Genomic DNA, 271,114 nt, shown 5'->3' with positions numbered 1-271,114 from the left:
TATGAGCCAATTATGTTAATCAATCTTAGGATCTACAATTATGTTGGTATAGGTTATCATTTTATCATAATTTTATCATAGATAGATATATTTGGGTTTAGTATAGGATAATAGATAGATATATGGCTGTGATAAAATTATGATAAAATGATAACCCAACATGCATTTTTTTTTTTTTTTTTTGAAACAATAACCCAACATGTTGGTCCATTTCTTTTTGGGTTTCTTAACAGCTTTTAGTTGGAAATAGAGGCACACTACGCGACAGATTATGGACCGTACAAAATGCTTGACTCGGTACGATTATTACATACTCCGAATTTATATACGGAGTATTTATTATTTTACATATTTACCGGTTGTATGATACAAGTAAAATCATATTGTATGAAACGTCAAGTGTCATGTAGGTAACAATTAAACGTTAATATGACACACAAGATTTTTTTGGTTTCTTAACAGCTTTTAGATGGAAATAGAGGCACACTACGCGACAGATTATGGACCTGACAAAATGCTTGACTCCATACGATTATTACATACTCCGAATTTATATATTTATTATTTTACACATATACAGGATGTATGATATATGTAAAATCATATTGTATGAAACGTCAAGTGTAGCGTTAAGTAGGTGATAATTAAACGTTAGTATGACATATAAGATTTTTGTAAATATATTTTTTATTTATTAGGATAAAAAAAATTAGTTTAGAGTTTTATTTCCAATAAAATTTAGATAGATTTATATGATAAAATTATTTGTTTAGAGTTTTAAGGCATGTTTTAGTTCAGTTCAGTTTAGCTCCAATCAGTTCAGTTCAATTCAACTGCTAACTTCCTTCTCTCATAAAATATTCATTTTAGCTCAGTTCAGTTCAGTTCCAATCATTTTAGTTTAGCTCAGTTCAGTAAATGTGAACATGCCCTTATTTCCGATAAAATATTAATATTTATCAGTACAAAATAAATTATAAATTTAGCAACAGCAACACTACGTTTAACACGGGCATCGCACGTATCGGAGCACCAAACTAGTATATTCTTTATTTCTATTCACTTAAAACACATTTTCTCATTTATATGTGGCTGTCCTTATATACTTGTAACACTTTTCTTTTTATTTTATATAGAGCCAATTATAATAATCAATTCTAGGATCCCCTGAAACCGAAAGAAAGACTCTTATCAACTAAGATATCCCTCCTTCCCAATGAAACCATATCATGAGTATTATAAATACCAGTAGATGGAATGCGAGTTTATTAGTACAAAGAGGGGAAAAAAAATATTACCATGAAAATAATCTCTAAGCAAATAGTGAAACCGGCTGAAGAAACATGGAGAGGCATTATGCCTCTATCAGTACTTGATCAAATAGCAGAAGTTACTAGTTCATCACATATATATTTCTATAATAAACCAATCCAAGAAAAATGGGTAAATCCATCAAACAACAAAATAATTGACACCCTTAAAGAGTCCTTAAGCCGTGTGTTAGTCCCATTTTACCCTTTAGCCGGGCGGTTGAGTTGGGTCGGGGGAGGAAGACTCAAGCTTGAGTGTAATGGCATGGGCGCGGAGTTCATTGAGGTTGAGTCTAGTGAGAAAATCGCCGACTTAGGCGATTTATATTCTTGTAGTGAAAAATTCCGATATCTACAACCTCATTTAGATTACTATAAAAAACCAATACAAGAACTCCCCGTACTTGCGGTACAAGTCACTAGGTTTGCTTGTGGCGGGCTTAGTGTAGGGATATGCATGTCCCACGTAGTTGTAGACGGGAAGAGTGCATTTTATTTCACCGAGGAATGGGCTAGGCTTGCTCGAGGCGAGCCACTAGAGAAGCAACCTTTGCTAGACCGTCGAGTCCTACAAGCTGAAAATGTGGATGATGAGTGCACAACAAAAGCACAAGTTTTACAAGGCCAAAACTTGAGCATTTTTAGTCAGCTTTGTGTAAACGAAAAGGGTGATAACACTAATTATAACAAGGTTGACACTTATAAAAATGTTACTCCTACTTTATTATTTTTAACAAAGGATGAAATTGAACGGCTCAAAAAGGTTGCTACTAATAAGAAAATCATAGAAAATGGAAATAATAAGCGTCCATATAGTCGATTTGAAGTTATTAGCTCTCATGTTTGGAGATGTGTGACCAAGGCGCGGGAGCTCGACGATGAGGACATTACTACCTTAGTAGTTTCCGTTGATACGCGACCTCGTTTGGATCCGCCATTACCATCAAGGTACGCACATTTGGTATCCTCTTCTTTTTAATTTATTAAGGAAAATTTAATACTTCTTTTGTTTCATAAATGATTAGTCGTTTAAAATATGACTTTTCTAATGTTTTAATGATTATGTAGTTTATATATAATTGACTTTTTTTTTTTTGAAACCATATAATTAACTTGTTTTTCTCCAAGTAATTAATTATACTTAGTATTATTTTATTTTTTATATGAAATATTATTATCAATATTTTTTTGATCTATAATTTTTTTAAAAGCGATTTATCAAATTTTTAGTTTCATTTATGTAATTTTTATTGTTATTTTATAGTTTTTTGAAAAATAATTATTTTATCTGGATTAAAATTTTCAAAAATTATATTTGCATTGTAGATCTATAAGACTAATTGTGATCCTTTTATAACGTGAAAAAATAAAATGATCATATTATATATCATTAAAATAATATAGTCAAATGACCGCTGTAAAAACATGACACCTTAGGTCAGGTCTTGTCTATTGGACGGATGCAATTTATTTTTACATATTAGCTATAATTATAAATTTTTAATCTTGATTATGAAATACAGTTACTTCGGAAATGGTGTGATTCACGTAGAGGTAACAAGTACCGTGAAGGACCTAATTTCGGAACCTCTAAGCTTATGCTTGTGATAAGATAAGGGAAGAAACGAGCAAGGTGAATAACGAGTATGTGATGGATTACATAAAGTTCTTCAAGAATCAAGAGAGTTTAACCAAGTATCAATTCATGGATGATCTAGGAAAAGTTGAATGTCTTTCGATACTTGATAACGACCAAACTGTAGGGGTTGTGAGTTGGTTGAATCTTGGAGGTTTTGGCATCGACTTTGGATGGGGAAAGGAGTTTCATATGGGGCCTCCTTTAGTTTATGCAAGCGATGGTGATGTTCTTATTACTCAAAAAGACGATGGAACTGTGGTTGTTAGAGTGTGCGTGCAATCTAATTTAAAATTTCAAGAATACATTAGTATTATGTGAGCCGATATGTTTAATGATTTCGTTAAGTTATTAGTTACAACTGCAACTTTAGGTATTATTTGTGAAATATAAAATATTTTAAAATTATAACTAATGCTTAACAGATGCAGTATTATGTTTTTGTTTTCTGGATTTTGCTTAGATGAATAAGTTCTTTCATAGTTTCCTTGTGAGAGATTTGTATCTTGTATCGATAATATTTGTATTGTGTTTGTTTTCCATCTAAGAGTTATTTTTTGCTTCCTTTGTAATTTTTTTTTTTTTATTTTACAGATTTGCCTTTTGTTTTTTCATAATGGTACAAGCGTGAATCTGTCGTTTATAATCTCTTTTGTTTTATGAGTATGGCTAATTTAGTATCTACGGCACCGAGTATAATACATATTTATTCCAAAAATATATATATAATATGAAATTTTTAGTAGAATTTGATAATTAAATCTTACTTTATTTATACAGTTTTAAAAGACGAAAAAATTATTCAAAAATTTATCAATATAATAAATTTGAAGCAAAGTTTGTTTAAAAATTAAAAAACTAAAGTAATCAAAATATATGTCAAAGTACTCAATATCAATAGGAATACAGTGTGTATTGCGTGTTCGGTACGATGATCATAGAAATTAGAAATACCAATCCATCAATATGTACTTGCTTTGTAATGACACAGTGGCTAAGACTTTCCAGGGCTTAGCTAATAAAAAAATCTCTTACAAGTACTGTGTGCCTACAACAGTATTATAGTACTCTATGGCTTAATTTAGGACCTGTACTGTTTTCAGCTCAGCTCATCTTAATAAATCAGAGTAGGCTCTTAATCAGTTGTATTTATAGTCAAGACTGAATTTTTTTTATTTATTGCCCCTACATTAGCTAGCACTATCATTGAATTTTGAATGTTTTATTTATTTATTTTTTATTTCACGGGATGTGTTTCATAAAGGGAGGACCAATTATTTTCGTTCAAACAAGAGGGAGCAGGATCAGTTATTAGAAAGGAAAAAAAACACACACACACACATTTTGGCAGTGGCGGAGCCAGGATTTTGAATTCGGGGGGGCAAATTTCAATTGTTTATAATTCGACAAAAATTTTAAGACAAAAATTGCTCGCATGATTTGTTTATTACCGAGTATATATTTGAATCGCATTTGACAACTATTCCTACATGCATAACAAAAGAAGAGTTGATATGAGTTTCATTGCATATCAAGAAAATTACCCAACAAAAGGAATAGATGTTTGTTTGTAAACCCCAATTCTAGGTTATGTAATCCAATAATTGATAAGTATGAATCAATTACCCTATCATAAAATCAAATAATAATTGTTTTTTGAACAAAATAATGATAGGTATGAGGGGTTTTTGGATTACCTTTGAAAAAAAAAATTATGCAACTAACTAGCTAATGAAATTATTATAATGTAATTTATATTAATGAAATTTGAAATTTAGTCTCAAAGTAATTTGTGGTAATATATTATTAATAATAAAAAAAAAGTATATATATAATTAAGGCACACATAATTAAAAAGATTGATAAAAAAAAAAAGTGATACGTAATTAGATAGATAAATGTCGGCTTCAGGAAAAAAAAAAAAAAAAAAAAAAACGATATATAAATGACCGTCAAATAGGGACCTAAAAAATCATATCATATATAACTAATATATAAAGCTAAACTTTTAGCCAGGTCACGAGGCAGCGACACTTGGCGTTCTAACTTTTCGCCAAGTGTCGCGCCACGTAGGATAGACTTTACCAGATAAAAAAGTTAGTTTAGAATTATATTTGGATATAATTTTAAGATAAAATTGTTAGTTTTGAGTTTTATTTTCGATAAAATATCAATATTTCATATGTTCAAATTATAATTAAAATTTGTATCAATGATAAATTTTAAAATTTGATATATATGTTAAATTTTATGTTACAATTCAATAAACAATCCGGGCATTGCACAGGGCATTCCAAGTTTTCGCCAAGTATCGCACCACCTTGGATAGATTTAAATAGACTTCATTTGATAAAAAAAAAACCGTCAAGTGTCGCGCCACCTTAGATAGATTTCATAAGATAAAAAAATTAGGTAAGAATTCTATTTTCAATCAAATTAGGATAGAATTTTAGAATAAGATTATTAGTTTAGAGATATAATTTCGATGAAATATCAAATAATTAATTTATAATTAGGCCACAAGACAACATCATTTAGTGTTTTAATTTTTCGCCAAATATCGTACCACGTTGGATAAATATAGATTGACTTTGTAGCGAAAAAAGTTAATTTAGAATTCTATTTTCAATCAAATTGAATTATAATACTACCTTCGTTAAATGTTAAGTGCAATATTGGGGTATTATTTGAGAGATATAAAATATGTCAATGTTACACATAACATTTAACGAAGGTAGTATAATTTTATCTTAAAAGTCTATAAACTACCCGGGCATCGCCGGGGCACAAAACTAGTAACTAATATATAAAGCTAAACTTTTAGCCAGGTCACGAGGCTGCGACACTTGGCGTTCTAACTTTTTGCCACGTGTCGCGCCACGTTGAATAGATTTAAATAGACCTCATAAGATAAATAAAAAAAGTTAATTTAGAATTTTATTTGGATAGAATTATAGGATAAAATTAGTTTAATATATGAAGCTAAAATTTTAGCCAGGTCACAAGGCTGCGACACTTGGCGTTCTAACTTTTTGCTAAGTGTCACGCCACGTTGGATAGATTTAAATAGACCTCATAAAATAAATAAAAAAGTTAATTTAAAATTCTATTTGGATAAAATTTTAGGATAAAATTAGTTTTATTTTCGATAAAATACCAATATTTCAAATGTACAAATTCAATTATAATTTTTATTTTTTGACAAAAATTATAATTTTATTAAAAAAATTATTAGATTATAATTCTTAAAAATTAATAAATTATTTTTTGTATCATAATATTTTTTTGGGCAAAGGAAACAGTTCAAAGCGTAAAACATGCATTTATAATATATACTAATCGGTTAAAATAATATACTTTACAATCTGACAAATCGTATAAAGATTAAAAATTTATTTTATAATTCAATAAACAACCCGGGCATAGCACGGGGCACAAAACTAATTATATACTTATACTAAAACTTTTTATGAACTCTCGTCAAAAAAAATATAATAAAAAAAAAAATAAAATAAAAAAACAACTTTATATGAACTATAAACTATTTAATGAAATCCAAAAACATTAATAAAAAAAATTAAGCAAAACAAGAATAAGAAAGTTAAAGTTAGATTATCAAAATCAAAATGGAAAAAAAAAAAAGCAAAAAAAAATGAGGTAAAATGAGAGCCGCTAGTCCAATAAGAGAGGGAAAAACCTTAATCTCACATTCTCACTCAACAACCACCAGGCCATGTTCTTTTTTTTTTTTTTTTTTTTTTTTTTTTTTTTTTTTTATGTTTGTCTTATAATAATGTATGTATAATAAATATATACTTCCTCTGTTTTTTTTACTTGATCTGTTTCTTTTATCACGCTTGTCAATACAAAACTTTAACGATCAATAAATTTAATTTTTTATAAGTAGAAATTTTAAAATTTACATATTATGATAGTACTTATTGAGACGAATTCAAAAAGATGTTACATGAATATATTTTTCATTGCATATTATTTACAAAAGACGGTCAAAGAAAGAGTGATGAATAGTGTATAAGTCAAAGCGGATCAAGTAAAAAAGAACGGAGAAATTACATTATTACTGAAACTTTTTACACAGAAATATTTTTTTTTTTTTTTGTTTGGAATTGGGGGGACAGCTGTCTCCCATGTTCTATGGTTGTTCTGCCATTGCATTTTGGGGTCTATTAAATATATATTTTGATCTTTTAATCATAATATCATGTCTATCTGGATTTGACGAATCGTTTTTTCACGAATTAGCAAGAGTACATCCATATGAATAATGTTTGGCACCATTGACGAATCGTGTTTCACGAATTAGCAAGAGTACATCCATATGAATAATGTTTGGCACCATTGACCCCATCATATACATATACATGGAAAAATTATCAGTCCATATTAACCATTCTTTTAAATGATTTTTATTATTCCTATCTATGATATGAGACACATACTTATGGATTGCGATAGAAACTTTGAGTAGTCAAAACTTAAGTTTGGCTCTATTTAATTTGAGAGTATGGGTTTCACACTTTTATATAAGATTTAAACCCGTGAGATACATGAGTCTCTATTACTCTGATCCTTATATTTTTTTTTAAGTGTTATACATATCGAGATTTTTTGCTTTTTTTTAAGCCTTAATTTTAAGATCATATTTGCAAGTTAGGGTTAATTAGTTTCCTAGTTAGATTAGAATTTGTTCTACACGATTTTAGACTAATTGTTTAGCTTATAAATAAGTAATTAAGAGATAATTAAAAAAAATCATCTTTGAAGTTTGATTATTTGATAAAACGTGAGCTTAGCATATTTTTGTGGTTTGTTAAACTTGTCGTTGTGCTAAACTTTGATTCTTGAACCGAGCCATTAAATATTATTATTAAGTCAAAAAATCTAATTTTTCCAATATAAATCTATTTTTTATTATTGGTTGAAATAATACATTTGCTTATTCAGCGCAGCGAATGCTCTCGAAAAATGTCTATTTTATTTATAATAGATTAATAATAGCAATGATAAGATTACATAATTAATCTTTGGGAAAAACTAAAAACTACTTAGTACTTAGAGCTTATTCCGATTTACTAAAAACAAGTGAAATGAACTGAATAGAGTTAAAATGAATTGTTTATGAGAGAAGAAAATTAGGAATTGAACTGATATTAAGCTAGCTGAACAGAACATGCCCTTACTTTTTTCTTTCTCTTTCTCTTTCTCTTTCTTTCAATTAGCTGGTCATTGTTCACCATTAAGGGACATTAAGCTTTTTATTTGTCAAACTAGTGTCGGACTATCATTGTATATAGATTTGATTCATACTTGTGGATCATGCGATTTGGGGCTAAGGACATAGAGTAAGAATCAATCGAATGATCTCCTGGATCAAAGCTTTTATCAATTGATATTATATATACGCATGTTATATTGATTTATGCATATGCAAAGATAAAACATGATAATGTCCGGCTATTGAGCCATATGTCCAGATAATTTTGACAAAAAAACATAAATAATTGAAAATTCAACCATAATTTTTAGCATTAATATTACCCAACCAAGTTGTGGTGATAGGCTTAAATGTATTGTATTGTGATTTATTTGTGAATTTGAGTGTTTGTCCTACTTGTAATATGTGATGTGCAAAATGGATTCGGATCAAAATCCAAATTTGTATCATGCAACTATCAATTATTCCATTTTTTTGACACAATCAATTATTCAACTATGTATTGGCGTATTGCCCCAACACGAATACATCGCAATTCTAAGGATAGCAACAAATTTATTTTTATTTTTTCTATAGGAAATAGCAACAAATTTAATAAATACAATGGAGGAGTCCCTTACTTTACATCAATTATTATTATTATTATTATTTTATTTATAATATTATTATTAATGAACAAAATCCAAGACAAAATCTATTCAAAAAAAAAAAAAAAATCCAAGACAAAATGTAGTGATACACAATGGAGGAGTCCCTTATTATAGATAACTAGCTTAGACCCCGTGCCATGCACGATAGGTCTAAGGGTCTGTTTACTTTAGCTTAATTTCAGTTCAGTTTAACTCTAATTAGTTCAGTTCAGTTCTATTCATTTTAGCTTTTAATTTCCCTCTCTCATAAAATATTCATTTCAGTTCAGTTCAGTAAATGTGAACAGACCCTAATCTTTTTACAAAAATTAATTAATCTAATTAAATTTTTTTTGATAAAATATAGACATCAAATATATAGAAATTATATTATCATGATCTATATTAAATGGAAAAGCAAAAGTTTAATAGAAATTATATTATCATGATCTATTCGTACGACTGATGTGTTTTAGTATGCAGATTATTTATGTCAAATGTAATCAATTTATCATCTGAACCTAGTGTCTTAGCAAAACATGTATTTATTTAATTTTTTTTGCATTTACTAATATATTGATTTTTCTAGTTACGTAATTTACAAAAACTGATTGATACTTCACATGTCCCTAGAATTAGGCATATGATATATGTCGATCACAGAATTTATTTTATAGTCATACTAATACTCTATAAGTCCTTTTTTTTTGAAACATACTTATAAGTTCGTAATTTATGATAATATATATAATAATAAATTCTAAAAAAAAAAATTGTCATTATTTATTTTATTTTATTTTTTTTAGAAAAAAATTGTCATTAATTTGAATGTATTGTTAATATTAAAGTGAAATAAAATATTAGAGGTATTTGATTTGAAAAAAAAAATTTAAGTGATGTTTTAAAGGAAATTCCTTAATACACTATATCAATTACATTAACCAATTTTATCATTACTTTTTTGGGCAAAATCTAATAAAACTCCATTTAAAAGGTAAAGGAGTTGGGTAAAAGAGTATAGAAGAATCATAAACACTAAATAAAAAGGAATATATTTGTCATAAATATAATTTAAAAGATTTGGAATAATATTATTATAGTTGTATCAAATATTCACAAAATAAAAAGATTTTGGTTAAAAAGGAAGGGGAGTTTTGGGGGGGAAAAAAATAACACTAGGATGTGACATTGTGTTACTACCGATGTCTATTTTAGTATTAAGTTATTGATCAGAGTATCAAGGAGATATCTTGATATTATCTTCCTTGCATATCACAGTCGTACTACATGCATATCATATATAGAGGTGTTAAAACCGAATCGAACCGAAAAAATTATCCGTTTCGAACTGTAACCGATCCGATTTGATCCGAGAAAATCAAGACTCAAACCCGATCTGTAACCGAACCGAACTCGACCTAAATTCGAACTTGCCCGATTTGAACTTAACTCGGCATCGATTTGATCCGAACTGAACACAACCCGAATCCGATTTGACCCGACCTGAACTTAAATCGAACCGATTTTACCCGACCCGAGCTCAACCCGATCCGAAATCGACCTGAAAAATAACCGATCTAATCCGATCTATTTTGACCAAAACTGATATCAACCCGACCCAATTTTAACTCGATTTGATTTTTATCCGATCCGAATTTAACCCGACCACAATTAATTATAGACTTTTTTTATTCCAGTTCTTATACTACTATATTTACAAATTATTAATAAGTTAACTTATTTACTACTAAAAAATAAGCCGGAGTAACAAGTTTACTATCATGTACATACCAATTATATAAAATTACTTTCTAAGCTTTATGATAGAGTATAAAACATATTCCTGGGCCTCAACCATCAGCTTATTGATGGTTGAGGCCCAGGAATATGTTTATTCCTGGGCCTCAATCATAAGCTTAAGCTTTTGATTGAATTGGTCCTCTGACATGGTATCGGAGCCAACGTGACATAGAGGTCACGGGTTCGAATCTCATCCACCCCTCCTTCAAAGTGGAATATTCGCACCAGGTATAGGTGGGTCTGTGTTGCATCCACATTTCAAACCTAAAGGACCTTTCATGCGAGGGGGAGTGATAGAGTATAAAACATATTTCTGGGCCTCAACCATCAGCTTAAGCTTTTGGTTGAGTTGGTCCTCTAACACTTTATATTCGTCTCATCTAAAATTAAAGACGACATTGAAGATTGTACAATTGAAGATTTATAATAACCTTAAAAAGATGACATTCTTATTTGTATACTCTATGTAACTATCATTTGTCAATATACTCATTATATATTTATCGTTTCACTTGTATAGGTATGACCGTATGATAAGTCACCGATAATTATTCAATTTCAATTTGCAATAAAAATTGCACATAACTTGATCAAATGAGAAAACTAAAATTTCGTAATTCGTAATTAATAATCAAACGATAAATATATATGATACGACTTGATATTAACCCAATAATAAGGTAAAAACTCAATAATAACTATAGTTTAAAAATAACCTTATTTGGATATGAATTTGGTCAACTCGACCAAAATCTAGCTAAACACAAAAAGGAATTGAATTGAAATTGAACAATAATGAATCAACGGTACGGATCGACCGTATCTTAATCAAACCGAACTTGACCGAATCAAAATCATCCGAACCGAAATCAACCTGAACCAAATCCATCCGATCCGAAATAACCCGGTTAAACCTGTTTTGAATCCGATCTAAATTTATCCGAACCGAAAGTGAACCACTCTGGAGTTGATCCGACCCATATCCGACCCGGAATCGATTGACCATGACCCGAATTTGATCCGACTGGAATTTAACCCGACCCGATCCGAGTTAAAAGAATAATTTTGACCCGAATATATCCGATCCGAACAGACCCGACTCGAATAGACCCGACCCAAACTCCGTCCGATTATCCGAATTGACACCTCTAATCATATATTATGCAAATAGTGTGAACTAATATTGTACTCCCCCGCCGCAAATCACAACCACGAACCACAACTTTATTAATCTCACCACGAATCACAAATTTAAATTTCAGAAATAATTTCTATCACAATCTGCCATTTTTTAATGATTAAGTTCACTAATTTATGGTTTTTAATTACGTATTGTTAAAAAAAATTGTGCATTAATACTGTAAAATTTAATTCTTCTTGAAAGTTTGTGGTGTTTTCGGGGATGGCTAGGTTTTCAATGCCTTGGAGTAGTGGGGTTGTGTTACCGCAGGGGTGGGGAACTGGGGATGGGGTCGTTCATGCGCGTTAAGAGTGGGTGTTTGGGGTAATTATTTTGTTTTTTTTTCTTTGCCTGGAAGGTTGAAGTTCTTGCCATTGTGCTAAAGTTACTTTATATGTATATATGATGTTGTAACTATTTATAATATATTATATTTCTCAAAATTTTTTTTTTTAATATATTATAAGAATCAACCTATCGAGTCGTGTCTTACGTTTAGGCGACTTATTAGGTAGTGGTCATATAATAAAGCACCTAACAATTTGGACTTTTAGAGTCGCCTGTATATAAGGTGCGACTTGTAAACATATCGAGTAGCCTCATACTAATAAAGCGACTTGTTAAGTTGGAGTTAAAATCAACAAAGCACCTAACGAGTCGCCTAATATACATGAGATGAGTTGATAGGTTTACAAGTCGCATCATTGTAGACACCCATTTGTGTCTCCCCAAAACCAAACTCGATGATGAATATCTTTCGCGTCGAATCATAATTGAATGAAGTGAAAGTGTGGAAAGTCTAGTGTTGCGGTCAATTTTTATTTAAAATCTCTCTTTCTGTTTTTGAAAACCTATTTTATGAAAATAGCCAATCCAGTTTAGTTTGGTCCATGACAAAGGTCCAATAATATTGTAATTGGATATGGTTTGAAAAGAGCTTTCCAACGATATATTATAAACCCAATTCCGATGAATAATGAGAAAGTTATGGCCCAATTAGTATTATGTGCACCATGGTGCGCCTAGAAATAGGTGCACCTGGCCCAATCCACACCCAACACAAGAAGCCCAAACGAAAGAAGCCCACGAATTGTTTTTTTTTTTAAATAATAATTCCTCTTTATTTAAGTTAAAAAAAAATGTCATATCTATTTTTGTTTCATTTTAAAAAAATTCTCTCCTCTCATAAATTAAAAACCTTCCTCAATGAATTCTTTTGTATTTTCTCTCTCCTCTCACCATTTTATCCTCTCTAAAAACTGCAATGTACCATGACAAAAGACAAAAAACACACGAAAACACCTTCAAAAAAATAAACAATACTTAACTTTTTTTATTTTCCTACATTTATGTTAAATAAATTTGCTAATATAATTCAACAAATTGTAAAATTGAAACTATATTCTACTATATAATTATCTTTTTGACTTAAATAAATTTTTAAAAAATTTTTTTTGGTTGAAAATCAAAATTATCTGCTCCTACCGAAGAGGATAAAGATGTTAAGTAATTTATTATTTAAGTTCGCAATTTGTTTAAATTGTACAATTAGTCAAATGTTCAACATCAGAACACCAAAAAAAAAAAAAAAGAAATTCGATGATGTATCTAAGAAAAAACCAATTGTTAAAAACTTCTGAACCCCAATTACAAACCACTGAACACCCTACGAAAACCTCTGCACCCCCTATAAAACTTTTGAACCCCAACCACAAACCACTGAACACCCTTCAAAAACTTCTGAACCCCTACAAAAACCTTTGAACCCAAACCATAAACTACTAAACACCCTACAAAAACCTCTCAACCCCCTCAAAAACTTCTTAACCACAACCACAAACCACTGAACACCCTACAAAAACCTCTGAACCCCCTAAAAAAACTTTTGAACCCTAACCATAAAACACTGAACACCCTTCAAAAACCTCTGAACCCCCTATAAAAACTTCTGAACCCCAATCACAAACCATTCAAAAACCTCTGAACCCCCCAAAAATTTCTGAACCCCAACCACAAACCACTGAACACCCTACAAAAATCTCTGAACTCCCTACAAAACTTCTGAACACCAACCACAAACCACTGAACACCCTTCAAAAACTTTTGATCTGAACCCTTACAAAACCTTTGAACTCTTATCATAAACCACTAAACCCCCTTCAAAAACTTTTGATCTGAACCCTTACAAAACCTTTGAACTCTTATCATAAACCACTAAACCCCCTTCAAAAACCTCTGAACCCCCTACAAAAACTTCTGAACTACAATCACAAACCACTGAACACTCTTTAAAAACCTCTGAACCCCCAAAAACTTCTGAATTCCAACCAGAAACCACTGAACACCGTACAAAAATATCTGAACCCCCTACAAAACTTTTGAACACCAACCACAAATCACTGAACACCCTTTAAAAACTTCTGAACCCTTACAAAAACCTTTAAACCCCAATCATAAACCACTTAACACCCTACAAAAACCTAAACTTATGAACCCCAACCACAAACCACTGAACACCCTAGATGAACCTCTAAACCCCCTACAAAAACTTCTGAACCCAACCACAAACCAGTGAACACCCTTAAAAAACTTCTACACTTGAAAACACTGATCAGAATGCCAAATGTTCAGATTTATAAATTATAAAGTAGAGAGTGCCAAATTTTTTAATAAAATTAAAAATACATAAATTTAAAACAAAAATAAGTTCATAAGTAAATTATCGCATGTTCAGAATCATAATAAAGATGTTCGAAATTCCAAAAATACATGTTATGTATTTACAGAAAACGTATCATACGTTCACATTTTTAACTTAAAATGTTCAAAATACTAAAATATAATCAAATTCAGAACTCTTCATAACAAAATGTACAATTATCACTAATAAAAATCAGAAGAATATAAAAGCTACATATTTCGAAACTCAAACCTAGCCATGGTGATTTAGGTAATGAAATCTCATGAAAAATAATCTCACCATCGTCTTAACCACCTTCAATTTGTAGACGACGCCATTTTTAGCTTCACTACTTCATTGTAAAACTCCATTAACAAAGCTTCAAATCAAAGGTTGAAGAAAACAAAATTTGAATTTAATCTATTGTAACGAAGAAATTCACTCTATGGTGATTAACAATATGAAAGAATTCAATTAAAAGGATGATGAACGAATTCAAGAGAAAGAAAAATAAAATAGAGAGAAAAATAGAGGAGAGAGAAAATAGAGGAGAGAGAAAATTAAAGAGAGAAAAATCAAAAATTAGTAAAGTAGAGGATGAAAGAGAATAGAGATAATATTTTAATTGGTGGTTCACATAGAACTATATGCACCATGGTGCATCTTATAATTTGCCGTTATGGCCAAATTACTAAACTGGGCCCAGTTTGATCTTTATATGCGGCCTAATGATCTAGAGGATGGCCTATTTTGAATTATCATTCCTAATGCAATTAGGATTGATTATAGTCTTCTAGAATCTTCTAGAAGGTTCTTTTGAAGAATCCTAGAATCTTCTAGAAGGTTCTTTTGAAGAATCCTAATGTGATTAGGATTGATAATTAAGTTTTATGAGTTTTATTTGGAATAAAAGAATGTGTTTTAAATGAAATTATGATTTTACCCCTCGTACGGACTTTTACAACTTAATTTTATCAAAAAATAGAAAACGGATGGAAAAATCGCCTGCAGCGCCGCTGTCGCCTCGCGTGGCCAAATTCAGCCTTTACATATGATTTTCGGGCAGTTTTTTATTTTAACGAAGTTTTTTATACTTAAAATATTATCTTTGAGTTTGATTGATAAAATTAATTATGTTTAAAGTTAATTAAGCATAAATATATGTTTTTATTGAAGTTTTAAGTGCTGAAAATAGGGTTTAATCACCCATTAAAAAGGAAGATTATTAGGGGTTTTTTTAAATAATTTTCAGATTTTTATTAGACTTTGAACTTGCTGTAATTTCATGTATAAGAGTGTATTTTAAGGTTTTTATGAAGGAAATATAAGGAGCTATGTATAAGCTTTTGATTTTAATTAAAGGGAAGGTATTAAAGTGTTGTTTATTAATTGGATTTTGAAGGTTTTAAAGTAAGTTAGTATTGCTGTAAATTTGATTGATTGGGTATTGATTGAATTGAGATGTTATTATTTGGTTTAGGCACTAGTAGAATAAATGTGATGGGAAGCGGTTATAGGCAAGCGGTTTACAAAATCCGCTTCCCATTAGATTAATAAAAAAAAAAAGAGGGAAGTGTAATGGCCAGCGGTTTTGGCGCGAACCGCTTCCCTTTTAACTAATGGCCAGCGGTTTGGCCTTGAACCGCTTACCATTAGTTAAATTGGCAAGCGGTTTAAGGCCAAACCGCTGGCCATTTAAAAAAAAAAAACCTAAAATCGTGCACCCTTCCCTTTATTTCTCTCTCTCCTCTTTCTTTACTCAGCTCTCTCTCTCTCTCCTCTTTCATTTTCGGTGCTCTATCTCTCTCCTCTTTCTTTCTCCCGTTTTCCCCCTCTCTCCTCTTCTCTTTCCTTCAATCCTTTCTTCTTTCACTTTCTTTTTTTCTTTGTTCTTTCTCATCTCCAAAAAATCGAACCAAAACCAAAAAAATTCGAGCAAATTCAACCAAAACACCAAGTTTTCGAGCAGATTGAGGACAATTTCGAGTGCAATTTCAAGCAAATTCGTGCATGCGTTTGGGTGTTCAAGTTTTTTAGGTCAAATTCGACCATGAAAACTCTAGATCTAGAGTTTTTATGGTCGAATTTGACCTTTAAAACCTTAATTTCAAGCTTTTCATGGGGGTGGGTGGAGGTCGTGGTGGGCTAGATGATTTTTTTTTTAAGGTGGGTCGAATTTTTTTTTTTAAATTTCGATTTTAGATTTATTTTTGGTGTGGGTACGGTTGTGGTGGGTGGTGGGTTGTGGTTTGGGTGGGGTCTGTTCGTGGTTTGGGTGGGGTCTGGTCGTGGTTTGATTGGGGGTCTGGTTGTGTGGGTGAGGGTTGTGGTTTGGGTTAGGGTTTTAGTGGGTTTCGGTGAGGATTTTGGTGGGTGGGGGTTAGTTGGTGGTTCTGGTGGGTGAGGGGTGGTGGGGGGTCGTGGTGGGTTTTGGTGGGTTTCGGTGAGGGTTTTGGTGGGTGGGTGTTAGTTGGTGGTTCTGGTGGGTGAGGGGTGGTGGGGGGTCGTGGTGGGTTTTGGTGGGTTTCGGTGAGGGTTTTGATGGGTGGGGGTTAGTTGGTGGTTCTGGTGGGTGAGGGGTGGTGGGGGGTCATGGTGGGTTTTGGTGGGTTTCGATGAGGGTTTGGTGGGTGGGGGTCATCAGTTGGGGTTCTGATGGTGGTGGCTGCTCGTGGGGGTCGTGGTGGGTGGTGGTGCTGGACGGTGGTTTTGGTGGTCGTGGCTGGAAGTTTGATCTATAACATCAGTTTATTTTTTTTTATTATTTGTATTAATTTTATTTATTAATTTTTTTAATGTAAATGTAATATTACAACAAATAATTAATAAAAATATTAATGTTTTTACATATGTTTGGTTTATATATCAATTTTTGTGGAAAAAACCCAAATTTTTTTTTTTTATTTTTTATACCCATAATGGGCAGCGGTTTGGCGCCAAAACCGCTGCCCTTTCTCTAGTAATGGCAAGCGGTTCTAAACTGCTTGCCATTTAAATGGCTAATGGCAAGCCACCTAAGCCCATGCGGTTCAAAACCGCTTCCCATTAGGGGGTTTGAACCGCTTGCCATTACGTTTATTCTACTAGTGAGGAGAGGAGTTTATTGAAGGTGATTTCTAGTTTTTAAGTGGCCAACCGAATTGTTTACACAAGGTACGTACAAGTTACGAAACCTTGCTTGTAGGTGCATGTTTAAGGACGGATCGAGAACTTAGTATCATTGTAGGGAATAAATTTCAAGCGTTAATCCCACTAGCTTGAACCCCACTGTGATCATACACTAAAGTACGGTGGCGTCCAAAAGGGAAGAAGATAGAGAAAAAGAGTCGCCAACAAGTTTTAGGAACTTGTAAACCGTTCACAGGGTGAAGGTTACACCCCTTAACGATCCAAGAGATCGTCAACTCCATAAGGTCTAGAACCAAATAAAGGGTTCGGGGATGAAGGTACAAATCCAACCTAAAAGAGATTGAACCTGCCCTAATAATAGGCCTCTACTTTATTCTGATCGTATTCATGTGCGCTTTTTAATTAACATGCAATCAATAGATTAACCCTAAACCTGTTTAATCTATGTTGGTTGAATTTAATGCACAAATAAACTATTATTGGCGATCACTTGAAATTATAATCATAATTAACCTAAAAAGATTATTAATTATCTTATTAAGCGTGATTACAAGTACAAATTCCCTTTAAACGTGCATAAAGGCGTGATCAAGCAATAAACAAGCATCAAGCAACATAATAAAAATAATCAATCATGAATAATAATCATAATAATCATAATCATCATCAAAATAATAATAATAAAATAATCATCATAAATAAAATAATCATCATGAATTATAACAATTATAATCATAATCATGTTCATGTTAATATTAAAGTATAATAAAAATAGCAAGATCCTAGGCATGATACTAACAAGATTAATAACAAACCCTAGCATGTCACTAAGCAATAAAAATCAAATCTTTATCCCTAACATGATACTAACAATCATAAATATTAGGAAGAATATAGGAAGCATCGTAACAATCATATTTGATATTAAAAATACCCTAGACATGATACTAGGAATATCATAATAACAATATAAACATGATTTCTACATCATAACATCAATTAAAACCATTAAAGTACTTACTTTGATGCCTCGTACCTCTTTCTAATAACAAAATACACACGTTAGTACTTCAAGGAAAATAATAAACAAACAATTAAATTAAATAATTGAAATAGAGATTTGGGACCAAACTCTTAGAAATTAAAACCTTTCACGTCTAGGGCGAAGGCAACTTCGAATATGGCTAGGTGTTTCTAGATCTTGTGAATGCGGAATTTTGTATGAAAAACAATTTTTAGAGAAAGAAAGAAAGAATGATGAATGATTAAAGAATACTGATTGTAGATGAATGTAGATGAGAATTGGTGAATAAGGAGAATTGGTGTCAATTGGTGAATGAAAACGGAGTTTTGAATACGATATTTATAGAGAAAATCAGCCAAAAAGATAAAATAAACAAAACAGAGTCTGACGCACAAAAAACAGAGCTGGCGCCAACCCTGGTTAGCTGGCGCCAGGCACCAACACTAGCGCAAGGCGCCAAATCTTGGGGTCAGGCGCCAAGCCTAATTTTAACGCGTTTTCGAAAATCAGATAAGTTTGCCGTACTGGAGGATAAAATCATATAATTTCCTCGAAAATGCTATTTGATTTTGATTAAAACTCTGAAAAGTCAACAAAAGTCAATTTATTAATGCTAATTCAATTAGGAATGAAAAGAACCTTCTAGAAGATTCTAGAAGACTAAAACCATTCCTAATTGCATTAGGAATGATAAATCATATTAGGCCCTCCCCAAGATCATTGGGCCGTATATATAGCTCAAACCGGGCCCAGTTTAGTAAATTGGCCATAACTTCCTCAATATTCATCGGAATTGGGCTTATAATATATTGTTGGAAAGGTCTTTGCAAGCCCCATCCAACTACACTACTATTGGACCCATATCATGGACCAACCAAACTGGATTGGCTGTTTTCTTAATATAAGTTTTCAAAAACAGAGAGAAGAGAAAAGAAATTAAAACTTTCCGCAACACTAGACTTTTTACACTTTCACTTCATTCGATTATGGTTTGACGTGAAAGGTACTCAGCACTGGGTTTGGTTTTGGGGAGATACAAATGGGTGTCTACAGAAGCCCCCACTTTGACTGAGTTTGGAGAAACGCAAGTTTCGAAAACAAAAGTCAAAGTAGCGATAGGGACGGAGAATGATTCAGAACGTTCTGCGATCCTAAATCATTCTTGTAAGGCCGATACCTGCAAACTAGCGTTAGTTAAACAGATAAAAGAGTTAAGAAACGCGTATCTTGCACCGTCGAGCACACGTCTCTGAAAGTAACCGATTTGCTGCCGCTTTGTTGTTTTGACGACCTCCTGCATGCTAGAGAATGCCATCCCGCTTGAAAACCGCTACGCCTGTAACTGCTTCCAATTTGGAAGATTGCTTCGCTTGAAACGATCCTCCTCTGAATTGATAATATTCCACGTCCAAGGGAATACTATCGAAGATTGCTTCTCTTGAAACAAATCTCCATCCGCATTATGACCATCTTCCATGCCTAAGGGAATATGATCGAAGACAACTTCGCCCGAAATTACCTCCAGTTGTTTGTGACAACTCTCCGCAAGCTAGGGAATGCCGTCGAAGATATCCTCACTTGAATCCATCCTCATTTGATGCGATAATTTTCCAAAGGAAATTACCGAAGACCCACTCCTGTCGATCTTTAAAAGTTCGCCTGAACTTTGTTCCCGCTATGCATGTACGTCGACGCTTCTGTTGCTTTGAAACTGTACGTCGGTGCCCTTTTGCTTTTGGACCTGTATGTCGGTGCTTTTGTTAATGAGCCAATGCTTAGGCGCTTTAAGCTAAGTGAGACGATCTTTCATCAGGTCGATCACTTTAGGTAATCAAGTCGATTACTCAATCATGTCAAATTGCTTAGAGGGGCTAACTGGCGTACCAAGGAACCCAAAAATATGTTGCAGAAAGGTAGAACAACCCCACCAGGTGGCTGGATGCTCTGGCGCCACTGAAAAACCATCAGCGCCACCTATTTAGCCTTAACGCCAGGCGCTGAGATTGGCGCCAGGCGCCAAGCCAAATTTGTGACGCCAATGCATAGGGCTTGGCGCCAGCACGAGGATTTCCTTAGATACCCCTTTCCTCTTCATTTTGCTGGCTGCTCGTCGCGAATTCGCTCGAAAAAATCCGAAAACTTTAATTGCCCTGTTCTTGCTCGTTTCTCAACCGAATTTTCTCAAATTTGTTGCAAATCAACGCTCTTTTCATCTATTTTCCCGATCTAAGTAAGTTTTCAACTCACATCGGTTTTCATGAATTTTTGGCAGGTTTATTCACGAATTTCATGAAAATTCGAAATTTATAATGCTCAATTTGCTTTGTTTGTCAAGTTTTATGCCATGAAATTGCTTGATTATGTTTATATATTGCCTTGGGAGTAATTTGAGACTTGTTTGACTCAATTTGGTGAAGAAATGAGCGATTTACCATTGTTGGACCTCTTAAGGTCGTGAAGAACAATGTGACTCGTTCTTAATGTTTTTGCTAGCAATTCTTGTCCAATTTGTCACAATAATTACTATAGTATTGCAAGAAATTGTTTGATTGATTGAAAAATGCCGTTATGCTCAATTTGAATTTGTGCTCTGTTTTAGTACTACGTACTCTGTTTTTGCGAACATAGTATCATGCGGCTAGGCGAACCTTAGATACTATAGAACCTTAATTTATGATATTTTTGCACAATGTAGCATGGCTAGACAGCGAGGCTCGGGTTCACGGTCCCGAAATACTCGACGGGAGCATGAGCCCGTAGAGGATGACGCCACATCTTCCACTTCGCTTGGTCGACTTCCGGAGTGGGATGAGCGGACCCTGTTCTTCGCCCCCGTCCACCACATTTCTGAGAAGGTGAGACGGGGCACACACCCGGGAGGACGCGACATCATGGCTCCGGCTGTGATGGTTTGGGCGATTTGTACATGATGTACATTGCCAGGGATCCTGAGACGAGAAACCTATGGGAGTCTTGCGGGCTAACTACTCTGTTCGAGACCTCTGAGGCTATGGTTGCCTCCAGCGGGGGTCATCATGTAGTGCGCGCTTTGGTGGAGTTCTTTTGGGACACCACCAACACCTTCCATTTCCCTTGGGGCGAGATGATGGTCACCCCTACGGATTTCAGTCTCATCACAGGACTGGAGTTCACCTCTGTGCCACTGCCGTTTGACAGTGGAATCGACGTCTTTTTCTTCGGAGGTCGAGGAGCTGTTGGGGCCGATCGCTATTCGGGCCCGAGTTGAGGTCGAGACGACTCAGTTTAGTGCTAGGGGATTTCACCGCTCGACACTGGCAGTGGCTCTTGATGGCGATGCGACCACCCGAGAGCAGCGGGTGCGCATCTTTGCGCTGATGTTGTTTTCAGGGACATTCTCCCCTGACAAAGGTAGTAGGGCGTTGCTTTACTATCTCCCTGCTGTCCGTGATCTTCACCGGATCGGGACTTATGACTGGGTCAGCTTGGCCTATGCTGACTTCGTTCGTGCACTTAGGGACTCGTGTCGACACCGGTCCTTTGGGACGAACGTCGCTTTGTCTGCTTTTTGGAAGGTCGTAGAGGTAAACATTATTTCCTATAAAGTTTAGCTCTACATATCAGCTAGCTTTTACTCACACTTTTAACCCTTTGTAGATCTGGTTCTACGAGCACTTCCCTTTTGCTGCACCGGCGAGACCATCGCCGCAGGGATTTCCAGTGAGCGCCTCTTGGGGCGGCCGCCATGTGGATATGTCTACTACACATGTCCGGAACTGGATCATTGCGGTACGACTTTTATTGTTTATTTGCTTTTCCGCGATGCTTTAGGTATACTCTCGCCTGATTGATGTTCATTGTAGGGTCCTGAGGTGGTGTACCGGCCGTGGGGCGGTTGGACAGTCCCTGGGTTAGCCGCACAGTATTCTGCTGAGCGTCGCTATTTCTTGGGGACTTATGGAGCGATCGCGTACTTAGGAGAGAGGGTTACTAGACAGCATTCCTCTGATGTCTTCGTCGTTCCTGCTGCTCCACCACGTCATATGTTCAATGACGCGCGTTTGTCGAGCATGTCTGAGGGAGCTGGTACCCCTTGGCGGTCCTATGTGATCCTCGGGCGGTGCTATGCTGAGGAGATACTAGCTTTGTTAGCTCCGGCCCCCGTACCGGCTGAGGATGTGAGGGTAAGATTTTTTCTGTTTTTTACTTTCCATGAAGTAGCCCCCAAGTAATGTTTTACTGACTTTTTTGTCTTATCAGGACGGTGTTGTTGAGTTCGTGCCACCTCGTATGTCCATCCACTACCAGGGGATGTACGGGCCGATTGAGGAGATGATTTCTCCTGCTCCCGATGGCGAGCGCTTCGTAGAGCGGTAGATTCCTCGCCACCAGACTCGAGTAAGCCTAGTTACCCACAATTTTTGTTTTTGTCCATATATCATGCATGTTTACTGACTTATTTCTCTAACAGTTTTCACGCGAGGTGGTTTCGGCGATGGCACGATGTATAGATGCCTTCCGGAGCCAGCTCGTCCGGATGAGGAATGCGGCCACTTGTCGTCGGGATGACGTCACCCGAGAGGTAGTCTTTCTTTATATATTTCCTTGCATTAATGTTTCAATTTTGCCTTGTTTCTGATTTAATTCTTTTTGCAGGGCCAGCCTATCGCTTCTCACACCCGCGCGAGGCCTGAGGGGCGGAGGGATCCGGCGAGGTCCAGCTCAAGACGTCGCCGTACTCCGTCAGGGGGTAGAGGTGGTCGCTCCGAGGCTGCCCGTGCTGACGTTGCAGAGGGCTCGGGATCTTCTTCTGAGGGTGCTCATGCTGCACCGGTAGGAGAGGCTACCTCGGCTTTCAGAGGTGGTGGGATGTACGAGGTAGGCTCGTCATCGCAGCAGCCTCCGCAGCCTCAGCCTCAGGTTGATCCTGGGTGGAGTGGTCCTATATTGAGTCTTCCTCCTCCTATGGAGACTGGAGCTGGAGCTGGAGCTGGTGGAGAAGTGACTCCTCGTACGGCGCAATTTTATGATATGATGGGCCTACGTCCTCCAGCGCCGTAGCTTGTTCCTGTGTATATTTTATTTTGACTTTTTTTATAGAATTTTGCCTTAGACTCATTATTTATAGACACATTTTGTATATTTATGCTATTATGAGTTTATTTATTATTATGTGTATGTTTGTGTATGCAAGAGAAGTGTGACAACAATTTTGCGCAAAAATTCCGTCATTTTTATTATTGATGGAGGGTATCCGACTCTCTCCCCCAGAAAGAAAAACTAAAAAGGGAAAAGTCAAATAAAATGTTGGGTGTTTGGAATTTAAATAAAGTCCAAAAAAAGAATAATATAATTAAAAATAATAGCTATTTTAATTAATTAAGAAAAAGGATAAAAAAAAGATGCTTAGGAAAGATAATCGGAGCCATAAAGTCATTAGTCGACTCGAGTTTAGTATTAAAAACGCAGGTTAATCACGCGCGCCTGCTGTGACAACTTGGCGCCAGCTGGCGCCACAATATGGCGCCAGGCGCTACACTTAGCGTGTGGCGCCAAACGTTGGCGGCTGGCGCCAATTACGGGATTTTGACGCCAATTGACGCTGATGCCGTATTTCATTCTAATTAAAACTTCTCACAATTTGTGTATAAATAGCCCCCTGCCCAGCCGATTCTTCTCATAATTCCAGCGAATAAAATTATTCTTTGCTTTAGAAAAAATAATAACCATGTCTTTAGTCACCAAAACCTTCACCCAATATACTCATGAATGGTGTCGATCTCTTAATGCTAGGGAGAGAAAAGAATTAGATTTGTGTCACTTGGGGGGAATTTATGGCATCAAAGGGGTAGATCTTGACTTAGATTTCATACATACCGCTCTAGAATTTTGGAATATTGATACTCATTGCTTTAGAATAGGGTATGATGAGATTAGCCCTTTGCCAGAGGAATTTGGTGCTATTTTAGGCTTCCCTGCAATAGACCTTATAGTAATCCCTAGAGTAGATGCATATTATTATAAGGATTTTGAGCGCTTCTTTAATTTAAAAGAAAGGGATTTATCAAAAATAGTAGATGGCAACATAGTTAATTTGAAAGAATTTGCACGCTATTATTTTGATAAACCTCTTTCTGAATCTTTTCATATATATAGGAGAAGGGCGTTCCTATTTTGCATGCTTAATCAATTTTTTCTTAGTAGTGGTAAAAATAATGAAGGCCAATCAATTATAACCACTGTTTTAGAACAAATTGAATCAGGGAGAAATCCAATGCCATTGATAGTTGGAGAGACTATGATTAGTCTTCATGAACTAAAAAGGGACCCCAAAAACACCTTTTCGCGGCTCTCCAATTTTATTACAGGTAGAAAAATAATATTTTTAATTACAAAAATCAAAAAATATATTTTTGTATTGTAATAATAACTTATTTGCATTGCAATTTTTTTTACAGATGTGGCTAATGGAAAGGCTAGGATTAATTAGCCCTCCGGACGATATTGAGAAGTATACTCCCAATTGCTTCGTGAGAAGGAAGAAACGTTTCCCTAAGATTGGGCGCCATGGGTGGAGAAAAGTCTTCGAATCACGTGATTTTGCTATCAAGTGGGTCGTCCCATGGTGGAAAATAGAAAGGATGGTTGGTGTTAACAAGCAACCTTTCTGTCGTCTTCCAAGCTTGTCTCGTGTGACTTATTATTACCCCTGTAGGGTAAAAAGACAATATGGCTTGCTTCAGAATATTCCTTCCGGGAATCTTCGTCCTCCCTACGAGTACCCTGTATCTCAAGAAGTAAACAAATTTGATGCTTACTGGAGTGCAAGACCTTTGTGGGAAGTGATTACCCAAAAGGTTCCTCCTTCTTTGCCCAATGATGTGAAGAAGTGGTTGCTGAAGAAATCTTCGAAGGATCAGGGTAGAATTGATGTGAAGAATCGTCTAGGTGACAGGGTGATTCCCGCCAAGGAACGCTTAGGTGCAAGAATTGAATTCAAAACACCTGCAACGCCTAGGAAGAAAAATGCTACCAAAGATAAAGAGAAAAGGAAAGCTAACACCACAGATAAAAAGGCTTGGGTGGAAAAGAAGCATGGAGTGTTAGCTGAAGGGGAGACTATCTATTCTAAAATTGAATGTAGGTCCTCTAAAGGATGTCTACTAGCTAAAGTTATGGATGAGGAGGAGGAAGCAGACAAAAATTGGAAAAGGGCTAGGAAGGAAAAAAAAGATTAGGAGCATTGCTTGACCTTCAATTTATTAGACTTAGTTTATTATTTTTATTAAAGTTAATTTATTTCAGCTTTATTTAAATTCCATCAATAATGTAATTTTATTTTATTAATGAAATTTGAGCTTTCAATTAAATTATTTACTTTAAATTTGTCTTATTAAAGCAATGAAAACCGAAAAAAATAATTTTCCAGAAATTCTTCGAGTACGGAAGTCGAAAATTTTCCGAAAAACACCGAACTTCGCCCAGAATTTATTTCCAAATTGGCGCCACTTATTGGCAATTGGCGCCTATCATTGGAGTCTGGCGCCAGGCGCTAATTTCATCGGCTGGCGCTGATGATCGCTGGCTGGCGCCAGGTTCTTCTCTGCGACGCCAATGGTTCGCCGATCTTCTGTTGAATTTTTAATTAATTTTGGAACGCGAGGATGTCGAAAAATAAAGTGGCCGCACCTGTAAAGGGTTGCCTACGTATCCTTTCTTAAGGAATCAGGCCGAACGTAGCTCTCTTGAGTATCCTACTCAAGTAATTATGGGTAGTATTTCTTAAGTTGGTCAAGATTTGTCATGTTTGAGAATTCATTGCCATCCATATCAGTTAATTTTGCTGCACCTCCTGACAGGATTGTTTTGACAATGTAGGGGCCAGACCAATTAGGTCTAAATTTACCCCTTGGATCTAAAACATTTTTCCTTAGTGCTTTTAACACCAAGTCCCCTACTTTGATATTTCTTGTCTTGACCTTCTTATTAAAATTCCTAGCCATTCGAGTCTGGTAACACTGAGTGTGATGTAGAGCTTCTAGTCGTTTCTCATCGAGTAGAATCAATTCTTCATATCTTGCCCTAGTCCATTCAACTTCATCGATTTTACTCTCTAGCGCAATGCGTAGAGATGGTATTTCTAGTTCGACAGGTTGTACGGCATCCATTCCATATACCAAGGAAAATGGCGTGTTTCCTGTTGATGTACGAATTGACGTGCGGTAACCCCACAATGCGAAGTGAAGCTTGTCAGGCCAATCCTTATAATTCTCCGTCATTTTTTCGATGATAGTCTTTAAATTTTTATTAGCTGCCTCGACTGCTCCATTTGCTTGAGGTCTATAAGGGGAAGAATGATGATGTTGAATGCCGTATTTTTGTAGCAATTCTTCACATTCGGCCTGAAAGTGAGTTCCATTGTCACTTATCATTTCATGTGGGACTCTGTATCGACAAATAATATTTCTCTCGATAAAGAGTGCTACATGTTTTGCAGTGAGTTTAGCGTATGATTGCGCTTCGACCCACTTTGTGAAGTAATCGATTGCTACTAGAATAAATTCGTGGCCTCCTGTTCCTGGGGGAGTGATTTTGCCAATGATGTCAATTCCCCATGTAGAGAATGGCCATGGTGATGTGTAGGTGTAGAGCAAAGATGGAGGAACATGTTGTAAATTGGCATAAAATTGGCACTTAGGGCATCTTTTTACGTATTGATGGCAATCCCTATTCATTGTAGTCCAATAATACCCTTCTCGCATTATTTTCTAGACTAACATTTTGCCATTTATATGTCTTCCACAGATTCCTTCGTGGACTATTCTCATTGCTCTTTGTGCATCCTTCTTTCCTACACATAGGAGAGCTCGACCTTTAGGTACCCTTTTATGTAGCTCATTGTCTATGAGTACATATTGAGAAGCCAAAAGTCTTAATGCTCGTTTTGCTCTTTTGTCAGCATGAGGAGGGTATTCTCCATTGGTGACATAATTGAGTATGTCCATGTACCATGATTCTTCTTCTTCTTCTTCTTCTTCTTCTTCTTCTTCTTCTTCTTCTTCTTCTTCTTCTTCTTCTTCTTCTTCTTCTTCTTCTTCTTCTTCTTCTTCTTCTTCTTCTTCTTCTTCTTCTTCTTCTTCTTCTTCTTCTTCTTCTTCTTCTTCTTCTTCTTCTTCTTCTTCTTCTTCTTCTTCTTCTTCTTCTTCTTCTTCGCCTTGGACTACTTCGTCGTCTTCTATGGCCTGGATGTATGCCGGTTTGTGCCTTTTTTCAATAGTTAGAGGCATTTGCTCGATCTTCGTGGGAATCCTAACCATTGAGGCTAATCTTGCCAAGGCATCAGCAAATTGGTTTTCTTCTCTAGGTAGATATGTGTATTCTACCTTCTCTAACTGATCGGTAAGAGTTTCCAGATAGGTTTGGTAAGGGGCTAGGCTTTCGCTCCTTACTTTCCACCTCTTAGATATCTGATTAATGATCAAAGAAGAGTCTCCGAATATCCTTAACTTCTTTACTCCCAATGCCAAAGCTGTTTCAAGGCCTACCACGCATGCTTCATATTCAGCAGCATTGTTGGTAACGTCGAAATCAAGCTTTATGGAGATTGGAACATGCTCCTCTTTAGGTGATACTAGTAGTACTCCAACGCCACATCCCTTTTGGTTTGAGGCTCCGTCGAAATACAAGGTCCAAGTATCCTCTTCAGTAACCATTAGGTCTTCATCTGGAAATTCATTGTCTTGCATTGGCGTTGAGTCTTCTATTGGAAAATCTGCTAAAGTCTGACACCACGGATCCTTTGATAGCTTTTTGTGGCATGAATCTCACATCAAACTGGGCTAGATTGACTATCCATCTTGATATGCGTCCATTGAGTGTAGATTTCTCGAATAGATACTTGAGTGGATCTAATCGGGAGACTACGAAGACGGTATGCACCAGCATGTAATGTCTTAACTTAGTTGTGGCCCACACCAAGGCGAGGCACAACTTCTCGAGCGGTGTATAACGTGCTTCGTATTCGAGCATCTTTTTACTTAGGTAATAGATTGCGTTCTCTTTGCCTTCTACCTCTTGTGCTAGCATAGCTCCCATTGTCTCTTTGGTAACCGTCAAATATAACCTAAGAGGTATTCCGGGGAGTGCTGGTGCTAATACGGGAGGATTTGCGAGATAGGCTTTGATCTTTTCAAAGGCTTTTTGACACTCGTCATCCCATATTACTGGTACATTCTTCTTGAGCATCTTGAAGATTGGTTCACATATCGTCGTCAGTTTTGATATGAACCTACTTATGTATTGCAACCGGCCAATAAATCCTCGAATCTGTTTCTCAGTCTTGGGCGGTGGCATTGACATGATTGCTTTGATCTTGGTTGGGTCTACCTCTATTCCTCTAGAGCTTATGACGTAACCCAAGAGCTACCTCTATTCCTCTAGAGCTACCTCTATTCCTTTAGAGCTACTTGATGGCCTGGACGGTCTTTTGATTTTACAATCATGTCGTCGACATATACTTCGACTTCTTTATGCATCATGTCATGGAGTAAGGCAGTTGCTGCATGTTGGTAAGTAGCACCCGCGTTTTTCAACCCGACTGGCATTACCGTGTAGCAGTAAGTGCCCCATAGCGTTATAAAAGTTGTTTTCTCCATGTCTTCTTCTGCCATGAGAATCTGATTGTAACCTGCGTATCCATCCATGAACGAGAGAAGCGTGTGATTTGCCGTGTTATCTACCAGAATATCGATGTGTGGCAAAGGGAAGTCGTCCTTTGGACTTTCCTTATTTAGATCTCGATAGTCGACACACATCCTTACCCTTCCGTCTTTCTTCGGAACTGGGACGACGTTGGCAACCCATCCGGGGTATTTGGATACCTTTGATGAAACCTGCAGTTATCTGTTTTTGAACTTCTTCTTTTATTTTAAGTGCTACGTCGGGTTTCATTCGACGTAACTTTTGTTTTACAGGTTTCATTCCTGGAATTAGTGGTATAGTGTGTTGAGCTATTTCTCTGTTAATGCCTGGCATATCTTCATATGACCAAGAAAATACATCGATGAATTCTTTAAATAAGTTAATTAAATCGGTTCTTTTTCTTGCTTATTCAATGTTAATCCGATTTTAACTTCTCTTTTATGAGTTGAATCATTTGAGATATCAACTGTTTCAGTTTCTTCAATTACCGGTGTTTTCTTTTCGAGTGTTTCCATTGCTTTAATAATTTCTTTGTCTTTTTCATCGTTAGCTAAGCAATGCTCGTCATCTTGGGTTAGAGAAGAACACGAGAGGTAAGGAGAATGAGAAATATTATTATACTCTGAGATCATTACATCAAAGAGTGATATGTCCTCAGGGACTGGATCACTAACTATCCTAGGAGAAGAAATAAGAGGGGGAGGTGTTACTACTAAAGACTTAGAAAACTCTAGAGGGAGAGACTCCGACTCTGACTCAGACGACTCCTCAAACATCGGCCCTTGCCCTGTTGTGATGGATATCTTTCTTCTGCTTGGAGTAGTCACCTTGATAGTCTTGCGCCACCCTTGTAGTGATCCTTCAGCTGGAGTAATTAGCTTCGAGGGGTCGAAGCTTTCACCTTGTAGGGCCGTTTGAATGAGCGAGGAGTTATCCTCTTTATTAGTTGGCTCATTCTTTTCTCGCCCAAACAGTAATCCCATGACGTTAAAGTCAAAGCATGGGGGTGCTTTCTCCTTGTGGACGGGAGTTGGGATTTCATCAGTGAAGTAGCAATCCAAGAAAATCTCGAATCCCGGTTGTCGTATGCCGTTTACAACAAATGGCTCGGGAAATCCAAGAAAACCTCGAATCCCGGTTGTCGTATGAACTGACCATTAAGCGTAAGAGGGTACTGATCCATTGGAATTGCTTTCTTTTGAATGCAAGCGTCCCTACGTGCCTTTGACTTTTCCTGGGGTCGCTTGAGATCTTTCTGAGTCGGTTCGAAACCAAGTCCGAAAGTGTCTAACTTAGGGAGGCAAGGTGACTCCAGCGGTTTTGCTATTCCTTTTTTCTTCCCTAGGGTCATCCCGGGAAAATGTCCTTGTTTCTTCAGCATGGCGTTGACAATCATGTTGGAATGGGGGTCATGGCAAAGAGGGGTCCTTTCGTCCTCCTGGATTAAGGAGACTTCTTCGTTAAATCCCCATAAATCTTCATCATCCTCATCGTGCTCCACATTAATAATTGGATTCTCTATGGATTTGATTCTCATAGGCGAAGCATCTATGGTGATTGGAATTCCCCAAACTATAGATTTTACTTGTTGGTGGAGAGATGAAGGGACGACCTTTAGATCATGAAGCCAAGGGCGTCCCAACAATAAGTTGAATGAAGCTTTGATGTCCACTACTTGGAAAGTAGTGGCATGTTCTATTGCTCCTGCCGTTACATTTAGGGTAATTTTTCCAAGAGCTTGACGACGAGTGTTATCGTAGGCTCTTATTCCTTGTGTGGACGGGGTTAAATCTTCGTCCCTTATGCCGAGCATCCTCGCAGTTATAAGTGGACAGACATTGATAGCCGATCCATTGTCTACAAGAGTCATAGGAACATTCATCCTCTTGCAAACTACTGTGAGGTTTAAAGCCTTGTAATGTTTGTCACTTTCTGGGGGTAAATCTTTGTCAGAAAAGGTGATCAAATTAATCGGACTAGGAAGGTCGCTTGTGAGGAAGTTGGCTAGTCCCTCAGGAGTAGTGTCAGAATCTATCCCGATTTTGTCCAAGGCATTCATTACAGCCAACCTATGTTCTCGAGATGTTGCCAGAAGTTTCCACACATTCATCTCAACTTTTGTCTTCTTAAACTGCTTAACAATATCATTGTCTTCGATGATAGGTATGGGAACTTGTTGTGTGGTTGGCATAGGTTGTGTTGAAACGGGAGGTTGCATTCTCCCGGATCTTGTGAGGACGTCTATCGATGAATCTTCTTCACCCCAAATGTCATCTGTGGTATATGACACAGAAGATGTAGGTCCTACTACATCCTTCAGATAGACATCTTCTTCATCATTGTCCCAAACTCCATTGATGGTCGCATCCTCTTCTTGTTGAATTTGGACTAGTTTCTTTCCATCAATCATTTTTTGTACCAAATCCTTGAATTTGAAACAGTTTTCTATAGTGTGACCCCCTGATTGATGATACTGACAGTAATATCTACCTGTCCTTTTTAATGATTCGAATGGTCTCGGTTCGAGAGGTTTGACCTCTCCACTCTCGGAGAGCATTTCGAACATTTGCGCATATGGGATCCCAATTGGAGTGTTGACAGGGTAAAGTCGTATCCCCTAATCAAAAGTAATTCCTAAATCCTCTAACTAATGTAGATAGGGAAGTAGGGTCGAATCCACAGAGAAACGAGTCTTTCTATTCCTAATTAATTAATATAATCTAGATTATAAAGTAACCAATATATTGGTATTAAAGGAAACTAAACTACGAAGATTAAGAGTAGGGAGAAAACAATGAATAAAAGGATTTAGGGCATAGGTTCACCAATAAATAATACTCCAGGGTAAAACATAGTAATCAATCATTGACATTGCATAAATAACATGATTAACAGGCTTTCGCAATTTATTAATCAACATAGATCTAACAGGCTCTCGCAATTTACTAGATCTAAGTTCTTATTGAAAATAGCCTTTAATATCAAATTAAAATCTGCTCGATTCATCAATTTAATATTGCTATACTTTTACAAGCCGCAATTGTAAAACATTAAAACAATCCAATAAGAAATTATCATGCAATACCAATAATCAATAATAGTCAATCATCAACGCATCAATTAACCAGATTGTAAAGGGCTTTCGCTACGTATTACAATCACACAATTAATTTACCGGTATTAAATCTCATCTCTCGATTCTCGACTTAACCATTTATAAATTAACTTGCCTATTGAAACTAGACCTGAACATCAATTCTCATCTCTCGAATCTTGAATCAATATTGTCAAACTCATGCATAAAAGATAGGCCTAATCTAGTAATAGAGCATTAAATCAATCAATAGGAAAATAATCTAGCATTGATAATCAACAACAATAATTTACCCCTTCATATTATTTATTAGATCCCCATAAACCCTAGAAATTAAACTACTCACAAATCATCATGACTAAACTAATCAAATAAATAAATAAAAGCATAATCAAGGGAGTAAATAAAATAGCTGAAATTAAAGGGGAAGAAATTGTTACCAAAAAGTAATCTGGAATTAATGGAAGAATTAAGGACAAAGGTTTAAAGAGAAATAATTCTAAGAGAATAATTAAGAGAGTAAAGAAAGAGCAAAAAGGAGAAGAAGAAGTGAAGAAGAAGAGATGATAAAAACGTATTACGGAGGAGTATTTATACTCCGTACAAAAATCCTAAACTAAAACAAATTAAAACTACGTTAATCGTCTACTAAGAAAACACGCGCCCGATCAGGCGAGGCACCGCCCGATCGGGCGCGCCTTTTTTGTCTCTAATACTAATCTCGCGCCTGGCCGGGCGCGTCACCGGGTGCCAGTCTTTTTGGCCGGGCGGCTCATTTAGGCCACTATTTGGACTTCGATTGGGCTCCAATACTCGGTCCAAATGCCCCGGTATCACCTATACCGAGCCCTTAATCACCGGTTCGATGGCTCTAACCGGCCCTGGGCTATAAACTCTGGTCGTGCTTCTCCAATGTTCGTGATTGCTCCAAAATATCTCGGGAAAATACTCCAAAAGCATAAATCCCTGCAAAAGTCAACCAAATCTACGAAAACACTAGAAAACACCAATTAGTAATAAAAGTGGCTCTAAAGAGCCAAAAACACTACTAATTACGACCAAGGGACGGGGGTAAAATACAATATAAAATAGACACATCAAGTGTAGATTCTATTGCTCTTCTTAGGTTTTTCAGTGACTTGTAAGGGAAAGTGCTTTGCCTCATAAGTCGTTCTCACTGGTGTGAATTCTCTTTTAGGTTCTTCTTTCGGAAGTGGAAGCTCATCATATTTCTTATGGAGTTCGTTCATAGCTTTGAGAGCTTCGCGTAGTAGTTGCGATACTTCCCTCATAGACAGTGTGAGGAATTGTATATCATCCTTATTTGCCGATTCTGGAAGGTTATCCTTGACATCGAAAAATATTTCCTCTTCTTTTTCTTTGACATAGATTTCTTTGACAGGTCTAATGAGAGATGAGGGGTCAACTTCGTTTTCCTCATCAGAGATAGCGAGGGTATGAGCGAGAGGTGCATTGTCAATACTTGGTTTCTTACTAGCAGGGGGAAACGGCAGCTTGTTGTTGTCGATTAGGTCTTGGATAGCTTCCTTAAGCTTCCAACAGTTTTCAGTGAGATGGCCCCTACCTTGGTGATACCTGCAGTGTGCATTGGGGTTCCAATTAACCGACCTCTTCTCAACTGGTGGGTCCCCAAATGGTCCAATAGGAGTTATAAGACCTTTTGCATTTAATCGATCAAATGCGGTGTCATAACTCATGCCAATAGGAGTGAAGTTCCTCCTAAATGGTTTCTTCTGTCCTTGATTGTTCATAGCAAGGACTTCTCCTAAATTAAAGGTGCTAACATTGTTTGAGTGGGCGGTTTTGGAAGAAGAAGGATTGTCGTTCTTCTTTCCTTTCCAGCCACTGTTGGAGTTATTGTTGGCAGCTTTTAACTTAGCCAAGTCATCTTCAATATTGATCCCAATGTCATAAACAACTTTAAAGGTATGGAGGTTATTTTGATATTTGAGATGCTTGGAATATTTTTCTTGGAGATTTTTGATGAATAGTCTCACAGACTCTTTTTCACTTGGCACCTCAATCATTTTAGCTGAGGTTTCTCACCATTTGTTAAAGAAAGAGGTGAAGCCTTCATTTTCTTTCTGTTTGAGGATTTCAAGTTCCCTATGGTCAGTCTCGACTTGAACATTGCACTTGTACCTATCAACAAAAGCGTTTGCTATAGACTCCCAGGTAGAGGTCTTTTCTTTCTCGAGAGAAAAGAACCATTGTTGGAAAACGGTCTCGAGAGATAGTGAGAACAGAGAAGGGAAGACCTTCTTATCAATACCCTTGATACTCATGATTGTTTCAAATGCTCTTAAATGAAAGTAAGGGTTGTCAATTGCTCTGAATTTTGGGATGTCATTGGCGTTGAACTTCTGCGGAAGAATCTCTTTGTCCATCGAGACCCCTTGTGATGTAAGCTCTTGAAACTTGTAGTCGCTAGACAACTTGCTTAAACTCTCTTGCATGAGGTCCATCTGTTGTTGCTTCACGGGATCATCGATCTTGAGTGCGAGAAGCTTTAGTGTCTCAGTCACGGTAGCCAGTTGGTTCTTAAGATCATTGATTTCTTCTTGTGTTTCCATTAGTCTTAGCTTTTCTCTTGCGAGCTATGGGTTTGTCGAAAAGTTGGACTTGTACGAAGAGGTTGTCTTTGATTAATCGTCCTTCCTTTCTTGACCACGCGCTGTAAATTAAACCATTTTGCGTTTTAATTACTCGACTCGGATCAACTTGACTTTACGGTTTATTTTAAGGAGGAAAAAGAAAGAAAAGGGAAAAAGGTGCCTATTTTTGGCAAAAATAGCGTACATATTTTTAGGGAGTACATATTTTTAAGGAAACTAAGTATAGTTTTTTTTTTATTGGAGGATTAATATCCGACTTACCCCCCTAAAAAAATGACGGAAAAAACGCGCACACAAGACTCTCTTAAACATGGTCAAAGTATGTGGATTGGTGTGTGCGTTGAGTGTAAGTGGTATGTTTGGACTCTTGTGTAAGACCATGGGACTTAGGGCCTAAACTCGATCATTGACTCAATTAAATACTATTTACAGCAAAATTTTAGCCAACTCAAATAGAAAACTGATTAATTAGACTCTAGGTGATGACTCGACCAATAATCCGAACTGTCGGCCAAGCGACAGGACTGGCGTCGCACTGTGAATCTTGGCGCCAGACGACATAGCTGTCGTCAGGCGCTACACTCCATGATGTGGCGCTACAGCTCAGACCTTGGCGCCAATATTGGAGCTTTGGTCTGGGACTGTTTTCGGTGTTATTAGTCAATCGGGCCTAAAGTCGTACTAGGTCAATTCCGATTGAAACTTTATTGACTCAAATTAATTAATTATTTAATTAAATAGGCAAAGTTCTTTAAGTCATTATTTTTTTAGTCTTAACACAAGTCAACAAACGGTTAAGAAAAACATAGAATATATATGCACAACAAATAATGCACACTTAGTCAAGTAGGCACAATATGATGCAATGCGTTTGCAACCTAACCATGGCTCTAGTTCTCTAAAGTTCGGGATATGGTTTAGTCAAAGAGGGTCCATGGTTAATTGTCCGGATGCACAGCGCGGAAGCCTAACCGTGAAGGGTTGGCGCGAGTGGATGGGACACCGCGAGTTTAGAAAAAACTCGCTTCCATGGTTTGGTGAATTCAACATTCTCGGATGTACCCTTTGTTGCACGGAGCGTTCAATCGGGTAGATGGAGCATGAATTCCCAGAGGGTTATGTCCATATGTAGAACACATATGGGTTTCAGAAAAGTGAGAAAAAAAATCAATCAGGAAGTAGGATCGAGCAAACAATACAAAAAATCGGTCGAAATTAGAACGCATATTTCTGGCTCGGTATTGGGAGAAGTTGGCTCCAGCAATCAGAGACTGACGCCAACTTTTAACTGTAGCGCCTGGCGCCAATACTGGCGTCTGACGCTACAACTAAAATACTGGCGCCAAGCTCTGGCCCCTGACGCTACTTCACACATGCCTCAGCAGCTTTCTGTGCTCGATAAAATTTTCCAGTTTTGCGCGGTGTTATTTCAGTCCTAGTTGTGAAAGATATTTCTCAAATTTCCTACGTGTAAAATCCTATGTTTTTAACTCATTACGGATGGTCTTTCCAATGAGATCTTTTTTATGCATATGACAATAATGTTAATCAAAATTATGCACATGAAATACTTAGAACTTTTCGAGTCTCATCCACTCATTCTAAATCATTGCCGAAACAAATTCAAGAATTAAAATAGAAATCCTCCCCAGCGGAGTCGCCAAAAACTGTAGGGAATAAATTTCAAGCCTTAATCCCACTAGCTTGAACCCCACTGTGATCATACACTAAAGTACGGTGGCGTCCAAAAGGGAAGAAGATAGAGAAAAAGAGTCGCCAACAAGTTTTAGGAACTTGTAAACCGTTCACATGGTGAAGGTTACACCCCTTAACGATCCAAGAGATCGTCAACTCCATAAGGTCTAGAACCAAATAAAGGGTTCGGGGATGAAGGTACAAATCCAACCTAAAAGAGATTGAACCTGCCCTAATAATAGGCCTCTACTTTATTCTGATCGTATTCATGTGCGCTTTTTAATTAACATGCAATCAATAGATTAACCCTAAACCTGTTTAATCTATGTTGGTTGAATTTAATGCACAAATAAACTATTATTGGCGATCACTTGAAATTATAATCATAATTAACCTAACAATATTATTAATTATCTTATTAAGCGTGATTACAAGTACAAATTCCCTTTAAACATGCATAAGGGCGTGATCAAGCAATAAACAAGCATCAAGCAACATAATAAAAATAATCAATCATGAATAATAATCATAATAATCATAATCATCATCAAAATAATAATAATAAAATAATCATCATAAATAAAATAATCATCATGAATTATAACAATTATAATCATAATCATGTTCATGTTCATGTTAATATTAAAGTATAATAAAAATAGCAAGATCCTAGGCATGATACTAACAAGATTAATAACAAACCCTAGCATGTCACTAAGCAATAAAAATCAAATCTTTAGCCCTAACATGATACTAACAATCATAAATATTAGGAAGAATATATGAAGCATCGTAACAATCATATTTAATATTAAAAATACCCTAGACATGATACTAGGAATATCATAATAACAATGTAAACATGATTTCTACATCATAACATCAATTAAAACCATTAAAGCACTTACTTTGATGCCTCGTACCTCTTTCTAATAACAAAATACACACGTTAGTACTTCAAGGAAAATAATAAACAAACAATTAAATTAAATAATTGAAATAGAGAACCAAACCCTCAGAAATTAAAACCTTTCACGTCTAGGGCGAAGGCAACTTCGAATATGGCTAGGTGTTTCTAGATCTCGTGAATGCGGAATTTTGTATGAAAAGCAATTTTTAGAGAAAGAAAGAAACAATGATGAATGATTAAAGAATACTGATTGTAGATGCATATAGATGAGAATTGGTGAATGAGGAGAATTGGTGTCAATTGGTGAATGAAAACGGAGTTTTTAATATGATATTTATAGAGAAAATCAGCCAAAAAAAAAAAATAAACAAAACAGAGTCTGACGCACAAAAAAAAGAGCTGGCGCCAACCCTGGCTAGCTAGCGCCAGACACCAACACTAGCGCTAGGCGCCAATGGCTAGCGCCAGGCGCTAGGCCTGGTTCTAGGCGCCAAAGCCTGGGGTCAGGCGCCAAGCCTAATTTTAACGCGTTTTCAAAAATCAGATAAGTTTTCCGTATTGGAGGATAAAATCATATAATTTCCTCCAAAATGCTATTTGATTTTGATTAAAACTCTGAAAAGTCAACAAAAGTCAATTTATCAATGCTAATTGAATTAGGAATGAAAAGAACCTTCTAGAAGATTCTAGAAGACTAAAACCATTCCTAATTGCATTAGGAATGATAAATCATATTTGGCCCTCCCCAAGATCATTGGGCCGTATATAAAGCTCAAACCGGGCCCAGTTTAGTAAATTGGTCATAACTTCCTCAATATTCATCGGAATTGGGCTTATAATATATCGTTGGAAAGGTCTTTGCAAGCCCCATACAATTAAACTACTATTGGACCCATATCATGGACCAACCAAACTGGATTGTCAATTTTCTTAAAATAAGTTTTCAAAAACAGAGAGAAGAGAAAGGAAATTAAAACTTTCCGCAACACTAGACTTTCCACACTTTCACTTCATTCGATTATGGTTCGACGTGAAAGGTACTCATCACTGGGTTTGGTTTTGGGGAGACACAAATGGGTGTCTACAATCATGTATAGGGATGACTGGGTTAAATTGTTTAGTTATACATTGTGATTTTCATATGATGTGCACTATTTAATATTGCAAGTATTATTTGTGCTCTAATTATGCAAGGTGAGTTTAGAGGCAAAGGTATGTAATTGGTGTAAAGATTAATTTATTACTCATTCATGATTATGCAAACAGGATGAGTAAAGGAAGAATTAAAGTCTTATAAGACAAGGTTAAGGTTTTGGGGTGCCTTATGCACTCAAGGTGTTTATACACCGAGGTAGTTAAAGGAATAAATAATAAATGTTGCTTGTCACTAATAAATCAGTAATTGAAATTGGAAAGTTGTTTTGCTTGATTGAATTGATATTGGATTGAATGTATTGTTTGCATATAAGTCATCACCAAGTCTAAACTTGTAAATCATGTAAAGTGTAAGATGGATGAGCAATAAAACTCTGGATTGGTGCACTTCTGGAGTAATGACAATCAGGGGTTAGGGTACACGGGGTATTAGCCGTGTACTAGATTTTCTCGAGGCCGTCTGATCTACGAGTCTCTTATTTCAAATATATTTTTTTTTAAATTAGGAGTTAGGTGAGATCTCAAACTAACTACGATCACGGAGTCTCGCCTGTGGTCGTTGGATGTTTATTGATGTTTCCGAAAGGAGGCATAGGGTTTTCTTTATTGATGTTCCAAATGGAGCATGGGTTGGACAACCTTGTCTATTGCTTAATCCAAAAAATTAAATAAAATGAGTTTGATACTATTAACTAGTGAAGTCATAATAAAAATTGATAATTGAGTCGTGTGTTGAGTCTATAATTTAATGATGCATGATGATTGATTATTAGTAGCATGTTAGGTATTTTTTTAATTTATTTCGCAGCTTGTATGTACTCAGCTTTGCTGACTGCGTGCTTTTGTGTGTGTCTTTCTTTGGTCATGGACTTCGCCTTTCAATGACCCTGTGAAGATCCAATTTTTATACTTGTAATATTGAGGAGCAGATTAACCACAGGTTCTTACACATGCAGCATTCGCATCAGGGTTGTGGGATTTTGAGTGGAGAGTTGGTTATTATTTGCAGTTTATTTCTTTTCATAAGTTTGAATTTATTTAAACTCTAGTTTTATTTATTTATTACTTTTGTGGGGTTTTGAATAAGGGCCTTAATGGTTCCAAGTTGTATGATTTAATTTGGTTTTGGTTATTGGTTTTGAAACTTATTTATAACTGAATTAGTTTTTCCGCTGCTATTTTCTGATAAAGTCTTAACGTTTGAACACGTAGCGGTAGCACGCCAGTAATTCTCTTGAATATTGTTCAGGGTCCTCACAGATTTAAAGAGAGAATTATTGGGGTGTTACATGTGCAATATACAATTTTCATGACATATTGATCTTCACTATTATTTTTTGCTATTTCATTTTTTAAGATAAATCTAAGGATAAAATTATTTTAAAAAAAACAATTGATATGTTAAAATTAATAAATTTATACGTAAGAAATATGATAAAACTCGGTAATTTTATTTTCAAGAACTTATACTCTGTATAAGAATACAAAGACTATCTAAATAAACAATCAATATAATAAAAATCAAATTAAATTTAACAAAGATAAAGTGTGTAGAATATTATTTATGTTTTTTTTAATGTTATTTTTTTATTTCATTATGATTTTTATGTCTCCTAGTTTAGAAAAATGAAAAGACAAAGAATCTTTAGTATAGGTATAGCTTCTGTACTGTTATTTTGCTTATGTGATCAATGAATTTTTTTAATTCTAAAAGACTTTTGCATTGATATTATTAGAGGTGAGCAATCTGAGCATAATAGGGTATCTTGTTTAAATTTTTTGGAACATAAAACAGGTTTCTAAAATTGAAAATCAAAACTGGAACCTATTGTTCCGGAAAATTGGGAATCGGAATCGAACCCTGTCTTTTTTATATTTCGTACTTTTTTTGAATTTTTTTTAAAAAAAATTATAGGGTCATAAATTTACAGTTTGCAAATATAACAAATCAAAAATAGTTGTTTACCAAATTTAATACATATAGTTTCTAACAATTATTTTTATTTATGTTAAGTAAAAATTAGGCTTAAATTAATATATAATTTGGGCTTAAGTAACAATTTTATTAAGTTACATGGTACCCTACACGTTATGGTTCCAAATTTTGAGAACCATAACCGAAACTAATTGCAATAGGTTCTCTATTTTACTACCTGGAACCAGAACCTCTTGTACATGTTTCGGTTTTGAAACTTGAGGTTCTGAGCAGGTTCCGGTTCCGATTTTGGATACTGATGCGGTGTCGAAACGCACACAAATTAATAATAATTACCCTAAAATACTAACTTGTAATTAGCGAAAGTAGGGGTCGATTCCACGAAGAATGTGCTTGCAAATAACTAAGAATAAGATCCAAAACCCTTAACTAAGACTAAAAAAGTAAAAGAACGAGTGGGGGGAGTTTAAGAATAAAGAACAACTGACAACTAGGAACTTAAGCTAACAAGAACATATAAGGAACTTGAGATACTCAACAACTATATATAGAAATACACCATGCAAATGTATAATCACAGACATATTATTTAACCCTTTAGATAAGGAACTTTCACTAACCCTAACCAACCGATAACCCCTATACTACGAGGGGGGAATTTAACTTGATGACAACATTGAGAACTAGGAAAACATCAAGCCAAGACAACAACAACACTCCGGAACTTACATGATTTGGCCTCGATCAAGAAATAGTTTTCAATTAATAGAGTGGAGCGCCCTCCTCTACAATTGTTTGCTACTCGATTAATGTTCCCAAAAAATTACGGACTTAGTAGTATTAATTTAATTAGCAAAATAAATCAGACCCAAACAAATAGTTGTACACCTACTTATAAAAAATTATCATTCGTATGAACAAAACAATAATTCAAGAATACTCCAAAGCATTAATCATTAAAACCAACAATACTCGTCTCAAATACTTAATACATGGCTTCAAACTAATAGTTACTGAGCATAATAAGCTAAGGACTCATAACACAAAGATAAGAAAAGAAAACGAAACAAGAGATTCAGATCTGAGTTCCTCTCAGGCAACTTCGAGTTCAATTCCTCCGATGCAATGTATCACGAACAGTGACGAACGACTCCTAACCCTTGAGGGGTTTTGGAGTGAAGCTTCCCTTTTCTCGCCTCTCTTGCGTCTGTCTTTTCTCTATGATTTCATGGCTTTAAATAGGCTAAGAGATAATTGGGAATCTTTCAAAGATAAGGAAAGTAATAAGATAAGATTGTGAAAATATATCTCTTTCCATATCTTAACCGATTGATGAGATCTTCTCTTTAATTTATATCTTTTCCAACTGCTGTAGATCTTGTGAATTAATACCCAAGACTTTCCAATTCAAATTCGTGGATTCAAATTCGTAGACGAACAAAACGTGCCCAACAAGTTGTTTTCATCTCCGTCAGTTTCTCAAGTTCCTTCGAAGGAACTTCCATTTGCGTTCCAAATTGGCTCCTTTATTTGGTTATCTGTTTATCTTATAAAACCACTCAATAACCTATAAAAACACACAAAAGAGAAACAACCCACAAAATATCAAAAACCTAAATAAAAACACTAAATGCTCAAGGAACTAACCTAAAATCTAAGGAACATATATATAAAATAGTGTCGGAAATGACACTCATCAGATACCTTGAATTTTTGCTCACCCCTAGATATTATAATAAACTATCTAAGAAAATAGCATGGTAATGGATTTTTTTTCCTTAACCATGAGATTGATTGGAGTTATTAGTGCCTTTTTAGTTTTTTTTTTTTTAATAGCAAAAATATTTTATTAATTAAAAGTCATACGACATCTACAATAGAGATTCGACGTTAACAAATACATAAGATATTGAATCAAATAGAATTTTCCTTCATAAAAACTACGATCGTCGAGTAGATCTTGCACTGCGGAGCATCTCCCACTTATATCGCTGAAAATTACAGCCTTGTTGAAGAGACAATCTAACGATCCTTTATAGTCTTGAGGATGTTTTCCTTCTGATTCATCTGTTCGTATTCGAAAACTTGATAACTTTTTCACCAACGAAATCATTTCACGACAATCCATTAGATCTGCTACCATGGATTCAAAACTAAGAAATTTCTCCCTCGAAAAGAGGAGATAAACCTTGTCTTTCGAAGGAGGTCGAAAAACCCTTGTCTTTCGAAGGAGATCGGAAACCCTTTCTTTCGAGGGAGAAAAGTTCCTCCCAAAAGGAGGAAGCATTATTATAAACCTAAAAAAACAATAAAGAAACAAGGATTGGGGTTTTCCACTGATTAAAATCGATGGAAGCCCCTTCAAAAATCAACAAAGGAGGCTAGGGTTTTGGAGAGAGAAAGGAGGAGAGAGATATAATGATATTATAATTAATTTGCTACATTGATTAGCGCCTTTTCAGTTACGTAGTAAAAAAACAATATACATACAATAAACCAATTATGTCATACTTTTAAATTTTCAATTACGTAGTAATTTTCAGTTACGATTAACAATTATGTCATACTTTTAAATTTTTTTAAAGAGTAAAGATCAACCAAGAGACATCAATATACATAATCATACTTTTCATTTTTTTTTAAATATTTGGTGATAAAGAGACATAAAGGTTGATGATGAAAATTGATCCTAAGATACCTTAGGGCCTGTTCACATTTACTTAATTTCAGTTCAATTCAGCTCTAATCAGTACAGTTCATTTCAGCTCCTAATTTCCTTCTCTCATAAAATATTTATTTCAGCTCAGCTTAATTCAGCAAATGTGAACAGGCCCTTAGAACCAGGAAGAAAACTTTAAGCCTCTAAGCTCTAACCACTGCTCTCATTAATATATATATATATATATATATATATATATATATATATATATATATATATATATATATATATATATATATATATATATATATATATATATATATATATATATATATATATATATATTATACAGTACTTGTGAAGTGCATATATACACGATTTGATATTACATTAGTTGATATTTATTTTCTTGTAGTTTATTGAATTAGATATATATAGCCGGAGTAATTAACAAGTTAGACTTAGACACTTATATTGATATACTTGCATCATTTAATATTTTCGACCCAATTATTACCCAATAATAGTTCAATACGGAGTAGTACTTTATCATTTTTTTTTTAGTTCTCGTGTTGTTACATTAATAACACTGAATATGAATCTTTTTTTTTTTTTGAATATGAATCTTATCTATCGATGAATTCTAGCCTTTTTTTGTTTGTTTGATGAAGTTTTAGGCCAAGATATTATGTAAGGTAAGTTTTGTCTTCACTTCAATTTGTTCTGATGATGAAACAAAATAAATCCACCATCATCAATCAAATTTCTGCTTAAAACAAAAATTGGCCTGACACTCTATTGTATGCATGTCTAAAAAAAAAAAAATACTTTTCCCATAAAAATTAACAATGATGTAAAAAAAAAAACCACTAATAACTCACAATGCATTAAGACACATGGTCCAGTCTTTTAGTTAGTACATTTTTGTCCATGAAAAACTTTCGGATAAGGGATTGTTTAAATCGTAATTCAATTTTCTAACGAGTGTTTATGGTCACTTGAAAAAAAACGTTGAAATTATTCCGAAAAAAATGGAAGTATTATTTCCTATTATTCAATTAATTGTTTACCTAATAATGCATGGTATCCTCGTGGCTCAATCAATTATACGCGGATTGCATCATTATTCACTACTTTGAAGCACCCTTTCATATTCTTCTTTCTATAAAAAGCAACATAAACACTCCTTTCCATAAATAAATGGAACTTTCATGTTAGATTGTTTGTATCCCCATCTATCTTTTTTGGGGATTTATTAAAACAAGCTAATTTCACATTCAAATAGAAAAAAAAAAGGTTGCATATATATTTCAATTACACAAAATAAAATAAAAATGGTACGACCAATAGAATTATTCATGTACATATCTTTATTTTTCACGAATTTTTTGTGTACCAAATGTATTTCACCACCACCTCTTGTTCCTGCACTTTATATTTTTGGTGATTCAATTTTTGATAGTGGAAACAATAACTTGTTGCCTACATTGGCTAAGGCTAATTACCCTCCGTATGGCCACGAATTTCCTGGAGGTATACCTACTGGAAGATTCACTAATGGCAAAACCGTTGTCGATTTCATAGGTATGTTCTAATAATTCTTACTCTCTATTAATTACACAACGTTTAATAGTCACATTTAAAAGGAGGGGGATTTGAACCTGTGACCTTTTATCTCGGTCTAAAACACTGAGCCAAGACTTAGCTTTATTATTGCTAACTTATTTAATATGAATTTGTATGAGTATTTGATTGACTTGATGATGAGTTTTGCTATGTATGCAGCTGATTATCTTGGACTGCCATATCCTCCACCTCGAATTGCTAGTTTATCAACACTGCTAAGATCAAAGTCGTATATGGGGTATAACTATGCCTCTGGATCTTGTGGAATTCTTATTGAAACTGGAAAGTTTATTGTAAGTAATTAAATCCATCTCCTTTAAATACTTATTTCTCCTATTTTTGGAATAATTTGGTTGAAATACACCATATGTTTGAATCGATAGGATGTATGTGTTAGGCATGGCCCTATCCATTATCGAGAGAGAGTCCACTTTACAATTCCAATTACAATTCCACTTTACATATCGAATAGGAATAGCCGCCCCTTAGCCTAATAAAAGTATTTGATTTTCTTTTCTTTCATAAAAGTGGAACATTATTATGTGTTGTTTGAACTTTGAAAGAGTATGTCTCAACGTACATATAGGAATATTGAAAAAATTATACCAAGTGTATCAATATTGTTTCATATAATATACAAATTCAACTAAATATACAAATAGCAGGACTTTGGTATGGTTTTCACTTAGAAAATATTTTGCTCATTTCATTATTTTAATGTGATATGATAAATTAGTACGTATATTTCTTATCATATTTGGCCCAACGTATCTACATCATCAATAATATACCTTAATACTATCTATATGAGGGTTAATTTATGAGAAATTGTTATATACACATGGACGTATGATGTAAATAATACTTATTTCTTATTTAGATGATTATAATTGTTTATTTAATCATTAAATAAAATGCAAAAACTAACATTGAATTAATTGGATGCACTGTACCATATACCTAGGTTTATATTAAAAAAATTCACTAATTTACATATCGATCACAACTCCGACCCTTAAAATATTTGTAATAATTATATAACCTTTTGAGATGTATATTAACGTACATATGCATGGTCAACGCAAATTGGAGTATTATTTGCAATACATACGTGTAGAATACTGCCTAATAAGCTACTTCGTAAGTATTATTTCCTCAAATAGACCTCCAAAGATAACGGAGAGATATAATATGAAGTACTATATTAAGTTTAAAATGGTCATTAATGGTGTAATCCACATGCATAGAAGATACTCGATTATTAGTGCATTAGTGGTGACCACTACTAGAATTTCGTCCATTTCCGACGGAAAAAATCTGTCGCAAACACCCTTAATTCCGTCGGAATACTTGTTTCCGACGGAATTCCGTCGGAAGTCGTCATCGAAAAAGTGTTTGTAGGAAAAATGACCTTTTCCGACGAAAATTCCGTCGGAAACGTGTTTCCGACGGAATTTTCCGTCGTTAGTGATTTTTCGATACCGGCATAATCCGTCGGAAATTTCCGACGGAATTTAAAATTCGTCGGAAATTGTCGACGGAAATTCCGTCGGAAAATAATTTCAGGAAATTAAAAAAAAATACGCCGTGCCACCACCGGCACGACGTATCACCACCTCCAACCACCCAAGACGCCCCTCTCAACCACACCACAGCCTACCCACCTTAACCGAAACACCACACCAAAACCCCAACCCACAGCCACCCCTGACCGAACCCCACCATACCCACACCCATCCCTAACCGAACCCCACCAAACCCACACCACCCAACCCAAAACCCAGCCACCCAACCAAACCCACACCACCCAATTACCCAAAACCCAGCCACCCCACCAAACCCACACCACCTAATTACCCAAAACCCAGCCACCCAACCAAACCCACACCACCTAATTACCCAAAACCCAGCCACCCCACCAAACCCACACCACCTAATTACCCAAAACCCAGCCACCCCTAACCGAACCCACACTACCCACCCCTAACAAAACCCCACCAAAACCCACACCACCCTGACCGAATACACTAACCAAGCCACAACCACCACGAAAATCACCATAATACGACCCAGACCACAGCCACCACCGAAAATCACCCAAATTTAGATCCACCACCACCGAAAATCATCCAAAAATTAAATAAAAAATCAAAATTAAAAATTAGAACGTACCTTAAGATAAAAAAACTTCGAAATTAACCACGAACTTGGTTTAACAAGGTCAAATTCGACCATGAAAACCCTAGATCTAGGATTTTCATGGTCGAATTTGACCTTAAAAACCATTAATTTGACTAACATCACCATAAACGACATAAAAGGAGGAGAGCTTGCTTGAGAAGAGAGTAAAGCTTGGCTGAGAAGAGAGTAAGGAGGAGGAGGAGAGGAGAGAGAAAGCGTGAGAAGAGAAAGAGGAGGAGGAGAGAGAGAAAGGGAGGAGAAGATCAAAAGAGGAAGAGATGAGAGGAGAGAGGCGGATTGTGAATGAGGGGGGTTGGGGCGTTGTTTTGTTATTAGGGTTTTGGGGTTTTTTCCTTTTTTTTTTTAAAAAAAAAAAGTTAAATTCCGTCGGAAACGGGTTATAATCCGTCGTAAATTATACCATTTTCGACGGAATTTTCTGTCGGAAATGGTATAATTTCCGACGGATTAAAAATCCGTCGTAAATTTATGACGGAATTTAATTCCGTCGGAAATTTCGTACTTTTCGATGGATTTTCTTGTCCGTCGGAACGGTTCCGTCGAAAATGACCTGTTTTCTTGTAGTGGACATAGAAAAATAAATAAATATATATAGTGAAAATTCATACTTTAATTTGTGCAATTCATCATGGAAGTTAATAATTAATTATGATCCATATGTAGACTTGTCAAATTTCTTTCAACTAACCTTAATTTCAAAATTAAAAACATTAGTATGTAAATATATAATTAAAGATATCAATGTTCACAGTACACCTGTCTTATTTATTTACAGGGCGAGTGTTTGAATTTGGATGAACAAATGGTAATGTTTGAAGAAACCGTGAAAAAACTGTCACGCTCAAAGTTCAAAACCTCAACGGAGCTATCCCAACACATGGCCAAGTCCATTTTCATTTTCTCCGTTGGAAATAATGATTACATCAACACTTATTTTGGCATTTTAAACACAAGATTGCAGTATAATCCTCAACAATTTGCACAACTCCTTACTAAGAAATTATCATTAAAATTAAAGGTGAGTTTATTATAATCTTTGTACTCCCTCCATCCCTAAATTACATTCCTGTTTCTAGCATTTATTCCTCACATAATAGAGAAAAACAGAAATGTAATTTAGGGACGGAGGGAGTATTAATTTTCCTTTTTAATTTGTGATATACTACATGATTGTACGTGACAACTAAATTTTGATTAACAGTAGTGCTGGATTTTTTGCCTTTAATTATGCAGAAATTATACGATTTAGGAGCGAGGAAGATTGTTGTTTTCGAGCTAGGTCCAATTGGTTGCATTCCATCAATTGTTAGGAAGGCCAAGTTAAATGATAAATGTGATGAAAATAAAAATGAAATCGTTAAAATGTTCAACACTCAACTTGCAGTATTGCTCAAGAGTTTAACTTCTACTCTTCAAGACTCACACTTTATTATTGGAAAAGCACATGGATTAGGGTATGATGCTGTCATCAATCCCACAAAATATGGTATGCCAACATTTTTTTAAAAAAATCTTTTTACGTGCCCAAATCATGATCAATTATTTTTGTTAAAGTAACTTGTGCATACGTAATATTATAGGGTTAAGCGACAGTAGCAATTCATGTTGCGACTCGTGGATAAATGGTACATTGTCGTGCAAACCGGGGAGAACACCATGCTCAAATCCCGATGAACATTACTTTTGGGATGGTTATCATCCAACTCAAGCAACTTATTCTGTAATTGCATCTCATTGTATCAATGGCTCTGATGTTTGCGTGCCTATGAATATTCAACAGCTTGTTCAAGTTTTAAACTCATTTGCTTGCATGGAGTCCTAATGCATGGACAATTACGTCAACATTGATAGATATAACGATTATTGACACATTTATTATTATTTGATTTATTGCGTCAATATTAATATTGTACTCTCTACTCTGTAATATGCCATAAATTGAAAAGCAGGATAAATTTTACAAGCTAAGTAACAATTTTGCATTCCACTTTAAATACAGTATGGATTTATCCTCGAGTTACTTCTCTTAGGGCACATGTTTACATTTACTAAAGTGAGCTGAATTGAAATGAACTAAATTTAATTTATTAGAACTGAACTGAACTGAATAGAGCTGAAATGAATATTTTATGAGAGAAGGAAATTAAGAGCTGAACTGAGCTGATTGGAGCTGAACTGAACTAAAATTAAGCAGAAGTGAACAGACCCTTAATGGAAGAGTCCAGCAATATAATCTTGCAGTTTGCTTTTGATGAAATTTAATGTATGGTACTTATTAGTTATTACAACAGTTGGAATTCATTCCAGCTTAGTAACATTTTACAAATATAAGAGTACTCCATCAAATTTTTTTAAAAAAATTCTCGTAAAAAAAAAGTGTTCAAAATCGTATGCAGTACGAGTATATAACTAATGCAAAATTTCAATTGTTGCAATTATTGACGAGTTATGAATTGAAACTTGTGGCGTAGTACATGTTACATGCAATGAAAATTATGTGTTATATGTGTGATGTGTCAACTTACTATGTATTTCCCTCTGTCTCCTTTTGGCCACGGGTGATGATCGATGTTATTGTGTCAATAATTGTTTAGGGTATTTTTACCCTAGACACGTGGACCAATGAGAGGTCGCCACGTGTCGAGCTTAGGATGGCCCATGTGGCTCAACATCCTCTTGACACTTGGCGCCCTCAGATATGTTTCCGAAATGGCGGCCTTTAAAGGCCTAGATTCCTAATCGCGCCGTAAAACGGCGCAGCCCACTAAAATCTAGGTCAAGTGACCTAGGTAGGGGCGCATTTTCCAACGACCCTATAAATAGGGAGATATTTCCCCACTTTGGGGGACACATTGAATCATTGATTACACCCTTATTCTCTTAAAGACCTGAGCTTGGAATCCGAGCAGATACCCACCTAAATTTCCATTCTCTCTATTCCGTTTCAAGTTACTGACTTGTGCGTCGGAGGCGGAGCACCACCCAACCGGTGTCTCCGTTTGTTTTGCAGGTACAACTCACTGCGGATCAGTCTTCGTATTGTAACTCTCCCAAGGGACAAAAACACCCAAAACATTTGGCGCCGTCTGTGGGGAGAGTACCTCGAAGATGGTTCAAGAGTCTGTACCACCCCTTAACCGTCTGGGTGAAGACCCAGAAGTTTTTACAGACCATGAGGATGAAGATCCTCGGGTCGAAACTTTTACAGCCGAAGACGGCTCTCTCAGAACTAAACACATCCGGCCCAGAGACACTCTGGAGCGGGGTGCCTCCCAGGCGGGTCCGAGCAGACCCCCTGGGCAGCCGGAAGGGGCAACCCAAACGGCAGCTGGATCAGCCCCTGTCACCCGAGACGAACTCATGAGGTTCATGACGAGTTTCAAGGGTGAAATTACAGAGCTGATCACCAGAAGCAGGGCTGGCCCAAGTAAAGGTCAGTCGGCGAAGAAGACTCCTCCAGAGAAGGGGAAGTCAGTCAGAAACCGGCAGCCCACTCCCCATCCAAAGGAGTAAAAAATTCTCCTTCCTGGAGGGAACACCAATAACACTCGCCGGCCTCAGCAGCCGGTGAGAAGTAAAAAATCAACTCTTGATGCCCGGGAGATTATTAACCGGAAGAGAAACCAATCGCTGTATGAGTCGGCTTCAACGTCGAACTTTCCAGACAGCTTCAACAACATCTCTGCAGGGAGTGCACCCTCCTTGCATGAGAGCCAGACAGGCGGTAATACCGTCCATTCTGGCCCTCATATGATTGGAGTCGTCCCGTATGTGCCTACTCAGGCTTACGGGCAGTATCCTCCTCACTTCATGCAGCCGGCCTTCTTTGGGGGTCAGGCGGCGTATTCAAATGTCCAGCCATTGGACTGGAAGCTTCGCCTGCTGCGCCTGGGTGAACAACCTTCTGCGTTCACTCGGGAGATAACCGAGGCGGCTCAGCCGGCCAAGGTTAAGAATGTGTTGGTTGGTACCTATGATGGTACCACCAATCCGGAAGACCACCTCATGGCTTACACCAACCTCATGTATCTGCAGGGGTAGGATGATGCCACTTGGTGTCGATGCTTCCCGGCTACATTGAAGGGCATTGCCCAACAATGGTTTGGCAACCTGCCAGCCGGGTCCATAGACAGCTTCAGGAAGCTTGCCTTCCTGTTTGCTTCCAACTTCTCAATGAACATCCCTGCTAAGAAAACAAGCCTTGATTTGAGCACTGTTAAGCTGGGAGAGAGAGAAGGGCTGCGCTCATATGTCAGGCGGTTCAACCTTATCAGAATTCAGATTCAGGGACTGTCTGATGAGGTAGCTTTTACAGAATTTTTTAAAGGTCTGAGAGACGGGTCGACCTTTAAGTTCGACCTAGTCAGAAAAGGGGCTTTCACCCTACACGCGGCCCTGAGGGAGGCGGAAAGCTACATTCAAGCGACCGACCTCTGCTCGCCTGGTAGCCAGTCAGACTCTAAGAAGTCTGACAAGCAGAGAGACAACCGGCCTGCTCAGCCGGCAAAAAAGAAAGAAGAGAGCAAGAAGAGAAAAGAGGTCTGGGCGGTTAGTGACTCTGACCAGCCGTCCCAGAAGAAGAAGAAAGAATTTAAACCGTACGTCCCTAAGTACGAGTTTAACAAGGACTGCAACTCCATCCTCATGGAGATAAAGGACCGGCTGTCCCTTGAGAAGCCGAATCCAATGAAAAGTTCCGTTCAATCTAGGAACAAAAATAAATTTTGCCAATATCATGAGGAAGTTGGCCATGATACCAACGACTGCTTCAGCCTACAGCGGACGTTGGACCGTCTGGCTGACAAGGGGATGCTGAAGTCCTATATTTCCAAGTCCCCAGCCGGGGTAAAAAAGAAAAACAAGGGTCAGTCCTCCAAGACTACCCCCCAGCCTGCTAGTAGTTCGGATACCGACAAGGAGCCGGTCTACACTATAGTAGGCGGGTTTTCATGTGGTGGCCCTACCATCAGGGGCACCAAGAGCCATCTTCGAAAGATGGACAAAGATGATGATGAGCAGGCAGAAGCCAGCTCCTCCTTCCCAGACGTCTTAATCACTGAGAAGGACAGGGGCAGCGTCCGCCGCCCGCATGATGACCCGGTGGTCATTGAATGTAAGGTTGCCAACCAGCTGGTTGGACGAATCCTTATTGACACCGGCAGCTCATCAGACATCATCAACCTCCGGTGCTTGCAGAAGCTGAAATACAATATCAGCAGCATGCATCCGGTCACCTACCCCTTGGTTGGTTTTGGGGGTGGGATGGTCTACCCAGCCGGAAGAATTGATTTACCCATCCGGCTGGGGGAGAAAGGCCAGGGACGACATATTGTCGTCAGATTCTTGGTCGTTAAGGAGCTGACCGCCTATAACATTATTTTAGGCCGGCCAACCCTCAACGTAGCCAAGGCAGTAATCATCCCATCTCTCATGCTCATCAAGTATGAGAAGGATGATGGCACTGTTGGTTCCCTGAATGGGGATCAGAAGACGGCTCGGGAGTGCTACCTCTCAGCCGTCAGGGACACTGTAACCCCAAGTGTCCAGGAACCAATAGACCTTGACAATGTCAAGGATGTCGATCCAGCACCCGCCCCACCAGCAGCCGGTAAGAAAAGAAAGGCACCTCTGCTGGTGGAGGTGAAGAAGGAGAAAAATAGCAATCACTGACCGGTGAGCGGTCAGATGAGCTCCGTCCCCAACCGGCTGGAGAAAGCATTGATCTCGTTCTGGATAACAGCCGTCCAGAACGTACTGTTAAGGTTGGGACGGTTGCTCATGCTACTTTGGGTGCAAACTTGCACCTTCTGCTGAAGGAATTCAAAGACATCTTTGCCTTTGAAGTGGAAGAGATGCCAGGCGTCAGCCCGGATCTCGATGTCCACAAACTCGCCGTGGACCCCAAAAAGAAGCCCATCCGGCAAAAGAAAAGAAACCACGGCGAGGAAAGAAGTCAGGCGGCAGCTGCCAAAGTCAAAAAGCTGCTAGACGCCAGGTTCATTCGGCCTTGTAATTTTCCCGACTGGGTGGCCAATGTGGTCCTTGTTAAGAAACCGAATGGGACCTGGCGCATGTGTGTTGATTACACAGATCTCAACAAGGCGTGTCAAAAGGACAGTTATCCGCTTCCAAAGATCGACAGTCTGGTCGACTCTACAGCCGGTCACGCCTTGATGAGTTTCATGGATGCCTACTCCGGCTTCCATCAGATACCCCTGTGGAAGAAAGATCAAGAAAAGACGGCCTTCGTCACTGATCAGGGGCTATTCTGTTACACGGTGATGCCGTTTGGCTTGAAAAATGCGCCGGCTATATTCCAACGGATGATTAACACTGTCTTTGTTAATCAAATTGGGAGGAATGTAGAGGCATACATTGATGACATGATAGTCAAATCTAAACAGCAGACGGATCACCTTGCTGATCTCCGAGAAACCTTCACCACACTCAGGCGGCATAAGGTCATGTTAAATCCTAAGAAATGCGTCTTTGGTGTTGAGTCTGGGAAGTTTCTCGGATTCCTGATTGATCAAAGGGGGATAGAGGCTAACCCTGAGAAGATACAGGCGGTGATTGACAAGAAGTCACCCCGCACTGTCAAGGAAGCACAGAGACTAACCGGTTTTCTGGCCGCTCTGGGGAGAATCCTCAGCCGGTCAGGTGACAAATGTCTTTACTTCTTCCAAGCAATCAGGAAGAAAACCAGATTTGAATGGGGGGATGAGGCTGAGGCGGCCTTTCAACGGCTGAAAGAACACCTCCACTCTTTGCCAAGACTTGTTAGTCCATTGCCTAGGGAGGTATTATACATGTACTTAGCTGTCTCAGATCATGCCCTCAGTGTCGTTCTCCTTGCTAAGAGAGACGGTGTTCAGCTTCCGGTCTATTTCATTAGCCATGTCTTAAAAAATGCTGAGCTCTGGTACCCCATGGTAGAAAAATTTGGCCTTGCCTTGTATATGGCTTTCAAGAAATTGAAGCCATACTTCCTGGCCCATCCGGTGGTAATCTACACCGATCATCCCCTCAAGCGGCCAATGTCTACCCTGGAGTCATCCGGAAGAATGTTGAAATGGGCTATTGAAATGCAAAGTCTTGAAATCACTTTTGAACCTAGGAAAGCAGTGAAAGGTCAGGCGTTTGCCGACTTCATTGTTGAAATGACCCGACCGGTGCAACCGGAAAATCTTGACCAGGTTTGGAAAGTGTATGTAGACGGAAGCTCAACAAAGAACGGCTGTGGTGCAGGAATTATATATGAGTCCCCAGAGGGGGACAAATTTGAATATGCACTGCAGTTTAAGTTTCAAGCCTCAAATAATGAGGCAGAATATGAAGCCCTTCTAGCTGGAATCCGCATGTGTAAGGCGGCAGAGGCAATGAAGATTGACGCCTATTCTGATTCATAGTTGGTCGTTAGCCAGTATGAGGGAACATATGAGGCAACTCATCCAGCTATGATCAAATATCTTCAAGCAGTCAAGGAAGAGACTAGGGCACTTGAGGAATTCCGTCTAAATCAAGTGCCCAGGTCAGATAACAACCAGGCGGATGCCTTATCCAAATTAGCTTCATCCGCCTGCTGTGATACTCCTCGGTCGATTTTTTGGGAAGTTCTTGAAAAAAGAAGCATACATGAAGAGCCCATTGGAACCTTAGACCGAGGCTCCACTTGGATGGATGCCATCCGGGCTTATCTTTCAGACGACACGCTCCCTGATTCACCACAAGAAGCAGCCGTCCTGAAAAAGCGAGCCGCAAGCTTCGAGTTGAAAAATGGAGAACTCTTCAAAGCAGGATTTCTTAAACCCCTGTTGAAGTGTGTCACCCCAGAAAAGGGGAAGGAAGTTCTCGAAGACTTACACTCGGGATTCTGCGCCTCTCATATAGGCGGCAAGTCCCTAGCCGTCAGAGCCAGACGACATTACTTTTGGCCCACTCTTGAGGCAGACGCCAAGGAGTTGGTGAAGAAATGTGACAAGTGCCAAAAATTTGGCAAACTCATTCACCGACCGGCTACTGATCTGACGGCCATCCACAGCCCAATCCCGTTTGCAAAATGGGGAATGGACATTCTAGGTCCTTACACGCCTGCACCAGGCGGAAAGCGCTACATCTTGGTGGCTGTGGATTACTTCACCAAGTGGGTGGAGGCTGAGGCGGTCAAAAACATCAAGACCTCAAACGTAATTTCCTTCATTTGGAAGAACATTATCACCCGGTACGAGGTACCTATGTCTATGGTGTTTGATAATGGTCCTCAGTTTGAGACGCCTCAGCTAAAAACTTGGTTGGGAGATCAGGGGATCTCAAGCTATTTTGCATATGTTGGCCGGCCCCAAGCAAACGGCCAAGTTGAAGCCTTCAACAAACTCATCTCAGACGGCATTAAAAAGAAAATAGAAAGAGTCGGTGGCTTATGGGCAGAAGAATTAATCCATGTCCTATGGGCCATCCGGACAACAGCGAAGGGGGCAACCGGTGAAACCCCATTCCTCATGGTATACGGTGCTGAAGCCGTTTTGCCTATTGAGCATTATGAGCCGACTCTCAGAGTTTTGCTCTATGATGAAGAGGCAAATTGGGAGGCCATGCGGCTGGCACTGGACTCCCTCCCGGAGCGTAGGGGCAATGTTGTCCTGCGCCATGAGATATACCGTCTGAGGATGACCAGAGCCTATAACAAGAGAGTGCACAAGCGTCCTTTGAAAGTTGACGACTTAGTGTTACGGAAAATGGAGGCAACCGGTAGGACCAATGAGCTGGGAAAGCTAACTCCAAATTGGGAAGGCCCCTACCGGATCTATGAAGAAGTAAGGGATGGCACCTACCGCCTGGAAACTCCAGAAGGCAGGCACCTGCCTAGAACTTGGAATGTAGACAATCTAAAAAAGTACTACTTTTGAGAATGTAAACTTTTTGTAAACAGTGAGTCAATTAATGAAGATTCAGACTTTGTTTGCAAAATTGAGTTATCGTTTGATTATCCATCCGGGTAATATCCAGGCGGATTCCCCATTTACCTAACTAAGTTAGACACTTAGTGAAGGTTACATTTGTTTATCCACCTGGGTAATACTCGGATCTCTTGTTTATTTAAGTTTAATACTTTGTTTATTCAACTGCCTGACTATCCGCCTGGGTAATACTCAGACGGATTCTCTATTTATCTAACTAAGTTTGATACTTAGTATGATCAAATATTTGCCAGTCCGTCTGGGTAATACCCAGACAGACTTGTTTGCTTTAAAAACTAAGTTCAATACTTAGTGTAAATTCAATACTCTGACTAAAAACTAAACGCAAAAACGTTTAGTGGCTATACAACCGGTCTCAAACAAGGCCAGAGGCCAAAATGGTCGGATGGTTGCTCATTTTATAAAATCGCCTGTCCCAACATGGACAAAGGCGTCCGGCGACACCCCTCCGGGTTCAATCGTCGCAGAGAACGGACTATTTGTCGGTTCTTCCCATGCAGACGGCAAAAATTGAACAACCAAATTGGTCAACTCATAGCCGTCTGACCAAAATAACCTAGGAAGAACGAATAAGTTTCCAGATACCGGATGCCCATAGGCATCAGTCGGTCATTGATAGAGATTCTTGGGTTATTTATTCCAAAGTTGCACTCACTTCCCCTATGGGGGCAAAGGATTGTGTAATGGCTACGCGTTAACCCCAGACAAAATATAACCGTCTGGGTAAGAAGCTCAAAGCACCCGCTTTTATGGCCGGCTGTGCACTTGGTTTGGGGCAATCACCATTGTGATTGATTGGCCTAAAAACACTCCATACTTCTCCAAGTATCAAGTGTTTTCAAGCCAATCAATCAGCCTGACATAAAACCAACCACACAGCCGCCCAGGGGCAAGAGCACCCGGATTGCAAATTGCCGCATGCTTTTTTAAGTTAGGCAAAATACTATAGAATTGCAAACAGAGGAATAAAAATTCAAATCGAAAAAAACTCAAGACATATATAAAATCCGACTAAGTCGGAATACTTCATTTATATTTGAAATGGCACAAAGGCCAGAATAATTGTTAACCGGACACATCCGGTGAAGAAAGAAAGTGGAAATGTTAATCCAACCCCATGGTTGGTAAAAAGATAAAACAAAACACGGCATGCAAGCCGGTAAACAACATTGATTGGCATATTGCCGCAGAAAGGTGGGAGGCTCGCCTAAGGCTGAGGCGGAGTCTTCTCCGGCTGAGTTTGGCTGGCTTGGCCCTCTTGATGATCATCCGCCGGCTCCTCATCATCCGAGACTTCATATCCCTGCTCAGCAGCCCAGTCTTGGAAGCGAGGCGGAGGAGCATCACCTAGTTGCTGGGCATCATACACCTCAGTGGCATAATCATACCTCAGCTTATAGACCTCAAAATCTATTTCTAGGTAGAGGAGGCCCCAGGTGATCTTCAGCCGGGCCAAGTTGTCCCGTTCATTCTCCTCAGTCAGTCGGGTCTGCTCCCGGTCCAGCTCATCCGTCTGCTTGTTGCGCAGGGTCATGAGCTCAAGCTTCAGGCGGTCATTGTCAATCTGGAGTTGGGCATTCTCCTTGTCAGCATCTTCTAATGCCTTGAGATCAGACTTGGCATCTTTCAGCTGCTTATCAAGGTCATCAGCCCGGCTGTTAGCTTCATCGTTTGCAGCCGTCAAACTCCGGATCAGCTCCTCCTGTTTCAACTCTACTGCTTTAATCTTTAAATTACACATATAATCAGAATGTTCAGTAAAGTTAAGGTTTTCTAGGGCCCTCCGTTTGGCGTCATTTACCTCTTCCTGTTTCCGCCTGAAGGGACCCCGGAGATTGTCCACTCTCACCATAGCCTGAATCAATAACAGTCGGTTTATGAGTTACTTAGTCAGAATAAAGATTAAAGACATCAAGGTAGAGGAATCATGTACCTCAGCCAGAGAGCCCATTATCCGGTCAAAGTCCACGACCTGCAGATCAGGTATGGAGGCCTTCTTAGACCGGGTGAGGGTCCTCACCATCCGCTTCGCGAAGCCGGCAAGATCCGCCGGGTTAGGAAGCAGATCTGCACCAAAAGTAGTTCTTTGTGAGATAGAAGCAGCGTAGCTGGCATTCATCCGTTGCCGGCTGCTGGCTGACCCTTTTGAAGAATCAACCTTAGTCTTAATTCTCATAAAATTAAGTGGTCAAGGTATTTCAGTTCGTTCCTTACCGTGAACTTCCGGACGGGTCTCCGGCTTGTCCTTCCCCCCAGCTGTTGCCGCACCGCCTGCAACCTTAGGTGGCGCGCCACCCTTCGAAGCCGTAGAGGCCTCCGGCGCTTTCTGCTGTTCTGAGCTTTCACTCAGTTTCTTCAGAACAGCAGGGGATTTGCCCCCAGTCATTGGACGACCAGATTAGGCAGAACTTTGCTTCTGGGGGGGATCCTTCCTTGCGGCTTTGGCAGCCGGAGCCTTCTCCAGATCATCTCCCTGCCTTTTGAGAAGCTTGGAGAATGATCGAGGGATTCTCTTGGCGGACTCCTGAGAAAGAAGCAAAATATAAGTATACCCAACCGGTATGTAAAAAAAAAAAATGCAAACATAAAGTCAGGCGCTCTTACCCCGCCTTTCTTCGTAGCCTCGACGACTGCCTTTTTGACAAGGGCCGCCTCCTTGCGCAGTTGCGCCGCAGATTTAGCAGGAGTCTTATCCTGGTCAACCATCCTCAGGGCTTCTTCTGCAAAAACAAGAATGTCAAGTTAGAAAGAATTAAGGCAAGTTTGCAATAAAAATAAAATGACAATCATTCCGGATGAGAAGTATTCTACCCCTGGAAAACATCGTACTCAGTCCGCAGGCGGACAAGAAGCACTCATCTTTGAAGAAGTCCGGATGGGGGATCCAGTTCTTGGGAACTATGATGTGAGTCCCATCCCCCATGGGCTCAGTTGTTGTCTCAAAAAATCCCGGCTCCATGATTTGCTCCCGGGCTTTAGTAGATAGTTCCGGGAGAGGGCATTTACGTCCAAGAAGAGCCGGCTCAGTGTTGTACCGGCGTAGTGTCCGATTGTGTCTTAGGGTTGGAGAGGAAATCAAATAGAACTTGTCCTTCCACCCGGACCACTTGGACACTTTGTCCAAAGTCATTAGATATTGGGGCAGGGTAGTCAGCGTATACCATGCCCCATGGCCGCCTGGAGCCTTGCTCAAGTAGTGCCTATGAGCGAAGGCAAAGAAGCTGGGGTTCAAGTTTTGGAACTCGCAGGCGGCAATGTAACTTAATATGTTCACCCACGAATTAGGGGTGAGCTGCCAAACCCCCAGATCATACCCCTTAAGGATTTTCCTAATCCCGGGGTGGAGGGGGAACCGGAGGCCGGCTTCTATTACCGCCTCATAGCAGATGAAGTAGTCATCTACATGGTCAATGTCATCCCCCCAGGCCATCACAGCATCAGCCGGAGGGACAATAACTTCCCAACCCTTTCCAAATGGATGTTTCTCTTTAAAATCCCTGAACCCGCTATTAAGAAGGGCAATGTTACTCGGCAGCATCCGGGTTCTTTTGGGGTTGGGATGGTCAGCAACTTTGGGCGGCTGCTGATAGTCAGCCGCAAAATCTCCTTGGTCAGAGCCGGAGGATTCTGCTCTTGGTCCCTGGCCGGCTTCAGCGTCGCCGACTTCATTTGAGGAGGCGGCTCCTTCGCCGTCCACCTCTCTTACTCCCGATCTCCCGGAGGTAGAGGGAGCCTCCTCGTCAGATCCGCTCTCCTCCAAATTCCTCGGATCCCCTTCCGGGAAAACCTCATCGGCAGGCACTCTCATGGTGCGCCGGCTCTTAGACCGCCTGGCCGTTTTTTTCGTTCTGGCCATTGTGTCCTGCACAGACACAGAGATGGAGGAATTCGGAGATGAGCATATTGGTTCCGACAGTCCAGAAGAGGCACCCCCTGTTCTAGACTCAGCCGTTCCTGGGGATCGGCTGAGTGTCCTAGGCAGTGCCGAGTGGGTGGATTGGGAACTCATTTATGTTCTATTAAGAAAGCCAGGTATACAGGCGAAAAAACGGTATGCAAATTGAAAGGGAGAAAAGCTAAAATGGTACAGGCGGTTACCTTGCTTTAACTCTGGAAAATCTGAAAACCGCTACAGCCGGTGAGCCGGGTGATGAACTTCTAGCACTCGGAAGCTTGAAACTTGCTGTTATGCAGGCGGGAGCAGAGAAAATTCTCTCTCTAGAAATCTCTCTTTTTCTCTCTCTAAAAAGTCAATATGAACGTTAGGAGTGAAAAGGAGGGGGGTAACTTTCTATTTATAGAAAGTAAAAGTGGGGGGAAAATTTTGATTTGAAATTCAAAATTTTACCCGTTACTGTTCACCTATGAGAGGTGGACACGTGTCACAGGCCCCACGTGACATGCACGTGCGACCTGTGAGGGGCAAATGTTTAGGGTATTTTTACCCTAGACACGTGGACCAATGAGAGGTCGCCACGTGTCGAGCTTAGGATGGCCCATGTGGCTCAACATCCTCTTGACACTTGGCGCCCTTAGATATGTTTCCAAAATGGCGGCCTTCAAAGGCCCAGATTCCTAATCGCGCCGTAAAACGGCGCAGCCCACTAAAATCTAGGTCAAGTGACCTAGGTAGGGGCGCATTTTCCAACGACCCTATAAATAGGGAGATATTTCCCCACTTTGGGGGACACATTGAATCATTGATTACACCCTTATTCTCTTAAAGACCTGAGCTTGGAATCCGAGCAGATACCCACCTAAATTTCCATTCTCTCTATTCCGTTTCAAGTTACTGACTTGTGCGTCGGAGGCGGAGCACCACCCAACCGGTGTCTCCGTTTGTTTTGCAGGTACAGCTCACTGCGGATCAGTCTTCGTGTTGTAACTCTCCCAAGGGACAAAAACACCCAAAACAATAATAGTACGTGTTACCTAGTAAGTAGCTTATATATTGCTAATGTTGATTGAGTCCTTTGTAGCTTTACGTAGCGTTTACATGGAATTGTAAGCCTAATGACATTACGTTAATATCAAGGCAAGGGGCAGCCTGCTTCGACATTGTTGAATACTCAAGTTTAATTTGTCAAAAAGAAAGGAAGTACGAGTCCAATTTCTATACTTTTCAACATTATTCCAGGGCATGGCAAAGCTAGCAGTAATAAGGGTCTATTCGTTCGTTGTTGTAGATGATCGAAGTATCAAAATTGACTATTGAGGGTACAATACATAAAGATCATGATAACTTTTCATTATTTACATGCAATTATACTAATTATTAAAATTACCAAGTATACTTATGAGGACTACCCAGTCAATTCCCCAGATAAACAAAATTTGTTTATGTGGGGGTATAATTGTCTTTTCAAGTACCAATGGAGGGGTATATGCGTCTTTTCACGTACTAGTTGAGGGGTACATGTGTAATTTCCTCGTCAAACAGTAAAAGCAAAAAGCAAACAGTAATTGGACAACTCACCAAAAGTACTGAATAAATGACTCTGCTTTTTCAATATATTTACAAAAATGTCATCAGATTGACAAAAATTCGTTTATTTGGCAGATTAACTTGTATTTTCCCTATACTTATATTAATAAGAAAAGTATTGACTCAAATAATTTTAATTTTCCTAACTTGAATTGATCTGGTGTATATATGACTTGCTTGCATGTCATCCTTCAACAAACTCAGCTTTATTATTTTCATAATGGACTATATGATTGATGTATATACAATTATACACCATAATTATTAAACTAAACATTGACTTTCCTACATTAATATATACAATAATTTCTTTAATTAATAATGTACTTAATTTATGTTATTTAGTTAGCTACTACATACCTTTCTTCTTCTTAGGTACGAGAGTTTTTTCCCCCCCCAAAAAAAAATGGTGCAAGCAAAACATATTTGCTTTGTGTTGCTTTTGTCACAATTTTTGTGGTGTAATTATTGTACTTCAACACCTCTAGTACCGGCTTTGTATGTTTTTGGAGATTCATTATTTGATGGTGGAAATAACAATTGGTTGCCTACTTTGGCCAAAGCAAACTACCTTCCTTATGGTCAAGATTTCCCCAAAGGCCCTACCGGAAGATTCAACAATGGCAAACTCCTCGTCGATTTTATAGGTACGTATATATGGTATTATTTGTGCTCCCTCGAAATAGATTTAATGATCATTTTCCTATTTTATACATACATGCAATGGATCAACAAATACTTGGTGTTCATACTCTTTAATTTGTGTCCAATTTTAATGTCGAAGTATGTATAATTGTAAATTACTTGTATGTATGTAATTCTATATTTCTATAATAATGCTAGAGTTATTTGTTCATGTTTTTTAGTCTATGCATGTTTTATTATCTTTTACACGTATGATTGTCAATGATTTTATCATCGTTGCTCATGCTCCAATTTTAGATTTGGTACGCGTACAAGTTTCTTGTCTGATCTATTAATAAGTTAATAATTTATTTTTATTTTTATTGTAGCTGAGTATCTTGGACTGCCATTCTCACCACCCTACATAAAGCCATTCCGGACAAATTCACTTACAGGTTATAATTATGCATCTGGTGCTTGTGGCATTTTATCCGAAACTGGAAAAGATATAGTAAGATATCCGTGCATTTCATTTTTTACATAATGCTCTCAGACTCTCAATTAATTAGCTTATTACTCTTAGATTCGGTTTGATTTGATGCAAAATGTTTAGAAGGAAAATAATTTTTCAATTTTTATTTCCATTTTCCATAATTATATGCATTGTCTACATAGTACATACACTTACTATTGCTCTCGTAATCTCATTCATGCACGTTGCACGTACATAAAACGGCAAGAGACGGTCTCATATTGATAACCACGGATTAAACTTAGTTAATGCATGCACGTTAATTTAATGGAAAGATTCATGGACTACATTAAACTTTAAAGCCACTGAAAATTTTAAGGTACAGTCGCCTGTACCTAGCAAGGTACAGGCAAAAAAACGCGAAAAGAACATGTAGCAGTTTTTTAAAGAACATAAATCTGTTTTGTAAAGAACATATAACTGTTTTGTAAAGAACATCCAATTTTATTTTTTTTATACATCTAAAGAACATCCCTAATATTTATAAAGAACATGAAAATATTATGTAATGAACATGGTTTATGTATATTCACCATAATTTAAAAAAAAATTAAAGAACATTTCACAATAAGTAATTAACATTATATCACAAATAAAAGTACATTACACTGACAATTAAAGAACATGAACATATGTTCTTTTCACTCTTTTTTAATATAAATATGTTCTTTTACTTTAGATATGTTTTCATTACTTTTTAATAGTATGTTCTTTTCATTACAACAGTATGTTCTTTACATGTGTATAATATGTTCTTTTCGCGAAACGGTTGTACGATGCAAGGTACCAACGCCTGTAGGAACCACACATTGTAAAGCCACAACATAATTCTTGTATTTGACACCGTCTATTTTAACTCTTAATTAATTTACACCGTTTATTTTATTGTCTTTATTAAAAAAATAAAAAAAGTTGATTAGTAAATTAATTAGTTACGGAGTATTTCAATCCTTTTGCCTACTTAAAGCTATGGTACAAAATTATTCGTATAGAAGAAGAGCTTTATTTTTCTAATTAATTCAGGTCTTCAACTAGTTCAACTACTCGTACTTCTTAAGATTATCACTTCCATTAATATTAAATAATACGGTTTTTTCACCATATACCCTTAAATTTTTTGTTTATTCACCATATACCATAAAAATTTTCAAAAATCACCATATACCCTTGAACTGTTACACAAATTCCCATACACCCCTAATGACTGATTGACAGCAAGATGAGTGAAATTTTATTAATTATGCATGCATTAACACCACCTTAAACCTCTCCCTCCATCCCCAAACCACTCATCTTCTTTGTCCAATCCTTGAAACCACTCCAAATCTCCAAATTCATATCCATGTGATCAATTTTGAGGATGAAAATTAAAATTGGGGTGGGAAAAAAATGTGGGGGATTTCAGATGTAGGAGAATGTATTTAGGGTGATTTCGGGTCATAATTAACCCTAATAATTGACAAAATTAACAATTATTAGTCAACAAGGATATATTGTGTATTTTTTATGATTACTCGAGGGTATATGATATATTCTAAAAGAGTCATGGATATATGATTAATAAATAAAAAACTCAGAAATATATAATGAAAAATCCGTTTAATAATAATAATAATAATAATAGTAATAATAATAATAATAATAATAATAATGTGTCCCTTATGTACGTAGTGTCAAGTTGTCAACTATTGTCAAAGCACTCGTGCAACATACCGGCAAACAATCAAGAATAATCCCGATTTTGACGGCATGCATGTGATGAAATTCCATTGATGATCTTTTCAATCAACATTATACTCAAATTCAAATATATTTTCATTGATACAATGAGGTCTACCCACTTGACCAACTTATGATATGAGTAATAGAAGATTGACCAAATAAAACTACTCCTTATATTGTGCTTGTAGCAATCATGTTGCTTTGCGGAGTAGTAGTTTAATTTCAAAACATTATCCTTCATGTACTATACACTGTTTCAAGTTATTAACTTGAGTATATATATGGTGCACACTTAAGGGGAAAATACAAGTTAATCTTCAGATAAATGAATTTTTGTTAATCTGATGACATTTTTGTAAATATATTGAAAAATCAGGGTTATTTGTTCAGTACTTTTGGTGAGCTGTCCAATTACTGTTTGCTTTTTGCTTTTACTGTTTGGTGAGAAAATTACACATGTACCCCTCAACTAGTACATGAAAAGACGCATATTCCCCTCCACTACTACTTAAAAAGACAATTATACCCCCAGATAAACAAATTTTGTTTATCTGAGGAATTGACTGGGTATCCCTCACACTTAAGTGATAGTTCTATGATATACATTTCGTCTTAAAATGAGTACCATTATACTAATTTTTTATTGGCTGGTTTTTAACTTACATTTTATATCAAAATCAATTATAAATGTTTATTCTTGTTAATAATTTTATTTTATTTTTTACATTTTTCATGATTAATTTTATAATGAATTATTTTTTTTAATTTCAGTGATAATAATACCTGAATTTTGTTGATTAATTAGGAAAGTTATAAAAATAATATTCATAAATTATTTCTAAGTTATTAAATGAAATTTGAAAATTTGATAAATGATTATACGTAGCAATTAATTTTGATATTAATATATAAATAAAAATCAACTAATAAAAAATTAGTATTCTTCATAATATTAGTCTCATATATTGTACTATTTTGGGTGTTTAAAAAAGATATAACCATATTGAATATGTTCCATTTTTAACTTATTTTTTTTGGAGTTAATTGGTTGTGGATTAATGACATGACTCTACTACCTTGAATTATGCATTATGACTTATGCTTTCCTAAAAAAAATTCAAAAAACTTAAATAAGGTAAACTAATTATGAAATATTTTGTACTTTAATGCTATATTCCAAATATTCTTCTTTTTTTATTTTATTTGATGATTACATATGGGATTAACATTATGAAATGGAGGAAGTACAATAGTTATTTTAAGAATAGTTACATAATCATCCATACCAAAGAGTATTGTTTGCTCTTTTTACCCTTAGATTGGATCAAAACGAACACGGATGACATTTTTATTTGTTTTTGGCTAGGTTATAATTTACGACTTTTTTGAAATTTTGGTACTACCAACCGCATATAAATTCGATGAGTTCATAATAATTTACTGAATTTCTCTTGTACTCGTACTCCTGTTAGTCAAGTTACCAAATGTTGCTTCGTGACCTTGTTTTTTAATGCATTTTTCAATAATTATATGGAAAATTTGCAAATTGCATCCATTTAAAGTCCGTATTTTGCAAATTGCAGCCATTTAAATTTTTTTTTGCAAATTGCAGCCCAAAAGTTCATATAAATTGTATGCAGCACAAAAGTTCATATAAATTGTAAATTGCAGCCCGATTTAACTTTTTCATCGGTTTACAAGTTGAAAAATCTTCGATTAAGGTTTTAGGGGCCATTTTAGCGCTTAGGGATCCGAATTGAGCTTGGAATTAGCAAAAAAATAACGCAAGTATCTCGTTTTGCGTAGCAAAAGTGTATCGATTTGTGGGAAACTGTAAATATGAGACACTTACGTTATTTTTTTGCTAATTTCGAGCTCAATTTGGGCCCCAAAGGGCTAAAATGACCCCTAAAACCTTAGCCGAAGATTTTTCAACATGTAAACCGATGAAAAAATTGAATCGGGCTGCAATTTACAATTTATACGAATTTTTGGGTTGCAATTTGCAAAAAAAAAATTAAATGGCTGCAATTTGCAAAATATGAATTTAAATGGCTGCAATTTGCAAATTTTCCTAATTATAGTAGGAGTATTTTTTACTTCATGTTGGAACATAAATTTCAGAATGAAACATGCTAATCAATTGTTCAAAAAATTTGTCACTTGAGATCCATTTATTAATTGGAAAAGATTGTTCAAAAAAATTTGTCAAAATAAATTTTACTCCGTATCTAATTGTCTAGATATAATAATGGGTATGGTATTACCGAGTACTACATTCATACATACTCCGAATAATATTGATTTGTACTATTCTAGATATTCTAAAATTTAAGAATTCGATCATTATAAACGGCGCCTTTTTGGTGCAGCAGGCCACACCGTGTGGCCTGCTTCCAAATCAGCAAAATAACGGAGAACGACGCGCGTATAACGGGATTAGGAAACAAGCGCTGAACAAAATTGCTCTACAAAACATGCGCAAATTTCTAAACCTTAAAACCCATAACAACTCATTTACGAGGAACGAATGCGAAAATTGAGCGAAACCTCACACAATTTTTCTTCCAGAAATTAAAGAATAACAATGGCAGAAGAATTCGAAAAATTACCTGATTCACAAAAATCATTAGAGATCGAACAAATTGAAGATTCTTTTATGAATCTTGAAATCCAAACCAGTAATCAGGTATTGGATGTGGAAGATGAAAACAGATACAATGAAATTGAAGAAATTAACAAGTAACCCTGTAAAATTAACATGTAACCCCTGTTAAACTAACAAGTAACCCCTGTAAAACTAACAAGTAACCATAACAAAAATTAACAAGTAACCCCTAAAATAAACAAGTAACCCCTATAAAATTAACAAGTAACCCCTGTTAAACTAACAAGTAACCCCTAAAATAAACAAGTAACCCTAACAAAAATTAACAAGTAACCCCTAAAATATACAAGTAACCATAACAAAAATTAACAAGTAACCCCTATAAAATTAACAAGTAACCCCTGTTAAACTAACAAGTAACCCCTAAAATAAACAAGTAACCCTAACAAAAATTAACAAGTAACCCCTCTTAAACTAACAAGTAACCACTAAAATAAACAAGTAACTCTAACAAAAATTAACAAGTAACTCTTAAAAATAACAAGTAACCCCTATAAAACTAACAAGTAACACCTGAAACTTAACAAAAATTAACAAGTAACCCCTCTAACTTAACAACAAATTCTGTAAAACAAACAAGTAACTCCTAATAAACTACGAGTAACAAGTAATAACCCCCTAAAACTTTACAAATAACCCTTGTAAAATCAACAAGTAACCCCTCCCTATAAAACCAACGAGTAACCCCTAAAACAAGTACACTGTAATTTTAAAAATGTAATCCCTACATAATGAAAAAAGAAACTATTGTTGTATCTTCTACATTAGCAAGCTCCTCCAGCATCTTTTTAGCAGCCTCCATTTCATCTGCCTTTTTTTTTCTTTTCATTCTCTAGTAATTCTTCATAAATTGCTTGATTTCTACTCACGAATTCTTTCACACCACCAAAAACAATCTCACGATACTTGTTCAAATTGCAGAGCATAGATGACAGGAAAATCGAAAAATTACTAAAATTAGGGTTTGATTTATATCAGAAGTAGGAGAGTTCAGCGTATATGTCGATCCTTTCTTTTCCTTGGGGAAAATTATCTTGATTTTAGTCATTAACAACAAAAAGAACAATTTAGAGGAGAGAGAATTTGAGGAGAAGAATTTGAGGAGAGAGAAAATGGAAGAAGAATAGTTTGAGGAGAGAGAAAATGGAAACAGAGAAAATGAGAAAACTTTGGGAAAGAAGAACCTTTTGATGTAATAAAATGAAAAAAAAGACACCTTTTATTTTATTTTTTTTAATTTAAAATAACGGACCCGTTTGGTATAACGGAGTCCGTTATATGAAACGGACTAACCACACCATGTGGCCAGCCACATATAAAAATTTGCCTTATAAATATATGTGTGGATTAATGTAAGTAATGTATACAAATTTTTTTAAAATAGATTTATTGACAAAATATTTCCATTTTAATGGAACAGCTTCTTTATTAATTACAAATATACTGGAGTATGTTGTACTTTGTAGGTTTATTATTTAAGTTAACATATACTAATACAAAACACATATTTTTCAGGGGATATGCTTGGATTTAGATAGTCAAATAAAGTTGTTTGAAAGGACGGTGAGGAAACATTTATCATCAAAATTGGAAAACCCAACTCAGGTTTCCCAACACTTGGCTAAGTCCATATTCATGGTCTCCATGGGCAGTAATGATTTCCTCGGCAACTACTTTGGCAAGTCTTCTGAAACAAGGAAACTTTATAATCCTCAAGAATTTACACAACTTCTCGTTGATTCATTATCGCAAAAATTACAGGTGATCATCACAATTATTATTTTATATAACTTATCCCGAAACAAAAATAAAGTATTAATATATGAAACTTTTATAAAGTATTAATATATGAAATTTTTATATAGCTGCTCGTACAATATATATACAAATCTAACACATACAAATATAACACATACTACCTCCGTTGCATATTAGTTGCAACTTTGGAGTATTATTTGTGAGATATAAAATATTTCAAAATTGCAATATAAAATATTCCAAAATTGCAACTAATATGAAATGGAGGTACTAAAAAAGAAATTTATAGGATATGCACTCTTAACTTATAAGAACATTTAAATTGTGTTTGCGATATTTAGAATATTAAAATTAGCAAAGTCTTGGGTTGGGATAGATGTATCAAAATATGAGGTCTGTATACGATGTAAAAACGTGAAACTACTAAGGTCTTGTTCTTTTGATATAGCTTCTTTATATAAAAATTTTAGATTTGAGTTTTTCAAAATAAATTAAAAGTTTCTATTGTTTTGATGCAGATATTATACGAATTAGGAGCTAGAAAGGTGGTAGTGTTAGAGGTCGGACCAATTGGTTGCCTTGAATCTATGATTAAGCGTTTCAAGCCCAATGGAAGATGTGATGAAAATGTAAATCAAATAGTAATAAATTTCAACACTGAGCTAGATATGATGTTGAAGAAATTGAGTTCCACTCTTGAGCATTCTCATTTCATACTTGGACGTGCAAATTCGCTTGGTTATGATGCTATTATCAACCCCGGTAATCATGGTACGTATGCTACCTATATTCTAATAAATTTGCTTTAATACTATGCAATTTAAATACTCGCTCTATCCCTTAACTTAGGGCCTGTTCATATTGACTTCAGTTCAATTCAGCCCAATCAGTTGAGCTCAGTTCACTTTCAATCAGTTCAATACAGCTCCTAATTTCCCTCTCTCATAAAGTATTCATTTCAGCTCAGCTTAGTTCATTTCAATTCGGTTCAGCTCAGTTTGTTCAGTAAATGTGAACAGACCCTTAAAATTCATCCCTTGAAATATGTTGTTTTTAGTACATTTTATACCTATATTTTTTCCCTTTCCTAACATATTGTATAATTTATTGAATTGCGTGGGATATGACACATATTTTGCAGGGTTAAGAGATAGTAAAAATCCATGTTGTACAACGTGGGAAAATGGCACATTAACATGCATCCCGTTACTAGAAGCATGCCCAAATCCAAACAAACATTTCTTTTGGGACAGTAGTCATCCTACTGAAGCTGTCAACTCTCTCATTGCTTCTCAATGTATCAATGGTTCCTCCGTTTGTCTTCCCCTCAATATCCAGCAACTCGTTCAAGTGTAGACATACCAACAATTCTTTTTTGTATATCGATCTTTAACTTCTGAACTTATTTATCTGGTCTATAGAGCGAAACTATAACAAATACTTGTACGTATGTACTTCAATGCATTGATATTCAAAACTGATGAGTTTTACAATACAATCTCACAAGATCCATTATTTAATTTATTTCGAAGAAACCATCTTAATATTAAAAAAATAATATACATACGGAGTAATTAAGATACTCACTACTCCAAAGTCAGCAATCGACAATTCAATCTGAATTTGCATTTAAATTAAAAGACATGTAATTATGTGGACTGATGATTTCATGAATGCAAAACTATTACAATAATCCCTTGGAAAGTGGAATGTAACATTTTCCAACCACTTCATCTCCTGTACTCTTTATTAATGATACAGAAGATTCTAACTAGCTAAGGATGGAGTAACTCTAAACCTTACTCAATGCTTAGGGCTGCATATAAGCATTTAATATACTTTATATTTTAGTATTAAGTTGGGAATTTATCGACAATTCACGAGTAAATCGGTGTAATAAATGTTTATTAATTGTCAATTCTTTCCATTTTTAGCTTCTTATAGGGCTGCATATATCTTTTTCCATCTAGTTATTAGCAATTGACGATTTCTTAAAGTGAGGAGAAAAAGTAAGAAATTCTATAATTGGGAAATTATGACCTTAAGACATCAATGTTTTAAAGTGAATTCGATCAACTACGGAGTACATGCATCAAAGTATCAAACCTTAGCTTGTTTAATATAAATACGAGTACTATATATGTATTGTACTATAAATCCTATTCGTGGTCAACTTGATATATACTCCATATATTTCGTATATGCAACACACACCAAAAGTAAATTTACATACTCGTATATATGACTTGACATTATTTATGGATGATCGCTATTCGCTAGTGTTTATCCTATATAAGATTCTATGAAGGATTAATATAATCTCCAACGTGCTCACAATCACAACTCACAAGTATATGCATTGATAGTCTCTACTTTAATTTGTCATGTGGTATGACCGTGTTCTAAATACGACATAGTCATGTCATTTTCCACGATTTCTTGTTAGATATTCGAAAGAATTAGCAATAATAAGCTCATATAAAATAAAATCAGATGGATCATGGAAAATTCAATCCCTTTTATTTAGATAAATTCACAAATAAGTTCATTTTAATAAAAATAGTGCTAGACTGCTAGGTCAGTGCTCACCAATTGAATTAAAAATTAATTGAAAAGGTAAACCCAAAATATAATATATCAAGCATGGATTATCAGATATATTTTTTATACTGAACATTTATTGAAATTAAATGAAAGTATCATCGAAATCAGATTATGTATTATACTACTAATAAAAAATATAAAGGTTGCTAGTAATGCAAGCTACACTTGATTAATTTAATTGCATTTTTGCTCTATATAAAGGACTAAAATTCTTAAGTGAAAGTACCCATCAATTTATCAATTCCTCACTTCTATTTCTTGTTCTTTACTAATTACTTATAGTTAAATAATATTTTAAGAAAAATGATAGCCTTAATTCTTTCCTTGTTGATTTTCTCCCCTATTTTCTAAAGTGAATGTAGTTCACAACCTCTTGCTTCTGCCTTATTTGTCTTTGGAGATTCATTAACTGATGCTGGGAATAACAACTTCTATTCCTGGGTTGCTAGGGCTAATTACCCGCCTTACAGTGTCAACTTTCCAAACGGCCTTATTACCGGAAGATTCTCCGATGGCAAAACTATCGCGGATTTTATAGGTATTTGATTTTTTTGCATACTTTTGAATATTTTATATACATAAGATAGTTTTTATTTTATGATAAGGATGGAGAACCCTGGTGACTAAATTTCAACAATCACGAAATTCAAACCTCAAACCTCTAGGATGTGAGGCTAGAAAACTACCAAATGACTAAATGAGTCGATATTTTGTTGGTGTATATATGATTGAATTATATACGGAGTATTTCGTATGACTAAGTTAACCAGATAGTCCATAATTATACGTAGATAAGTACAGTATAAATAAGTTGACTTTGATTTATACAGAAATGTTTACACCTCTATAAAAAATAATAATAATCTACAATTCTACATTACCTTGACAAATGACAAACTTCACCGTACTTTGTGTTCGATGAGTGTACACAAGAACACAACTTATATTGACTTCCTCAAAAATAAAATAAAATAAATAAAAAAATCTTATATCAACATTATACTCGATCTATCATTCTACCTTATGTGGTACCATACTAAGAATTTGGTACATTATGTCATTGGGCGTACATAACATTAATACTTCGTATGTTTTTTTTTTTAAGTGTAGCTGGCTATTTGGGATTGCCGAACCCACGAACTTATCGTAAAATACTGTCAAATTAGGCACAAATTCTCAATCTTCTCATTCAACGTGTAACAAATATTTATACAAGTGTATGCCTTGGGGAATAATCTTCCTCACAAGATAATATTAACAAGATCACAATATATATCTACTTTCCTATCATATATTAAGATATATTCTATCTTAACTATACTTATCATATATTAAGATATATTCTATTTTAACATCCCCCCTCAAGTTGGAGCATGGAGATCTCGAATGCCACTTTCCAAGCAAAGGGGGTTTTATTTCCAAGCAAAGGTTTTATTTCAAAGCCGATAAAACACACTCTCCCCAAAATTTTATAAGCAAATTACCTTGAAATCTCAGCGCTCTAGCCACATTTAAAATATGTTGATGTTTTCTCTCAACTCTCCCATTTTGTTATGGTGTTCCCACACACAATGTCTCAAATATTATGCCACTTGTACAAAAATAATCACGCAAGGAGTTAAACTCCGTTCCATTATCACTCCTAACAATTTTAACCTCTTGATTAAATTGTCGTTTAATCATAGCCATAATATTCAAGAACATTTTTTCAACATCGGTTTTATTTTTCAATAAATAAATCCAAACTCCTCTAGAAAAATCATCAATTATGGTTAAAAAAATAATGTGCACCACAAGTAGAAGGTGTTTTATACGAACCCCACAAATCTATATGAATAAGTTCAAAAATACGACTTGCATTATTCTCACTAACGGGAAAACTACATCTAGATTGTTTAGCACGAGGACAAACATCACATGCTTTATTATTATTTCTCCTAGAAGAACTACTCACAATTGGAATCATCTTCAACACTGTCTCTGAAGGGTGACCCATCCGTTGATGCCATAAATCAAACGAAGACTCTCCATCCACTGCTAGCACCTTCACTTGAGGAACACCACGAAAAAGGTACAGTCCATCTTCATATTCAGCCACACCAATCACCCTCCTCGTCTGTTGGTCCTGTATCACACAAATTTTGTTAGTAAATTGCATCACATATTTAGACTCATCACTCAATTGAGTTACAAATATTAAATTGCAAGTTAATTGAGGCACGTATGTAAAATTATCAAGGCGTAATCCTCCCGGCAATATCACTGTTCCCAATTGATCTGCATTTGCCGACTTTCCATCCGGCAAGCCTACGGGACAATTTTGAACTCGCTTCACATCTCTAAGCATCGAAAACTCACATGTCACGTGATTTGATGCCCCTGTGTCTACAATCCAGGGTATATAGTATTGGTCTTACCATGCAATTGTCTATTTTTTGGATTTAATATATCCAAAATTTGTTAAATTTGTGCTGCATTCACGCCCACCAAACTTGCTGCATCATCACCCGAAGCATTCTTCGATTGTTGTCCACCATTAGATCCTCCAGCAACTTTATTTGCACGAACAGAGGACTGCGAAGTAGCATTTTCCGAGCCACTACTGTTGCTGCGTGACCCACGCCCGCCACTGCCAAGTCCCCCACCATGGCCGCCACCATGCCCAGGGCCACGTCCACCACGACCCCTATCACCTCACCATTCGGGGTAGCCATGAATCTGAAAACAACCCTCCTCGTCATGTCCTTCTCTATTGTAGTGAGTACAAAATTTATCACTTTTATCAGCATATTTTTGCTTCGACTTTGCATCCAACCTAAACGCACTCACTGTGTCCTTATTGTCTTTGGACGCACCATCACGGAGTCGTTCGGTCATCACAACATTTTGATAAACCATGTCCACTGAAGGAAGAGGTGTTTGCGCAAGAAGATGAGCCCGGATTGATGCATAATGATCATCTAACCCGATTAGAAAATAATGAAGATAGTCTTCGTCTCTAATCTCCTCCACATGTGCCACAATATTACAGGAGCACTTCCCACACGCACACTTAAGTACACGCATAAAAGTGAGAAGCTCCTTCCACACCTTTATGAGTCTGCCAAAATAATCGGCCACCGACTCGGTCGAACTCTGCTTGCATTCACCAAGAGATGTCTTCAATTGGCACACACGAGTACCACTGACTACACAGAACCTGTTCTTTAAATTCATCCAAAGAACATTCGCATCATCATAATCACCAATTGTCGATCACACCTTCGGATCAAGGGTATTAGTGATCCATGAGATCAACATAGATTGCACGTTAATCCAATCTTCCACCTTTGAATTAGGCTCAGCCGGTTTGGTAATGGTTCCATCTACGAAACCAAATTTCCGCTTGGCCATCAAAGCTCTTCGAATAGCTTGTGACCATTCTTCATAATTCTCACCATGCAATTGAATTGGCGTGATCACATTACCGGGACTATCACTCGACCCTAGGTAATACAGTAAGTCAATCGGAGGTTTTTCACTCATATTTCACAATTTGATCTCACAAAAAAAAAAAAAAAATTATTTAGGGTTTTTTTAGAATTGGCTCTTGATACCATGTCAAATTAGGCACAAATTCTCAATCTTCTCATTCAACATGTAACAAATATTTATACAAGTGTATGCCTTGGGGAATAATCTTCCTCACAAGATAATATTAACAAGATCACAATATATATCTACTTTCCTATCATATATTAAGATATATTCTATCTTAATTATACTTATCATATATTAAGATATATTCTATCTTAACAAATACCCAGGTCAAAAACAGGTTACACCTACGCATCAGCAGGATGTGGGATATTGCCAAAAACTGGGACTGGTTTGGTATGTAATGACATTTTAATTTTGAAGTATTAAAGGACACTAAATTTCATTATATATTTATTTACGGAGTATTTATTTATTATTTTGTGCAAATATGAATTTATATATTTAAATGATTTGTAATATTTAATATTGGTAATTGCAAATGCAGGGTTGTTTGAATTTGGATGGACAATTAGAGCTATTCCAGAAAACAATTAAAAATGAGTTGACATTCGAAAGCCCGACAGAGCTATCTCAATACTTGGGCAACTCTATATTCCTCATTTGGGCCGGAAGCAACGATTATCTCCTCAACTATATTAGTGGGCTGAGCCCAGAATACTCTCCTGAAGAATTTTCCCAAGCCCTTATCGATAGTTTATCAGAGAAGTTGAAGGTAACTCAAAGCTATATAAATCAATAACACATTTGACCATAAATATCGTTTGTTGCTCATTAATGAAAAATATAACAATTGAATATTTTATACATTGAGACGAATCAAATAAAATCCAATATAACTATGATGGGGCTTATGTCCTATATAGTCAATATATGCATGAGGGAAAAAAATTAAACATATGATGCAACTATTTAATAAAAAATCTTATACTTCATCCGTTTTTTTTTTAATATTGCACCACTTATCTTTTAAGGAAGTTTCACATTTATTGCACCATATCCATTTTAGGAAAAGAAATTTATGTGTTCACATTATAAATACCTAATATACCCTTGCTTTTCAACCCTTACTTTTATTTTGTGCATACAATCACATGGGCAACTTGGTATTTCTACCTTTCTCATTCTTTTTTCCACTATCAAAAAATTTGTGTCAAACCCTTATGGTGCAATAATAAAAGAACGGAGAAAGTATTGTTATTCAATTCTTTGGACAATATTTGCAGATCCTACATGAATTGGGAGCCAAAAAAGTAGTAGTGCTCGAGGTGGGTCCCCTTGGATGTCTACCAGTATATCGTAGACCCGGTGGTTACGATGAGGCTTGGTGTGATGAGGGTAAAAATATGAATGCAACAATGTTCAATGACCGTCTTGCTCCCATGCTCGAAGATTTGGGTTCAACATATCCAGATTCCCTCTACACTCTTGGGAGATTATATAATCTCACTAATGACATCTTTAAAAATCCTAGGTATTATGGTATGTAAATTTTGTTAGATTCATGTCAATGTGTAATTTTAAAATTTTATGTACATTATCTGATCTATAATATAGTGTCTATGTCTGATTTAATTTTATTAAATGAATGTGTTTAGGTATGAGCAACGTTAGCCATTCGTGTTGCGTAACTGGAGAAATATTGGGCCATCTAGCATGCTATGCAAATATGAGACCATGTGCAAACCCTGAAAAATACTTATTTTGGGATGGTGCACATCCTACTCAAGCTAGCCACAATATCTTGGCCTCTGCTTGCTTCAATGGCTCTGATATATGTGTTCCTAATAATATCCACCAACTTGTTCAAGCGCAAACTAACACTGCATCTCTTCATAGTGCAGCATAATTCAAAAAGTGCTTAAATGAAACAGCAATGTATTTTACTTTTTAAAAAAAGTTCAATAAAAGATTTGTACTTGCAGTTTATACTATATCTAAATCTTTGACATTTTTTTTATTGGAAAATTTGCAAATTGCAGCCATTTAAAGTCCGTATTTTGCAAATTGCAGCCATTTCAATTTTTTTTTCCAAATTGCAGCCCAAAAGTTCGTATAAATTGTAAATTGCAGCCTGATTCAATTTTTTCATCGGTTTACATGTTGAAAAATCTTCGGTTAGGGTTTTAGGGGTCATTTTAGTCCATAGGGACCCGAATTGAGCTCGGAATTAGCAAAAAAATAACGTAAGTGTCTCATATTTACAGTTTCCCACAAATCGATACATTTTTGTTTCGAAAAACGAGATACTTGCGTTATTTTTTTTGCTAATTCCGAGCTCAATTCGGTCCCCTAAGAACTAAAATGGCCCCTAAAACCTTAATCGAAGATTTTTCAACTTGTAAACCGATGAAAAAGTTGAATCGGGCTACAATTTACAATTTATATGAACTTTTGGGCTGTAATTTGCAATTTTTTATTTAAATGGCTGCAATTTGCAAAATACGAACTTTAAATGGCTGCATTTTGCAAATTTTCCTTTTTTATTTGACTTGTATTCACTTTTTATATTCAACCTATATAAAAAGTTCAAAACAACTTTTATGAATAGTGTGATGACTTTTTTACCCCTAAAAATATTTATTTATTCATATGTCCATTTGTAGTTTACTTTATACTTCATGTACTTGATTATTTTCATATGCCCATTTATGTTAACTTTAACCCTACCTATTAATGATTGTGTACATCGAATCTAGAATTGTTGTAAGTGAAATGAGCAAAGGTAGGCCCCTGGTTAACGCAAGGAAACATCTTGATGTTTTCTCTAAGATTAATGATAGGTCACTTTCTACATTTAGTAAACTAGACTTATAGCAAGCCTATATAGAAGTATTACCCTTCAAAATACCTTGCATCATTCAACTCAATTCCTGTAATAATTACGTCCCATAAGCAAACAAGCTGAGGCATTCATTAAGAGGCGAAAGGAGCATATATTTATCTCAATACCATCTAAGTAACACATATACTCGTATTATTTAATTCGGCTAAACTTGATACATATAGGAAGAAGTTGAGCATATATATTGTACAAAATCCTAGCAAAAAAAAAAAAAAAAAAACTGTGCTGCTATATATGTCATGTAAGACCAGGACCTATACTATGTTCCTTCTATAGACTAATACATTAATCTAAATTAACTAGAAAATAAGTTGAACAGCAAGCCGCAAAAAAAGGCAAATAATACAGGACTATAATATATACTCAGTGAGGATTAAAGGTTCACTAACTACAAAGGGTCAAAATTGTGAACCTTAAACCCTAACTGAGGTTAATTAAGAGCTAATTTTGTTTTAGTGTCTGGGATTATGGTTGTTAATGGGTGGCCTTCTCTTAGGTCTTCCCCTTCCTCGGTAATCTCTATGCATTAGCTTCATAATCTCTTTAGTCACGTCTAAGAGTCTCTTTGATTCATCATCTTTTTTAGCTTTTGTATCGTAATCTTGAGTAGTTTTTGCCTTGTTGGTGTTGCTTTGTGTTGCCTTCTTCTCCAACTATTAATCATGTTGCAAAGAAGAATTGGAATGCTTAAATTATTAGACCATGTCAAAGATTATTATTATCAATGAATTTGAAAATTACAATTTTATATACCCCAATATATGATAATATAATGAATAATGTATAAATACCTTATTGTGTGATTTATCATGAAATTTCAAAGAAGAGTTGATCTTCAAAGCATTTCTCTCTTGATCATTTCCTGCATTCCAAAAAAAAGTTGTAGATAATACTATCAAGCCAAGGAATTAAATTAAATAAACCATGAAAATCATAATTTTCTTAAATTAATTGCTAATTAATTATAAACAATTAAATTGGTTGCTTGCAAATCTAAAATCAATGCCACAAATTATAATAGGCGGAGTATATAGCGAAAAAAGGAACTTCATTCATACATAGGGGTTCATATACATGCATATATAGCCATTTAACTATAATTTCCTAACTCTTGGAAACAACCTTTGACATATAGGTTAGCTAGAATAACCTAGATCCCTAAATAAACTATTTCATTAGTTTAAGGTTTAAATAGGAGATTCAATAGACTATACACAACAAAATTTTGATCTATTTATACCAAGATAGATCAATCTACTATACATACAACTCAATCATAGGTTAAAAATAAACTTAGTGATGCTTAGAAGGGTGTGACCGAGGACCGTGATAATCAGTTGCACTAAATGCTTCATTCAACTTCATAGAGCTATAACCACTTGTAGTAGTATGATCATTAACTTTATAATTCATATCAAGATCCCCTTTTACTCCAAAATCATTCGTATCATTAACTTTAGGAGCACCTGAGAACACCGGAGTTTGATTCTTCTTCATTGTCACCATATGATGATCATCCTCTTGAACTTCATGGTGAGTAATCATCATTTTCCTTCCTCCTACCATACCACCTTTTCTTGCCTTTTCGACATGTTTATTAGCATCAACAAGTTCCTACACAAAACTTTGTCTATGAGTATATGGAACAATTAATATTGGTGCTACTAATTAAAATAAATACAAAGATTTTAATTAATTAAAAGAAATTCAAATTAAAAAGAGGTAAATAGTGATATATCTCTATGAATTCAATTATTTAATTAGATAAGTGATTGGAAAAATAGCATACCTTTCTTGCAAATACATGATTTTGCCTCGATAGGGCATTCGATACCTTAGCTACATGAAAGAAAAGGAAGAACATTGTTAAATCTCATTCTTTTAGGATAATATATGATTACTCCAATAATTGATTAAGAGAAAATAAAATATGTAAAAAAATCACCTTGATGAGCATGAGCTAAGGAATTTCTTAGAGCATGCATAAGAAGAAAAACAGCCAAAATTAAGCTAGTCAATCTTAAGGAAACCAATTTTCTCATTTTTCTTTCTACACAATTTTTTTTTTTCTTTTTTAGTTTTGATGATTTAGGAAAAAAAAAAAAGAAAAAAAGAGAAGAGGCATAAAAAAGCTCAGAGTAAGATTTTATAGAGCTAGCTAGTTAGTTTGAAGAGATACTCAAGTCAAAGCTAGGGTTCCTAAGTCCTAAAGATTATTAGAATATAAGTTGTTCGTACAGACAAAGCATTGGGAAACTTAAAAATTAAATCAAGAAAAATGCAGAATTAATTAATTGTTTATATTCTAAAGTTGAATGCGGTCATATGATATATGAAGATTCGCTAGTTAAATTAGCTACAAAGTAAACATTAGAGTAAAAACATAAATATATAAACCAATGTCAGGCCATTTGTATTATGTAATATGTTGTTTTATGTGGTTTAATTTGAATATTATTATCATAATTAAATATTATGTTTATGGATGGTTTTGACAGATAATCGTTTGCATGCAACATGGACTGAAAGAGGCTGATTTACTGCTGTACTATAAGATGATATAGATGCACTTCTATGATTATCCAGAAAAATAATTAGTCACTTGTGTCCATATTCGAGAATGTACTTCATACATCATATTGCTGGTTAAAGTACATTATCAACGTGATTATTTTTTTCGACAAATGGTGTAAGTGATACATATTGTTACATACACTATAATTGTACTTTGTATCACAAACAATTGTTAAGGAAAAATCTAAGACAATAATGTGGCTTAAACTGTGCATGGTAATCAGTAAATGGGCAAGGCATTTACCACAAGGAAGTTTTAAATTTTGCAATAGGACATGAAAAATCTTATAGCTAGGTTTTTTGTGATTTGTAATTCGAAATAAGGTTATACATAACGAGGAAAATTCCCTTTGTCTTAAATTATTGACTCAAATAATCTTCGTACGGAGTAGTATAAAAAGTTTATAACAACATATCTTAGTAGATTTCTCAAATTAGTTATCCTAAATAATCAATGTATTCTGACGTTTAAAATTAATATAAACTGATCTATTATTAAGATACTATAAACACCGACAAAAATATAACTCCAAAACCCTTCGATTAACAACCCTCCCCTCGCTCTTACCCCTCTTATTAAGGAAACGAACAAAACAAAATGGAAAAAAATAGGCAATGCAGCTTTCAAGCTGTTACACATACTATATTAGTAATTTTATATGATGATCAACTAACCATATTTAGCAATTCAATGATAAGATATTAATAAGGTCAAAGCCCTTGCTAAAGCTTTTTTAGTCAGAGATTCCACTCAAAGCTGTAATTTTCTGAAATATATTTTATAGTAGTTAGATGAAATACATAGTTAACACGTACATTCATTACATACATTTTGGACCGACCTTCTGCATCAAATAAAACGTCCATGTATGATAGTCCACAATCTTGAATTCTTGATCAATAGTACAAAGTGTTCTTTTGATGTACAGAGAGGTTTAAGGGTACTAGTGATATAGACGGAATTTTATCCCGATCTATAACTCCGTTCTACAATACTTTAACTAATTAAGCTAATTGACATTCTTACGAGATCTGTATTTATATTAGGCCAAATATAATTATCATGATTTCTAAAGATTTGAAGACTAATTATTCTTCATTGATCTATTTAAAATACGAGTACATGTCAATGTCGAGACAAATTAGACATTCCTTGGATGCTTTCTTTGGGTTGTACGTACGCGTAGACGCGTAGTAGTATATTTACTTTAAAATATAACTAGATGTAAGCCCGTGCGATGCACAATTCTAGTATATCATTCTATTTAATTAAAAATTTTGTATATTTATGAAGATCATTCATTAGATGTATGGATAAAATTCCTAATATCATAAGATAATTTTAATTTTAACACTAAAGTTATATTTTGTTGTTTTATTTATTTTACGTGACGCTTGAATTTAAAATTCCAAACCTTATTCACTAATTTGCTTATGTGACAATATAAATTTTTAATTCAAAAAAAGAAATGACAAATCTCGTTTTTTATTGATCAAAATAAGTCTTTTGCCTATGCATTTATTTAATATACTCGTTCTGTTTAAAATGTTAGTCTCATTTATAATCGGTTAACTATTAAAAATTATGGGAAATCAATCATATAAGATTTAGTTTTATTCGTCTTGATGAGTACATTATTAAAATCGAACTTTTATAATATTTGTTAGGGAGGGATTAAAGATACGTAGAATTTTCCATCAAAAATTTGCATCCATATGTGTAAAAAGATATTACTTAGTTTTTTTTTAATTTAAATTTTAATTATTCTCTATTCGTAAAATTAAACTTTTAACTTAGTTTTTTTTTTTTATATTTAGAAAAGATAATTATTGGTTATTAAAAGTAATTTAAATTTTAATTATTCAATACCTATGTGTCAAAATTCTTAAATCCTATTCGTCACTTTTGCTTAGGTGGCGAGTAAATTTTTTAATTCTAAAATAAATTATTAATCTATTTTTTCATTGGTCAAAATAATACCTTTTCTTATGTGGCGCGTCAAATGCTCCCGAAAAATGCCTACTTTATTTATATATACTAGGTGTGAAGCCCGTGCGATGCACGGGTTAGTTTATATATATTTTTTTTATTATTTTTTGTAATATTATTATTATTACAATTATTATTTTGTATTATTATTTTTATTATTAATTTGTTTGGATTTTTTTTAAGGATACACTTGTATTGATTATTTTAATTAATTTACTTAAAAATATGCTCTCGTGTTTTAATCCGACAAAATAATTAATTAAAAATTAAATAGGTTTATTTGACTCTAACTATTTCTTTAGTACCACCAGTATATGTTCCAAGTACTTGCACATGTATTAAAGTATAGCTAATCCTAATCCAATCCATATTTCCTTCTACATCAATTAAGAATTATCGGCAGTAACACACTAAAAAATTAATGGTAATAAATTTATCCCTAATTTTAAATTATATGTTCCAACTTAAATACATACTTGTAAATGAAAAAGCTACCCTTTTCTTCTTTAAAAAAATATACTACCTCCAACCTCTGTAACGGATGCTACACTTTAAGTGCAACAAACCAATGCAAAAACTTTCCTTTAGTAAATTTTTTTGTATGATATTATTATATTACCCTTTCTTATAGTTTCCAAATCAAAATTAAAAGACTAAATGAGACTTGATTAAATTACAAACATAAATCAATTAACCTCAAACTAAATCAACCTCCCCCAACTACCACCATTCAATCACCAATTCAACGATCAAAAGAAAAAAAAAATCTTCCAGACATTCCCTTATTCATCTTTCTCTCTCCTCCCTCAAACTTCACCAACAACCACCACCACCACTGGTCCCTCCGGATTCCGTGCACCGCTACCAAACTTCTCCGACCACCACGAAACTCTTGTCTCTCTTCTTCGGCCACCACAAAACTTCTATCTGTCTTCTCCGACCACCAAGTCAACCCGTGTCAAAATCGTCAATGATGTTATGGTCAAATTTGACCAAATAAACCCCTAAATGACGATTAGAAGCTAAATAACTACCAGTTTTAAAGCTTTGTCTTCATAGTTTTAGGTTGTTTGGTGGTTTTTTCTCTTTAGTTATTATATTAGCAAAAGGTTTAGTGAAATCATTGAGTTGGTTTTTCTGTTTTGTATACTCAGTAAAAACTTTATTCCAAAGCTTAATTTGAACTCGTTTCCCTCTAATTACAAAAAAAATATTAGATACACATAAAATAAATATACGTAAGAAGAATTATTTAAAAATAATTTTTTTTTAAAAAAAAACATACATACCATTTATCTTCTATTTCGATAGAATCACCAATTTCGTTTACAACCATACCTACTACGTCTAATATAAAAATACAACATTTAAAAAAAAAAACATACATACCATTTATCTTCTATTTCGATAGAATCACCAATTTCGTTTACAACCATACCTGATTTGGGTATTTTATACCCGGCCGGGTGGCCCAATCAGAAAGCGCCACGTATCCTCCATATAGGTGCCATTTCGACCTATGGAAAGATGACACGTGGAGGGTGGACTCTTCTCCGTCCTACGTGGACTGAAGGTCCAGCAGGGACCATTCAGGTGGCGACGCGTGTCATCCAAAAGGTGCTTTAGTATTCTTTTGGGCACAGTGACACGTGTCACTCTGGCATTGGCCCTGGGATGGCGGCCCTCTAAGGCCCAAATCCCGAGGCGCCGCAAAACGGCGTGACCTAATTCCTAGGTCACCAGATCCTAGGAGGGGCACACTTTTGAAAAGGACCCTATAAATAGGGAAATTCTGGCATTTATGAAGAAACAGAGAGAGAATTTTACATGCAATACGAGACAATACGTCACTTACTACAGAGTTGTCATTCTCAAAGAACAGACAGCACTTACCCTAAGCTTGGAATCCGAGCAGATAAACTTTACTTCTGCACGTTTTATTACCGAACGCTTGCTAACTTAATCTTCGGAGGCGGACCACCGACCATCCGGCGGTCCGTTTGCTTTGCAGGTACAGGCGTCCTTTGCTGAGTCCAGTTTCAATGTTGTAACTCTCCCAAGGGACAAAAACCCCCGAAACATTTGGCGCCGTCTGTGGGGAGAGTACCTCTGAAATGGCTTCACAAGAACCTATACCAAATCCAGAGGCCATTTGGCCTCCAGATGATATACTGGTCCAAACGGACCATGACTCAGGGGACGACGCTGACATCGAAACCTATGTGGATCCAAATGGATCCCTCATCTCTAAGCGCATCCGCAGTAAGGAGAGGCGGGAGCGCCACCATGACCAGGCAGGGCCAAGAAAAATTGCTGGTCAACCAAAGAAGCCCTCGGGGCGGCCGGTTGATCCTTCCCAGGCGGCAGGATCAACTCCCGTCACTCGGGATGAGCTAATGTCACTCCTGAGCAGCCTCAGGGGTGAAATCAAGCAGCTCGCCTCGAAGAAGTCGCCTGCTCCTAGAAAGGAGCGGTCGGCCAAGAAGCCAGCCCAGGCTGGCAAACAAAAGTCGGTCAGGGATCGTCAGCCGACTCCTCATCCTGCTCCTAAGGAGAAGGCCAGGCCCCAATTTGACCTTAATCGGCTCCGTTTCCCAAAAACGGGCGCAAGAAAACCCATCCGGCACATACAGCCGGATGGTAGCAAGAAAACGTTCTCTGACGCTCGGCAATACATTGAGGAGAGGAGAACCCAGCAATCAGAGTCGGCTTCAACGTCGACTTATCATGACAGCTTTCGGAACACCTCTGTGCGGTGTTCACAGTCTGTACATGAGACCCCAGCAAGCAGCCAAAGGGTTCAGTCTGGGCCGCATGTGATTCAGTCCGCCCAGTACATGACACAGCCATTGTACCAGGCACCAGTTGTACCTTACATGCAACCTACCCTCTATGGAGGACAGGCGGCATACGGCTATCAGCCGATGGACTGGTATCTTAGGCTGCAACACCTTGGAGATCAACCCTCTGCTTTCTCCAGGGAAATAACTGAAGTCGTACAGCCGACTAAAGTTAAAAACGTTCTGGTTGGAGCCTATGACGGGACCTCCAACCCAGAAGACCACCTGCTAGCATACACCCACCTCATGTATTTACAGGGGTTGGATGATGCCGCATGGTGTCGTTGCTTTCCAGCCACCCTGAAGGGCATAGCCCAGCAGTGGTTTGGCAACCTGCCGGCTGGATGCATAAATAGCTTCAAGACGCTTGCGTTCTTGTTTGCATCAAACTTCTCTATGAACATCCCTGCCAAAAAGACAAGTCTTGACTTGGGCAATGTACAGCAGGGAGATAGAGAAGGTTTGCGTTCCTACGTCAGGCGGTTCAATCTGGTCCGAATCCAGATTCATGGGCTGTCTGATGAGGTCGCCTTCACAGACTTCTTCAAGGGTCTGAAGGACGGGTCTACTTTTAAGTACGAACTCGTCCGCAAATAAATCTTTACTCTGCAAGGAGCCTTGCGAGAGGCGGAAGCCTATATACAGGCGACCGAACTCTGCTCCTCCAATAAGCAGTCGGACCATAAGAAGTCCGACCGGCAGAAAGAAAATCGGCCTGCTCAGCCGGCTCTTAAGCCAGAAGAGAGCAAAAAGAAAAAGCAAGTTTGGGCCATTGATAACTCTGATCAACCGGCCTAGAAGAAGAAAAAGGAGTGGAAACCGTACGTCCCAAGGTACGAATTCCACAAGGACTGCTGCTCCATCCTCTTGGAAATTAAGGATCGGCTAACTCTTGAAAAGTCGACTCCTATGAAAGGTTCCGCTGAAAATCGGAACAAGAACAAGCATTGCCATTTCCATGAGGATGTTGGCCATGACACGAACGACTGCTTTAGTCTCAAGCGGGAGCTCGACCGTCTGGCCGACAAAGGACAGCTGAAGTCCTATGTGAAGTCCAAAGTGACTTCAAAAGCAAATCCGGGGCAGTCCAAGAAAAAGACTCCCCAGCCTGCTGTGAGTGCCGAAACTGATGAAGAGCCGGTGTACACCATAGCAGGCGGATTTACCGGTGGTGGCCCGACCATTCGGGGTACAAAGGACCATCTGAGAAAGATGGTCAATTCTGTTGAGGAGGGGGATGCATCAAGCGCATCCACCTTCCCTAAAGTTGTCATCACCGAGCAGGACAGAGGCAAAGTCCGTCGGCCGCATGATGACCCTGTTGTCATTGAGTGCAAGGTCGCCAACCAGCTGGTGGGCCGAATTTTGATTGACACAGGAAGCTCCTCTGACCTCATCAGCCTCAAATGCTAATCCAATCTCAAGTACAAACCGGATAGCATGATGGAGGTCACCCACACCCTTGTTGGGTTTGGGGGAGGACTTGTGCACCCAGTCGGACGAATTGACCTACCTGTCTGCCAGGGAAGCAGGGGAGACGGTCGGCACATGACCATCCGTTTCCTAGTGGTTGAGGAGCTCACGGCTTACAACCTCATCTTTGGCCGTCCCACTCTTAATGAGTGTAAGGCCGTCATCATCCCTGCTCTCATGCTACTCAAGTATGAGAAGGATGATGGAACAGTCGGTTCCCTTAATGGGGACCAAAAGACGGCTCGAGAGTGTTACCTCTCGGACGTCAAGCCCGCGGCCGTAGCATCCGGTCGGGGCAAGCAAACAATCAACCTCGACGATGTCGAGGAAGATCAGTCGGCCCCACCAGCCGGAAAGAAAAGAAAGGCTGATCAGCTGGTGGTGGTAAAAAAAGAGAAGCAATAGCAATCACTGACCGGGGAACGGTCGGATGATCTTCGTCCCCAGCCTGCTGGTGAACACATTGATATCCCTCTGGACGACAGTCGTCCAGAGCGGACTGTTAAGGTGGGGACGATTGCTTTTGCAAAGCTGGGTGAAAGCCTTCACCAGCTCCTGAGGGAATTCAAAGACATCTTTGCCTTTGAAGTGGAGGAGATGCCAGGCATCAGCCCGGATCTCGCTGTCCACAAACTCGCCGTGGATCCTAAAAAGAAGCCCATCCGGCAAAAGAAAAGAAACCACGGCGAAGAAAGAAGTTAGGCGGCAGCTGCCGAAGTAAAAAAGCTGTTAGATGCCAAGTTCATTCGGCCGTGCAATTTCCCTGAGTGGGTGGCTAACGTTGTGTTAGTAAAAAAGCCGAATGGAACTTGGCGGATGTGTGTTGACTACACAGACCTCAACAAGGCATGTCCAAAGGATAGCTATCCATTGCCTAAGATCGACAGTCTGGTCGACTCAACAGCCGGACATGCCCTGATGAGCTTCATGGACGCCTATTCAGGTTTCCACCAGATCCCCCTGTGGAAAAAAGATCAAGAAAAGACGGCATTCGTCACTGATCAGGGGTTGTTCTGTTATACGGTGATGCCGTTTGGTTTGAAGAATGCGCCTGCTACCTTCCAACAAATGATTAATACGGTCTTCATTAATCAAATCGGAAGGAATGTAGAGGCGTACATCGATGACATGGTAGTCAAATCCAAACAACAGGCGGATCACCTTGCTGACCTCCGAGAAACATTCGCCACACTCAGGCGGCACAAGGTCATGCTTAACCCAAAAAAGTGTGTCTTTGGTGTTAAGTCTGGGAAGTTTCTCAGATTTTTGATTGACCAAAAGGGAATAGAGGCCAACCCTGAGAAAATACAGGCGGTAATCGACATGCAGTCGCCCCGTACTGTGAAGGAAGTGCAAAAAATAACAGGTTGTCTGGCGGCCCTGGGGAGATTCCTCAGTCGGTCAGGCGACAAGTCCCTCTACTTTTTCCAGGCAATCAAAAAGAAGACAAACTTTGAATGGGGGGATGACGCAGAGGCGGCCTTTCAAAAGTTAAAGACTTTTTTGCACTCTTTGCCGAGGCTTGTTTTCCCTCTGCCCAAAGAGACGCTCTTCATGTACTTGGCCGTCTCCGATCATGCCCTCAGCGCTGTTCTCCTAGCTGAAAGAGACGGCACTCAGCTCCCGGTCTATTTCATCAGCCATGTTCTCAGGAACGCTGAGCTTCGGTACCCCATGGTTGAAAAATTTGGCCTCGCCCTTTACATGGCCATCAAGAAATTGAAACCCTACTTCTTGGCACATGCGGTAGTGGTCTATACTGACCAGCCGATCAAGCGGCCACTCACAACCTTGGAGTCTTCTAGACGAATGCTTAAATGGGCGGTTGAAATGCAAGGACTAGAAATCACTTACGAACCAAGGAAGGCAATAAAGGGACAAGCATTTGCTGACTTTATTGTCGAAATGACAAGGCCGGTTGTTCCGGAAAATACAGACCAGGTTTGGAAAGTGTATGTGGATGGGAGCTCCACTGTGAACGGCTGTGGTGCAGGGATTATCTGTCAGTCTCCTGAAGGAGATAAGTACAAATACGCACTACGGTTCAAGTTTTAGGTCTCTAACAATGAGGCCGAGTATGAGGCCCTGCTGGCCGGCATCCGGTACTGCAAGGCGGCAGGGGCAAAGAAGATATCCGCCTGCTCTGATTCTCAACTAGTCGTACTCCAGGTTAATGGAACGTACGAGGCCACTCATCCGGCCATGATAAAATATTTGCAGGCGGTCAAGAGTGAAGTTGGGTCACTTGAAGAATTTCATCTAACTCAAGTGCCCAGGTCTTCAAACAATCAGGCGGATGCTCTATCCAAGTTGGCATCATCCGCCTCCTGTGAAACGCCTCGGTTAGTTTTCTGGGAGGTCATGGAAAAAAGAAGTATATCTGAGGAAGACCCCATTGGAATTCTTGACCGAAGCTCAACCTGGATGGACAGCATCCGGGCCTATCTTGCAGACGGCACGCTCCCTGGCTCACCACAGGAGGCGGTTGTTCTAAAAAAGCGAGCAGCTAACTTCGAGTTGCGACAAGGAGAACTCTTCAGGGCTGGCTTTTTGAAACCCCTGTTGAAGTGTGTTACCCCTGAAAAGGGTAAGGAAGTTCTCGAAGAGTTGCATTCGGGATTCTGCGCCTCCCATTTAGGCGGCAGATCCCTCGCGGCCAAGGCCAGGTGGCTTTACTTCTGGCCAACCTTGGAGTCGGATGCCATGGAAATGGTGAAAAAATGTGACAAGTGCCAAAAGTTTGGCAAGCTCATCCATCGTCCGGCTACAGACCTGACGGCCATCCACAGCCCAATACCCTTTGCCAAATAGGGCATGGACATTCTTGGGCCATATACGACTGCACCAGGTGGCAAGCGCTATATATTGGTGGTTGTGGATTACTTTACCAAGTGGGTAGAGGCAGAGGCAGTCAAAAACATCAAGACTAAAGACATCATTTCCTTCATCTGGAGGAATATAATCACTCCTTTCGGGGTGCCCATGTCTATGGTTTTTGACAATGGTCCTCAATTTGAGACGCCTCAACTCAAGACTTGGCTGGGAGACCAGGGGGTTTCAAGTTTCTTTGCATCAGTCGGCCGGCCGCAAGCAAACGGCCAGGTCGAAGCCTTCAACAAGTTAATCTCAGACGGGATTAAAAAGAAAATTGAGCGGGCTGGTGGCCTTTGGGCGGATGAATTACCACACGTCCTCTGGTCCATCAGAACGACTACTAAAGGGGCAACTGGAGAAACCCCATTCCTTATGGTGCATGGAGCAGAAGCTGTTCTGCCCATTGAGCACTATGAGCCGACTCTTCGAATCATGTTGTATGATGAAGAGGCGAACTGGGAGGCCATGCGCCTAGCATTGGACTCACTACCAGAGCGCAGGGGCAATGCTGCCTTGCGCCATGAGATATACCGTCTGAGAATGACTCGGGCTTACAATAAAAGAGTACACAAGCGTCCTCTCAAAATGGGGGACTTTGTGCTACGAAAAATGGAGGCAGTCGGTAGGGCGAATGAACAGGGAAAGCTAACCCCAAATTGGGAAGGCCCCTACCGAATCTATGAGGAAGTAAGAGACGGCACCTACCGCCTGGAAGACCCAGACGGCAGGCAGCTGCCCAGAACTTGGAATGTAGACAACTTGAAAAAGTACTACTTCTAAGTACGAATGTAGAGACCTCAATTTTGTAATCTCAAGTTTTGTTAATGAGAATATGCCTTCATTTCCCAACTTATCTTTTTATTTAAGTTTTTTAGTGTCGCCTGAATACAGACGGCCAATACGTTTGTAGAGCGTCTGTCCCAACATCAGACGCTCCAAACCTTCTGAAGGAGCCGATTGTTTTAGAACAGTCGTCCCTACGAAATTCATTAAGTTTATACCAACACTTGACTTAATCATTTAAGAGGCCTAAGGCCAGATAAAATCATGATGAGGCCCATGGCCGGATGTTAATAAACAAAAAGAGACCGAATGGTCACAGTCTGCTCCAACATGAGTATGACCGTCTGCTCCAACATGAGTCAGATAACCGGCGACGTCCATTCGAGCGAATTCGTCGAGGAGAAGCATCTCCCATTTGGGTGGCACATTGCTCTACGAATATATCAAGCGGCCCTGCCGAATGCTAAGGCAACATTCGCAGTCGTTTGTTTTAATCGAAAGTGAAATCTAAAAGACCCGAATTTTCTATCTGTCCTAGCGCAGTTCAGAAATGGTCACTGTTTCATAAGTAGAGGCTAAGCGAGGCACGAAGCCGGATGCGCCTTGTAGACACCCATTTGTGTCTCCCCAAAACCAAACCCAGTGATGAGTGCCTTTCACGTCGAATCATCATCGAATGAAACGAAAGTGTGGAAAGGTCTAGTGTTGCGGAAAATTTTATTTCTTTTCTTTTCTCTTCTCTCTGTTTTTGAAAACTTTATTTTAAGAAAACAGTCAATCCAGTTTGGTTGGTCCATGATATGGGTCCAATAGTGGTGTAGTTGGATGGGGCTTGCAAAGACCTTTCCAACGATATATTATAAGCCCAATTCCGATGAATATTGAGGAATTTATGGCCAATTTACTAAACTGGGCCCAGTTTGAGTTTTAAGTACGGCCCAATGATCTAGGGGAGGGCCTAATATGATTTATCATTCCTAATGTAATTAGGAATGGTTTTGGTCTTCTAGAACATTCTAGGAGGTTCTTATCATTCTTAATTCAATTAGGATTTTTTAGAGTTTTAATTAGATCAAATAGCATTTTTCGACTGAAATTATATTATTTTATCTTCCAGTACGGTAAAATTATCAGATTTTCGAAAACGTGTTAAAAGCCGGTTTGGCGTCCAACCCCAGGCCTTGGCGCCTGGAACCAGGATTGGCGCCAGACGCCAGCCATTGGCGTCTGGCGCTAGCCACTGGTCCTGGCGCCAATGAGCCAGGGCTGGCGCCAAGTTGTTTTTGCGATCTTCAGACTCTGTTTTGATAAATTATCTTTTTTGGCTGATTTTCTCTATAAATATCGTATCAAAAACTCCGTTTTGAGGGACGGATTATCATCTATCATTCACCACTTCTTTTATTCTTAAGTTTTAATAAATTCCGTTTTCATTCATCATCTACAATCTTCAATCGTCAACAAATTAGTTTATGAATCATTAATTTTTCATTCATTCTTTCTAAACTTTATTCTTTAACACAAAATTCCGCATTCACAAGATCTTGATACACCTAGCCATATTCGAAGTTGCCTTCGCCCTAGACGTGAAAGGTTTTAATTTCTGAGGGTTTGGTCCTAAATCTCTATTTCAATTATTTAATTTAATTGCTTTGTTTATTACTTTCCTTGAAGTTACTAACGTGTGTATTTTGTAATTAGAAAGAGGTACGAGGCATCCAAGTAAGTACTTAATTGATTTTATGATGTAGACATCATGTTTATATTGTTATTATGATATTCTTAGTATCATGTCTAGGGTGTTTTTAATATTAAGCGTGACTAAGAGTATGATGCTTCCTATGTTATGATCGATGATGATTATTTATTATGTTGCTTGATATGCATATATATTATATATTGTTATTGTTTGATCACCTTTTATTGCAGGTTAAAGGGAATTTGGTATTTGCAATCACGCTTAATAAGATAATTAATAATCTTGTTAGGTTAATTGTGATTTAAATTCAAGTGATCGCCAATAATAGTTTGTTTGTGCATTAAATTCAACCAACATAGATTAAACAGGTTTAGGGTTAATCCTATTGATTGTATGTTAGTCAGAAAGCGCACATGAATACGAGCAGAATAAAGTAGAGGCCTATTATTAGGGCAGGTTCAATCTCTTTTAAGTTGGATTTGTACCATCATCCCCGAACCCTATTTTGGTTCATGACCTTATGGAGTTGACGATCTCTTGGATCGTTAAGGGGTGTAACCTTCACCTCGTGAACGGTTTACAAGTTCCTTAAAAACTTGTTGGCGACTCTTTTGCTCTATCTTCTTCCCTTTTGGACGCCACCGTACTTTAGTGTATGATCACAGTGGGGTTCAAGCTAGTGGGATTTTTAAAGGCTTGAAACTATTCCCTACACGCCTGTTATTGCTCAGGGGCAAAACAGGCAGAATATTTTATTAATATACAAGTTAAGTCAACTACTTGGCACTTATTGAGGCTATTGGCCGGATGACGCCTGATCCTTGCCCATGGGGCAAGACAGGCGGACAATTATTTTTAAAGAAAATTGGTTAAGTTACAAACTTAGCATTTAATCTCAAAGAGGCCTATGGCCGGAGGCGCCTGTTTTTGCTTATGGGGCAGAACAGGCGGAGATTTCCCCTTAGCAAATTAGCTAAGTTGGAAATTTGAGTTTAGGTCGAGCCAATGACCGAATGAACACTTATATTTGCCAATTCTGGATGGACGTCTGCCGCGTGGTTTGGGGCAATCACCATAGTGATTGATTGACTTAGAAACCGAAACCACTCGACATCCGTCCAGGGGCAAGGACATTCGCATGGTATACAGGTTATAATACTTGGCCAAAAACATGCAATGAAAAATAAAAATTCAAAAACATAAAGGACAACAATATGAATAACTTCAGCCAAATGGCCAAATGATTCAAATTAAAAAAGACCAATCGTCACCAGACGATTAGTTAAGATTGTTATCTGGCAAGCCAGAAAGATTGTCAAATTACCCGACCCCTCGGTCGGTAAAATACAAATACTCGGCACGCAGGCCGGAAAAACAAAGTACTTGGCCATTCGGCCGCAGAAACAGAAAATAAAAAGCTTAAGTGATCAGGGGAGAGCCTCTTCACTGGCAGTCGGCTTGTTGTCCCTCGGCTGCTCTTCATCATTTTTCTCTTGCTCCTCTGCCTGATCCTCCTCCTCGCCACCAGAGGACGACTCCCCAGAAGAGTCGGACCCAGAACTTTCCTCGGCCTCAGCATTCTCAGCCTCCTCAATCAGGCGAGCGTCGAATGCTTTACTGGCTTCATCAAACTTGGATTTCCAAGTCTGATAGTCCGAGTCCGGCTGCACAGCCGCCCAAGTGTCCCGCATGATGGCATCATAGTCGCTCATCATTTGCTTCACAAGAGCCTCTCTCTCTTGCTCAGCCACGGACTCAAACTTGGACTTCAGCTGGTGCTCCTGGTTGCTGAGGCGCTGCTCCAGGCGGCCCACCTTCTGCTTGGCTCTCTCGGCCTCTTCTTTGGCATCTTGAAGAGGCTCGAGCTTCTCCTTAAGAGTTGTAATCTCTTTCTTAAGGGAAGTGATGCGCAGACGGGCCAAGTCCAAGTCCTTCTTCACCTGCATATTGGATTCCGCCTGCGAATACATCATATCAAGCGTCAGATACTCATTCTGAGCAATATCAAATTGAGCCCGATCCAAGGCGGACTCGGCCCGAGCTTTAGCGGCTTTTACCTCTTTGGATTTCTCCTTGAGGGGTTGCCTGAGCCCTTGGACGCGCAGCATGGCCTGCAAAAATAGCCGAATGGTTAAAACCAGGCGGATAAAGACTTGAGCAAAAAAAAAAAAAAAAAAAAAAAAGAGAGAGAGAATTGCTTAAGTTAAGACTCATACCTCGCAGAGGTTCCCCAGGATGCCATCCAAGTCCAGGGTGCCGACTCCTCTGACAGACGCCTTGTCGTCAGGATCAACCGCCCTCAGCATGGACTTGGCCATCTGGATTACAGTCGGCCTCTGCACAGGAACTGAGAAGGAAAGAAAGTTAGAAAAATAACACATGTCTAAATGGAAGAACAATAAAGACGAATGGTTTTTACCGTCGTCCTTCGGTTCCTCCTCTGTCCCCAGACTCCTCTTCTCTCCTGCTGAGCCGACAGCAGCGGTGGGTTGCTTGAAGCCACCCTTCGATGCCCTCTGGGCATCCGGTTTGCTGATCTCCTTTTCAGCTTCGAGAGAAGAGGCGTCTGGGCCCTTTTTGGGCCTATGAGCAATGTGCTTCCGGCCGCCCTTGCCGAATGCGCTCACATCACCCGCCCTTGTCTTTTGGACCTTAGGGTCGGATGGTTTTGAAGGAGATTTGTAAGGCGCACCCTACATCAACGCAAGATAAACGCAAGTTAGAAATCATTCGGGCAAATTTAATATTGGTCAGAGATGAAAGTAACAATTTCCTACCTTGGAGGTGCCGCCAGTTTTCTGCTCGTCCACTTTGGTGTGAGTGGTTGCTTCTGCCCTGTTTAGGACATTCGACTTGTATCGAGCAGCAGATACAGTCGGCTTCCTTGTGGCCGAGAGCTTTTCCATTGCTTTGTCTGCAAAAAATGAACAAGTGTTAGCATCATTAAACAAGTACTGAAAAGCAAAAGTAAATTGCATATAAAACAGACGGCCGACTACCTCTCGGCATCTCAGAACTTAGCCCACAGGCGGCTAAGAATGTTCCTTCTTCAAACCACTTATACAAAGGGAGATAGCATTGAGGGGTGACCTCCTTCTCCCCCTCATCATTCGTCCACACGGACACGGTAAACAACCCCGCGTCCATGATCTCCTCCTTTGCCCGCCTAGGAAGAGGCGGCAATGCACTCCTGCCTGCTAGGAGAGGTGGATCCTTATTCCACCTGTTATACTTTTGGTTCAGGCGGCTGTCGGCAGTCTTGACTATGTAAAACTTAATCCTCCAGTCTTTCCACTTGTTCTCTTTTCCATCAGCCATCATGTACCCCTTGCAAGTGGTCAAGGTGTACCAGCCCTCACCGCCCCTAGCAGGCGCCCTGCTCAGATAGTGCATGTGGGCGAACGCTTCAAAGCTCGCCTCCACCTGCAACATCTCACAGGCGGCAACGTACCCCAAAATATTGATCCAGGAGTTGGGTACAAGTTGCCAGATACCCAGTTGGTATCCGTCCAAGATCCTCTCCACGGCCGGATGGAGAGGGAAGCGGAGGCCAGCCTTGAAGGCCGCTTCATAGCAGCCGAATGCTTTGTCTTGATAGCTGGCCAGGCTCGGCCAGGTTATGGTGTCGCCCTCGTTAGGGACCGACAAGGTGTAGCCATAGCCTAGGACGACCTTGCGCCTAAAATTGGCAAGGCCGGATGCCATGGCGCTCCGCCTGCCTGGCGGAACATGCTGATAGTAGGGGGCTCTCTCCAAGCGCCTGGAAGTGCTCGGCTCGGCCCAGCTTTCCCCCCTATCCACTGTCAGGGACTCTCTGGCAGAATCTATTTTTGATCTAGCCTCCTCTGAAGTTATGGAGGCATTCTCTGAAGAAGATGACGAGGCCGAATCGTCATCAGAGCTCTCATCAGAGCTAGGGGACCGCCGAATGGTGCCAGCGGGGTCCTCCCCTAGACTCTCTTCCGGCGCCTGTCCAGAAGGCCCGGGTTGATATTCTTCATCCGCCTCCCCCAGGATTCCATCACTGGGAGTTCCACTAGATGTGGGCGAATGGTAATAGGTGGGGGTAGGAGGAAGATAGGAAGGGTTGTCAGGGTGTTTCGACAGCTCACTTCGAGGCACTCTTATTGAGCCGTCTGAATAAACAGTCGACCCATCCGAATGGTAGAAAACTCCATCGGAGCTACACTACCTTGTTGTTCTTTTGATTCTGGCCATAGTGTCCTGCACAGACACGGAAACGGTCGGATTCGGAGAAGTTCGCAAAGCAGGGTCTTTGGCCAAGCATTCGGCACTGCTAGTTCTAGATTCAGCCGTCCCCGGTGACCGGCTGATCACTATCCTACATCGTGCCGCATGCAAATGGGGAGCCATTTTTTCGAAAACAAAGAAAAAATGAAGAGTAAAAAGAAAATACAGGCGTTACCTTTAGAAGAAGGGAGAAAGACGCCTGGTGGACTAAAGAACGGTCGGACTGTTGGCCGAGTGTCGGATGCTTGAAAAACGCTTAGGGAATTTTGAGATTCTTTAAGTCAAAAAGTCCAAGATTCTCCAAAGATTCGCAAAGGTGTGAATCCAAGAGGGGGGTCAAACTTCACTATTTATAGGGGGGTAAAACCCTAATTTTTCCCTCCAGTAATTTTTTGAATCTGGCCACTCAGATACTGACACCTGTCACAGGAGTCACGTGCAATGCACGTGACCCCTGTGAAGGGCAAATGATTTGGGTATTTTATACCCGGCCGGGTGGCCCAATCAGAAAGCGCCACGTATCCTCCATATAGGTGCCATTTGGACCTATGGAAAGGTGACACGTGGAGGGTGGACTCTTCTCCGTCCAACGTGGACTGAAGGTCCAGCAGGGACCATTCAGGTGGCGACGCGTGTCATCCAAAAGGTGCTTTAGAATTCTTTTGGGCACAGTGACACGTGTCACTCTGGCATTGGCCCTGGGATGGCGGCCCTCTAAGGCCCAAATCCCGAGGCGCCGCAAAACGGCGTGACCTAATTCCTAGGTCACCAGATCCTAGGAGGGGTACACTTTTGAAAAGGACCCTATAAATAGGGAAATTCTGGCATTTATGAAGAAACAGAGAGAGAATTTTACACGCAATACGAGACAATACGTCACTTACTACAGAGTTGTCATTCTCAAAGAACAGACAGCACTTACCCTGAGCTTGGAATCCGAGCAGATAAACTTTACTTCTGCACGTTTTATTACCGAACGCTTGCTAACTTAATCTTCGGAGGCGGACCACCGACCATCCGGCGGTCCGTTTGCTTTGCAGGTACAGGCGTCCTTTGCTGAGTCCAGTTTCAGTGTTGTAACTCTCCCAAGGGACAAAAACCCCCGAAACAATACCTACTACATACGTCTAATATAAAAATACAACACTATAAAAATACAACACTGAAATATTTGAAAAAATAAAATTGATATATAACAATCTATACATTTAGATAAAATAAACCAATATATTTACCGGGAAGTGAATAATTGTTGCGAAATTGATCTAAAGAATGTAATTGTATAAAATCAAATCTATGCATTGGTATTTTTTCATCATCTCCAATAGCTCATACAACAGTGTTTTGAAAAAATTGAATCATTATTTTGTTGTCACTGACAATGCGATATTGATTTTTATTTGGAACGACTTAAAAGTATCTAATGGTGTAAACTTTTCCTTCAATCAATTTCGAACGAAAGGGTTGAACAAAGTTGGATTTGATTAAGGCGTGAATGTAATCACCCTGTAATTAAAAATAAGAAATTAAGTTAATTAGTTATAATAAAAACTAAAGAGGTTCAATTAAAAATTTAATAGAGGTTAATATTTTATAAGAAATACCTCCTCGTCCAATAGGACCATATCCAAACTTATTAAGCTATCTTGTTTGCGAAAATTCAGTACGTCAAACAGGCGAGAAACACGTACTTTGATTTTCCAATCATTTTTGCTTGAATTTAATTCTCTAATTAAATTTGATTTGTATGTAAAAACAAAAAACAAACATAAATCCCAAAATAAACACAATGTACGTAACAAATACGAATATATATATATATTTTTAAAAAGGTAAGAATTAACTAGCCATTGATGATCTACAACTGAAACAATTACTAACACAAAATTTAATTGATTTGGTTTTGTATTGATACAGAATTTTGTTGGTGATGTATGATGCGTCAATTTATAGTGGTAGGTATCACAAATTTTAATTTAATTATAATAAACGAATAATTTATAATTATTATTGTAAACACCATCAAAATTTATCGTATAATGGTAGATATGTAATTTTATTGGGTTATTATTAAAATAAATTTTATCTTATATTGATAGTTATGATTATCAAATCCTAATATTGAAAATTATGATATTTTATTTTGGGTTAGGTCCATTATAAATAGATTTTTAAATTAAACCACTTGTTATTAAATTATAACATGAGTTTTATACATCACATCATGACGTCAAAACTAACGTCTAAATTAAACATGGCAAAGTAATTTATGAATCATAATTTTTTGTATGGCCAGTCAACAACCAATACAAAACTTACATGCATGATGAAATTAAGCCATATTTTATAATGATATTTATTATCATAGAATATTTTAATCAAAGAGTAGTGGGTGTTTAATATGAAAATTCTACAATGTCATTCTTTAAAAATGACACCATAAAGTGTTGACATGGCAAATCCTAATTGACTTATATTTAGTATTTTTATTTTTATTTTGAATTATTTTCTATGTCTATAATGTATTAAAATTGTATTTATATCATGTGTTCTTTTTAATACATGTATTATTTTATATCACATTTATTTTAAAAAAAAAATCCCAAAATTGAAATTGTTCATCATCAATGTTCGTTCTTCATTCATCTTCATTCATCCACCCATTCCCAAACATTCATTGTTAATGTATTCTCATCATTTTTCTTCATTCATCCACCCATTCCCAAACATTATTGTTAATGTATTCTCAATTCTTGCACCAAACACATACGAAATAGCTAGGCAACGAACAACCAGATGATAATCACGGATTTGCTACCGGAGAGGAAGAACAATTGCCGGAAATAATGTTGCCTGAAAAGTGAAAACTGAACAATACATTCCCGAAAAAGTCGCCTGAAACCTTCCTGAAATTGACCAGGCCAAAATTGATCCCAAAACTCGTCAAAACCTTGAGTTGCTGCCGTGAATGCCGAAGAGCCGCCGGGTTGTTGATCGGAATATTCGAAAACCCAATAAAAATATGAATTAAGAATAAGATTTGAAAACCCAATAAAAATTCGATCTTTGGAGGATTTGTTCGTTGGTCGGAATTTCGGTTTGAGTTCCGTTAATTAAGATCACAAATGAAGAATGATGATAAACAATTAAGAATGATGATGAATATTTGATTATCTAAATTTTGATTGTATAATTTAATTTTTTTGGATGATTTTAAAAATTAAACATAAATTTTCAAATACTCTGATTATGTATTCTATACAAAAATTGAAAAATATATGTATTTTCAATTATACATATATGTATAGTACATTTTGACTTATAAAAATAAAGGAAAAATTGACCAATCATAACATGTCACATCAGCATGTTATGGTGTCCTTTTTTGAAGAATGACACAGTAGAATTATCCGTGTTTAATATCATATGATAGTTAAATCATATGATATGCACGGCTCTTTTTGGTGAAGATTTATCATATGATATTTAAATCACATTATTTAAAAAAAAAATTGTAAATATGATCTTTGATGATAAAATCTTTAATGTGAAAAGATAGTTTTATTTATTTATTTATTTAATGATTTAAGATAATTATCTACATGGCATTATATTAAAATTGGAGATATATCGAATCTAATTCGTCACTTTTATCTAAGTGGCGTGTGAATTTTGTAATTCTAAAATAAAATAGAAATCTATTTTTTAATTAGTCGAAAATATACCTTCGCTTATGTGGCGCTCCCAATGCTTCCGAAAAATGCCTACTTTATTTATATATACTAGATTTAAGCCCGTGCGATGCACGGTTTTTAAATATTTCATTTTATATATTTTTTTTTTTGTAATTTCTTAATATTTTTTTGTTTTCATTTTCTATTCTATTATTTTAACATTAATTTAAGGTAAAATTTTTTATTAAGTTTTAAATTATTCTTATTCAAATTTTACGTATATAGAACTTGAATTTATAAATTGAAATAAATATTATCTCATTATCGCATAGTTAGATAAAATCATTAAATCAAAATATATTTTTTAATTTCTAATTATTTGTTAAAATAATTTAAATCCTAATGTAAAAGATAATATAAAAGATAATTTTTTGTTTTTTTCATAATTTAAATCTTAAATTACTAATTTTTTGTTTTCAATTCTCAAATTTAATTTGTTAATTTTTTTCTTAAATGGCGACTGAAAATTAAAATTCTAAATTAATATATATAACTAATTTTTCATTGGTCGAAATATTACTTTTGCTTATGTGGCGTGCGATGCACGAATTTTTATATACATTTTGTATATAAATATTTTTTTGGTGATCTCTTAATTTTTTTCTTGCATTATATGTTTTAAAATTTTGTATGAAAGTATCATATCATCATATATTTACATAAAACCATTAACATCAAATGATAATTTATATTTTTTAAATATCAAAATATAATTTTTTTGTTTTATAAATAATATAAATCCTAATATCTAAAGATAATTTTTAGTTTTGTAACAAATAAAAATGATAAAATTTAGTGTTCTTAAATAATTAAAATCCTAATAATAAATTACTATTCGTCATTTTTACCTACGTGGCAAAAATTTAAAATTTCATTCGTCACTTTTGTTTAGGTGGCGAGTGATTTTTTTAATTCTAAAATAAAATAGAATTCTAATTTTTAATTGGTCGAAAATGTACTTTTTCTTATGTGGCGCTCTCAATGCTCTCAAAAAATGCCTACTTTATTTTTATATATATATTAGATTAGATTAGATTAGAATAAAATTCATTCAGAGAGGGAGAAAGCGAGCTAATATTATTAAAAAAATATGTAACCCTTTTTTATTTTATTTTTTTATTTTGTTGGCTTACGTGCATGATTTTCGTAGTGATTTATTTCAGTTATTCATCTTATGATACACAGATATGACAAATCATTGAGATTTAAAGATATTTAATGCACTGTTCAGTTCATCATTAAAAAAAAAATATTCGCTAAAAATAAGAGTATGTTGTGTTCACCTTATTTTCACTTTTTTTTTGAACGGTTATTTTCACTTATTTCAAGTGTAATAAGTTGAGATAAGTTCAAAACAAAAGTTTAGTTTAGTTCAAATAAGTTCAAGAAAAATAAATTCTAGTAAGAGTAATCCAAGTACAAATTACAACTAAAATAAATTTTAATAAAGTATAATAAGTTTAGATAAGATCATATAAGTGAAAATTAGGTGAATAGAACATACCCTAAGTTCAGTTTATAAAAAAAATAGTAACACTAAAGAAAAACTATATTAGAGAATCAATATAAATAATTTCAGTTCAGCAAAAATAAAGTGAAGTGAATATGGCCTTACATTTCATGAATTTCATTTCTATCTTTCAAGGAAGAATGGAATGTAACTATGTACTCATAGCATCCATGCATTGTAATAAAATTTTGTACTTAATATAAACCTTAATATTAGTACTATATGTCAATTCATATACTACCTCCTATTTAGTTACAACTTTAGAATATTTTATACGATGTACCTTACAAATAATACCCCAAAATTACAACTAATAAAAATCGGATGTAGTAATTTTTTTTTGAAAATATACTCTTTTGGAAAACAAATGAGATTTCTCAAAATTAAGTAATTTTAAAGATCGATTTAAGCACCCTAAAAACAATTAAGAACCCTACCAAATACACAATAAATATTAAAATGAATGAATATGAATTCCAAAAGCAATAAAGAACATGTCTAATCTCCACGTCCAAATCTAATGAACATGTATGTTCATAGCCAAAACATATGTTCATTTTTATTCAAAAATTTAACAAGATTATACGTCGTCATAAAAAGAATAGAATTTAAAAGAGCATATTGTTCAAAACGAGCATGTAAATCAAAAACCAAATGAATATATAATCAGATGCACCATGACTCCATAAATATTGTGCGTAGGATGCAATAACTAAATCAAACCGTTACAATTATTCTAAACCGAATGGAGTATGAAAAGAACTGTACGCGTACCGGTAATAGTGGCAAGGGTGAATTTGGCAAAGGGCAAAAAGCATGAAAGTGAGAGCATAAAGAAGATGGCAAGTGATAAATGCATAGAATTAATAAAAATCAGCGGCAAACCAATCTTTAGTGGTAATAAGATAACGAACAATACAATGTTTTAAGTATAAGTGTTTAAGAACACGAGGGCTCGCTTTCCAACCAAACCGTAGTGGTTCTTCCTTGATAACGGTGTTTTGCGTTGTGTTACTACCAAGTCTGTTTTTGCCACATGTCATGGCTTTAAGTTGCCCTTCAATTTGCATTAAACTATTGTCACACTATATTTTATTAACCTATTTTCCTTTCTTTATTTCCTCCAAATTTAGGCTCATTTCCTTTTTTTAATTAATTTATTTGATATTTTTTTGAGATGGGGGATTGGGGTGGATTTGTAGGTAGAGTTGTTTATTTTGGAAGCATATCAGCAATACATTAAGTATTATTACAAATTATAATGAGACAAATAATTAAACTAGAAACAATTGTCGTACTCAATACTTCTTACAAATATTGACACAAAAATATTGATTATTTTTGCTTTAACTTCAGCTTTAAATATCTCATAATTACAGTGAGCATCAACCAGCTTAATTGGCTGAAAAGTAGCAAATTATACATGTAATCTTACTAATAAGGTGTCAAATCTACAACCGGGTGTAATGTTAAAATATCTCATATTATCTTTTTTTGTTAGGGTAAATATCGTATGTCGTGTTGGAAGAGAGCTTCTTTAGAGGAAGCCCACTATTTAGTGGTTGTATTAAGCAACACACAAAAGATTTGGCTTTCATTCGTTACTTAGCTAGTTAGGTTGATAGTCTTCTGAATTGTGATTACAAACAAATACAGAGAATTAATGTTTGGCCCAAAACTTTGCTCTTTGATAACACTTGAAAGTATATACGTAGTATTAATGTATGTAGTACTAATGTATTATACTTTGTATACAGAGTACCATCAAACATTGACAAAGACATTTACTTTATTTATTTATTTATTTATTTTTTTTTTTTTTTTTTTTTTTTTTTGGTGATGGTTAAGTTATGATCAAGGTCTTTCTCGATACTGTTAAAAAGTATAATTAAAATATATATATTGACATGAACAAACAATAATACAAGTATATGAGTTGAGCCATTGAACCCAATTGATGAAAGTTTAGCTCCACCATTGTATAAGTGTAAAACAGTACAAGGTTTGAACTTGATCTAGGTTAAAGATTGCTTATGGTTACTTCTCAAGTACCACAACCGGGTTCGTCTTTTCTTCATCTACCTTGAAGAAAAAGTCCTCTTTGGTTCATCAGCTTTTGTAGCTCTTGATTCACAAAACATAGCATTGATATATTTGAGAATCGAGGTTAGCTTAAAGTTTTGAAAGCCCTCCTTCCACCTCTGTAAGAAGGGTTCGATCTCACCCCTTAGCCCAAAAAAAAAAAAAAAAGACTTCTCCTTACCCACACATAGTTTAGTACCAAATCAAAATCCGATAAACGTTCACAGATTTTCATTTACGGCTTAATTAAGTGCGTATTGATATAACAATAACAAAAGTAAAGTACGAGTAATAGTTGAATGAGACATCAAATACTAGAATACTGAAAATAATGCAGTACACACGCCATACATGTACTGATGTACATCCTTAATCAATAATCAGATAACAAGCAACCTATACTATTTTGCAGTACATAGTATTGTAGATAAATGCTCATTAATTAAGGCGATGACCAAATTGATTCACAGTCCACAGTAAGGTCATGGTGCAGGTGTATACCCCCCATGGTAAATGAATAAATAAGTCCAACACGTAAATTACAGTAATTGTTAGTCACCTAATACGAGAGGGTTTTTTACTTCCCGTGTAAATAGTAATAGAGAGCCACAAACGTAATGATATAGATTTCGATTCTTATGAAGTATGAACCCATACACAATTAAGTCTGTCTGGTTTTTTCTAGCTAATGTAGTTAAGCAACATAATAATGTTGTTTCTCTTGGTAAATGGAAAACAACCCAAGACAAGATTCCCACTTAGTACTAACCTCAATTTGTTCTGCTTAAACTTTACCGACAAAATTCTACCGACCAAATTGCCATGAAAAGAAAGAAAAAAAAAAAATCTAACATACACATAATTAATAAGAGATACAGTGATACTACATTATTCAACTAACTTAATCTTAGTATTTTTATTCATTTTTATTTATTATTGCAGTTACGTACTACTGTCAGATTTTGAAAATGCTGATGGATTTAGGTGTTTGGTATCCATAACAGATAGAAGTAGATTTAATGAAGAAATGCTACTATAGTGCATGAATAATTTCACTAGGTAGCAAATTATTTGCAACTTTTACATGATTTATACGAAAATCATATAAATTTTAAGGATGAACCATAAACATAAAGGATTTTCATAGCGAATAAATTAATAATAACATTAAATTCCAATTGTTAAAGTTATTATGATTAGAGGGGGCTAATAAGACTTTGAAACAAAACATGTTACGTGGCTCGCCTCTCTTAAGGTTGGTCTTAGTGTCTTACCCATCATCAAACTAGCAAATATTCTTCAGAGCACCACGCAATTGTTGCATAGTGCTTTACTATGAATAAAACGTTAACACAAGTTTTATCTATATAATCCTGAAGTAGTCCTAACCTAACACTATGAAGATTCAAACTCGATATTTAAGACTCGAAAATCTGGACTAGTGAGCACATTACTGCCTGGCCGTCCCTCTTCCATAGACTATAGAAGTTAGCATTTCGACATGCTGTGTATTAATGATTAACTGTGCCTTAGCAATGTAGGGACTTAGAGCATGGACAGCCTTCCAGCCCCATATAGACAATTAAAAAAGAATCCATTATACTCGTAGTACTCTTCGGGGTTGATTATTTTGAGACTTACATCTCTTATACATGCAATAAAAAGTTGCTAAATCGTATCAAGCAAGAACAAAACTACGCAACCACACACACACACACACCAAGCACATATCTCAACAAGTTGATGGATTTTAAACATCTAAACTTCAATGTTTGTGATGCTCCTAATTATATCGAATAATTTGGATGATCAAGAAAAATAAAACTAGTACTTAAAATAATCTTACCATTGCCAAATCTCATGAAGCATCCGTGACAGAGAGCGGGCCCGCCTCCATGAATGCCCGAAAAGAAACGGCAGGGAGTAATAAATGAAACTCTCACCTTCCTTGCTGCACAATAGAAGGTTTCATGTTATGTGGTTTACATTTCACCTGCAAATAAAACCCTGTTTTAGTAAATATAAACATAACCATATAATGAATTTAATCAAAGATAATATAGTGACCAAATTGGTTTGAGTACATTTTTTCCTTTATGAAGGTCAAACTTAACCTTTTTTTACTGGTCCCTTACACAAAGTAAAAAAATAAGAATATTAAACATGCATTTAGCTGGTAGGTTTTACTCTTCAGATGTCAGAATTTGGTAATTTTTTCAGAATAAATTGAATTGAGGTGGTTGCGTAGTTTTGAAATTAATCTATAAGAAGCATGGGCCTCAAGTTCTTGTAAGATGGTGGATAATAAGTAACCAGGGCAATTTGCAGAACTGGTAGTTGATACATTCAGGGGATGATTAACTGAAATTTAAAGGAGGAAACTTTTTTGGATCTTGGTTTGCAACTTTGCATATGCCATTTATGGAGAACCTTAAACAGTATGTGGAAAACAGATTTATTAAAGTCGGGTTTTGTTAAGGTCATGTTCAAGTGCTCAGTGACTTGGTTCGGATTTGTTTGGTCAGGTCATATATAGGTCTACTGTTAGATTTATTATGATGAATTTTGTCAAGGTGAGTCAAGACCTCACAGTAATTATCAGGTCAAGTAGGTCAAGATACAGTTTGGATCTAATACAAGTCTAACTGCAACAACTATAATTAGAGAAGAATTAGTAATCAAGCAAGTACGAACATAAGTATCTAGTTTCAACTCAGACAAACTAAACATTGTTGTGGGTCTTTAACAAAGAGCCTTTGTAGTTTTTACGAATCTTAATTGATCATTAACCTCACCAGACCTAGCTTATGGCCAGATAATTACTCATTCACAGCAAGGCTGCTCCTTGCATGATTATGCATTATTTGAGTTAATCCTATTATTTTTTTTTTTTTTTTTTTTATTGTTGATCGTGGAGCACATAAGACTTGGGGTCTTTTCACTTCAGCTTAATTTCAATTCAGTTTAGTTTAGCTACAATCAATTCAGCTCAGTAAATGTGAACAGACACTTAGGAGAGGACACAAAGGAGTAGACTATGAAAAAACCCTAATTCAAAGGCTAGATACAGCATACAAGTATAATAAAAACTCCCAACTAACAAAGGGGTTGAGAAAGGTGAAAATCCAACTACCAACTTCCAAGCTGAGAAGTGATAGTACAACCATTTAAGATTTCCCTTGATATCCATTCAATTATTTAAGTTAATTAGGATAACAAATATACTACGAGTACACATCTTCAATTCTTCATATTAATATAAGATCATCATGAATTCATGATTGTACAAGATTGAAGAAGGAAGTAGGACTTTTGACTTGTGAGCCAATAGCACAACACACTTTAATATCACTAAGGCATAGGTGATGGGAGATTTTCCTTTTATTTTAACTTTAATCTTGGTGAAAATCGGACCCAAATTTGTTGGAACGAAACACAAATCAAGGGCAACCAAGAAGATTTAAGTGGAAAATTACTTATACTAGTCCTTTCCTGCAGCCCTGCGAGCTCTGTTTCCGATACCCAAAACTAACAGAATTACAGGGGAATTAGAAAAAGAAAAAAGCACGGAAATGTAAGAGCTAAAACAATTAACAAAATATAAACCCAGACAACGAACTAAAAGCCACGTTATTCAGTATTTAGTAGCTCTGCATAAACTGCAGACGGAAACAGGGACGGCTCCAGAATCACAACTGGAAACAGAGAAATGAAGCGCATTTACTCTGGTTTTATCCATCCCTGTAACTGTAACCTCTGCCGATACCATGACCCCATAATACGAGTAAATTACTGCTACTCGCCTACTCGTATGTATCATATTGAATGCAATTCAACTAAAAAAAATTTGAAAATGCAACAAGTAAAAAATGAGGACCAAAACTCATAATCATTTACCTTGACTGCAGTCAGAATCCAAAGTTGCAAACACGGGGCGACTGTAAAAAACGGGAAAAACACATCAAAAATAGAAGTAAATCAATAAGAACTAAGCTATGACTTTACTGTTTTATCCTTCAAGGGTAATAACACTGACCCTTTCGCTGCAGTTATAAACAGCCAAGCAATCGAGCGAAGTCTGCACTCTGCAAACTGAAACAAACACATTCATATAGAGTAAGAGAGAGACGCAGAGAAATGGAGAAGACGAGAGTAATTTTCGCTGTCACGTTACTCTGCTTATTATTACCTGAGCTAAATGTGGTAACCAATGCTCAAGATGGTGCAGCAACTGAACCAATCACCCCTGCTTTGTTCATCTTTGGTGACTCTTTGATAGATAATGGAAACAACAACTACTTGTTCACGGCAGCAAAGGCCAATTACTTCCCTTATGGGATAGACACTGGAGGTCCGTCAGGCCGGTTCAGCAACGGCTTAACTGTCGTAGATTATGGAGGTAACTTGGAATTCAAACACCCATCTTTCTTAATCTTTTTCGCTCCTTGATGCTGACTTGGTTTTTTTTTTCAATGCTCATAACAGCGCGGTATCTGGGATTGCCATATATACCACCATACTTCTCGATTACAACATTTGGCAAGAACATCCTTAGAGGAATCAACTACGCATCAGCAGCAGCAGGGATACTTGATGAGACTGGAAGGCATTATGTAAGCTTAGTTATGCTTGAATAGAAAATATAAAAGCTTTCTAATAATAAACATGCTCTTTATTAAGCAACCATTTTACCATGTATAACATGATTCTAGAGCTTATCAATAAAATGTTTATTTTTTTATGCGTATTCATGAACACTCAGGTTCATGAAAGTATTACAAGTACAAGAAACAAAACCATTACATTTTAAAAGAGAAACTTTACTAAAAAAAACATAAGAGGAAGTAATCAAGTTGATATTGACATATAACTCCACCTAAGACGCCATGAATATGTTGATATCAAATTTAATCAAGTTGAAGATAAATTGACTATAGTATTTGAAAGTGACAGTGAGCAGCATTTAACACTCTTAACCTTGCTACTTTTCAGGGGCAGCGGACATCCTTGAATGGGCAGATATCCCAATTTCAGGAGACACTTTCACTGAAATTGCCAATGCTTTTCCGAAACCAGGAGGAACTAAGCCAATATCTCGCAAAGTCGGTCTTTCTAATCGACATTGGAGGCAATGACTACCTCAACAACTATCTGCAACCTCAGAGATATGACAGCAGTCGTATCTACGACGGGGAATCCTTCGCTGATCTCCTCATGAGTACACTTACTTCCCAGATAACAGTAAGACTCCTTCGTATACTTCTTTTCATACATATTAAGAAGACAAAAACTAAATTGTGGTCTAATCTTCAAATTTATCTGATTGTTCTTAATATTCCCTCTGTCCCTATTTAGTTGACATGTTTTCACCTTCAATATTTGTAATTAACATGTATTAACTACTGACATTTGTTTTAGTATATTAGCAAAACAAATGGTCCAAGTTGTGATTAAAGTTAAAGCGTATTAACTGAACAAGGGATAAAGGGAATAATTCACAACTAATGATGTTCAAAGCTTTTTCAATAAAATACCATTCACCACAAGATATAGCTGAAAGTATTCTATAGTAATTCCATCCATATTTTTATCACACCAATAACTCTGCTATGTATGTGGTGGTTATTCTTCCAAAGAGAAACTCTCACCTAAGATAGTATAAAGGAGCTCATATGTATGCCAACTTACCAACAACTGAAAAGAGGTTCTTTTACCTTTATTACACAACTGTAAAGAGGCTGTTTCCGTTAAACTGTTGATCCAAAACAAAACTGAGTGACCTAATTCACAATAAAGTAGGACAGTTTAGTTTATAGTCCATAGTAATTAAAAGTTTAATGTAAAATTACGGTTTTTATGTAGTGTCTTTATTAATAATCACATTAAGTCCTTTATGTTAGTATGTTAACAAAAATATCAGTCCAATCTCAAAGACAGCAATTGTTCTGAGGCATATAGATATTAGATAGCACAATTCACTTATGTAATGACAAGTCAATATTGACTTCAGTAATTAATAGCAAGTACAAATAGCAAGTACAACATACAGATATGCTAAAACTTAGCAAACCACCGATAATTTCCTACTTTACCAGTTACCCTGTTTAAAATCCATGCATTCAACCACAACTACAGCCTAACCTCACTTCAGCAACTCCGCGTAATATTACAATATCATAATCATTACAGCAGCTTAAATAGACTATCTTAGATTCATAGCTCATCATATTTTTGTTTCCTTCTGATTACAGAGACTATACAACCTAGGTGCAAGAAAAATGGCGCTGGTTGGATCGGGTCCCCTCGGATGTATACCTTCTTTCTTATCTAAGTCAAGGGACAACAGCTGTGTAGAAAGTGTCAATAACTTGATGGTTACATTCAATAGCCGTCTAATTCAAATGACAAATACACTTAACCAAAGCCTTCCAGGTTCTTACTTTGTCTATCAGAATATTTACGATCTCTTCAACGACATGACCCACAATCCTTCTAAATATGGTGAGAAGCAACATCAACTACACTTAGATATTACTTAAGGTGCATATTTTTGAAGAGTAACACTTACTAACTAGTTAATGTCCCTGCTTTCTGTTACAGGGTTTTCTGAAGCAACCAAAGCCTGCTGCGGGAATGGAAAAGCGGGAGGGGAAGTCACCTGTCTTCCTTTGCAGCAACCATGTCCAGACAGAAATAAGTATGTCTTCTGGGATTCTTTCCACCCAACCCAAGCTGTAAATGCAATCATAGCACGCAGAGGCTACAGCCAGTACGCCACTGACTGCATTCCAATCAGCATCTATCAGTTAGCACAACTATAAGTTCATGAAGCTCAATGTAGTCACTCACTCCTATAAACCCTCTCTATCATAGCATTATGTTAGCTTATTATTTAAGCAAGGAATTTGCATTGCATTGTTCTCTTATGTAATAAAACATTGAAAGTAGAAATGACACCAAAGCAATTATTACTTGTTTTGTCATTAGACCTGGAAAAACTTATTTGACCCGAAACACAAAGTAAGTTGGTAATTAGATAAAACAATTTGGACCCCAACTGGAATTGACCTAACCTAAACTAAACCAACCATAACATTTATATAATACATTTACAATGATTTTCATATAATTATCCTATTGATGAAAGACCCTCAATGTGAAGCAACCAAAATTTTACGAGAACTAAACCAAAATTTAATCGAATGACACATCACCTGAATATTATCTAACTGAATTAGCCGGATATGGAAAATCCAGCTGTGACCTGTATTTGTAATCGTTATCATTTTACCAGCAGATGAGCTAATCTGGAAAGAAATTAAAGAAGTTACCCAAAAATAAAGAAAACAAACTCATAAGTTGCCCTTGTTGAATAACTTGAAAGGTATTTACATTTCCTAGACCCGTAGAGATAGAAGGATACAACAATAAGACCCAAGAAACGCAACATAATCATGGTAAGTAAAGAAACACATAACCTCACACATGACAGGCAACAAGTTAACTAGAAGAACAAGCAAAAAGTAATCAACGAAACAATATCAGACATACCTTTCTGGAAAAGGAAAACAGAATAACAGAAATCAGACGAATAAAATTAACAGTGAAGTTTCAAGGAGAAGTGGGCATGAGGGACTACATTTTAATTAAAAAAAAAAAAAGGGAACTGCAAAAGGCAGGCACAGATAGAAATAATCAGAATAAAACACCCGGTTTGAATCTTGCCTTGGGAGGTGAAGATGTACACAGTGGCACAGTGTTAGAATCCAACTCCTTTTGATGTATTAGATTCCATTTAAGTGCTTTCCTAGAGTTTAGGTTATGTTTTTTTAGTTTGAGGTCCCATTATTGTGTTACTGTCAGATCAGTGTTCACTAGGGATTCTCCTTGTATGTCATTTAAAGCTCTTTAGAGGGCGAATGATTAATGAAATCTTAAAGCCTTCTACCAAGTGTTGTCTTGCTTTTATGCTTGTTTGTTGTTAGACCTTTATAGATATTGTGTCTTACTTGCATATTAGCTCCCCTCCAACCCAACTTGATGCGCTAAGGACTCGTGGTTCGGACCCGCTTGTGCCCGCTTTGAAGTATCGGCCGTCACAAGCCCCGACCACCCGCACTCCGTCGCCCAGATAGACGTGAGTGCTCCTGAGATTCTATTGCCCGCTTGTGTTGCTTTGTGCTCACAAGCCCCTCTTCCGCTCAAGGCTAGCGTTCTTGCCGCCAAAAGGCTAGAGCGCGCCGCACGTTTCGGGGTCCAAACTCCCGGACCGTGACAGTTGGTATCAGAGCCGAGGCTCAAACCTCGTCGCAAGCAACCCGTGTAGGCACCAAGGAGGGCTACACGAAGATGGAATTCGTAGAAGAAAGGCTCGCTTGGCTCGAGGAGAAGGCGGACAAATGGGCCGAGCTCCAAGTCATTGTACACGAGCAAGCCGAGCAAATTGTGAAATTGATGGCTGACAGAGATGCCCTCCGTGAACAATTGCAATTTGTTCAAGGAAAAGCCGACGAAGCACTTGAGAAATGTGCTACCTTAACGCGCGCTGTGGGCAGAGACGCACTGGGTGTTGGTGCGGCGAAGATAAAGCCGCCCAAACCTCGCGACTACAGTGGCGCTAGAGATGCGAAAGAAGTTGATAACTTCCTCTTCGACATGGAGCAGTACTTCCGAATATGTCAACTAAATGACGATCAAAAGGTGGATACTGCCATCATGTACTTGTCCGAAGATGCTAAGCTGTGGTGGCGCACCAAGCACGCAGACATCGAAGTAGGAAGGATCAAGATTGATACATGGGCGGAGTTCAAAGAGGAACTCAAAGAACAATTCTACCCCGTCAACACAGCGTTTGTTGCACGGATGAAGTTGCAAGAGTGCCGCCAGAAGGGTTCTCTTCGCAACTATGTTAAGGAATACTCGGCGATAATGTTGGAAATCACAGACATGAATGAGAAAGATTGTGTGTTCAACTTTGTCAACGGGTTAAAGGAATGGGCGCAGCGAGAGATTTTGAGGCAGAATATTGATACCCTCGCTGCTACTATGTGTGCTGCTGAGAGATTGATGGACTACTCAGTCGGGAAGGGTCGTCAATCCGAGAAGGATTCAAGTGGGACGTCAACACGCTCTAACAGTCCGTCTCCAAGCTCTCCAAAGGGTACAGAGAACGGCTCACGAGTATCGTCCAACACCATTAATACATATCATAGAAGAAGTGGAGGAGGTGATGCCCAGAGACAAACATCTACCCCTCCCACAACTCAGGAAACTCGAGGGCCGGCGCATCCTCGGCAAACACAAGGGCAATAAACTGCATACTTTGTCGAGGTCCACACAAATGGTGGGATTGCGAGCATAAAGAAGAACTTGACAAGATCCAAAAGAGATTGTCATCCATGTCCGTTCAGGAGGCCACAAAAGAGACTAGCAGCGATGAGGAGCCCACATATAGGATGAGTTCCATACGACGCCTGAGTGCTATGAGAATGATAGCACCTCAAGAAGAACCAGAAGTCCGATATCTTTCGGCAATGCGAGTGATGGAGCCTGAGAAGAAGGCAACATCGAAGAAACAAGCTTGCACCAGAAACCCAGAGAAGCGGGAGATGAAGCCCATGGAGTTGGCAACATCCCAGATACACACCCGCCAAAACCAGAATCAGTCACAAGGTTCGAAGCAAAGAGCGACGAGCCCAGAGACACCAAAGAAGAACCTCCCAAGAGGGAGGAAAAACAGTGGTTGAGCAAACAACGCTGGGCGCGTGCAAGGAATTACAAAGAAAATGGTCACCCAAGAGGCACCAGCCACAACTTGAAGCTCTCCACCACAGTCTCAAGGAAGCAGCTCCCCAACAGATGATGGTGGAAGCAGCTGTCCCCCTTAATTCAACAGATTCCACTCCCAGGAGGAAATTTAGAGATGAAGCTCTCAACAAGATGTTCCAGCCGAGCGACTCCAGAGACAAGCTCCTCGTCAACAAAGAAGATCCAGCTCAAGAGTCAGATAAGATTCCAGAAGATAGCCGCACCAACGGCGCATCCGAAACTTGAGATAGTTTAGGGTTTTCTAATTTTGATTGTAACTTTTGTAAGTCGACGAGGTCGTCGACAGCTTAAGTGGGGGAGGATGTTAGAATCCAACTCCTTTTGATGTATTAGATTCCATTTAAGTGCTTTCCTAGAGTTTAGGTTATGTTTTCTTAGCTTGAGGTCCCATTATTGTGTTACTGTCAGATCAGTGTTCACTAGGGATTCTCCTTATATGTCATTTAAAGCTCTTTAGAGGGCGAATGATTAATGAAATCTTAAAGCCTTCTACCAAGTGTTGCCTTGCTTTTATGCTTGTTTGTTGTTAGACCTTTATAGATATTGTGTCTTACTTGCATATTAGCTCCCCTCCAACCCAACTTGATGTGCTAAGGACTCGTGGTTCGGACCCGCTTGTGCCCGCTTTGAAGTATCGGCCGTCACAAGCCCCGACCACCCGCACTCCGTCGCCCAGATAGACGTGAGTGCTCCTGAAATTCTATTGCCCGCTTGTGTTGCTTTGTGCTCACAAGCCCCTCTTCCGCTCAAGGCTAGCGTTCTTGCCGCCAAAAGGCTAGAGCGTGCCGCACGTTTCGGGGTCCAAACTCCCGGACCGTGACACACAGCCTCATCACCTCAGTCTTGTTAGGCTGACTTTTTCCGTAGGTCCAAAACTTAGCAGGAAAATTTTCACAACAGATTTCAATTCCCTCCACATGTGTATCGCCAAGATATCCTACGCAACAAAGGAACAACTCTTCCGTTTTCATGGCCACCTCAAGTCATACATTTGCAGACCTCAGATTATTAAGGCAAACAGTTCCACAGTCCTGATTCTGAAGAAGCTTTATATTTACATATATACTTTCATAGCGGTTGCTATCAAATATAAAAATCAATTAGACATAACAACAATCAATAGTCAAACAAACTAATAAAAGTATAAGAGGTTGTTTAAGTAAAAATTTGACAGAGTTACAAATCAAGCGGACAAGGACTCACACGACTACACGATAAAGAAAGCCACTACACAGCATTATACTATCTGCTTCCAGCAAATATAGGTGAATCATATTGTCTTGTACTGTAAAACCTTGGTTATTTTTGTCTCCCAAGTTACAACCTAGAACTCAATAAACAAAAAAGAAGAGGCAATAACAATTTTCCAGTGCAATTCTTACCGCCATAGAGGATAGATGCTAAATCTTATTCATGAATCATGATACATCAATCTTAAAGCTGTATCTACCTACCTTCAGGGTACTGGATAAAAAACTACAGAAAGATGTGAATAATGCAATAGAGCAATTTTAGCAAACCTAATTATGGGGCGTTTGGTTCGCGGAATATAGGTACAAGGTATGGATTTAAAATGACAAACCCATACCACATGTTTGGTTGTCAAAAGTATGAATTTTAAACCCATACCTCAAACCCATGAATTTGAATAAACAATCTTGTGAGTAGTCTAAGATAAACAATATCATGACAAGCCTAAGATAAACAATATCTGAGGACTCTAAGATAAACAACTTTGTTACTAGTCTAAGATAAACAACTTAAGTTGGCTTCAGTTCAGAATCCAGTAAGTGAAGAGCACTGCCCGTTAAAACGAAGGATAAAAAAAAATAAAATTATATATATATATATATATATATATATATATATATATATATATATATATATATATATATATATATATATATATATATATATATATATATATACACACACCAACAGTACAAGGCTATGGCTAGGATATAATGATCAATAAAAACCCATGACTAACTTTTACACAACTCCAAAGAAACAATTTTGCATCGTCCCTATGATCTTTGAGAACTACACCATATAACACCATATTGTTAACACAATCAAAGTGCATGCAAAACCTGAATGCTCATATTAATATATTATCAATGAAATTGAGCTTCCACACAGCTTTACCCTTGTCATCTTCGACTTTCATCAATCAGATGCAAAGAGATAGAGTAACTGTTAACTATGTCAATTAAATGATGATAGAAAGGCTGACTGATGTATACACAAGAAAAGTATTAAAGTGATTGTGACACTGAAAAGCTAAACAGAGAAGGAAGTAGTGCAGATTTAGTAGCTTTATCGGATTAAGATAGATTATATTAATAATCATTACATTTTTGTTTCCTCAACATAATATTCTAGCAATAAGGAAGAGCAAGTATCCATCAAAGTTGATAGCATTACCTATGCAATTGTGTAAAAAAAAAAAAAATCCAGCAATTTGAGACAAGTGAAATGAAGCTCATTAGCATCTATACCAAATCTTAACCATAGTCTACCAGATCATGGTAATTTAATTTCCAAAGACATAATAACTTTATATTGAGAGTTGAGAAAATAGCTTGTACAAAAGATAAATGTCAGCACATGTACAAGCTACAAAAGCACATAATATAAGAATGTATGTATAACAATAAACATTGATAATAATTTACATTAAGTGCTTGATTTGTCAATTAGTTTACAGCAGTTGGAGAGACAAAAGGATCCTGTCATATTCTCCCGTAAATGGTATGTAATGTTTACTCGTACAATTACAAATCTCAACAACCCAACCCATCCCATTCCAAATGTCACATTAGCACTGAATCACTGTTCTCAGTCAAAATGGCCAGTCATGTCTAATATAAAAGACCACTTCTGTAGTGAACTCATCAGAAAGCAAATGTGGATTATATGTTCACATAGTCTCAATTTCTAACATTAACAACACAAGCTGACAATGTGTCTCAGCTTAGAAACAATAATATGAGTAAACTAAAACATTTTTCCTATATGAAGCAAAATGAGGAATAAGGGACATGAAATTTTCATGTCCCTGAATGAGTGCCAAAGAAAGCCCCATGAAACCCTCATTAAGAAAAAACAAATTCAAGGTCAGTAGACGGATGCATCAAACCTTGGCTCGTAGAAGCAGACTTGGCTGTTGTATGATTGCAGAGCACAGCCAACAATCCAAGACCAAACCTTCTTGTCCACATCATAAAGAAGGCCTTTTCCTTGATTCCAAGATGTAAAGCAGATCAGATTATCCTGTCCAAAGCACTCAAACCTCTCAGCTGATAGCCTCAGTAAAGCTCGAAAATATTTGGGAGGCATCCTACTAATCTCAACCCACAGTACTTTAGAATGATCTAATTCCCAAATTCTCATACTTTGCAGGGTGCTATAAAGGCCTATCCTTCCAACCAGAAATAGACGCTTCTGTGTACCAGCAACCAAATACCCATCCAACAATGACCGAGGAAACTTTGCTGGGATGTGCTCCCAAGATCCAGTATCCAGCCGGTACATCATCAAACCAAGTGGTGAAAGTGTTTCCAAATACAACCTAGAATCACAAAAAGCCATTTTCGAAGAACACAGGTTAACTGCAGGCATTATTTGGTGGACCGACCAGCTGTTCATCTTGGAATCATACACTTCAGTGGGTAACGACTTATCACCATAGATATCACACGTGGCTATAACTTTGAAAGATTTGTCCTTGCGATCAACAACCATAATTAACTGCCTCTGCTGATTACAATGCATGCTTGGCAACATCCTCCAAGTCTGTGTGAGTGGATTACACACCAAGGTTCTAAAATCATAACCATCAAATCCCGAAAAGCAAACAAGACCACCAGAAGAACCAACCAACCAAAATGCCCAAGGAGGCAGATATGTAAAAGGAATCCTATACCATGTTTTCAGCGGTAAGCTAAAAACCGAGCATTGTGGGGTATTAGAGTTCTTCCAAAATGTGAGAAGACAAGGCCCATGAGAAGGCACTTGGGAGTGAAACTTAAGAAAACTACCATCCTGCAAGATCGAATTCCACCTCTTACAAACAGAACGAAGCCGGAATATCATAAATGGTGGAACTCTAGCTAAAATCTCATTCAACAAATCCTCTGGCAACATTGCCCATATATTATCCTCCATCTGAACATCCGGGTGAACGGCTTTACTAAACGTTGCCACGGTTTCCTCATCCAAACCCCGAGGTTTCGTCTTAACAACCTTCTGCTTACATGGACTAGTATTCCTAGACCCCGTTCGCCCTACCGGGCTCGTATTCCTTGAACCAGAAGCAGAACCACCCAATTGACTCGAATTCCTAGACCCACAAACACTCATAGCAACCACTTGCTTTAGGCTATCATCTATCTCAACAAATGAACTACTTCTACAAACCCTAGAATCAGAAACATCCCCAATTTCAACCATTTTTCCAATCAATCACACCCCCAAAACCCTAAATTGATAGCTAAGAGCATAAGATTAATCAAGCACCATAAAACTACCCAAAAATTGTCATAAAAAGCAGAACTTCCAACTATAATCAAATTAGCCCAGAATTGCTGAAGTAATTTAATCAAGAACAGTGGGATTTAATCCCAAATCGATAAACATATTAACATTATCATCAATTTAACTTCTCAGCAGATCAATCAAATTGAGGGGTTTAGATTATTACCTTGACTAAACAAGATCTCTTTTAGAATGAGCTTCTCTATCTTTCTCTCTCCTCTGTGATCTCATCTTAGTTTTCCATATCTTAAATCGCGTGTTTTATAACCCCAAAAATGGGATTTTTTTTCGTCAAAGTGTAATAATTATTTGTAATTTCATCGTTTTTTTTTTTTTTTTTTAACACTTTGTAGGAGAAATAAAGAAAAAGAAAATACGGAGTAATCAAATTATAAGTTATTTTAGGCAAGAAAAAGCAAGTTAGTTCATGACAAAAGGACAAACCTAACTTGTGAAAGTATGACTTTTGGATAACAAGGGAAAACAGAAATGATTTTTTTTTTAATGGTAATGTTCTAATGTGAGGTGTGAGTATAATGAAAAAATTTATTTACATTGTATTTTCGTAAATAAAACAATAATATTCTTATTATATTCGGGCCTCATGTTTTATGATGATTGGATAGGGAAAAAGGTGTTGTTTCCTTAAAAAAATTTATTGATTTATTTACAAAAATATCACGTGATAAACAATTTTATTTATCCCCGAAATAAACAAATGTATGTTTAATTTGTCTTGTTTTGGAGGGAAAAAAATGTAAATTGTTTTAAATATCATATTTGCATTTTTTATTTTATTTTATTACTGAATAATTTTTTTTAAGGTGGAGTGAATAAGGCATTAAACTCGATATCGTCATAAAATTTTACCGCCTTTTTCTTTGTTAAATGGACAAAATTTTCTCTCCTCATTCATCCACCATTTTCAAATGTTCAATACCTTAAATTTTGGGCACAAATGAATTCTCATATTTTAGATCAATTTGACTTTATTCATCATTTTCGTTGTCTGTCATTCTCATAAAATGCGTAATTTCATCTGCTAAATTCCCCCAAAATACTTGAGCAACCTTAGAAGAAAAAAAATAGCTCAATTTCACTGTCAAATCTACGTTAGGTTTGCAACTTTGCTTGCATGGACCAATAATCCACCCATCAATTCAACTCCACTAAATCACAACATCATCAAACCTATATTTGAAATTCAAGGCATATGGGATTCAGGGAGTGAGTATCTTTCTCCTTTCTTCTAAAATTGCGCATGAAAATCAGGAGAATAGGGTTTTTTTTTTTCAAATGAATTTATTTTGTAGTATCAATCAAGTAACAAATTGGTTGTGAAGTTGTGACTATTGTGCATATTGTTTATTATACTTACCTAAATTCAATTCCTTCTTTGTTTTTTTTTTTTTGGTTGTGAAGCTGATTGGTATAACTAGTTGTACCAAATGATTTAAGAAAAATTGTCAAAAATAATACAAATTTTGAGCGATCCGCCAAAAATAAGTCAAACTTTTGATTATTTTTAAATAATACAAACTTTAGAGAGTATCTACTTTAAATGAGATAATTAGGGTCTGATCACATTTACTGAACTGAGCTGAACTGATTGGAGCTGAATTGAACTGAATATTTTATGAGAGAGGGAAATTAAGAACTGAACTGAACTGATTAGAGCTGAACTGAAATGAACTGATTGGAGCTGAACTGAACTAAAATTAAGTAAATGTGATCAAGCTCTTAACCTATAACCTAAATAACCGGTTACCAATTTATATATTTTTTTGATAAATTCAGTTACAAAATTTAATTAACTCCTAATTAGAGCTTTAATCATAATTAATTAACAATTAAAAAAATAACAAAAAAAAGATATAAAACCCTATCCGCCCTTCCCTTACCATCGGCCACCCCTCTTCCCTCACATAGTCACATACCAGCAGCTTCCCTCCCCTAGTCCCCGACAGCGCCAGCCTCAGCTATACCGCCGGCCCGCCGCCTATTTATACCTACCGTCGCCCTCGCCCTCGCCCTCGCCCTCCCCCTCCCTTGAACCACCTATTTACCATCACCGAAATCCCATTCTCCTCCCCATGAAAAACCCAAGAAACCTCCTCCTCCACCCACGAAACCCCATCCCGCTGTAGCCCGAAACACATTCTTCTCATTCCCGATGGTTTGGGCTAATTTTGTGGGGTTTCGCAGCGGTTTGGGCTGAGGCGTCACAACTATTATGCAATAAGGTAGGGGAAGGGAGAGGGTTGGGTCTGCATTGGGAGAGAGTACTGGGTTGGTGTTTGCCCGGATTTAGGGACAGTGGTCGACGAACCGTCGTTAGTCAAAGGCGGTTGTTGGTCTTAGCAGGGTGGGGGGCTGGTTCAGTAGGTGGCTGAGATTTTTTTTTTTTTAATTTCTAAAATAATAATAAATGTCATTTTATATCTTTAAAAAATTAAAAACATTAAATGAAAAAAACAAACAAATTCAATTATCAAACCAATAGAATAACGACACGTGTCCCATAAACCTACTAATTAAGTCACCAACCGGTTATAACCTGTTTAAAGCGGATACTTACCAAAGTTTGTATTATTTAGTAATAATTAAAAGTTTGACTTATTTTTGACGGATCGCTCAAAGTTTGTATTATTTTTGACAATTTTCCCAATGATTTAACTAACTTTCCCTTAAAAAAATTATTTAACTAACTGGTTATATTAGTTGGTCTAACTATTTTATTGCAGATAACTGATTGTATAAAAGTATTTGACAAATACAAGTATTATAAAGCTCTTATAAAGCTATATACTCTGTATGATCCAGCTTGTTATAAGAGTTTTTTGAAAGTAACTTATGGAATAACTAGCTTTATAACTAATAAAGAAGCTTTCCAAGCCCAAAACACTATTTCAATAAGCATATTACCAAACATCCAAAATAATATTTTAAATAGTTAAACTTTTAGTAAAACTCTATAAGCTAAAAGTTTTCTATAAAGTTCTTTACCAAACAAACATATAAGTACAGAGTAGATATCATTCAAACCAACGATGTTACTAAGGGCCTATTCAGGTTTACTGAAATGAGCTGAACGGAACTGAATAGAGTTGAAATGAATATTTTATGAGAGAAGGAAATTGAGAACTTAGCTAAATTGAACTGAGCTGAAATTAAGTTGAATACGATTCATGAGCTCTAGGGGAAGAAAAGCCCTAAATAATTTTATTTAATGGGTATTTTCGACTCCGAAACTCCACGGCACGTGACACCTCAATATTTCGCCGGAAAACTCTCTTTAATAAATTTCTCTCTCCTCTTTTTTCACATTTGGACATCTGACTTTCAAAATTTATTTATTACCAACGAAAATAAAACAAATCCTACACAGATCTAACACTTTACACTCTGCTAAAGCCACTCTTCCCTAAAATAAAAAAATAAACCAAAAAAAAGGCAATTTTTAAAAATTTTCCCTTTCTCTCGAAACCCTAGCCCTAATTTAATGCAATTGTTGTAGATTTCGATGATTCATGTTTACTGTACATAGAGAAAGAAATTCAAGAAGAGAGAGAAAGTTGCTTCCACTTCACATGATTTTTGAGGAAAGCAATTAGCTTTTTTTATTTTTTATTACTCCGTATTATTTTTTATTTTTTTCCTGGTAATTTAACGTTGGTATTTATCTTTTTCCTGTATTTAAAATCAAAACCTGTAGTTTTAATTGATTTTGCAATCTTTTTATTACTATTTTTTTATTTATTCAAATTCCCTAATTTTCAATTTTTGTTGGTGTTGAATGGTGTTAATTTCATATCTATATCTATATTTTTTCTAAAAATAGAAATAAATTTTTGATGAATTTGTTGATTTCGAATTTTGAATTGTTGTAGAGAACCCAAAATTTTGTAAATCTTACAAAATTTGAGCTAATTTAATCTTGGATTTGATAAAATGGGGGCGGTGACATCGACAATGGCGGCGAAATTCGCGTTCTTTCCGCCGGACCCACCGTCGTATAAGGTGGTGATGGAGGAAGGAACAGGGAAGATGAAGATGAGTGAAGTGGTGGAGAGAGAAAATGCAGATGTTTTGAAGCTAAGTACAAAAAAAGGGAATGAAATTGTGGCAGTTTTTATGAGAAATCCAGTGGCAAAACTCACTGTTCTATATTCTCATGGTAATGCTGCTGATTTGGGACAGATGTATGAGCTTTTTGGGGAGCTCAGTATTCACCTCAGAGTCAATTTGATGGGGTAAAATCATGAACTCAATCATTATTATTATTATTATTATTTAAATTAATTTGTACTTTAATTCTGTTGATTACAGGTTTTATTATTATTTTTGGGTTTTCTGTAGTTGATTTGATGGAATTGAAAAAGAATAAAATTTGGTGTATGTGTGTTGTTCTTTGATTTGATGGGGGGATTTTTTGCTTTTCAGTGTTTGTTTGTTGTAGTGTGGCAGGAACTGTTGATTGTTTTGGGTGGTTGTGGTTAATTTAATGGGGAAAGCAAGAATTTTTTGTTTGTTGAAATAGTAATTATAGTCTGTATTATTTTCTAAGAACATGCTTTAATCCATCTTTTGTGTAGAAAGATTATCAGATTAAGGTGATTAGGTGGAGTCGTCGGAGATGAATAGAGACCTAGAAAGGGTTTGTTATGTACCTTTGTGAAGCTTTTTGCAATGATGAAGTTTCTATTGTTAATGAGCTGAATTTTAATGTTTGGAATTATTGTGCGAATTGATGTATCCCTTATTGGGTTTCATGGTGACATTACTTTGAGCTGTTTTGATTTGTGATCAGACTGATCACTGTTTGTTTGAATCTGTTTATCAGTTAGCTAGCTTATGATTGTAGGTTAATCCTTTCTAGTTTTATTGTTGCTTGCAGATACGATTATTCTGGGTATGGACAGTCTACAGGCAAGGTATGTTAATGCATCACCAAGTACTGCCCCTTTTTATTTACCTTGTATAGATGAATTTTGATTTTGATCCGACGGAAAAAACACAAATGGAGATATAATTCTATGTTCTTATGTTCCTGCAGCCGAATGAGCAGAATACTTATGCAGACATAGAGGCTGCATATAGATGTCTTGTGGAAAGATATGGAGTGAAGGAGGAAGATGTTATATTATATGGGCAGTCTGTTGGAAGTGGGCCTACATTAGATTTAGCTACTCGATTACCAAAATTAAGAGCTGTTGTGCTTCATAGTCCAATTATGTCTGGCTTACGGGTTATGTATCCAGTAAAAAGGTCATATTGGTTTGACATATATAAGGTGGGTTAAGGTGTTTGTTGACTGACAAGCAGCTTTGATACACAAGTGCAATTTTTCTAACTTTATTTCTTTGTAATGCAGAATATTGACAAAATACCGTTGGTCAGTTGCCCTGTTTTAGTAATTCATGTAAGTATCCTCTGACTCGTCAACAGTTTGAAATTTTGATATCATACTACACGAGGTTCCTGCATAGGCTGCATTTAATTGTTTGCTCGAATTGTGCTTTGTGCCTTTATACATCCTTCAAATTGTAATTGTAATAATATAAGGGTGCCTTTACATTATAATGTTGATGCAGTATGGAATTTTGTTGTATGGTGTGTGCTTCTGATCTTTTGTGAAGATTATTTGCTCATAGTTAGAATAAGAATCTTTGGGGAAGTGATTTTTTTTTTTCCTTTTCTTAGAAGCAACTTAAATGAGAAGCAAATTAATAATGCACTTTAATTTACTACAGACACTTTAGGTTAGGAGGTTCATTGATTTTGATCTCAACAACTCTAGTAGAATTCAAAAACTTCGAAAATTTAGAAAATATGTATGCTTCTAACTGAAAGCAACTCATATAATCAGCAAATACAGAAAACAACTTGATTTTTCGATGGAAACAAGGAAATTAGAGGAGTAAAGCTTTCTGAGGTTCAGTCTATGAGAGACATATGTGCATTTGGGTTGTCATATACTTCTCTTGAATACAAGTAACTTCCAAACTTTACCAATTTTCCTGGCCAACACTCTGCAAGACTGATATGGTCATATGGTGTTACTTGCCCACTGTAACCTTGAGTGATTGTGTACATCTCCTTTCTGTTGCATTCAGCCAAGAAAAATCAATGGATGAACTTGGATTTTCTTGAAGTAGTGGACTTGACTGGCACCTGGCAGTACATCATATGTTTTGTTGTTGTTGCCGTTGAAAGGTTGGACTCTTGTGATGTCTTCATTTTACATCTTGAGCTTAGGGAAGAGGCTGATCACACATCTGAATATCTGACGGTATTACGAGTTGGTTCTGGAGTACAGAGAATTTTAGGTTTGAAATATGTAAAGAGACAAATGTAACTCAGTATGTTCAAGTTCTATTGAGTACAAGTGTTAGTTATTCTACCACTGTCTATTTAGGGGTGGCTGGGCATGGTTATGGATTAATTGAGTGTAAGAACGGAAAGATTTGAAGCTTGTTATAACTTATCGTCAATGCGAAACTTATCTGTTGAAAGGTTAGTTGCCATATTGGGATGGACTACTATTGTTTTTACACTATGGAAGCCGAAAGTCCTTGCTGCAGATATGTTGCATACTTGCATCATAGCCGTATAAGTAGCTACTTGACTTGGCAATTGGCTCTCTGCCATCCCTCTGACTCCAATGCTTATTGTTATCTAAGTGAAAGATGGAACTACCAATTACTTAGATAAAAACAATTATGTAAAGATGTAACGTGTGGTGTGTTGCCATGTCAAAAAATTTCATCAATGCACTGTTAATGAGAAACATGTCAAGATATTCTGTTAAAACAATTATTTGAAATAGGAAGAATCCTGGAGACTTTTTTCTACGAGTGTTTGTTCGGTGTTGCCTCACTACTAGTATCTTTAAGGAGTATAATTAAGGGAAACTCAGATAGCATATGAAGAAAGCAACATATTTACTAAGATGGAAATGGGAAAATGATTGGAGTAAAACTTTCTCAGCTGCAGACTGTTTAGGAGCAAGTGTAACCAGTAGTTTCTTGTCATCTATGTGTTTTTAAGCAGGTAGCTTCAGAATTCCACTTGGAAAACATGCTGTAAGAAATCATCCAATAGGGTATCTGGAAAGCATGTATGCTTCTAATTGAAAACAATTTAAATAAGAAGGAATATAAGAAAACAACTTGTAATTGAGATATAAGGAAGTTGGAGAAGTAAAGCTTTCTTTGCCGCAGATAATGAGGGGTAAATGCAATTGACTAGTCTGTTATCTTTCCTGAACTCAAGTAGCGTCCAAAACTCTAAACTCTATTGGACCAACATGACATGTTGCTGAACTTTTATTTTGCTTTTTCTGAATATATTTAAAAATGGTTGTGTGATGGTGGCTATTGCATACCTCTGCTTTATTGTTTTCAGCCAAGGATCAAATAGGATAGATACTAATAGAATGTAGTCAGGTCTCAGTTGTAGCTAGATATACAAAATAAAGTGAACTCAAAGAATCGGAGAAGAAGAACCCTAGCTACCACCTATCAGGCGGAAAACCGCACTATGGAGTATGGATGGGTGAAGAAAATGTTTTTGTGGTGTGTTCATGTCTGTAATCATCATTTATTTGTTTTATCTGTTGAAGGGTTGGAATTCTATGGTGTCTTAGAATTTTGTGAGCATGGGAGTTGTGATCCTGTGGGTACTGTGGTGTTTTTGAGTTGTATGTGTGGTGGCAGGCTGGCAGCTATAACATAGTTTAAACCTTGTTCTTCTTGGTATTTGTTTCTTTTTTGGTGCAAATGAGGGGTGGAGACTGACAATAATATAAATAAGAAACTTAACATGTTTTCATAGCACCTACAAAATCCTCAAGGGGAGAGAAAAGTCTTGTGAAGGGCTATAAAAGAAAATAAAAGTAAGTGATATCATGTAGCTATATTATATAGTAACTAGTAAGATTGTAACTCTTAAGGCCTAATGTTGCTAAGGTCACCTGGCTACCCACATGGTAGGTAGTAATGTAGTATGGAGTACAATGACTTGGATTTAAAATTTTGTGAAGAGGCACTGGAATGAATATCAGTGTGTTCACGATCTTATTTATTACAAGTATAAAGCTATAATACTGTCATATATTACTGGGGGGATAGCTTGGTGTGGGGTTGGGTTTGTTGATTCCGGGAATGGGAAATCGATTGAAACTTGGTATGTCTTATTTTCAAAGTAAAATCTACTTGTTAGAAAATTTGATGTAATTTTGGAATGGTCTACTATTGGTCTTACAGTAGTGCAAATCAAGATTCCTCCTAAGTGTAGACAAATTGCAAAGGTGGCTATTTGACTTACCATTTGGCTCTTTTCCGCCCTCTTTGATCCCCAACATAACTCTCTTCTAAAGTTCTAAATTTTGATTGAGTGCAAGAAGGAACCTTGAATAATCATAATCTTAACTATTTAGTGAAAATTCATGATGTTATGGCTTGTTATTTTAGTGTGTCAAGAAATTCTGTTAAACCTTTTTTATTCTTTCTTTTTGTGGGGGTGGGGTGGGGGAAGGGAGTAGGTGTTGAGAGTAAGGCGCACACTAAAGTTTAAGTATAGTTCAGGTATCAATTATCCATGGTGATTTTCTTTGTTACTTGACCATGCTAATGATTTTAGTTAGGGAGGCAGTTTATATTTATTGAGTGAGTCTGGGAGTACAAAGGGTGTATGGTACAACACTATGATCTTTTACAGTTTTGCTATCCCTAAATCTAGTCATATCTGTATTCATTGACTGGTGATGGTTAAACTTCCTTTTACTGGACTCTTGGTGTAGTGTTTCATCTTAGTTGCACATCCACTTCATTGAGCGAGAATTTATCACATATGAACATGAATGTAACCTCCTATCTAGATTTGATCAGGCACTCAATCTATCTTCACTGTTCAGTTCTATTTCAAATTTTGACAACCATGTGCCAACCTGCCAACTAATTTATACTTGTATGAGAAGATGATGATATACTTACATTTGTTGATGCTGCAGGGGACATCTGATGACGTGGTTGATTGGTCTCATGGTAAGCAACTGTGGGAGAATTGTAAAGAAAAGTATGAGCCATTATGGGTTAAAGGTGGAAATCACTGTGACTTGGAGCTTTATCCAGAGTACATAAAACATCTTAAAAAGTTCATATCTGTTGTTGAGAAATCACCACAATTAAGAAGCGGATCTGGATTGAGTTCTGAACGATTGGATCATCCACGGAGGAGCAGCACAGATTGTCGAGATAATAAATCAAGATCAAGTGCTGATCAAAGAGAAATGCCTAGAGCAAGTATGGACCAAAAAGAAAAATCCAGGAAAAGCTTAGATTTAAGAGACAAGTCAAGAACCAGTACCGACAACAGAGAAAAATCGAGGAAGAGTTTAGATCTTCCTGATAAAGCAAATAACTCTATTGAACGGCCTGATAAAGCTCGGAATAGTGTTGATAGGTCAGTTAAACGCAGAACAACTCGGAATTTCTTTTGTTGACTGTCATCCCTTAATTTCTTTTGCCACTTCCAGTTCTAGCTTATCCTCTGAATTGTTGTTTATTTCGAACACTGATTTTGCAGATTTGGTGGGATGATAAGATATGTGGGATTGTGCAATATTGATTGTTTTAGGCCTTCAGCCACAGGGTGATGGAGAAGGGAAGAGGCCTGTCCACGAACTGAGATTGTAATTTTTCCTTTCTTTTATATATTTGATAGTGTTGTGGGGGTCTGGGATTGTTTTTCCTCAACTTTAAGAGAAATAACAGTATCTTGTTGATCCTGAGGCAGATTGTCTACTGCATGTCAGTTTTTTATCTGTCGGGATCAATGACGATTACCTTGTTGTGTCTTCCTTGTCTAGTTGTGTATGCTGAGCAAAGGCAGGAGTTGTTTGTACAATGCTCTTGCATTCTCTCATGTAAATATACTAATTAAAAAGCTTTGTCCTATATTAATTCTGACAAATCATATTCTGTCGAAGTTTGTAAGTCTAGCCTCAAATGTTTGATTCTTCAATCTTCCTGATATTTGTTGCTCCATCAGTCTACTACTCCACTCTTCGTAAGTTGCTACATCTGATCATGAGATGTGGCCAAATAAAGTCGCCTTTTTGTGCCTGGGAGATGAGCCACATTTTTTGTACAGTAAAATGGCCTAAGTTCAAAAACTGTTGAGGGTCAAATGATGGATAATGCTCTCTCGTCCGGTCAAGGGTCCGTGAAATGGCTGGAATCAGTTGGACTAGATTTACAGTTAAGACTCAAAAAGTTGGAATTCACATATGAAGAGCCTGTATTCATTGACTGATATGAAATGAACTGAATTGTATTGAACTGAAAATAATCTAATGAAAACAGACCCGAAGTATAAGTATTTTATATAGAGTAGTTGTAATTTGTTGCTTTAATAGTTTATCTTACCTTTTACTAAAGTAATTAAAAATGTACGATGAAATGTATGCTATTACACACGATAAAATGACTAACTAAATAAGCAATAAAAGATATATAATCAAAATGAAAATACTAGCTTATAATTTTAAGAAACATATCTAATCATTGATTTTTTTTTTTTTTTTAAATTCTTATTTTGCAAACCAAGTCTAGATAGATATGTGTTAAATTTAGAAGAAAAAAAAAGACTAAGGTAACTAAAATGAAGGTTAATAGTCAAATAGAATCACTCTCACAAGTAATTCTTTGAAATATTGCCTATATACTTATATTTAAGGAAATAATTCTCAATCAAACAAATTAAAAATCACATGAATGAGACAAGCAGATTTTATAATTTATACAATTCAATATGTTCTCTAACTTTCGTCCTTCTAATGGTTAAAATAAAATAAAATGGGAGTACCACACACAATAAAATGGATTTATAGGTGGTTGTAGTTTTCTATTTTTAGGTTTTTTTTATTTATAAATCATACTGCGTACTACTTATGGTATATGGTGTATGATGAATAAAATAATATAAGTATGTACATAAAAAAAATGCCAATTGCCAAACCTATAGTATGTACATAGTACTAAATGAGATTCTATTAGCAACCATAAACCCTAAACCCTTAATCACCAAATAATCATATACTCAATACTCTATTACTCTGTATTAATTATTATGTGTTCCAAATTATCTTCAACCTCCAATGGTAAAATTTGTTGAAGATATTTTTGAGCAAATTTACAAAAATCTAGACTTCACTTTCATCCTGAAGTCGGCTGTTTCACCGAAAACAAACCAGAAGCTGAGGTTTTAGAAGGGGTTTTTCAACACTCATGTATTTCTCGTCTTCTTCTTCTACCCATCCAATTCTGGTAATTCCATTTTCTGCTATCTCCTCTAATTCTTCATTTTCCCAAGAATTTCTTGTTAATCGATTAGAACAATTTGATGTCCAGTAGTAGTATTTCTTCATTTCCTGCTAATTTATCGCAGAATTTTGACCCTTATATTTCAATTTGTAAATCAAGGAGTACTTTTGTGGTAAACCCTTCTTTTGATTCCACAGTTATGTGGAGAAACTTTGCTAAACAAGCCATTTCTAGAACCCCAAATTTATTTTCGCGTAATTTTAGCTTTCTGGGGGTTTCCCATGATTGTGTTATAGCTGAGAGGTCGAAATTAAGGCCGTTTGAGATGGGTTGTTGTAAAAAAGTGAACTTTTCTGAGGCGGGTTTTTGTAGAAAAGGCGGGTCATTGATGAAGGAAGAGATTGAGGAGAGACCTCTTTCTGGGTTTTTGAGTAATCAATGTAATTCAAATGTTCTATGTCCTAAAGGGTTTGCTAGTGTTGTCGAGGCCGAATTAGCCTCGTCAACTGATTTGGAGGATGATGATTCGGTTTTTGATGAAATTCAGGAGTTGGTGGAGGAGATGAGAAAAGAAGAGAATAGGGCAAAATGGCGAGAATCACGGCAAAGACAGCCGAAAATGGTGGCGGGTATGCCGCCTTACAAGTACCATAAGCTTAGGAATAGGCAGATAAAGCTTGAGACTGAGTCATGGCAACAGGCAGCTAATGAGTATAGGGAGCTTTTAGCTGATATGTGTGAGCATAAGCTGGCACCTAATTTGCCATATATGAAGTCATTGTTTCTTGGTTGGTTTGAGCCATATCGAGATAGCATTATAGAGGAGCAAGAAATAATCAGGCAAGGGAAGTGCAGAGGTGCATATGGGCCGTATTTCGATCAGTTACCTGCAGATATGATGGCAATTATAACAATGCATAAGTTGATGGGAATGTTAATGACTGCAAGTGGCTATGGCTCTGCAAAGGTTGTTCAAGCGGCTTGTGCTATAGGCGAAGCCATTGAACAAGAAGTGGGTAAACTCGTGTTTTCTTCCTTTGAATTATGGCATATGTATTGATTTCAAGTACTAATGCTTTTTATCATGATACATGGCTAATATAGGTTAGGATACACACATTTTTAGAGAAAACAAAGAAGAAAAAAGGTGACAAATGTAAAAAATCTGATGAAGCTGGTTCTGATGCTGAGATCCAAGAGCAACAGCATCTTAGAAAGAACGTAAATAGCTTAATTAATAAACAAAAGCGGCGACAAGCGCTGAAAATTGTTGATTCTCAAGGTCATTTGAAGCCTTGGGGTGCGGAGGCAAGGGCTAAGGTAGTTGTTTTTACCTAAACTTGTACCATATCTCATTTATAAGAAGGAAGCATCCTCATTTCCTTGTTGCAGGTTGGGAGTCGTCTGATCGAGTTGCTGGTCCAAACAGCATACATACAACCTCCAGTTAGTCAAACAGCTAGTGATGCTCCTGACGTTCGACCAGCTTTTGTGCATTCTCTGAAAAATGTTGGCCCTGAGAACAAGTAATGAAAGATCTCTATTCTAATGCATCAACTAGTTCAATCGGGTCTGTTTGATTTGCTATGTAAATAAGAATGAACTTTGGGTTTTTTTTTTTAACAGGAAAACCAGCCGAAGATTTGGGATGATTGAATGTGACCCACTGGTTATCAAAGGTCTTGAAAAAACTGTAAGTTGGATCTTGTAAAGTTTATAAGAATCAATTCTGTTGTTGGGCCAAAAAAGTTAAAAGTTCATTTGTGCTTTTCCTGTACTTGTCTATGCACTCGGTGATTTCTCTGCAAAGCATTTTTACTTGCTATTGCCCCTGTTATAGATTGTTTATAATCTTTGGAAAACAGTTACCATAAACATCTGTTGTTGCTTTTGCAGCCAAGGCACATGGTTATCCCTTATATGCCAATGTTGGTACCTCCAGAAAAATGGACGGGGTATGACCCTATGCCTCATACTTCACATATATTTCATGTCATGGTGTAATGGTGTATTATTCTCTTTTCTCTCTAAGTCCTTATACTCCTAAAACATAATCAATTTTTGTGTATAACAATCCCAAATACTTTGACCAGTCTCGTTGGTAACCCTGTCTGAGTTTTGTGCATCACATATTCACATTGTCTCTTATATTACTATAGCCTAATAAATAATTACCGTATTCTCTCTGTAATACTTCTTCCATGCACCCTGTTAGATTCAAGCTTCAACTTCCTCCTAAATGCAATACTGTCTGAATCCTGTAGTGTGCTTTTTTTTTTAGTCTCCTCTTTCATTGGCTAGTTCCATTAAAAGTGTGACATAATTTGAGCTAATCACTGATTGTTTCTCCCCTAATTTTTCCAACGTTAAGCTACATATATTTTTTATGTAATTTTGTAGAAACTTTTGTTGGTGGTGTTTCTTTTGAAGACCATGTGCTCATTTTCCCTTAGATGTATTTCTAGAAGTATTGAGTGACTGGTGCTTTGTGAGAGCTGGAAGATGCATCTAAATTGTTAAGTACAAGGAATATCTAGGAGTTCTAGGGATGGAGTGAGAAGAACCAGCAAAGTTAATAGGGAGACACTGAGAGAAGGAGTGGTGAACTTAGATACTTAGTTTCTCTATGCAAACTGATGAAAGAGGAACCAAAGCCCCCTCTTAGATTTTCCACTGAGCTGTAATTGTGGGCTTTAATTGCAGTTTAGCCTCTTGTGCTTTCCCCAGATATTTTAACTTTATTGGGGCCCAGGGTGGGTGACTGGGTTCGTATTTTTGTTTCTGTGGAATTGCAACAACAAAGGTCTACCTTCAAAGTGGCTTAGTGATGTCCTAAGAATCAGACTCAACGTGGTTTCTTGAAATACTGGTTATGTCTCTTACTGTTGTATGGTTGTCTTGTTGTAGTTATGATAAAGGAGCATACTTGGTTTTGCGATCATTTGTCATGCGAACTCATGGATCCAAGAATCAGAGAGTAGCAGTTAGGACGGCCTCTGAGGAACAGCTAAAATCAGTTTTTGAGGTCAGGGAGGGAAAAAGATCTCTTTCTGCGTAATCTGCTTTTGCACTTTATTCTTTTGTCTACTTCTTGTGATCTTACGAATTTGCTCTCTGAAAGTGACTGATACAAATTCTGTATTAAATTGCTACTGGTTATCCTTTGCAGCAATATTATTTATTTTTCTATTTATTTATAAAATTGCACAGGCCTTGGATACACTTGGAAACACGAAATGGAGGGTAAATAAAAAAGTTCTTAGCATTGTAGATAGGGTATGGGCTAATGGAGGTCGTCTGGCTGACTTAGTTGATCGAGATGATGTGAGTTATCTCATTTCTTTCCATTCTAAGTATATTAGTTCTCATGTTAGGCTCCTCTTTCCATTCTAAAAAACATCGAGATGGTTTTTTTGTTGTTTTTTTATTTTTATTTATTTTTATTTTTTATTATTTATGATTATTATATTTTTTTTTATTGCAGGTTCCTCTGCCAGAAAAACCAGACACAGAAGATGAATCTGAGCTGAAGGCATGGAAGTGGAAAGTCAGGTCTGTAAAGAAAGAGAATCGGGAGCGACATTCTCAACGCTGTGATGTAGAACTCAAACTTGCGGTTAGTAAAATTATCCTTGAGCTGTCCACTTAAGGTATTTCTTAAAGTCATGGTATAGACATGACTTAGTACCTTTTTTCAAAAAATAGGTTGCTCGGAAAATGAAGGACGAGGAAGGCTTTTTCTATCCGCATAATGTTGATTTTCGCGGTCGAGCATATCCAATGCACCCATACTTGAACCATCTAGGGTCTGATATGTGTCGAGGCATTTTAGAGTTTGCAGAGGGTCGAGCTCTTGGAAAATCAGGATTGCGTTGGTTGAAAATACATGTGGCAAATCTTTATGCGGGTGGCGTCGACAAATTATCTCTAGAGGGTCGAATAGCATTTACTGAGAACCATTTGGATGATATATTTGACTCTGTGGATAAGCCCCTGGAAGGAAGGTGTTGGTGGCTGAAAGCAGAAGATCCTTTTCAGTGTTTAGCTGTCTGTATTGATTTAGCTGAAGCTCTGAGAAGTCCTTGCCCTAAATTATACAAGTCCCATGTTCCAGTTCATCAGGTGAGCAATTAAAGACTTTCTGCTTTAAAGTTTACCTTGAATGGTTCAGTTGGATAGGCTATTACTGTAGTAAGTTTGAATTTAAATTTTTTACGTATTACTATTTGTTATTTGCTAACAAACCTTCTGCTTCCAATTATATGTTGAAAAACCTTGGCCTGGTATATAATGACCAAAGTTGGACAAACTGGTTTGAGGAAGTTTTCCCTAGCTGGCTGTGGGCTGTTCTTTCTATGTCAGGGATTGACGAATCTTATAATCTTGATCATGCAAAGAAAATAAATACTTTATTATGCACTGTATCTATACCTTACTTTAGGGATTAAACAATGGGATTGTATCTGGCTAAACATTCTGATTAATTTATTCTTGCAAGAACTAATGAGGTCAGCAGGATTTTCAAATGTATGATCTAACAAGGTAGATCATGCAATCCAATTAAAGAACCAAAGTAGAGCCACCCTAGAAGCAACTTCGTACAAGTATTGTTTTACAATCCTGTGCTATGTAAACTTCCATGACCTGGCAAACTGCTTTTATGGAATTCACCAAAAATGTAAATAAATGAAAAAATAAATATTATTATTCTAGCTATCTTTTGTGTATTGCTGTTGGAGGCTAAGGGATTTCAAAGTGAGTATTTTCATGTGTTCTTATCTTTTTCAACATTCCTTGATTATGGAAGTCCTTATGGTTGTTGAATATGCAAGGAGTGGATGATAATAGTAGCTTGCTCTGTGCTGTGTAGTGTGAAAGAAGCAGATACGTTTAGTTGAAGGAAAAAAAAAACATTTGTGAATTAAGTGGAGGGATGAACATTAGCCACATGGACCTATCAGGTTGAATTTACATCACATGAAATAGGATGAATTAAGCAGAGGTTTATGTTTCTAGGTTGCCGAGGATCAAAGATAGCTTTATAATGTTAACTTTCTGTGCTATATTATTCCCAGGCAAAAGACATCATTGGAATTATATGCTACTGCACTAAGGTGTTGCTAGCATTAAGTTACCATCTATAAAAAAAAAAAAAAAAAAAAAAATTGCATTTCCCTTCCTTTCAATATTGAGCAGATGATGCAGAGCTCTTTATGGATTGCAGGGATAAACAAACTGCTTGTTTATCTTGAATTAATCTCATTTCGTGTTCCAGTTTGTTTGAGTTGTTTCTTCTTGAACTCAACATCTCTAAACTTTCATCATGTCAAAAACGTAGACATTTTGTGACACTTAGTTTTGATCAAGCTGTAGTTCTAAGATGCTGGGTTGGCAATATGAGACAAGATAATTGATATTTACCTATTTTTCTTTTCCCCCCTCTTCCAAGTAACTTTTTGGCACTGTTCATATAAATTTTTTTCCCATCTAATTTAAAATGTGAAGTGTGAGCAGTTTTCAGCTACATATGAGCTGATTAATATTCTCCTTTCCGTTTAAATAGGATGGTTCTTGCAATGGATTACAGCACTATGCTGCTCTTGGAAGAGATAAGGTAGTTCCCTCATTCTCTGTTATTTTGAAGTCTTGCTATTAGTGTTTAATAATTGGTCATTTAGTTAATTTGGTATGTAAAGGACATAGCTTTACTGCAAATGTAGGTAGGGTAAGGCTGTGAAATGTTTGATTGATTAGGTTAATCTCTTCTCCATCTTCCCTCACTTCCATGTAAGTTTGAATTATGAAAATGTCGTATAATAAGATCAAGTGTGGGTTGAAATTAGAGAACTCTCCCTCCTGTTATATCCAATTATATTAAATCAAAGGGGAAGTTTGAGAGAGAAAGAGGGGTGGGGTGGGGGGGAGGGTAGAAAAATGCGATGGGGATGTTGGCAGAGAAAGTTATTGATTTCTCACAAAGTATTTGTATTTCAGTTGGGAGCAGCAGCTGTCAATCTTGTTGCTGGAGAAAAACCAGCTGATGTTTACTCAGGCATAGCTGCTAGGTAAGGACCCTTGGCTTTCCCTTTGCTTTGCATTATAGTATATATATTATATTCAGCTGTGATTAAGGACATCATCCCCCAATGCCCCCTAGTCTTACTTCAGATCACTTGCATGTATTTGTGAGTGTAAGGTCAGTTCTATGTGATCGCCAGTTTCAATGCCTACAATGCTGTGAGAATTTTAGGTACAGGTTATTTTTATATGAATGCTGCTAATGGACTGACTGTTACCATTGATTCGGGTTTAAGCTTTGAATGTATAGCATTGGGTTTGAATATGCTCTGATGTGTTTATTAGATTTTTCTCCATGTTTCCCTTGAATGCTTATATTAAAATTTTGTGCCAAGGAACGCTTATAAAATCCCAATTTTGTCGTAAAACTCTGACAGTTGAATGTTTGTGATTTTATGATGCAGAGTTCTTTCCATCATGCAAGAAGATGCCAAGAAAGATCCCGCTGATTTTCCAGACACTGTGCATGCAAGGAAGCTGATCAACCAGGTTTGTGGTTTAATTAATTGCTTTGTGTTGAGTAGGTTGTGTGTAATGGACTGATGTTCTAGCTTAGTATTTCTGATTTAACAAAACAAATAAATAAGGATAAAGGCTTGATAATTCGATTGATAATGGCTGGAAGCTTATAAAGGTAGTAGGTTTAGCCTACAACTCTCCTATTAGCAACTTGAGGTTGCCACTCTCTATTTCCAATAACCCAATTCATGCCTACCTTTTCCCTTCCCCCCTCTATCTATTTATAATTTATATTAAAGCTAAGGACTATAAACCAAATAATATTAAACTTCCCATATTGCCCCTCCTAAGATTAGTCTTACATTGTGATGCCTGAATTTAGCTGAATAATATAGACTTGCTACAAGTTATAATCTCTCTGTTATGTTCTCATCTTTACAGTCTTATGCTTCTTCCAAATGTAGGTGGACAGGAAATTGGTTAAGCAGACAGTGATGACCTCAGTGTATGGTGTCACTTATATTGGTGCTAGAGAGCAGATCAAGAGGAGGTTAAAAGAACGTGCTGCATTTAGTGATGAGACAGAGATTTATGGGGCAGCTTGTTATGCAGCCAGAGTAAGACTGTGTGGATGACTTAGAGCTTAGTTTCTACTAAGTGCAGAACCTGCTTATGTTAGCAGGACTTTTGACCATTCTGTTCTTTCCAGGGACTTGACTGATGAGTGTTCTCTTACTGTTTGGATAGGTTACATTAACTGCGCTAGGCGAGATGTTTCAAGCTGCCCGTAGTATTATGAGCTGGCTTGGTGATTGTGCGAAGGTTTTTCCTACCTACAATTATATGCGTAGACATGTGCTTTTATGTTTTACTGGCTGCTACATTTTTTTTTTCTCTGCATGCTTGTGTATTGGTTGTGGTTAAAATGTTGTTATTTTTTATTTATGTGGACGGGCCATCGGTGAGTACCTTTGTGAGAAGTAAATTAGGAGTAGTAATTAATCTTAAAAACCATTAACTTCTGTAATAAATAATATTCTAAATGTCCATCCCCCATTTACACAAACCTGTATAACATGTCCCTAAATTACAAAATTTCTGGTTTAGATTATAACATTATGTGATGTTAATCATGCTATTTAAGATGTGAGCTTTTGATATGAATTTGTGTGGATGTGGCCTCCCCACCATTTGCTTCTTTATCTTTTGTGTGTGTTACCTTATATGCATTTACTTGATGGCTGAAATTTGTGCAGATTATTGCATCAGAAAATCAGCCTGTGAGGTGGACAACGCCATTGGGTCTTCCTGTTGTGCAACCTTACTGCAAGAAGGGTAGGCATCTGGTACGGAATCATCTACCCTTTCTTTGTTTGCCTTCCTTTTTCTGTTTGAAATTTATCTTAGGAAGATTAATATTCGCTTGTTTGATATATATGATGCAGATCAGAACATCCCTTCAAATGTTGACGCTGGAAAGAGAAACTGAAAAGGTATTATTCTTGAATTCTGTTGTCCAATTTTTAAATTGCTCATGGTAGTTAAAAGCTTTATTAATGACTTGCATATATTTTCTTTGTTTTTATTTAAGTGAAAGTGGTCACAATGTTTAGAAAAGATATGTATGCAAATGACTAAATCAAGACAATCCTATAAAGGCTATAATGCATTGGAATACAATTTCAATATCTTTTCCTGTGAAAGAAATCCTAGATGACCATGTCTATTGTGTGCAGGTTTCCATAGTTTTTTTTTTGCAAAATTATCCACATTGTAAATGTTGCACTCCTACTATAATGATATCACTTTTGTTCTTTGCTGAGATTGCTGCACCTTTATACTAGGTGAATTCTTCTTTGGTTGCTGCAGTCTCATAAGCAATGAAGCCTTCTGTTGAACTTGAACCAAAGTATTGTTGTTACGGATGTCTGAAGAGATAGAGAATTTTGTTTTGCAAATCAGTCTACACAACTCTGCAATAACTGAGCATAACCATTGATTTTATTTTATTTTTTTTCCTTTGTCGCAGATTATGGTTAAGCGACAGAAGTCAGCTTTTCCACCAAATTTTGTTCATTCCCTTGATGGGTCACATATGATGATGACTGCAGTGGCCTGCAAACAAGCAGGCTTAAACTTTGCAGGTTTATATTTATATTTGTATTTACTCTCAATACTTTTCCTTTCTTTGTTATTTCAGGGGATTTAGATGTGATTCTTGCTTATTTCTTTGCATTTGATGATTTTAGGAGTTCATGATTCATATTGGACTCATGCGTGCGATGTGGATCAGATGAGCATGATACTTCGTGAAAAATTTGTGGAACTCTATGAACAACCAATATTGGAAAATGTAAGTTGCGCGTGTAGATAATAGTTGGTGCTTTTTTGTGCCATTATCTGTCTATGATTTACATTGGTAATAGACGAATAGGTATACCCTTCTAAAATAAAAATGGCCTTGTGCATAGCTCATGAACGTAACAGCAAAAACCATTTACAGTTGTAACGCAGAAGGCCTCTCCTGGAAAGAGACCAAGGGAAAACTATCTGGTTATGCATTTAAGATATTCCTTGCTTCTTCTTGAATTACTCTGAAAAATTATTGCTTGAGTGGAAACTATATACTTACTGTTTGATCTGCTTTATAGATGTTTATTTCCAAAGCTGAATCATTTTATTCCTTTCTTTGGATCATTGACAGTTACTGGAAAGTTTCCAGCAATCTTTCCCTACACTATCCTTTCCTCCTCTGCACGAGCGAGGAGACTTTGAACTGAGGGAAGTTTTAAATTCACCATACTTCTTCAACTGAGCCAACAGAATTTGTCACTGTATTAATCATCCCCTCTTCCGCCACCACTGGGTAAGGCACATGCCATGCTGCTGCTCCCTTGTGACACGAACAGCTTCTATGTAGTGCACTTGCTAGGATTCAGATGATCTTCTGTAGCTAGGTACTGGCTTCTGCCTTTTGATGAGAAGCCACTGAGACATAATCATCTGACAGACAAGAGGACTGTTACAATTTGTGGCAAGTCAGGAGAATGACTGCAGATTCGAGCAATTCTTGCCATTCTTTATAGTAAATTGACATGTAATGTAGCCAAGATAGGTGATTTCTTGTATGTAATGTACAGAACTAGAGAGCTTCCTCTGAGAAAAAAGTCCTGCTGTATACCCTTACTGTATATATTACGCCGTTTAAAGCTAGGAACCTTGAACATCCTCTTCTCCCTTCTAATCTAATTGAACAAATTCTTCACATTTTATGAACTTTTTTTGGTTATTTATTTTATTTTATTTTTTTTATAAAAGCAAAGAAATAAAAGAAAAGAAAGAACATTAGAATCCCCTCCTCATGGGGGAACTGTACTCCTAAATCCTAATACAATTCCTTATTTTTTTACAGTATGTGCGATGGGTAATCTACTAATCTGTTATTTAGTAAAGATTCCTCCATATTAATGTTATCCTAAAATGTTACCCAGAATGTCTAAAAGTTGCCAATAATTTGATAATTTATTGATAAAAGTGCTCTTTAAATAACATAAAATCAAATCCCACTACACTATTCATAAAACCTTATTGGAAAATTTCCTAAATTACCAAAAGTCCCAAATTAATTAGAGGTATCTTAGGAAATTTTCTTTCCGGTGTTTACTTCACTATCTCACTTATGAAAGTGTGGTTTGTTGATGAATTAAAATTTGAGATAAAATAGTGTAATAAAGTTTATTAAAAAATAAACAATGTGACAAAAAAATAAAGAGACATAATCATATACTTCATACTACTTGAAACTAATACACATAAGTTAGAGAGGTAAAAAAAAAAAAAAACCACAAGTAAAATACGTATTTAAACAAGGTCGATATATAAACAGAAGGATTACTATTCACCCTTTTATTTTAAGAAACTAAAACTGTCATAAATTGGATTGGATACCAAGTAATTCCAATTTACCAAGTAAAATTAAGGGAAGATTTATTAGTGTACGCTAGCTAAACTAAAGTAATTTTAGGAAAGTCGTCAATAATATAGTCGGCTAGAGTAAATGTCGTTTTAGGAAACCGACTAGTAATTGGATATATTCTTTATTACATATTTATTCCTCTATATATACGTACTATAATTCTAATTATTACATCAATTAATCAATCTCATACTTCATAAACCCACAAACTTTTCTAAATTTTATTCTCTCAAAAAAAAAAAAAAACAATGACTGTTGTTCCGTTTCATGTTTCTTGGTTATCAAAACCTCAAGATGAATTCGATATCGAAATTGATAATTCTAACACTCCTTTCACTCATCCATGGCTGCCTAAATGTGGATCACAACCCGTACACCCGGCTACGCGTTACAATCCCTTAGACTTCGCTTTCCTCCCTCCCTTACCGTCACACCTTACTAAGCCTAAGTCGATCGAATCAACCCTTTTTAAACTAGTCGAGAATGTAGCCGATTTAGATTACTTGGCTACCAAGTTATCCGAAGTGGAAGAGTTTGCGGTGGATTTAGATCACAATTCGTACCATTCGTTCCAAGGTATTACTTGTCTTATGCAAATTTCAACTCGTTACGAGGATTTTGTGGTTGATACTCTTAAGTTATGGGATAGTATTGGAGATTACCTAAGAGATGTTTTTCAAGATCCGTCTAAGAGAAAAATAATGCACGGTGCAAGTAACGTCATTAAGTGGCTTCAAAGGGATTTTGATATTTATGTGTGCAATTTATTTGATACGATGCAAGCATGTAGGGTAATGGGGTTAAAAAGAAACTCTCTTGAATTTCTTCTAAAGCATTATTGTGGTGTTACGGCTAACAAGGAATATCAAACATCGGATTGGAGAATTCGGCCTCTTCCTCGTGACATGATCAAGTACGCAAGAGAAGACACACATTATTTACTTTACATTCATAATGTTATGAAATCTACCATCTTGTCTAATTACGGTCAAGATTCATTGGCCAAAGTTTGTAAGTTAAGCCATGAGGTTAGTTCTCGATTGTACGAGAAAGAAGGGTTCGATAAGGACGTGTCGTACTTGTATTTGTATGGACTAATGGAAGCTAATTTGGATGGTAAACAACTTGCGGTCGTATGTGCTTTGGTTGAAGGGCGTGATGATGTTGCAAGAGAAGAAGATGAGAGTACTGGCTATGTTTTGCCTAATAAAGTAATTTTAGAAATTGCTAAGAAATTGCCTAAAAATAAAGAAGATTTGATGTGGATTGTGAAATACAAGCATGATTTCATGGATTTAGATTATATTGTCAAGCTGATTAAAGTTGCCGTTGATATTGAAGCTCGCACGACTAAGTTCGAGGATTTGTCTCTACAATTAAAACATAAAATACCCGTCAGAGATATTGCAAGAATAGTTCAATTACCGGGAAGATATGAGAGCCCGGAAAGATTTGTTATGTATTCCATTCCTAGGTGTTTGCCGATTGTTGTTAACCCGATTTATGATTGTGTTACTAGCCTTGTTCCAATTTATATGTAATTCAATATTTGAAGGTGTAAATAATACTCCGTAGTACTGAATTTGATAACAATACAATTCTTGTTTTTATTATGGGATCTCTATTATCATAAGACTAATTAAAAAAGTGATAGGTCTAAGTTTAACAAACTAATCATAGACTAACTATTATGAAGTCCATACTATATAATGACAGTTTTGGCGCATTGTCTACGTCTTTAATATTTATGATTAATGGTCTAACTCAATTATTGATAAGAAATAAAAAAATCATCCTTACACTCTAATTTTAGTCAAGTATTGTAACGTTTTGCAATTATATACACGGTAATATTCTTCAATTTGTTTTGCATCAAAAAAAAAATATAAAAAAATAAAAAAAATCTTCAATTTGTGATTAGTGATTACTTATTAGTTTGCGTGTACAATTTTTTCACTTCAATTCTCAGCTTATCTCAACTGAATTAAGCTTCACCTTTGAATATTTATTTGAATATTTATTTAAATCCCACAAACAAACAATCTTTCAATCTATCATCAACTTTGTTTGATTGGTTCACTTTCAATCTTATCAGTTTCTCACTTATCTCTGTTTTTTCTAATTACTTTGTTTATGTCAATTTCAATAATTTGATTTCATCTGGGTCTATAATTCTACTCAATTTACAATAAAAATCTGTGAATTTTTTGTGTTTTATTACAAAATTTGCACTGAAATTTCTGGGTTTTCATTTCTGGGTCAACTGGTGTTTTTCAATCTCCAATTTGTCCGTTGGTTTAAAAAAAAGTCTTGCCTTTTTAAATATCAAAAACCCTAAATTTCCCCCAATTTTTTGAAATCAGGGATTCTGGAATCACAAAATCCAGATACCCAATTTATAGAAATTTGCTAATTTTGGAATCCAATCATAAAATTTCTTTCTAAGAATCCTGACAGATTTGAGCAGACTATCAAATAAGATTGGATAATCCTGCTCTTAATTTTCTGCTCCTGTAAAATTCTAAACTTTAGGGTCTACAAATTCAAATTTTTTGGGGAAAAAAATGACAATTGATAATATGGAGTCGAAGAGAGAGAGACACCCAAAGAAATCGAAGCAAGTCCCTGATGAAAATGCTCCATTGTTACCCAAAAAACGTCAAGAAGAAGCTGGATTTGATGAATTTAATGGAGCTTCATTTTCTGGGGCAGTCTTTAATTTGTCCACCACAATTATTGGAGCTGGAATTATGGCTTTGCCTGCTACTATGAAGATTTTGGGTCTTGGTCTTGGGATTTTTATGATCATATTTATGGCTTTTTTGACTGAAAAATCCATTGAAATGTTGCTTAAGTTTAGCAGGGCTGGAAAGTGTTCATCTTATGGTGGAGTAATGGAAGATGCTTTTGGAAAAGTTGGTAGAATTTTGCTGCAAGTTGCTGTTTTAGTCAACAATATTGGTGTTCTTATTGTGTACATGATCATCATAGGTATATAACTATATTATGATTATATGTTTATCATATTGATTGTTAGCTTTTCGTGCTCGGTTTTGCTGAAGGTTTTGGGATTTCTTTGAAGGTGATGTGCTATCAGGAACATCTGCCAGTGGAGTTCATCATGCTGGTGTGTTGGAAGGTTGGTTTGGAGATCACTGGTGGAACGGCCGGTTTTGGATTCTCCTAATCACAACTCTCTGTGTGTTTGCTCCATTGGCTTGCTTTAAGCGTATTGGTGAGTTGTTGCTTTATTGGTTGATCTTGATAGTCATACTTGATATTTAGCAAGTGCACTTGTTCTTTAGCAAATCTGCAAATATGATATCCTTCGCGATCTGGCTATCTGCCATTGCAATTTCATAAGTTTATTATTGACATACAAGACATGCTTGGTTGACTCATTGCTCTTCAAGTGTCGTGTTATATATTATTGATGACCAATTAGAGATGCTTAGATCCATTGCAGATAATAAAGGTTGGTGATTAGACTATGGTACTATTTCAATTTTCAAACTTATGTGGGCATACATTTTTAGCATTAGTTGGATCAATTGAAGACATTTGATGCCAATTTTAGAGTATGGTACTATATCATAACTTATGAGTACAATCTTTGATTTGGTGCAGGTTGTCTGTTCCTGTTTCCTGAATATATAGGCAATGTGGGACAGGATATTAAATATTTTTTAGGGCTTTTTAATTTATACTTGCTGAAACCTTTTTCTTTTTGTTCCTTTATTTTGTTGATTATTATGATGAGTACTCATAATTGGTGTTTGTGTTGCAGATTCTCTGAGATATACATCAGCATTGTCAGTTGGCCTGGCTGTTGTATTTCTTGTAATTATGGTAGGAATTGCAGTTATAAAGTTGATAAGTGGAACTGTGATGATGCCCAGATTGCTTCCTGACATTACTGATTTTAATTCATTCTGGAAACTCTTCACTGCTGTACCTGTTCTTGTCACAGCATATATATGTCACTACAATGGTATGTCAATTCATCTATTTTCTTGGTGTTTTCTAAACTTTTGAAGAGCATAGATAATGAGGGATTTGACCCAAGTTCCATGAAATGGATGCAGTCCTTTTTCTCAAATTATAATAGAATAAAAAGACTTGCACATACTTGGTCACTCTATGCTGTCAATAAAATATAGTATCCAGAAGGATAACGTTCCTCTTTGAAGGTCAAAAGTATCTATGTTGGACTTGCAATCTCATTAATTTAATGCAATCCCTTTATTTTTATAAAGATGACTTGCAGATGGAATATGACCCGTTCATGTCACTACTTAACTATATCTGTATATATTATTATGAACTACATGTCTCTTGGTGCTCTCTGAACTCGAACAAGTCAGTGAGATTCTGTTGTACCAATTAGGAGGTAAGAATTCACCGTTTGAAGAGTTAAAAGTGCCATGTTGCTTTCTTATCTTTAGATATGTGGGAGATCTTATCCCATGAATTTAAACCAGTCAGTTTTCTACGACAAAAAAAACTTGCACAGATGCAACATAGTGTTTCGTTGCGTGGGTTTGCTAAAGGATAAGTTATTTTTGTGGAATTACTAGTTTGTATTTAGCTAAATTGAACTCTTGTGCCTTGTTTCTGCACCAATAGAACTATCATAGATTACTGATTGATTTGACTGATAGAGTCTTTTGTGACAAACAATGCTCATTGCCATTGAACCAAAACTTCGAATTTTGCAGTTCACTCGATTGACAATGAACTCGAGGACTCTACCGAAATAAAACTTGTTGTTCGAACAGCACTTGGTCTCTGTTCTTCTGTGTATGTTATGACAAGTTTATTTGGGTTTCTTCTGTTTGGCGATGGAACTCTGGATGATGTCCTTGCAAACTTTGATACTGACCTTGGTATACCATATGGTGGCGTGCTGAATGATGCTGTTCGTGTCAGCTATGCTGCACACTTGATGCTTGTTTTCCCCATTGTTTTCTATCCTTTAAGGCTCAATATTGATGGCCTTTTCTTCCCCTCATCAAGTCCTCTGGTTAACAGCAACAAGAGATTTTCTCTTATTACCATGGTGCTTATAACTCTCATATTTCTGGGAGCAACTTTCATACCCAGCATCTGGGATGCGTTTCAGTTTACTGGAGCAACTGCTGCAGTTTGTCTTGGGTTTATCTTTCCTGCATCTATTATCTTAAAGTGAGTACCTCTGTCACTTTTTCGTTCTTAAACATTCTTTATAAATAAGACCAGTTAAACAGGGATTGACATTGTTCTTGTTTAGCTGTGGTGACTTTGACCTGTGTCTTGGTGATAGATTTTTTATTCATTCTTAACTGCACAAGTAAAACTTCAAATACACTATCCAAACTACTCTATGTTGATACTGTTTGATGTTTGTGTTACTTATGTGCATGAGTTTGACCTGATTAACAGTAAATGCGTTTTTTTTCCCGGTAAAAGTAAATAGTGTTGTTAGTAGTCTGCTTACTGAATATTCCTCACCAGGCTTAAGCAGATGAAAATGTGATGCTCTTGCTATTGCAGGATACACCACTATCTAATCGCCACTTATTTTTTCTTCCTATCTTAATCAAAAACTTAAAATGGAAGATCCATAATTTGCTGCCTTTTTTGAATTAAATTTAAGTTAATAGATGGCATGGATCCACCCAAATGTTATTGTTATTATGATCACTATAGAATTGGGACAATGCTTTTGGTTTAATTAGGTTTCTCAATTATGCTGCAATATTTTTGTGTGAGCCACTTAACTGCCTCAGCTGAATACATGAATTACAAACACGTGTATCATCTTGTATCGATCAGATTGTCTAATTTATCTTGCAAACTGTTCTTTCAGGGATCGTTATGCCATTTCCACAACCAAAGAAAAATCCTTGGCAATTTTGATGATTGTCCTTGCAGTGTTCTCAAATGTCGTGGCAATATATAGTGATGCCTATGCACTGTTCAAGAAGAGTTCTGTAACCAGTCAAATGTGATAGGACACTTGATGCTCCGATTTAAGTTATTTGGGTACAAAGCAGAGCACTGATTGTGTCCTGTTCCGTGAAAGCTTGGAGATTACTCGGTATTAGGGTATTAAGAGTTACAATGAAGAGCAAATGCAGCTTGTCATGTATACAGGGAGTAGCTCTTTGTACAAACTGTCATCTTATATCCTACCGGTGTTTGTTGTGATGTACCACCGATAAGTATATTGTCTAATATATAGTTTGCAAAATAAAAGAGATCGGCCAGAAGTTCGCGATAAACTTTTTTCGATGTCAATGTTGATTGTACTTGATATATTGTATACCAAAGGTCAGCTTGTGGGCATAAGAAGCTGCCTTCAACTGGTTGTTAATATGTGGTGGATCAATCAAAACTATTTATTTCAGTTTTTATATGTTAACTTTGCAATCTTTTTTTTTTTCCTTCTTTCCTCCTCTCCATTCCTTCGCCTATGCAATTGTAATATTACTAATATAATAATATAATTGTATAAAATAAAAGATTAAAATCACGCCAATTGTATTAATGTTTTTTTTTTAAAAAAAAATTTTAATGCGACTTTTGATTGGTTATTGATATAGACATATAGAATTATAGAGTAGTTTAGCTCAAAATATGGATTGGTTTTTCCCTAAAAAAAAATATGGATTGGTTTAATGCTCATAATACATTACTTCCTCCACTCCATAATAAAATACTTCGTACTATATTTAATCATGTGAGATCTTGTTGGATTTACCTCGATTTGTACTTAATTATAATCTGAAGGACACAGAAAGAAATATACCCTTTAAATCCAAAGCATTGAATCTCTTTTATACTTTTGTATTGAAATTTAAATGAATCTAACAACACCTACATGACAATAATATACCATTAAGTATAAAATTTAGTGGATTTAACAACACCCTACCAATAAGTAATACTTCCTCCGTTCTAGTAATGTTTCAACAACTAGATTTTTTCACTATTCATCACGCTTGTTTGACCACATATTATAATTTATACGTGAAGAAAAATAAATTCATGCGGGATCTTGTTAGATTCGTCTCGTAAAATACTTTCACAACATCAACTTTTTATAATTTATACTCTTATATAATTAATTAATTATAGATATTTAGCATACAAAATGTGCTTTAAAATGTGTAATTTTATCATTGTTGCAATATTTGTGGAGCAGAGGAAGTAACTATCTATAAAAAGATAATACGAAGTACTTATCTAAGAAAAGAATACTTCCACTACCAAAATAAAATAAAATTAAAATTAAAAAAACTAAGCGAAGGACACAAAGGAAGTTCATTTAAAAGATGTTATTGTACAAATAGCTTATAAAGCATAAATTAGTGTTTTTTTTTTTTTAAAAAAAAATAGCATAAATTAGTTGGTAATTCCTTTGCTTATCTAATGAGAGGTAGTTTTTTATTATCATTGGTGAGGTAACATTTAGCCTAGCATCAATTAGACTCCCCCGAATAACAACATATTTCAACCAGCAATGGAACATAAAGAAGAAGGCCTAACAAAGTTACAGGCAGAGGCTTATGCGCTGTTGAACTGTCATAGTGTGAAGGGGTTTGCTTAGACGCGATAGAAGTTCTCTCAAGAAGTTCTCCTTACCAAACAGGACCTGACTGGCTCGCAATAATAGCCTCATTTCATGCTATGTAAAAAGGAATTATACATTTCAATTGATATACATAAACTACCATGAATTACTTCCTAAAAGAGATAAACAATGCAATTTATCTTCTGTTTGTGGAACAGTATAAATGTTTAAATACTATGGAAGTACAAAAGAGGAAAAGAGGACTGAGAACTCAATTAACCAATCCTCAAGTGGCGAACTCAAAACTACATTGTTTCTTAAAGAAAGGTGGTTGAATTTTTATAGACGAAAATTCAATAGATTTTACAGTTTACCTGGCTGTACAAAGTCTCAAAATTTTGACATCCCTGGACAAGTTTTACCTTCAGGCAAGTCTTTCTTCGGCAAGTAGTTTTGGACTGACTCTCAAATCTTCATCCACCTCAATGAAGCTATCTTCTTCCTCTTGCACTTCAAAACCTCCGTTTTCTTCCTCTTGCACTTCAAGTAGTTTCTAGGGGAATATAGTTTGCTGATTTATCGGGAGACTGAACTTCAAAAATGAAATCCCTTTCAACAGTAGCTGCTGGAGAACTTACTTTGCCATTAGACCTGGAGCTATCACCAGAAAGTTCATTTGATGACTTACAAGGAGATGAATTACTCTCTTTGTGGCCCAATGCAGACTGAGAATTATCAAGCTTTGTTTTATCCTCAGACTGAACTTCAACATTTAGAATACCTCTGAGGGCCGAGGAACTTTCCCCACTACTTCGACTAGTACTAGGAATACTTGAAGTTATCCATGAGAACTGTAAATTGCATCCATCCCAAGATTTACCATTCAGGAATGCCCTTTCAGCTGACTGACGGGTCGCAAAGCTTACACGAGCAGAGCAGTGCTTCATTGCCTCAGAATCACCATCTTTAGGAATCTCTTCCTCACCAGAGTCTTCAATCTCCACATTAGATACAGCACCGTATGTTGAAAAATGATCCCTTAAAGCAACCACCTAGTAGACATGAGAAAGATGACACTTTTACTTTTAAGCTTACTTGTAAAAACAGCTGAGAACTCAGAGCACATGTTGGGAGGTGCAAAACAGCGTATCTAATACCATCTACAAATGATGAAGGGAATTACACACCTATGCCATAATTAGGCAAAATAAATGCATACTAGACATGTAAAGGGTATGCAAGTACCTTCATCATAGTAAATTAATCAACCAGCATAGCTATCCCAAGACCTCATGCAACAACATTTAAGGACTATAAGCAGGAACTTAACTGTTGTAACATATTCCACTCAAAGGCTGAATACCAAACACAGCAGGAAAAAAAAAAGTAAAGAGAGCTCTGGAAATTATCCAAGAGTTATTCAACCGTACCTTAATCCTCAATTAAGGGAACGCAAGAAAAGACGAATAAGACTATAACATACCAGCATAATAATTAATAAAGGTACGAACACATGCAAAGTAACAGCACCAGCTTTTTGTTTGGGAGAGTGGGGAGGAGCAATACTCACATTTGCCAAACCGAATGGTAAAGGTGCATTGATTCTAAATGTTGTAGGCCGGTTATCCAATTTATATCTATTCAAAGGAAAAGGAATTGCAGAAGTTGCCATTGGACGAACTGCATTCTTCAAGGTTGAAGGATCCAGGGCATTAGCTGAATTTGTTCTGGATCTCTGAGATGTAATGTTTTCAGTATTAACCATCTTATCTGTTGATACCTCATCCTTCAATAATGGTCCAGAAACATTAGCATCAGCTGACTTTGTGTTTGCAGTTTTCACCAAATCGGTCACTGTGTCAACTGGTTGCTCCTTCGATGCTTGCTCAGTTGATACTTCACCCTTGACTCCTGTAGCCTGCACACAATAACTTATAAGCATAGAATACTTCATATCTCTACTCCTAATTGACATAGAGGCCTAGAAACTCATGCCATCATGGTTTTGTTTACGCAAATAAAATCCCTCAGTAGAATCCAGTAAAACTTTACAACTGTTCCATTCAGGCATACTATTTGGTCTGGTTTCAAATTGTCAGAGAGCAATCAGAGCATAACTGCCTTTCACTTGGTTTCTATCAAGATTTGCCAATTTCCAAGGACATCCAAACAGGTTCTTCAGCATAATTTAATGACCCAATTGCCTTGGGCAATTGCTGGTGATCCAGGAGTCTACCTATCAATTTCCATCAATATTTCCATTGGCATCTTGAAGGTGTCATTGGATGTTCAAGTATGAATAACGGACATTATAAGAGACAATAAATGTAAGGCATTATGGTCCAATGATTTAAGGAAACACTTAAACACCCAAAGACAAGAAGTCAAAATTCACAGCATAATGCAAAAATAAAAATTAATAAATAAATACAAATTCCAGTGTTTCTCCTTATCTAGGCTAAACTAATTCACTACGCCAATTTACTCTAATTAATATCAGAAGCATTAAAAGACTACAGTAGAAGTGCAATTAGTCATGTTACCACATGTATAATTTCATGTTAGACACATAAACACAAAAAACTTGGAAATTTCAACACAAATTAGGTAAACAATGAAGATTCAAGTATGAAATACACTTACTTGTTTAGCAAGTTTTTCCAACTGTCTGCGAAATTCATTCCTCCTCTGTTCCAGCATCTCCTGTTTTTTACGTAGCTCCTCCCTCATAACCTCCAAATTTTCCATCTTTTTCTGCACTGGTGGTGTCATCTTAGGACTGTTTGCAGCAGTTGGTTTATAGTCATGGCCAACGGTCGCAAGGCTAGCTGGTGGTTTAGTCACACCTACTTTTATAGCAGCATGTTGGACATTATCTTTTCCTTTATTCAAAGCAGACAGATGAGATCCTGAAGCAGCTGGCACAGCCTGAGGCGTCATCACAGTGTTAGCACTGTTTGTACCCTCATCAGCTATGCTATCTCTATTTGCCCACCATAACTTAATAAACCGGCTGCCCATCACAGCATCAGGTGCCTTCAACGCTCTCTCTGCCTCTTCCCTTTTAGAAAATTGCACAAAAGCGCGTTCACTATTTGCTGGAATGTAAATATCAATTACTTCTCCAAATTTTCTAAAATGGGAGAGAAGGTTTTCTCTCTTGTTGTCTTTCAGGGGAATACAATTGACAAATAGAGTACGTTGGGCCTTTTGAGATGGTTTTCTAGAATTAGCCCTGGCATCAATTTGCATCTTGGAAGTTGAACCAACAACTTTCATGCCAAAAGGTCCTCCATTGTTTTGCTTTCCTAAATGAGAAGTCCCTTGCACGCTGATTGATGCCTCACGGATCTCTTTTGATTTACTTTCAGGATATTCTGATGGCTTTGTCCTAAAGTCAAATTTCTCTTTAAGCTCCAGCTTATTCTTTGAATTATTAAGTCGCCCCCAAACAGTTGCACTGGTGCTTTGTGAACAAATACCTGCCCCACTACTGCGGATTACACGATCAGTAAGGTCTGCATCCATAAAGGGTTCAGATTCATCAAAGTTGGGTGGTTGCAATCTAAGTGGAGTTGATGTTTCATTACTATCATTATTCCACAAAGGCTGATCAGGGTCATACACATCAGCTCCACCAGCATTAGCAGCACTGGCCAAGCTCTCATCATCAAAAGCAGACTTGCTTGTTTTATTGTGTATACCTCGGCTGTTCATCATAGTACCTGAAGAAACACCAACTGAAGGCATAAACCCACTTCCAGCTGATGTACCCAGCACATGTGCACTTGAGAGTGACACTGGGAGGTTAAACTGTGACAAGCTCTGCAAACAAGGAGAAAAGTATTCAGAAGATATTTAACTAAATTCCGCTGAGTGTTCACAGGATCAAACAATTTTTTCTAGGTACCTAAACAAATGTGTCATTATATATAGTAACAAAGAGACTATACAGCGATCAGTTTGTATGTTGCACAGAACAAGCACATATGCTGTAAAACAACATAGACTAGGAGCCCCAGGGGGGCTTACTGACCACTTTTACTGTTGAAAGAACAGATTCTTAGTCTAGCTATACACACCAACAAAGCCACCAAGCTGGCCTGAATTTATAAATCTCAAATGTGTACCCAAAAAGGCTCCTCTATCAAAAACCAAATGCACAATCACATGTTATAATCAATAATAAGCCTCTTTTACCCGTAAAGGCCGTAATCTTCCATAGTGTTGTCTTATTAAATCTAGTGAAAAAAAAATGCCACATGAACAATCCTTCCAGAGTTTCAGTAAGCCCCATAAAGGGACAACCAAGCAATAGTCTACCAAAAGTTTCATGTGAGCAGTTATGTATGCCTTAACTTAGGATGATAAACAATATGCCTCCAACTTAGGATGATCAAAAGCATTACGCTTAACAAACATCATTCACCTCACAGCAGACTGATTAGAGCTTATGTAACACATAAGCAATGACAAGAAAGAAATCATCTAACATAAAATGTTAACCACATCTCAAGAGAGAGAGAAAAAATAAATAAATAAAATAAAAAACACACAAAGCTTTAAAGCTGATGCATGCCACTTCAAAAACAGGGTTTAATTTTGATTATTCCAATCCCACCCCTCCTAAGCACAAACCAAGCAAGGAGAGTCAGAAAGAAAGTAAGTTAGCTCAAATCATCCGGGAACGGTCTATTTAAGTGAAATAAATTGTGCAGAAACCAGTACGAATTAATGTAAAGCATCATAAACAAGGAATTTGCAAATTTGTTACAATTGGTTATTTCTGCAAGAATCAGTACACATACCTGCACATCTTCAACAACAATTCGATTGACACCATGCTCCATTGGACACATATCACCTCTCAAACAAAAACCACGCTCCTCAAAGTCTCTACAGCGTTGACGCTGAATTCCCATGTTGAGTGAAGAGTTCAACGGTGGTCTGAGGATTCCTGGCAGCCCGAGTGGATTGATTGCATCTATTGCCCCATTTGGGATTGCAGGAAGTAGCCCAAAGCCATTCCAGGATGCACTTTGTGCACTTGGAACATTAGGCAACCCTCTTCCTGTGAACATAGCTGATTGAATAGAGCCTGGGTGAGCCATTTGGGAAGCAAGATCTACAGTGCCAAACCGTGAATCACGTTGGAAATCTCTACCCCTTCCTCTGCCAGAACCATACTCACTAGGGAACCGGGAGAAATTTACTCCAGGAGGCCGTCTCTTTTCAAATTTTGTGAAGTCCCTATCTAAACCATAGTGAGATTGGGGATCACTCTGTCCATTTTCAAAAGTCCTGCTGCGCTTTCTGTACGGTTGTGACAAAGGTTGTTCTAGCAGATCTCTCTCCAAGGATTGAGACCTAGTCTCCCGCCTACGATGCTTATGGTTGCGATCATCATCATCATCATCACTAATTTCCTTCTCATCTGGATCACTGACACAGTCAGGAGGAACAACGCCACCAGATTTCAGAGACGGACTTTTCAGCTCCATATCCATCCCAGTTTAAAGTAAGATATTACAGCTTCCTTATCTTTAGTGTATCTGTATAGTCCAATTCACAATTAGGTAATATAAAAACCAATTATACTATGTTTAACATAGGCAACTAGATGCACTAGTACCACCATAGAACACAACAATAAATGTGGGTGAGCAGACAGACAGTTAAGCATGAAGTATGAACATCCTAGCAGTGTACATTAGAGAAAGAGCACCAAAATCAGTATTGCAGCAGCGCATAATAGGCACCGAAAAGTAAAAGATAATCCAGAATGAAAGGAACCCAGGCAATGCAAAGACATCCCACTATAACTAACACTTCTTTCCTGCTCATCACAAAACACAAAACAAAACAAAAAAAACAAACAAAAAAAACAGAGAGAATCTAGCATGCAAAACAAGGATGGTGTTTTAGAAAAAATCATACAAAAGGAAAACTGTAGCGTCCACATATATGCTAGACTTCAATCAGGGAAGAGAGGGTTACAAAGGCAACATAGCACAACAGCTTTGCACAAAAATGACCCTAGTCAATGGGCTACTGTAAGGACAGCACTCCCAGCTACCCTCCATGAAAATGCTATGCCTTAATTACGGGCAGACGAAATTGACAAAGGAGCAATTCTGCATAAGCATCTCACTGGAAATAAATTTAATTAATTTACTAATTGGACAATAAATTTATAAATTTGAGCCTCCTGAGAAATTATTTGATGATTAAAAACTTGCAAGGGGGTTATATCATAGCCAATGAATGCATTATTGAAAAAAAGGGGACATTGGAATTTCTAAAAACCTTAAAAGTCCATCACCAAGCAGCTAGAATTTTGTAGTTAAAATCCACGGATACGCTGGTTCAAAATCAGTAGGCTACCCTTTTGCAAATCATGAACCCAAACCAATATAGATCTCTGAGAGAGAGGCTATGGAAAAGGATCATCTACAAGCATCTCTTTATAATCATAGGTCCCAAAAGCATCAATCTGCTATCTATGCAGCAATGAATAAGTTTAATAGTTAACCGCTCAGTCACCTAGAAACGTGATGATAAATGATATGTTAGTCTCTAATTAGATCCTGCCAGCACCAAATGGTAATTGTAAGCTCAGTAAATTGTTCCAGCACTAAAAGGCAACTACACTTGAAAAAGGACTCCCTAGCAAAGAATTCGTAGTGTAGGAGAAAGATTGTAAGTCAAGGAAGAAAAGTTTTCTTTCTACCAACCATAAAAAGATTTGGTTCTAATCTAGTTAATCTACCTTGAGTTCTAGCTACCTTTCTGGTTTATCTGATACTGAATCCTGATAAGTAAATGAGTAAACAATTAAAGTGGTTCAGCAAAAAAATAAAAAAAAAAAAAAAAAAAAAAAAAAAAAAAATCACTAATTATACAATTTCACAATCAGTGACCTAACCCTTCTTAGATCCAACTTTCTGAATCATCACATACTTGAAATTTGAAAATTTTCAGTAGCTTGCTAAAAATGATTAAAAGAGTAGTATGTGCAAGGCCGCTTAGTAATATAATGCAGTACTATTTCTGGTTCACGGAACAAAATATGGTTCCTAAGCGTATTGAGAGAAGTAGGACATTAGGTAAAGATAGACCGCCTACAAGGCTCTAGGGTGAAGGCAGCAGCTCAAAACTTCAAACCCTCCCTCTAGAACAATTTTTAAGTAAAAAATTAATTAAAAAAAAAAAAAAAAACATGCAGGCAATATGCACGGCAATTCATGAAGATTCGAGATATTGATCATGGCTTGCAGTGAACCAATGTGCCAACTAGAGGCCAAAGTGACTAGTATTTCCATTACCAAGCGTCTCAGACTCACCAATAACTTTTGACATACTCATATGGCCATATTGGACACCATATGTCCGAATCCAACACCTCAAACAGCTACACTTGGTGATCGAAACTTGTTGTAACTAATGAAGGGGAGAAAAGAGGGATAAGCCCATTAGGAAAGCCCAGAGTGAGGTTCTTCCTAAAATCAATAGGCATTAGGAGGAATACTCCAGTTGTAATGATGTGCACGAAACAGTAAGAATCAAAGTTCAGATCTCAACATTCAAAATTCTAGTAAACACTTTCATCTGTGCAAAGTACTACCTCCCTTCCATATTTCACTCAACTTCTCTTAACATATTAATGCACCACAACTAGTCAATTTAGAGTAACAACGGATAACTAACAACTCCTAAATGGCTTAATCTATATGCACAACTTTAACAGTCCCATATTTTTAAAGAAACTAAGTGCTCGTGATCACATTTCCCTACCCCTAAACAATGAGTCTCTGATTTTTGAAAAAGGCGGTGGGGAAGCACTCGTGATCACATTTCCCAACCCTAAAGAACGTACTATGCAACACCAACGTAACATCCCCATTAACCCGTCCCCACCCCCGGCACTAAAACAAGCACTCGCCCATAATTTTCGAGACATCATCCGATAAATGCAAGCAATACACAGAACATCATCTACATTCCCTACTGAGAAATACCAATAACAAAGCTTGAAATTAAAATTATCACAGGAACAACAATTTGCTACAATAAAAACCAACAAATTATATTCAAATCAATCAAAATAATAACATACAATTGTTCGGTTTTCTTTAAGTTCTCAAAATTGACAGTAAAAATAATAATTCCCAGATCTAAAATCAAATGTATGAAATTAAAACCATGTACTTACCAACAAAAATCAGCACTCCAATCAACAATCAATCTCCACCAAGCGAATAATGGGGGAAACAAGTGTGTTATCAATTTCCTTCAATTAGCAACCCTAACCCTCAAATTTCATTCTTTTTATAGGCAATCAAAAAACAAAAACCCTTGAAAAAGCTGTTCGAGCTTCACCTCAAATTTACAGGAAAATCAAAAAAATCAAATAAAACCCTAAAAATTTACAAATGTCCGATTATCGACATTGAACAACCGCAAACACCGCCATGAAAGCAGGGCGGAGTGACGATGAAGGCGAGAAGCGGAGGAGAGAGAAAAAGCGAAGAAATTCGAAAATTGGAGAAGATGACGATTGCTTAGGTTTAGCTGGTTGTGATTTTTTTTTTTTAATTTTCTTTTTTCTTTAATATTGGTTTTAGTGTGGAAGAAGAAGGTTGGTTCACTTGGTTGTGTTGCGTAATGTGTATGGCTTTTTAAAAATAGGGGGAGTATTTTTTGCCATTTGATACATACCCCAATTAGAAAGTTATCTTCCTAAATAGGATGTACTCATGAAAAGTTTAGATTGCACGAATTTTTTTGTACAATATGTTGTAATCTTGTGTATGGTTCACAACATTTCAGAATAAATATGTAGTTGATTTTTTTTAAAAAAAAAAACCCTGCTAGTGGTGGAAGACCCCCAAATGATAAGAATTAAGAGGTATAAGGCTAAAGAGAGACAAAAAAGGATATTCCGTGTATGATCCTGCATAGTCTCGAATATTTATATACAAATGGTACTTCAAACTTGGAACGAGCATGAAGAAATCAACGATACTTCTTTATCTTTTGAGTTGTTCGGCCATATCGGTCGGGATCTTTGATCTCTACCTGGACCCAATGAAAAAAACGAGATCACTTCTTATAGACTCGTGATCTCTCAAATTGGTTTTGCATTTACAATATATTTTTTTTCTTTTTCTTTTTTGTATAATTGATTGTAAGCACAATGGAGAACGGGATGATATAGAGTTAAGTGTTTTAATGGATATGATTAGCTATAATGAAAACAAGATTAAGTAATTTCAAATTTATATACAATATCAGTGTTAATGAGAACAAGATTAAGCAATTTCAAATTTAATATGAGTTTTGTTTCATTGGATTTCATAAAAACATAAAGACGATATGCTGACCATTGATAACCTTCCATTTGTATTGATTCAATAATAACTATTTTTGATCAGTGATCATCTAATAACACTTTGGATAAACAACTCTCATAGTTGATCATGTTATTTCACTAGTTTTGCACCTATATCTAGAAGCAGGGCATTGAATATAGTAATATCACCCCACTATATTAACATACAATAAAGTTTGCATTTCGATCATTTTTTGAGGCATATCAAGAAGATTAAAGGTTAAGTTTAATGTATAATCCTTCTAATTTTATTTTTTTTTAATATGATTACATGTAAAAATTTAAAAATCAAGACCTTGTAAAACAAATTTATCAAAATTTATAAAACAAGACCCTGTATTACAATTAAAACAATACAATCAAATGTGAGTCATTGCATGAAATATACTCGCATAAATGAGAATTTTGACAAACAATCTTGTAAATAAAAGATAATTTCACCTTCTCCGAGCATTTAACAACACGATGGTCATAATAAAAAAGAACATTGAGTGCACTTTCAAATATAACAATCCTTAGACTAATATTTTTTGCAATGTCAAAAGCCATAAAGATTGAATTTCTTGCTACCATCTTTGCCAAAGATAATTCATTACTTTCCTACTGATGTAAAATTATCTCCGACGACTATCAATATTTTGGTATCTCAAAAGCCACAAGGATTGAAATTCGCAATACCAAGTTTGCAAAGATTCTTCAATATTTTCCTCATGACAATGTAAAATCATCCCATGCAATTGTAAATTGGAGCATTTGTGCCAAGATCATTTACTTGATGAAATACTAGTCAAAGTACGTACTTTTGGGTTGTGACTAAATCATATCATTAATATCATTAATCCAATAGTTTAGAGAGTGAGGTATAGCTCAAGTGGTTAAAATTTTCTTCCCAATTTCAAGTGATCCTAGAATTAACTTTCATCACTTGACGTTGTGGCTCTCTATACACCTAAAAAAAAAATATCCAATAGTTTAAAATTAGGTGTATCTACTTGGGCCTCATTAGAGTTTGGGCTGTAGGTTTTTGGTCTTATGGGCCATAGTAGTATAGTACTACTAGTCTATTAGTAACATTTCTGCAAGAACAGAGAATTAGGCAATAAGCACATTGCACATACAATGAAATAAATTTCAATTATATGAGATAAATTTCAGTTTAGTCACCTAAGTTGTTCATAAAGGGCTGATTAACAATAGGATAAATGAAAAGAGTTTGCTTAAAGAGCAAATATTTCGCTAAGGTCATCCAAGATTATCATATCATTCCCACTCTATAGTTGAAGGAGGCTTCGATGTTATGTCTAGAGTAACTCGGTTCACTCCTCGAACATTGTTGGTAATTTTACGGGACACCTGATCAAGGAATTCTGAATCAAAACGATACCTGAAAAATATTAAGCAACAACCATTAGTCAGTCGATATAAAGGCAATTGACTTACATAGCTTGAATCTACAAAAACAAAACGGTAAGATCAAGGACTATTTGATGTAGGTCAAATGACTCAAACTTCAACCTAAAGCTGGTGACAAGTATAGTTCATTTTTGCCACTGAATTGGAGGACTAAGGCCAAATTGTACGTTGTAAGTGTCGTGAACATTACATAACCACAACGAAACATCTAAAATCTGCTGTTTATTGTACATGTAGGAGCAATTTCTTTATGTTAGGAGGTTATTCCAACAAACCAAAGTTCTTCAGGAAAATAATGGTCCTTTTCACACGTACACAACATTCAAAAAGGTGTTCAATCAAGCATATTAATGAATTTGAGGACAAGAAGTTCTAAGAATGGTAGCAAACGTCAGAATTGTGCCCATGTGTGTTTTTTTCTAGAAACACAAAGAAGTTTACAGGATTTAAAACATGCAAAATGAACGATAGATGTTCAGTACTTACCAGTCTGCTGTCATCCCATCTTGACTTGTAACAGCTCGCAGGCTTACAACATGAGAATGCGTTCTTTGATCACCTTGAACTCCTACTGAAAGAATGCCCAAGAAAACAGCAAAAGCTTGCCAAATTTCATCATAAAGTCCAGCATCTTTGATTGATTGAATAAAAATCTCATCAACCTGAAGAGCAGAACATTTCATATCAACCTAGGCACATACACAAATTTAAACCATGAAAGGGAGTATCTGCTCACCTGTCTAAGAATTTCCAAATGATTTCCTTCTGTGACATCACCAAGCACACGCACAGCAAGTCCAGGTCCTGGAAATGGATGACGCTTCAAAAAGCCCTCGGGAATATTCAAGATCTTCCCCAATGCACGTACCTTCAAAGAAAACATGAAAAATAAAGAAATTATGATGTGAATTGGAAGAGAACACTATATTTCTCACATCAAGAGGTGTAAACACAAACCTCGTCCTTGAATAAAAGCTTTAGAGGTTCAATGAGCTTCAGCTTCATGTCCTTCGGAAGTCCACCAACATTATGATGACTCTTAATGGTATGGGAGTGATTTCTTCCACTTCCTGGAGGCGGGCAGGATTCAATAACATCTGGATATAAAGTTCCTTGTACTAAGTAAACAGGTTTATTCCCCAATTTTTTCTCTAGCTCCTGGGCAAATTCATCAAAAATACAGATGAATTCTTTTCCAATAATCTTTCTTTTGGTCTCAGGGTCTGCAACGCCCTTCAATTTGCTAAGAAACTGCTCCGATGCATCAACACAAGTGACAGGGAGATGAAGGTGTTCCTCAAAGGTATCCATCACACGTTCTCTCTCTTTGTACCTACGCAAACATTATACAAACTAATATCAAGGCTAAAAAAATACTGCTAGAATACATGGTGCCAGGATATATAACCTAATTCTAATTAGCCTTGTAACAGAAATTAGTGAAAAATCTCACCTTAACAAGCCATTGTCTACAAAAATACAATGAAGCCTGTCTCCTATCGCCTTATGAACAAGAGTAGCAGCGACAGTAGAATCCACACCACCCGATAAAGCACAAATAACATGATCATCAGCACCTACAGTTTCCTTGATAACTTTAATTTCTTCATTCAATACATCCTCCATATTCCAGTCTGCACTTACTCCACAAACATCAAAAAGAAAATACCGCAATGTCTTCATCCCTTGAGTCGAATGTGTAACCTATAGTATGTTCAACAACCTTGTTACTCACTACCAGGCACTTGACAACACTAAACCACAGAAAACTTTTTTTTTTTTTAAAAAAAAAAACACCCATTGACCAGCAAGTTAAGAACTCCCATTAATAGCTACCAAAAACTTAATTAGCCAACAACACCTCATTTCTTCCATTCAATACATTAATCAAACATTCTTCTCTAACAAAACCCGAAATCGGGCCCATGTAATTGCTTTTACAATGTCACATCATACAACAATACATGAAGTATAAGAAACTCGGCACAAACTATCAAAATCATTCTTCAAGTCATATTCCCCCAATTGAACTTTTTTTACCTATTACAGTACAATTAACTGAAATACACACAAAAGTTGCCAAATCATACTTTTAACACAGAGCATCTCACTACAGAGCAAAAGGCAAAACAAGATATAAAAATTACACCTTTGCATGATAAATCAAATTAACTTAATCATCAACAGCTTTATAACAAAGATCAATTAAACCAATTAATTAACAACAAATAATCAATTATACATTAAATTCAATTTTTTAATCAAATTTACCTCAGGATGATATTGAAGACCATAAAACTTTCTAGAGGGATTCTCAATAGCAGCAACAGCACCTTGCTGACTGACTGCAACAACCTTAAACCCATCAGGAAGTTTCGAAACCTCGTCACCGTGACTCATCCAAACATCCTGCTTATCCCCCTTAATCCTACTCCCAAAAAACGTACTATTCTCAGAAATCACCTCAATATTCATCTTTCCATATTCTTGTCTATCACCAACCTTAACCAAACCCCCAAGTTTCTGCACAATCAACTGTAATCCATAACAGATACCCAGAACATGAACGCCATTTGCTTCGACATATTCGACGAACCCGTCACAGAATACCGGCGCGTCAGGCGCGTGAACACTGTGGGGGCCACCGGAGAGGATGATTACACGTGGGTTTATGTCGATGATGGATTTGAGAGGGGAGGTGCCGGAGATGCAGAGAGAGAAAACGGAAAGTGACCGGATTCTTCGGGTGATGAGGTGGGTGTATTGGGAACCGAAATCCAAGATTAAAACTAAGTCGGATTTCACTTTCTGAGCATCCATAATTGATTATTGATTGATTGGATATTGAAGAGAAAATGAGGATTGAGAGGAGAGAGAAAGAGAGGGTTTAAGAAGGGAAGAAGGCGGGGGTTTGGAGGAAATGAAAGCAAGGATGAGATTTTAGGGTTTTAGAAAGTGATGGCGGGAACCCCGGGTTCACGGGGTCCATTGGTACTTGGAAAACGGCAATGAAATGAACTAATTCCGTTTCCTATTATTATCAATTTATCTATCTATCTATTTATCTATATATATATATATATATATATATATATATATATATATATATATATATTATACTAAAAGACAAGCGCCTCAATGTGAGGTTGACAAATGTCACTCTCTCATTAGCTTACTTAAGTATAAAATATATCTATATAATTATTGTTTACATATTCAAGCATAGTTATTTTTGTTAAACTTCAAACAATAAAAGCAAGTTTCTATACATGCATAAGATTTTCATGATTTCCTAACATAAATATTGGTTTAATTTTTTTATAATAAATATATAATTTCCAATACTACAAATAATACATAAAGTCTTTCCAATCTTAATTTATACTCAAGTTAAAGAATAATAACTAATTTGAAGCAATATGATTAAAGTGGCATAATTAAGAAAACAAATGTTTCGTATTTTGAAAGGCTAATATTGTTTTGTTTTTTTTTCAAGAAAATTAAATAAAATTGGTAGAATTTAGTTTGACGTCAATTATGAAATCAATACAAACATTTAAAAAAAATTAGATGTACAATAAAATATTGTGCACCTATTATAAAAGCTACCCTGTAATGAATGAAAGTTACTTATGCTTTATTGATAAAAGTTACCCAAAATAGTATACAAGTTATCCTAAATTCAATTCAAGTAATCGGATGAATACAAAAGTTTTTGACAAAGATACAAAATAGTATAAAAATTAAATGTCACTCTCTCATTGGCTTATCTTAAGTATAAAATATATCTATATAATTACTGTTTACATATTCAAGCATAGTTATTTTTGTTAAACTTCGAACAATAAAAGCAAGTTTCTATACATGCATAAGATTTTCATGATTTCCTAACATAAATATTGATTTAATTTTTTTTATAATAAATATATACTTTCCAATACTACAAATAATACATAAAGCCTTTCCAATCTTAATTTATACTCAAGTTAAAGAATAGTAACTAATTTGAAGCAATATGATTAAAGTGGCATAATTAAGAAAACAAATGTTTCGTATTTTGAAAGGCTAATATTGTTTTTTTTTTTAAGAAAATTAAATAAAATCGGTAGAATTTAGTTTGACATCAATTATGAAATCAATACAAACATTTAAAAAAAAAATCAGATGTACAATAAAATATTGTGCACCTATTATAAAAGCTACCTTGTAATGAATGAAAGTTACTTATGCTTTATTGATAAAAGTTACCCAAAATAGTCTACAAATTATCCTAAATTCAATTCAAGTAATCGGATAAATACAAAAGTTTTTGACAAAGATACAAAATAGTGTAAAAATTACTTTTATCGTTTGTTGTACTCCTTGACAAATACTGAATGCTGAGACGAAATGTTGTCTTGGAAAAAAATACATAATCTTGAACATAAATTTAATTTTAATCGGCCTTTCATTTTCTATGCAATGTCTTTTACAATGACCTTTTGTTTTTCTTGCATTAAAAAAAATTAAAAAAAAAAAAAAACTGAACCAATAACCAATCTAAACAAGAAGAATAAAAGTTAAATTGAATTAGACATTTGACGGAAAAGGGATAAATATAAAATGTATTATAACTATTACTCGTGTTTTAAATTGTAATATTCGTATTAACAATGCTATTACTTGAATTTTTTGTAGAAAAACTAACATTTTTATTTAAAAGCCGTGCATTGCTCATGTACTATACTAGATATACAACAATCATGTGCAATAATTTATGTTGTTTCAATTTATACATAATAATACTTTTAACTATAATAGTATGTGTATATCTATTCAAAAAATAAAAAATAATAGTATGTGTATATAATATAATATTTTATATAATATAAAAAAGTATATGTATATAATATAATATTTTATATAATATAAAAAAGTATATGTATATAATATAATATTTTATAACACGTGTCTTCCATACCAAGTGTTTGGTTGTTGGTGTAGTGGTGATTGAGACTACACTTGGTAGGGAGGACCTGTGTTCGCTCCTCTGCAACAACAATCGGAAGGGGGGTGGAACCTAATAGCCTAGAACAGATCCTCAAATCTGGATTAGCCCAAATGGTGAACCGGATAGAACACCCAAAACTCAATGCATATATGATGGGAATTAACTTATCCTTTATCTATCTTATACAAAACTCCAAAGTCTAATTTTTTTTTCAAAATATAATAATAATAACATTTGTAAATTTTTGTTAATATGAAAGATATAAACCTATCAAAATGTATATATAGTTAAATTGTTTAATAACTTATATCGAATACGTAGTTTTATATACTCCGTATATTTTATTTATATAAAATTATCAGTATCCATACCTATATACGAAGTATTTGTGTTGTATACTATATTTAATCAGCTGTTGGTTATATATATGACTATTATATAATATATAGTTTTTGGCACAATGCTTAACTTAGGAAAATATATGTTCTGGTAGGTCAAATATAAGATTATTATTTTGTCTATAGATTTAATGAGTGCGACGGGTAAATAAAACATGTATTTATTAGATTGATTGTAGCTACTGATGCGGATGGTATGATAAGAAAATTTTAGTTTTTTCTCAACGGGTGATATAAATAAATTAGTCCACTTCTTATATAGCTATGTGGAGTATTATTCAATTATTTTCAATTAATAAAAATAACATTATAAAAAAATTAAAAGAAATTCAAATAACATAAAATACTGTTCAAATTACGTTTCTTTAATTTATTATTATTTTTTTTATTGACCATTAATAACCAAGTCCTTTAATAGTAAAATAAATTACCTTTGTACTTATTTTTATTTTTCCTACAGGTTTAATAATTTGATTTATAAACCGTGCATCGCACGGGCACTATGCTAGTATATATATTAAAATTCATGGCAAGACATGATATTTTTCCATGTGTCAACAATTTTGCCATTTGGCATATGATGTGTCGTCGTCAAATCATACCATAACATTAATTATTGAAAAGCTCTATGCATGAACTTTCATGTATTAATGTTAAGTTTAATTGATAAACTCTTCATATGCATGACAATTTCCCTTGAATTGGACTGTAGCTCCTTAATAATTACATAACAATGAAGTTTGTAAGAAATTAAACATTCCTTCATTTTTATTTTGTGCATTAACTTATAAAATTGTAATCATAGAGTAAAAGTTTTTTGTGCATTATGGAGTAGTGTATATTTTGACATCAATTTTATAAAGATTTAATTTATCATATTTTTATGATTTTAATGTAAAAAAAAAATTATTCTTATAATCAAACCAACTCACACAAGCAACAAACTACTCAAGCTATCATATTAAATAAATAAAAATAAATATTAAAAAAAATCACCACTTAAGCTCTCAATGACAAACAAGTCAAAATATATATACTACGTAGTTCAATTAAAGTAATAAATTTATAATGACCCGGGGCATCGCCCGGGCCAATAACTAGTTTAAAATAAAAAAATACAGAGGAAGAAGAAAATTGGTTCAAAATCGGAGTATCGGACTAGACCATTTTGAATTAAATTGATACTCCTCTTTCGTTTCAATAATAATTGCAATAATTTAATCGACAAGCATATCAATGCTCAAAATTGATTTTAACACACGTAGTATATATAATAAATTATTGCGATTATTATGAAATAGAAGAAGTATTTTATTTTTTTGGAAACAAATTAGATTGGTACTAGAAACATTACTTGGTGTATAAGTTGACCCTAATATCAATTTGGTTCTATTTAGTCAGCCTTTTGCATGCTTTAATCTTTTTATACATATGATTCTTTATTAGAAAACACATTAAAATATACTCAATAAATATTAAAATTACGGTTTTTATTTTTTTATTATTTTTTTTAAAAAAGAACAATAACTACCTTAATAGGTTAAAATTTCGTACAAATTAATTTGACTCGATTTAACGTGTAGATGAGTAAATGGAGAAACGGGTAAAACTTCACTTTTAAAGTGTCTTTAGTAGAGATTGGTAGATTGAATCACAAGTTGAAATAATATACAATGTTTACGTCATGACTCATGAGGCTAAGGGCCTGTTCTCATTGACTGAAATGAGGTGAACTGAACTGAACTGAGCTGAATTGAACTGAAATGAATATTTTATAAAAGAAGGAAATTAGGAGCTGAACTGAACTAAACTGAGGTGAGCTGAGCTGAACTGAACTGGCCCTAAGCTTAGCTTAATTTAATGTAATTTTTCCCCTGAGATTATCTATTAATTATAGGTGCATCAACCTCAAATAATTATTCTAATTTCTTTATATTCATTGCTACTACTATTTTCTATTACTATGTTGATAGAATAATTAGGCAATAGGCATAGTTTGAGAATTACAAACCCCATAAACAAATGTGACGATATGTTTGAACTTGAAGCATTTTGTGGGTTTTTGGGCACATGCATTGAATTGGATTTAATTTTGCTTAATTTTCCGGAATACCTGGAGTGTATACATTATTGGGAAATTTCTGCAGAATTTGCTGCGGATTATTTATTTGATGGTATAATTCTACTATAGTCTTTCCTTCTGCATTTTTTATTCATGGTTTGCTTCATATAAATTGTACTTGGGTTTGCTAATGTAATTATATAGCACATTAGTTACTTTGTGTGTTATTTAATTTGTTGCTTTTATGAATATGTTGTTTGGTGAATGCGATTGGGAATCAAATTGAAATAGAATTCATCATTGCTTTAATTGATTCTACATTCTGTAGTTAGATTGTTTGTATGGTGGCAGTAATTCGCTGTTGGGGTGACCCAATCTATCAATTATATACGCGGGTGTACCTAGACCTAGATACAACAATGTTCGTTTGCTGATTCCGGGAAAAATGACTCATTTTTTAACAAAATAAATCATCTAGGCATGTGTGTGGCAGTGAAAACTTTGTAGATTAAACTTTAGAAGTATCAAGTAACTGTGTTAGCATATATATACACCTTTTGGTCTTACTGCTATAATTTGCTAATTGTAATGTATGATGGTATAAATTAGGATCAATATGTGTTATTAAAGCTGGTATCTTTGGGATGAACTAAAGTGGATCTTATGTAGTTTTATGGTAGTTCTTGTAGCAGATTATTTCCCGGGGAAAAGGGGGGGGGGGGGTTAATGGTGTTCTTCCTCTAGAATGTGGTGTGTGTGTTCTGGAGGCTTGAACACAGCCTCGTCTGTCAAACCAGCAGATTGAACAAGACAATGTTTTTCCTGATACGCGTGTATGATGATGGATGTAAACATATTCTTTTGAACTTTCTGAATGACTTATTCTAGATTTTGTATATCGATTTAGGAGTTAACTAGCTATCCTGTTCAATGTTTGCGTGTGGGAAATGTAACTATGATTGCTACCTTCTAATGTCCCTTTAAGGGCAAAACTAGTTTTTATATTAATATTAATTAAGTTCTTGATGTGCTCTATCCCACTTTTGCCCAATATTATATCACTTTAATGCCATTTTCAAATGTAGAATCACCAAGTTTGCCATGCTTGAAGTGTTCTGCTGCCTTGTTTTTTCCCCATTTTTAAAGCCGTAATGGCGGCTTTTTAGTCCCTTGACACGCTAAATTTGAAACGGCCAAACCATTCAAGATCAAATCCAATATATGTCACTTTCAGTTGATGATTAAGCATGTTGTACGCGGCGAGGCGTGCAACTCTATGTCAGATTGTCAACTGCAGGAAAGAGGGGATTTTGAGTGGTATCTAGTATATCTTATAAAAAGCTATTTTATCAAAGCCTCAGCTCATAACCCACATTTTCTGAACTGTTGAGACATTTGAGTCTCAAAGTATATGTTTTTTGGTTTATCTTGTTGTAAATATATTGTTAACCAACTATCAATTTGTTGTTTATCTTGAGTTTTAACTGCATTCTTGATTGCTCCTGCAATTATTCTTGTTATCCTTTGATTATCAGTTCATAAAAGATGACGGGTATTGACATTGAGTCTCAGCAGACTAATCCTCCAAAGGGCACAGACAAAGAACAAAAGAGTGAAAAGGTGCCATTGTTGCAAGATCATCCTTTGATTATAACAAAGGATGATGCAAACACAGCTTCATATTTAAGTGGAGTATTTAATTTGTCATGCACTATTGTTGGTGCCGGTATTATGAGCTTACCAGCTGCCATGAAAGTACTTGGTATTATCCCAGGGATTCTTTTGATTTTAGTTTCTGGATTTTTGACAAAGTACTCCGTTGAGATATTGCTTCGCTATAGCGAAAAAGAAGGATCATATACCTATGGGCAGCTCATGTATGATGCCTTTGGAAGGATTGGAGAGATTTTTTTTCAAATTAGTGTTATCATCAACAATACTGGCATTACCATAATCTATTTGATAATAATTGGTATAAGTCCATTGTCCTTGGCCTTATGCAATTTTTTTGGTTCATATTTTGACTTTATAGTTGCTGTGTATAGGTGCAAGATGCCTATCTATTAGTTGTCTGATATTTTTTCATGTTTGAATTTGTAAGCCGATGTGATTTCTGGGTCAACTACAAGTGGTATTCACCATTCTGGTATTTTAGAAGAGTGGTTCGGAGAACAATGGTGGACAGGGCGCGCCTTTGTGCTGATTTTCCTGACTGCTTTTGCATTAATTCCTACAGCATGGATTAAGAGCATGGGTTAGTGCTTTTGCAATACTCTCTTATCTACTCAATGTCATCATCTGGTATATACTCTGAAGTTTTCGCTCATTGATGCATATACATGCTTTTTCTATGGCTGTAGAGGCTCTGCAATACACTTCAGCAATTGCAGTAGGGTTGGCGGTGCTCTTCATTCTTATTGTTATCGAAATCACATGCTACAAGCTGGCAATGGGAACAATAAAGCAACCATCACTCTTTCCTCGCATAAATGATTTTGCATCCTTTTGGAATCTATTCACTGCAGTTCCTGTGCTTGTTTGTGCATACCTTTGCCACTACAATGGTAAAATCTTAAAGCCTTTTTCGGTGTCAGTTTTGCACTTTCAAAAAGTCATTTGTTATACTGATGCATCCTCTGGACTTCAGTGGGTATTACAGCTTAGATTTTAGTCCCCTAAGTAAAAGTTGATATTATATTGCCTGTCGAAAAATTAATTCTGAGCTCTGAGTTTTAATGATCTGAGAATTACTTTTATTTGTTGATGAATTTTCATGCATGTCCATTTACCCTTGAAAATGAGGCTAAATTCATGTAATACCCATTTTTATACTGAAATTCTGTGTGTGGCTCCTTTTGTAGTGCATACGATACGGAATGAGCTACAAGATCCATCTCAGATGCCTGGGGTGGTGAAGTCTTCTCTTTCTGTATGCAGTACAATCTACATAATGACAGGGTTATTTGGATTTCTTCTCTTTGGAGATTCAACTGCTTCTGACGTGCTCTCCAACTTCGACTCTGATCTTGGTATCCCATATAGCTCAGTCTTAAATGCTATGGTCCGTCTCAGCTATGCAGCCCACATTGTTCTTGTATTTCCAGTTGTCTTCTATGCTCTCAGGCTTAACTTTTATGGCCTTGTATACAACTCAGCCATTCCACTGACTTCAGATACTCGAAAATCTGCATTTGCCATCATCACACTGATTTTAATACTTGTCATCCTGCTGGGAGCTATTTTTATTCCCAGTATTTGGGTAGCTTTTCAGTTTACTGGGGCAACAGCTGGAGCCTTGATCTTGTTCATATTTCCTGCTTCAATTGTTCTGAGGTTAGTAATCTTTGTATGTTTTATTATGTTAGTTTACATGTGTTTCTTGATCTAATTAAGCATAAGCATATTCACCTCATTTGGAATAATGATGCTAGATTGCTAAGTCTGAACTTTTTCGAAGATTACTTGTGAAGTTTTTGTCACTGATGACAATTGTGGAACATTTTCAAATGTTTTCTCCTCATATGCAGCAAATTTGGTTGATTTATTTGAAAAGTTGTTTATTTATCTATTCTGTTTTTCCCAAGAATTTTATTCTAAAAAAATAGAATGATCATTGTGGAACGATTTGTTTCCATGGTTTAACTAGTCTTGTAGGCAATAATACAGTATGAATTATGAACAAATCATAATTTTTTTTGAAAGAGAACAAATCATAATTTTGATTATTTCCATTGATCTTTATCTGTTTGTGTGGCTATTTCCAGGGATCATCTCGGAATTTCAACTAGGAGAGACAAGATTATTTCCTGGGGTTTGATCATTCTTGCTGTATTTTCGGATCTGGTGGCTATATACAGCAATACGGTTTCCTTACTTTGAAATTTTTGTTTCCTTTTAGTTCTATTTTATTTGTGCTGCTCCTCAAAATGGTGCTTTGCCTTATTTCAATTTTTAATAGGAAATGGGAAAGCCCGCAGTTTTTTTTCCATATCTGTAGCATTTGCTCCAATGGGTTAAAACTCCAATAACTGTACTTTGTGTATGTAGCAGAAAAGTGTTCAAAATACTGTCAAGTGTTCATTACTGGTAATTATTTTTCTAACTGTAAACGATTGTATTGTCTTGGGAGGGTTACCTTGGGTACTTAAAAACTGTAGTGCTGGCATGAGAAGTAATCAAAGGTGTTGACACAAGGCCTGTTCTTCCTTTAATTCTCAACGTGCTAACTATACTGTAGTGCCGGCAGGAGAAGCAATAAAAGATGTTGAAAATTTTCCCTGCTACTGTATTCTGTCTTCATCTTTTTTTTTTTTCCTACCGATTCCATATTCATGATTTTACAAGCAACTAAATTCAATCCGAGTATATTTTAGCTTCTTTCTTTGCTGATCTTGACATTCATGTTAGGAGATTAATAGATAATTTCTTCTGACTCTGACTGTTAGCATATTTCAGAAGTTAGAACTAATTTTTTTTTCATTCATATTCTTGGTTTTTATAATTCTAGATTTTCATTGATTCTTTAATTTAGTTTCTAAATTTTGTATTCTCATAAGCAACAGGATGACTTTTGTTCAGGACATTGAAAGTAGCTTTGTAAAGGGTAGCTCGATTGTCTTAAAAGATGAAAAAGTTCCTTTATTGGCTCACAAGAGAGCCTCTTTTGGTAGTTCTGTTTTTAATTTGTCATGCACCATTGTGGGTGCTGGAATCATGAGCTTGCCTGCTGCTATCAAAGTATTAGGTGTTATTCCTGGTGTTATTTTGATTATAATTGGGGGATTTTTGACTGAGGCCTCAATTGAGTTCTTGATTCGGTTCAGTGATGCATCTTGTTCATTTTCTTATTCTTCTGTCATGGAAGATGCATTTGGTAAAATTGGCAAGTTCTTAGTGCAGCTGTGTGTTGTAATCAACAATATCGGCACTTGCATCATTTACTTGATCATAATCGGTAAGATTAACCACAAAGTATGTTTCATTAATGAAATTGTAGGATTATAGCATGTCTGAGTCTGATCACTTGTTTGGTTAATGTCTTAATTAAGAGGATGTGCTCTCTGGATCAACTACTTCAAGTGGGGTTCATCACCCAGGTGTATTAGAAGATGAGTTTGGACAACAATGGTGGACCGGGCGTGCATTTGTGCTGTTCGTCCTAACCCTATTTGCATTCATGCCTTTGATATGGTGTAAGCGTATAGGTGAGTAATGTCTTGTTCTTACATAATCAACTATAGGGTTTTAAGCTGAATTTAGCAATATACCTTTCTAGTAACTATATTTATGAATTGTGACCATGAAATTGATGAAATAAATTGAAGATTGGCAGATTGCATTATTCTTTGTTATGATGGTTGCAGATTCATTAAGATACACTTCAGCTGTAGCAGTTGCACTTGCAGTGCTCTTTATAGTCGTTGTCATTGCAATCACAGCTTTCAAGCTAGTCGAGGGAACTATACAAGAGCCTGCATGGTTTCCAGTTATTAAGAGCTTTGAATCGTTTTGGAATCTCTTCACTGCTGTACCTGTTCTTGTTTGTGCATACCTTTGCCACTTCAATGGTAAGAAAATCTGTCTTTGCAGTTCATCCGATACAAAAACTGTATTCTAAATTTTTCATTGGTCTATTATACCCACTTTTCATGTCTTAAAAACTGTTTACTTATTGAATTTGAATTGGCAAAATGATCCTCTGATATTCAGATATCTGTCTTTGCAGTTCATCCGATACAAAATGAACTGAAAGATCCAAGCCAGATGCAAGCAGTAGTTAGGACTTCCCTTTCACTCTCTGGAATAGTGTACCTTCTAACAGGCTTATTTGGGTTCTTGCTCTTTGCAAACTCCACTGCTTCCGATATTCTCTCCAACTTTGACACTGACCTTGGAGTACCCTATAGCTCGTTGCTGAACAACATTGTCCGTGTTAGCTATGCGGGTCATATCATACTTGTCTTCCCTGTTATCTTCTATTCCCTAAGACTTAATTTTGATGGCCTAATGTTTCGTCATGCAAGGCCCCTGGCGACAGAGAATTGGAGATTCGTGTTTGTCACGTTCATATTGATGTCTGTGATCTTGTATGGAGCTATATTCATCCCTAGTATCTGGCAGGCCTTTGAATTTACTGGAGCCTCTTCTGGATCTTTGCTCCTATTTATATTTCCTGCTTCCATTGTCCTCAAGTACGTGATCTTCATTATGTTGCTGATGTTTTCGATTATAAATAATTTATCACGTAACTCTGATTTTGATGGTCAAGACCTGTGAACTGTGATAAATCTGTTACAAGCCAAGTATCCTTACCAATTCCTCTAACAAGCCAGGATTAGAAGTAACAAGGCACTGGTTCACCTGATTAGTCTAACAAGCCGTGTGCATGTGGCATTACAGGCTTACAGCAGTACCATAACAATCTCTAATAATTATTTCATAATGAAAGAAAGATCATTGAACCTCGGGTGACCCTCATGGAATTTGCTTCTCTTTTGTTGTTTCAGGGACCGTCATGGTATAGCAACGACGAAGGACACAATCTTAGCATTCTTCTTGATCCTTGTTGCTGTGTTAGCGGATGTGATTGCCATTTACAGCAACGTGAGATCTTTGATCCCAACGCCTTCATGATCATGCCTAGTCCTGGACCAACATAGTTTTTTCTCATAGAAAAAAGGGGCATTCGATTATATCTGCCAGGGTTCACAATTTACAATAGGATCATGTCTGTAATTTGACTGATGTAAGAAAAATTGATGGCAACGCACAATTTTGAATATACCATCGAAGTATTGAACTATACTGCACATAACTACTTCAGAAAGTGCATATCTATGAAACTACTATTTAAAACTTTTTGAAGTTGAACAAAAAGTTAAATGTATGAGATGTCACTCACGTATTCCAAACAACTCAATTTAGTTTAGTTCCTAAATTAATCTCTTGTTATCCTACCATTCAATTGTTCGTATACCAGGTAAATATAGAAACTCTAGTTAGAGTGGTTACCTTACTTTGTAATCTCTCACACAAGCTAGCACATCGTGTATTCATGTCACCATGTGTGTGACAAGTATGACAACCATATAGATCTCATACATAGATATAGTCAATAGTTTACATGTAAGATCATATGCACTAATGTTGTAATGCCTACATGTTCTCATCGTGAACCGGGGCACCACCATATCGATCTCATTCACCGATACATATTCAATGGATTACATCTTAGATCATATGCACTAATGTTGTAATACACCTACATATTCACATCGTGAACTCGGGAGTGCACCGGTAGGAGGTAGGACAATGTACACTGATAAAAACTATTTGCATGTGGCTTCCCATCCATCCATCATCCAACCACGACAACAACTATCCATCCACCTCACACAGGCACACGTGAAGTTGATAATGATGTTTCATGTGATACAAGGTCTTTTTCAAACATACAATTAAAAACCAATGAATATTGCTGACATGACGGACACTGCCCAAATTCAATATGCCTTACCCTAAGGGACGATATCATCCCAAGGATTTAAATGGAATCATCTTCATATTTTTGCTCATGTCAATCAAATTTTCTTGTGATCACTAATGTCGAGGCTCTATAACCCCTAAAAATGAAGGTACGTTTAAAATGGGTTATCGGTTCGAATCTCCCCCGCAAACAACATACCCACCCAAATTGATACTTGACCGCAATTTTAAGCCCAAACCGATGGCCCAGAAGCCCAAATGCCTTCTTATTTTTTATTTATTTTTTTTTTTTTTTGAAAAAGTAAAAATTCCAAACATGGTTGCCTAAACCTCCATCTACCCATTCTACCACACTCTCTTCTCACTTTCTCTCTCCTCTTTTTCATCTTCCAAATTTGTCACTGTGATTTCAATTTCTGCAACTTCAAGCTCAACAATGGCGGAAAATGAAGTGAGTAAGGAACAACAAGCCCAACCTGACGAACTTTCCGATGCTCTTGACGATCAATGGTGTTTCCACTATGATCAAATCCGAGCTTCAGGTTCATTTTTTCCCTCTTTTTTATTTCTCATTTATTTTTCTGTTTTAATATTTAGCATTAAAACATCAGTAGTTTATAAAAAAAGTTGTAGAATTACTAAATACTTGTTAATCTAGGGTTTATCTAATTCTCGAGAAATTGATTTGAATTGATGATTGGAAATTAGTTTATTGGTTGATGAAGTTCGTATAATGGTGGTGATATTCGTATTGTGATGGATTGGTGGTGATTGCGCGCAAGTAATTTCTGGAATTGTTGATTATTTTTTGGCAATATTGTTGTAATTTATAAGTCTTGTTGTTGCTGTAATATATTAAATTGAGCAAATTATTGAATTTGATATGATTTGGTTTGTTGATTGGGTGTCTGTTGGATGCATTTGAGAAGAAATTTGCATTGTTAGATCTCATTCATCTCATCAATGGCCTGTGGATTAGGAAGTGAGGCAGTATAATGGCTTATTTTCGAGACTTATCCATATCGAATTTCTTCTCTTGAACCAACATGAAGTTGTATTGATACTATGATACTACCTCTAATCAATCAATCAAAGCCATAATCCAAGTGGGGTCGGCTGACATGAACCAAATTTGATTATTCCGTGTAGTCATCGACATAAATCTTCCTCTTCCATTTCTTACTTGATACTACTACCTCTAATCTCTATGATAATTAAGGGGGCCGATTCTTTTAGATTTCAACTATTGGTTTTGATCTTGTATCATAGTTAAGGTAGCATTTATGATATGAATCATATGATACTAATTTGATGTTGATCTAAATTATGCTGGCTTATATTAGTACGCCGTACTTGTTATTATGAAGTATAATCATGTTTTCCATAAACTGAGTTAATAGTTGGGATATTTTTGTTTTTGCCTAAGAATATTTGTAAATGGTGCTTAACGTCTATAGTTCAAAAACTGTTCTGATGGCTTAGGGATCAAACAACCTACTTGAACTTTTGGAGAAGATGAATCTTAAGGTTGCAGAAGAGTATAACAATTATGGCGACGTTGCTTCTGGGTTGAGGGTGTTTGTGGAACAATTGAAGCACAAGGGTGGTAATTTTGAGGGGTACATTCAGCAGATCGATGCTATAGATCAACAAGTGACAGAATTTGAAGCTGTAATTTCAATGCTTGACCAATATGTCTCTATGTTGGAAAAGAAAGTGCAATCTGCATATCAGGTTCCGCCATCGTAGTTACCAGGTTCCACTTCCACCATCGTAGTTACCAGGTTCCACTTCCACCATCGTAGTTACCAGGTTCCACTTCCACCATCGTAGTTACCAGGTTCCACTTCCACCATCATAGTTATGGAGTATATCGATATTTTGTCAACCATTTGCTGACTTGTGTAAAAAATTTTGAGTATTCAAACTCTATGCTTATTTGTTTAGTAATTTTCATTTTTAAATCTAGTATAAATGTGAAATTATATTTGTTTTGTGTGAGATAATGCTTCTGCATTAATCTCAGTTTTGTAGTATGAAACTCATCAAATGGAATTGAACATGCTACTGTGAATATGAATGTAATTGATATGCAATCACAATTTCAGTTGTTTCCAAACTCTTTTTTTGTTTGATATTCTATTTGTTTTAAATTTTTTTTCCTGATTTAACTTTATCGTGAGACAATTGTTTAAAATGAAAGAACTTTTAAAAACAGAGGGTGTGTAATATATTTTTAAATCATTTGTATGATGCTGGTGAAGTTGGTGCTCTGATGCTCTCGGTTCTGGGTTTGGGGCCAGAAATATTCACTAGTAAAGGTTTTTTTTTTTTTTTTTTTTTTTTTTTTTTTTTTTTTTTTTTAATAAAAATAATATTCACTAGTAGAGTACTTAAATTATATGGAGTAATTAAATACAGAGTAGTATAATTTTTTGATGTTTTTTTTAGAAATACATATTATATCAGATAATTTTCAATTAACGAATTATTGTCACATGTGATACTCAATATGGAACATAGAAAAAAAAAAAAAAGAAATAAGTAAATACATTTGAAAATACGTAGTATAAGTTTATCTCCATCTGTTTATTACAAGGGCAAAAATGTAAGCAGAACTGTAAAAATGGGCAAAATTAGTTGTAGTTAGAGGTGTCAGAAGCACACCCGACCCGATTCGAAAAATATCTAATTTAGATTTGGACTGAATATAATAATTTATTATGACTTAACTTAAAAAATTGACCCGACTTGATCCGACTATATCAGATCCGATTTGATCATCCGAATTGACACCCCTAGTTATAGTAACGGTTTTGCATTCACTGCTTCAAGTAGCAATTTACTCACCTTATTTTGTCATGTATAATCCAAAACTTGTTTATCGCGCAGATTACTTGTTTATCGCCTTAAAAAAATACTACTATTCGGATTAACCGACTTTATAATGCACAATTTTAATCCGTATGAAACAAGTCTTCCTGCAATCCAAACCCAAAGTAACAGCCCAAAAAACTTTAAACAAAAATCCGTTTATTTTGTTTACGGAGGAATTTCTCTCTCCTCCATTTCGACAATGGCGACAACCTCCACTTCCACCACCATGGATCCACCTCCACCGCCGCCGTCCTCAGACGCCGCCATTGAAGCTACCACTTCACCTCCTACTTCGTCTTCTCTAGCAGAAATCGAAGAAGCTCCAAAGGATTCATCAATGGCTCCTCCGCCAAACCCTAAGATTTCCGTCGCCGAACTTCCGCCGCCTTCATCTTCCGATGGCTCAGAGAAGAAGACGCCGTTAGAGTCGTCTTCGAATAGTGTAAAGGAGAAAGTTCCAGTTTCAGTTCCTTACTCCGTTCCTCCATGGAGTGAAGCTCCTGCTCTTCCTTTCTTCCTTGAAGTTCTTAAAGATGGCGCAATTATCGATCATTATGACGTGTATTCTCTCTCATCTTCTCTCTCTTCAATTCATTTGATTGCTGCATTATATTGAATTTAATTGGTTTAATTTGATTTTAATTTGAAAATTTTGTTAGGACGAAGAAAGGTGCATATATGTTTGGGAGGATTGATTTGTGCGATTTCATTCTTGAGCATCCTACTATCTCTCGGTTTCATGCTGGTAAGTTTTTAGTGAGTTTTGTTAATCATATGCTCTGTTTGAAATTGGAATTAATTAGGTGTTTTACTTTCCTTTAATTAAATTTAATGATATTGCAATCAGAAATCATTCAACTTTGATTAATGTATCATTTTAGCTTTCTTAGGCAGAATTTGAAGTTCGCGTAAACTTAAACGAGTTTAGGAGATTGAATATAGTAAAATGTACAATTTATATGAGTTCTAGCCTTGAAGCAAATTGATGCTGATTAGCATTATGTAATCAACCAATATTAATTAGGGATCGAAGTTGCAGGTTGCATGTCGTTGTGATTGGTTTTTCGGTTTGAAGACTTTGAACTGTCGTTTAAATTTTTTATACCGTGACTTGTTATGATTGAACTCCATACTATCATGCAGTGTGTTAATTTGACAGCATCACCTTTTTACTTATAGTCCTACTTGTGCTTTTATATATAATGTTGTTTATAACATGTATTCTCTTCCTTTTTTTCTTCTATGGTAGTACTTCAGTTTAGAGGAGATGAAGCTGCATATATTTATGATCTTGGGAGTACACACGGAACGTCTGTTAACAAAAAAACAGGTATGGACTTGTGTGTACAACTTCCATTATATATATGACTTGTACTTCAAGTTCCTTGTCATTTGTTGTACTATATGATGAGTGATACTGATACAAATTGTCATCTACGTAGCTGAATAAGAAACAGTATGTTGAATTACGAGTTGGCGATGTTATCCGGTTTGGCCTGTGAGTATCTCTGCCTCTTGTGACTGCCAATTTATATTCAGCGTGATCTTCATATTGCTCCATCCTATGTAACCCTTTATTCCAGTTGCATTCCTATTCTCATTTATTTTTTTCCCCATAAAATTGTGTTGCTTAGCCGGGCTGCAGGCTGCCTTATAGCTGAAGCTTCATATTTGTATAAATCGCCCTCTCAATGGCCCCATCTTCCCCATCCCTAATTCAGTACGGCTTACGTACAACCTCCTGAGTTTTGACAAGGTGTGGAAGTTAGGGTTTGATTGTCCTCACCTCCCGGATGAAAGTGTCATGATAACCTTCTTGTTAAATTTTCTCATTAGTCATGTATTTTTCTCCAATATTCACACAATATATTCATGTTTGATTGTTGACATGTGTCTTGGGTATAGAATTCATATGGCATATGCATCTTATTACTTTAATTTCCTTATTTTATCTGACACCTTTTTGTTTCTTTGTTGGCAGCTCTACTCGATTATACATATTTCAAGGTCCAGAAGAATTGATGCCTCTAGTAAGCCTTCATTCTATTATTTATTTACTTATTTATCTAGCTTCAATTAATTCTATGATGTCATTAAATTTTCCTGTTGTACGTAGTAGTTTGTTTCAACTAGACCACATTGGATTGTTTCCATCTCCTGGCCTTGCTGTTAGAAATATGAAGGTGTTGTGGGGTGGGGGGAAGGAGAGGGGGTATAGTTTAGCAGATAAGGTGTGGTTGACTTCCTTGCATGTGAAGTTTTAAGAAACCTTCTAGCGACCATTACATTTTTATTGCCTGTTTAAGTATCATGCCAAACTAAAACCATCTTAAAGATGTAGGAAAAAGGTGAGGTTAGGGGACAGAAAGGCAGCATATACTTCAATTTTTTTTACTTGCCACATTTCTCATTTCATGCTTGCCAATGCAATAATATAGTCATTTATATCTCTTGTTATCGATAAGTAAAATTATAATAATTTGATTTTATGGAAGTATAAATCAAGATGAATTTATTATTTCACATGACTATTTTTTCTTAATTGTAACTCATCAAAGGTAGTTTAAGTAGCATATGTAAATAGTGCTAAAGTCTAAATTTAGCAAGTGAAAAAAAAGGAGGAAGTATGTCATAGCATGTGTTTAAGTGTTTTAATTGACTGGATTAATATAGTTAGCTCTCTCATTTCATAATTATGTCGGATCCTTTCTTGCGTATACTATGGCAGCGGACAGGTGGATAAAAAGGTCAATAAGCTACCTACCATTGCTTTTTTGTCCATGTTTTGAATGAAAAGATTGAATGTTGAAGGTGTTGTAATGACCACGAATGTATCCCCTTTTGTGAATTTAAAGGTCATAGTATACTTTGAGTACCTTTTTGGCTTACATGGTATAATGAAGCCAGACGTTTGGTGCATGTGACTTTTCTCTTATCATTGTAAATTGAGCTTTTGTTCTACTATTTTGTACTAAAATGAATCAATCTTTATCTTGTGAACTACACTGTTACTTTAAGTCACTGACCACCAAATTTTTTTGCTCTTGAAATAGGAATAATAGTGTTTCTTCTTTACATAAAGTTTCTTAGTTTGAACAATGCGCAGACTGAAGTTAATCTAGTATTAGTTCTTTTACTGTATCTGCACTCTTGCTTCAGATCATCACTTTAAAAGTATTATGGAATTATAAATAGGTGTGCAAATGTGTGAATGTACTTGTGCCCCCCTAGATTAAGTTCCTAAACTTTGCCTACTTATCTTTCTAGTTGAATCTTAATCTCTTACTATTACATATGCCACTTTAATGCTTATATCTCTCTTATGCTCCCTCTTTTGGTAGGAAGCCGACTTGTCAAGTATCAGGTATGCTAAAGATCGAGAAGATTCCCTTCGCAGGGCTAAAGAAAATGCATCTCATGGGGATGGTATTCTTTGGGGCATGAGAGAGGATGCTGTTGAAGAAGCTGAGGTTTGTTGGGATTTTTTCTATGATTGGTTCAAATTGCAAAATAATGTGTTGTATTATACTATTTCTTTGAGTAAATTAGAAATCTATCAACAATATATACTTCATATTCAAGAATTATTATGCTATATTTTCCATGACCATGTTTAATCTTTAATGCAAAAGATTATCTTTTACTAAGGTCAAAGTAAGGTCATACAAGCCAAGACCTGTACCACATCTTAAGTCAATGACATCATTTTGCCTCGAGGTTAAGGATACGAGTGAGATTAAGACATAATGTCATTGCCAATTAATGTTGAGTAAAGCTTGTAAGACCTATTTGGACACTACTATAAAGTCTTGATAAGATTTTTGATGTCACAAGACTGTAAAGTTTGGTCTTGATAGAAACTGTTAATGCGCCTCCTTAAATAGCTTGAAAGTATTTTGGACCTTATAACAATGTATGTTACACTCAGGGATGAATAGAAACCTATTTTGGATAATGGTTGAAATTTGAAAGCCTCAATGGAATTTTTAGTTACTTCAGCTTTTCAATAATATGTGGAGGTTTCATATGGTCCTAATTAGCCATAGAGACAACAATAGTGGACCAATATTGTTTATTGAATTTTAGCTCACACTTTGCATTTCTGGGACCATTCTGGAGGCTAGCTAAAGATTTTAAGAACTTGAGGATAGCCTCCTCAAGCTTCCCAATGGGCTCTGATATTGTATACGAGTGCCATATCCAGGATTCATTGCTTGGCAAATGTTGAAGTGTCCTGTCCATAAAATTTCTTTTTTCTTTTTTTTTTTTTTTGTGTGTGTTTTGATGCAACCACCTTTACCTTCTGAACATTGGCCAGTTTTATTTTGAGTTATGCGTTATGGTCCCACTTGGAAGGATACAAGTCAGTAGGAGTTTCCTTTTTTACCGGCCTATAAATGTAGACATAGAAGTAAAGCTTCCTAAGTTTTTTCAGTGGCTGTTGATGGCTGGAAACCATGTATTGGTTGCTTTGACACATGGCTGTACCTTATGGAAAGTAATGTGGATGTGTTAAGAACTTTTGGAAAGTAACAAACCCCTCACAATATCTTCACCTTTCCACTGTAGTAATCCTGTAAGAAAAGAATACTCCCTCCGTCTTCTAACCGTTTTCGGATAGAAAACAGAGGTAGTATTTTTTTTTTCTTACAGCATTCCACTACGATATGCTTTTTTTTATTTATTATTTTTCTCTTACAACATTTCTCTACTTAAATTACTGTATTTTTTTCCTTACAAACATCCCACTACTTTCATTCATTTTCTTGGTGTTTGTAACAAGTGGATGGTAACAACCTTTGTGAAAGGGAGAGAGTTGCTAATAATTTTACTACAGCTCATAGTTTCATGTTGTTCATTTTTTAAAAAATATTATTCTTCTATCTGTCCCTCTTTCTTCATGTATGCTTAAAATTTTTCAGGATGATGGTGATGAGATAACTTGGCAAACTTACAAAGGAGAACTCACTGAAAAGCAACAAAAAACTCGGGAGAAAGTCTTGAAGAGAATGGAAAAGGTTCGACATGCAGATAAAATTTTCTGGTTTCATTCCCATGTCAATTACTTGGATTTTTTTTGCAGGCACTATATTGCTTTACTTTTATGTTCTGTTAATGAGGGTGGTAGGGAGAAATAGCCTCAGCATGCGCAATATGATAATTATCCTGGAAATTTGCATCTCAAACCTTTATGAATCATATATTGCTTTTTTTTGTTGACCCTTTTCTGCAATGGAGGTTCTATGGCGTGAGTAAAGAATGAGAAATATCCCTGTCGTGTTAATTGTTTTACTACCTTCTTTGTAGATTGCACATATGAAGAAAGAGATGGCTGCAATCCGTGCTAAAGACATATCCCAAGGAGGGTTGACTCAGGGACAACAAACTCAGATTGCTCGGAATGAGCAAAGGATATCACAGGTTTGACAAACATTTCTTGCTGAATATATGTTTCAGATTTTCTTAACTCTTGGTCAATTGGAAAAAATATTCTCTATATATAGATACCAGTGGTATTCAAGAGTTTTCTTTGGAACTTATTTTCGTTCTACTTTTCACAGATACTGGAGGAGCTCGAGAGTTTGGAAGAAACATTAAATGACAGTATTCGGGAAAGTATGGGAGCACGTTCTGGGAAGTCATCTCGTGGGAAGCACAAGGGATTTGCCGAAGATGAGGATGAGCTTATGAGGTAAATATTCTTGAGGTGATTTGAGTCAACTGTGTTGCACACTAACGTTAGAGATTTAGTTCAATTTTTTTAAACGGAAATGAACTTATGGCTGATGATTTCTTACAAATTTTGAACGTGTAGTGATGATGATGAATTTTATGACCGAACAAAGAAGAAATCTGCTAACAAATCGGCCGATGCACAATCAGTTGAGACAGCTGATTCTCTTTTGGATAAGAAAGAGGCGTTGCTAAATGAAATTGATGAGAAAAACAAATTGCTTCTGGAAGAGAAGAACAAGGTATTGGAACCTGTGGTTGAACAAGATACGGGGGATGTGCTTGATGCCTATATGTCTGGTCTCTCAACTCAGCTTGGTAAGTTTTCTTTTCTTGATATTCTCTGAAGGCATATTTGATATATTTTTAAAAGGGCTGATGTCACTGTCTCTCTGAATGCAACCACTAAGTAAACAAAATGATAATTATATTGGTCACCTACTGACCTTTTTTTAACTCATGGATGATTAAGGAAATGCTGAATTTTTGCAAATCAAATTATAGTGTTATTAAGTTGTTTTGGCATGCTTATGTGGTATTCAATATTAGTTGTTGGACATGGTTAATGGCAGTTCGGGTCAAGGTAATTGTCGGTCAATAAAAGTTTGGGTCATTAAAGGGTTTGCTTTATAATGGATAAGATTGGTGGGCCAAAGTAGGTTAATAGCAGGTTGATAGTGGGTGGGCGGGCCAATAATTGAGCAAGGAAAAATTAAGTTTGGGAGAGAAAATAATTAAGTGAACTTGAAACCGTACATTTTTTTAATACTGATCATAACTATTTTCTTTTCCAAAATCATTGGGCTACCATTTTGACACTGAGTCGCTGTCCAACTGAAGGCCTTTAACTTGACACTAAATCTATACCTATTGGGTTGCCCTGCCCATTTACCAGGTCTATTTGTAAGAACTAGAAAAATGCAGTAGGGAGGGGTTTCCATGATGCATCTTAGTTATCTGTAACCCTATAGAACCATGATGACGTTTTGCATTGTGGCAACACCTGTAAAATTCTCAGAATGCAAATTCTCATGATGCATAATTGTACACGAAGAAGGCCATGGTTATATTGAATTAATTTGTTATGTAGAAGCAAGTTGACTACAAACTGTCTTACTTCAGTGTTACTTTTTTTTTTTTTTTTTTCAACCTTGCTGACGGTTTGTATTAATGTTTAGTTATTGATAAGACTGTGCAAGTTGAGAAGGATATATCTTCCCTCCAGAAAGAATTGGATAGGATAGTTTACCTGCTGAAGATAGCTGACCCTACTGGAGAAACTGCTAAGAAACGGGCAACAGCACCCAAGGAGCTTAAGTCTAAAGAATCTGCATCTTCTAGTTCTGCTGTTAAGAAACCTGAGAAATCCAAAGTTGGGCAAAGTAGTGTCAGTCAGCCTGAAAAGCCAGTTAGTAGTTCTGTAGATCAAGTAGCTCCTGGTGTGATTAAAGAAGTTAGCGAGGCATCATATTCCAAAGAGAATGTAACCGATGCAACAGAAAATAAACCAACTACTTATAAAATTGTAAAGCCTCAATGGCTTGGTGCAGTGGAGGCCAGGGATAGTAAAGAGAGCCAACTAGAGAAACGATCCGACACCGATGATGGTGATGAGGGTGATGAGACTGATGGCTTTATTGATTATAAAGAGAGGAAGAAGATTTTAGAAACTGATTCTGAACCTAGAAAGAAGCCAGAGTCTGATTTGGAAAGTGCTGCCCCTGGTCTTATATTGCGGAATAAGAAGCCAGCTGAAGTGAGTGAGGGACCTGAGGGTCAAATGTCAAACCCATCAATTTCTGAACCCACAGGGACTGATATGAATGTGGAAAATGCTGTTGCTCTACTGTTGAAACACAAACGAGGAATCTATACAGGGGAGGAAGAAGCAGACCTCAAAAGCCATGGCAGAAAAGCTCAGAAGAAATCTGGGCAAGATAATAAAAGGGCTAAAAGGGTGCTAGGCCCTGAAAAACCTGCTTTTCTGGAGAAACTTCCAGAGTCGGACTATGATACATGGATTCCTCCAGAAGGTTAGCTATATATCTATAGTCACTGTTGATTTCATATCTATTGACGGTTGTTTGTGCTGATTGTGTTTCTAATGCCTTCTGCAGGACAATCAGGTGATGGCCGAACATCACTGAATGATCGACTAGGGTATTGACACTTTGACAGACATATTTGCACAATTTTAGTATCAGTTTTGTCTTATCATAATTGACCTGGAGAAGTGGAGAGATTTAGATTCATAATCAGATACTTGAGCATCTTGATCTTGCCACCATTTTCTTACAGCCTGGCCTATGATATGGATCTCCCTTTCGGACTAGCAATAGCTCCTCTACCAATGAATGGTTGGAGCAAAATACAGGATGCTATGTAATTTGCATGTTTCACATAGCTGCTCTGTGGCGTTCTGATGGCTGATGTTTGTCTTTTCTGCCTCTCAAAAGGCCCGCAACATGGAATGACTCCCTCCATTTTTTGAAGCTTTTGAACAAACAGGGATAAGTACATTATTGAGATAATCTAAGAGAATTTGGTTTGCTGAAACCAAGTTAATTTTTGTGCCACGCCCAATTTTTTGGTTGTGTGAGCAAGATGAGAGTGATGAAAGGGCTTATAGAAAACAGTTGACTGTATATCCTTGTAATCAGAGATTTAGAGCTTTGTTAACTATGAATATATACCCGTCAAAAAAATAAAAAAAAATGAATATATAATACGTAGTACAAACAAAATTTACTTTTTTTTTTTTTACAAAAAAAATTTCACTGTTTTTCTTTTTATTGTAACATGATTTCACAGATGAGCTTCATAAAGGACTATGTTTTTATAATTTCACTTTTACAAAAAAAAAAATCTTAGTAGTCGACTGTTAAGGAATAAAATATCCATATGCAAATATTATGAAGTACTCCGTATTAAATTAAGGTTGAATGTTTAAATTTAGGCCACAATTGGTTTACCTTACCTACAATTAGATTAATGACAGAGTAAGGGCATGTTCACTTAAGTTCAGTTCAGCTCAGATCAGTTTCTAATTTCCTTCTCTCTTTAATTATTCATTTTAGCTCTATTCAGTTCAATTCAGCTCCAATCAACTCAATGAACAGGCCCTAAGTTCCAATAATATAAGTTAAAATAGATCAAACAACTTTTTTTTTTTATTTTTTTTATTTTTTATCAAACAACTTACTTTAAGAGACTATATTAATTAAGACAAATCTCTTTCAAAAAAAAAAAAAAAAATTAAGACAAATCCAATAATATACAATTTTGATGAATATTTTACTTCTCTATCTTTATTCTCTAATCTCTAATGAAATCCCCGTTGAACATAAATATATAAAAAAAAATTAAAATAAAAAAATAAAAAAATGACTGCGTCTATCCTGACACGTGTGAAGCATAATTAAACCCACTTTATTACGGAGTATACACGTGCAGTGCTGCAATCATGTCTTCCTTTTCTTTTCGTTTCTTCTATTCTTTTCCTGAAAATTGCAATTGAATTTTTACAATAACTTTTTTTTTTTTTCCCTTTTTTCATAAAAAAAAAACTGTAATAAAAAAAATATATATTAAAAAAAAAGGGCGAACAACAAAAACTGGAGAGCACATCTGATTCGGTGATTCCAAGCAAACTACAGTTTCTGCTTCATCTCTCTCTTCCACAAACCCCACAACACAATTCCTCTTTAAAATTAAGGTAAATATTTCATTTTTGATAATTACTTTCAATTTCTGTTTTAATTTAATTGTTCACAATTCAATTCAATGAATCTAATTATAATTTTGGGAAGAAGCTCATTGATCTGGGTATATTAGTATTAGATGCCGGTATGATTGATGGGTAGTTTCTATTTTTTCTAGTAAAAATTGTGTCTTTATTTGATGGAATTCTATAATGCTATAGTATAAATTAATGGTGGTTCTTGTGAGCTTGTTTTAGTAGTTGTAATGGTGGTTAATTGATAGAAATTTGAAGTTTATTTTGCTATGTGATGGGATTTTAATTTTCAATATTTATATGATTTGCATTTATTATTGTGACTATAATTATTTTTTTCATAATTAATGTGATTGATTTACATCATTTATTAGGATTGCAATACATAATAGGAGTAGTTTTTATGTGTTTTTTTTTTTTTTTTTTTTTTTTTTTTTTTTTTTTTTTTTTTTGAGTGGGCTTTTCTTTCCCACCCTCCTGAATCTAATCTGTGTTGCTTTTTATACTTGATAAATCATGGGAAAGTTTGAATAACTTTTTGAGGAAACTTGGGCATTAACCTATAATCATGTTTTTTATTGAACAAATCACTGTAAATTGAACTTATACTGTATTTATTCTATTGATTTATTGATTTTATACAGGAAAGGCATGTATTTTCCGCTTTTAGTTTTCGAGATCAAACTTGGATTATTGTTACAAACCCCACAATATAATGTCATTTGCAGTTAAATGGTTGATCAGTTGAATACTACTTGCAGAACTTTGAAGTTTTTCCATAATCATACCAGTCAGGCTCATAATATGTGTCATCATTTCTTTCATCTCTTGTCTGTTGCTTTGTGGCATGATTTGCTTATGACTAATTGACAATACCTTTGTTCTTTGTACTCTCTGAGATTACCACCATCCTACCGCGACCAAGAGGAAGGCGGGGTGGAGGGGGTTGGGAAGGGGTGCTAGTTCACTAAGAAACTATTTACTTGATGAAAGTTCTTGGTAAACATCTGCTTTTACTTAGAAGTTAGAACTTACAGGCTCTTTTTTGTCACCATCTTTATCAGGCTTTGAGACAAGATCAACATCATTTACATGGATACAAATTCTGTTCATGATACAACTGATTCAGTTGCCGAAAATGATCTTGGTGGTAGCATTGAGGCAGTATCAATTGCTCAGGAGAAATCGGAGGATGCCTCATCTATTAAAGAGGTGAAACGAGAGGTTGGAAGTTCCATTATTAGGATCGAACTGGATATAGCTTGTTGTTCAGAGAAGCTGGTTAATTTGAACCAACTTATGATGCATGTATCAGCAAGGGAGAACGACTTTGAAGATTTTGCTTCAGCGAAGGATGAGGATACATTGGTTAATTCTGATGGGAGGGCACTGGAATTTGATATTTTATCTGGAATATTTGATTCAGAAGTCAGGGAGATGGCTATCTTCATTGGTAAAATAAAGTCAGAGATTAATAATACTTGCGAAGTAATTTCTTCATACAAACATCTAGGAGAAGGATTTTTGGCATTGGGAGAGAAGTTGCGTGATGTTGAAGAATCAATAAAGCAATTACAAGAACAGGTTTCAGAATTGATGGCACAATCTTCCAGTTTCCAGAAAATCTTATCAGGTGTCAACCAAGAGGAAATGTGTAAGAAACCCTTTCAATCTGACTAATTGCACTAGATTTCATGTTAAAGAAACTGTTATTTAACTTGTTCTTGTGGAAGGGAAATTTAGGTATTGGTGCCAGTATTGCAGGTCAAGCTTGACTTCTGCTATATATATGGTTAAGAAAAAGAACATGAAAGTAACACTTTGCATTGTCTTTATATTTCAATTGTGGTATTGGCTCGAAACATATTAAAGATGCCTCCAATGCTTTTGCATGATTTATTTTCTGATTCCTGTTTTGCTGACTGTGAAGATTATGAGCTATATGCTAGATGATAGTGGTTAGATCCTTGAGATTTTTTTCACTACATCTTACATGAGGACCTTGTCTTTGTTCTTTCTGATTGCAATCCTTCCCAGCTATCAACAATGTCTATGGTGTGTAACTTTGAAGCTTACTTTCTGAAAAAAGTTGTCCTGTGATTGTGTTTTTCTTGCCTATCAATTTATGGATCATGAATTCATGATAAACTTCTCGAATTCAAAAAAGAAAAACAATAAATTATGTTTCTGAGGTAGTAATGTATCATTAATGTTCACTTGTCCTTCTAGATGTTGTAATAAAGTTTTTAATGCAGCTGACGAAGACAAGGAAGATTCAGGGGATAGTGACTTTTTAAACACGATGGAAAAGCTAAAAATACAAACCTCGCAGACACATACACTGAGGATGCTGGAAAAATCTTTGGCAAGAGAACTTGAACTGGAGAACGAGCTAAAAGAATGTATGCAAGCTCGGGATGAGATGAAACTCAAGATTCGTTTTTCGCAACAGAAATTCTTGTCTGTCGAAGAAGAAACCACAGCTATCTATGCCCGTTTCTTGGAGGCTGACAGTGCTTCAGCTGTGCTCATGGGAATTTCAAAAGAGTTGATTGGTAAACTCCAGTCAAGCCAACTACACATAAATTGTGCACTTCGCAGAGAAAATGAAATGAACATTAAGTTTCAAGAATGCACAAAAACTGTTCAAAATCTAGAGAAAAAAGAGGCTGCTATGCAGGAACTTGCAGAAAAAAACAGATTGGAGGCCTTGTCATTGAAAGAGAAGGTGAATTTCTTGGAGGAGAAGTTAAAAGCTTCAGAATCTGCACTGGTAAATGGAAATGTTTCTTTGGATGGCAAGAGTGACCAGATTAAAGATTTGGAAAAGAAATTATCCATAGCTGAAAGCAGGGTTCTGAAGGTAGAAGCTGAATCAAATTTGCTAGAAGAAGCTAATAAAGAACTTAATGAGAAACTGGATTTTCTGAAAAGTAGTGGAGTCTCTGTTGAGAAGGTTAATTCACTGGAAAAGCAACTGAAGGAGACAGATATACAACTACAAGAGGCTATGGCATCAGTGGAAGCAAGTCAGGAGAAAGAAACCATGTTGTATACTTCAATTAATGACATGGAGATTTTAATTGATAAACTGAAGTCAAAAGTTTTAGAAGCAGATGCTAGGGCTGACAGTGCCGAAGATAAATGCATTATATTATCTGAAAGCCATGCAGAACAGAATGAAGAGCTGGTTTTCCTTAGGGGTAAATTAGAATGCTTGGAGGCATCTTTGCAACAAGCAGAAGAATCTAAACGAGCAATTGCAAAGGATATAAGTACTCGTAGCAAAGTGATAACAGATATGGTCATGCAGCTGGCTGTTGAAAGAGAACGCCTTCACAAACAGGTAATTTGTTGATTGTCTCATATAATTTATGAATGTTGGAATGTGCAAATTTTAGTTCTACTCTCTCGTCAGTTGTTATTTGCTTTGGGTTCACTGTGTAACAATCTTCAGTTTTCGAAACAGCTTCTGTTATTGAATATTGAGTCTTAGTGAAGTCAAATCAGTGGTATAGTGACATTTGCTGTTTTTCAAGTGTGTGGTATAAGATATGTTAGTATACATTATATTAAGTCTTTAAGAATTGGAATTCTGGAAAAGCGTGGCTTCAAATTTGTTTACCTTTCTATTTAGGTATGCGAGTTCTAAAATTTGTCATCGTTGTGATGACTGATGATATATTTTATGTGCTGTTTATCTTGAAACAGAATACATTGCATGATATGAGGCAACTTCAAGTTGCTATTGCACAAATTTGATGTACATAACCATAAAAAATTTGGTGTATTCCATGAATATGTCCAAGACATAATCTTCTAATTATGTTGTGTGCAGCTATCGCGGATAATGATGGAAAATAGAGCTCTTGTAGATAAATTACACGTGGCAAACAAAGTCTCGTCCAATTCTATGAATCATGAAGTTGGGGAAACTGAGGAAGAAGTTCTATCTTCTGCGCACCGTGTGTATTCTACCGATAATGGGAAAGAAAATAAAGAAGAATCTGATGCTGAAGAGGTATGAGTGGAATTGTCTTTGCAAATACCTCAATATAGTGATGAAGGTGACAAATATACTTCAGAAAATATCATTATAATGAAACGATAAGGGTGAAATGAAGATAATCATTGAAGGAATACAACATTATATAATGAGTTGCAGACTAATATTTGGTAGGTGTGGTCTCTATGTGGATCTAGCTTTGAAGTTTACCCCCTTTTAGAACCATGCAATCTTTTTGGGTTGGATTGGCTCTAGTAGTTTTGTTTTTTCTTTGTCAATAATTTACTGGGCTTTAATTTTTAATTAGACAAGAATTGAAGTTAATGTTTTGACACACTAATTTATTTATTTATTTTTTTTTTTTTTGGGGGGGGGGGGGTGGGTGGGAGATGAGTGGGTGGGTGGGGGGAGGGGGATTGTTAAGTATAGATGTACCTCAGACATACATACACGTATAGAGACTGGGGTGTCACTTTGCACTAAATTTGGGGCTTTTACCTTCATTTCGATATGGTGCTTATGATAACGCACTACTGATATATACTCAGTAGTTTTTTCTGTACAATCTCTAGGCACAAAAGTCTCCAGAGGATGTTTTGGACAGTGAATTCAAGTCGGAACCACAGAATTTGGATTTCAAGCTTGAAACGGTTAGGAGTATTGATGCAGGGCGGCTAAATGTCAAGTATGTAATTTCAGCAAGTCTCGTAGTGTTAGTTGCAATCTTGGCAGTGTGTTTTCTTAAAGCAGAAAATTGCCCATTTTAGCGAGGGACTTAGGCTTGGCTTTTTCAGTCAAGCCACTGTAATTTTTAGTTAATTTTGCAGCGGATAGTGCATCCTTAGATTACTACACAAGCTAGTTGAAAATCCAATACTCTTGAGTACATAGGTTATAGGTGGAATATTTTTTGCCAATACACTACTACCCATTTTTTTATATTGGAAAGAAGTTGAGAATCAACCTCCTTTTTGATACTCTGCTTGAAACTTTTCCATAGATTCATCATTAATGCACACAATTGTTTCATATGTAATTTTTCTCTTTTATTTTGGGTGAAAAAAGAAAAAAAAAATAGTGAGACTTTTCATCTTTCTTGATTTTGGAACTTGGTAACCATTAAATGTGTACCACGGATAATTCCAACTTCAGCTGTACTGAACGGTCTTTGCATTATTCCTAGCCTTTGAGTTGTGTCCAATTGTCTTCCTATCCAGCTCTATAAATTGATACTTCCCGAACATCGTCTCTTATAATCCTATTTCCATCCATAATGTTTGAAATCTGAAGAAATGTTTGCTGATTCGTAACAATGGTACAAAACATTGATGAGTATGATCCTGATGATGAGTTCCGACGTGAACTGCCACAGCATCTTATCACTGATGAAATCCTCACAAGACTTCCAGTCAAGTCTTTGCTCCGGTTTAAGTCTGTTTCTAAATTGTGGTATGCCACAATTTCGAGCTGTGAGTTTTCGTGGTCACACCTTGAACGCTATATGATGACAGGCGGTTATGTCTCGGCGCAGTGTATTCTTGCCAGCTTTTATCCGAATGACGAGAATCTTGCTCGGTTCTTAGAGAGCTATGGAGTTCAGGAGGATGAGAGGGGTGATCGAGTTTATATTTTTGGTTCGGTTGATGCTTTAGACGAGGAATCTGATACTGTTCGAGCTATGTACTTCCATATGGTGGGTTCTAGCAACGGTTTGGCGTGCTTTGCTGATCGTGATTATAGCTGTTTTAGGATTTGGAATCCTTGTACCGATGAATGTCATACCGTGGAGGATAGCCCGCTTACAGGTTACGATCGTGCAGAAATGCAAATTTGCACTGGATTTGGGTATGTATGGTCTGAAGATAACTACAAGATTGTAGTTGCTGCTCTTCGTAAGCATTCTGATGACTTGATTTTTGTTTATTCACTTCGGGCCAACGAATGGAAACAGAAATCGTGTTCACTCAGTGAATTGGGTGGATATAAACTATCTGCGTATGGAATTGAAGGAAGAGGGGTTCTGGTTAATGAGAAATTGCACTGGGTAGAAGAAACCACTGAGCACGCACCTTCTGAAGATGTGTTCATCGTCGTTTTTGGTTTGGATGATGAGGAATTCGAAACGGTGTTAGGGCCGTCAGATTTATTGCAATTGACTTATGTAACTTGGAAATTTCAATTATGTGAAATAGATGGGTTTTTGGGCATACATTCAACTATTATGCCAGATTGGGTTTGGATTCTCGTGGATTCTGAATGGGTTGATTATTCTGTGCCCATTGAAGACTTACTTCAGAATTCTTGGTTACTAATCATCTTCGGTTTTATCAGAGACGGAAGTTTTGATTGGATGTATTACAAATTCGACATGGAAATTTATCAGGATGCTATGTTTTACGTTGAGACTCTTGAGTCACCCTTATCAATCCTGAGAAAAGAATGCAGATGATAGTTTTCGTCAGGTTTGATCATTTTTCTGTTTACGAAATAAATGCGTTACATCTATTGCTTGGTGTAGACTTGTAGTTGTGTATCTTTCTTTGAATAATTCAGTTGTTTTGGAGCTGCAGTTTATGTAATGATGCTATTGTTAAGCGAGAATACAATATGATCATAATCATGGGTGCGTAGCTCGTCTTTATTATACTCCGGCGTACTTTGAGGGGAGTTTGTGCATTATTTAGGCCTTAAGGAGAAGGGGAGAAATAGATCATTAATTCGAATAATTGTATGAATTTTTTAAGTTCCTAGTTTTATTGTCTATAGATAAGTCATTGATTAGTGGAGAGTCACAAAAATAATGAACTGAAATCAAACATAATGAAAGAAGATAGATTTTAGAAAATGGGAAGCACGTAACATTGTTTAGTTGCAATTAAATAAATTAGTTTCTACTTGAGTTACTTGGTTAGGGGGTGATTTAAGGAGTTCGGTTAGGGATTATTTGAGTAATTCGGTCAAGGGTTACTCGATCAGGGGTAACTTGATCAGGGGTAACTCAAGTAACCCTTGACCGAGTAACCCCGACAACTCGAGTAATCCCTGACCGAGTAATCCCGGCAACTCGAGTAACCCCTGACCGAGTGACCCCGGCAACTCGAGTAATCCTTAACCGAGAAATTCGAATAATTCCGACAACTCGAGTAACCCTTGACTGAGTAACTCGAGCAATATAACACGAGATAGGATGAATAGATAGATAGTGGATTGTCTCAGGCAAAGAAAACAACCAATCAAATAAAATAAAGATAGATAACCGAAAATGGGAAGCACGTAACAATTAGTTGCAATTAATAAAATCATGAAACTTATTTGGAATTGGCCAATAAATGTGTGCTACCAAGTATATATTGTTTCAGAATCACAACTCATAGCTATGCATTGTGCTATCACAAAATAGGTTTGAAGATGAAGTGGTTACTCAATTATATAATTGCTCTCTATTTAGTAGTCTTAGCTTTCAAAGATGATGTACGTATTGAAGCTCGATTGCTCAACGGAAAAGGGCTCGTTAATGCTAATGTCCATGTACCTGGTCCGCCTGAACCACTAGGTGTACACGTTGAAGCCGGATTGCTCAACGGAAAAGTGCGCGTTAATGCCACTGTCGTTGTAGTTTCGAGTCCACCACAACAACCAACCCCATCTAGTCCGCCAAAGACAACAATCCCACCTAATAATGATGATGAACCTATTGTTAGAGGAGGAGGACAAATAGGGTCAGATTATTATGATTATGATGGATATTGATAGGCGGCTATCATTTAACATACTAGTAAGAAAAATATGCGAGTACATGAAAAAATAATAGGTTGTCATCATGTAACAAAAGTGGAGAAATTAATTTACAATTTTGATTACATTTTCTCACAAGTCAATGACTATTTAGGTATGGTCATAACACCTATATGTTCTTTATAAAATAACTATATATTCTTTATAAAATAGCTACATAATTCTTTCCGCATTTTTTGTCTGTACCAACAATGGTATAGGCTGCTGTACCTTAATTTTTTTTTAAAAATTTGGCAAAAATTTGGCCATGACCTGCTGACGTTGAAACACGAGACCACCACGTTAGATAGAGTAATATCTCCTTTGGAAGCAGTAATCTCTCTGTTGATCCCAAACAGTCAATCCTGATTCCTGAACTCCATATATTGATATATATATACGAAGTAATATTGTATATTATTTATCGATTGATCTTTACTCAGCTTGTTAATTGTTTCTTACCAGGTTAGGCGACTTAACACGTACCATCATGTGCTTCATATAAGTCCTTTACGGCATTAACACTACAACACTTAACATGTCAATTAGGATGTAATTAGTTTATGTCAATTTGATATCATACAGCAGGCAGAAGCTACCTTTTCTTTACTATGTAGTTGGGATATAAATACTTTTTATAGGATGTAATTAGTTTATGTCAATTTGATATCATACAAAAATATCAACTTGGAAATTAATAATTCAAAGTCATGCTGCTATAAAGTGATATATACTTCAATTCCATCTTAGATATCGAATTTAATCTATAAATGGATGTATGTATTAGTACTTGATCGATCACAAGCACGTAAACACAAGCTTATAACCATGTCCGCCTTCATATATTCCCTCGTATTAAGCCTATCTCTTTGCATCCTCATTACACCGTCGATTTGTGATCAAGTTTTCTCAGATTTTTCACCGTCTATGGCTCTTATGCTTAATAGACCTTTTCCGCCTTCAATATTTCTCTATGTCAATCTCGGTGACCATGATGATTACTCGGGTGAATACGATTCCTACTATCGCGTTGTAGGAGTAAATAGTGCACGTTACTCATTACTCTTTTATAAATTCCCCGAAAGTTCTGTTTATACCCTTGGTATAGGCAGTAACTTCCCATCTAAATGGGTTTGGGCTGCAAACCCGAATGACCCCGTTAGTGATGGAGCGGCTATTTACCTAGGGGAAGACGGCAATCTTGTACTAGTCGATGTTGATGACCGTGTTGTTTGGCAAACCAACACGGCCAACAAGGGTGTGGTCGGACTAAAGATGCTTGAGGATGGTAACATGGTATTATACGATGCCAATGACAATTTTATATGGCAAAGTTTTGATTACCCCTCGGATACATTGTTACCCAGCCAGTCTCTTAAGGCCGGGCTAACTACTAAGCTTGTAAGCCGTGCATCAAATACGAGTCATTTGGAAGGGAACTACACCCTAGAGATGAGCCCAAAAAACGTGTCTTTGTACTACAAAAGTCCAAATAGTCCAACACCACTTCCTTACTATCGAATTGATCAAAGTTTTGTACCGACATTTTCCAAGGAATTTAGATATGATGTATTTGTGAAAGATTTTGATAATCCTATTAGTTCCCAAACCATTCAATACACTACCACAAGTTCGCTATCTAGTTCAAGTCAAGAGCTTGTCAAAACATCATACGATAGCAGACTTTCCTTACTTCGACTAGAATATGATGGTAAGCTACGTGTCCATACTTTTGATCCTATGATTATTGGAGTGTGGTACGAAGAGTTCACTCTCTTCAAGGGAGAACCATTGTCGCGTAATCAATTAGGAGCAACTGAATGTCAAATGCCTGAAAAATGTGGTAATTTTGGAATTTGCTACAAAGGCGAGTGTGTTGCTTGTCCTTCCCCTAGAGGGCTCATGAGATGGAGTGAAGATTGCGCGCCACCAACCGTGGGAGGAAATAGTGGTGATGATACAGATGCTAAGTACTACAAGATGCGTGGGATTCGACATTTCAGTTGTATGTACACCGAAGGTGAGGGACCTATGAAACCAAGAAAATGCAAGATTAAGTGTAGCAATGATCCAAAGTGTGTGGGATTTTTCTATGATGTAGATAACTTAAGATGTTGGATTGTTTACGATCTCATGACTTTGACTAGAACAGATAATCCTAATCATTTAGGCTATGTCAAATTGTCTAACTAATAATTTAGTGAGGCCTATGAAGATTACTAATGGAGGGGATCATCAAGAACCTATTATACTTCCTCCGGTAACTATTATTTGCAACATATACTATAAATGGATGCTAACTATTATGTGCAACAAATATTTTCTTTCCTTTTTAAGTTATCATTTCTCTCTATCTCTCTCTTCATCACATGCATCCAACTTTTTCTCTCTTCATTTTACACTCACAAACAAATTAAATTTTGTCTAGGAGTCCGCAAACACCCCCTTGTTGCAAATAATAATTAACGGAGGAAGTATATTTAATGTCCAAAAACTTATCTTGTAGTGTGAAATAAAATAAATAATACTCGTAAAAGTTATACTTTGTAATTTTTTATCAGCGTCGGTTAACAAATACTCCCTCTGTTTCATAATGTTAGTCTCATATAGAATCAATCACATAAAATAAGAAAACAAATATATTTGGAATCTAACATTAAAGTACAACATAATTCATAATTAGTTTACCTTATTTAACTTTTTTTATTTTTTATTAGGAAATCACAACTCATAATTGCATAATTTAAGGTAAAAATTTTCTTAATTAGAGTCACGTCATCAAATCCACAATCAATTAATTCCAAAAAAATCAAGTTATAAATGAAATATATTCAATATTCTTTCAAAAAAAAAGAAATATATTCAATATGGGTATATCTTTTTGAAACGCCCAAAATAGTATATGGGACTAACATTATGAAACGCAGGGAGTATTAAATAATCACTCCTATATCTCATGCATCATCGCTTTTACCTTATTACCTTAATTTCTTGTAATTATGAAATACGTAGTTTTTTTTTTTTTTTTTGACAAAGAGAACATGAAAAACTAAAAACAAAAACAAAGTAAAATTCTACGCCTAGCTGCACCTGCAAGAGAATGAGCTTCACCAACCGAAGACCTGGAAACCTTACGAATATGACAAGAAGAAAAGGAATAAATAACATCCCTAATTTCCTGAATCGTCCAGATCAGCGAAATATCCGACGTAGCAGACTCTTGAATCATCTTAGGAACCGACATACAATCAGTAAGGAGGCAGAGGCTGACAATACCCTGTTGCCGAGCATGTTTAAGACCAAAAAGACATGCCAACAATTCAGAATGAAGAGCAGAACTAGCCATACAAGCTCGAGCTCCACCCCCAATACAACGAGAAGAAGACGGATCCAAAAAACACCAGCCCGTACCAGCACTATAATTCCCTCGATCCCAAGCCCCATCAAAACACATCAGAACATCACATAAAACAGAAGCTTCACCCCTTAACACCTGCCAAGTAGGATAAGACGAGAATCCAGGAGGAATAGCAGGACAACAAGCGGCCATTTCACGAGCCTTACCACTTCTAACACTCCAATCCAATGCAAGATCCAAAATACACTGGGGGGAATAGATTGCTGAACAAAATCGAACATTATTCCTAGTAATCCAGATAGCCCAACACATCCCAAAGAAACGATCCAAAGCAAGCCAATGCTTGGCAGAAGCATAATTAGTAATAATAGAAGTAAACCAAACAGAAAAAAGAACAGGAACCTCAGGCAAAGGAGATGAAGTAGAGGAAAGAGAATTCCACAAACGCCAAGTAAAAGGACATTCCCAAAAAAGATGAACCACAGATTCCGAAGAACCATAACAAAATACGCAAGTAGCATCAATCAGAATACGTAGTATATGTGGTAATTATTTGACATTACGCAAATAGAGGAGTTTTGTTGTTTTTCTTTCATTATATACCCTCATGGCCTCATCCAACTTTGTAATCTCAATATCGACACTAAAGATGTCAATTCAGGTAAATAGGTCGGGTTTGGGTCGGGTAAGAGTGAGTCGGGTCAACTCGGGTCGAGTCAATTCAGATTAATTCCATTACCTATGCGGGTCAGGTTTGGGTTGGGTCATGCTTGAGTCGGGTCACGTCGGTCATACTTCTTATTGGGTTTGGGTCGAGTTTAGGCCGGGTTAATAACATGTTGGATTACATTCGAGTTGGATGAACAATAGGTCGGGTTTAATTCGGGTTTTTACAGGTTAAAACGGGTTAGGGTAATTCTCAGGTTTGAGTCGGGTTCGCTTCAAGTCAATAATTTGCAGGTTAGAATCAGGTCGGGTCATTCTCGAGTTTGAGTCGGGTTTGATTCAAGTCAATAAATTGCAGATTATAATCAGGTCGGGTCAATATCAAGTCAGATCATTCTCGGGTTCAAGTCGGATTCGATTCAAGTCAATAATTTGCGGGTTATAATAAGGTTGGGTTATTTCCAAGTCATGTCATTCTCGGATTCAAGTCGGGTTATGTTTAAGTCAATAATTTGCAGGTTACAATCAGGTCGGGTCATTTCCAAGTCAGGTCATATTCGGGTTCAACTAACTATAAATAGATAATTATCATTTTTATCAAACTAATTACTTCCTTTGACTATAATATATATGGAAATATACTAGGGAATTGTAGTCTATAATTTATGAAGATAATTATCTTCTTTGACCATACAACAAATATATATTATATTTCACTCTTAAATTTGAGGATGATGCTCCTTTCTTTTGCTGGCCTGGACCTACTTGGTCTCCCAAGATAAAATGATTTGATCAACAATAATAGGGTGGTCTAAATTGCATTTAAGGTGATTTGAAATCGGTCAGATCAGGAACAATTTGGGTTGAATTTAGGTCGGGTCAATAACAAGTAATATTAATTTCGAGTAGGGATATTAACATATCGGGTGATTAATTTTTTGGGTAGGGTAAGTAATAAGTATGGTAAAATTCAGGTCGGGTCAATAACAAGTCGGGTTGAATTTGGGTTAGGTCAATAACAAGTCGGGTTGATTTCGGGTCGGGTTTGTAACAGGTTGGGATAAATTCGGGTCGGGTTAGGAACAGGTCGGGTTGAATTCAGGTCAGGTTAGTAAAAATTTGGGTTTTGACGGGTTAAAACGAGTTTGGGTCAATTTCGGTTCAAGTCGGATTCAGTGCAAGTTAATTAAATTGGTCATTGTAAGTCGGTAAATTGGCCGTTTAAAAGTAAATTGAATGGTTCCAGACGCCCAATTGGACTCTCGGAGGTTATAAGGGACCATGGTAAACATTTCGGCAATTTATTTCGGGCAAAAAAATGTCAAAAAATACCAAAATTGAAGGCTAATATCCACGCTTTTTGAGAAATTTTGGAAGTTTCGGGGCCCGATGTCGAAAAGGCTTGAGATTTTAGGAGATACATCTCGGGGTAATATAATGTCGTTTGGAACCATAAATGATCATTATATGTTGTCATAAATGTTCGTGGTAGACTTAAATTAATGAAATCGGTGCAACTTAAAAAACCGGTCAATTGGCTGTTTAAAGGCAAATTGGATGGTTCCACCCACCCAATTGAACTCTCGAAGGGTATTAAGGACCATGGTAAACATTCCGTCAATTTTTATTTCCGGGCATAAAAAAAAGTCAAAAAATTCCAAAATTAAAGGCTAATATCCACGCTTTTTGAGAATTTTTGGAGGTTTCGAGGCCCGATGTCGAAAAGGCTAGAGATTTTAGGAGATACATCTTGGGGTAATATAATGTCGTTTGGAACCATATATGATCATTATATTTTGTCATAAATGTTTGTGGTAGACTTAAATTAATGAAATCAGTGCAAGTTAAAAACCGGTAAATTGGTCGTTTAAAGACAAATTGGATGGTTCCACCCACCCAATTGGACTCTCAGAGGGAATTAGAGACCATGGTAAACATTTCGTCAATTTTTATTTTCGGGCGAAAAAAAGTCAAAAAATTCCAAAATTAAAAGCTAATATCCACGCTTTTTGAGAAATTTTGGAGATTTCTGGGCCCGGTGTCGGAAAAGGCTAGTAATTTAAGGAGATACATCTCGGTGTTATATAATGCCGTTTGGAACCATATATTATCATTATATGTTGTCATAAATGTTTGTGGTAGACTTGAGTTACGGTGCAAGTTAAAAACCGGTAAATTAGTCGTTTAAAGGCAAATTGGATGGTTCCAACCACCCAATTGGACTCTCGAAGGGTATAAAGGACCATGGTAAACATTTCGTCAATTTTTATTTCCAGACGAAAAAAAGTCAAAAAAATTCCAAAATTGAAGACTAATAATATCCACGCTTTTTGAGAAATTTTGGAGGTTTCAGGCACTGGTGTCGAAAAGGCTTGAGATTTTAGGAGATATATCTTAGGGTCAAATAATGTCGTTTGGAAGCATATATGATCATTATATGTTGTCATAAATGTTCGTGGTAGACTTAAATTAATGAAATTAGTGCAAGTTAAAACCGGAAAATTGGTCGTTTAAAGGAAAATTGGATGGTTCCACTCACCCAATTGGACTCTCGGGGAGTATTAGGGACCATGGTAAACATTTCGTCAATTTTTATTTCCGGGCGAAAAAAAAGTCAAAAAATTCCAAAATTAAAGGCTAATATCCACGTTTTTTGAGAAATTTTGGAAGTTTTCGGGGACCAATGTCGAAAAAGGCTTGAGATTTTAGGAGATACATCTCGGGGTCATATAATGTCTTTTGGAACCATATATGATCATTATATGTTGTCATAAATGTTCGTGGTAGACTTAAATTAATGAAATCGGTGCAAGTTAAAAATCAGTCAATTGGCCGTTTAAAGGCATATTGGATGGTTCCACCCACACAATTGGACTCTCGGAGGGTATTAGGGACCATGGTAAACATTTCGTCAATTTTTTTTTTCGGGCGAAAAAAAGTCAAAAAATCCCAAAATTGAAGGCTATATCCACACTTTTTGAGAAATTTTGGATGTTTCGGGGCCCGAAATAAAAAAAAAGGCTTGAGATTTTAGGAGATACATCTCGGTGTTATATAATGTCGTTTGGAACCATATATGATCATTATATGTTGTCATTAATGTTTGTGGTAGACTTGAGTTAATGAAATTGGTGCAAGTTAAAAACCGGTAAATTGGTTGTTTAAAGGAAAATCGGATGGTTCCACCCACCCAATTAGACTCTCGGAGGGTTATAGAGACCATGGTAAACATTTCGTCAGTTTTTATTTCCGTGCGAAAAAAGTCAAAAAAATTCAAAAATTGAAGGCTAATATCCACGCTTTTTGAGAAATTTTGGATGTTTTGGGGCCCAGTGTCAAAAAGGCTTGAGATTTTAGGAGATACATCTCGGTGTTATATAATGTCGTTTGGAACCATATATGATCATTATATGTTGTCATAAATGTTTGTGGTATGCTTGAGTTAATGAAATCGGTGCAAGTTAAAAACCGATAAATTGGTCGTTTAAAGGCAAATTGGATGGTTCTACCCACCCAATTGGACTCTCGGAGGGTATTAGGGACCATGGTAAACATTTCGTCAATTTTTTTTCCGGGCGAAAAAAAAGTCAAAAAATTCCAAAATTGAAGGCTAATATCCCATCCATGCTTTTTGAGAAATTTCGGGGCCCGGTGTCGAAAAGGCTTGAGATTTTAAGAGATACATCTCGGTGTTATATAATGTCGTTTAGAACCATATATGATCATTATATGTTGTCATAATGTTCGTGGTAGGCTTGAGTTAATAAAATCGGTGCAAGTTAAAAACGGGTAAATTGGCCGTTTAAAGGCAAATTGGATGGTTCCACCCACCAAATTGGACTCTCGGAGGGTATTAGGGACCATGGTAAACATTTCGTCAATTTTTTTTTTGGGCGAAAAAAAGTCAAAAAATTCCAAAATTGAAGGCTAATATCCATGCTAGCTTTTTGAGAAATTTTGGATGTTTCGGGGCCCGGTGTCGAAAAGGCTTGAGATTTTAGGAGATACATCTCGGTGTTATATAATGCCGTTTGGAACCATATATGATAATATAATGTCATTTGGAACCATATTTGACAACTCTAATCGACACCATCATGCCAGCATTTCTACTAGAGTCATCGAGTGTAAGAGTTGCTAAATTTGTCAACGCTTTTTGAAGTTGACCTAAATTTACTATTAGTTGTTACGTTGTACACATATATAAATGTACAATAATACTACAATTAGTGTGAATCATGTAACGATATTTAATTTAGTTGCCCTTAAATGATAGCCATCAAGTAGAACTGGTGAAAGGGTGGCATACTCATTCTCACGTTATGAAAAGATCGTCGATTCGAATAATTTTTAGGACTTTTATAAGTCTTATATTAGTATATATAGTTGTCTAATATAGGATAAGAATTAGTGAAAAGTCGTCTACCAAAAAAATGCATGACATATAGATAATGGATTGTCTCACCTAGTACAGAGCAGAAATCAGTGAATTAAATATAAAGAAAATAGATATATTATATTGTAGAAAATGGGAAGCAAGTAACGCTGTTTAATTAGTTGCAATAAAATAAAATAGCTCTATTTGTAATCATATATTACCCTCTCAATCATAAAATAGGGTTCGTTAAAAATGAAGTGTTTACTCAATTTAATCAATGCTCTCTATCTGGTAGTCTTAGCTTTCACAGATGATGTACGTATTGAAGCTCGATTACTCGAAAGCCCGTCTTGTGTGTGGTTAGCCATTCCGTGTGACCGCTTTTAAAAAAATATAAATAGATAACAAAGTAACCCTATAATACTAACCAAGTAACCCTTGTAATGACCGGGTAACCCCTATAATAATAACTGAGTAACTCCTATTATACTAACGAAGTAACCTTTATTACACTAACGAAGTAATTCTTATAATGACTGATCAGACAGTGTGGCTAGCCACATATAATACTTTGTGTTATGTTTATGGTGGGTGATTGGTTGTAATTAACATAAGATATACTTGGTATATAACAGAATGTAATTAGTTATCATGTAAGAGTAGTGGAAATAATTTTCAAGTTCTGATTTGATTTCTTAAGTTTATTTTGGTATATGCCGTATTAGTTCTTGAATTATATTCTTGCGTTGGGTTTGTATTAAATGTATGATTGATCAATGATGAGGTTATATTTGATTATTTGAAAATAGTCATATTAGGTTTTAATCATTTAATGAATAGTTTATTAATATATTTTTTTTTAATTTACTAATATGAAAATGTAGGTATTTATGATCAAATATAGATAACATAAAATTAAGGGTTAATGGTATATGAGGGAGCCCAGGTGAGATTAACATTTTAGTTTATAAGGCTATTTAGAACAACTTATAAGCATTGAATAAAGTTCCTAAAATAATAAATTTTTACATGTGGCTGATCACACCGTGTGACTGGGGTTATTTAATTTGGGGTTAGTCGGTCGGTCAAGGGTTACTCTCACACAAAAAAACGCACTAACCAACTTAGTAACCCCATAATAAGTAATCCTTGATCGATTGAGTAACCCTTAAACAAGTAACCCTGATCACACGGTGTGGCCAGCTATATAGAAAAAAGCACTGATTGGTTGAATTCACACTAATCAATGGATTACTGCCTTTACTGGTGCAAGCTAAGACACCATGCCAGTAGATGTTGACTCCCCCAAAAAAAATGGCCAAGCGTGACTTCGAAACATGAAACCACCACGTTAGATAGAGTAATATCTCCTTTGGAAGCAGTAATCTAGTTGTTGATCCCAACAAGTGTATTATGAACTCTATATATATCCCAAGTATATTATTGATCGATCGATCGATCTTTAATGAGCTTATTAATTATTTCTTACCGGGCTAGGCAACTTAACACGTATGACGTACCACACCGGGTCTATTTCAGTCTTTACCTCAATCCATATAAGTCCTTTACGACATTAACACTACAAACACTTAACATGCCTATTTGGGAATCGAAATTTACATTAATCAGTCATAACTGTTGGTAAAATAACTGTTGAAATCAATAACAAACAATAAAGGATTAGAACTTTCCTAGATTGAAGATCCCAAACTTACAGTCGCGCCGTGGAACAATAATCCACTGCCTTAGAAGCGAAATACGCCACCACCGGTACAAGTTTCCTAGTGACGCACGCCCTCAAAGTTTAACGCAACTCTCTCCGTAATCCGTGCACTCGAACTCGAAGAGTGGAATTGCTCAAGAACTGTTCAGATCTCAAAAGGTAGGTTTGTGTTTTCGGCTAGAAAAGTGAATAATGTCACGAAAAGGTAAGACTCGTATTTATATGAGTCCTAGAAAAGGAAACACGTAATCAAACCGACCTAGGAAAAAAGGCGGGCCCGATCGGGCGAGATGCCGCCCGATCGGGCGCGAGATCAGGTTTTTCCAGACGTAGTGTCGCGCCCGGTCGGGTGGACACCGCCCGGTCGGGCGATCTGAAATCCCCATTCTGGGCGAGCCATCGGGCGAAGCCGCCCGATCGGGCTCGTCAAAACTTGAGTCCGCCGCCCGGTCGGGCGAAGCCCGCCCGATCGGGCGCAAGAGTTCCCGATTTTTCCTTGACCACCTTCGCCCGATCGGGCGAGAGCCGCCCGATCGGGCGCGAGTCATCCGATTGCATTACTATTTCCAACAATCCCCCACTAATGCGAGCGGATCTTCAACATGAAATCTCAACAGTAAATGAAAGTCTTAGTACTTAAATGCTAGTATCCAAAAGTTTGAACTAACACATTAGTGCACAAGGTTTTCAAAACTTCCCTAGAGAGTATCCTAAGATTTGAACTCCTAGGAGCGAGGAAGGGACCTTGAATGCACATACCTTGACTTTAGAGCTTAAGAAACTCCTCCAATCTTGGCCAACACTTGGGCTCTCATGAGTACTTCAGGAAAACAATACTTCAGTCTTCCCTTGAGAGAGGCCACCTCTCGTACTCACGTAGGTGTTCATCCTATGTGTTACTCACACACGTTCCCAGCAAATTCAAAGGTATTTCCTTGCAGGCTTAAACTTGTTAAAGCACCTTGAAAACCTAAGAAATCCATGCAGTGGAACTAGAACATTAAGAACATAAGTTCAACCCTTCAACTTTCGGTGTCATTATCTATCCTGTTTTAAGAGCCACTGGGACAAAGGACTTAACTCTTTAAGAACCTCCACCTATCCCTGCTCAGAAAACAACTGGACTAATGACATTAAGAGATAAACTCATCCTAACAGAATCAACTTACCACTCTTATAGAGTAATAGAGTCAAACACATGATACACATATAACAAATCCACATGATTCATTGCAATGAAACAAAGTAACCAAAACAGGTTCTTGATTTATTATAACCCAATGTATCATGTCACATAGCTAGAATAGCTACCATTTCAAGTCATTACAACAAAGGTCCTATACCCATACCAGCTGATGACTCCACCACTAGTCTACGACTCAAACCCTTAGTAAAAGGGTCTGCCAGGTTTTTCTCTGTTCGAACATAGTCCAACGAAATAACCCCATTCACAATAAACTGCCTTACAGACTCGTGTCTGACTCTTATGTGCCTTTTCTTACCGTTGTAAACGCTATTTTTAGCAACACATATAGCGGCTTGTGAATCACAATGCATAGAAACAGGTGGTGACGGCTTCCCCCACAAAGGAATATCAATAAGAAAATTTCTCAACCAATCTGCCTCTTGTGTAGCAAGATCCAATGCGATGAACTCGGCTTCCATAGTTGATCTAGCTATACACGTCTGCTTACCAGACTTCCATTAAACTGCACCCCCACTAAGGGTAAACACATAGCCACTTTTAGAGCTTGTATCATCACTATCCGTTACCCAATTTGCATCACAATACCCTTCAAGAACCAAAGAATGACCAACAAAATTCAATCCCCAAGACATGGTTCCACATAGATATCTGAGCACACGCCTCAAAGCAACCCAATGTTGCTCACTAGGACAATGAGTATAGCGACTAAGTCTACTAACAGCAAAGGCAATATCAGGGCGAGTGCAATTCATCAAAAACATCAGACTACCAGGCACCTTAGCATATTCAGTTTGAGACACACCGTCCCCCACATTTTTCACCAAAGTTCCAGAAGGATCAAAAGGAGTTCTCAATGGAGGCAAATCAAAACAATTAAAGTTCTTCAGAATTTTCTCCACATAATGAGACTGAGACAGAAAATACCCTTTCTTGGTTTTAGTAACTTTAACACCAAGGATCACATCTACCTCTCCCAAATCCTTCATCTCGAACTTTGAATTTAAATATTTCTTAGTTTCATTTATGACACACATGTTTGTGCCAAACAGGAGCATGTCGTCAACATACAAGCATAATATCACACATTGCGCACCAAACATCTTAGAGTACACACATGCATCACTACCATTGACAACAAAACCAAAACTAAGAAAAGTTTTATGAAATTTTTCATACCATTGCTTCGGAGCTTGTTTCAAACCATATAAGGATTTCTTTAGTCTGCACACCTTATTCTCCATCCCAGGAACTACAAAACCCGGAGGTTGCTCCATGTAGATCTCCTCCTCCAAATCGCCATTCAGAAAAGCTGTCTTAACATCCATCTGATGCACAATCAAATTGTAAGATGAAGCTAAAGCAAACAAAACACGAATAGTGGCAATTTTAGTCACCGAAGAATAAGTATAAAAATAATCAAGACCAAATTTTTGAGTGAATCCTCTTATCACCAATCTAGCCTTGAACCTTTCCACGGTGCCGTCGGTTCTCATCTTTCTCTTGAAAATCCACTTGCACCCAATAGCTCTACTCCCTTTTGGCAGGTCCACAAGCTCCCAGGTACCATTTGACATGATCGAGTCAAGCTCACTGTTTACAGCTTCCTTCCAGAAGGTTGCATCTACTGAACTCATAGCTTCTTCAAACGATTTCGGATCTTCATCCACAACCTGAAGACACAACATGATCTCATCTAGATCATCTTCGAACTCACCTAGATTTCCGCACTCTTCTATAAAGGCTGTTAGGAAATCAGGTCCAAAGCTTGTCTCCACTCTTTGCCTTTTACTTCTCCTAGGTTGAATCTCACTTTCAGTCCTAGGGGAAGCAACTTCTGGCCCTGCAGATGAAGGAACTGAAGAAACATCGTAAGTAACTAAATTTTTCTTCAAAGGAAATACCTGTTCAAAAAACTCTGCATCACGAGATTCAGATATAGAGCGATCTTCCAGACTCATAAACCTGTATGCGGCACTATTCTCAGCGTAGCCAATGAATACTGTATCATAGGTCCTAGAACCTATAGTTGAGCGCTTGAACGATGGATAGCCCACCTTAGCTAGACACCCCCATACTTTCATGTGATTCAAGTTTGGAGCATAACCCTTCCATATTTCATATGGAGTCTTGTCTAACTTCTTGTGAGTTACTCTATTCTGTACATAATTAGCTGATAGTACCGCTTCACCCCACAAATTGTCTGGCAACCCGGAACTTAGGAGCAATGCATTCATCATTTCCTTCAAGGTCCTATTTTTCCTCTCTGCCACACCATTTTGCTGCGGAGTGTACGGGGCCGAAACTTCATGAATTATTCCCTCACTTTCACATAAGTCCTTGAGGAAGTCGGAGCCATACTCTCCACCCCTATCTGAGCGAACTCTTTTTATTTTCCGCTCCAACTGATTTTCTACCTCTGCCTTATACACAAGAAACTTGGACTCAGCTTCATCCTTCGTCCTCAGAAGATACACCCTGCTATATCTAGAACAATCATCAACAAAGGTGATATAGTAGTGTTTCCCGCCTCTACTTTCCAAGTTCTTAAAGTCTGCTAAATCTGAATGAATTAGCTCAAGTGGTGTGGTCTCTCTCTCCGTGACAGATTTATAGGGTTTCTTCACGAATTTAGACTCCGCACACACTTCACATTTTTCAAATCCATCTAATGACATATTTGGGAGCAAATTTAAACTTTTCATTTGTTTCAATTTTGTTGCACCAACATGACCCAATCTACTATGCCATAATTCAAAGGACTCAACAATATAAGCAGAAGTAGAAATCTTATTCATTGAAGGAACAATTACAATCTCAAGAACAAATAGGCCCCCACTAAGGTAACCCTTTCCAACATACTCCCCATTACGGGTTAACACAAGTTTATTAGCATCAAAAACTAACTTAACTCCTACTTTGTTCAACAAAGCACTAGAAATTAAATTTCTACGAAGAGAAGGAACATACAGCGCATTGTGAAGAGCCAAGGTCTTCCCTGAAGTCAGCTTCAGAACCACTTTGCCCTTTCCAAGTACCTCAGAGCTGCTTGAATTTCCCATGTAGACTTGTTCACCTTCCTTTGCATCTTCCATACTGACAAACAGGTCATTGTTAGCACAGAAGTGTTTAGATGCACCAGTGTCCACGATCCATTCAATGTTTTTCTCAACCAGATTGACTTCAGAAACAACTGCAACAATGACATCTTCATCCTCATTCTCAACCAGATGAGAATGACCCTTGATTCCTCCACTTGATTTCAGATTTTTCTTCTTCTTGTTTTTACACTGTGAAGCAAAGTGCCCCACTTCACCACATGACCAACACTTGCCAGTGACTTTCTTCCCAATCTTGCCCTTAGCTTGGAGATTTCCCTTCTTCTCAGAGTTCCCCTTCTTGGCACGATTATCACTTGCTTTCTTGTCAGAGTCAGCACCAGATTCAACAAGGTTAGCCTTGATTGCTAACACATTTTTAGGCTTAGAGGAAACATCCTTAAGCCTATTGGCTTCCTCAATCTTCATGTGGCTCACAAGTTCTTCTAGGGTTAGATCCCTCTTTTTATGCTTGAGGTGATTTCTATAATCAGACCAGGAATCAGGCAATTTTTCAATCAAGAGATTAGCCTGAAGGATTTCACACATCTTCATATCCTGAGCAAGAATTTCAGCAACATAATTTTCATACACATGGACTTGGTCCATAATAGGCTTTGTGTCCACCAATTTGAAATTCAACCAATTTCCAGTCACATAATTCTTTTTCCCAGCATCATCAGCACCATATTTCTTCTCTAAAGACTCCCACATCTCTTTAGCAGATTTTATATTGACATAAAAATCAAAAATGTTATTTTTCATGTTGTTCAAAAGATGACCTCTAACGAATTTATTATCACGATCAAATTTCTTGATTTCAGATTCATTAGCAATAACAGTAGTGATCCTTTGACTAGAACTAGATTCTTTATTCCCAGGAGCAGGAGTACTAGGAATTTCAATCATGGTATTGGTTTGCTCAATGGGTTTTGGAGCATCCCTAAACAAGACATAATCAATCTCTACTTGTTCAAAAGCAATCAACATTCTTTGTGACCATCTCTTATAATTAATTCCATCAAGAGACTCAACCTTAGACAGATCTAGGTATAGACGAGTTTGAGAATTGTTAGTCATGATATCAACAGAATAAATCAAATTCTATTTCGCTTCTAAATTGTTGGTAAAATAACTGTTGAAATCAATAACAAACAATAAAGGATTAGAACTTTCCTAGATTGAAGATCCCAAACTTACAGTCGCGCCGTGGAACAATAATCCACTGCCTTAGAAGCGAAATACGCCACCACCGGTACAAGTTTCCTAGTGACGCACGCCCTCAAAGTTTAACGCAACTCTCTCCGTAATCCGTGCACTCGAACTCGAAGAGTGGAACTGCTCAAGAACTGTTCAGATCTCAAAAGGTAGGTTTGTGTTTTCGGCTAGAAAAGTGAATAATGTCACGAAAAGGTAAGACTCGTATTTATATGAGTCCTAGAAAAGGAAACACGTAATCAAACCGACCTAGGAAAAAAGGCGGGCCCGATCGGGCGAGATGCCGCCCGATCGGGCGCGAGATCAGGTTTTTCCAGACGTAGTGTCGCGCCCGGTCGGGCGATCTGAAATCCCCATTCCGGGCGAGCCATCAGGAGAAGCCGCCCGATCGGGCTCGTCAAAAACTTGAGTCCGCCGCCCGGTCGGGCGAAGCCCGCCCGATCGGGCGCGAGAGATCTCGTAGAAAAACTTTTTCCCGTCGCCCGGTCGGGCGAAGCCCGCCCGATCGGGCGCGAGAGTTCCCGATTTTTCCTTGACCACCTTCGCTCGATCGGGCGAGAGCCGCCCGATCGGGCGCGAGTTGCATTACTATTTCCAACAATAACATCAGGCATAATTGAAGAAGCTACCTTTTCTTTAGTATGTAGTTAAGTATAACTTGGGATATACATACTTTTTATAGGATGTAACTAGTTTATTTCGATTTGATATCATACAATAATATCAACTTGGAAATTAATAATCCAAAGTCATACTATATAAAGTGATATACACTTAAATTGATTCAATTCTTAGCTATCGAATTTTATCTATAAATGGATGTATGTATTAGCACTTGATCGATCACAATCTTATAACCATGTCCGCCTTCATATATTCCCTCGTATTATTAAGCCTATCTCTCTGCATCCTCATTTCACCGTCGATTTCTGATGATCATTTTGATCAAGTTTTCTCAGACTATTCCCCATCTATGGCTCCTATGCTTTCTAGATCTTTCCCGCCTTCGAAATTTCTCTATGTCAATCTCGGTGACCATGATGATTACTCGGCTGAATACGATTCCTACTATCGCGTTGTAGGAATCCATAGCTCACGTTACCAGTTATGTTTTTATAAATTCCCCGAAAATCCTGTTTATACCCTTGGTATAGCCAGTGACTTCCCATCTAAATGGGTTTGGGCTGCTAACACGAATGATCCGGTTAGCAATGGAGCAGCTATTTACTTAGGGGAAGACGGCAATCTTGTACTAGTCGATGTTGATGACCGTGTTGTTTGGCAAACCAACACGGCCAACAAGGGTGTGGTCGGACTAAAGATGCTTGAGGACGGTAACATGGTATTATACGATGCCAATGACAAGTTTATATGGCAAAGTTTTGATTACCCCTCGGATACATTATTACCCGGCCAGTCTCTTAAGGCCGGGTTAACTACTAAGCTCGTAAGTCGTGCATCGAATACTAGCCATTTTGAGGGGAACTACACCCTAGAGATGAGCCCCAAAAATGTGTCCTTGTACTATAAAAGTCCAAATAGTCCAATACCACTTCCTTACTATCGAATTGATCAAAGTTTTGCATCGACACCTTCCAAGGAGTTTAGATACGACGTATTAGTGAAAGATTTTGATAATCCTATTACTTCCCACACCATTCAATACACTACAACAGATTCGATATCTAGTTCAAATCAAGAGCTTGTCAAAACATCTTACGATAGCAGAAGTTCCTTCCTTCGACTAGACTACGATGGTAGATTACGTGTCCATACTTCTCCTACGCCTGAAAATGGAGATTGGAGCGAAGAGTTCACTCTCTTCAAGGGAGAGCCATTGTCGCGTAATCAATTAGGAGCAACTGAATGTCAAATGCCTGAAAAATGCGGTAATTTTGGAATTTGTTACAAAGGCGAGTGTGTTGCTTGTCCTTCCCCTAGAGGGCTCATGAGATGGAGCGATGATTGCGTGCCACCGACCGTGGGAGGATATAGTGGTGATGATACAGATGCTAAGTAATACAAGATGCGTAGGGTTCGACATTTCAGTTGTATGTACACCGAAGGTGAAGGTCCTATGAAACCAAGAAAATGCAAGGTTAAGTGTAGCAAAGATCCAAAGTGTGTGGGATTTTTCTATGATGTGGATAAGTTGAGATGTTGGATTGTTTATGATCTCATGACTTTGACTAGAACTGATAATCCTAGCCATTTAGGTTACGTCAATTGTCTAACTAATAGTTTAGTCAGGCTAAGAAGATTACTAATGGTTCATCAAGAACCTATTATATGTATTAATGTCAAAAATCATATCCTATAGTTTGGAACATGAAATAATAATCTATGACTAACCTTGGTTAAAGTAAATGATTGGATATAGACATTTGTGATATACAAAACATACGAACTTTATTTAATAAAAAGGGGGTGTATTATTTTTCCCAATTTGAACTGGGCTTAAAGTTCTATCATAATTTAACTTGACCTGATAACTTGTTTCAAATTTTTTTCCCGAAAACTTGATTTAACTCTCACAGTTTTTTTGGTCCGGTATTTGTGGGTCAGACATTTTGAGAGTGAGGGGGAAGGATAAGGAATCCCCACCCTCAAAGTGTCTCTAGTGGGGATTGAACCCCTAACGTCAAGGTTGAAAGGTGACAATCTTACCACTACACCAAGCTTATCTTGGTAGCAAGAAAATGATTATGAGTCCCAACATTTCTATCACTTAACGTAAATATATCATGTGACTTCAATATACATCTTTACGGCATTAACACTTTAACTCTTAAATAACAATTAACATGCCTATTTGGGATCTAAAGTCAATTAGTCTACTAGAATTAACATTAATCAAACAATATTAAGAAGCTTTTCTTCAGATTGTAGTTTGATAATTTTAACGCAATTTACAACTTGCTATAATCTATCTCAAATTCAAATCATACAAAATTATCAACTTGATGTTCAAAAAAATCAACCCTTCCTTACATTGAAAAATTAAGTCTATAAATGATACATGAATTTTCAACAATCCATGCATCCAAATAACATACATGCTTTAAAACATGTTTGCCTTCATCTATTCCCTCCCATTCTTTATCCTATCTCTTTTCTTCCTCATTTCGCCGTCGATTTGTCAAGAATCCTTATCTACTTCTCCTTCCTTGGCTCCGGCTCCAGCTCCAGCTCCAGCCTTTAAAACTTACCCACCTTCACTATTCCTATATGTCAATCAAGGTGACCTTGAAGAATACTCGGGTGAATTCGACTCTTACTTTCGAAGACTAGGAATTGATAGTTCACATTTCTCGTTATGCTTTTATACCAACTCCGATAATTCATATACCCTTGGTATAGGCATGAGCTACCCATATAAATGGGTTTGGGCTGCGAACCGGAATGATCCAGTTCGCGATGGGGCTGCTATTATCCTTAAGGAAGACGGTAATCTTGTACTACTCGATTTTGATGACCGCCTTGTTTGGCAAACCAACACGGCCAACAAGGGTGTGGTAGGAATAAAAATGCTTGAAAACGGCAACATGGTATTATATGATTCTAAAAATAGATTTATATGGCAAAGTTTTGATTATCCCTCGGATACACTATTACCAGGCCAGGCACTTAAGGTCGGGCTAACTACTAAGCTCGTAAGTCGTGCATCGACTACGAGTTATTTGGAGGGGAACTACACCCTAGAGATGAGGCCTAACAATGTGTCCTTATACTACAAAAGTCCGAAAAATCCAACACCACTTCCTTACTATAGAATTGATCAAATTTATGGATCAACACCTTCCAAAGAATTCTCATATTATGTAGGAATTACAAACTTTGCTTCAAATTTTAAATTTCAAGCCTTACAATACGTAACTACAGATTGGATGTCTAGTTCAAATCAACAGTTGGCTGAAACGTGGTATGATAGCACGTATTCGTTCCTTCGACTAGACATCGATGGTAAACTACGTGCCTATAGTTATGATCCTTTGAATAGGGTAGGAGGTATATGGAAAGTGGAGTTTACTCTATTCGAGGGTGAACCATTGCCGGGTGATCAATTAGGAGCAACTGAATGTCAAATGCCTGAAAAATGCGGCGATTTTGGAGTTTGTTACAAAAACCAATGTGTGGCTTGCCCTTCCCCTAGAGGACTCTTGGGTTGGACCGAAAAATGCGTGCAACCGAAGTTGGTATGTGGTGATGGGGAGATCAATGCTAAGTACTACAAGGTTGTGGGTGTTGTGCATTATAGTAGCATGTATACCGAAGGCGAGGGGCCTATGAAGCCAAGGGCGTGTAAGACTAAGTGTAGCAAAGATTGCAAGTGTGCAGGGTTTTTCTATGATGAGGAGAAGTTAAGGTGTTTGATTGTTTATGATCTTAAAACTTTGACACAAACTAGTAACCTTAAGCAATTTGGTTACATTAAAGTTTCTAACTATTAAATTAATTTATTAGGCTAATTAAGAAGGTTGCTTTAGGGTATGAAATATACTAAAAGCTCATCAATACTACTTATTTAATCTTGCATTATTATACGAGTGTACTAACTCATAGTGTTGAATAAGACATGAATTTATAGTCCCATCAAGTTACTAGTAAGAAGTAAACGAGCTATTCAACTATAATAGCTATTGAAAACAAAATCGAAACTTGTAAAACTGTGATGACTGCAGCAGCCAAGAAGCCGAGTATAAGTCTCAACATTCACCATTTCCTGTTCGAAAACGGATAGATGATGCAGTCTAGTCTCAGTAAGCTCATTAATATTGCGGAAGGCTGGACGAATAAACACGAAAATACACCATCATCACCATGTGCTTCAATTAAGTCCTTGGAGGCGGCATTTGCACTATACCTCTAACATGCATATTTGGGATCTAGTCATTTAGATAAACTCAATACAGTTGAGTATAACTGGGGATGTTGGACTATTGAACGTATACAACTTTGACTTTCATACTTGAATAACTATAACTTGTTTCAATCTGAAGTATAATAATCATATAAGATTATCAACTTGGAAATAAATAATCTTAGTCTTATTATGAAGTGATTCTTAAGTAAATTTAAGTCTACCCTTTGTTAGACAATTAAGCCTATAAAATGGGATGTATGTATTAGCACCGGTCGACCCAAAGGGAGTACACAAATGCTTATGAACATGTCTTCCTTTGTTTGTTCCTTCTCATTAATCCTATCTCTCTGCTTTCTCATTTCGCCGTCGATTTGTCAAGAACCCTCATCTCCTTCCCCTGCTCCGGCTCCTTTACCTTCTAGATCTTTCCCACCTTCAATATTCCTCTATGTCAATCAAGGTGACTTTGAAGATATCACGGGTGAATTCGATACCTCTTTTCGACGTGTAGCTATAGACAGTCCAAGGTTCTCTTTATTCTTTTACACTAATGACCAGAAATCTTTTACTCTTGGTATAGGCATGGGATTCTCACCTAAATGGGTTTGGGCCGCGAACCGGAATGCTCCCGTTGGTGAAGGGGCTGCTCTTTACCTTGGGAAAGATGGCAATCTTGTACTAGTCGATTTTGATGACTGCGTTGTTTGGCAAACAAACACGGCCAACAAGGGTGTGGTAGGAATAAAGATGCTTGATAACGGTAACATGGTATTATACGATGCTAAGGGTAACTTCATCTGGCAAAGTTTTGATTACCCCTCGGATACACTATTAACAGGCCAGTCTCTTAAGGTTGGGCTAACTACTAAGCTCGTAAGCCGTGCATCGCCTACGAGTGATCTTGAAGGGAACTACACCCTAGAGATGAGACCCAACAATGTGTCCTTGTACTACAAGAGTCTGAAAAATCCAACACCACTTCCTTACTATAGAATTGATCAGATTTTTGGAACAACGCCTTCTAAAGAGTTCAGTTATATTGTAGGGGTTACAAACTTTGTTTCACATTTCACATTCCAAGCCCTACAATACATAACCACTGATTGGATATCTAGTTCAAATCAGCTGTTAGCCGAAACATGGTACAATAGCACAAACTCCTTCCTTAGACTAGACATCGATGGTAAACTACGTACCTATAGTTATGATCCTCTGAATAGGGATATTTTCAAAGTGGAGTTCACACTTTTCGAGGGTGAACCATTGCCGGGTGATCAATTAGGAGCAACTGAATGTCAGATGCCGGAAAAATGTGGTGATTTTGGAGTTTGTTATAAAAACCAGTGTGTTGCTTGCCCTTCCCCTAGAGGACTCTTGGGTTGGAGCGAAAAGTGTGCGCAGCCAAAGTTGGAATGCAATGGTGGGGTGATCAATGCCAAGTACTACAAGGTTGTAGGCGTTCGGCATTTCAGTAGCTTGTACACAGAAGGTGAGGGGATAACGCAAAGGAAATGTAAGTCTAAGTGTAGCAAAGATTGCAAGTGTGCAGGCTTTTTCTATGATGAGGAGAAGTTAAAGTGTTTGATTGTTAATGATCTCAAGACTTTGACACAGTCTGATAATCCTAAGCAGTTTGGTTACATCAAAGTGTCTAACTACTGATATAGTTAAGCTAATAAGATATGCTTCAGGTTATGAAATATACTAATTAATGGCTTGAGTACTCATCCTATCATGTGAAATAAGACTAATACTTGTATTTTCAAATGACTACTGTAAAATGTCCGTTGTCTGTTTTTTAAATAAATATAATATGAAAAAACATTTTGCAACTGCACTTGCAGTCTTGCACATTTAGTTAACCAAATGGACCTATCTTCCCATTTACACGACTTTGCAGATAAAACTCGTTAGATTCGAGTAGTACAGCATAAAGCCATAAAGGATTGAGATCTGAACAAAAATATGTAGCTTTGGGCTGTTTGGGCATGGCATATAATAAAACCACTAGCTCTGATCAACAATGAGCATCAAAACCTATATAACACTAAGCCACAGATTGTTAACACTTTTGAATCAGTTAATTTCCTGATTGCAAAAACATGCACATATATCAGTACAAAAACTCCCATTATTGCAGCTAAAATATGTCAGAATGTACAGCAGTTTAAAAGGTAGCAATTTTACTGGAACTTTCAATCTGACTCTTCCTCATCTGAGGTACGCCAAAATCGCTGCTCAATGCCCATAAGTCCTCCAGGGTAATCAGGTTCAACTGAAAGAGCAGGAAAATTATAACAAAGAATTTTATTATAAGAGTCTGAAATAAGTGAGCAATCAAAAGATTGAAAACATGCATAATTCAAGTCAGTTTGAAACTCCTATTAAAAGATCAATTTGATGAAAAAATCATCTTACCTGGGTATCCGTATAACCAGTTTCGAGTAGCTATTAGTGCTTCTGTCCACTTGGAATACCAGTCACCTTTCAATCTGTCTTTAACTCTGTAGCCCATGCCAAAAACTGAATCCTTAGGAAACGAGGTAATAGGGGTGCTTAATATATCCCTTGCCATAAGAGTTAGTTCTTGTCCAAAATGCGGTTCATTTTCCTTCCACCAAGAGAGAACATCCATCTGTTTCTGGCAGCGAACATTCTGTTCATTCAAGTACAAATTCAGACTTGAGTTACCTGAGTTGCTTTCCTTCGTTCTGCAATATATGTCAAACCCCTGCTTTGAAACAAATATGTCATGAAACAGGACAAATATACAACATGTAGGACTAGTGTATATATATATATATATATATATATATATATACATACAATTTACATACCTTGATAATATCATCTTTCATTTCATTCAAGTGTGATTCAAACAGTTGATCACTGTAAGTTTTGAAGAGCCTATCAAGCCGTTTACGGGTGCACTCATACCTGTTCTCTGCACTTGCCTTGTCTAACTTCCCATAACAAAACTTGACAAAGCTGAGTTTGTAGCGAGGATCAAATACTATAGCCAACGCAAGAACTTCATGACAAGAATCCCAGTACACATCAAATTCACTCTTCATCCTTCGTGCCAAGTTACTTATCTCAAGGTCTATATCCTCCAATGCATCCACAAGGAGCAAACCAATCTTCATAACATTTATAAAGTATAAATTGGCTGTTGGGTGTTCAGTGCCTAAAAACAGATTTGCTATGTCATAAAGAGGCTTCAGAAGCTTACACATCTTTTCAACCCTAGACCACTCTTCTACTGTCAAATGCCAATCAGTATACTCGTCATCAATCATCACATGTTCAAAGGCATACCGATACTTAACTGCCCTCTCGAGCAACAAATAAGTGGAATTCCATCTCAAGTAGCTATCAGACCACAAAGGCTCATATTCACCTTGGAAAATGAGCAATGCAGCTTCTTCAAACTTGAGTCTGTTCTTCTCATGACCCATTATGTAATGCACACCCTCTCTGATCTTACTTATAGGGCTATTAATCAGCTTGAAACACTCTTCGCCCATATGATCCATGAAACGAGCCCCACAACAGACATGAAGATAGTCACCATTGCAAAGTAAAGCACCATCTTTCCCATTAAGACACTCCCTTAACATGTCTTGTACTGCCTCACCACACCTTCCACTATCGAAAGTGATAGAAAATACTTTCTTCTCGATCCCCCACTTGCACAACACATCGTAAACTGCTGATTGCAGGCTAGATGCATCCCAAGGAAAAGACAAGCGCAAAAGATTCAGAAATTTGCTTTGCAATTTCCAGTTAGAATCCACATAATTCGCAGTCAAGCAAAGGTAGTCATTAGTACAAGGATCCACCCAAATATCGATTGTCAAACATAATCTACCCGAAATACTCCCCAAATCATGTTTAAACTTGGCTTTCTCCTTTTCATACACTTCCATACAGTTTCCCTTGGCTGCATCTGTACTAATGTGTTTGACATTCGGCTTTAGATAGTCGAAGACATCTCTAGTGCCACTTTGCTCAAACAATGTCAATGGAAGACCGTGTTTTATGATAGCGGACAACATCATCTCCATGAAAACAGAATCCTCATATTTTCCCCCACCTTAAACAAAGCAAGGATAAACATCAATCAATACAACACCATACTCATAACTTACACACTTAGTCACTTGTATATTTTTAGTTGACAAGTTTTGACTTTTGACACTATTTCAAATACAAGTTTATCATCTCCATAAACCAAAAAAATTGTTTATTTAATAGCACTGTCAGGAATAAAAATAAACCCATAACTTTTTATTTGTCTAAAATGTTGACTCCCAAATATTTATTTATTAACGAAAATATCATGTTGATTTGGATATATTACTAATTTATTTTTCTAAATAAAATGGGGCTTCATCATAATCTAATAGTTAGAACAAAGAATATATAACCAACTCACAATTAAATATCAACTTTTTATAATTTTAAAATTAAATAATTGATGATATTGCCAATTCAACTTATACATTGTCAAACATAATACTTCGACAAAAGAAACGTGTCAACTAAAAAAGAACGGGAATACCAAATTTTACCTAAAGTATTGCCATGAACTTGTTCCGATGGAATACTCCGACGTCGCTTTCTATTGGAAATTGGAGCGCCGGACATGGTAAATAATGCAGGAGTTATCGTCTACCACCAAAATACAATTACACATAATTATGTTAACATTCGTGAACTTTAAACAGATAATCGTAGTAACAAAAAAATGCATATGAAATGAAATTAAATTAAAAAATTAGGAACAAAGTATGAAAGAAAATTACCTGAATTATAAAGAGAAAAAAGCAATTAGTTCACTAATTACGATTTGCGAAGCAGGGGATGAAGAAAGGGAAGGGTTAAGTATATAATGACAGTCAAAGAAAGCGGGAAGATTGCGCGCGCTTTTAGTTGGGCTTTTGGTTTGTGTAGGGTTTTGGACAATTGCAATACGGAGTGAAGTTTGTACTTTGTAATGAAAGTTATGTTTACTTTTAACTTTTGTCTTACGGTAAAGTTTGTGTTACGAATCAAACTCTACTATAGACACTTTGGGCTTTTTAGGTAGGGATTTCCTTATTCTTTCCCTCACTCTTGCGTTCCTAGCTTGCTAATTCGGCAATACACTACCTGAGTTCGCCATCACAATTGAACATTTAATATACGAGTAACAAAAATGAACATTTTCTAATTGAACGTATTTTAAAATAATTTTGTTTTCACAATAATCAAATGTTCATTTTCATGCAAATATGTTCATTATTATAAAATAAATATTTATTTTCATGTTGTATGATTTTCAAAAATAAAGAGCAAAGTTCATTTCAACTATAAGCTTCTCTTTTTCTTCTCATCACTAGCTTCACACTTTCATAGTATCAATAACAAGCTTTCGGAGAGCTACCCTGATAAGCACCAGTAGAGATGACCAATACAAAGCTCGATTTCATTGGTAAGCACCAACATGAGTTAAGAGTCAGCGTTACTTATTTTTCGTGAAAATAACGGTAAAGTCCATATTGGTCATCAAACATACTCTGGCTTATTACAAATTAGCATTTTAAGTCTACCACTTCAGCTAGGCGTCTGTATTATCAACTTCAGATGCAGGAAATGCTTTGGCTCAGAAAAAGAAAACATCACAATCGAGATTATGAGTCTTTGTGGCTGTGATGAAAATCAGAACTGCAGCACCAAATCCCGTGTTTAAGAGTGAGGCAAGGTGATCCTTAGAATTTTCAGAGGCAAACAGGCAGGCCACCTTCGTAAAACACGATACTCAAGTTGGTGCGCTTAGCCAATTAAAATCCAGTCCACAATCAAACACGCCTCTGCTCCCAAGCTTATAATAGAAATTTTGCAGATAGGAACTGTAAAAGTCATGAGCTGACACTGGTATGGTAGTCATAAAGCAGAAATATGCGGATTGCTGACCTGACATCAATGTTTTGCTTAACAATACTTGTAGTATTATAGAAGCATACATCTAAGCAAACAATTTGAAATTTCTATCCCCCGGCAACAATACATCACTGACATGATCAAAGATCAAGACGTATCTCAAACTTAACTCCCAACCAGACTTAGCAATTACAACCACTATAAAGGCCATGTATTACTTCAATATTAGCATCAAGTCACAAGGTGCATTCACTAGAAAGAGAACAGAAGTATAAATTTCATTGTCTGCGGTTCCAAGATTTGCTAAGCCAATACTCAATATTTGAATTGCATTTAAGTCACACAAAAGTAACTAGATTCTATAAGAAATCTACTATTTCTGGTAACATCATAGCACTTCACAACTAGTAGTGAAAAGAAAACAGAAAACAAGAGATATCAGATCTGTACCTCGTATTATTAATGAGTTCCCAAGTCCAAACCAAATACTACGTACATGAGTTCCTGAGTCCAAACCATAATGAAAACAATCACTAAATCCCCGGTATTTTTTAATAAAAAAAAGATCATTAAACTTAAGTATTACTCAATGCAAAGCAACAAAGTAATGGCATTGCAATGAAACCTTCCCAATCACATTGACGTACAAGTGCTACAACCTTTTCTGGTTCATTTAAAGGGGCATTAAAGTTGGAGAATATAGAAAATCGTTTTGATGAAAATAACAACATTAACATTGCCTAATACCTTATGCACTGACTAAAATGAAGCAGCATTAGGATTTAACAACTTTATTGAACGACTCCACTGTAGAACCTGTGAGTTGAGCATAAACTTGATGGACTTCCTCAAATGGCAGAACAAACCTTTTCAAGAACACAGACTCGGACAAGCAAATAGCAGAAGTAAGAAGATAATCCTCCCTTAAAAGCCCTTTCTCCTTCAAAATCTGTAAGACTCGATGTCTTGGCAATAATCTCTTCTCCATGCTACACATGAATAATATAGGATGCATTGCTAAATAGTTGGGCTTGTAACCCATTTGGTTCATCAGACAGCCTAGTCTTTCCTTGATCCTCGCCTCTGAACTAGTGAAACACATAGGATTTAGCCTGATCAATTTCATGATATCAGGCTGAGTCCATCCAAAACTCTTAAATACTTGGCATTTATCCTTGACATTCTTCTCACTACAGCAATGTAGTATATTAACAGCATACAAGAACATCGAAGAATCTGGAGGAATCCCTAACTGCAATTCAACCTTAATTAAGATATCTCGAAGGAAATCAGATTTCAATATAAAAGTATTAGGATGCCGAAGAATGTGTTTCTGGATGGTTTCACTGGAAATGCCACAATACTTTTTGCAATAATTCAACATTGGGAATAAAACAATTAGCAGCGCAATGAAAATGCCGATTCGATTTCTTGAGAATTCTAACAACATTCTCATCACTACCCAAAACAGTCTTAAGAGCATGAATTGCAGTACCCAAACGGTGGCGCAATAACAGAGGATTTCTAACAATAGTTTGAACTAGATCAGAATCAGACATACCCAGGTCATAAAAGAGCTGAATTTTAGGTTTTAGGTTTTAGGGTTTTATCAACCCTAGAAAATAAAATCCGGGGTTCATAAATAATGATTTTCTGAATATGAGATTGCTGAAATCCAAGTTGTTTGAAGAATTGAATAACAGAATCAACTTTTTCAAAGAAATTGAAATCAATAGCCTTGTTGGTCTCTCCCACTCTCCGTGATTTGAACTTAGCGGAAATGAAGAGAGATTGTTGATTGGAGAAACCCAGATTATCAACTAAGAAATTCGCTAATGAGGTAGAGAATGAACAAGAAGAAGAAGAGGAAGGGTTACCTTGATTGGTTAGAGAGGTTGTTGTTGAGTACAGCAATGGATGGCGCAGGAAGAAGCAGAGGCTTCGGACGCCATAAGAGCAGCTCCCAAGCTTCAACATTTGCAATGTATCTTGAGGCTTGTTTGATTCATTTCATTTTTGCGTATTTAAATTTAGGAAACTTTCAGATTTGCTACTAGCGAAAACACCATGCTTCACATTTACTACTGCTATAACTTTTTACTCGGTTTGTTAGTATTTTTTTTTAAAAAAATATATTTCATATTTATGGGATTAAAATTGTTACTCCCTCTGTTTCATAATGTTAGTCTCATATATTATTTTGGGCGTTTCAAAAAGTACTATCCATATTGAATATATTTCATTTATGACTTGATTTTTTTTTACTTTAATTGATTGTGGATTGATGACATGACTCTAAGTAGGGAAATTTTTACCTTAAATTATGCAATTATGACTTGTGCTTTCCTAATGAAAAAAAAAAAAAAAAAAAGTTAAATAAGGTAAACTAATTATGAAATCTGTTGTACTTTAATGTTAGATTCCAAATATATTTGTTTTCATATTTTATGTGATTGATTCTATATGGGACTAACATTATGAAACGGAGGGAGTATTATATTAGTTTTAGAATATTAGATAAAATTCCTAATATCAAAAGATAAAATTTTGTATTTAATTAATTTAAAATTTAAAATCTCATTCACCAATTTTGATTATGTGGCATTTGAATTATTTAAATGTAAAAGAAATTAATAATCTTTTATCTAATTGGCTACTACTTAAATTTATAATCCTACATGGCGCGCTAAGAAAATTAATTCCTACGTAGCTCTCTAAAAACTTGGGAAAAACTCTCCTGTATATATATATATATATATATATATATATATATATATATATATATATATATATATATATATATATATATATATATAAGATTTTATTTTACTACCACCCAAATCTAAAATTTCAGATATCACTACCATTTGCCTGATGTCGTTACTATTCCCGTTAATGGAGCCCAACCACCGTCCAACCACCTCACCGCCACCACTCCATCTTCAACCACCCTCATTGGCACCATCCAACCTCCATTTCCCATCGACGTCGGCGCCCAAAGAAGCCCACGGTAGCCGCGAACTTCACCAGCAGGCAATAGCTCCTTTCCACCGCGAACTCCACCAGTTTGCAATAGCTCCTTTCCGCCGCGAACTCCACCAGTAGCCCCGATTCCCAGCCCCGTTCCCATGCCCCCCTCTCCTTCACCCAAAAACGACCCTGAACCTAAACACCACCCTTAAAACCGCCCTAAACGGGTTTTAGGGTTTCGGTTTTAGGGTGTTGTTGGTTGCGATTGCCGCAATTGCCACCCTTAAACCGCCGTAGACGACCCCACAACCCTCTCTTTCCTCTGATTTCCCAGTGTTTTAGGGTGGTTGTTGCGATTGGCCGCAATTGCCATTGTTGCTGCCGCGAATGGACGCGTTTGGTGACGGTGGTTGGTCGCGTTTGCCCACTGTTGCCGTGGTTTGGTCGCGATTTTCTTTGTTGGTGTTGTGCGTGGTGGTGTTCTGGGTATAAGGCTTTCGGTGGTGGTGGTCTGGGTTTGGGGGTTAGGGTGGTGTCGTGGTGGTGGTATGGGGAGTTGTCGGGTTTGGGGGTACAGTGGTGTTGTTGTTGGTGGTCTAGGGTTCGCCGGCGTCAGGGGGCGTCGGAAGGGGGGGAAGGTGGATGTTTGGTGGTTTCGGTGGCTGGGGGTTTTGGTTTTTTAATTTTTTTTATTAAATTAAATTATTATTCAATGAAAGATTGGGCCTTATTTAAATGAACCTTAACGGATTCCGTTAAGTGGTAGTGATTTTTAACAAACTCTGATATATGTGGTAGTAAAATAAAATAAAAAATTAAAGCGGTAGTAAATGTGAAGCAGGGTGCTTTCGCTGGTAGCATATTGTGAAAATTTCATTAAATTTATCTAATCTGCTCTGGTTTAATTTGATCTGATTTGAATGTCGGATTTGACTAAATTTTGTCATTAAATATATAATAATTTATACGTGAAAAAATACATTAAATGGGGTCTTGATAAATTTGTAATAACTAGAGTAGACTCATGTGTTGCACAATTTAAATAATTCTTATTAAATTAAATGCTCATTTTATTCTTTAATGAATACAAATTTTTTGTGTTTGTTTAGTTGTATAAATTGTTCGTTTTTATAATAAAATGAGGTTCACTTAACAGTTTGTTCATTATTAAATTACATATTGTTGATTCATTTAATTGGTATTAAATTACATAGCTCAATTGCAAGATATCCATTTAAGAGAGTTGAACAAATCAAGGTATTTAACTTGAAGCTTAAAAAATTGTTGACTAATAAGCAATAACTTCATATGTTAATTTTTATTTACAACAAAAATGTTCAATTATATAATACAGAGTATTATATGTACTATACATTTTTTTTTTCAATTTCATAGTCTTTATTTTACTCTAAATTGTAAATTTTCATTTTTATATAATGCAATGTTCATAAATAAATGTACATTTTTTCTAGTAAATGTTCCTTTTTTTTTATTAAATGTTCATTTTTTAGCGTGACCTCAGCCAGCGCTGACCGAGCCCGACCTCAACCAAAAATTTGTGCTAATTTGGGTCAGAAGTACCTGTGAGCAGTTCCGGCCCGATATAACCCATCCACCTTACCGACCCAAAAAAAATGACCTTTTTAGGGGAAGAAAATAGGTTGACGTAGTCTAAAAAAGGGTTTGTTTTAAAAAAAAACAAGGGTTGTCCAATTCCTAATTGTGATAATTTTATAAATTTATTAAGGGGTAAGTTTGTAAATATACACTATATTCACCCTTTACTTCCTTATCTCAATTGTGAATCATGGTAGGGGCTTCCATCGGTATTTTTAACGGTGGTAAGCCCCAAAAACTTTTTAATTGCTTTCAATAAATTGATGTGATCCTTAAGATGGTGATTATATATTCTATTAACTTTAATTTATTTGTTTGTTCGTTTGGCAAGGATTAACTTTAATTTATTTCATAATCTCCAAAATCTAGAAGACTATACGAGTATTATCATTCAATCAACTATACTTTCGTGGATTTCAAGCTGAGTTAGTGTTAACTCACATATTATATTGCTTTTTTTATTACAGCGATCGGTGATCGAATCTGCGATGATACTAGTTCTAAGGTGACATGTATTTGTGTTTGAATTTTAGATTTCTTAGAAATTATTTGTAAATGCACGCAGTTTGGCTATCTTTTATTAATGTTTTTTTTTCTTGTCAAAAAAAATAAAATAAAAATAATAATAGTTTTGTACAAAGTAAGCTGAAGTTTAACAACTTTGTTAGTACCAATAAAATTTTATGAATTTGATCTTTTTTTTATTTTTATTTTTTTATTTTATTTTTTTTATCACTCCTTACTCCATCACATATTCTTCACATGTGATTTACATAAATAGTAATTAAAAAAATGAGCCTATTATGCTATGAATCTTAAATCAACATCTTTAATTATCAAATAAAAAAAAACTTAACAATTAAATACTAATTGTTTTGGGTAATTTTACTAATGCCACGTGGGCCAACCATGTCTTGACATGTGTCATAATTTGATTGGTCGGAATTGGACCAATCTCTAGTTGACATGTGTCCATCCTAGAACTCAGGAGAAAAAAGCGGCCCTCAAGGGCCCAAATCCCGAGAAAGTTGTAATTCGGCGCAAGCCAGCAGGGTTAGGTCAGAATGACCTAATCAAGGGCACCTTTCCCGATGACCCTGTAAATAGGGAGATTTCCCCATTTTGGGGGCATCTACATTTTATTATAGCATGCCCCATTTTGTGAAATTTTCCGACGGATTTTCTGAGTTTTCCGACGGAATTACATATCCGTCGGTACCAGTCCATCAGAGATAAGCCTATTTCTAGTAGTGAGAGAAATACCTGATCTCGAAATCCGAGAAGATCCCACCTAGATTTTCGCACCTTTGTCCCTCTTTCGTTCAAGAACTAACTTGACTGTCGGAGGCAGAACTCCCACCACCAGGAGTCTCTGTTGTTTTGCAGGTACATGCCGCGAGCAACCAGTCTTCGAGCAGTAACTCTTCCGAGGGACAAAAACACCCAAAACATTAATAATTTATTACTCGTAATTGAAATAATTCCAATAAATACCCATTTTTAGATATAATGGCCTATTCTCTTCACTTCTAATCAGTTCAGTTCAGTTCAGCTCTAATCAGTTCAGTTCAGTTCTTAATTTCTTTCTCTCATAAAAAGTTAATTTCTTAATCGATTTTGCTAACGAGCGCCCCGGGGCGTTAGATAAGGATAAATTATATTGGTTGAAATGATATTAAGTTAGGAATTCATGACAAAATCACGCGTCGTTCGGTGTAATTAATGTTAATTTTACTCTAATATTTGCACTTTAATTCTCTTATTTAACGCTCCAGGGGCGCTCATTACCTTTTGCCTTAATAAATTAACTTCAATTTAGTTTAGTAAATTAGAACCGGTCCTAAAGCCTCAATTAAGGCTGAACAATAGAAAAAGTCATAACGTTTCATACTACGAGTATAAAAAATGAGGGAGTAGTAATATGGTTTTCTCAGTTCTCACTCTAGTTAGACAATACATTAGTAATTTACAGAAATACCCTCACTAGGCATTCTCACAATCTCATATGGGCATTTTGGTCATTTTCGTTTCCTACTATTCCTCACTTAACCCAAACCAAAAAGGTCAAAACCAAAGAAAAATAAACAAAAACAGAAAAACAAGAAGAGAGAGAAAGAAAGAAAAACGAAAACAAACGGCACCGCCGCCGGAAACTCGGATAACAACTACTCACTTCACCACCTTCTTCTTCCTCCTCCTTCTTCCTCACCCACGTGTCCCTTCTTCCTCCCATTTCCCAATACTGTATTTTCTCTCTCCTCATTTTTTATTCATTTTTTTTGGTTTTTCTCAGATAAAAATTCCATCTTTCACAAAAAAATTCAATCTTTTCTCTGTTTTCAAGCTTAACAACAATGGCGGAAGTGGACCCATCTGAACAACCCCACCATAGCCAACGCCGGCGAGTTCAATCCTTCACTTCTCTCTCTTCCATGTTCTTTGCTGGGTTTGAAAGCCCAACTCATCCTTCGCTTCCTTCTCTCTCAGATTCTGAACCCGATTCTTGCGATTTGGACCCCAACCCGAACCCGATTTTTGAACCTGATGAAGAAGATGTTCGTCAGCATCATCAGCGGTATGATCAGGTGAGCTTTGATTCGAACTTGTTTCAGCGTAGTTCTTCTCAGAACGCGTTTATTTCTGATGCTGGAATTGGGTTGAATTTGGGGTTGGGAACCGGGTCGGGTCACCCGAATTGTGGGAATTTGGGTGAAGGTGAGAGGATTAATGGGTTGAGTGATGATAATAATAATGGGGTTGATTTAGAATTAGGGTTAGGGTTAGGTGTTGTTGATGTTGGTTGTCGTTCTAATCATGTTTCTCCAATGAATGAAGAAACGCAGCGTTTTGAGGGTTTGCGTGTTGTGAATATTGATGATTCTGATTCTGATTCAGATTCTGAGAATGGTGATCATCGGAATCGAGGGTTTGGTGGGGTTAGTGATTTTGATCGTCCGCCGTATTGCTGGGATTATCTGGGGTTTAATAATGGAAATCGTAGCGAAAATGTTGAGATTCAAGAGCCAGAACCTGATGTTGTTAGTGTTGTGAATGATAATTTTGATGGGTTTTTTGTTGAAGAAGATGTTATTGTTATTGATGATGATGATGAAGAAACACCAATTCAGCTGGATACTGATGTATCGAATGTGTTCGATACTTATCAAATGAGGGCGGAACAGCAGGAGATTGCTATTGAATCTGATACTGATGAGGGGGGAGAACTCGGTGTAGAGGAAGCGATTCGTGATTTGGAGTGGGAAATCTTGTTAGCTGTTAATAATTTCAATAGAGAGGTTTATGATATGGACTTCAATGTGGATATGTACGAGGCAATTCTCGGTGAGGTGGAGGAGCGTATGAACGAATGGAGGGGAAGTCCTCCGGCTGCTGACTCCGTTATTGATAACCTTCCGAGTGTTTTATTGTCTTGTGAAGGTTTGGGGGAGGGTGAGGTGGTTTGTGCAATATGTAAGGATGGAGTTTCAGGGGAGGAAGTGGTGAAGCAGCTTCCTTGCTTGCATTATTACCATGGGGATTGTATAGTTCCATGGTTGAGAATGCGAAACACTTGTCCTGTTTGTCGGCATGAGCTGCCTACTGATGATGCTGAGTATGAGTACAGGAAGAGGGAAAGGGAGATGGAAGAAGGGCTGAATGTTGATGCTAATGAAGTTTTGTCGCGGGATTCACAGGTTAGACTTGATTTCCATGTGTTTCTTTGATCTCCATGTATGATGTTGATGAATGTTGGTGTCTTGATAAGTGTCGGATGCCTCCATTGTTTTATTGGAGCTAATTGAATGTCATATAGTCAATGCAACAGAACAAATTTAGCTGGATCATTCTGGTGCAAATTCAAGCAACTGTAATTTAAAATCAAAATTCGAAAATTGTACAGTATATATGTTGTAAATTATGGCGCAAGTATTTAGAATTTCGTGCCGTTGTTGGTATCTTTCTTGCTGCCCTCTATGATTTGCTTGTATGATGTGGCTAAGTTGTAAATATAGCACAACTGCACAAGTATAAAAAGATCATGTGGTGTTGTAGATTTATTTTGTTGCCCTCTGTGATTGCTAATATGATGTGGTTAAGAAGTATGTTATTCTTTTGAGAGCAAAGTCTAGGGTTGCTCAATGCTCAATCCTTTGATTTGAATGGGTAAGTTGTTGCCCACTTAACCCAAGTGGAGGCTAAGTTAGTAAAACAAGCGAGTTTGTCAGCTGTACTCTAAAGTTGAAAATGGCAAATGCTCAACTCAATTGGCAAATGGTCATGTTTTTGAAGCCTAATGTGAAGGACTGTATAATCTGTTTGCCAATACATTGAAAACTTGGTCGATACTCATTTGGATTCATATGTGCATTAGATTGGGTTTTCTTTTGACTTTGAATAATCCTGAGTCATATATGTACGATAGAATATCTGGTAGTTCAGGGCCAAAGCAGCATGTGTTTTTGACAAATGCTTCAAGAGTGATCATTTTTTTTTTTTTAAATTTCATTTTTTTAAATTTTTTTGTTTTTTATAAATTTAAAATAAAAGGAGCTAAGATTTGTGAAAATTGTTGTTTCCTTATGCATGTTGGAGTATTGATATACTTTTGTTGGTGATGCCAGAGTTAGGCCTGGCGTGAGTGACCAATCTGGACTAATCATTTGTTGTCTCTTAGGTGTTTGATGAAGTTTCTTTATTTTGTTTGGAATCATTGTGTGGGCTGTGTTGCATCCTTGGGAGTGAACACCATAATATTATGAAAATACTTCAATGAAATTCTACTTCATGAAAGTGGAAGTTAAATTGGAATGGCGATGTCTGGTTCTGAAACTAGGAACTTAGATGAGGAAGTATAGATATCCTTTAGTCGGTGATGACAAAGTTAGGAGTCTGAGTGATCAATTTGACTAATCATTTGCTGGCTGTCTTTTAGGTCTTTTTTTTTTTTTTTTTTTTTTTTTTTTTTTTTTTTTTTTTTAAAGTTTGGAAATGGAATCATTGTGTTGGCAGTGTTGTAGCCTTGGGAGTGAATGTCATTATGTTACTGAAACGCACTGACTTTGTACTTCATGAAAGTGGAAGTTAAATTGAAATGGCAAAGTTAGGTTCTGAATCACTGAAGTTAGATGAGGAAGTATAGATACACTTTTGTTGGTGATGCCAGGCTGAGTGATCAATGTGACTAACCATTTGCTGTCACTTAGGTCTTTGATGGCAGTGTCTTAGCCTTGGGAGTGAACACCATTATTCTGAAAACAAATTGAAATTTTATTTTATGGAGGTGGAAGTTAATTTAAATTGGAATGGCAGCGTTAGGTTATGAATCATTGAAGTTGATGAGGAAGTATAGATATACTTTTGTTGGTGATGCCAGAGTTAGGAGAGCCTGAGTAATCAATGGGACTAACTATTTGCTTTCTCTTAGGTCTGAAGTTTTTTATTTTGTTTGGAGTCGTTGTGTTGACAGTGTCAATGTGTCATAGCCTTGGGAGTGAATACCTTTATTTCTGATAACATATTGAAAGTATACTTCATGGGAATGGAAGTTAAATAGGATTGGCAAAGTCAGGTTCTGAATCACAGCATTTAGATGAGGAATATAGCTGTAGCTTTTAAAATTTTAACCTTGGCTGTATAGTTAGAATAAATTTAGTATTGTGCTCAAGAGATCAATCAACTGGACATAGAGTTTATGGCTAGTAAAGAAACGGCTAGTGTATAATTATATCTTTAGAGGAAAACGTAGCCAGTTACAGATAAGGTGAGTATATATCAGAGAGAATAACTGATGTCTTGCAGACCAGAGGAAACAGCATGTATGCGTTTGCCAAAACTCTAGATGACAACCTTATAGGCAGGTTATGCTAGTTGAACTTGAGCCATAAGGTACATTATGTCATGGCTTCCTTTTTAGATCTTGCTGTTGATCTTGGGAGAGGCTGCTCTCTTTCTAAACCATCCCAAGTTTAACATCACGTAAAGAGTGTCAGTCTCATGCAGCAGGATTTTCAAAAATCAATGTTGCTACCTGCCATTCTTGTTAGAAAATAGCCTAAATAGGCACTTGTTTGTTGAAAGATGAAATATTAGATCTACCCTTCACTAAGATTCTCTTCATCTGATTAAGACCTTCCCAAAAAAATCGGGGTTTAGGAAAATCTTAATATCATTAGTATGACTGTCTAGACTCTAGGATAGCAAGTTTAACAAAACAATTTTAATCTAGTTGATAAGATTGGTATAGCTTATCATGAGATACCCCCTTTAAATGAATACGATTACTTTATTTTTCTGTTGAATGCTTTGCTTGGTACTTAGCTGAGGCAGCATGCAACTGAGGAATTTGATTAGCTCGGGAATAAGTAGGAGGAAGTCGATTCCTGTATGCATAGGGAATTAGTGATATATGGTATGTGTTGTGACGCAAAGAATAGAATGAACAACAATGACATATTTAAAAGTAGAATAGAGTTAAACTTCTGTGATTTGATTCTTTGAGCAAGGTTATAGGGAACTAAAACCATTGCAAATAAAGTACTTGTACATGGGCTCTTATTTCTTATAGGACTCAACTTTTAGGCTATATAAGTAGAAGGTGCTTGACTTTAATGTTTGGATTTGGGCTTGGGCTTGGGCTGGGCTTTAGCTATCTTACTCATTGAAGTCTTGATGTCTGGATTTGTGTTGATTGACTTGGCTCTGATTTAGTACAATTTTAATGAAATTTTTTTAAAAAAATGCCCTTTTTTTTTTTTTTTTTTTTTTCCCTTGGAGTTTAATAGTTTATTACCCTTTGTTTACAAGGTTTAATATTAAGACCTTTTTTTTTTTGAGTGGGAAATTAATACTAGTCCGTTCATTTGAATATTATGTCCTTATTTTACTTTATTTACTTCCTCTATCCCATATTAATTGTAACACTTTCTTTTAATGAAAGTTTTAAAAAAGTCTCAACATTAATTTGTTTGATATTTGAATTTGATTTATTTTTGAGAAAATACAAGTTTTTCAATATGATAAACAAAATTTGTTTATCAAATGACAAAATTGTAAATAAAAACAAATTTTTATTAAATATGGGTCCTACTGTTGTTGATAATATGATATATTTACAGAAATACCATGATGACTGGGCATTTATGTTGTATTATTTACCATTTTGCCATTTGATAAACAAATTGATTAACCGGGGCTTCTTGTTTATTTTTTCCTCATCAGTTGGCCATCTTTTGGAGTTAATAGTTACATTATTTATCGACATAATGATATAAATTGTTTAGTGTCAAGATTTCCCTAAAAAAAAAAAAGATATCCTAAAAAAAAAAAAATAAGTGTCAAGATTGTTGATTTATTGATTGGGATGATTCTTGGGACCCATGGAAAAGATTCATAGCAAAATATTTATGACGTTAAATCGTAGATATCTTCTTTAAGCGTGAGATTTAGGAATGATATTTGTAGGGAGCAAATCCATATACAGTGTCGCATCTTGTCTATGCAAGTGTAGGCTATATTATGCTTATATATGAACTTCAACATCTAGGATTTTGATTTAATTTTTTGGACGTTTTCTTTCGTGTTTTTAGTGAGATTTGGCCACATTTATCTAATTATCTTTAATAGGCACTTCTGAAAGACTTGTTAATCTCAATCCCTCAGCAGTGTCAGCAACTCAGCACCACCATAGCTATTGACAACCGTGGTCCATAGCAATCACAGGTTGCGATTGTATCCACCGTAGCTAACACTAACACGACCATCACTGTCTTGATACTAGTACCACGTGACACCACCTGTGGCTGTCACCAATATACCCGATCCCAAATAAACTGCCTCAACCACCTCTATGGCTCTATACAAGAACAAATTTTTGAATGAATTTCATTACGTCGCTGGCTTCACCACCACTGTTGCAATCGTAATTTGCAAACACCTCTTCGATTACCATCACACCACAGCCACCGAACCACGAATCCATCCTTTGGCTCAATTTAGAACCACACTTCTTTAATAGTTGATAATTTAATACAACTGTGGGATGTACAAAGTTTGATTCCTCTTGGAAATGACACACTAGTATAATTACTCATCGTTTTGGTTAAAATTGTATTGAATTGAGCAATTGAGTTTGCAATTATTTTTGGTTCAATTAATCTCAATTGGTACATACTTGTAAAGTTGTATTCAATATAAATTGGATCTCATAGAAACAATACAGCTCTATTGGGCTACTGTACTAGTCTACTTGATTCCAAGGGAACTTTCACTATGCAATTTCACGGGCAAAACACACCCATGCTCACACTTAAGGTAAATAGTAACATATACTACCTTCGTTTTATATTTTTTGCAACTTTAGAATATTTTATACCTCACAAATAATACCCTAAAGTAGCAAAAGAAAATATGAAACGGAGGTAGCATGTCATTTTCTTTGCCTTTGACTGCCTTCAATTAGAACTAGAGTTGAGCAAATTACTCGATTTCAATTGTATTTTTGTAATACTAGTTAGTGTATAGTTATTAGTTAGTGTATGTTGAAGGAAAATTTATAGTATTAGTTTTCTTACATAATAGGAAGTTTAGGAATAAAAATAATCAAGATTGGAAACTCAAGAATGAAAGGCGTTTTGGAAAGCAAGTTTTGGTAAATTACTAGTTTCTCTTGATCAAAATTCCTAGTTGTGTGGCCGAGGTTCTTGAGCATATAAAAACATATGGAAATCTCTGGGTTAATTTCTCCTAAATCCCTTAGACCATCTTCAATGGTAAGTTAATAGTTAAATTAGCTGGTTATGTCACATATAAATTCAAGCTGCGCCTGCACTTTGTAGCTTTTTCGTGCCCTAATGGTTAGCTACTACTTGTAGCTTGTTATTTAATTAAGCTTAACTTTCTCCATTTGCTTTATTAACTACGGAGTATTAATCTCCAAAAATATTGGAAACATTGTCTAGCTCAAGCAACATTTGCTTGGCCAACCTAATTATATTTTTTAACTTCAATGGTCAGGCTACTAGTTAGAAACTTTCGAAAATTTAGAATTAATATCCTTTCCATATAAGGTATATTGAGCTTATATTTTTAAGGTCGTTACAATTAGAGAAGATGTAGAAACAAATTTTGTTCTTTGAAACCAACGTGCAACTCAATCATTTGACTTGGAGCATTTTAACATTGATCACATGAAATCGATCTCAACATTATTTTGAGAGTGAGAGATAGCTAAAGTAGTTTGAGCTTCCCTTCTGTTCCCAAGATATCGATTCTCATCACTTGTCCTTATAACTCTCTAAACAATATATTATCTTAATTTCAAATGCTTTATTCTACCAATTCCTATATTCTAATACTACAGTATCACCTATAGTTGTTCATCGTGTTAGTGAGGTAATTATTTGAGTATGTAAAAAAGATAAATGGACTAAAAAGCAATTGAAAAACTTGTTTGAATAATAAAAGGAAAGATGACAAAAATAATTAGTGGAGTCAAAACATTGTCTACACCATTTGATTTGGTCTAATCCTTAATAATCTTACTTTGTTAGTACGAGAAATTCTAAAAATAACAATTGGTCTTCCTTTTTCTTTTTCCTATGTTAGATGTATTATTAGGTGAAGATTGTTTGGAATGTGGCTTAAATAGGCTAGGCAGCCTGATATTCTTTTCTTATCGAACAAGAAGATAGAAACTTGCGTTGATTTCATAGGCTGACAAGAATCAATTGCCTCTTTTTATTTTTTATTTTTTTGGAGACAAGAATCTATTGCCTAGATTGAGAGAAACATCAATAATCATATTTTTGCTATGCATTAAACACATCAAATTTGTAAAAGAAAAAAGGAACCCTAATCTATAATCTTTATGGATATGCCTAAAATGGTTGGTGCTTCTTTTTTCTTGTACCAAGTTGTATTACAATTAGAAAGTGTAATGCCTATCATTTTGGCTTTAGCGAATACACTCTTTCTTTTACCTCTATGTTTCCTATTTTGATTTTCTTTAGTTGATGAATAAAATGTGGTCATTTTACCATTTCTTCTTATCTTTGAATGTTAAGTAGCCGACCATATTGGATTTTCTTTTAACTTTTCTTTCAATTTGACCATTGTCATTATTATCAAAATATTTAATATGAAAAAGTACTTCATCTAATTTATTTTACTTGGTCTTGGTTTCACTTTTGGATTGTCTCAATTCACTAGTCACATCTTTTTTTATAGTAATAATTTTTCTTCACTTAGATTCCATATTGAGAGTAAAGATTTTTTTTTTTCATCTCTTTAATTTTCACTCTTAATTGTTTTCAATTAACAACAATTTGCCAAAGGATCAACTCAACAAAATTTAACAAAATGGTTTAGAACTCCAGAATGAGAGCCTTAAAGGCTTGAAGCATGTAGCATGTAGCATGAGTATCCTCATACCCAACACTATACATATAGACATGGAGTATTCCACCTTGGAAAATATGAGGTCAATAAGATTAAAACCTGTTCTTATCATACCGAATCTAATACCATATTAAATGACCAATTCAACCAAAACTTAAGCCGACAATTAGAGATTAGAAGTTGATCCTATAATCAATCACAACGTGACAAGTATTTTGCAATGAAAGTGAGTAATTTGATGAATATCTAAGCTTAGCTCATGAACTAAGAGGGTTGAGAAGCATAAGTCGACAGAACACCCCACCTCGATAAAACTTAAAAGCTTGATGTCTTGTTAAATGAAGGTGCCGTAAAGTGAGCACTCATTTTTATGGTACGACTCAACTTCGTGTCAATAATTTGTATTTTTTAATGTCACACCCAAATCATCCTTGCATAACCGTTGTCGGCTTCTTATTCGTCCACTCTAATTTACTCATCTACTAAAACTTACTTCCTTTGTTCTTTTTTACTAGACCTGTTTTTTTATCACGTTTGCCAATGCAAAACTTTAACAGTCAATAACTTTAATTTTTCATATTTAAAAAATATAAAAGTTATAGATTATGATAGTACTTATTGAGACGAATACAAAATGATCCAACATAAATATGTTTTTCCCTACATATTATTCACAAAACACGGTCAAAGAAGGAATGGTGAATAATGTAAAAGTCAAAGCGGGTCAATTAAAAAAGAACAGAGAAAGTAGAATGGTGTAATTATATTACAATGCGTTCATCCACTATACTATAACAAATTACAAGCAACAACTTCATTGTCTCAAACATATCAATTATTAGTTTATTACATTATTGTATTCTTAAGTCCTATATTATATTATATGTGAATTACTTCGTATTTTTACGTTCAAATACATATTACTCAACATCACTTAAATCATAATAACATAAATTACTCAACATCCCTTAAATCATAATAACATAAGATCATGATAATAAGTGCTACTTAGTAAAAATATTGAATGTTGGAAATAAGTTTCTCTCTCTAATTTCGCATACATTTTCAAAAGGATTTTGCTAACGAACGCTCTCGGGGTGTTGTATAAGCATTTAAAATATTACCAAAAGTGGTATTAATTTAGAAAAGTACGATAAAATCACGCATCGATCGGTGTAATTAATGTTAATTTTAATATAATCTTTCTACTTTAAGTTAGCTTATTCAACGCCCCCGGGACGTTCGCTGCCTTTTGCCTTTTCAAATTAATATCTTATATCTTGTATTTAATTAAAATTGTAGGTCGAATATATTTAAATTCAATACTCGTATGTGACTACCATTCTGGCATTCTACCAATAAGAATGTAGGGAATAGGGAGTATCAACTAAATGATGACTTCTTAGCTAATTAAATAAGCCACTCAAAATGCTAAGCTTATGGCGTTAATTAAAACCGTAATTAGTACTTAAGCATGTATTATTGGAAGAAGAAAACCAGTTAAAACCCTCCCCACCAACGTTAATTAAGACCGCAAGTACCTTTCATTCGTTTGAAATTTAATACTATGAAGCCAATCAAATTAATAATTAATTAATTAGTGATTAAGACATAAATGAACTTAAGACAACACTAATCAATGTCCACCAAAGAAATGAAGTCAGACCTAAAACCAAATGAAACCTGTTTTGACAAAGACACCATTTCTCCGGAATTATGCGGATACATGGTTCACAATTTCTCATAATTAACAGACGTAACACCTCACACGTTTCAATCTACTAGCAATCATAGTAGAGAAAAAAAGAAAAGAAAAAAGATGACAATAACCGATCAAAACAATTATCACTACTTAGCATATATAACATTAGTGATTAAGATGTTTGTTGGTAGACTTGACAAAATTAACATGTATCCGAGTATCTACTATACACTATATAACCTAATTATCACTTGGCAAACTCAAAAATGTGACAATATTAAGAGTGTGTTCTCTTCATCTTATTGGATCTGAAGTTATTAGATCTTAGTAACCCTGGTTTAACTTATTAGAACTTATAAAAACTAATTGGACCTTATTATTAAACTTGATTAGTTAAAACTTATTAGACCTTATTTAACTTATTAGGCCTTATTAAACTTATTGTAACTTATTTAAACTTGTTAGATATGAAACTTATTTTTAAAAGGTGAAGAGAACAAACCCTTAATAAGTTTTATTATGATATAAGTCATATAACCTTAATTGATCCGACCTGAGATGTATATTTAATCGAATTATTGAACGCTCGAATATGATCAAATCAGATCAAGACCGGATAAATTCGAACCCATGATGACGAGTGACCCGTTGTCCACTAGATTGTCTTACTGAGAAAAAATGATCTTCCAATAACAAGAAAAATATACTATGCAACAACAGTTGCTTAAAAAAAACTTTCAGCAACCATGGAAAAAAAAAAAAAAAAGAGAAGAGAAAAGAAAAAGATGATAGTAACAAATCATAAAATTAATTTATACAAAGTATTGTTGATTAAGATGCCTGTTTGTCTGTTTGAAATAATGATGTGCCAAAATTATTGTACTAAAATACTTCCCTAAAAACAGTAAAGTTTAAAATAAATACTGGTATTTGTATTAACCTTTGTCATCTCACTAAATAAACAGGAAAAAGGCATATCTATCAAATAATAATTACATTAACTAAAAATCAAACACCTAGATGTCCACATCATTTAGTAGTGGATTAGATATCAAATATCTTCAAAGTACGCAAGAGCACGGAATTTGACATAGAAATCAAATAATTTTTTAAGTGAATAAAGCATCATTAAACTTCATGATTGTTATATCTATTGAACTGATTCCACTATTTTCCATCCATTTAAAAAGTTTTTAGTAACAGTTTTCTAATATATTGTTTTAATTCAATGGTTAAATTATGATTTACTTGTTGCTTTCGCCTTTTCATGACATTCATCTTCTTTTGCAAACTTCTAGCGCTTGTAGGGAGTTTACCTTACCTTCCTGTCCTTGGAACTGAAATTCCATGAGATAGATGGGTCATGCTCGGAACTCGTATGTACCTACAAAAACATTTTTAAAAAACATATCACGGGTTCACGAATAGCTTACAATTTCATGGTTACATACATTGAGATGATTTTAGTCCAACAGCAATGGAGCATTAGTAAAAGTAACGACTAACAAGCAAATATGATAGCGTTCAAGCCTTCAAGGAGCTGTTATAGCAAGACATTGTTGATTTAACAATAGGTTTATCCCTATAATCATATCATGGCATAGCTGATCAATGACACAACATCCCAATTTTCTCCGCTATGTTTAATAATTACTGTATCACCGTTACACCCAATACTTTGTACAAAATGCTCGGGTACATCACTGCTGCCTGCTGCTCCTGCCCTCTGGCAACAATCAATCCCTTTTTAATTTTTACCATATGGCCTGAGTCCCAAATTTTACTACTAGTAGTGAGAAAGATGAACTTTTATCATCAAAGAAAAACAACCAAAGAAAAATATAGTACTCCGTATTCCATATAGACATACAGTATAATTAAGTTAGGCTGCAATTTGATGATCATTGTGGGGACTAAGGAGAGTGACCAAACCATGATATAAAGAAAAACAGAAATTAAGGTAACCTAAATGGGGTGCACAAATTGTACAAAGAATGGTACCACCAAGAGTTTTTTTTCATTTTTTTTTCTTTTTCTTAGTTGAGTATTTTTGGTTGAAGTGACAGGCCTCATAATACAGGTGAGCAGGTGGTGCACCCCACACCCTTGAGCGCTCGTTAGCAAGGTCCCAATGGGTCGTGGCTATCATGCACCCCCATTTTTCTTTTACTCCATCTGTTTCATATTACTTAGTCTTGTTTTTCTACTTTAGATGTCTTAGATGGGAACAAATAAATTAAGATGGAGAAAGCAATTACCTATTTAGTAAGGGAGAAAGGATCAATATAGTTTCACAATCAAAACTAGAGACAGATTGATGCCCATGTGCCCAATTTGTTAGGATTAAACATTGTTGAGGTTGGTGTAGTTCTAATTTAGACCGACCTCAGTTCATAAGGTATTTTTTTTATCCATATATATAAAACAAGCGTATCAACTGGCATGTTTCCTAATTGTATATTGGCCCAAAGCTGCAATATAATGCGTTGCACAACTTTTAAAGTTGATGCCTGTAACACACACGCCTACACGAACACACGCTCTCAAGTGCAATTTACTTAAAGAGATTATGTTGATTTTTTAGTCCTTTTAAATCATGCTTTTTAATTCAAGAAGAAGAGTTCAAAGAGGCCACAAATTTAACCCAACTCACACTGTCGACTTCTTTTTAAAAAAAAATTAATACAAAGTGGGTTTTTGTTACTTTAACTTTCTAGTGTTTGCGTTTAATAGGTACTCTAGTACACAAAAAATACCAATGCCTAGAAGCCTAAAACAGACAAAGTAAGAAAAATAGGGTACCCCTCCATGCAAGAACTTCACCCGTTAAATTAGGGGCACTGCCTCTTATTGGTAGAATGTCAGTCACTTCAATTCCAAAATTGTCCCCATCATTGTTTTTGGTACTTTGTGAAAAAATTGTGGAGAGTGGAAATATTATGATTTATGAGAATTATTTTTAATTTTATATTTAATAATTTTTTTTTTTTTTTTTGGGTGAAGAAAAGGTACTTAGATAAGACGAGCCCACTTACTTAGGGAGTATTAAATTGGTGCTTACTTCAATCATTGCATTTTGTATTTGAGAGATTGCTTGACGCAATTTGGAAAAAGTAAAAAAAAAAAAAAAAAAAAAAAAAAAAAAAAAAAAAAAAAAAAAACAGCCTTATAAGGCAAAGTTAATCTGTCCATAAGTATGAAATTTACTAAAGTACATCATCATTCTCTTCCTTTACTATGGTGTAAGATGTCCAAACACCATATACATTGATTTTATTCTCTATTAAACAAGATATTACTCCATTGAAACCATCAATGCCCAAGCATTTATCTATATTCTCAAGATATTATTAATGTATTAAGAAATGACCCCAAATACAGTATAAAGTTGTTAATTAGTTATGGATAATTTCCCTAGATTTAGGTTTTGTAAAATGTATCTAGTATAATAATAGAATTTGCCACCTAGTTACCTCTCTTGTTTCTAACTCTCTCCCTCAAACGCTACTTGACTCTCCTTGATCCTCAATCCTTACTCTAATCAACTTTTGTTACTATTTCCCACATTTACTCCTCCAACATACATCACTACAGAAGGAGACTCCACCTAACTCGCCTTATTCTTCTACTCTTAGTATAACCACAAGTCACAATTGCCAATAACATAGTCAACAACTCAACATAAGTGAATTTGGAGTGGGAAAGAAAAACCTCTGAAATAAACTATTGGATTAAATCTTGTTTACCTTAGCCCTTGGCCCCAACCAAAGTAGATTTGATCAAGTCTACAACCTGGATGAAGCAACAAGAAGGCTGATGAAATTTAATCTTTTCACTAATCATCCGAATTTGCTTTTGCTTTTTTTATCATAACAGGTAAAAACTACATTTGCACAGAAACGGAAGAAGCAAAAAACTCATGATGCAAATATGCAATGAGATTGAGCACTTCTCCTCGTGCCAGAAATTAATTACTAGACCAAGAAAATTGCCCTATCATTTTTTTTTTCTTACAAACCTATTGATTTAGCCCAAATCCCTAATTCAATTTAGGCTAAGAACTAGTTTGAACCAGATTTAGTTTGGCCCATGTATTGGATTCTTCAACTCTAGTCTAGCCTTTTTGGGAAAAAAGATTTTGACTATTTAATCGTGCTTTAGGCTAAGGACCAGTTTGAACCCCTTTTATGTCGATCATGTTTACAAGGGTAGTTGTTGGTGGCCTTTGCAAACTAGCAAGTAGAGGATATGAAGGGAAAGAGTGTGTATCTTAAGGTAAGAAAGTATATTTATGGAAAAACAAGGGAGTAAAAAAAGGTGATAGGTGGTTTTTTTTTTAAATTTCCTAAGCATTAAACTTAGGTGGGTCAAAACCATTAACAAATTGCAAATAATGGGAAGCCTTAATCAAACACATTCTAATTCTTGTGAGTGAGTCGAATTTCCAATTAAGAAAATCTCTCCGAAAAACCACACCCCAATTTTGAACATTTTTTTAATAAAAAAAATAGGCCAAAACAAGAGGAAGGACAAGGGCATTTGTCCTTTGCATACCAGAAGTTCCTAATCATGTTGGCCTTTTCAGTCAGTTTCACCAAAATCTTGCAGATTCACGTACACCTCAAAGGAGGTATTCTCAAGAAGGAAAAGAAAATGAATTTTCAACCAAAAAAAGTCTTTCAATCTAGTGTAATTATAAACATTTACAGGAAAAAAAAAGGGTTGAAAAAGGTAAAACTTTGCTATCCTAACAGACACAGTAACAAATTTTCATTCATAGTGCTGTCAAAAGAATAACAGGGAAATCTCCAGAGATTACCTGGTGATCAGGCCAAATAGATTTCTTGTCTTCCCCTTTTGCTCCTGTAGAATGGAGAGCCTTATCAAAAAGCATAATCACAAATAAAAAAAAATATTTTTTCATATAAAATAAAAAGTTTGAGGCCTACACCATATAAGGCTCAGCAAATGCGTGATTATACTTTCAAATGTTCAATGACCAGCATACCTGGAGGGCGCTGTTGGCCATGCTCAATAGCATATTCAGATAACTCTAGGGGAAAAAAAAAAAAAATCATATCATGATTACTTGCTGAAAAATTTGATTTCTCAAACCATATTGTGATCTCATGAGTGATTTGAGAGCCAATTCTGTTTGGCCTGAAGGAAAACGACGAAAATAAAAGATCTACCTGTAGAGTGTAGGCTGTAGCCGAATACATGAAATATATTGGAGGTTGCTTATGAATTTAATAGTGCTAATAACTGGATTATACATTTTAACCCAAAGCCTGAAACAAAGACACATATTATATTAAGAAGTTCATGTAGATTAGACAAGAATAAATGCCTCATGGATAGCAAGGTGCTGTACTCAAATCCACACCCAACCGGTCTTTGTCCTTGAGTCCGAGCAACTAAAGTTGTTGATCTATCACTCAAAACATGTTAACTGAGTTGTGAGGGTATGTCTCCTTATGACCCCAACAATGCTGTTATATAAAACAATTACCACAGAACATTTTGTATGCACACACCAAAGGCAGCGGATCACCAATCCATATGAATGTCAGTATGATGAACAGGCTAATTTACCAAATGTCAAATCCATTCATTAAAAATATAAAGTACAAATGCATGAGCAGGTTTGAGTCTAAATATTTTTCCATTCATCAAAAAGTAAACCTTAGCAGTAAGATCTAATTCAAGTTTCAAGGAACAAAGAGCATTAACACATTTTTTCAAGGTGAAATAGCACCCCGAATAAATTATGCAGAAGTAAAACCTGAAGAAGTTACAATATAATTGGAGCAACAATGTGAACTGGAAAATTTTTGACTATTGGGGGGTCAGTTTCTTTAAAAAAAAAAAAAAAAAATTAAGTCCAGGTGGTGGAGCAACTAACATGTAAAAGCTAAGTACTATGTGGGCAAGAAGTACATTGGACAGAAGAACATAGATACACAAGTATTTTCTATAGTATTCAATAACAGAACGCACAGGTGGAATGTGGAAATGTTACTAGAATATGAAAATAAAGAAATATAAAAAGTTTAAATATATAAAAATTTTGAATAAGGAGGGATGATCAAAGAAAACACAAGAAGACAACAAAAGAAAGTTTAGTCTACATCTGCCTTAATTATCTTGTTGAAAATACAGTGCACTTAATCTGGGCCAACCTACAGTAGAGAAAGACTCACCTCCATAGGATTCTACTTCAGGTCACAATTTCATAGTGGAGGTCTTTTTTTTTTTTTTTTTTTTTTTTTTTTTTTTTTTTTTTTTTTTTTTCTTCTAAAAGCACATCCACAACTGCCAGTCCCTTCCCACCATCTTATGAACAAAGATTTTTATCAACCTCAATTCCGATATATGGTTGCGACAAATACTACTTGTCCATGTGACCCTGTCTAAACCTGCAAAACTAACTCGAAGATTAAAAGTGCAAATCAACTTGATCATAATTCAAGTGCAACCTGATTGGTTAACAAGGTCATTAAATACTAATTCAACTTGGTCATAACAATGATTTGCAATCCAATGTGCACTTTGTCAATTAATCCAAGTTTATCATGTAATGATTTTGAAATTCAAGGGCCTGAGGTACAAACAGTTTTGAGAATGTCCACTCTGATCAAATAAAGCAAGCTTATCTACGATAACATATTCCATTCCCCTCAATATCCAACAAAACCAGGGAGTTTAACAGGAAGTTTCATGAAAAAAATATATATATATATGGAATATATGCACTAAAGACTTGTTGCCTGAAAGTCAAAATAATCATTAACCAATTCAGGACAATGTTACCTAATTCATGATTCTTCGGTACACAGAACTGGTACAGGAATCCAACTCGATTTGTTAAACTAATTCAAAAATGTACCATCGTACGTCTAAACCATTGTTAGCAGGGGTGCGAATAGCCAAAAAGGTTGCAATAATTTGGGTTTTTCTGTAATAACATTGTAGCAAAAATTTCACCTACCCTTCCATCTATGGAAATGCAAAATAAAGCAACGATATGGAGATGACGTTACCTACCACTGTCAGCATTGTCTTTATTAAGCAACTAGCATACACAGCACAAAACTGGAAATTTTATTGCATGAGCTAATAAACAGTTTTTCAAAGCCATTAACATGTACAGTAACAATAATTTATAATAGTTGTAAACCTGTAATGCACCTTATACATATTTTCTTTGCATCTAGCTATCTACATGACGATACGGTGTTCTTGATTTGAACACTAGAGACCTTCTGTGACAATCAATATAATAGTCGCCTTATAAATTTATAGCAGCATTACTAAATAACTTGAGGCTGCATGTTGCAGCAAAATGAAGTATGGGGAACCCTTCCTATTGTGGTATGCATTGTTCTATTTTAAGTAAAATGACTAAAGCATCCTATCACGATATATTTGCACATAATGATACATGCCTACAGATGAAGTTCTTTAATGAAATAAGTTAAAGCCAAAATAGGATTATATTATATGAAGATTTGCTAACAACTTGTGAGTGGCTGACTCATTAAGTCCTTTAAATATATATAGTGAAGAAAAAGAAGCTTCCTAATATTATTATTAACCTTACTCCTCTTCTTCAAATACGTCATACTCTACAGTAAGCTCAAAGAGTTATGAGATCCAAAAACCATCTAGATTAGCTTTGATTGGCATCAGAAGTCCACCTTCTAAAAATTGACTCCGTGACCCCATTTGGTTCCTTTCTTTCATTATCCATTCAAATTCATCACAAATATAATAATGTCCCCAAATAAGTGAGCTCTCTCTCTCTCTCTCTCTCTCTCTCTCTCTCTCTCTCTCTCTCTCTCTCTCTCTCTCTCTCTCTCTCTTATGTAAGCAGCCTTTTTTTTCACATGAAAATCATTAAAAAAAACTCTAATCTGTCAATGTATGTCTGCAACTGAACGGGGTAAATACGTCACATAACGCGTGCCTATATGATCCATTGAAGAAATTTGAAGGATTAATGCTTACTGGCTGTAAATACTTGAAGAAATACTACAAATTCACAGACATAATCCACATAATTTCTCTCAAATAACTTTACTACTTATGTCCACTACTATCTTTACCACCCTATATAAGACCTAGCTACCCACTTCCCTTCCCGTCTCATATTTTTCATTGGTTTTCCCTCTCAAAACCCATTTCTTTTTTATAATCAATTTCCATTCAGCTATACTTTGCATTCCTTTCAACTATTTCAAGTTTTCTAGCTTAAACATATCACCATGCAGTCTAATGAGGTTGCAGGCCTTCAATATCTATATCCTTCAAGCCAAAGCTCATACCCAAACTTTTCTGGTATGGCGCAGAATGATATATCTTCATATCAGATCAACAAATACACCAACCTATTATACAATATCCAGATTGGTCCACAGCTTCATGAACTCAATCCACTTCCATCATGTTTCAGCAATAATTCAACATCAGATGAAGCTGATGAGCAACAGTTAAGTATTATTAATGAGAGGAAGCAAAGAAGGATGATATCCAACAGAGAGTCCGCACGTCGATCACGTATGCGCAAGCAGAGACACCTGGATGAGCTCTGGTCCCAGGTTGTTTGGCTCAGAAATGAGAATCACCAGCTCATTGACAAGCTGAACCATGTTACAGAGTCCCACGACCGCGTCCTTCAAGAGAATGTTCAACTTAAAGAAGAAGCTTCTGGACTTCGTCAGATGATTACTGACATGCAGCTCAGTAGCCCTTACTCCGCTCTGAGAGATTTAGAGGAGGTTGCTAATGAAGCCTACCTTGAAGATGAGTCACCAAACTAGACCTAAAGTTCCATGGGTTCACTACCTCTAGGATGACTATGATTTTACCTTTTTGTATCCGTTTCTACCTCTTCATGGGGTTAGGTCAATTAGTCATTGTCTCTGCCTCTTTTTAAGCAGTATCCTATTAGAGGAAAACTAGTGCAGGCAAGAATACATCTAGAGAATTCCTGCCACTATCATACATATAATGAGATGCTACATGTTATTTGCTTCTTTTCAGACTTTTTCAATAAAATCAGAGTTTCACAAATGCATTCAGACAAGCTTAATACACATCTAACCAGTGACACCACGCTACAAAAATGTAATCATGCAGATATGCCATAAAATTATTTATGAAGATTCAAGAATGTCATTCAACCATAGCCTCAAGTTATGAGATTACTGACCCAAATCTTCCCGTCAGGAACCATGATCCTTAAATATTGATCACAATCAGTCCCCATCTGCATCAAACATAGGAAATAGCCTGAAAATAATTTTTAAAATTTATAAAAAAATAAATAAATAAAAATAAAAAATGAGAGTTCATCATATCAGGTGTCTAAATCTGATGCAAGAATAGTCGCATGATAGGTACTGTGTGCATGTAAGTAATAGTTAAACAGATACTGGCAACTTGGTGGTGGGGTTCCTGATCCTCAGTCAGGGAAGACAACTAACCAAAAATAAAAAAGAATGGAAGAGGTACTTACATAAATGGATAAAAATTGCTCGCAATTTTAGAAATCGAATTTGGTAACTTTCCTTTATTTTATTTTATTTAAAAATCAAGAGCCATCAATTCAGAGTTTAGTATAACCCCTTTTATTGTTTAGTATAAATAAAAGGGATACCAGATACCAAGCTAATAGTTTATACAGACTAATAAACTATCAGTAACATAATTTAAACTAGTATGGAGTACATGGGTAGATGAACAAAATTTATAAACAATTAACTTTTCTTAAAAATTCTAGCTACTATTGATAATTAAAATAAACATCTTGCATAATTTTTTAGAATACAAGTTTAATCTTTGACCATAAATTGTAACTCCCTCTTTGTTCCTAGTGTTTGTCCTCCTTGACTTTTCATAATGTTAAGCATTACGAGAAGTACAAAAGAGTTATTAAGAATTGAATTAATGTACTAAATATGGAAAAGGTTAGCAAATACTAAAATAGACATCTGATTGTATTAGTAAATTTGACCAACAGGCAGCACATTCTATATGTACATTAATTAGTAGGTATAGCAGCAATGAATAGAACAACACTTAACCAATTGGATATTGGTGTAGTGGTGATTGGGACTACACTTGGTAGGGAGGACCTGTGTTCGATCCCTCGCAACAACAATTGGGAGGGGATTGGAACCTAACCACCCAAAACTGATCCCCGAATTCGGATTAGCCTAAAAGGGTGAACCGGGTAGAACACAAAAAAAAAAAAAATAGAACAACACGTAAGGACACTTTATACAATTATTTTATAGTAGTATGAGGTGACTAAATAACATCCACTGAAGAATTTGGCACTGGAATTGTTAAAATAAACTTACTCTTCAATATGATCCTCTTACTAGCATTAGAATCCACATTAGTCCAATATAATATGATCTTACTCCGTCGATATATAGAAGAGAAAAGAAAGGCTGCTACAGTTCAGGGAAACCTCCAAGTACGAGGGATAGTCCCCTTCCCTTGCTGAACATCTTGGTGACAAGAACCCCTATCATTTTGACAAAATTTTGTTAAGTCTAGCTTAGAATTTGCATCACAATAGATCTTTACAATATTTAAGAAATGTCAGACTACAATGTAAAAGATTTATTACTTCCCAAAATCCCAATAGGTAGTACCATTATACATATGGAAATGCAAATATGAATTTATCTCTGGGATTAGGTAAGCTAAGCTATAACAAGATTGGCAGAATAAGTTGCAAAAGATCACAGTAGTAACTAGTAAGAAGTCCTGAAGTTAAATAAATATATTGGCGAATTATAACATGAAACATGTTGGCACGTGCAGAATACAGCTGGAAATTTTCTAAACATAGATGTCCATACAATCCTTGCTGTAAAGGATTTGATCAAATCATATTTATTGATATTGTTTATAATTAGCAATCCCTTAATTTACTCTTTAGATTGATAGTCAAAGATATCCCTTATTCTTAGCTAATGTTCCTAGACAAGTACTCCAATGTATCTAGTCGTATTATATTGCTTAATCATGTACTATATATACTCATGGAATCACATCAATATAATTAAGCTTTCCAACATTCTCTTTCCCATAACTCTATCACTTGCTTCATCCAAATATAAAAAAAATAAAAATTAGTCAAACTTTAACAGTTTAGTACTCTATTTGGGGCTAAATTAAACCATAAAGAAAAGAGCCTTAACACTGCACATTCCAACCCAATACAGTAGTACTATTTTTCGAACAAAATACCAATACTATAACAGAACCTCCTGCTATCCCCATGGATAAAGGCAATCACTCTCAAGAGTTGAGTTCTTTCACTAACAATATTTCTGCATCTTGAACCCTCTTTTGAAACCAAGCACAACATAGAGAACCACCAAACTTCTCCAAATCAGGAACAGATTATAAGATACATCAGTTATATCCCCATCCACCTCCCTGGAAATATTGATTGTTAAAATAAAAAGGAAATATAGAACAACAATGAAAGATTTGGATGAATCGAGATTGGGCAACGTAAGGAGTTATACTCTAAGAGCAATGAACTCATTAAGTGGCTCTAGGAACTCTCAAGAGCAGAAATGTATAGATAAGCCATGGATTTTTCCATTAACCATAAATTCCATGCATTAAGCCATCTAAATCTTCATCAGAATACTTCTAAAATTGCAAATAATGAATTCACTGCTATATAATTAAAGTCAATCTTAGTGTACTTTATTTTGTAGTATCAATATAACTTATCAGTAAATCCATCACCACAAGTTCTTTTCCGCCGAAGCAAAAGACTGCTAATTTTTACTCTCGTAATATTAGTAATAGTATGTAAACTGTGTTACGCAAATACATTGTGACCAGTTTTCTCTACAAACCTATCTCCACTTAAAACATAATCATTCTTAATAAGAATGTACATAACAGATGGAACTATATATTGGTTGCAACTTACACATTCTTGAAGGCATTGTATTTTTATTTTCCTACAGCAAAGCCCACACATCTACACAACCCTTAGGCTATCTTAATAGGTTGAATATTGCAATAGAACTCTGAACAGGTAATCATATACCCATTTTGAGGGGATTGAGCTACTGCAGTGGCTTGGTTTTTGGGAGGGAAACGGAGCTGAGATGGACAGCACCTAAGATGATTCAAATATGAAGCTAGTGTGAATTGAAGAGGTATAACAAGTTGAAAAGATGTCTAAGAGGAAGAATACTTTGTAGAGAATGTAGTCATGTGAGAAAACGCTTACTTGGTTTAGGATTGGTAAAATATATACAATAAACCCCTGTATAGTCTGATGCCAAATTAAAAGATCTACTCTAGTGTGAAAAAACCAACCACCCCTCGTATGAAGGGAAAGGAAAACCACATAGCAATAGCTACGAAAAATTTCAGCCTAGTATAATCAACACGACTTCAAAATGATACATTCATAATCAATACATTAGCTCCTTCAATTGCCATTTACAAAGCAATATCCAAACAAACAATCCTCTCCAATTCCAAAAACTCGAGACAATGCATTCACATACAAAGAAATATCGCTGCTCAGTATCCCCAAATTAAACTTGTTTATTTGTTACACCCATCATTCCTAAAGTAGCAGTCATGTTTCTACAGCATGCTCCTTAGGAGAGGAGAATTCCCTAGAAAAACTCCGGCGCCTTTCCGACCGCCATTATCCAATTAAAGTTCACTCCACTAGCTAATTCTACTTAACTACTAGTCTCCATTCATCAGCAACAATTGACAAGTATATAAACAAATAAGTAGTTTGCTATAAAATTGAATGAACTCAAAATTGCACAAGTATAATACAGATACTAGAATCAAAATTCATAAAAACTACATCAGCGAACCTAAATTGCAAATGTAATTAAAAATCAATGAAATGTACGTAGTATATTAGTAACAATCAACCAAAATTTACTGAATTTTTACCAAATTCTTGAATTTCATGATGTGTTTTGAATAAATTATACAGAAATTTATGAATTATTTGAAAATGAAACCCTGGGATAAAAATGCAAATCATATGATATTAGAAGGAGAGAGATTTGATTACCTGCTGCAACGAGTAATGCAGATGTTTTGCTGAAAGAAGCTTCTTAAGGAAGGAGGGAAAGACAAAAACGATGATTTCACGGCTTTTATAGTTTCGAATGAAGGTCCCTTTGCCTTAAAAAAAATGATGATATTCCCTCTATCCCTTAATACGTACTCCGTGGTACAAAGCATCTTTTTTACGTGGTAAATAGAAAGAGGCTTTGTAGTGACGGGAGAATACGTTTTTTTTTTAAAATAGAAATGATACCGTATCTAGTACAAAAAAAAAATAAAAAAAAAAAGTTTTTTTAGGGGAAAAAACATCAATTCACTAATTAGTTCAATAATAGAACAAATATAATGGAGGCTAGAGAGTCAATAAATATAGTTTAGTAAAAAAAAATCAAGTGAAAATAAAGTGAAAAAATCCGGTCCAAAATAAAAAATAATTAAGTACTCTACTCAACAAACAAGAATGTCAATTTGGTCCTTAAGGACAAGAGTATTGAATTCTTCGTCCTCTTGGTGCAAAAGATTAGGTGGTGAATCCTTTAAGGATTGTTGAGCATCTTCTTCCCCTTGAAGATCCTTAGCATTTTCTAATATCAAAGAGGATGTATTTTACATCAGCTAAAACCTCATACAAGAGGATAAAAATATATTGAGGATATTCATGCTCTTAGACTTGCCACCAGATCAACCCAAGAGTGGTGGTCATTAAGTGCAATCCTTCATTATATATTGAGAATTACTACATGTCTACATGCATTTTCTTAATTGCATTATTGTAATCGGACACGTTTATCGATACACAAGTTTGACTGTATATATTTTAATTTTGTATTTATATGAGTATAAATATAAAATATTGATATTATCAAAATATATGGTAACTAACATATTCACGATATAATCAAACTTCAATTAGGTTACATGCCTAGAACGTATAGAGTTGACTGATTGCCCTAATTTTCCAACTTCAAACATTCTCTTTTTTTTTCCAAGCTCTTTAGACTTAATTAGTTATTATGTTATATCATCTTTAAACATTATTTCCATTAGTTTCATATGAAATTTTTTTTTTGTTATATTTTCACACAAGTAAAACGCTTATACACAGTATTATACTTTATAATAAATGTTTGACACTTAAATAAAAAATAACTATGTATTATGTTAAATTTTAATCTAAAAAATAAGTCAAATCAATTAAAGCATTGGGCTAAAATATATACTCGTACGTATTCAAGTATGAACCTTGGCCAACTCCCGAAAAAGCTCTACCTTTTAGATTGAAGTTCCATTAATAACGAGCCATCCAAATTTCACCCAAATTCGAATACAAAGTCCGATTAACCTCCTATTGATAAATCAAAATAACAACTTACAGTGTATTTATTAATTTACTCAATTCCATGGTAAACAAACAATTTACAAATCTACAAAATTAAAGAATTTAATCTTACATAAAACTAAAATCAAACAAAAATTACAGCAAAAAAACACAATAATCGATTACATAAAGTTTGCAACCACTACCGACATGGTAGATCGATAGAGAAAAATAATAAAAAAAATTCATCAAAAATTCCCCCAAAAAATTAAAAAAATCCTCTGTAAAACCACCGACCCAAACCCAAAATCTTCTTCATCTTCTTCACTCTCACTCTCATTTTACACTCAAATACACCTTTTCTCTGATCAATTGCAAAAACCCAGATTCTGAAATTCGAGTTTGGATCCTCCATTGAAAAGGGTATATTGAGATCTCTAAAGGAGTGCAACAATGGCGGTTGCTGGGAGAGGAGGAAGAGGTGGGTCCGGGTCGGGTTTGATGGGTATACGAAGCATAATGTCATACCCGATCTTCGTTTCCGTCATTTTCTCTCTCCTCTTCCTTGCTGCTCTTAAGCTTCTCTTCACTTCTCCTTCTTACCCATCTTCTTCAGATCCTGTATGTTTTCTTTACTCTTGTATTTTGCTATTGTTTTTGATTTGATGATTTATGATGCTGTTTTCGTTGAATTGCTTGTTTATTGATTTTATTAGCTCATTGAATTAGTTGGTTTTTGCTTTTTTCCATTTTTAGAATCAGATCTTTGTTAATGTTGATTTTTATTGTTAATTTAGGCAGTGTTATGGAGTGATTTTGATGGAAGAATAAGTAATTTAATTGAAATTGAGTTTCTTTTTCTTGTAATTAGTGTGTATGAGGGGGTTGTTGTTGTAAAGCAATTGTGGGTATTTGCTAAAATTGAACTCAGTATTAGTAGTAGAGAGTTAGCTTGTTCTGTGGTGTAGGAATTCGTGGGATTTTGTTGTAGAATGTGTATATAGGGAGATTCGGCGAAATAAATTGGATAGCTTTGTTAAGGGGAATGCTAGGATTTGTTTGATTGTGTTCTCTTCTTTAGTTTTGAAGGGATTAATGGTGGAGTGGAATTTTGATGTGAAAATGGTATTTAGCTGTGTAGGATAAGCACGTAATCTAGTTCGGTCTCGTCTTCTACATGTTTTACTATTGCGGCTAGATAAAGTGGTGGGATTTGTGTAGATTATGGAAATGAGAATTGGGTTTTTTATTATGATTTGGTGTCTGAAACAGGAATTGCCAACAACTGGGAATGCATATATTCATAGATCATTTCTAGCTTTGAAGTCAGATCCTCTGAAAACCAGGCTGGACTTGATTCATAAACAAGCCCATGATCATGTCATGCTTGTTAATGCATATGCTGCCTATGCACGAAAGCTGAAACTCGATAATTCTCGGCAGCTTAAGCTGTATGACGAACTGGCCCAGAATTTTACAGACATGATATCTAAACCTGCTTATCGTGCTGCTTTGTTTGAGACTGCAGGCACTGTGGATGAGGATGTCTTGAGGCAATTTGAGAAGGAAGTGAAGGATAAAGTGAAGGTCGCAAGGTTGATGATTGCTGAAGCTAAAGAGTCTTATGACAATCAGTTGAAGATTCAGAAATTAAAGGACACTATATTTGCAGTTCATGAGCAGTTTCTTAAAGCGAAAAAGAATGGTGCAATTGCAAGCTACATTGCTGCAAAATCTGTGCCTAAAAGTCTTCATTGTCTAGCTATGAGGCTTGTTGGAGAGAGAATCGCCCATCCAGAGAAGTATAAGGATGAAGAGCCGAAACCTGAATTTGAGGACCCAACCTTGTATCATTATGCGATATTCTCAGAGAATGTCATTGCTGTATCAGTTGTTGTGAATTCTGTGGTGAAGAATGCAAAAGAGCCATGGAAGCATGTTTTTCACGTGGTGACAGATAGGAAGATTGTTGCAGCAATGAAGGTTTGGTTCAAGATGAGACCTGCCACAGGAGGAGCCCATGTTGAAGTGAAAGCTGTGGAAGATTTCCAGTTTCTGAATCCATCATATGTGCCAATTCTTAGACAACTGGAATCAGCAAAGTCACAAACTCGTGACTCTGAAAATCAGGCAGAAAATGCTACTAAAGATACCAAGTACTTGTCGATGTTGAGTCATCTTCGATTTTACTTGCCTGAGATGTATCCTGATCTGCACCGTATCGTGCTTTTGGATGATGATGTTGTGGTTCAGAAAGATTTGACTGATTTATGGAACATTGACCTAGATAGTAAGGTGAATGGGGCTGTTGAGACATGCTTTGGGTCCTTCCATAGGTACTCACAGTACTTGAACTTCTCTCATCCTTTAATTAGGGAGAACTTTAACCCCAAAGCTTGTGCATGGGCTTATGGGATGAACATATTTGATCTAGATGCTTGGAGGCGTGAGAAATGCACTGAGCAGTACCATTACTGGCAGAACTTGGTATGATTATACCTCTCTTTTGAGCTTTGTGTATTTTGGTACTAAGGCTTTGTTGTTGTTGTTGTTGTTGTTGTTGACTTGTAGTTGTAGTATTCATATTTCTATGCTAATGTTCAAGTGTCTTGAGCTGGATCCTCTTTTGACTTCATTGCTCTTATTGTTTTCTAGAATGAAGACAATACCTTGTGGCAGCTAGGAACTCTTCCAGCTGGCCTGGCCACATTCTACTTGAAAACAAAGACATTGGACAAATCTTGGCACGTCCTTGGGCTTGGTTATAATCCAAGCGTGAGCATGGATGAGATTACTAATGCAGCAGTCATTCATTTTAGCGGGAGCATGAAGCCTTGGCTCGATATTGCAATGAATCAATACAAGGAGTTATGGAGCAAGTATGTGGATAATGACATGGAGTTTGTGCAGATGTGCAATTTTGGCCTGTAGATGATTACAATCCCTCTCTTTCAGAAATAAGGTAACTGGAAAGTGTTATATAGTCAAAGATTCATCTGAGTTACTCGTACATGTCAGTTCTGCTTGCAAGCCCCTCCGATAAGTTTAGTTATGCTAACTCCATTCTTTTTTTCACTCCATATTGGTCTTATATTATTATTTTCTTTTCTTGATCCCATTCCATCTTCCTTCAGCCACGAAGGTGCTACTGTTGGATGTACTAAAACACCCAGCTTGGGTAGTTTATATACAGATTTACAGAATGTATTTTTTTAGAGACACTATGTGACTGGATTTAGCAATATGTAGACAACATATTTGATAAATGGTCAAGATTACACGCTGTTAGCTCTACTTAGTTTGTATGTATAGTTGACTTGATGTATTGAAGTTGGTTTACAATGGTATTATTTTGGTTGCATTCATCTATGGCAAAGGAAGTTGTTTACTATTTGAGTAGCCCAAATTTCCACCCCTTTCTGTCCATTGGCAGAGCTAGGAAATCTGCTTGCTTTGACTTCTTTGTAGATAGATCCTAGGTATACCTCTTTCATGTCGGTGCAACAAGCATATCCCATCTTTCTGTTTCGCTTTTTTGTAGATAAAAAACTCCAAATGCCTACATGTGTCAGGAATCCTTCTAGCCTCTACCCTTGTTTATTGTCACGACTAGATAAAGTGGTGGCTGGTGGAGTGGTGGAATTTGTATAGATTATGGAAATTGGAATTGGGTTTTTGCTTGTGATTTGGTGGCTGAAACAGGAATTTCCAACAACTGGGAATGCATATATTCATAGGTCATTTGTATTCATCTGTGGTGAAGCCCATAATTTCCTTCCCTTTTGTCCATTTACAGAGCTAGAAATTCTGCTTGTTTTGCTTTCTTCGTAGAACTAGGTTATCGTCCTCTTTCATGGCGGTGCATAAGCTTATCCAATCTTTATGTTTCGGTTTTTTGTTGGTAAGAAAACCTAATACCTGCATGTGTCACAAGTGATTCTAGCCTCTGCCCTTGTTCGATTCTGAAGCTTATACATTTCTCCTTGGAAACTTGGTGTGGTATTTAGTACTCTTCGTATCAAAAAGCTTAGAAACGTAGATAGCCAAATTACCCAAATGATGGATGAGAGTAGTATTAGGCTTCGGAATTTCGGATAACCTGGGGATAGTCATAGTCTGTAGTCCAATCTCTATACTTAGTTCTAGAGATGGTATTTGTCCCTTTTTTTATACTTCGTATAACATTGATAAGCTCTTCAATTTTTAAGCTGTTTGAAAAGCTAAGTACATTTTCTTTGCTTCCTCTAATTTCACTGACTCTTACTAGCATATGGCATACCACACTATATTTCACTGACTCTTTTGATTTGAGAAAATCTTCTCGTACTATTGATGTCTTTAAAAATCATTAATCAGCATGGTTACTGCTTATAAAAGTTCTCTGTAGAAAGGATGCATATATAATCTACTGGGATTTGATTAAACTGGAAGAAAGTGACGAGCCTTGTTTGCAGCTGGAGTAGTGATGCTGGGAAGGAGTATGAATCTAGTGTTCTCTAGGATTTCTTCCTTCTTCTCAATAAAAGAAGTGATATGTTCACCCTTATTGTCTACTGTATTTGTTATTATTTATTTGTAGTGTGTCCAGATAACAGAAAAGAAGGGGCGAGAGTGATCGATCCATTTTCTTTTATCTGGATATGGATCGGGGGTAGAGAATTTGGGGGAATACGAGTTTCGAAATTCCTTCCCTTTAAGAAAGACTTGATGCTTCCAAAGTTTGAAAGAGGTAGAGTAAAAACACAAACCCATTTCTCCTCCCCTCCGCACCCTTCTATCTGCCTCCACTAGTGCTATCCAAACACTTCCATCAGAGGCAACTACCGCCAGTCCACAACCACCTGGTGTTAAATTAGGTTAATTAGCCTGCTACAGCTAGGTTGAGGGAGATTACATAAGCTTAGTACTGTATCTAGAGTTTTTTCCTGATAGAGTATTCATCGTCTATCATTGTATATTTCCATGTTTTTTTTTTCTTTTCTCGTTTGGTTAGATATATCACCTAAAGAATATTCTGAAGTTTCTATCTCCTCTAAACTAGTCTCGTTTCAATCATCGTTCAAGGTTATGCACATCTGATAATAACTTGTCCTGAAACAAAACATCCGGAAGGATCTGCATAAGTTCCATGTTGTTGCTGAACCTTCCTTGTCAAATGACATTTAGTTAGTTCTCCATCCTACAAAGTGACTTGCATGTGATTGTTTAAACTAAAGAGAGTTGTCATGTTAACTGTACAGAAGAATATGAGAATATACTTGAGGCATTTAAATCACCCTTTTGCTTTATATAAATCTCTGACTATGATTAGGGGTTTGAATTGCTAGCATTTTATTTATACTGTTATCATAGTCTAGTGACTACTGAGTACTGTGACTAGTGAGTGGTGACTTTTTTCAATCTCATTTTCCTAAAGATCTAAGGTCCAAGTGAATTGTATTTGCGTAGTTGTTCATGACTAATAACTTAATAAGATAAGTGAAATCCAGTCGAGAAGAACACTGAACACTAACTGTTATTAGAAATGGGTACATGTTAATTAACACGGAGTACATGTATAAGGGCATGTTATGATTTACTGAACTGAGAAATGAACTGAACTGAATAGAGCTAGAATGAATTGTTTATGAGAGAAGAAAATTAGGAACTGAACTAAACTAATTGGAGTTGAACTGAAATTAAGCTGAATAGAAGAGGCCCTAACTTGGCATGTGTAGGATTGTAGGAGTAAGATGCGTGTGCCACAAATACGTTTATGTATACTTTTGATACATAGACATCACTCTTTATTTTTGACGGGTATCATCAAATTAATATATGTAAATAATGTAAAAGTCAAAGCAAAACTATTAAAATTTTCTTTAAAAAAAAAAAAACTATTAAAATTAAAAAAAAAATAATTAAAAATAAATAAATAAAATCAAGCAAGTGCTATGTTTAAGCAACTTGGGTAGTTGGTGACTTGGTGCATGCTAATTTTGGCTTTTATGCTGCCGCTTCTAACATCCAATACCTTTTCTACTGCAATTTCTGATGCAACTATTTTGGTCATCAAAATTGTTTTTTACTGCTATATGAATTTTATATGATTCACAAGTTTAAATTATGCATTAATGCCTTCTGTCAAAAAAAAAAAAAAAAAAATGCATTAATGCCTAAATTACTTACGAGTATTTTATTAGATATGAAGGGTAGTAAATGTAATGCTTATCAAAAGTTACTTTATTAATAATACATGAAATAGAGAATATCCGTAGCATAATTTAATCCAGTGGGAGCACAATGAATTTTCCCCTTCTTACCACCCACAGATGTCTCCTTTCTTCAACAGTACTCTATTTGTTTCTTTTGTCCTTTTCATCCACCTTTTACGATTTTCATTTTCGAGTTGCTGCATCCCACATTCCCACTACAAACATTTAAAAAGTCTTATTCCAGATGTATGAGTCGACCTTACAATAATTTACGGATTAATAACTAATTTTGAAATAATTTTGGAATTCTGTAATTTATTGTGATCTTAGAGTTGTTAGTTGTTACTCTCAAATAAATTATGCCATCCATATATATATGTATAATAAACAAAAATTACTCTAATCTTATTACAATAAGTTATTGTAAGTCCGAAATATATGAAATTTGTTCAATATAAAACTTTTGAGATAATATAAGCTATTAGAAATTGTGCAACTTTTGATGGTTTTATTTCCTTTTATAATAATCATATCTATATATAATTCAAGGGCTGGCGTTTAGTTTATCATAAGAACCTTTGTCAAAAAAGGAATGACCAGGAATTTCAGTCTAAAGTTACTTAACATGTTCATTGTTTAATACAAGTATTGCTTCTCTCAATCTCTCTAGAATGATGACATAATGTCGAAGGATTCCACTCATTAAATTAGCCTTTTTTTAGTTTAGAGACGGAAAAATAATATGTTATGTATGTTGTTCAATTTATCACGTCATTTATGATCTTGACCAAATAAGTAAAGCGAGAAATTGACAAATAGGTGATGCATGTGTGTTTACTAATATAATCACCATCTTCCTCTTAAATTAATTTGGGTATCCTGCTAATCATATTATGGTGTACTTGCGTCTAAAAGTTCTGTTCAGAATTCATACCCCCTTTTCTTTTTATTTACCAACAATATTTTTGTTCCTTAGATTATTAGTCATTTAGAGCATTTTCTGGATTAGATAAATTGTGTATTCATGAAAATACTTCAGAGTGTACGGACCACTTTGTATTGAACTAGTAACGTGACAATTAATTAGATGCTACGAGTAATTACGTACGAGTGTAAAAAAGTTATGAGCCATATCATTCTAAATCAAGTAGCAAGAAAGTTTAGTAATGGTTCATAAAAAAAACCAGTACTAGTATTACATAAAATGGGTATTTCACCTTTTAAAAAAATCTAGCTAATCTAAAACAACATGAATGTAATTAACGTCTAAGAGCTTAGACGGGAGAATCACATCTACAAATGTGGTTAGAAGAAACAGCATGTATTTGTGTTGGTGCAGCTAAAAAGGTAGGCTTCTCATCTCCAGCCATGATCACAACAAATTTGGGCTTCGTATCGAGCTCGGTGCTTGATTGAACCCCGGCCGTTTCCCATCCGACCGGCTCCCCATCGAACAAGGTCGAGGGTGAGACCGGCCGCTTTCGGTACGAACAAGCAAGCATAAGCAATGCAGTTGCAATAAGCCCCATGAGTAGCACCACTGCACAAAAGAGGTAGGGTGTTGGAGAGTTCCATCTCCACTCAGAAGTAGTGTTTGTTTCTCTCATTGTATTTGTGTTTGTTTGTGTTTGTGTTTGTTTTTGTCTTTGTTTTTGTTTGGTGTGTTTTGAGGAGGTTACTAAAGGGTGTGTGTATTTATAGCTGTCAAATACTTATGTTTCAAAAAAAATATTTGGCATGGTATTGTGTAATTACTAAAATGACCTTATTGAAGGAAGATACTTAGTTAAGCTTTCTAGATACTTTGTGTATTCTATGGTTTTGGCCTTTTGAGAAAAAGGGGCACTAGAAAAGTGGCCTGTGTTCATTAAATAATGTCAATAGTTAATAAAACCTATGATTATATAAATAATATAATCACAAATTAATTACAACTTGATGAATAGCTTAGTGTAGTATTCCATACACAATGATTCATATTGGAGTATATAGAACAGTAAAATTTGTTCGAATTAATTATCAACTCATTAATTATGAACAAAAAGAGTATATAAGATGTAAGTTATGCCTTTTTAAAATGTTCGTTGAGATGTGTCTGAAATAGAGAGAATATAGATATTAGTATATATCACGAAAAAAATGTTACTTATCGTTATAAAAGCACATGATTTATCATCGGAAAACACGAGTATATGACATAAGTACTTCATTTGGGAGCTCAATTTGATGGGGACAATTCAATGTTGCATGATACGTATGGTAATACTAGCTTAGGTTAGTACTGCGCACATTATTGAAATAGACCTCCCTCCACTTTCTTGCCACATAAAGTTCTTCCTTTGAGAACAAACTATGTTTCAGGTGGAATTTTATTCCTTCTTAATACTTTGTTATAAAACAATATAAATGGCTAATAGAAAATGATAATAATATCTTACACTTTCGGATTGATTTAATATTAGCGGAAGAACACGAACCAATTATATACTATTTTGTATGTGTTTGTGAATTGTGACAAACTTGTATAATTATGAGGAAAGAGGTGATGAGAGGTTTGAGGACAAAAATATGTTGGCTTTGATTTTATGTAATTGTTTAATGAAAGTTGATTAATATATTATTCACTACAACCAAGCTATAAATAGATTTGCCTATTTTGATAGCTTAACTAAGCTTTATTATTTTCTGGATTATTAAAAAAAAACTATAAATAATTCACACAAAAAGTAATCTTATTTGTACAAGTTACCTAAGATGATTATAGATTTATAGGATTATTGACAACTATATATAAAGTTGTAAATAAGGGGCCTTAGCACATTAAGGTGTCAAGTGGAGGCAAACAACATAGCAATAAGATGTCGTTTTACCCTTTCTAATTATTTGTAGTTAATTTGTGTATTCTGCCGGTCGAGTAGCTGCCGGTACATCCTGGTCGGGAGTCGGTCCCACAGGTGGCCGATCATCGGTTGCTTTTATAAAATAAAAAAAAAAAAAAAAAAAAAAAGGTGTCGAGTGAATATCAAGGGCAAACAATAATTAATCAGTAACGTACATCATCGTCATAACTCATAAGCTAAGAGATGAATTATCATCCTTATGCAGTTATGCATGTGAGGTCTAGATCAGATTAAGATGATTTAATGTCGAAAACTCATCTATTTTATAATGTCTAAACTTGTCTTCTCCTCTATTCAACTGAATGTGTTCGTACTTAAAGTTATTTTTATTCATTCAAAATAAACACTAATAACTCTACCACAATGATTAGTGTGTATATTAATAGTTTGTCCATACATTTTATTTGTGACACCACAAAATCTCATGCATTATTTAGTTATAATTTTGTCCATACAAACATACGGGAAAAACTTATAAAGGCTATGGTTTACCCATGTATGTGCTCATCAACACCAAACTGAATAAACTTTGTGTGATGGTTAGCAACAAAATTGTCCTCCCACTTTACATGAAACTAGAAAAAAAAAAAAAAAATACGGCACATTACGTATAATACTATAACATCATGTAGAGCAGAGTCTAAATCAGTTAAAAGTAAATTAATTATACTTCCTCCGCCCACAATTATGTGCAACAAATGGGGTATTATTTGTGAGATATAAAATATTCCTTTGTTGCACATAATTATGGGCGGAGGGAGTATTTTTTTATTGTCTCCACTACAAATAAATTCAAGTTTAAAAAAAAATAATATATAAGTTTTTTCATTTAAACTAACTTCATATTAATTGACCGTTATTACTTAAATATCTTATTATTATGAATTCGTGCATTACACAAGGCAAAAACTAGTACTGTAAAAAATATATAACCTTAAAAGACGCATTTTGGGAAGATACCCTCTATAACATGGTAGTTAAGATATTAGTAGAAGACCCTCCAATCCTATAAATTAAAAATAAATAAATAAAAAAAAGGACCCTCGCTCCATCATTAAGATGATTATCGTTGTGGAATTTCATATAATAAAAATGTGAAAATGAAAGTGTATATATATCATATAACTAACATATAAAGCTAAAACTTTTAGCCAATTCACAAGGCAGCGACACTTGGCGAAGGCATTCTAACTTTTCGCCAAGTGTCGCGCCACGTTGGATAGGTTCAAATAGACTTCGTAAGATAAAAAAGTTAGTTTATAATTCTATTTTGAATCAAATTTGGATAGAATTTTAGGATAAAATTGTTAGTTTAGAGTTTTATTTTTGATAAAATAAAATTTGAGTGTCGCGCCACGTTGGATAAATTTAAATAAACTTCATAAACAACCCGAGCATCGCAGGGGCACAAAACTAGTATATATATGTTTTTGTGTTAAATGTGCACTTTGTACAGGTGAATTGTGAGCCGTTGGATTCATTTGTACGATTAAGATTGCTTCTCATTCTTCTCATTTTGAAATCCTTCACATTGGATCTCAACCATATATAAATATATATATATATATATATATATATATATATATATATATTATTTTTTTTAATAGAAAAAATATTTCATTAATTAAAAGTCATACGACATCTACAATAGAGATTCGACGTTAACAAATACATAAGATATTGAATCAAATAGAATTTTCCTTCATAAAAACTACGATCGTCGAGTAGATCTTGCACTGCGGAGCATCTCCCGCTTATATCGCTGAAAATTACAGCCTTGTTGGAGAGACAATCTAACGATCCTTTGTAGCTGTGAGGATGTTTTCCTTCTGATTTATCTGTTCGTATTCGAAACTTGATAACTTTTTCACCAACGAAATAATTTCACGACAATCCATTAGATCTGCTACCATGGATTCAAAACTAAGAAATTTCTCCCTCGAAAAGAGGAGATAAACCTTGTCTTTCGAAGGAGGTCGAAAAACCCTTGTCTTTCGAAGGAGATCGGAAACCCTTTCTTTCGAGGGAGAAAAGTTCCTCCCAAAAGGAGGAAGCATTATTATAAACCTAAAAAAACAATAAAGAAACAAGGATGGGGGTTTTCCATTGATTAAAATCGATGGAAGCCCCTTCAAAATTCAACAATGGAGGCTAGGGTTTTGGAGAGAGAAAGGAGGAAAAAAGAGGAGAGTATATTTTGTAAGAAAATTATATATATATATATATATAGTGCCATTCAAAATAAAATAAAAAAAAAATGCTCAATCATCACTTAAGAAAGACCTCCTAGCTCGACTTCTGCCTCTGTATGATTCACTCTTGTCTAGTCTTGTTCATTGAACGTCTTTCATAGCTCGATCTCAGTAATAGAAATGAGAAGAGTTTCGCTACTCCCATTTTAAATGTAATTTCCCCTAGCGTAGGAGGCATCCCTGAAGGACAACGGCAACAGTGTGGTTCTAGGAGCTTCCGTTAGATTGAGGTATTTAGGGTGGCGGGGACTTTGGCTGCCTTGTTTCGGGTGAAAAGAAGAGGGTAGTAGGCTTAGTAGGGTTTGAAGCGGTATGTTTCAACCAATTAAATTATAAGCCTTGGCCTATTTCTTTGTTCACTAAAAATAATTTTAGTGAAGCAAAAATAAGGTGAAGTGAACAAATGACGATGCCTTAGACAAGATATAAATTTTATATCTCTTACCTACAACGAATTAAAAAAGATTCTACATGACTAAGTTATTAAATATATATATATATATATATATATATATATATATATATATATATATATATCTTTTAGATTATTGGAAACTAGTTTAAATCCCGTGCAATGCACGGTTTTTACTTAGCATATTTATAAATTATAATGTTAATTTAACAATAATTAAAAATAATAAAAATCAATATTTTTAATTGAAACAATACTTGATTTTCTTTTCCATTGAATTTTATATTATAGGGTTTTATATAAAAATCAAAAGTTATTTAAAAAAGAAGAAGCAATATTTAATGATTATAGGGTTTTATATAAGATTAAAATGTTATGTTAATTATAACCCGTGAAATGTACTTATGTACCCCATATATCCCTATTTTGTTGGCATGTTTTGATTGACACAATGTTTTATAGCATACTTTGACGGTATAATGTTTTATACAAATTTAATTGAATATTTTTTTTGTGACAATTAATAATCAAGGTTTTTTAATTTTTATTTTATAGTTATTGAATTGTAGTGTTATTTTTATAAATAAATCAACAATTCTAAAAAAAAATATAAATAATAAATAAAAGGAAATGTAACAATTCCGGTTGGAGCAAAAAAATCTTTCAAAGGAAAAAAAATATATGATGTAGAATGATATGAACTATGGAAAACTGGAGTTTTACATTATTCCAATATTCCTTATACTACCTTATATGTAGTATATGTTTGTTTGATATAGAAAAATACCTATTATAAAGTAAGGTGAAGTGAACGACGATGCCTTAGACAAGATATAAATTTTATATCTATTACCTACAACGAATTAAAAAAAATTCTACATGACTAAGTTATTAAAAAAAAAATATATATATCTTTTAGATTATTGGAAATTTATATCCCATACTCATACTTCTATAGTCAAAGTAATTAAAATTTGACCCAAATATTGCGCAGGAACGAAGGGGTTGTATTGATTTATTTTATTTTTAACGAGAATTTTTGGTAGTTTATTGATTTTAGGAAAATATCCTTAAAAAAGGAAACTAATTATATGATTTACTCCAAAGTAACTAGTTATATGTTTCCTAATACTCGTACAAGTAGTTTTTTTATCTTGTTACGAAGTACTTGTATTAGTTTATTATACAACTAGATGAAGCCCGTGCGAGTTTGTTTGAATTTTTAAAAATAATTTTTTTATACATATATTTATGTGCTAAATTTTTTTATATATTTAGATAAAATTCTTAATATGAAAAGATAATATTTTATATTTAATTAATTTAAATTGGAAAATCTCATTCGCCAATTTTGCTTACGTGACATATGAAAATTAGATCCTATGTGGCTCTCTAGAAACTCGGGAAAAAACTCTCTTTTATATATATAATATTAGATTATATTGGTTTCCTGTGTATCATGTTTTCGGAAGTTCAATTCTATTCTTTACAAAAAAAAAAAAAAAAAAAAAAAAAAAAAAAGTTCAATTCAATTGACAAAAATTCAAGTAACCTTAATTCAATTCAAGTTCTTTTTTATTTCATTATCAGTTCTTCAGCATTAATTTACTGATCGGGATCGAAGATTTTGTATACAATCGAAAGCCATGGCCAACTCAAGTGTTCTGGGTCATCCTCTATTTCGTAATTTAAAGGTTAGTTTAGCTAATTTTTTAACAACAAAGCTGATAGAATTTTGTGCTTTGAATCTAATTTATCGTATTATGGTTTAATTTTTGTGTTTTTGCTAGAAACAAAATCGAGGGTTGCCCAAAAAATAAAATAAAAAAAATAAAATAAAATCGAGGGTTATGGTTAAATTTGTAAGCTTTGCAACATATGTCAATTTAGGGTAACATTTGATGGTATTATGGTTATAATTTTATGTTTTGCAACAAATAAAATGATAGTATTATGATTAAAGTTTTGTTCTTGGCAACAAACAAAACTGATGGTATTATGATTAAATTTTTGTGCTTTGCAACATTATTGATGTTTTTTTTTTTCAATTGTGTTGGGATTATACAGAAATTGAAAAGAATTGAAGAGAAAGATCGGATTAGTGAATTGTCAGATGAACTCCTGTCAAATATTGTGGCAAGATTAACATTGAAGGAAGCAATAGCAACTAGCATCCTTTCAAAGAGATGGACTAATGTTTGGGTATCATACCCTTTTCTTGACTTTGGTTTTCTTCAGATAAATTATTACCCTGAAGTACTTGTACATAGAGTCAACAACGTTTTAGAGAAATTTGATGGTGGAAAGTTAGATAAATTCAGGATTGTGCACCCAATGTCTGAGAGATTTAAGTCTCATATCGATGAATGGATTGCCTTTGCAACTCGAAATCGTGTTTCTGAGCTTGAACTCAACTTTGGGAGTTGGCGTAGACATGAAGGTTTTAACAATTATTATGTTCCTCTCCATGTGTTTGCTCGAGAGGATATGATGATATCAAATCGTTCCTCTCCCAATGTTAGAAGCTTTGTGTCTTTAACAGATCTCCGTCTTACGGCTGTAAACCTTTCAGACCCAAGTATTTGACATAATTTTATACAATTGTTCCTCTCTAGAAAATTTTTATTTGAGGAATAATCGTGGGCTAGTTAATGCTAAGAATACAGCTCCTCACCTAAAGCTTAAATCACTGAAGCTGTACGATTGTTTTGACTTAAAGAAATTGGAACTTTTGGCTCCAAATCTTGTATCATTCAATTATGAAGGAGATTATAAGAAAAGATTATGTACTAGTATTAAGGATGCTCCACAGCTTGCATCCCTGAGACTATCAGTTGAAACTGGTTTTGAATCAGATATGCACCCGATATTTCCTAGAGGAAAAAACTTTATTTTCAACCAGTTCTCCTCTTATCTACCTAAGCTGGAATCTATGGTTGTCTCAGTTGCTCTTTTTGAGGTAAGCAGAAGCAAAGTCATTGAGCGTACTGATTTTTTCTTATCTTTTGGCTGATTTTTCATGACGGATATGTTTGTCATCTGTGCAGGATATGAGTAATTTCATGGAACTTTGTGTATTTAGCAATCTAAAAACTCTGGTGTTGGATGCAAATTCATCTTCAATACGACTATGCTGCCAAGTAGCGGCTTTTATAATCAGTGCATCCCCATACTTGGAGCTACTTGAGCTAAATGTAACTACTTCTTTCACATGTCAATCTGAATTCCCCTATTCCTGGTCCTAATTGATTTTATTTTTTCTTTGTGTGGCTTGTAGCTTTCATCAACAAAAGCTTCTCTCAAGAAAATGGAAGCACTAGAATTGCCGTCTATGTCTCCACATAAGAACCTTAAAGAGGTCAAGTTGTCTGGCTTTAGAGCCGATGTATATATCGTAGACTTTCTTGCCAGTCTTGTTGAATGTACCGATTCTCTCCTGAAGATTAATCTCAGTGCATATGCTACTCATAGGTCTGGAGATGATTTGTTTGTGGAAAATTGCAAGATATGTGTGCAGGAACTCAGGAAAATATTGTATACAAATGTCCAGCTGATATTTCATGATTAGTAGTGGCTGAATTGTACATTTTTTTATTTTATTATTATTATTATTATTATTATTATTATTATTATTATTATTATTACTATTATATCTCAAAAACAAAAGTCATACAACCTACAATAAATTAGTGGGAAGCCGAGATACAATCTGGGCCCCCACTCCTCTAGCTATAGCAAATCCTACCCTAGTGAAGATATGAGCTGCAGCACGAGCCCCAATGTCTTGCGTCGTCGAGAACCTTTGAATGTATTATTATTAATTAACTAAAATGTAAAGATACTGTAAATTTAGGCAGTTTTTTGTGTTTTTTGCTTATAGAATTATGTAATCAGCCAGTGCCAAAATTGTGTCAATAATTACCTTTTTATATAGAGTTTTATGCCATTTTCAAAATATCTAAAAGTTTGAACTGAACTTTTAGATAAAGACACAAGGACAACATAATATAATTAGCAAAACACCCTTGTTATGTCCCAAATTATATTAAGGATGCAATAATGTAATTATTAAAAAACAAATTACGTACAATTTGTATACTCCTTTTTCTCTCTCATCAAAGCTTGAAGGTGGGATTACAATGGAGACTAAGGGCATGTTCTCATTAACTGAACTAAGCTGAGCTGAACTGAATTGAGCCAAGCTGAGCTGAACTGAGCTGAACTGAACTGAAATGAAATGAATATTTTATAAGAGAAGGAAATTAGGAGCTGAACTGAGCTGAGCTGAACTGAACTGAAGTGAAGTGAGCTGAACTGAACTGAATTTCATCGTAAGAGAACAGGCCCTAAAAATTGAAGATCAACGATTTCTCTCTCCTCTTCTTCAGTGCTAATTTAACAATTGAGCAAAATCTTAGTTGCTCATTTGTCAAATGAGCAAATACTTAATTGCTAATTTAACAAATGAACAAAAACTTAGAGCCTGTTCTCATACGATAATTTTCAGTTCAGTTTAGTCAATGAGAACAGACCCTTAGTTGCTCATTTGTCAAATGAGCAAATAGTTAGTTGCTCATTTGTCAAATTAAATGAGCAAATATTTCTTTAATCAACAAGCATTTCTTTGCTCATTTGTGAAATGAACAACCATTAGTTTGTTCATTTGTCAAATAATCAAATAATTAGTTACTCATATGTAAAACAAGCAAACATTTCTTTGATCATTTTTTAATTTGGAAAATAAGCAATTAATTTTTTTATCATTTAACAAATAATTAAATAGTTAAGCAAATAGTTAGTTGCTCATTTGTCAAATGAGCAAATACTTAATTGTTAATATCATAAATAAGCATAACGTAGTTGCGTTGTTGCTCATTTGTCAAATGAGCAAAGATTTCATTAATAATTCATAAAATTATAAGCATTTCTTTGTTCATTTGTCAAATAAGCAAATAATTAGTTACTCATTTGTAAATTAAATAAGTAAACATTTCTTTAAACATTTGAAAAATGAGAATTTTTTTGTTTATTTAGCAAATGAGCAAATAGTTAGTTGCTAATTTAATAAATGAGCAAAGATTTTTTTAATAATTCATTAAATCAAAAGCATTTCTTTTCTCATTTGTGAAATGAGCAACCATTATTGCTTATTTGCCAAATAAGCAAAGAATTAGTTACTCATTTGTAAAATAAGCAAACGTTTCTTGATCATTTGAAAAATGAGCAATCAATTTTTTGCTCATTTAGCAAATGAGCAAATAATTAGTAAATACTTAGTTGCTAATTTGATAAATGAGCAAATTTGTTAAATTAGCTACCATTTCGAACAGAAATTGAATCGAAAATCGCCAAAACTGCGAAAAAAATTGATTAAAACCTTAATTACTGAAGAATTCAATTAACGAAAACCTTAAATAATTAATGAAAATCAAATTAAAATTAACGAAAATCACCAAAGAATCAATGAAGTTTGAAGAAGAATTGATGAAGAATCAAAGCAAATAGCAGTAAGAAAGGGAGCAGAGTATTTAAAAACGGAGGGAACATTTGATAGCTATAAATACACACCCTTTGTACCTCCTCAAAACACACCAAACAAAAACAAACACAAATAAAATGAGAGAAACAAACACAAGTACTTCTGTGTGGAGATGGAACTCTCCAACACCCTACCTCTTTTGTGCAATGGTTGAATGGTTCTGCTTATGGGTCTTTTTGCAACTGCATTGCTTATGCTTGCTTGTTCGGTTCGAAAGCGGCCGGTTTCCCCCTCGACCTTGCCAACCAATTCGCTGCTCTATTGCTTTCTCTGAATATATGTGCGACCTTAACTTGCCAGACCATCGATCGTCATTGAGTAGCTTAAGGAATTGCCGTATGTTTTAGGAAAGTAAGGAACAATAATAGGCGGAAAGTTGATGCTTAATAATGTGCTTAATCATACTGAATTTGTATTGAACACTATACTTAGCCTTGAAAATATATACTAGTATTTATTTATATAAATATCAGTTGTTTATATTCATATTCTCCATACTAGACTGTATACGTAGTAGTGCATTTGTTTATTTAATTAAGGTAAGATGGATAACTTAATTGAATCTCATTCGACAAATAGAGATCTTACATTATATATTAGTAGTTAGATTTGTACTGGTTTGAATCAGACATTCGATAAATAGTTTTTGGAGAGATGGACAATTCGATGTCAACCTCTTCATATATTCGTCGCCATTAAACTCTACTCTACTAAGGTGGATGACTTTAATACTCTGGATTATCATCTATTTTCACACCCCTTAATTTCAAAATCGTAAGCCTCTTGCCACAAATCAACTCTAGAAACCTATAACTTTGAGATCGAGCCAAAGAAAAATTTAGATCAACTTCAAAATATTCACGTGCGTTTCTATGCATCATTTAACTATGACTCGTAGTTTTCAATATCATCATCGCAAGAAAATTCGCAATGAAAACGTTGTATATAAGAGATATCGTTTTCAACTAAAACCTTGGTCACAAAATTATTGCAACAAATTTTCACCTTGTTATACAATGAAGGCGCTGATGTATGATAATATTCTGCTATCTCATTAAATTCAAGTATAGAGAATTGAGCCATACTTTCTTCCATCTTTTTGACAATACACAAGTCACAAAATTATTGTATCGGAATTGTTTATTAATTCATTAACTTCATCAGTCATACCGCCGGAAAGATAAAAATTTGCATTCGTTAGCAAAGGTAGATCATCAATTATATAATATGTTATTGCATCTTCAATACTAAGGTATTCAAGATTTGGTGCTTTAATACTAACACGAAGGGGTATGTGTACTAATCAGATTTGCGATATCAATGTATTTCTAACAACATTAACGTCAATAACTCCACATACAATGTATGATTCAAACCACTACATTGTCCGATAAATAGTTCTTGGAGAGATGGACAATTCGATGTCAACCTCTTCATATATTCGTCGCCATTAAACTCTACTCTATTAATGTGGATGATTCAATGGCTCTATAGATTAAAAGAATCTGGAGTATCATCTATTTTCACACCCCTTAATTTCAAAATTTTGATTCATTATTTGTACCTTTGTTAAATTAATTTTATATTCGCACACAATGATAAAACAGTACTCCGTATTAGTTGTATATAGATGGCCAAATTAATCCATCCATAAATGAGTATAAAGCCATTAGAAAACCAATTACCAATAGTTTTCCATTGGTATATATTCTAGGAATTAAAGAGAAGAATCGAATGTTGTGTACAATAATCTATTTTCAATTAAATTGTTTTGCAACAAAATTTCAGACTGTAAGAGTAAGAGGGCTATCAAAAACGTAATTAATCGACAAGAAAGAGTTATTAAGAAAATAACACCCAAGTTACAAAAAACCCTACAAGTTAGTTTAGTGAGTATGGAAATGTATGTTGAATGACAAAGTTTGTGGATGGGTGTAAATGAAGTACACTCCAACTATTTATAAGTGTTTGGAGTGGGTGGATTATATGACGGTGATAGCAAGAACTTTCTAGATAAAATTGCAAGTGGACTATTTCTAGAGAAATCAAGGTGGTTGATCACTTGATCATCACCGATATATCTATATGAAGGTGGGCTTCTCAAGAACTGGACCATATGTCTGATACCCAACACAGACTACAATACAACAAATGTACAAAAAGTACTAAATTCAAGACAAAATTACAACCGCAACCAAAGGGCTGAGAAAAATAAACTACAAAAGTGCCCTTGTTTAAGATGATGGTGGGATAACTTCAAACTTCAAAGTGCTCTAGTGATTCAAATTAAAAAAAAAAAAAAAAAAAAAAAAAAAAAAAAATTACTTTGAGAAACTTGATAATAAGTGTTGTTCTTTTAACAAACATTTCAATACACTTTTCCACTGTGAAGGGGTACTCTGGGCAGTGACAAAGATAAAAAAAAATGTGCCTGATGTTTCATATAAAACACCTTTGGCAACTCAAAATCAGTCATCAGGTATATTATTTCGAGCATTATATATTTACTATATACAGAGTATTATTGACACTAATTATAACATGAGTTTTTGATTTTAATCCAGTGCAAATAACACTTCGTAATGCTGCAAATCTTGCAACCCAACAGAAGAACGGGTATACAAATACAAAGTGTGTTTTAATGGTATATTGCATCCCTTATAATCTAATTCATTAGTGTGTAAATTTTTTGAGTATTTTTATAAATGCAGGAAAGAGAGGATGGTCTTCAGAAACTCCTTAAACGTAGTACAAAAGGGGAAAAATTACATGCTTTAAGATGGGCCACTCCACAGGAGGAATTAATTGCAAGGATGACTACATTAAGTCTTTGCTTCGCCGAAATGAACATGAGCCTATCTCAAAGGGCCATACATGATAGTAGA

At 35.8% G+C, this 271,114-nt stretch overlaps 27 protein-coding genes and 4 pseudogenes across 31 annotated transcripts; 24 read left to right on the top strand and 7 right to left on the bottom strand.

The window, feature by feature from the left end:
- The first annotated feature begins 1,160 nt into the window (after positions 1–1,160).
- LOC110705754 lies at positions 1,161–3,440 on the top strand (annotated as a pseudogene).
- Positions 3,441–44,494: 41,054 nt separating this feature from the next.
- Positions 44,495–49,158, top strand: LOC110705336 (GDSL esterase/lipase 7-like). The gene is made up of 5 exons (XM_021883169.1): positions 44,495–44,973; positions 45,175–45,308; positions 47,993–48,235; positions 48,451–48,703; positions 48,798–49,158. The coding sequence occupies exons 1-5, from the start codon at positions 44,724–44,726 to the stop codon at positions 49,037–49,039; spliced, it is 1,122 nt and encodes a 373-aa protein (XP_021738861.1). The 5' UTR covers positions 44,495–44,723; the 3' UTR covers positions 49,040–49,158.
- A 12,914-nt stretch (positions 49,159–62,072) lies between these two features.
- LOC110705335 (GDSL esterase/lipase 7-like) lies at positions 62,073–70,488 on the top strand. Its single transcript, XM_021883168.1, has 5 exons — positions 62,073–62,327; positions 62,694–62,815; positions 68,742–68,987; positions 69,503–69,755; positions 70,126–70,488. Exons 1-5 carry the CDS (start codon positions 62,087–62,089, stop codon positions 70,338–70,340), a joined length of 1,077 nt encoding a protein of 358 aa, XP_021738860.1. The 5' UTR covers positions 62,073–62,086; the 3' UTR covers positions 70,341–70,488.
- A 1,403-nt stretch (positions 70,489–71,891) lies between these two features.
- On the top strand, positions 71,892–77,042 carry LOC110705274 (annotated as a pseudogene).
- Positions 77,043–77,893: 851 nt separating this feature from the next.
- LOC110705334 lies at positions 77,894–80,165 on the bottom strand. Its single transcript, XM_021883166.1, has 5 exons — positions 79,916–80,165; positions 79,760–79,809; positions 79,437–79,584; positions 78,762–78,832; positions 77,894–78,623 (listed from the first exon to the last, which is right to left on the bottom strand). Exons 1-5 carry the CDS (start codon positions 80,010–80,012, stop codon positions 78,423–78,425), a joined length of 567 nt encoding a protein of 188 aa, XP_021738858.1. The 5' UTR covers positions 80,013–80,165; the 3' UTR covers positions 77,894–78,422.
- Positions 80,166–107,828: 27,663 nt separating this feature from the next.
- On the top strand, positions 107,829–110,751 carry LOC110705753 (GDSL esterase/lipase 7-like). The gene is made up of 5 exons (XM_021883674.1): positions 107,829–108,179; positions 108,266–108,393; positions 108,773–109,021; positions 110,032–110,281; positions 110,381–110,751. Exons 1-5 carry the CDS (start codon positions 107,918–107,920, stop codon positions 110,599–110,601), a joined length of 1,110 nt encoding a protein of 369 aa, XP_021739366.1. The 5' UTR covers positions 107,829–107,917; the 3' UTR covers positions 110,602–110,751.
- Positions 110,752–116,259: 5,508 nt separating this feature from the next.
- On the bottom strand, positions 116,260–118,532 carry LOC110705752 (F-box/kelch-repeat protein At5g15710-like). The gene has a single exon (XM_021883673.1). The coding sequence runs from the start codon at positions 118,061–118,063 to the stop codon at positions 116,729–116,731; it is 1,335 nt and encodes a 444-aa protein (XP_021739365.1). The 5' UTR covers positions 118,064–118,532; the 3' UTR covers positions 116,260–116,728.
- Positions 118,533–121,375: 2,843 nt separating this feature from the next.
- On the top strand, positions 121,376–128,150 carry LOC110705750 (protein ABHD17B-like). Its single transcript, XM_021883672.1, has 6 exons — positions 121,376–122,400; positions 123,045–123,081; positions 123,204–123,440; positions 123,522–123,569; positions 127,161–127,612; positions 127,736–128,150. Exons 1-6 carry the CDS (start codon positions 122,099–122,101, stop codon positions 127,803–127,805), a joined length of 1,146 nt encoding a protein of 381 aa, XP_021739364.1. The 5' UTR covers positions 121,376–122,098; the 3' UTR covers positions 127,806–128,150.
- A 1,071-nt stretch (positions 128,151–129,221) lies between these two features.
- Positions 129,222–139,287, top strand: LOC110705749 (DNA-directed RNA polymerase 2, chloroplastic/mitochondrial-like). Its single transcript, XM_021883671.1, has 19 exons — positions 129,222–130,486; positions 130,579–130,794; positions 130,867–131,000; positions 131,101–131,167; positions 131,371–131,429; positions 132,382–132,499; positions 132,685–132,798; positions 132,959–133,090; positions 133,180–133,596; positions 135,038–135,088; positions 135,469–135,539; positions 135,957–136,041; positions 136,476–136,628; positions 136,759–136,833; positions 137,268–137,357; positions 137,457–137,504; positions 138,041–138,155; positions 138,261–138,364; positions 138,716–139,287. Exons 1-19 carry the CDS (start codon positions 129,554–129,556, stop codon positions 138,824–138,826), a joined length of 3,093 nt encoding a protein of 1,030 aa, XP_021739363.1. The 5' UTR covers positions 129,222–129,553; the 3' UTR covers positions 138,827–139,287.
- Positions 139,288–140,235: 948 nt separating this feature from the next.
- On the top strand, positions 140,236–141,528 carry LOC110705273 (protein RRP6-like 1). The gene has a single exon (XM_021883115.1). The coding sequence runs from the start codon at positions 140,236–140,238 to the stop codon at positions 141,526–141,528; it is 1,293 nt and encodes a 430-aa protein (XP_021738807.1).
- A 474-nt stretch (positions 141,529–142,002) lies between these two features.
- LOC110705748 (amino acid transporter AVT6A-like) lies at positions 142,003–146,390 on the top strand. Its single transcript, XM_021883670.1, has 5 exons — positions 142,003–142,978; positions 143,070–143,222; positions 143,775–143,978; positions 144,706–145,171; positions 145,836–146,390. The coding sequence occupies exons 1-5, from the start codon at positions 142,552–142,554 to the stop codon at positions 145,975–145,977; spliced, it is 1,392 nt and encodes a 463-aa protein (XP_021739362.1). The 5' UTR covers positions 142,003–142,551; the 3' UTR covers positions 145,978–146,390.
- Positions 146,391–147,661: 1,271 nt separating this feature from the next.
- On the bottom strand, positions 147,662–156,504 carry LOC110705747 (zinc finger CCCH domain-containing protein 41-like). The gene is given in 6 exon segments (XM_021883669.1): positions 147,662–148,089; positions 148,091–148,594; positions 149,113–149,460; positions 150,186–151,367; positions 152,351–153,094; positions 155,755–156,504. Coding segments are annotated over 5 exon segments (2,856 nt in total). The 5' UTR covers positions 153,050–153,094; positions 155,755–156,504; the 3' UTR covers positions 147,662–147,966.
- Positions 156,505–158,041: 1,537 nt separating this feature from the next.
- Positions 158,042–161,345, bottom strand: LOC110705746 (GMP synthase [glutamine-hydrolyzing]-like). The gene is made up of 6 exons (XM_021883668.1): positions 160,618–161,345; positions 159,800–160,050; positions 159,304–159,679; positions 159,083–159,214; positions 158,833–159,008; positions 158,042–158,317 (listed from the first exon to the last, which is right to left on the bottom strand). The coding sequence occupies exons 1-6, from the start codon at positions 161,164–161,166 to the stop codon at positions 158,194–158,196; spliced, it is 1,608 nt and encodes a 535-aa protein (XP_021739360.1). The 5' UTR covers positions 161,167–161,345; the 3' UTR covers positions 158,042–158,193.
- A 5,433-nt stretch (positions 161,346–166,778) lies between these two features.
- LOC110705744 (amino acid transporter AVT6B-like) lies at positions 166,779–169,905 on the top strand. The gene is made up of 5 exons (XM_021883666.1): positions 166,779–167,768; positions 167,898–168,050; positions 168,157–168,360; positions 168,658–169,129; positions 169,561–169,905. Exons 1-5 carry the CDS (start codon positions 167,342–167,344, stop codon positions 169,673–169,675), a joined length of 1,371 nt encoding a protein of 456 aa, XP_021739358.1. The 5' UTR covers positions 166,779–167,341; the 3' UTR covers positions 169,676–169,905.
- Positions 169,906–170,173: 268 nt separating this feature from the next.
- LOC110705745 (amino acid transporter AVT6A-like) lies at positions 170,174–172,847 on the top strand. The gene is made up of 5 exons (XM_021883667.1): positions 170,174–170,750; positions 170,845–171,000; positions 171,160–171,363; positions 171,522–171,987; positions 172,303–172,847. The coding sequence occupies exons 1-5, from the start codon at positions 170,360–170,362 to the stop codon at positions 172,427–172,429; spliced, it is 1,344 nt and encodes a 447-aa protein (XP_021739359.1). The 5' UTR covers positions 170,174–170,359; the 3' UTR covers positions 172,430–172,847.
- Positions 172,848–173,513: 666 nt separating this feature from the next.
- LOC110705742 lies at positions 173,514–175,641 on the top strand (annotated as a pseudogene).
- A 579-nt stretch (positions 175,642–176,220) lies between these two features.
- On the top strand, positions 176,221–184,606 carry LOC110705743 (kanadaptin-like). Its single transcript, XM_021883664.1, has 12 exons — positions 176,221–176,719; positions 176,818–176,903; positions 177,408–177,502; positions 177,601–177,656; positions 178,140–178,188; positions 179,500–179,628; positions 181,081–181,176; positions 181,466–181,579; positions 181,720–181,850; positions 181,974–182,209; positions 183,070–183,924; positions 184,009–184,606. The coding sequence occupies exons 1-12, from the start codon at positions 176,229–176,231 to the stop codon at positions 184,056–184,058; spliced, it is 2,388 nt and encodes a 795-aa protein (XP_021739356.1). The 5' UTR covers positions 176,221–176,228; the 3' UTR covers positions 184,059–184,606.
- Positions 184,607–185,043: 437 nt separating this feature from the next.
- On the top strand, positions 185,044–192,277 carry LOC110705740 (WPP domain-interacting tail-anchored protein 1-like). Of its 4 annotated transcripts, none has more exons than XM_021883662.1 (5): positions 185,044–185,606; positions 186,692–187,281; positions 187,883–188,973; positions 189,466–189,648; positions 190,185–190,324. In XM_021883662.1, exons 2-5 carry the CDS (start codon positions 186,720–186,722, stop codon positions 190,203–190,205), a joined length of 1,857 nt encoding a protein of 618 aa, XP_021739354.1. In that variant the 5' UTR covers positions 185,044–185,606; positions 186,692–186,719; the 3' UTR covers positions 190,206–190,324. The 4 variants fall into 4 exon arrangements, 3 of the variants coding, with proteins under 3 accessions (XP_021739354.1, XP_021739355.1, XP_021739353.1); XM_021883663.1 differs by having other exon boundaries at positions 190,182–190,299; XR_002508122.1 differs by having other exon boundaries at positions 185,419–185,606; positions 189,466–189,803; positions 190,206–190,286.
- LOC110705272 (F-box/kelch-repeat protein At3g23880-like) lies at positions 190,946–192,082 on the top strand. Its single transcript, XM_021883114.1, has one exon. It carries the CDS (start codon positions 190,946–190,948, stop codon positions 192,080–192,082), a length of 1,137 nt encoding a protein of 378 aa, XP_021738806.1.
- A 1,949-nt stretch (positions 192,278–194,226) lies between the features above and the next one.
- LOC110705333 (epidermis-specific secreted glycoprotein EP1-like) lies at positions 194,227–195,763 on the top strand. The gene has a single exon (XM_021883165.1). It carries the CDS (start codon positions 194,236–194,238, stop codon positions 195,598–195,600), a length of 1,365 nt encoding a protein of 454 aa, XP_021738857.1. The 5' UTR covers positions 194,227–194,235; the 3' UTR covers positions 195,601–195,763.
- A 14,130-nt stretch (positions 195,764–209,893) lies between these two features.
- On the top strand, positions 209,894–211,473 carry LOC110705332 (annotated as a pseudogene).
- Positions 211,474–211,977: 504 nt separating this feature from the next.
- On the top strand, positions 211,978–213,651 carry LOC110705330 (EP1-like glycoprotein 3). Its single transcript, XM_021883164.1, has one exon. It carries the CDS (start codon positions 212,121–212,123, stop codon positions 213,501–213,503), a length of 1,383 nt encoding a protein of 460 aa, XP_021738856.1. The 5' UTR covers positions 211,978–212,120; the 3' UTR covers positions 213,504–213,651.
- Positions 213,652–214,205: 554 nt separating this feature from the next.
- LOC110705329 (EP1-like glycoprotein 3) lies at positions 214,206–215,770 on the top strand. Its single transcript, XM_021883163.1, has one exon. The coding sequence runs from the start codon at positions 214,211–214,213 to the stop codon at positions 215,576–215,578; it is 1,368 nt and encodes a 455-aa protein (XP_021738855.1). The 5' UTR covers positions 214,206–214,210; the 3' UTR covers positions 215,579–215,770.
- Positions 215,771–215,958: 188 nt separating this feature from the next.
- LOC110705739 (zinc finger BED domain-containing protein RICESLEEPER 2-like) lies at positions 215,959–219,046 on the bottom strand. 2 transcript variants are annotated; one of them, XM_021883659.1, is made up of 5 exons: positions 218,725–219,046; positions 218,491–218,590; positions 216,754–218,012; positions 216,335–216,647; positions 215,959–216,191 (listed from the first exon to the last, which is right to left on the bottom strand). In XM_021883659.1, the coding sequence occupies exons 2-5, from the start codon at positions 218,564–218,566 to the stop codon at positions 216,112–216,114; spliced, it is 1,728 nt and encodes a 575-aa protein (XP_021739351.1). In that variant the 5' UTR covers positions 218,567–218,590; positions 218,725–219,046; the 3' UTR covers positions 215,959–216,111. The 2 variants fall into 2 exon arrangements, with proteins under 2 accessions (XP_021739351.1, XP_021739352.1); XM_021883660.1 differs by having other exon boundaries at positions 218,491–219,046.
- Positions 219,047–220,252: 1,206 nt separating this feature from the next.
- On the bottom strand, positions 220,253–221,840 carry LOC110705738. The gene is made up of 2 exons (XM_021883658.1): positions 221,719–221,840; positions 220,253–221,093 (listed from the first exon to the last, which is right to left on the bottom strand). The coding sequence occupies exon 2, from the start codon at positions 221,067–221,069 to the stop codon at positions 220,617–220,619; it is 453 nt and encodes a 150-aa protein (XP_021739350.1). The 5' UTR covers positions 221,070–221,093; positions 221,719–221,840; the 3' UTR covers positions 220,253–220,616.
- Positions 221,841–226,235: 4,395 nt separating this feature from the next.
- On the top strand, positions 226,236–228,486 carry LOC110705737 (E3 ubiquitin ligase BIG BROTHER-related-like). The gene has a single exon (XM_021883657.1). It carries the CDS (start codon positions 226,783–226,785, stop codon positions 228,151–228,153), a length of 1,371 nt encoding a protein of 456 aa, XP_021739349.1. The 5' UTR covers positions 226,236–226,782; the 3' UTR covers positions 228,154–228,486.
- A 15,885-nt stretch (positions 228,487–244,371) lies between these two features.
- Positions 244,372–245,600, top strand: LOC110705736 (basic leucine zipper 43-like). The gene has a single exon (XM_021883656.1). It carries the CDS (start codon positions 244,793–244,795, stop codon positions 245,345–245,347), a length of 555 nt encoding a protein of 184 aa, XP_021739348.1. The 5' UTR covers positions 244,372–244,792; the 3' UTR covers positions 245,348–245,600.
- Positions 245,601–251,385: 5,785 nt separating this feature from the next.
- On the top strand, positions 251,386–254,301 carry LOC110705735 (probable galacturonosyltransferase 9). The gene is made up of 3 exons (XM_021883655.1): positions 251,386–251,553; positions 252,205–253,419; positions 253,588–254,301. The coding sequence occupies exons 1-3, from the start codon at positions 251,386–251,388 to the stop codon at positions 253,861–253,863; spliced, it is 1,659 nt and encodes a 552-aa protein (XP_021739347.1). The 3' UTR covers positions 253,864–254,301.
- Positions 254,302–258,400: 4,099 nt separating this feature from the next.
- On the bottom strand, positions 258,401–258,733 carry LOC110705271 (protein GLUTAMINE DUMPER 6-like). Its single transcript, XM_021883113.1, has one exon. The coding sequence runs from the start codon at positions 258,731–258,733 to the stop codon at positions 258,401–258,403; it is 333 nt and encodes a 110-aa protein (XP_021738805.1).
- A 5,398-nt stretch (positions 258,734–264,131) lies between these two features.
- Positions 264,132–266,292, top strand: LOC110705734. The gene is made up of 4 exons (XM_021883653.1): positions 264,132–264,384; positions 264,758–265,649; positions 265,738–265,884; positions 265,968–266,292. Exons 2-4 carry the CDS (start codon positions 265,548–265,550, stop codon positions 266,256–266,258), a joined length of 540 nt encoding a protein of 179 aa, XP_021739345.1. The 5' UTR covers positions 264,132–264,384; positions 264,758–265,547; the 3' UTR covers positions 266,259–266,292.
- On the top strand, positions 264,337–265,276 carry LOC110705270 (F-box/LRR-repeat protein 25-like). The gene is made up of 2 exons (XM_021883111.1): positions 264,337–264,384; positions 264,758–265,276. Exons 1-2 carry the CDS (start codon positions 264,337–264,339, stop codon positions 265,274–265,276), a joined length of 567 nt encoding a protein of 188 aa, XP_021738803.1.
- Positions 266,293–271,114: the final 4,822 nt, after the last annotated feature.

Source organism: Chenopodium quinoa, unplaced genomic scaffold (genome assembly GCF_001683475.1).
Source record: "Chenopodium quinoa cultivar QQ74 unplaced genomic scaffold, ASM168347v1, whole genome shotgun sequence".
In the NCBI taxonomy this organism is placed as follows: Eukaryota; Viridiplantae; Streptophyta; class Magnoliopsida; order Caryophyllales; family Amaranthaceae; genus Chenopodium; species Chenopodium quinoa.
The sequence above is the reverse complement of the archived record's forward strand: the minus strand, read 5'-3'. Positions and strand labels throughout refer to the sequence as shown.

Coding starts and splice junctions, on each gene's coding strand:
- LOC110705336 (XM_021883169.1), top strand. CDS start 44,724: ATGGTACGACCAATAGAATTATTCATGTACATATCTTTATTTTTCACG. Junction 45,309..47,992: donor TTGAAACTGGAAAGTTTATT/GTAAGTAATTAA, acceptor ATTTATTTACAG/GGCGAGTGTTTGAATTTGGA. Junction 48,236..48,450: donor AATTATCATTAAAATTAAAG/GTGAGTTTATTA, acceptor TTAATTATGCAG/AAATTATACGATTTAGGAGC.
- LOC110705335 (XM_021883168.1), top strand. CDS start 62,087: ATGGTGCAAGCAAAACATATTTGCTTTGTGTTGCTTTTGTCACAATTT. Junction 62,816..68,741: donor CCGAAACTGGAAAAGATATA/GTAAGATATCCG, acceptor CATATTTTTCAG/GGGATATGCTTGGATTTAGA. Junction 68,988..69,502: donor CATTATCGCAAAAATTACAG/GTGATCATCACA, acceptor GTTTTGATGCAG/ATATTATACGAATTAGGAGC.
- LOC110705334 (XM_021883166.1), bottom strand. CDS start 80,012: ATGAGAAAATTGGTTTCCTTAAGATTGACTAGCTTAATTTTGGCTGTT. Junction 79,810..79,915: donor CTTAGCTCATGCTCATCAAG/GTGATTTTTTTA, acceptor TCTTTCATGTAG/CTAAGGTATCGAATGCCCTA. Junction 78,833..79,436: donor TCAAACTCCGGTGTTCTCAG/GTGCTCCTAAAG, acceptor TTTGGAATGCAG/GAAATGATCAAGAGAGAAAT.
- LOC110705753 (XM_021883674.1), top strand. CDS start 107,918: ATGGAGAAGACGAGAGTAATTTTCGCTGTCACGTTACTCTGCTTATTA. Junction 108,180..108,265: donor AACTGTCGTAGATTATGGAG/GTAACTTGGAAT, acceptor TGCTCATAACAG/CGCGGTATCTGGGATTGCCA. Junction 109,022..110,031: donor CACTTACTTCCCAGATAACA/GTAAGACTCCTT, acceptor TTCTGATTACAG/AGACTATACAACCTAGGTGC.
- LOC110705752 (XM_021883673.1), bottom strand. CDS start 118,063: ATGGTTGAAATTGGGGATGTTTCTGATTCTAGGGTTTGTAGAAGTAGT.
- LOC110705750 (XM_021883672.1), top strand. CDS start 122,099: ATGGGGGCGGTGACATCGACAATGGCGGCGAAATTCGCGTTCTTTCCG. Junction 122,401..123,044: donor CTCAGAGTCAATTTGATGGG/GTAAAATCATGA, acceptor TGTTGCTTGCAG/ATACGATTATTCTGGGTATG. Junction 127,613..127,735: donor GCTCGGAATAGTGTTGATAG/GTCAGTTAAACG, acceptor CTGATTTTGCAG/ATTTGGTGGGATGATAAGAT.
- LOC110705749 (XM_021883671.1), top strand. CDS start 129,554: ATGTCCAGTAGTAGTATTTCTTCATTTCCTGCTAATTTATCGCAGAAT. Junction 132,500..132,684: donor AGCTAAAATCAGTTTTTGAG/GTCAGGGAGGGA, acceptor AAAATTGCACAG/GCCTTGGATACACTTGGAAA. Junction 133,091..133,179: donor ATGTAGAACTCAAACTTGCG/GTTAGTAAAATT, acceptor TTCAAAAAATAG/GTTGCTCGGAAAATGAAGGA.
- LOC110705273 (XM_021883115.1), top strand. CDS start 140,236: ATGACTGTTGTTCCGTTTCATGTTTCTTGGTTATCAAAACCTCAAGAT.
- LOC110705748 (XM_021883670.1), top strand. CDS start 142,552: ATGACAATTGATAATATGGAGTCGAAGAGAGAGAGACACCCAAAGAAA. Junction 143,979..144,705: donor ATATATATGTCACTACAATG/GTATGTCAATTC, acceptor CGAATTTTGCAG/TTCACTCGATTGACAATGAA. Junction 145,172..145,835: donor CCTGCATCTATTATCTTAAA/GTGAGTACCTCT, acceptor CTGTTCTTTCAG/GGATCGTTATGCCATTTCCA.
- LOC110705746 (XM_021883668.1), bottom strand. CDS start 161,166: ATGGATGCTCAGAAAGTGAAATCCGACTTAGTTTTAATCTTGGATTTC. Junction 160,051..160,617: donor GTCTTCAATATCATCCTGAG/GTAAATTTGATT, acceptor AACATACTATAG/GTTACACATTCGACTCAAGG. Junction 158,318..158,832: donor GATGGGATGACAGCAGACTG/GTAAGTACTGAA, acceptor AATATTTTTCAG/GTATCGTTTTGATTCAGAAT.
- LOC110705744 (XM_021883666.1), top strand. CDS start 167,342: ATGACGGGTATTGACATTGAGTCTCAGCAGACTAATCCTCCAAAGGGC. Junction 167,769..167,897: donor AATCTATTTGATAATAATTG/GTATAAGTCCAT, acceptor TGAATTTGTAAG/CCGATGTGATTTCTGGGTCA. Junction 168,051..168,156: donor AGCATGGATTAAGAGCATGG/GTTAGTGCTTTT, acceptor CTATGGCTGTAG/AGGCTCTGCAATACACTTCA.
- LOC110705745 (XM_021883667.1), top strand. CDS start 170,360: ATGACTTTTGTTCAGGACATTGAAAGTAGCTTTGTAAAGGGTAGCTCG. Junction 170,751..170,844: donor CATTTACTTGATCATAATCG/GTAAGATTAACC, acceptor GTCTTAATTAAG/AGGATGTGCTCTCTGGATCA. Junction 171,001..171,159: donor GATATGGTGTAAGCGTATAG/GTGAGTAATGTC, acceptor TGATGGTTGCAG/ATTCATTAAGATACACTTCA.
- LOC110705743 (XM_021883664.1), top strand. CDS start 176,229: ATGCACAATTTTAATCCGTATGAAACAAGTCTTCCTGCAATCCAAACC. Junction 176,720..176,817: donor ATTATCGATCATTATGACGT/GTATTCTCTCTC, acceptor AAATTTTGTTAG/GACGAAGAAAGGTGCATATA. Junction 176,904..177,407: donor TATCTCTCGGTTTCATGCTG/GTAAGTTTTTAG, acceptor CTTCTATGGTAG/TACTTCAGTTTAGAGGAGAT.
- LOC110705740 (XM_021883661.1), top strand. CDS start 186,720: ATGGATACAAATTCTGTTCATGATACAACTGATTCAGTTGCCGAAAAT. Junction 188,974..189,465: donor GAGAACGCCTTCACAAACAG/GTAATTTGTTGA, acceptor TGTTGTGTGCAG/CTATCGCGGATAATGATGGA. Junction 189,649..190,205: donor AAGAATCTGATGCTGAAGAG/GTATGAGTGGAA, acceptor TACAATCTCTAG/GCACAAAAGTCTCCAGAGGA.
- LOC110705272 (XM_021883114.1), top strand. CDS start 190,946: ATGGTACAAAACATTGATGAGTATGATCCTGATGATGAGTTCCGACGT.
- LOC110705333 (XM_021883165.1), top strand. CDS start 194,236: ATGTCCGCCTTCATATATTCCCTCGTATTAAGCCTATCTCTTTGCATC.
- LOC110705330 (XM_021883164.1), top strand. CDS start 212,121: ATGTTTGCCTTCATCTATTCCCTCCCATTCTTTATCCTATCTCTTTTC.
- LOC110705329 (XM_021883163.1), top strand. CDS start 214,211: ATGCTTATGAACATGTCTTCCTTTGTTTGTTCCTTCTCATTAATCCTA.
- LOC110705739 (XM_021883660.1), bottom strand. CDS start 218,566: ATGTCCGGCGCTCCAATTTCCAATAGAAAGCGACGTCGGAGTATTCCA. Junction 218,013..218,490: donor AGTTCATGGCAATACTTTAG/GTAAAATTTGGT, acceptor GCTTTGTTTAAG/GTGGGGGAAAATATGAGGAT. Junction 216,648..216,753: donor TGAAAGATGATATTATCAAG/GTATGTAAATTG, acceptor GTTTCAAAGCAG/GGGTTTGACATATATTGCAG.
- LOC110705738 (XM_021883658.1), bottom strand. CDS start 221,069: ATGTTCTTGTATGCTGTTAATATACTACATTGCTGTAGTGAGAAGAAT.
- LOC110705737 (XM_021883657.1), top strand. CDS start 226,783: ATGGCGGAAGTGGACCCATCTGAACAACCCCACCATAGCCAACGCCGG.
- LOC110705736 (XM_021883656.1), top strand. CDS start 244,793: ATGCAGTCTAATGAGGTTGCAGGCCTTCAATATCTATATCCTTCAAGC.
- LOC110705735 (XM_021883655.1), top strand. CDS start 251,386: ATGGCGGTTGCTGGGAGAGGAGGAAGAGGTGGGTCCGGGTCGGGTTTG. Junction 251,554..252,204: donor ACCCATCTTCTTCAGATCCT/GTATGTTTTCTT, acceptor TGTCTGAAACAG/GAATTGCCAACAACTGGGAA. Junction 253,420..253,587: donor ACCATTACTGGCAGAACTTG/GTATGATTATAC, acceptor ATTGTTTTCTAG/AATGAAGACAATACCTTGTG.
- LOC110705271 (XM_021883113.1), bottom strand. CDS start 258,733: ATGAGAGAAACAAACACTACTTCTGAGTGGAGATGGAACTCTCCAACA.
- LOC110705270 (XM_021883111.1), top strand. CDS start 264,337: ATGGCCAACTCAAGTGTTCTGGGTCATCCTCTATTTCGTAATTTAAAG. Junction 264,385..264,757: donor CTCTATTTCGTAATTTAAAG/GTTAGTTTAGCT, acceptor GGGATTATACAG/AAATTGAAAAGAATTGAAGA.
- LOC110705734 (XM_021883653.1), top strand. CDS start 265,548: ATGCACCCGATATTTCCTAGAGGAAAAAACTTTATTTTCAACCAGTTC. Junction 265,650..265,737: donor TCTCAGTTGCTCTTTTTGAG/GTAAGCAGAAGC, acceptor TCATCTGTGCAG/GATATGAGTAATTTCATGGA. Junction 265,885..265,967: donor TGGAGCTACTTGAGCTAAAT/GTAACTACTTCT, acceptor TGTGGCTTGTAG/CTTTCATCAACAAAAGCTTC.